Here is a 243,793-nt window from a genome sequence, read left to right on the forward strand (position 1 = left end):
GCCCTGAGATCATGACCTGAGCTGAAATCAAGAACTAGACGCTTAACTGACTGAGCCACCCAGATGCCCCATGATTTTGTTTTTTATAATAGAATACATCAGCTTCTGTATTCATGCCAGACCCAAATGCCTTGTATTTCCTGCCAGGGCACTTGGTCCAGTACAGTTAAATTCTGTAAGAATTGAACAAATATTCTGCATAAAGTACTTGGTTTGTTATTTCACATTACCAGAAACTTTGTTGCTTTTTTTTCTTGCTCAGTTTTTATTTAATTCTTCACCTTTTAATAAACCCTGTGTGTTAGGCTGAATGACAGCCTCCCACTTAAAGATGTCCATATGTTACCTTAGATGACAAAAAGGACTTTGCAGGTATGAATAAGGATCTGGAGATTGGGAGATAATGGCAGATTATCCAGGCATGTCTCCTTCTATGGTGAACAAAATGCCGGAAGCAGACAGGAATCATGGGCTTTGAAGATGGAGAAGGAGCCACAAGGCAAGGAATACAGGCAGCCCCCAAAAAGCTGAAAAAAAAAAAAACCCACAAAGAAATGGATTCTCCCTTCACATTCTCCAAAGAACCAGCTCTTCCCACACCTTGAGTTGAGCTCTTTAAGACTCATTGCAAGATTTCTCATCTCCAGAACTGTAAGAGAATACATTTGTGTGGTTTTAAGCCACTAAACTTGTTACTTGTTACAGCAGCAATTAGAAACTAATACAGCCCACATCTGCTTTCCTTTCAAAAGAGAAAGAGAGGGGCAGATTATATGGAAAAAAGAAAAAGGAAAAGGAAAATCAATAGGTATTATTACAATCCACGTTTGCTCAAACAAGAAAAGATGTGCTTTTGTAAACTATAATTTTCCTACTGAAAGAGAATGCTTGCCTATATAGAAAGTTGAAAATGCAGAACAAAAAGGAAAAATAAACAGCCACTAATTCTGTTCTTTTTCCTTCCAGTCTCTTTTCTATGTATATTTGTATATACTTGAGCATCTGTTATCAGAATGTGGGAAATAACCACGAAAGACAGATATCTGTTGCTCATTTTGTAAAGAAGGAATCTGAGGACCAGAGAGGTTAAAGTCATTTTGCTCAGTCATACTGCTCATGAGAGTCTGGATTCCAACAGAGATCTCGTTAACAACACCCCTCTTCTACCCCAGCATATGCTGTGAAGTTACAATGTGGGAGTAAAGCTATGGGGTGGGGGTAGGGAAGATCCATCCATTTTGATGGAGGCTTTAAAAATCCACTCCTGCTTAAGGGAACCAGAAGCTTTGGAATATGGTGCTGATGAACCTCCCCTACATGAGCCAGTCTTCCTTTTCTCTAAGCCGACTCTCCTAACAAGCCAATGAGGCTGGGAAAACATTAGTTAGATGTAACTGTCACTAAGATGAGATGCATAAATGAAAATCCCCTTTCATACCAGCAGCCAAACTGCCCCCATTCATAGAGCTGAAGGGAATAGAGTCTTTTCTTTTTCTTTTAGCGAGGGTGGAGAGGGCCAGAGGGAGAGGGAGAAAGAGAATCAGAAGCATACTCCCTGCTGAGCACAAAGCCTGATCTCACAGCGCTTCGATCATGACCTGAGGTGGAAACAAGAATCAGATGCTTAACCGACTGAGCGGCCCAGGGGCCTCCCTTCCTTCCCTCCTTCCTTCCCTCCCTCCTTCCTTCCTTCCTTCCCTCCTTCCTTCCCTCCGTCCTTCCTTCCCTCCCTCCTTCCTTCCCTCCTTCCTTCCCTCCTTCCTTCCTTCCTTCCCTCCTTCCTTCCCTCCCTCCTTCCCTCCTTCCTTTCCTCCTTCCCTCCCTCCTTCCCTCCTTCCTTTCCTCCTTCCTTCCTTCCCTCCCCCCTTCTTCCCTCCCTCCTTCCTTCCCTCCTTCCTTCCTTCCTTCCCTCCTTCCTTCCCTCCCTCCTTCCCTCCTTCCTTTCCTCCTTCCTTCCTTCCTTCCTTCCCTCCCTCCTTCCTTCCCTCCCTCCTTCCTTCCCTCCTTCCTTCCTTCCCTCCCTCCTTCCTTCCCTCCTTCCTTCCTTCCCTCCCTCCTTCCTTCCCTCCTTCCTTCCTTCCCTCCCTCCTTCCCTCCTTCCTTTCCTCCTTCCTTCCTTCCTTCCTTCCCTCCCTCCTTCCTTCCCTCCCTCCTTCCTTCCCTCCCTCCTTCCTTCCCTCCTTCCTTCCTTCCCTCCCTCCTTCCTTCCCTCCTTCCTTCCATCCCTCCCTCCTTCCCTCCTTCCTTTCCTCCTTCCTTCCTTCCTTCCTTCCCTCCCTCCTTCCTTCCCTCCCTCCTTCCTTCCCTCCCTCCTTCCTTCCCTCCTTCCTTCCTTCCCTCCCTCCTTCCCTCCTTCCTTCCCTCCTTCCTTCCTTCCTTCTTTTCTTGAAATTCTCCAGATAAAAAACCTTTCACATTCATACATTTTATCTGTTGTGTTAATAATACTATACTACTCTATTTTGTTCCACTTAAATATATTTGCTTTGTCTTTTCAAAAAGAACTTAGAAAGGGGTGCCTGGGTGGCTCAGTTAAGCATCTGCCTTCGGCTCAGGTCATGATCCCGGGGTCCTGGGATCGAGCCCCGCACTGGGTTCCCTACTCAGCGAGGTGCCTGCTTCTCCCTCTGCCCCTTCCCCCTGCTTGGGCTCTCCCTCTCTCTCTCTCTCATTCTCTCTCTCTCTCTCTCTCAAATAAATAAATAAAATCTTAAAAAAAAAAGAACTTAAACAGGAAGAAAGAGGAGGCAGGGAGGGCAGGAGAGAAGAAGGGAGAGAGAGGGAGGGAGAAAGAAAAAGAGGGCTCATTGAGCTCTATGCAATGAGAAAAACTGATTAACACGCTCTCACAATTTTTGCATATTGGTTTCATCCATAGGCTCCTTTTTTATTATTATTCATTAAGCATTTCTATTTGTGCCAAGCAATTGGGAATTGCTTGCATTTAACAGTTTCATGCCTCGTGCAGTCAGTGATGTAGAGAAAGTAATGTAAATGAAAATAAATTGGGTATTATGCCCAGTAGGAAAGCACCCCAGCCTATATCCCACCTCTAATGCACTGCCTAAGCCACAGTGCAGAACTTCTAATGCACTGTAATTTCCTCTTCACAAGATGCAAAATACAGCCTCCACTAATGGTCAATTTGAAGGCTATTTCATAAACGGAGAGAATATCCACATCCCGTGAACTCCTTGGGAAGCTGGTGTCCTCTATGGGTTCTGGCCACGACATTCATCCTGAAGGCAGTTTGGAGAGAGAGACAATAGCCAATAAAGCTAAATCATTCAAGAGACAGCAGAGAGCTCTCCTCTGTGCCTGGGTGGTGGAGCTGGGCCGTAGCCAAAGCTGTTCTATCTACTCGGAGCGCAGTTGGTCCTCCTTCAAGGTCATTTCCCCAATAAAGCAGGGAAAGGGATACGGGGTTGGAACTGAGATGAGATCCCTGACCCCTTTCACACAGAGTCAGCAGCCACAGAAATGTGCTGCCCACGTTTCTCTTTATTCCATGTATCTATTGCTCACAGCCCCAGGGCTTGGCTGTTCCAGAACAATCTAACTACATGGTTATAGTACATGAGAGATTTATTCATTCTTATGTTAGGACCCGAACCCAGTGATGATATGGTGGCGATGGCAGAAGCTAGCTTTGACCGAACACTTTCCACACAACCAAGCACTACAGCAAAAGCCACATATTTTCTCACTCACTTAATTCCCAGATCAACCCTGAGAGGTAGACACTATTACAACTCTGTTCACTACACTAGAAAACTGAGGCACAGGGAGGATAAAGAACTTCGCCGAGACAACAGTAGCTATTACATGGAGGAGCCAGGATTTGAACCCCAGTTGTCTGCCTCCAGAGTCATTAGCCAGCATCCCTCCTGCCTCTTTGACACCTAGTTTTGCTAATTCTCACAGCAACCCCCAGGACAGTTAATACATGATGAAGACACAGGGCCTTGGCCAAGCTCACTCAGCTTCTCACATTTGTTTACAATTCCACAGGGCACTGGTTTTGCAAACATTTTTCTTCTGTTGAAGTCTTCCTAGAAGTGAAAATTTATAGGAAGCTTGGGGCCAAATAAAACTTTCCAGATTGGAGGGAGAAAAGGGAGAACCCTACCACTCTCTGCACCCCCACTTCGACAGGGGGACAACATCCTCTTTGTTCCTGTCACAGCATTTATCATAATTGCCAATTATCTTATGTCACAATTTGATACTTATTTTTTTAAAGATTTTATTTATTTATTTGAGAGAGAGAATGAGAGAGAGAGAAAGCACATGAGAGGAGGGGAGGGTCAGAGGGAGAAGCAGACTCCCCGCTGAGCAGGGAGCCCGATGCGGGACTCGATCCTAGGACTCCAGGATCATGACCTGAGCCGAAGGCAATTGCTTAACCAACTGAGCCACCCAGGCGCCCACAATTTGATACTTATTGACTATTGGCATAACCAGCCTGTAAGTGCTATGAGGAAAAAAACGTAGTCTATCTCACCCACCACTGTACATCTAGCACCTGGCCACGCTCTAGGCACATGGTCAGCATTCAGTAAATAATTACTGAGGGGCACCTGGGTGACACAGCCGGTTCACCATGCGACTTTGGGTTTCGGCTCAGGCCCTGATCTCAGGGTCTTGGGATCGAGCCCAGTGTCCAGCTCTGCACTCGGCGCGTAGTCTGCTGGAGACTCTCTCTCCCTCTCGCTCTGCTCCTCCCCCTGCTCACTCGCTCTCTCTTTCTCTCTCTCTAAAATAAATAAATAAAATATTTAAAATAAATAACTAAATAAATAATTAATTACTGGAATGTACAGGTGAGGTCATAGTTTTTTCCCCAAATCTCATTATGGAGCACATCAGGACAAAACAGAACTTCCAAAAACTAGAGAGCAGCGGGAAATGTTAAAATGAGGTTTTCAATTGATTGAGGCTTTTGTCGATTTCCATTGGTATAAATCACTTTCCGGGGCCCTGGGTCTAAACCGCTGTTGCCACTGCCGCTGGGGGGCGGGGGGGAGACTGAGTCGGTGAGGCCAGGGTGTGGCTCAGCTCTCAGCCCAGTGGAGCCCCGAGGAGCAGGAAGAGAGGATGAGCCACGAGCCCAGTGAGCGTCTTTTAGGGAGGTCAACAACTACGCTGATGCACAGAGGGGTTGTTTACTTCTTTTAATTTGAAAAGTCTACCCACAGCCTACCTGGTGAATTCCCAAGAGAAACTAAAGTAGCATGTACTGAGACATTTCCGTGTTCCAAAGGTTCCTTTTTTTTTCTTTAAATTTTTTTATTGTTATGTTAATCACCATATATTATATCATTAGTTTGTTTTTTCTACCCATCCCCCCACCCTCCTCCCCTCCAGAAACCTCAGTTTGTTTTTCAGAGTCCATCATCTCTCCTGGTTCGTCTCCCCCTCTGACTTACTCCCCTTCATTCTTCCTCTCCTGCTATCTTCTTCTTTCTCTTTTTTCTTAAAATATGTTGCGTTATTTGTTTCAGAAGTACAGATCTGTGATTCAACAGTCTTACACAATTCACAGCGCTCACCGTAGCACATACCCTCCCCAATGTCCATCACGCAGCCACCCCATCCCTCCCACCCCCGACCACTCCAGCAACCCTCAGTTTGTTCCTGAGATTAAGAATTCCTCATATCAGTGAGGTCATATGATACATGTCTTTCTCTGATTGACTTATTTCACTCAGCATAACACCCTCCAGTTCCATCCACATCGTTGCAAATGGCAAGATCTCATTCCTTTTGATGGCTGCATAATATTCCATTGTGTATATATACCACTTCTTCTTTATCCATTCATCTGTCGATGGACATCTTGGCTCTTTCCACAGTTTGGCTATTGTGGACATTGCTGCTATAAACATTGGGGTGCACGTACCCCTTCGGGTCCCTACATTTGTATCTTTGGGGTAAATACCCAGTAGTGCAATTGCTGGATCGAATGGTAGCTCTAATTTCAACTGTTTGAGGAACCTCCATACTGTTTTCCAGAGGGGTTGCACCAGCTTGCATTCCCACCAACAGTGTAGGAGGGTTCCCCTTTCTCCACATCCCCGCCAACATCTGTCGTTCCCTGACTTGTTAATTTTAGCCATTCTGACGGGTGTGAGGTGGTATCTCATTGAGGTTTTGATTTGGATTTCCCTGATGCCGAGCGATGTTGAGCACTTTTTCATGTGCCTGTTGGCCATTTGGATGTCTTCTTTGGAAAAATGTCTGTTCATGTCTTCTGCCCATTTCTTGATTGGATTATTTGTTCTTTGGGTGTTGAGTTTGATAAGTTCTTATAGATTTTGGATACTAGCCCTTTATCTGATAGGTCATTTGCAAATATTTTCTCCCATTCTGTCTGTTGTCTTTTGGTTTTGTGGACTGTTTCTTTTGCTGTGCAAAAGCTTTTTATCTTGATGAAATCCCAATAGTTCATTTTTGCCCTGGCTTCCTGTGCCTTTGGTGATGTTTCTAGGAAGAAGTTGCTGCGGCTGAGGTCGAAGAGGTTGCTACCTGTGTTCTCCTTTAGGATTTGGATGGACTCCTGTCTCACGTTTAGGTCTTTCAACCATTTGGAGTCTATTTTTGTGTGTGGTGTAAGGAAATGGTCCAGTTTCATTCTTCTGCATGTGGCTGTCCAATTTTCCCAACACCATTTGTTGAAGAGACTGTCTTTTTTCCATTGGACATTCTTTCCTGCTTTGTCAAAGATAAGTTGACCATAGAGTTGAGGGTCCATTTCTGGGCTCTCTATTCTGTTCCATTGGTCTATGTGTCTGTTTTTGTGCCAGTACCATACTGTCTTGATGATGACAGCTTTGTAATAGAGCTGGAAGTCCGGAATTGTGATGCTGCCAGCTTTGCTTCTCTTTTTCAATATTCCTCTGGCTATTCGGGGTCTCTTCTGGTTCCATACAAATTTTAGGATTATTTGTTCCATTTCTTTGAAAAAAGTGGATGGTATTTTGATGGGGATTGCATTGAATGTGTAGATTGCTCTAGGTAGCATTGACATCTTCACAATGTTGGTTCTCCCAATCCATGAGCATGGAACGTTTTTCCATTTCTTTGTGTCTTCTTCAATTTCTTTCCTGAGTATTTTATAGTTTTCTGAGTACAGATCCTTTGCCTCTTTGGTTAGATTTATTCCTAGGTATCTTATGGTTTTCGGTGCAATTGTGAATGGGATCGACTCCTTGATTTGTCTCTCTTCTGTCTTGTTGTTGGTGTATAGGAATGCCACTGATTTCTGTGCATTGATTTTATAGCCTGCTACTTGACTGAATTCCTGTATGAGTTCTAGCAGTTTTGGGGTGGAGTCTTTTGGGTTTTCCACATAAAGTATCATATCATCTGCAAAGAGTGAGAGTTTGACTTCCTCTTTGCCGATTTGGATGCCTTTGATTTCTTTTTGTTGTCTGATTGCTGTAGCTAGGACTTCTAATACTATGTTGAATAGCAGTGGTGAGAGTGGACATCCCTGCCGCGTTCCTGACCTTAGGGGAAAAGCTCTCAGCTTTTCCCCATTGAGAATGATATTCGCTGTAGGTTTTTCGTAGATGGCTTTTATGATATTGAGGTATGTACCCTCTATCCCCATACTCTGAAGAGTTTTGATCAAGAAAGGATGCTGTACTTTGTCAAATGCTTTTTCTGCATCTATTGAGAGGATCATATGATTCTTGTTCTTTCTTTTGTTAATGTATTGTATCACGTTGATTGATTTGCGGATGTTGAACCAGCCTTGCAGCCCAGGGATAAATCCCACTTGGTCGTGGTGAATAATCCTTTTAATGTACTGTTGGATCCTATTGGCTAGTATTTTGGTGAGAATGTTTGCATCCATGTTCATCAAGGATATTGGTCTGTAATTCTCCTTTTTGATGGGGTCTTTGTCTGGTTTTGGGATCAAGGTAATGCTGGCCTCATAAAATGAGTTTGGAAGTTTTCCTTCCATTTCTATTTTTTGGAACAGTTTCAGGAGAATAGGTATTAATTCTTCTTTAAATGTCTGATAGAATTCCCCTGGGAAGCCATCTGGCCCTGGGCTTTTGTTTCTTGGGAGATTTTTGATGACTGCTTCAATTTCCTTCGTGGTTATAGGTCTGTTCAGGTTTTCTATTTCTTCCTGGTTCAGTTTTGGTAGTTGATACATCTCTAGGAATGCACCCATTTCTTCCAGGTTATCTAATTTGCTGGCATAGAGTTGCTCATAATATGTTCTTATAATTGTTTGTATTTCTTTGGTGTTGGTTGTGATCTCTCCTCTTTCATTCATGATTTTGTTGATTTGGGTCATTTCTCTTTTCTTTTTAATCAGTCTGGCCAGGGGTTCATCAATCTTGTTAATTCTTTCAAAGAACCAGCTCCTAGTTTTGTTGATCTGTTCTACTGTTCTTTTGGTTTCTATTTCATTGATTTCTGCTCTGATCTTTATTATTTCTCTTCTCCTGCTGGGTTTAGGGTTTATTTGCTGTTCTTTCTCCAGCTCCTTTAGGTGTAGGGTTAGATTGTGTATTTGAGACCTTTCTTGTTTCTTGAGAAAGGCTTGTATTGCTATATACTTTCCTCTCAGGACTACCTTTGCTGTATCCCAAAGATTTTGGACAGTTGTGTTTTCATTTTCATTGGTTTCCATGAATTTTTTTAATTCTTCTTTAATTTCCTTGTTGACCCATTCATTCTTTAGTAGGATGCTCTTTAGCCTCCATGTATTTGAGTTCTTTCCGACTTTCCTCTTGTGATTGAGTTCTAGTTTCAAAGCATTGTGGTCTGAAAGTATGCAGGGAATGATCCCAATCTTTTGGTACCGGTTGAGACCTGATTTGTGACCTAGGATGTGATCAATTCTGGAGAATGTTCCATGGGCACTAGAGAAGAATGTGTATTCCGTTGCTTTGGGATGGAATGTTCTGAATATGTCTGTGAAGTCCATTTGGGCCAGTGTGTCATTTAAAGTCTTTATTTCCTTCTTGATCTTTTGCTTAGATGATCTGTCCATTTCAGTCAGGGGGGTGTTAAAGTCCCCCACTATTATTGTATTGTTGTCAATGTGTTTCTTTGCTTTTGTTATTAATTGCCTTATATAACTGGCTGCTCCCATGTTCGGGGCATAGATATTTACAATTGTTAGATCTTCTTGTTGGATAGACCCTTTAAGTAAGATATAGTGTCCTTCCTCATCTCTTATTACAGTCTTTGTTTTAAAATCTAGTTTGTCTGATATAAGGATTGCCACCCCAGCTTTCTTTTGGTGTCCATTAGTATGGTCAATGGTTTTCCACCCCCTCACTTTCAATCTGGGGGTGTCTTTGGGTCTAAAATGAGTCTCTTGCAGACAGCATATGGATGGGTCTTGTTTTTTAATCCAATCTGATAGCCTGTGTCTTTTGATTGGGGCATTGAGCCCATTTACATTCAGGGTAACTATTGAAAGGTACGAATTTAGTGCCATTGTATTGCCTGTAAGGTGACTGTTACTGTATGTTGTCTGTGTTCCTTTCTGATCTTTGCTGCTTTTAGGCTCTCTCTTTGCTTAGAGGACCCCTTTCAATATTTCTTGGAGGGCTGGTTTCATGTTTGCAAATTCCTTTAGTTTTTGTTTGTTCTGGAAGCTTTTTATCTCTCCTTCTATTTTCAATGACAGTCTAGCTGGATATAGTATTCTTGGCTGCATATTTTTCTCGTTTAGTGCTCTGAAGATATCTTGCCAGTCCTTTCTGGCCTGCCAGGTCTCTGTGGATAGGTCTGTTGCCAATCTAATATTTTTACCATTGTAGGTTACATATCTCTTCTCCTGAGCTGCTTTCAGGATTTTCTCTTTGTCTCTGAGACTCATAAGTTTTACTATTAGATGTTGGGGTGTTGACCTATTTTTATTGATTTTGAGAGGGGTTCTCTGTGCCTCCTGGATTTTGATGCCTGTTTCCTTCCTCACATTAGGGAAGTTCTCTGCTATTATTTGCTCCAATATACCTTCTGCCCCTCTCTCTCTTTCTTCTTCTTCTGGGATCCCAATTATTCTAATGTTGTTTCGTCTTATCGAATCACTTATCTCTCGAATTCTGCCCTCGTGATCTTGTAGTTGTTTCTCCCTCTTTTTCTCAGCCTCTTTACTTTCCATCATTTGGTCTTCTATATCACTGATTCTCTCTTCTGCCTCATTTATCCTAGCAGTTAGTGCCCCCATTTTTGATTGCACCTCATCAATAGCCTTTTTGATTTCGACTTGGTTAGATTTTAGTTCTTTTATTTCTCCAGAAAGGGTTTCTCTAATAACTTCCATGCTTTTTTCAAGCCCAGCTAGTATCTTTAAAGTCATGATTCTGAACTCTAGGTCCGACATCGTACTAATGTCCGTATTGAGTAGGTCCCTGGCTGACGGTACTACCTCTTGCTCTTTTTGCTGAGGTGCTTTTTTTCGTCTTGTCATTTTGTCCAGAGGAGAAGAGATGAATGAGAGAACAAAATGCTAACAGGTTTACAACATCCCCAGCAAATATACTGTATACAAATCAGAAAAGACCTGAAACCAGGGGAAAAGAAAGGGAAAGAAAGAAAAAAGAAAGAGAGAAAAAAAAAAAGATAAAAACAAAAACAGAACAATACAAAAAAAGCAGAATGTGATCAAATATGATCAGGCTAGTGCATAGATCAGTGCCACACACTAGATTTTGGGTGTATTTTGGTCTGTTAGAAAAAAGTGCCTCCTAAAATTTTAAAGGAAGAAAGATATATATGTACAAAATAAGGGTTGATACAATGAAGGGATAGAAGATGACTGTAAAGATGAAAATTATAAAAGATTTTATAAAAGGACTTGATAAGATAAGAAGTTGTTTGAAAAAAGAAAGAAGATTTAAAGAAAAAAAAAGAAAAAAGGGAGAGAATATGATCAGGCAGGAGACTAGAACAGAACCATATACTAGTGATTTAGGGTATATTTTTATCTGTTAGAAGAAACTGTATCTCAAAATTTTAAAGAGAGAACAACTTATATATATATGCCAAAAATAAGGGTAACTACTATGAAGGGATAAAATATGACTCTAAAAATGAAAAATAAAAAATGTTTTTTTTTTTAAAAAAAGAGATTGATAAGATGTTGGTTGAAAAAGGGAAAAGAAAAAGAAAAAAAAAAACAGTTAACAAAAATTAACTTTGATGAACTAATGAATCATGGTAAAAAAAAGCCATGAGTTCTATGTGCAGTATTCCCCTAGCGCTGGAGTTCTCCCGTTCTCCTTGATCGGTAAACTTGGTCTTGGCTTGCTGGCTGTTCGTGCTGATCTTCTGGGGGAGGGGCCTGTTGCTGTGGTTTCCAAATGTCTTTGCTGGAGGCTGAATTGCCCCGCCCTTGTCGGTCCGGGCTAAGCAAGCTGCTCGGGTTTGATCTCAGGAGCTTTTGTTCCCTGCAAGCTCTCGGTACAGCCTTGGAGGACCAGGGCAAAAATGGTGGCCTCCCAATCTCCACCCGGAGGAGCTGAGAACTCGGGGCCCCGCTCCTCAGTGCGCCCCCAGAGAAAAGCAGTCACTCCCTTGTCCCTGGTCTCCGGCCGCTCTCCGTGCTCACCCGGCCTGTGACCGAGCGTTTGTATCTCTGGCACCCGAACCCGTGTGGAGTCTCCAAACCCAGCAGATCCCTGCGGTGCGTTCCCGCGCCGCTCCTCCCCGGGAAGGAAGGGGAGTCTCCCTGGATCTGCCGCCTGTTGGGTCCCTGCTGCAGGAGCAGTGGCCTGACTGGGCCGCGGATCACAGTTTATGGCAACCCCGAGCTGAGAGCCCGCGCCTCAGCTCCGTCTCTGCAGCTGGCTTCCCCGCTCTGATACCTGGGAGCTCTGGCGCACTCAGGCTCCCCCGGTCTTTCTGTGACCCCAAGGGTCCTGAGACCCCACTGTCCCGCGAGGGTTCCACCCCCGCTTAGCCACTGGAGCGACGTCCCTCAGCGGAGCCGACTTCTAAAAGGTCCGATTTTGTGCTCCGCGGCTCTAGCACTTGCCAGAAGCGGCTGGCGGAGGCCCCTCCCCCGCCGTCTATCCTCCCGAATATCGCCTCGGATTCACTTCTCCGCACGTCCTACCTTCCAGTAAGTGGTCGCTTCTCTGTTCAGAGAGTTGTTGCTACTCTCCTATTTGATCTCCTGTTGAGTTCGTAGGTGTTCAGAATGGTTTGATCCCTATTCAGCTGAATTCCTGAGACCAGATGAAATCTAGGTCTCCTACTCCTCCGCCATCTTGCTCCGCCCCCGTTCCAAAGGTTCCTATCAGGAAGTTCTTCAAAAAAGTAAAGCAACCATTAGAGTAAAAGTCAATAAATTTGGCTAGATCAAATAAAGACGTAAAATTGTCACAAATAAAGTGAAAAAAGAAATTAAAAAATTATTTTTAACAAGTTTGACAGACAATATTAAAAGATCACCCCGATTAATAGAAAAAAGGCTCAGAGTCCGTAGACAATTCTGCAATGGGATGAAAAGACAATGCTCCAAAGAAGGAATACAAATTGCAAATAAATATAAAGCTGTTCAATTTCACTGCAAAGCAAAAGAACTGTGACTTAAAACCACAATGTCATTTTTTAAAAGTCAGGTTTATTGAAGTATAATTTATGTACAGTAAAATTCACCCTTTTCAAGTGTATAGTTCAGTGAGTTTTGACAAATATATAGTCGTGAAAGCACCACCAGAATCAAGATATAGAACATTTCCATCACCCCTAAGAAATTCCCTCAGATCTCTCTCCTGTCAATCCTTCTCACACCCAAACCCCAATCCAACTTTTTTCCCTGATAGTTTTTCCTTCTCTGGGATGTCATGGAAATAGAACCATACAGTAAGTTGTCTTTTGAGTCTGACTCAATGTCTTTTTCAGTCTGTCACATTTGTAAAGATGTGAAAGGTGACAATACTGGTGGTGAGCGTGCTCTGACACAGCTAGTGTGTGGATAAACTGGTATAACCTCTCTTGGGTGCAAACTGGCAATGTGTCTCAAGATCCCAACAATATCAATGCGCTTCGATCACTAATTCCATTTCTTTCTTATTTGCCCATGCTTCCAGTGTTAAGACACCCCTGACAAACGTCCAGACTTGTGTTACAACTTGATTCTAGAGCAAAGAGAGATGGTTCCATCCCCTGCATCAGGAATTGCTCTTTTGTTGGCCTTTCTCCACAGAGTAGGACCTTCAAAGAAACCCACCAGAAAGCAGTCGAGCTTCTAGGTAAACGTTCTAGGAAATGTTACAGAAAACTTCGGAGGCAGAAAAACAGCAAATATTTTTGCCAACAAAGAGGAGTTTGCTCATTATCTTCTCTTCTTTATTTTTTTCCTTGTCCTTTGCACTATCTACCAGAAGCTCTTCTAGTGCACGCACAACATATAAATTCTAGCCATCCCAATGATCTTCTGGAAGAGGAAAAGAAGGGAAGGAAATTTTCTTTTAGATAGAATTGTCCTTGTTTTGCTTCAGGAACATTAGTCATTAGCCCGATGATGTCACTAGCTAGATCGCTGGCCTGAGCAGCATAAAATGACCACACAAGTTCAATGAAGGCAGATAGCAAACCCCCATGTTAATTATCAACCATCCCAAAGAGAGAGCTGAAGAGAAACCCGTGTCAGGGAAAGGGGAGGCCCGATGCACATCATTAGTGCTCAGGCAGGAATTAGGCCCATGTAACTGCTTTTAGCAGGAGATAGGACAGCTCTCTCCCTTTCAATATACATATTCAACATCCATAATCTTCAGGATTCCTGAACCCTCCTTCAAGAATCCCAGTTATTTCAGCAATAATTTCCAAACATCACAGCTTCTGCCAACACTCTGGCCCAGGTTTAGGGAAACACTGCTGTCGAATTTAGATCCTCACTCCTTCTCATCTTCACACTTTTCTCGGGAGCACAGTTCACAAGAGGTTTCACTTATAAATGTGTATGGAAAGTCACAATGGACTGACAAAGTCAACAACATCCCTACAAGTGGCCGAGCTCAGCAGAAGCTCTCACCCGTCATCTATGGTCATCTCTTCCTCCTAATGAGAGCATGGGAGGTAGAAAATGTAATCCATGCTGGGAAACACCAGTCACAAGAGAAGTTGTGACGTATCTGTTCTTAGAGGTGATAAGAATACAAACGAGGCGATCCATCTTGGATTGCTTTGATGCTTTCCTGTTTTAACCATGGGGTTGGTTTTGAGAGTTTGCTCACGAAGTTGGGTTACTCTGAAGAAATCGTCCTAAGTAACCAACTAGACAATGTGTCCCATTCATGTGATGGGATTATTCAATCCTAGAGACAATTGTCCATGTAGATTAGGAAGCATATGAGGTGAAAAACATAGCATCTGTTCATGAATCTTCTTTCCTTAATACTGAGGACCCACTGGACCTTCTGAATGAATATGTCCCATTTCATTTCAACTCAGCCAACCTACCTTGGCCCTGAGCAGAACCCATAAATCCACCTATAATTTATTGCAGACCTTCATGGCACTGCATTCAACCAGTTCACTCAGCATGCTTTTAAAAAAATGGTCCCGTCTCTGGAAATGAGAAAATACAAGTCAGGGCCACACTAGGTTTAGAGTGACTGCATTTAAATGTTTATGGACTGAAATTCGAAGGGCATCTTGTCTTGATACTGAAAGGGTGAATAGCTCTGCATTTAGCCACAGCTGATGGAGTAGGTGTCCATGGACATTTCTAAAGGAAGGCTGAACAGAATTTCATTCACAACTTTCCCTTGAGGAGTCCTCAACTTCTAGAGTAAAATTAAAAGCAATAAACACTCAGGTTTTTGGTATAATTGCAGTCTTTATTAGCATTTTTTTTTTTTGGTATCTTGAATCCCTTTAGAAAGAAATGCTTCATGAGCACAACACGTGGAAACAACCCTACTGTTAATGTGTTGTTACTATTCTGTGTGTAATGTATTTTTACCCCGGGCCAGCAAAAGAAGAAATGATGCACAGATCTCTTTAAGGGAAGGAGGAAGGAGGGAAACACTGAGAAGACACAATTTCCCATAAAAATATTCTCATCTAGTACCTGTAGATAACTGAGAAGAGTGTCTAACAATATGGGGAAAAAGTTTGAACCTTCACTGAACCTGGTATCTTCCAACCTTATCAGGGTTGCCAATGACAGAAGTAAAGGGGCCCCTCAGATTCAGAGTCAATGCACTATATACTAGGCACTGTGCTAGATGTTATCACATCCATCATGGCCACATGCAAAGGGCCCACACCTTCATAGAAAGAAGACTTGGCTACCCTTCGCTAAGCAGAGAATGCCACAGGACCTAAGGTGACAGGCTCCCAGGATTGGGAGGCAAAGTGTCAGAGACCAGGTAGCCAACAGTGCAGCTAGCCCTGGCTGCTAATTTAGAGCAATCCCTGGAAGAATTTCCAATGGCTACAGAAGTTCAAAGAGATGAAATGCAAGCTCAAGTTCGAGGAGAGCCTTTGAGGCAGACCATGCATGGTCACTAAGGTCTTCTCGACACCTCCTTAGTATGATATTCCTTACCTTGATGGTAAGGACAAATCTGCAGCTTTGTCACAGGACAAAGCCAGAAATTAAAATTTGTCAGGATCCTGAGAATGAATCCACATCTTACCTGAAACAAGCTAAAGAAAATAATATATCAAACTGAAATGCCAATTTATTTTTTCACAATGAGAAATTAATATCAAAGGGAATGTATAAGGTCCATTCAGTCATTGCTTTCTGACTCTGTACAGAGATCTTTATGAATAATCTACTAAAATATACCTAAAAACGAGTAATAGCGGGGTGCCGGGGTGGTTGAGTTGGTTGAGCATCCGACTGGTTTCAGCTCAGGTCATAATCTCAGGGTCGTGAGACTGAGCCCTGCATTGGGCTCTGCATGGGGTGTGGAGCCTGCTTAGGATTCTCTCTCTCCCTCTCTCTGCCCCTCTCTGCTCCCCGCTCGAGCACTCTCCCTGCCCCCCCAAAAAGGAAAAAAAAATTTGGTTAAACAATAAAGAGAATTTATTGACCCAAGAACTCAAAAGGACTGTGGTAAGGAGTATTCCAGGTAAGGCTTGATCCAGCAGTTTAATCACCAAGGATTAAATTCCTTTCCATCTGTTTGCTCTATTTTTCATCGTACTGGCACCCTCCTAGGATTACTTCTCATGGCTACAAAATGGCTGCTTGCAGCAATAAGATGTATGCACATTTTTAAAAATTCAACTTCAGTAAAAGAAGGATGGCTTCTCTCTCCAGCTATCAAACAAAGGTCCTAGACTTCATTTTGATTGGGCCAACTTAGGTAAATACCTGTCTGTGAATATCACTGTAGCCAGAGAATTGGTTTAGGCCTAGGTCAATGTCCATCCCTGAGTTGATCACATGACAAAGAGTATGGGTTTATGAGAATTGGTTTGTGGTTGATCTCTGGAGTTAAAGGATGGTAATACCACACAAACTACAATACAATGCTAATCAGGATATATGGGATGGGATGGATGCTTGGTGGGCAATTAATTGTACCTACTGTAAGAAGCCATACCATAATCAAAGGTTTGATTTGTGACATGGAATCAGAATGAAGAAAAACAGATACACAAATGCTTAATGGTATCAAGATAAATAGTAGGATTCACCCAATGTTCTACATGGATTTCCCTTTTCTTTTTTTAAATTAAAGATTTTTTTTTTTTAAGTAATCTCTACACCCAGTGGGGGACTCAGACTCATGACCCTGAGATTAAGAGGTCACATGTTCCACTGACTGAGCCAGCCAGGCAGCCCTCCACATGGATTTCCTTACTAAGGATTCTAGAACATCTTCTGACTAACTTATGATTCTATCAAAGAATGAGTGGAACAAAGAAGCAAATACTGTATGATTCCACAGACACGAGGTATCTAGAGTAGTCAAATTTATAGACACAGAAAGCAGAATGGTGGTTGCCAGGGGCTGAGGAGAGGGAATAGGGAGTTATTCTTTAGTGGGTATAGAGTCTCGGTTTCGCAAGAGGAACAAAATAATTCTGGAGATGGATGTGGTGATTGTTTCACAACAGTATGAATGTCCTGAATACCACTGAACCATACACTTAAAAATGGGAAAGATGTAAATTTTGTTATGCGTATTTTACCACAATTTAAAAAAAAAAGGAATAAATGGATCCATCAGATGAGTTATGAGCATCTCTTGCAGGCCTTGGGGTTGAATTTAGGTATCTCCACTCTAAAGCATTATGTGCTTGTTTTTAAGTCAAATTATGAAAAAAACAAGTAGTATTTCTCTGTTGCAAAAGAGGGTCAAACACTACAATGACACATAATGATGAAAATGTCAACCTTTGGGCTCAAGGACCAGGTTGGAGGCAGTCCCCTAGTCTCTGGCCATCCTGAGATTTCAGCTAAGTGTGACCTGCTTCAACTGGCACAGCTAGAGACAATTTAAGTTCTGTTCTAGGAGAAACACCCCACACCCACACCCACCCCCAGTGCTCTGCCACCTCATCGTTCAGTTATAGCTGGGAGGTGACAGAGATCCCCCGGCCCAGGTGCCCTGAACACAAAGCCCAGCTTCGCCAGCATGAACAACATTCCATCCTCAGTGGCCGTCTTCTGCGAAGTTTGCATCATGAGCATCGGTGCCAAGCAGTAGAACCTCTGACTCTCTCTGCGGGGCCGACTCATTACTGGACTACCTGCGAGGAAGTTGCTGGAGACATCCAGTAGAGAAGCTAGCTTGTCTCTCCTCATAATCTTACATCCAAGTGCTTAGAGGAAGCTCATGATAGTCCCCGAGCACCGGCTGAAAACACTGGTTGTATTTCAGAAACAAAATAAGAGGATGGAGGAAAACCGATCCTCGGTGGCTGAAGCCGCACTTCCAGGGGCCTGGAAGGAGAGCTGGGGCGGGAGAGCAGGGAAAGGGAGAAGGAAGTCTGCGGAGTGCAAGGGCCCGATAAGGTGTGAAAGCCACGTGACACTGCAGTAGGCCTTCAGGCACCTCAGCGTGGGGAATGGGGTTCTGCAGAGCTCTTGATTACATGGACTCTGATTTCTTTACACCATGTGATTCCCACATATCTGATCATTGAACTCTATAGACGCCATGCGGGTACTCAGTTGGTGGAGTTCAATAGCAACCACAGATACTCCCTTCAGAGAATATTTCTACCTAAAGGATAAATTTATGACTAAAGGATACATGTTTCACCTTTTTTTTAATTTTTTTTTTTAAGATTTTATTTATTTGAGAGAGAGAGAATGAGAGACAGAGAGCATGAGAGGAAGGAGGGTCAGAGGGAGGAGACTCCCTGCAGGGAGGCTCCGAGCAGGGAGCCCGATGTGGGACTTGATCCCGGGACTCCAGGATCATGACCTGACCTGAAGCAGTTGCTAAACCAACTGAGCCACCCAGGTGCCCCTAAGCTGGCTTAGTCATTCCTATAGAATTAAATACCATCGTCTGTTGGTGGGTTAGCATTTCCTAAAGGAAGGAGCAAGTCCCCAGAGAATAGCAAGACATCAGCTAGGGATAAGTTCCTGTTTTGTTTAGGTTTAATAATGAGTGAGAAGCTTAACACACCTATTATGGGGGTGGTTATATATTATTATTCGTCATGTGGTAACTGTTTTGGGACTCTATTAAGTGTAGGACATTGTGGTAAACTCTATATATACATTGGCTCCTCTAACCCTTAAAACACGGTACGGTCAGTATCACGCCCAGTCTACGGACAAAGATATCAAACTCTAAGTGTTGTAATTTGTCCAAGATCACATCGTTAAGAAACAGTAGATCTGTGATGCAAACGAAGATCAGTCTGAGCCAAAAACAAACAAACAAACAAAAAAAAACCCCTCATATTTGTAATGATTATGGTTAAATAGACCTCTGTCTTTGTTGGACCAATGAAGCTTTGGTGGGCATTCTATACTTTGAATACTTCTCTCAGACAAAGCTGAATGTTGGAAAAACAAAATTTATTCTTTAGGCAAAACAGACCAAAACTTGAGGTTGCATAATGTCCCCTGTGAATGGTGATAGCTTGTCTCTTCAGGAGAGGAAAGGGATGTATTCTGAGTAGTAAATGAGCTTCCCTGTTTTCAATCTTGCTTGTGAAGCCTACTTCAAAGGACTATTGCTGGCATAACATCAAGATTAAGCAGGGGTGGAGCGCCTGGGTGGTTCAGTCCATTCAGCCTCTGACTTTGGCTCAGGGCATGATCTTCAGGTTGTGGGATTGAGCCCTGCATGGGGCTTCCTGCTCAGCAGGGAGTCTGCTTGTCCCTCGCCTTCTGCCCCTCCTCCTGCTCATGCTCTCTCTGTCTCAAATAAATAAATAAAAATCTTAAAAAAAAAAAAGATTAAGCAGGGGTTAGCAGACCCAGGTTCAAATTCAACTTCTACCACTTCATAGCTGTTCAACCTTGGGAGCCTCAGTTCTCTCATCTATAAAATGGGCATCATAATAATGTAAAACTATTAGCTTCCTTTTAATGTTAGCTATTTGAATAAGCATGCCATTGCACTTTTAATTTTCATTTCTCTAATGACTACTGATGTTGAGTATCTTTTGATGTGCTTATTTGCCACTACGTCTTCTTTGGAAAATTATCTATTGAAATCTTTTACTCATTTTTAAAAATCAGGTTGTTGGGGCGCCTGGGTGGCTCAGTTGGTTAAGCAACTGCCTTCGGCTCAGGTCATGATCCTGGAGTCCTGGGATCGAGTCCCACATCAGGCTCCCTGCTCAGCAGGGAGTCTGCTTCTCCCTCTGACCCTCTTCCCTATCGTGCTCTCTATCTCTCATTCTCTCTCTCTCAAATAAATAAATAAAATCTTTTTAAAAAAATCAGGTTGTTGGTCTTCTTAGTATTAAGTTTTGAAAATTTTCTAAAAATAAATTCTGGATACATCCCAGGTAGAGGTGAGGTATGGGACAACTGGAACTCTGATACATCACTGGTGGGAATGTAAAACGTTACAACCACTTTGGAAAACTGCTTGGCCAGTTCTGAAAAAAATTAAATACATACCCATAATATGACCCAGCCATTCAAGTCCTAGGTTTTTACCCAAGCAAAATGAAAACATACATCTAAGCAAAGACTTGTGCATGAATTTTCATAGCAGGTTTATTGGTAATAGCTCCGAACCAGAAGCAACCTAAAAGTCCATGAAGAAGTGAAAGGATAAACAAACTGTGGTATATCCATACCATGGAATATTACACGTCCAGGAGTGAAGTACTGATACATGCTCCAACATGAATGAATCTCAAAATAATGATGCCAAGTGAAAAAAGCCAGACAAGAAATAGTATATATTATACAATCCCATTTATACACAATTCTAGAAAATGCAAATTCATCTATAGTGAAAGAGGCAGATCAGTGATTGCCTGAGAACAGATGGAAGGGCATGAAGAAGTAGGAGGGAGGAAATACAAAGGAGCACAAAAAAACTTTCCAGGATGGAGCACCTGGGTGGCTCAGTTGGTTCTGGGATCGAGCCCCACGTTGGGCTCCCTGCTCGGCAGGGAGCCTCCTTCTCCCTCTCCTCCCTGCTCATGCTCCCTCTCACCATCTCTGTCTGTCTCTCTCACAAATAAATAATAAATAAAATCTTAAAAAAAAAAAAGAAACTTTCCGGGATGATGGATATATTCATTATTTTCATCACAGTTACGGTTTTCCAGATAAATATATGTATATAACATAAATATAATTGTATATAATTTTATGTATATATCAAAATGTATCAATTTGTACCTTCTAAATATGCGTAGTTTACTATATGACAATTACACCTCATTAAAGCCTTAAAAATGTCTTAGCTCCCAATATTCCCCTACCCTTGTTGCCCCTGATACAGAAGAGGGGCCTCCAGCAACCATGTGTATACCACACAACCCTACCTTTCTGGCCAGAGCTGGTCCATCTGACACTGCAGGTCACTAAAAATGAGAAATATGGATGTCAGTGTTCTAGACAAGAGGTCCATGATTTTTCTTTTTCTGAGGTCCCTGGAGTTGCCTGGATCTGGCCCATCCAAAGACTGGTTATTTTAATTCTTAGATTTCAGAACTCGAGTGTCCCATCAATAAATCCCTTTCATGCTAGCTAGCTGGAGTTGGTTTCTGTTTTCTGCAACCCTGGGGAAGAAATGAAATTGACATTTAACTCGTGGCATTGGTATTTCTTATACTTTCAATCACAAATGGCCACACTGCTATTTTATAAAAATAGGGTGTTGAACTGGCTCTGTGAGTCATTCGTCCATCCCTTCATTTCACGAACTTTTATTTGATGGCACACTACATGCCAGGTGCACGGTACCAACCATTTTCACATCTTCAAATTATATAACAGCCTGTATAACAATCTCATTTTACAGTTGAGAAGCTCAGGTTCAGAGGGACTCAGTTACTTGCTTAAAGTCAAAGAATCCTTAATAGGCACTGGATCCAACCATTTTGAGCCCAGGCCTGTCTAATTTCAGGGGCCACGCTCTGCCACATTCATTACCCAGCTCTGTTCCCTGGTTGTGGTCAGCCCCAACATCAACAGTGTGCCCCTGTGTCCAGCCACTGGCTAGTGACTTTTGGAGCCAGGGACCCAAGATGCTTCCCTGATCCTCTCATGGCCAACAACAGTGTCAAGTCATGGCAGCTCTGGGCGGGCCTTGCCCCTGTGGGCCTCAGTGTCTTCGAAACAGATAAATGATCTACTCTAAAAGGCAGGAATAATCGGGGGATCCTTTTTTCCCCAGTGTTGCTCTCTGTTACCTAGTCATGAAACTGACTCCTCAGTAACAAATGAACAGCCAAATCCTGAAAATAAAAATGGTCATCCACAACTACAGGAAATGTCCAAGGAATGGCACCCCTGCCCACAAAAACAAAAGGTAACGGGGTTAGGATATTCTTCCTAAGAACCCATGGGAACTTTGCACACGTTTTAGAAAAAGCTCAGGTTTGAAGCTGAGCTTTTTTTATACCATTACTGGAAACACCCCTCATAATTTCAGGAGCACAGGTTCAAGCTAAAGCCAGAGACCTCATGATACTTTCTTTTCCTCAAGGAAGTAAGCCTACCAGAGTAGAAGATTTTCATTTTCAATTTGAGAGATTTCAGTATAGTTTAAATGTGTTGCTCTTGAATTTAAAAATACAATAAAAGATGTCTCAATAAAAAAAAATAATAAAAGGGGAAAATTCATAGATCTTCACCTTATATATTCTTCCTTGTCATCAACCTGCAGAAATATGAAAGCTGCCCAGAGCTCATGTGCACTGGAAATCATCACGGTGACATCTGGGAGAGGGAAAATGGATGCAAGCATTCAATAACCTGGTAGTATGAACATAGCTTTTGTTATCATATCCATATTGTAAAAATTATACACACGTTAAACATATTTCAAACACTAATAACATACGGTAATATTTACAATTTGTTAAATTATAAAAATAGAGTACAAAGACAGGTATTCAGTTTGATCCTGACATGTGTGGTGTGTGTTTATGTGTGTGTGTCATGAAGAAATATACCAAAATATTAACAGCAGTGATATCTGAGTATGGATAAAATGCCTTTCTTCTTACTTTTATATAGTATCATTATTAAAATACATATATGCTAAATGTAATGTGGTATTGTCAGCAGATAGGATCCTGGAACAGAAAAAGCATATTAATGGAAAAACTTGTGAAATCTCAGTGAAGTCTGTACCTTAGTGAATACTAATGTGCCAGTGGCAATATCTTACTTTGATAATTGTACCATAGTTATGAAAGATGTTAACACTATGGAAAGCTGAGTATATCTCTGTACTATCATTGCAATTCTTTTATTAATAAAATTATTTTTCCAAAATAAAAAGCTTTTAAATATATATATATGGCAAGACAAGAGGAACAACAGTGACAGACAAGCCATTCTTCTTTATTTGTTAGGAGCACATAATTTAGTATGTATAAAATGTTTTATTTTCCAGATGTATCTTGTTCTTCCATCTAGATTGTAACTTTTATGGCCAGTGCTATCCCGGCTCCTCTGGATCCCCCAGACAGCACTTAGACCAGCGCTGGGCTACGGATGTGCAACGAGGATCAACAGGTTCATTGATTAGTTGACTTGTCCTGAGAAAAGACACTAAAAGGGACACCAAAAAATCCACTCTGAATGCTGCTTTTTCTCATTTTGGCAAGTGCTGATAGCTCAGTTCCAAGTGCATTTTTGATGAACAAGAGAAAATATTAATAAACTAATTAGTTCGAATCATATGAAATGGCATTTTTAGCTAAAGATATCTCATATCTGCATTCATATGGTTCAACTTAAATAATAAGTCTTTTACATTAGTCATTGAGGGAGGGCATCAGAGACAATACCTTACAAGTCACAGTGCGCCCTTTAATGCAATTATTATTTCCATGAGTTCCTCTCCTACAGGGCTTGCTACTTGGCACTCTCAACTCATACATTCTCTTCTTCCCCAAAAGTTACATGAGCAACAAAATTCTCCCCAGGAGTTTGGGATAAATTTCTAAAACACCAATTCAGGGACGCCTGGGTGGCTCATTTGGTTATGCATCTGCCTTCTGCTCAGGTCATGATCTCAGGGTCCTGGGATCAAGCCCTGGGTTGTGAGATATGCAGCAAGTAACTCATTACTATTTTTTTTTAAGATCTTATTTATTTATTTGATAGAGAGACACAGCGAGAGAAGGAACACAAGCAGGGGGAGTGGGAGAGGGAGAAGCAGGCTTCCCGCGGAGCAGGGAGCCCGATGCGGGGCTCGATCCCAGCACCCCGGGATCATGACCTGAGCCGAAGGCAGACACTGAACGACTGAGCCACCCAGGCGCCCTACTCATTACTATTTTTTTTAAACCCCAAACTTATAACTGGTTTATCTTTTGCTTTTGAATGTAAATGAGAACAGATTCAAGGTAATCCTTCTACTGGCCTTACATTCACACTCACTCACTCCCTTGCATCCGCAAATGTTCTCTTGAGTGGGGGAGAAAGAAGAGCAGGAAGAGCCAGGGCTGTGGGACCATGCGCAATGCTGGCTGTGTTCACGTGGGACACGGCAGCAGAGCATCAGCCTGTGCGCAGCTGCAGACAGAAGGAGGTTGAGAACCACTATTACAAAGGCTTAGCAACTGCCACATGTTCCAAATTCAGAACTCAAGAGTCTGTTTAACTATTTCAGCACACACAAGACATCCATTTGACAGGTATATGCAGCCTGACATCTGTAAGGATATCTCTTATGCTATGGCCATATTCACTGAAAGCGACGCTTTTTAAACTTTTTTTGTCTCTAGAGAATGTTTTTTCTCCAAACCCAATCTTACAAAAATTCTCCCTGAGTGCCTACTGTGTGCCAGGAAGAGCTATATTATAGTCATTGATAACACAGATGCTGTCCCCATGCACAAGAAATTAGTTGTGGAGACAAACAATAAGTCAGGCAGAGATTAAGTAAAGAATTATCAAGTGCAAAGCATCATGAGAGAAATGAATAGGACATGGGGCCAGGGGGAAATCTAATCAGATAGGGATATCAGGGAGGGTTTCTCTGAAGCTTTAAGTCTAGGCTGAGACCTAAAGGCCGAGGAGAAGTCAGCCAGGCAAAGAACAGGAGATGGTGCACGAGGCCAACAACAGTTCTTGAGGTGGGCAAACGAACGTGTAACCTGGTGCCAATCTGCCGAACCGGGCAGTTTCTCCCTGGTAATGCTCAGAGGCCCAGGTAAACATTAGAGAGGGCCTACTTTGGATTGACAGAGAATTGGAAATTCTGGGCAGTGGGTGTTACTGAGGGTCTAGGAGGTAGGGGAGATGAAGGTACTTTGAGAAATATGAAGATGTTAACATTCTGTTAGAGATTGGAGAGACCCCATATTTACCAATGCAGACACTTTATTGTTTTTCCTTCTCTGATGTCTTTGCAGAGATCTGAATGCCTCTGATCCATCACAGGGACTTGGAAATGTTGAGCAGATTTCGCTAAAATCTGGAGGTGCCTGGAATAGAAGTGCAAGTTCACATCATCAGGATTATATCATTTCTTAGAAGACAGCCATCATTTATATAACAACAAACGAAGCCTAAAGCAGCACTTTATTCCAGTACTTTTCTATGATTCCATCCCTCAGCTGGGGGAATATTGTAAAATCCGTGATAACTTGCCATGTCCCACATATATCCACCATTACAATAAATCAAGGTTTCATGTTTGTAATTTATGTCTCAGCACTTAGAGAATACTTTACTAGTTATTTTAAATAGATAAATCAAAACTTTGTTAATAAAATATTAGAAATGTCATAAGACCTCTGATTTATTTAAAGATGTCTAACATTCTTGATCTCCATTTATTTCAAGTTTTAAGAAGAAAAATGGTTAGCTGGATCATCCTGTTCTTATTTTTATTCCTTAATTTAGGAGATTACATCTCAGCTCTAAAACCATTTTTAATAATGAGATATGCAATTTTTAACTGTTGATGTTTTTTAAAAGAATAAACATGATTAAGATTAATTCATGCAGTCCCAGATATACTTGAATAATGGATTAGTCTGTATAGCACATTTGATTCATGTCTGATAGTCAAGCTTTTTTATTTTAGTTGCATCCATATACACAGAAATTTACTCCTTTGTTTGCTTAAAAGCCAGAACTGCTTATGCAATAGAAGGAAATGAATATAGACTGAACACTCCTGGGGAGTACATTCCAATTTCCCAGATTACCAACTGGATATATTCACAGAGAATGATAAGAATACACCAAGTTAACATTATAAAACAAAGAGCGGAAGGTATTCATGGATTACAGAAAGGTTCTTTTCAGAAGTAAAGTGCCAGAAGGTAAGAATTAAATAAATGAGAAAAAGTAAGTAAAGAGGGCAGCAGAAAACTTTTCAAGGTGATAGACAGGTATATGGCATAGAATGTGGTGATGGTTTCACAGGTGTATACTTATCCCCAAACTCCTCAAGTTGCATACATTAAATATGTACAGTTTTTGAATGTCAATCATCCCTCAATAAAGGGGTTTTTAACAACAACAACAAATGAAAGAATTAAATAAATGGAAAGCAATGAAAAGAAAAGACAAAATCTGGATAAGCATACAGGAGAGGAATGAAAGGGATACTTTCTTTTTCTAGCAAAGAGTTACATCCACACCAGATCTCAAGGCAGAAACTGATTATCCATTTTTGGTGCCAACTTACTTATATTTTCCATCAGGGAGTATGAGGGGCAAATTTTTGTCATTGACCTTGGAAATAATCACCAACATTCTTCACTTACTACTTGAATGATTTTTGTCCTTGCATTAGTGAAAATATATATATTTGATGCTGATGAAAACTCAGGCAAAACAACATAATGGAGCTAGTCACTGTTTTTACAATTTCAAAATGGCCAGCAAAAAGACCTAGTCTGGCATCATCTTAGTGGGCCTGTTGATTTTTTAGTATTTGCCAAATAACCCTATTAAGTGACAACAACATTGAATATAAAATTAACACTTACTGTAAAATGAGAAATAATCCATGATAGGAAGTTTTAAAAAATGCAAAAGAAAGCTAGCAGTTCCTAAGGACATTCCTACTTAGTACTGGCTAGACTTTACAAAGCATAAGGATTGGGGGGAAAAACTTACCTAGGCTCAGCAACTAATAGCCACGTGATCTAGAAAAACTCAGGAGCTTCAGTTTTATCATGTACAAGGTAAGAGTATTAAACAGTGTGATCTCTTAGGTCCTGTTTTAGCTGTGAAGTCCACTATGATTGACCACCCGCCACAACACTGTCGCCTTCCATTGAGTACAGAGCCTTATAACTGCCAAGTGTGCTTAACTGACAAATTACGGGCTAGTTTAAGAAAACACCACCCTTTCTAGCCTAGGTCTTGTTACCCCGGAGAAATACCGAACATTAACATTTAAAGGGATCCTTATATTAGTTATCTGTGTAAACTCAAGATTAAAGGAACATCCTCCTTTCAATTTTACTTCTATTCCTTACACGATTTGTTCAAAACCAAAAGAGGTAGGACACTGTTTTCTCCTCTCGTTGATGGCAGTTCACCAATACTCCACTGCACACACATTACTCACTGTACTCACCCTACTATTTGCACACACATTATAGAACTATCAAACAGTAATAAGAATCATATAGTCAAAGAACAGATGCTACAAACAGACTGCAGGTTACGTGAGTGCCCATTTTTAAAGCTGTATGTATTTTAAAGGTGAATTGAAAAAGAGAAAGAATTGTTTACTATGCCCAAAGAGGCATATGTGGGGACAACTAGCAAAAAGTGGAAGAGTAACGAGGATTCTCAGTAATACCTAAAACACAGCAAAACCACTTCTTAAGAAAAGTAAATAGGAAAAAATGGTTAACACTTAAACTGGGAAAAGACCAAGTTGCCAAAAATAATTTTAAACAATGGCATATAGGATTAGATGATCTAATGTTGAGTCTCCCCCGCCCCCCATTTTCAGATCCTCAATTTCTGTGACTGACCTTCCAGTGAGGGAGCCTATGCCATACAATGGTAATGAATAAAACAAATGAGCAACCAGAAGCTAAAAGAATGAGGAAAGTCTCTGTATTCGTACAGCTCAAAGTCAAGATTCAAAGTCTCCATTCTCTAGCCTGTTCAAAAAGGTAAAAGAAAAACATTCAGATCCTTGAATTTAGTCCCCAAAGAGAAGCCACCCCCTTAAATAAAGCACTTCACAGCTCTCTTCTCACTGAAGCTATTGTCTTGAGCTGTTTCCACCCATGTTCCCATTAACACAGTAACATAACTGCCCTTGGCATACGTTTGAAAATGTAATAGCACCTTGATCCTGCATTTCTAGTTGCAGGGATGGTAGAGAGGGCTGCTGTGGGATGTTACGTGTTCTTGCACGGGAACGTTAAGGCTTTACCTACAGAGTGTGAAGAGGTAGTAGGTTGGAATGAATAGTCAGGCAACTAGGATGTGGAAGATCTCACTTTGCCTAATGACCTAAAGGGAAAACCACACATGCCTTACAATTTCCTGGGACCAGAAAGACAGGAGACTCACTCTGCCTCTCCCAATTCCTGGACAATTCTGGGAATCTCATGTCTTGGACATCTCTTTGTTCTGTTTGATTGGATTTGGGGCATTACGTGTGGCCCTGAAGAGGCCCCCAAACACTGTATCTAAAATACAAGGAGGAATGTGTTCTAGGGAGAAAGGAAAGTGTCCTACTGCCCTGCTTTAGCCAGGGCTCCCGCATGGTGCCCAGGGATTCAGTATGATGGAAGCAGACTCATTAGAACTTAGTGGTTTATGACAATGGCTTTTCACATTCACACTCAAGAAAGAAGAACTTCCAACTACCCTAAGCTCAAAGAGTATAGAGGCCTAAAAATAGAGGTAGGTCTCAGCCCTTCTCTGACATGTGAAGGCATCAATATGATAGTCATGCCTGATCAACTTGAACTTAAACTGTCTGCACTTGAGGCATCCTTCTTCAACTCACAATTATTTCTCGTTCAAATCCAGGTTTCTCTTGGGCCACTAACTGCTTCCAAAAGTATTTCAGGCAATTCCTAAATTTCTACTAAGGTTGAAAGGGCTATAAGGACATCGGTTAATGTTAACGCTGGGTCCAGTACATGAGGCAGAAGAGGCTGGGATTGGCAGCAATCCAGTTACATGCGCCTGACATGAATGGGCTTGTATATGAATAAACTGCCAACCCATGAGGCTTTTTGGCAGAACAAGAAAGAAAAGAAGCTTATGATCTGGTAGAATATTCTAAGAAGTATGCTAAGTTTGACCTCAAAGTGAAAAGGACCGCGCTTACAAGTATTCTTTCTTAGGAAACTGAACCACAATCTTCTTAAGCTCTCACATCTATCACCTAAAACAAATACAGTAGGTAAACATAGTAGTTGAGGCTACCTTGAAGAAACCACCAACCTTAGAACTGTTGGACATTTTACAGAAATTGACATGGTTTCGTCAACAAATTGATGGCATTAAGAAACGCGCGCATGTGTGTGTGCACGCACGCGCACTGTTTAGAATGAACGAAACTTTAATGACGTTAACAACCAACTGCAATGTGTAGACTGTATTTGGATCCTAACTTGCACAAAGCAAATGTGAAAAGTCACTCTGGTGATAATCAGGGAAATTTAAACATAGACTATTAAAGGACACTGGGTAAAGTCCTTATCAGTTACAAGTCTATCCTAATGCAATGACAAGATACTTGGAAATTTTCTTTAACGTTCTCAAGAAAAAAGTGGGGGAGTCGCTGAGACAACATGAGCAAAATGTTGATTTTTGTTGAAGTGGAGTGACAGATAGATGCAGGTTCCTTCTAGTCTCCTGTGACTATGTCACAATTTCACAATAAAAAAGGTTGAGAAGCCACTGTATTACCATTAATCTTAAAAAGCACATAGATATCATTATTATAACATAATTTATCTCAGCGCAAAACGGAAATAACCTCAAAGTTCGGCAGCAGGAAAAAAACTTTTAAAACTATGAAAATCCATCTGACAAAAATTATGCAGCCATTAAGACGACAATACAGAAGAGAGCAACAAAGAAAGTGCTTATGGAATTATTTTTAGAATAAAGATTATATCCATATTATGATCTTAACTCTTTAAAATATGTGTAAAGATAAACTGAGCAGAAGAGTATATAAGGAAAAATAAAAAAGCAAGTTGATGTGTTATAAAGTGCGGTGGAATGTTTTTCTTTTTGGTGAGACAACACTGTTTCTCAAAGTAAAAAGCTGACATGAACAAAACAACAAAAATTGCCCTGGGCCTCCATGTACTGAAATGCAACACAGTGCAGCAGGAACAGCACGAGCTTTGGAGTCGGACAATCTGGGGAGTTATTTACACAACCTGAGAATCGGTTTCCTCATCTCTAAAATTAATATAAAATATCTACCCAGGACACTGCAAGGATCAGCGGCATAAGTAAATATCTATCACAATCACCTGGCATGCATTAAACCTTCTGTAAGCAGAACTATTTACTACTATCGTATTAAAGGGGGAAGGTTCTGGAAAGGAGAAAAAAAGGAGGTATGCTGATGGTGAAGGGGCTGCAGATGTTCATGGTAATACGGCTTTTGCACAAAAAATGAAGACAGGGCATTTTGCCATGAGGCCCTAAAATCTTACCTGGGCCAGCTGCAGATAAGGGCTAGTTGGAGAGGTGCTAAGCCTCGTCTGGTGCAATGAGGCAGAGGTGGGCAGTGGGGAGGGGAATAAGGTCACCCTATAGAAGAATGGGAGAGCCATGTAATACTATGTTCAACCTATCCTGCAGCTCCAGGGCAAAATTACAGTTCTAAAGGAAAGGGAAGAAGAGCTTGACTAGAGGAAACTAAGAAAAAGAAACTAGAGGACCCCAAATCTGAATAAGGTACAAGAAATGTTTGGGTGCCTTTATATGGGGCTAGAGATGAGGCTTCCTGGCAGTGACGGACCTTCCCTGACAGCCATTGTTATGATGGGTGATAGGGTTTCAGAGCTTGAAGGACCTGAAAGTCATGTAAGACTATTTTGTCCTCTCTCTCTGTTCTACAAGATGAGAAAATTAAACCCAGAAAGGGGAAGCTCCAGGGACTAGGGCCAGGTTCTGTGGCAAAATTCTGCCTAGAACTCTGCCAATGAACTTGTTATGCTTCGTTATGCCATCCTCCAAGATGGTTTGCCCCATAATCACCATATCAATTATTTTTACCCATACTTTTTTTTTTAAAGATTTTATTTATTTGGCATACAGAGAGAGAGTGAGAGAGAGTACAAGCAGGGGGAGCGGCAGGCAGAGGGAGAAGCAGACTCCCCACTGAGCAGGGAGCTCTACACCGGACTCGATCCTAGGACCCTGAGATCATGACCTGAGCCAAAGGCAGATGCTTAACCGACTGAGCCACCCATGTTGGGTTACCCATAAGAAATATGGGTAACCATATTTCTTAAATATATGTTGCTCTCCCTGTCTTAGAGCAAACAATAAAATATAAGCTCTTATTCATTTCACGAATCTCTTTCACATCAAATGCTCCCTGCTAACCGGATTATTTTGTTGCATGTGACAAAAGAGAATGTACTGAACATTCAGTAAATGTTCTGGCAGCATCTATAAAAATGAATGGCGCAGACCCCCGTGGTCAAGAAGCCGCCAACCCAGTGAAGAAGACAAGCATGCCTACAAATACCCTTCATCCTGCAAGTACACTCTGTAACTCTCAATGTGCTAGGTCACCAGACAGAAAGAGAGAGGGGGAAAAGAAAACCTCCCTAACAGGTGATGCTGGAGGAGACCCTGAGACAGAAGAGCTGGCAGGGACAAGAAGGCAGCCGGTTCCAGGACGTGCCCGGCGCGATAGCTCAGGGAAAGGTGGTGAGGGCTGAAATCACGGGAATCCCCAGAAAACATGGCAAGCAAATGGAGGAGTGGGAGTTGGGTCGGGCTTGCGCAGAGAAAAATCCGTCAGACAACCCGGCAGCAGAGTTGAGACCAAAGTAAAAACTGACCTCTTTTAAGTTGTAAGGAAATATTTTTTAAAAAGAGAGAGGGGGTGGCGCCTGGGTGGCTCAGTCGTTAAGCGTCTGCCTCCGGCCTAGGTCATGATCCCAGGATCCTGGGATCGAGCCCCACATCGGGCTCCCTGCTCAGCAAGAAGCCTGCTTCTCCCTCTCCCACTCGCCCTGCTTGTGTTCCCTCTCTCGCTGTGTCTCTCTCTGTCAAATAAATAAATAAAATCTTTTTAAAAAAGAGAGAGAGAAGAAATGTATGTCTTGTCTCTGAGCTCTAACTCTAATCAGGTGATTAAAAGTGAACCATTGCAAAAAAAAAAAAAGGGAATCATTGTCACATGAAGTATAAGGAAACTCCGGGAACAGAACTAATACTGGTCTTGGACAGATTCTGGCAGCTGTGACCAAACCTACATTTGAGGGTGTTAGTCCTGGGGCGAGCATACCCATTCCTGGCAAAACACTGCTTTTTCTTTCCTTTTATTTTTGGAATCATGCCTCTTTTCTTCTGGCTTTTACTTTCTCACTGTAGAAATCAGTTGTGGTATTTAGATTAGAAATTTCGGGACGCCTGGGTGGCCTAGTTGGTTAAGCATCTGCCTTCGGCTCAGGTCATGATCCCAGGGTTCTGGGATCGAGCCCCATGTGGGGCTCCCTGCTCAGCGGGGAGCCTGCTTCTCCCTCTGCTTGCCGCTCCCCCTGCTTGTGCGCATGGTCTCTCTCTCTCTCTCTCTGACAAATAAAATCTTTAATTAAAAAAAAAAAAGAAAATTCAACTGAAAAATACTCGTCTCCATGATGTAGTCTCTCTGGTCCTGTATAGCCTCTAACAAATGATCCTTCAAAACCATCCCGTGAGGGCGCCTGGGTGGCTTAGTCGTTGGGCATCTGCCTTTGGCTCAGGTCATGATCCCAGGGTCCCAGGATTGAGCCCTGCATCGGGCTCCCTGCTCCGCGGGAAGCCTGCTTCTCCTTCTCCCACTCCCCCTGCTTGTGTTCCCTCTCTCGCTGTGTCTCTCTCTGTCAAATAAATAAATAAAATCTTTAAAAAAAAACAAAAAAACCATCCCGTGAGGAGGTGCTGATTGACAGCCTTCGAGAAGCAGCCCCTCCTTCTCTACAGAACAACCTCTATGGGTGTCAAATGATAGGGACATATTATTACAAGAGGGAACTATCGTTACATCTTCAAATTCAAAGTTGACTCTGAGGAAACTTTCATGAGTGCTGCAAAATATGTTGTGAGCCACACAAGAAGGTCAAGCAAAGGTCACTGTAGAAAGGGGCCCCTCAGAAGCAAAAAGAGCGGGAAGCCAACATTCCTTGTGGTCCTCCTTTGTGCGAAGCACCACCGCAAGTCCTTTACGTGTTATTTAATGGTTGCCTTTCCTTCTTTCACTCAGATTTATTCTTCCAAGTATCTCAGAGTAGTCTGTACACATTATATCATTTCTACTGAGGATGAACTTGGAGATGATTTGAGCAAGGAGACTGCCAGTGTCAGAATCAGAGACAAACCTATTTCTTCAAACTCCCAGAATATATATTCTTTGTAAGAGTTCCTACTAGTTTCAGATGACAGAGCATTGAAGGATACACACTGACACGAACATTAGTATTTCTTAAAATACACTGTGGGCATAAAGAATGCTAACCACTCTGTGGGTTTTTGCCTTGTGTTGGCACATCCCTCTGTGCAAAATTAGTACATTTTCTGAAACTGGGTGCGAATATGAGAATGAAACCAGGAAGAAGAAAGCCGTAGGAGGACCTCACTCTCTCACTGGGCAGACTCTCTTCGAGGTGGCCCTGCACCCCTGACCACTGATTTACATTCTTCTCTGCTGCATGCTTGTCTGTGCCTATTAGACTATTAAAATATTAATAGGGTCTTGGTACCTGTCATTATTAATTTTAGAGAGTAACAAGGACATGCTGAGCCCTAGTATTGATAGATTTGCAGAATATGTTAATCATAGCACTCATTACTCAGCTAAGTTACTCTTTTTTCAAATGGTTTTTCTCCACTAATCATTTCTGATATTTAACAATTTGTCATCTCCAACTACGCATGCTTGTTTCTTAGAGGTATTCATATATGTATTTTTATAATGTCTTTATAGCAACAATTTATTAAACAATTGTTGTGCCTCATCACGTAATGACAAAATCTTCTGACAAATACCTAGAGAATTCAGCTAAGAAATGAGTAGATTATTAAATCTGGCAGAAAATAATATGTTCCTGCTTTTGAAATGAGAAAGCTGAAGCAAAAAGTTAAATGACTTTTTAACAACTAACATGCATGAAGATCTAATATTTTCTCATTCTTGAAGCTTGAGATTTAGATTTGGGGCGTGCACTTAACAAAAGCAGACTCAGGTACTTCCCTTAGAGCATAGGACTCAAATATAATTGCAAAGGTAACTAAGAAGTATCTTTTTCTTTTTTCTTTTTATTAATATTTTTTATTTAATCATTTGAGACACAGAGATACAGAGAGAGCACACGTAGGGGGAGAGGCAGAGGGAGAAGCAGGCTTCCCACAGAGTAGGGAGCCCGACGTGGGGCTCAATCCCAGGACCCTGAGATCATGACCTGAGCCAAAGGCAGGCGCTTAACGACTGAGCCACCCAGGCGCCCCAAGAAGTATCTTTTTCTTGTCCACCCAAAACCTTCAACACAAGTTATGTTCAGAGGAAAAGAACAAATCATGCAGTCCTTAAGAAGTAATCACAAATCCTGTCTTCAGGTAATGATTCTTTTTTCTTTTTTTAAAAGATTATATTTATTTATTTGAGAGAGAGAGAGATAGAGCACAAGCAGGGGGAGAGGTAGAGGGAGGGGGAGAAGCAGGCTCCCCACTGAGCAGGGAGCCCAATGCGAGGCTCGATGTGGGGCTTGATCCCAGGACCTGGAGATCATGACCTGAGCCAAGGCAGACGCTTAACCGACTGAGCCACCCAGGCGCCCCTTCAGGTAACGATTCTTATCCCACTTTACGGTCAACGCCATCACACACACACATGTCTTTTTATTCTCCTCGATCTATTCCCACTATCATTTCTAAGAGATCAGCACGTTACCTGCCCCCAAAATGGGATGATCGTGGCAAACTGTATAAACCCCAGTCTTAAGTTAGGGAAGCTTATGCATCCTACCCCATTACATACAGCACAATCCATATCTCAACGCTCAAGATGAATCAATGCACACACCCTCCTTCAGATAACTGTGTTACTACATAATTACTTACCATAGTATCTCCACCCTCCAGGAAGAGGACTGATGAAAGGGTGAGGAATGCAGATGGAACCAGAAAATAATTTGGCTGGTTGCATGATCACTGTTACTATTTATTAAATACTTCTAATAAGTATTTAAATGAGTCTTCAGGCAGAAACAGAAATGTTTTCAATTTAGAGGCTGACATAGCCCCAGTTGTGCTTTATCTAAGGCTATCTCTATCACAGATCAGATAGTGATACATCTCTTTTTAACATGACTAGCATGGCTTTTCATGGCCCACACTCACAAGATGACAAGTTAAAAGAACAATAGGCTGCTTTGCTTGTTCCTCTTAGGCGACAACTAAAATGCAAAACAAAACAAAAAACAAAAACAAAAAAACAACCCCCCAACAAACAAACCAACCTCTGGGGGAGGTGTTTTCAATTTTCTGTAATGTGTAGTTCATGCTTCAATTGATAATTCAGATCTCTTCTAATGACCTTGAAGAAGCTTACAGTTTTTCTACTGTAAAATGGAAATCTCAGTCCACCTCCCAAAAGCATTCAATAATGAATAATTCTGTAAAAGAAAACATTACATAAAATGGGATGCTCTGAAAAAAGAGGGCTGTAATGAACCCATGATTCCCCACAAACTCCTTACTTTCACTCCAGTCATTAGAAATCTTCTGAAAATTAGTTCTCTCTTTGGTATTTAGAATATAACTGAAAACTTCTTGGTGAATGAAGCTCCCCTGTGGGCCAATTCATCATTCTGAAATCGGTGATTAGTCCCTGTTAACCGTAAAGGTGGAAAGTACAGTAGAAAAGCCAAGAGAATGTTGACGCCATGAACATACTGAAAGTTGTTACTTTTCTACTTAATCCCTGACCCAGCACTTTCTCCTGTGATCTCTCTCTCTTCAAGTCCAACCTGGGTGTGACAGGGTATGGGCGTGTGTGAAATACAGGGATGAGAACAGACATTTGCTCCATCATGGACTGAAGTACTGATACTCTTCGTGTCAACCTTTTTGGCCAGTGGCTCTCTTTGTCTCAGCCTTATGAACATTGCCACAGTAATACTACTGCGTGATGCCATGGACTGAATTGTGTCCCCCCACCTGCCAGTTCATATGGTGAAGCCCTAACCCACAATGTGATGGTGTTTGGAGACGGGGCCTTTGGGGGGTGTACACGTTTAAATGAGGTCATGGGAGTTGGGCTCATGGGAATCATGTTTTATCGGAAGACACACCAGAAAGCTTGCTTCCTCTCTCTCCAAAGAAGAGGTCATGTGAGCACACACTGAGATGGCCAGCATCCACAAAGCTGGCAAACCAGGTAGAGAAGTCTCACCAGAAGCCGACCACGCTGGCCCCCTGGTCTTGGACTTCCAGCCTCCAGAACGGTGAGAAAATAAGTTTCTGTTCTTTAAGTCACCCAGTCTTCGGTATTTTGTTACCACAGTCTGAGCTGACTAAACCAGCTGAGGAGACAGAGATATTTTGGGAAGAGTCATTTCCATAAAAATAGAGTTGCTCTAAATGCAATGGACAGTTATTTCCTCTCCTCCATGCTCACACTTCTGACATTTTCATTTAAACACACACCTTTTGACCAGTGCCCGGGGCTGCCACTCTAGAAAAGCAAACAAAAGCCTCAGAATTGGGAAACAAGAGAGTGAATACAGCTCTTCTCAGAAGACGGAGCGATCAGTTCCATTTTCTACAAATGATATCCTACTCCAGTTGCAGCAGGTAAGAGAGAAGGCACTGGTGATCCCTCTGTGAAGGAGCTGGAGCCCTGACACAGAAGAGGTGAACGTCAGGGCAGAGTGTGGGCCAGGCTGTGTTTGCCCGACAGTCCCCTGCACCTGGGCCCTCCCCGTGCCTTGTACCTTGCACCCCGCATTTCCTCAGTGGTATCTGGTAAGCTCAAGGGAGTTCACTGAAGAGATTGCTGGCCTCCCACAGGGAATAACTTAAAAGGAGAGGAAAACTGCTAAATCCCACTCCACAAGCCAGGTTTGTTCAGTTCTGACTTGCAAATCTGAAGCTTTCTATTTGACTCCATATGGTTGTGTTACATGAGGGCTCACACAAGCTGAGATACATAGCTAGGTCTGCCATCTGCATGGCCCAAAGTGAGGAAGTTCTCAGAGACAAATCAGTCTCTAATAAACTGCTTTCCCCTGCCTTGAGAAAAAAGTTAGAATAAAATATCAACGCCATGCAGGCAAATACAGAGATGGAAATGAAAGCTCTCTGCCTATCACTGCAGGCTTTATTTTTATTTTTAATAAAATTGGTTTGGATCAATTTGAGATAACTGCCGGGGGGATGCAAGGCTTTACGTTTGGATATGTCATTTGTTTTTGTTTCTGATCTGGGCTCAAAAGGAAGATTGCCAGTGTTTTTCCAGTGGCACAAAGCAGTTCCAGAAGAGTTAAAATAAGAAACCCAACCTGCTTAATCTGCCAGAAAACACATGAGAGGAGCAATCAGTTCTGGGAAGAGTTGCTCTGAATGAGGTATGCCTGGCTGCTTTAGGCCATGCTGTTTGTCAGTCTTTCAAAATTCAAGTCATTACCAGATGCTGATCTACTATAATATTGTGATATTTTATCTGATTACACTTACCTGATTGTGCCTTATCTGCTATTTGCCTTCCCATTCTTCCATGTATATTAAATGCAGGTGCTTTTATTACTCTGAGAGCTGGAAAGTGTTGACTGCTCTGAATATAAATGGGGATATTATATCATTAACTTGCTCCAAAAGCAGGGCCATTCACTGTGTAAATCACATGCAAGGTACCTAGTGGAGACACAATAAAACCATAATGTCTTGAGAAAGAAAGCAATGAGGAATGGATAAGGAGATAAAAATTTAAGGCATTGTTAAAGAAAGGTAATCTTCAAAATCCTATTTGGCTTTCAAACTAGCATTTGTTGACAATATAACCTTTATATTAGAAACTTTTCTAAGTTCATAAAAAAAAAAACTTTGGGGGGAGGCATGATTATATGTAATGTTATCGCTCATAGGATTGCATAAAAACACGATCACTAACGTTCTATGGCTTATCTAAGTTAGGAGAACCAGTCTAATCTTTTAGAAAAGTATACTATGCTTTGGCAAATATATTCTTACCCTCCACAGATGTACAGCTTAAACAAGGTGAACAAATGGCCAAATACTTTACGTTATTTCCAGACATTAAAAGGTGAATAGTGTAGAATCTGGCTGCAAATTTCAAAGTAAGTAAGATGCAGTGAATTAAGGCAGAACCGTGACAATGCGCGCCTGCCCAACAGTCTGGAGTTAAATGCTCTGCTTAGTTTCCAGTGTGTTGGCCTCCCTGAAAGTGAATCCACAGTTACTTAAGTGGAAAGTTTCAGAAAATCCATTTCTGGAGCAAATGTTATGTGAGAGTTGAAATGAGCCACTGCCCCATGTTGCATGGAATATCAGATGGCCCATGCACTGAGGAGTGTGTCAGATTCCTCTTGCGATGGAACATCTGGGAGCCAGGCCCTGCAAAAGAACACAAGTGATTCTCTGCCTGAGGCAGTATGGCCAGAGTCGTCTTCTGACTCAGATCTGAACGTGTGGGGCAGAAGAAAACAAGTATGGAGACAAATGGGAACCCGCAGAATAAGGTTCTGTCTCCCGTGTAATCAAAGAGGATAGGGTTTCTGCTCTCCCGTTCTTCTCGGATTCCATACAGGGGGTGTAGGACTACTCCTCTCTCCCCACCATTCACCATTAGGTACAAATGCATACAGCAGTCAATTTTCTTTTACTCAACAAATATATGTTGAGAACACCTCTTTAATTCAAGCCTCCTCTAGAATCAAAGAATCCATTCTTCTTCTTAAATTATGTGTTTGAAAACAAAACATGAAGGGGCACCTGCCTGGCTGGCTCTGTCAGTAGACCACGGGACTCTTGATCTTGGGGTTGTGGTTTCAAGACCCATGCTGGGTGTAGAGATTACTTAAAAATAAAATCTTATTTAAAAAAATGTGAATGTGGAAGATGGTCTGATCTTTTCAATTATTCCACATTTGCACATATTTTTTCAGGAAAGCCACTGTGATAGGTTTCTCCTAACATGATTCAGCTTCATTTATTTGTTTATGTATAAAAGTAACATTAACTGGGCATTATTTTTTTTAGAAGATCTAGTCTTGAAAACTTGTAAAAAGGCAAAATAAATATCTCACATATAAACGGTAAAACTCTAAGGCTTTCTAAAGAGAATGTATAAGAGAATGTGTTTATGACTTAAAGATAGCCAAGATTTCTTAGGTCATAGAAAGCAATAACCATAAAAATAGACTTCATCAAAAAATTAAAAACTGCTTCTCATCAAAAGACACCATTAGGAAAATAAACAGGCAAGCTATAGACTTGAAGGAAGCATCGGTGAAACCTGTATCTGACAAAGGACTGTTATCCAGGATCTACAAAGAACTGTGACAATTTAACAACAGAAAGACAAACACACCAATTAAAAATGGGCAAAAGATTTAAAGAGTCAAAAAGTATATACACGAGAATGGCCAACAAGCACAAGAAAAAATACCCAATATCATTTGTCATCAAGAAAATGCAAATTAAAACCACAAGGAGATGCCACTACTATACCCATCCCCCCAACCCTCCAGAATGACTATAAAGAGACTGACTCCACCAATCAAGGACAAGGTGACAGACCCGGTACAACGTGGTTGATGGCAGGGTAAAATGACACAACCATACTGGGCCAAGTTCTGGAGGTTTCTTCTACCCAATGGCCAGCAGTCCCACACACAAGTATTTATGCAATATAAAAGAAAACACATCCACAAGGCTTGTGATATTCATAGCCACTTTATTCATATAGCCCAACTAGGAACAGGCCCAGTGTCCATCAATTGGGGAAGAGATAAATAAACAGTGGTGAGCAATGAAACTAGCAAGACAAAAGAACGAGAGTTCATGTAGTTCACTGATCTAAAACTTAGTTGGGCATCAGAGTTGCCTGAGAGTTTCCTCAAAAATACAGGTTTCTTTTTTTTTTTAATATTTTATTTACTTCAGAGAGAAAGAGAGAGAGAGAACAAGCAGGGGGAGCAGCAGAGGGAGAGGGAGAAGCAGACTCCCCACTGAGCAGGGAGCCTGATGTGGGGCTCAGTCCCAGGACCCTGGGATCATGACCTGAGCCGAAGGCAGACGCTTACCCAACTGAGCCACCCAGGCGCCCAAAATACAGGTTCCTTAGCTACACTTCAGAGATTCTGATTCAGAAGTTCAGTAGTTTTCAAAAAGGTCCTCATGTGATTTCAGAGCAAACCCAGGTTTGACAATCCATGATCCTGTTCATTTCTTTCAACTACTTCAAACAGATATTCCAGAAAGACAACGAGGGAAATATCTTTTATTCTGCTTCTTCTATATACCATGTACTGTTCATGCTATCCCATTTAGATTGCTCTACTCTTAGAGTTCTCCAAGTGAATGTCCCAAACCGAATACTGCTTTTTCCTCTTACAAAAAAATAAGTCTTCAGTATTTGACTGTTAAAACACTTCGTAGGCACACTGTCACCTGCCTAGCTGCCTAAAGAATTTTTGGTCAAGGTCAACAGTTGAGATTGCCATCCCGGACTGCTGAAGTGGCTGTTTGGGCTTTAGTTCTCTCATGCTGCCTTTAGGTTTGGAGGGGATGCTCCTTACAGACAATAGAGCTTCACACACACACACACACACACACACACACACACACACACACACACACACACACACGTTTTTATTAAGATTTCCATGTTTCCTATTATTGCACGTTATAGTCAGAGTCTTTTGTTAGGAGCAGTTGGGATTAGGAATCAGGTGTTCAGCATAAACAATCCCTGTCCTTCCTTATGTGATTTGACAATGCGGATGTGGAACACCCTGAGTGTTCTAGACCTCAGTACTCCCCTCTATGTGGTGGGGTCCTGAGACATCCTGTTGCATATCCTTTTCAGAAGAGGCCCACATCTCTTGGCCATACACACTCTATTTGCAGCCTAAAAGATCAAATCTTCCCATACCTGATTCCTTTCTAGTGTCCAATTTTCCTTTTATTCTAGATACTTCCTTCTATGGAGGCATTGCTGTGCACATAATTATTTACTATGACACATTAAAAAAACATTAAGTCTTAATATGCTCATCACAGCCTATCTGATTTTTTCATTAGCAAATAGGAGAAATGCTTAAGTAACAAAAATGGATGTGTCTTCAACCTTCCTGAGCTTCAGATTCCCCAGCTGGAGAAAACAAGGAAGTAGATTCCATAAGCTCTACAACTCTTCCAGTTATACGTTTTCATATTAGACCAAAACAGGACTGGTTGGTTTTGAGAGAGTTCTAACTCGGTCTTTAGCAGAAAGAGTGATACCAAGTGAAAATCAAGAAGCACTTTCAATAAACACTATCCTAAGTTGGGCAGAGGGTTAGGCCAAAGGGGTTGCATAAACCCAGAATGTGCCTATACATAATACACACTCAAAACTCTCTTTTTATTAATCATAATTAATGTTCATTGGACATTTATAATGTGCCAAGCACTGCTCTAAGAACTTTACATGTATTAGCTTATTTAAACTAACAACTCATTGAGGAAATACTATTATCAACCCCATTTTACAGCTGAGGGAACTGAGGCACAGAGGAATTTGATGCCAAATGTTACAAACGTGGCACAGCCAGGATTAGAACCCAAGCAGTCAGAGCAAAATTAGTATTTGGTTATTAGTATTTGATTTCTCAATTCTCAGGATCAGTGTTTTGAGAAAACAACCTGGTATCTGAAGGTCTTTCTGGAATGTATTTTAATGACCTAACAAGAGGTGGCAAACTCATGACTCACTACCTCTTCTTGCACCTTTGGCAGAATACAGGTTTGGGTCTCAAAATCCATTTTAACATAGTGCTCAGAGCAGGCCTTACCATTATTTGGAGTTGACATGTAAGAAACATGCTATCCCTCATAAAAACTGACAAGTGACCAAAAAGAGACCTACATACAGCCATCAATTCCCTGCCCTCACTTTATTTCCCAATTAAGCAAGAATACCCACTTGGAACTCTCTCATGGACAGTGTATGGTAAGTGACCTCTATGCTATTGGATGAGAACAGCTAGAAAACACTGCCTCTATCAATGATTAAAGATGCTCTTACCCCTCCTTGCAGCTACTCAAGCAAGGAGATGCTGTTCCCTTGATATTCACAGAGAGGCACTAAGGGCATTCAGGTACAAATGGGCAAAATCATCAATGGCCCATGGGTGCCATGCTTTCCAGGGTGTTTTTCCAATGATCAGATAAGACCTCCTATCACTATCAGGGTATTTAGTTTGTTTATTTTCTATCACTGGCTCATAGCTGTATTATACATTGGAATTCATCCATGGTCTCAGAGCCAGGAAAACATTTGTATAGTGTGTGAAAGAGTCTCTGGTTCCAGAATGAACTCTGTCACTCCATACTTCCAGGAAGCTGAAGAGTTCCTACCCTAAAATTATATCCTCTTGGGATGTCCAAAATTCCAGTTATCAGCCATTCATAATAGAAAATCAGAACCCAAAGGCAAGAGGCTGGCTTTGGCATCGCAGATGAAACTCGCTCTGCTGTTTTCCTGTGTGACTGTGGGCAATGGGGATAACGATCACTTCTCATAAGGTTGCTTTCGTGAGGGAAGACAATGTATGTATAATTGCTTCACACACAGTAGGTAACCTTTACTGCTAGCATTGCCATTTCCCTTGGTCTCTTAAAATGTCACTGCTTATATGAGCAACACACAAAGTCCCTACCACCTTTGTGTACCTGAGAGTTCTTCCCTCTTTGGGGCCAGTAGAGATAGCACAAGTCCCTTCAGCAGAAAGGGCACTGTGAAAGAGGCAGTGGGTTGCCTGGAAGGCACCGGGCTTATTTCTAAGGTCATCCATCCCCAAATTAGTTAACACTCCCCAAACAACAGTTTTGTCCCTGCAAAGTGACCTACTGGAATAAAAACCCTTTTAAAAATACCTCAGTTTGTTCTATAAGAAGCAGTACAATGAAGCAAACGCTGTAGAAAGACTATTTAAAATCGGACATATTTTTTTAAATGGTTTTCAGACTTCTAAGCACCCTGCCTGCCCACACCTACCAAAACACCTAAGATGATAGCTGACAGCACCTCAGGGGACATTTCCAGACATTTCCTGCCACTTCTTTCCTTGTCTGCAGATGGATAAAGGACAGCTTGGGTTCATATCTCACTTGAACGTTCAAATCATATTCACTTGCTTTTCGATTATCTCCTTGTTCATTTATAGAGTCGGGAACCTTGGCAGGTTCAAAACAGGAAAGCAGGGGTTACTAAGCAACATACCTATCAGAGAGCTACAAGTTTACAGTCCCTGGGCACAGATACTAGAGAAACGTAGCAAGGGCTGGAAATGTTTTTGGCTACCAAGGTTGTGTTTCTATAAAAGTTAATTGACATTTGAGGGGCACCTAGGTGGCTCAGTTGATTAAGCGTCTGCCTTCAACTTAGGTCATGATCTCAGGGTCCTGGGATGGAGCCCTGTGGGGAGCGGGCTCCCTGCTCAGCGGGGAGTCTGCTTCTCTCTCTCCTTCTGACCCTCCCCCTTCCACCCTGCTCATGCTCACATGCTATCTCTTTCTTTCTCTCAAATAAATAGTCTCTAAAAAAAAGTTAGTTGACATTTGACAAAATGGCAAAAATAGCACATAACTCAGTCTTACAAATACGCCAAAAATAAAACAACTAGGCAGCACAAATATTTTATTTGCAGGTTTTTGCTGATCATTGATGAAATGTCTACTTTCTCATCCCATGACATCGGGGTCAAATCAACTCACTGACCAGTCACGGCAGATGTCCATAATATCAAGTTAAGGAGTAGAGTTCCTAAAAGCAGTATATGGGGGTCTCCCACTGAAATAAAAATGTACCTCCATACACCAATACACAGTTGCTGACTTGTTAGTCTTTGTTGGTTTCTATAAAAACTACTTGATCTCTAGGAACTCGGTGAAATTCAAGGGTCTGGATCAGAAAGTGCATAGAACATTCTTAAAAGTCAAAAGAAGTTGAGTAGCTATTTGCTTATAGACCAACTCATCCATCTAGAGATTGATCTCTGCCAAATTCTTTGTGATTCTGTTACTCTGTTATTTATGAGGAGCTGTGGCATCGTGTTTCAGAAATTACCAGCCAGTCAGCACTGATGGGTATGTATTTTTCTTGCTCACTCAGTGGCAAGACACATATATAATAAATTTTTAGGAACTTTATCTCTTTCAGTTAGAGTCCAAGTAATTGCTGACTCAATGATTTGCCACAAAACCTATTCCTGGAGCAAAGGGAGGACCACCCTCTACAGAAAACAGGTATTCTAATACTTCAGCATTTCCAGCAAGAACAAAGAGGTATCAATGAGAAGCAAAACAGGAAACTACGTTCCACAACTGAGAAATTTCTAAATATTTTATACCATTCTACATTTGTTCCCAACGAAAGATAGCAACAGATTAATTGCCCACATGCCATTTGATAAAAACATTTTTTTAAACAAACTTATTTTACTTTTATGTCTTCATATAGGAGTTATTAACCATCTGCCTTTGTATTATTTAAACATCATACAAATAAACAGTATTTACAACCAGAAAGCAATGATTCATAGAATTGTACACTTATTCCACAATAATTCTTCTTTGCCACTTTAATAAGGGCCTAAAGTTACCATCATTTCAACTCTTTTTAAAATTCATTACCCACAATATTAAGAAAAGCAGATAAAAATACAGTATTTCACTATAAATAAAGAAGATCTTAAAGAGATTTTTTTTCAAAAAAACTAGCAGCATCCATTACCGCCTTTTGAGGAAGCAGTTACGAGGGAAAGATGACAATGGAAATCACAGCTGACACTGTTGAGCGAAACAAGGGTGACACGAACGACTAGCAGTTGCCAGTTCCACTAACCAAGGTCTCGCACAAGCAGTATCCTCTCACAGAACAACAGAATGTGGATAAACAAATTAACATTTCCCTTCTCTACTTCTTCAAAACAGAGATGAGGATGCCTCCAGAATCAGACACTACATCATATAAGAGAAATAGAGAGTTCTTCCCTCTGTAGGCAGGGAAGAGAGGAAAAGAGGAGTCAGCGGGGGTGGAGAGATGGGCTTAGGATCTCCTGAACAGAGTATGTTTTGACCCAAATTTATTATAAGATTAGAGAAACACCGTAAACAACAGAAGTCAGAATAAACCAGCCGAAGAAAAGTCTGCACTGAGAACAAACTCTGATGTATACTGTAAACCAGAGATGAGAAAGCAACAGAGGGAGAGAACTCTGGGGGGCTGCTGAGCGCCCCTTGAGTCTTCAGCCGAGGAGTGAACAAGGCAGGTGTGTGAACCAACTACCAGGGCCAGGAAAGAATCACTGTCAGGACAGGAGGTGACAGTGCCTAGCACCCACACAAGGCTAGGAGTAGTGCCTATTCACAACAACTAGAATGGAAAACCTCACGATTTTCAGGTTTTCATTAAGCACACCAACGATGTTTTATCAGTTGTGGGGACTGATCAGCCCTAGAATGAGCTTGTTCCATTGGGATCCAACAAATTTTAAAAGCCAAAACGGAAAGGGTCAAACTGGTTGCAAGTAACTTAACTGTGTCTCAGTAAAAAAAGGGCTCAAGACTATTTATACAAACAAAAAATCCAGCCCCAACAAATTAGAATTCACAATGTGTCTGGCATTCAATAGAAAATTGCCACGCCTATAAGGAAGCTGGAAAATACAAACCCACCATTAGGGGAAAAAAAAACTCATCAAGTGAGACTTACCCAGAACTGACACAGAATGAGTAGACGAGGACTTTAAAAAGATACTATAACCATTTTCTATATGTTCAAAATGTTAAGCAAAGACATGGAAGACATAAAAAAGATGCAAATCAAACTTCTTAAGTTGAAAATTATGATGTATAATATGAGAATGTATTAGGTGGGATTAACAGGTTAGATACTGGAGAATAAAAAAACAGTGAACTTGAAAAAGAGAATTAGAAAAAGGTGAATAGAAGCTTGATGAGCTAGGGTAAAAACCTGAAGTATGCCATTGTGTGTAACTCGAATCCTCAAAGGAAGAAAAGAGTAACAAAAAAATATTTGAACAAATGATGGCTTACAATTTTCTTTTTTTTTTAAATATTTTATTTATTTATTTGAGAGAGAGAGAGAGCATGAGAGGAGAGAGGGCCAGAGGGAGAAGCAGACTCCCCGCTGAGCGGGGAGCCTGATGTGGGACTCAATCCCGGGACTCCAGGATCATGACCTGAGCCGAAGGCAGTCGCTTAACCAACTGAGCCACCCTGGCGCCCGATGGCTTACAATTTTCTAAATTTGATAAAAATTATAAACTCACGAATCTAATACCATGAACCCCATACACACACACACAAACACACACACACAAAATGAAGAAAAACTACATTAAGCCACACAGTAGTTCAAAACTAGTAACGAAGAAAACCCTAAAAGCAGAGAAAGAATGTACAGAGGAACAATGATGACAGGAGATATCTCAGTGGAAAATGAGCAAATAAGAACACAGTGAAGCAACATCTTCAAAATAGTAAAAGAGAAAAGGCAAATGATACCAAGTGTTGGCAAGGAAACTGCAATCCTTGTACATTGCTGGTAGGAATGCCAAATGGTGCAGTCATTTGGGAAAAAGGTTGCAAGTTCTTCAAAAACTTAAACATAAAGTTTCCATATGACCTAGTAATCCCACTCCTAGGCATATATCCAAGAGAAACGAAAACATATGTCCACATAAAAACTTGTGCATAAATGTTCATAGCAGCATTATTCACAATAGCCCCAAACAGAAACAACCCAATAGTCAACCACCTGAAGAACAGATGAACAAAATGTGATGTATCCATACAAAAGAAAATGATTTGTCTGTAAAAAGAAATCAAGCACTGACCTATGCTACAACATGGGTGAACCCTGAAAACAAAGAAGCCAGATACAAAAAGTTACGTATTGTATGATTCCATTTATATGAAATGTCTAGAATAGGTGAATCCCTAGACAGAAAGTATATTAATCGTTGTCAGAGGCCGAGGAAAGGTGGGCATGGGGAGTACAGCTATTGAGTTTTACATTTCTTTTTTGAAGTGATGAAAATGTTCTGGAAGTAAGATAGTGTTAATGGATGTATAATTCTAAAAACCTCCAAACTGTACACTTTAAAAGAGTGAGCTTTGGGGTGCCTGGGTGGTTGAGCATCCAACTCTTGATTTTAGCTCAGGTCATGAGCTCAGGGTTGTGGGATTGAGCCCTGCATTGGGCTCTGCACTGAGCGTGGAGCCTGCTTGAGGTTCTCTCTCCCTCACTCTCTGCCCCTCCGGCCCCCCACTCAAGTGCTCTATGTCAACAAAGCTGTCAAAAAAAGTGACAGAAATATTGTGGAAGATACCTCAAAGGTGAGAGAGTGTGGGTGCCTGGGTGGCTCAGTTGGTTAAGCAACTGCCTTCGGCTCAGGTCATGATCCTGGAGTCCCAGGATCGAGTCCCACATCAGGCTCCCTGCTCAGCAGGGAGTCTGCTTCTCCCTCTGACCCTCTTCCCTCTCATGCTCTCTATCTCTTATTCTCTCTCTCTCTCAAATAAATAATCTTTTAAAAAAAAAGGTGAGTGTTGCAAATGATATGCTATGTACAAATATTATGCTTAAAAAATAAACTGTAAACAAATTTTTAAAAATGTAAATGGCCAAAATAAAAAGTAGAGACTACAATACTGGAAGAAGACCCAACCATATGCTGCCTCCAAGGTTGGAAAAGATACACTATACTAACACTAATCCAAAGAAAGCAGAAGTGGTTATACTACTACCAGAAAAAACAGATTTCAGAGCAAAGAGCATTACCAGGGACAATAATGTTATTTCATAATGATAAAGAGATGAATTTTTAAAGAAGATATAATAATCCTAAACATTTATCTACCTAATAACAGCTTCAAAATATTTAAAGCAAAAATTTTAGAATTACAGGGAGAAATAGACTAATCCACAATACTGTTGAGGATTTTAATATCTCTCTGCAGTGGACAGAATTCTAAGTGAATCCCCAAGGTTCTCACCCCCTGCTACACATGCCCTGTATAATCCCTGGCAGAGACTTGTAAATAAAGTGGAATTTCACTCCCATGATTATGTTATACAGCAATAGTGATGAGATTTTAGAGATGTAATTAAGATCATTTATCAATTAACTTTGAGTTTATTAGAGCAGAGAGTATCCTGGGTGGGTCTGACCTAATCAGAGTCTAGAGACTAGAGATGGAAGTCAGAGACCTCAACCCTATTGGACTTAAAAAAACAGGCTACCACGAGCTCTACAGCTGCAAGGAAGTGAATTTTGCCAACGACCACATGAGTTTGGAACAGGTCCCCAAGCCTCAGATGATGCCACACCTGCAGCCGACACTTTGATGACTGTCTCCTGAGACCCTGAGCAAAGAATCCAGCTAAGCTACCCCCAGATTCCTGACTCACGAAAACTGTGAGCTAATAAATGCATGCTGCCTTAAGCCCAAATGGTGGTAATTTGTTATGCAGCACTACAAAACGAATGTGACCTCTCTCAGTAAGTAAAGAAGATACAGATGAAAAATCAGTAAGAATATAGAAGGTTTACTATTGGGTTAACTAATCAGAATTTAAATAAAAACTTGGGGAAAAAAGATTATAGAAGGTTTGAACAACACTATTAACCAACTTGACCTAACTGACATTTACATAACACCCGACCATACAATAAGCAGAATATGCATTTTTTAAAATTTTTTATTGTTATGTTAATCACCATACATCATTAGTTTTTAATGTAGTGTTCCATGATTCATTGTTTGTGCATAACACCCAGTGCTCCACGCGGAATGTGCCCTCTTTAATACCCATCACCAGGCTAACCCATCCCCCCACCCCCCTCCCCTCTAGAACCCTCAGTTTGTTTTTCAGAGTCCATCATCTCTCATGGTTCATCTCCCCCTCCAATTTCCCCCCCTTCATTCTTCCCCTCCTGCTATCTTCTTCTTCTTCTTTTTTTTTTTCTTAACATATATTGCATTATTTGTTTCAGAAGTACAGATCTGTGATTCAACAGTCTTGGACAAGCAGAATAGGCATCTTAACTGTGCAAGGAATATTTACCAACATAGACCATATATTAGGCCATAATACAAATCTCAATAAGTATCAAAGGATTCAAGTCACACAAAATATGTCCTTAGAACACAACAGAATTAAGTTAAAAATCAATAATAGAAAGATCTTTAGAAAATTCTCTGATATTAGCAAACTAAGTAACACATTTCTTTTTTTTTTTTTTAAAGATTTTATTTATTTATTTGACAGAGAGAGGCACAGCGAGAGAGGGAACACAAGCAGGGGGAGTAGGAGAGGGAGAAGCAGGCTTCCCGCGGAGCAGGGAGCCCAATGCGGGGCTTGACCCCAGGACCCTGGGATCATGACCTGAGCTGAAGGCAGACACTTAACAACTGAGCCACCCAGGTGCCCTAAGTAACACATTTCTAAATAATTCATGAGTCAAAGAAAAAATTAAGAGGGAAACAAACCTATCAGAATATTGTAAAACACCACAAAGACTCGGCAATTACAGTTTCACAAAGTTTTAAGTAAATGAACTACAAAATAATTAAGTTTACAAAATGTAAACTTAATTATTGTCTTTAAATACTTTAAAATGCAACTACTATAGAAAACCATGAGCTTCTATTGTAGAAATAGAAATAGGATTGTTATACTATCAAATATTTTTCCTATAAGCTGACAAAAAGAAGCTGTCTCTTAGCCTGATGGCAATGAAAGACAGAGATGAATCATTGCTTGTGGAAACCAATTTATTTAGTCACTTTGAACAGCTGTTATTTATTACTTGTCAGCACATGCTGTTAGTTCAATTAAATATAAAACCTGAAGTTCTCTTTTCTTCCCCACCCCCATCTTTTAAAACAAAAAAGAAAAGACACAGATTTAAAACATTAAAAGGACATTTTAAGTTTATTGTATTTCTATTATTTTACTTAGGCTTCGTTTATTAAACATTCTGCAACAAAGATTATTCATTTCTTTGGCTAGTTAAATTTAAAAGTTTATAGGGTAGATATGAAAATATAATTTGGAAGCTCTCCTTTCAGGATATTACAAACACAAAAATTTAAAACAAGGCACCAGAGAAAGTGTTCATCACAATACTGCACTGAATTGTGAGGAAGCCCGAGACAGTGAACTTCCAGCTAATAAAAAGTTCAATTTTTTTTTTTTACTGTGGTGTAACTGAACTGTTTCAGATAAGTTATAATACTATACTTGTTACATACAAAGTATATGTCACTTTGACCGTACTGTAGGAGTCTCATCATTTAACTGCAATCAACCATAAAAAAAAAAAATCTTGTTCATATTAAGCACCAGATAAAGGAGCACATGTTGCCATGGGGGGGAAAAATGATATTTGGAGAATCTGTCAAGAGAGTAACATTAGGCAATGTATGTTAAGTAAATGTGCCGCCTACCCCTGTCAGGCATAAAAGCCCGTTATCCCTAATTATGTTCCTCATTGAGTTTATATCTTTAAAGTGTCAAACACAGCCCACTAGTTCTGGGACTAATTTCAGCTTTCAGTGATAAACATATCTTATGCTTCAAATGACATTAACTGGCCATCCACCACAAAGTACACAAGTACATTTTCTTTATTCTATTGTTTCAGTGAACAGAAATTATATATTTTCCAGCAATCTTAAAAATTCTGACTGCAGACAGGACTCAAAAGCAAATGTATGTGGATATTATAGGGTGTTTTCAAATAGTTGCCTGAGGATGACACCTCATTTAACCAGTAAATCAAGAAAAGAAGTTGCCTATCTAGTGTTCCTACACTAAAACATTTTTTATACGTTTTTACAACAAACCTTATTCCCACACAATTGCACAAGAAGCTCTTACAGACTGAGATTCATTAGAAACATCAATTATCGTATTGTAATGCAATACTTACACAAAAACGGAGTGGGATACCATCTGCCCCTGCACTAAATGGTCTCCAAAGACCACACTCCCTCAGCTCTTCTTTCCCTGGGTGCCGCCCTCCCCACTGTTGTATATGCTCCCTCCACACACCTCCCAGCACTCACCTCTGCCTTCTCTGAGCCTGATAAATCAGCAACCGTAGTTAATACACAATTCTAGGATACCGACACTTTGTGATTTCTTGATTATACGTCTTGGATCTTGATATCTGAAGGATATCAAACCTATGGCTTTCATATTTGTACAAATCCTTTTCCTCCAGATTGTGCGCCTTTTAACTCCTTATACTCTTGCCAACCCAGAGTATCTCATGTAGTGTGTGTATGTGTGTGTTTACTGCTAATTTGATCAATACATGATTTTAAATTTTGGAGAACAAAGCAAAATGGCTAACAGATTACATCTAGAAAGATTTATGCGATCTGAAGGGAGACCAGAACATTATAGATTACATCTAGATAGTAGAGTTCCTCTCTATACTTTCCTTTTATGTAAGTTATTTGCAATAAATCTACAAATGCAATAAACCTGAAAATGAGAAATAAGAAATTAGGAAACAAAATTAAAAAAAAAGTCTGTTCAAAATCTCCTGTTCATGTACTTTTTAAAAAAAAAGATTGTATTTTTAAGTAATCGCTACACCCAATGTGGGGCTCGAACTTACAACCCCAAGATCAAGAGTCGCATGTTCTGCCAGCTGAGCCAGCCAGGCACCCCAAGTGTTTAGGTACTTTTGATTATTTAAACTGAAGTTGTGAGAGAAAGGTGGGAGGAAGAGAATTAATATTTTAGTGACATATGCATTGAAATTATTGTGGGAAAGGGAGGAAGTGGCATGACCAAAAATTTTAATATTCTTTTGTAAGAGAAAAACACTTAAAAAGAAAATTTTTTTTGACAATCATATATAATAAACATTCAATTCCTTGGTATTTAAAAAAATATATTTATTTTAGAGACAGAGTGCATGTGTGCACATGAGTTGGGGGGAGGGGTTGGGGAGAGGGAGAGAGACTCCTTAAGCCGACTCCCCACTGAGTGTGGAGCCCCACATGGGGCTCAATCCCAGGACCCTGAGATCATGACCTGAGCCGAAACCAAGAGCTGGGCTCTTAACCAACTGAGCCACCCAGGTATCCCTCAACTTCTTGGTATTTCAAACTAGATCTTTAATATCCCATCCAATTGGAAATTCTGTTTCTCTGGTTTTCTATGATTATACAATTCTCAATTATCTACTTTAAAAATGGAAAACAGGTTATTAAGCAAAGTTTTTTGACATGTATTATTTTTTTTAAAGTATATAGGTTGAGAAGACAACAAAGAATAAAAAAAGCTTTTGCCTCAAATCCTGATTAAGGAAGAAAGTACAGGATAGGAAAATGGCAGAAGAGCAAAGGAAAGAGTTAACAGTGAGGTGCAAGAGCAAAGGAGGAAAAAAGGACGAAAAAAGATTTAATAAAAAGGTTGGTCAGGTAGGGCTGGTTCAAGGCAGGCATATCAACAAAGCTAATGTGGGTAAACTATACCCCTCCACCTCTTCTCCATAAGCTTGTCAGCTCCATTTTTCTACCAACCAAAACTCTATTTTCTATTACCATCTAGCTATTAAAGGCACATAATTTCATAAATTTCATAATAAAATGTGCTTGAGATTGAAAACTCATGATGTTTAAATACTTTGAGGAAGAGCTACAATTCAAAGGTTCCTGAATTCCAAATTAATGCACCTAATAAAGGCTCATTTTGGGTATTAAAAAAAATATCAATGAAATGCCTATCTTTCACTAAAGGCTGGCAGACTTTCTTTTAAATCAATTAACATTAATTAATATAGGAAGAGAAATGTGAAAACCAAGTTCTTATAGCTGTCTTATGTTGATACAAACATGTTCTACAAGTGGAACTGATTTCACTTACTCAGCATGGAAAACACTAAGTTATCTAAGACTGATTTTTGCCGTAAGCTAAAATTCACATTAGGTTCTGACTAATGAATCTACAGATTAGGTGGAAAAAGATATCTTAGGGTATATTTAAAAAGAAAATACTAGGGTGCCTGTGTGGCTCAACTGGTTGAACAACCAACTCTTGATTTCGGCTTAGGTCATGATCTCAGGGTCATGAGATCGAGCTCCACAATGAACTCTGGTGCTCAGCAGGGAGTCTGCTTGAGATTCTCTCTCTCTCCGGCTCCCTTTGCCCCTCCCCTGCTCTCTGTCTCTCAAATAAATAAATCTTTAAAAAAAAGAGAGAGAGACAGAGAATAGCTGATAGTAGGAATATACTTAAAAAATAAAACAAAATAAAAAACCAGGGATAATTACTTGTCCTCCACAGTCTCATAACCGTGCTGTATATATAGTGATCATCTCAGTTCCTTCTCCTGTGACTACAGCAGCAGTCTGATTAACTAGTGTGCAGCAAAAACCTTTTTGTAGGCTTCAGAATGCAAAACTATTCCCTTTACAGATTTTAATGTTAATGGCAAGAAAGACCTATAAAACATGAAACTTGACCAGAAAAAAAAAAAAAGTGGTATTTCAAGTTTGGCTGTAAATAAGATAAACAAATGTAACATACTTTTTTCTCTTTTTCACACTGCAGATTTGCCCTAGAAATAAACATGAAGGCTGAAATACTCATAAGTAAGCCAAAGGGTTGCATAATCAGATTTTAATTTGGTATCTTAGTGTTCTTGATATTATACTCTCCTCTTCCATATTTACTACTAAAAAAAAAAATTCCCACAATAAATAAGCTATTTATCGCATAGGTGTTCAATACCAAAATTGTTTTATAGCTCTCAACTACATCAAGCTTTCGTTTTCACTAAGGGACAGACAGAAAAACTTTGTATGAGTGGGTACTCATCCTTTCTGAATCTCATCTTGGGCAGAGTGCTTTTTGTTTGTTTGTGTCCCTGTTATCATAGACCGATAAACATGATAGGCAATAATACCAAATTTTCATTAATCTGGTGATTTTAAAATATCACACTTGAAGGTAGAATCTTATTAAAAATCTTACATCAAATATATTTGGAGGGCGAAAAAATCAGTTGTCAAAACATGCAGTTCTCTTTTGGACTTTGAGAAAATATGTTCCAGGCAGAGAAAATGTATTAAAACAGAAGAGTAATGAATAAATATAAATTGTTCAAAGGAAGAAACAATTTATCTTTTAAAAAGTGACACAGTGAATTCAATTCTTCTATTTCCCAAATTTTAAAACACTGAAATATTGGTCCTTTAACTCTATCATGTCATCTTTTTATTTTTATATAAATGATTTTTAATCTTAACAGATTAAAAAAATCTTTCAACTGGCAATAACTACCAGTTTTGAAAATATATCTAATAAAGCCAAATTCCTTTGCTATTAGGGAGCAATATTAACTTGTTTCTCCTTAGGCTAACAACTGCTTCTACCCAATAAGATAAACAGGCTTTGTTTTTAGAATAACTTTAAAAACTTAAGAAAGGAAAAAAAAAACTTAGACTTGTCAAACCTAATTCATTTTTTTAAAGTTTTTATTTACTATATTGTACACCTGAAATTAATATAACACTATATGTTAACTGGAATTTAAATAAAAACTCTCATATCACTTTATATTTAAAAAAAAGACTCATCAAAGTTCACCAAATAATTTTAAGAATACTTTGTAAATAATTCAGTAAGCTATTTTACATATAAATTAGTTCTCCTCAATATGAAATACAGAGTTCCTTAATCTCTTCAAGTCCCTACATAATACCAGGCTGACCAACAGAAAGAAAACCAAAAACCATAAAACAAAAGTGTAGGTATCCTCACAACACCAAAATATAAGCAGGTTAGAACAACCACTAACAACTCATAAAACCATAGTGTCAACACTTCTGTGGGAGAAAGAGAAGGGAAACCATTTGGGAATCTAATAAACCTGACAGGAGAAACTAAAAATAAGTAGAAATGATGGCAAATCAACTTGAGACAGGAACTGAAACTGGAAGGTAAAAATATCAGGTGAATGCAAGGTATAAGAAGGTCTAAAGAAGCTCGGAAAGTCTCACCCCTAAGAACTCTTAAAACTGATCAGCCAGGGCTCCCTTCTAGGACAGAGTTCCACACCAAGAAGAATGAATCAACTGGTTATGGAATCAAATTGAGCAAGCTAGAGAAAAACAAGAGGATGGAAAGAGAAGTCCAGGTAAAAATGGAGGAGGGGAACAGAGCCAGGAAATCTCAAAAAGAAAGCCACCATAATTTGAATATTAGGGAACAAGAAACAGTCAAAGGGCCATGACAGTAGAAAAGCTAATCTGAACCAGGTTCCTTCTAAATAAAGTTCCAAAAAATGAGCTTCATGTAAAAAATGGGAAATAAAAACATCAAGGTCAAATCCTATGCAATACTGTTATAAATTAAAAGAGAATAAATAAGGGGCAGAATAAGATCCCTATACACAATAAAAGTTCACCAGAAAGACACACAGAACACATCAAAATTATTACTTGCATTTAAAATGTCAGTCATTTAAAAACTGTTAAAAGCCATAAAAGAACAACCATGAATCAGAAGTAGATATGAGGTGACAGAATTCAGGGAAGAATTAGAAATTAAAAAAAAAAAAACATTTTGGACATGAAAACTAAACTAGAAGGAGCACAGGTGTGAATAAACACAAAAGATAATGCCTTAAATAGGTGAAAAGGGAAAAAATCTTAACTCAGAATGAAGATGATAATTCACAAAAAAGTGACATATATTGATGATAGACAAGAAGACCCAATGCAAATAGTAGAAAATCCAGAAGAAAACCAAAGCAAGGCAAAAGAACAAACAAAACAATAATTCAAGTAAATGTTCTTGAAATTAAAAAGAAAAAGGGGGCATCTAGGTAGTTCAGTCTGCTAAGCATCCTTTCAGCTCAGGTCATGATCTCAGGGTTGTTAGATAAAGCCCTGCATCAGGCTCCACGCTCAGCAGGGAGTCTGCTCAAGATTCTCTCCGTCCTTCTGCCCCTCCCTCCCCACTCTCTCAAATCTTTTTAAAAAAATAAAAGAAAAAAAAAAGAAAAGGATGTGAAATTACATAATGGAAGAGTACATTGCATGTCTGAGAACATGAATACTGAATAACACCAACACACACTCTAGTAAAAATTACTGGAGTGAAAGAAAGAAGGAAATACGGTCACCTTTAAGCAACAGTGTCCTTGCCAGCCTCAGGTTATCACTGAAACTAATCAGCTGTCATCCTTGTATATTATCTTTCTTACACCTTTCCACTTATAATCTATAAGTGGAATTAATCTATAATAAAATTAAGATTCTACATTAATCTAAACATGGAATTTAGAAAAAAATATTTACAGTCAACAAAAGTAAAAACATTAAAAAAACAAGTAATATCTGCTTAAACAAAGCATACTAAACACATTTGTCATTGTGCCTTTATGAAAGTCCACTAAACTGACAAGTAAAGAGATTAAAAGCAGTAATCTATTCAGACAGTGGCAGAGAAGAGAGAGATGGGTCAAGAAAATTTGGGAAACTGGAATACAAATACATGAGTGGGATGGATTTAGCTGGTGAAGGTTGCAACCTATGGGCCCACAGACAAATGAAACTAAGAAGCCACTTGATTCTAAACACAAACCCAAGTAAAGCTCAGTAACAAAGACAGAAAACAGCAGATTAAACATGAAAGTTGGTTTCCTCAGGACATCCAGGTGGCTCAGTCGGTTTGGCGTCCGACTCTTGGTTTCCATTCAGGTCATGGTCTCATGGGTCAAGGGACTGAGCCCTGCATCAGGGTCTGCACTCAGCGGGGAGTCTGCTTGAAGATTCTCCCTCTGCCCCTCCCCCCACTCACACGGCTTCTCTGTCTCTAAAATAAGTAGATCTTAAAGAAAAAAAAAAGAAAGAAAGCCGGTCTCCTCACAAAAGTCAACCATTCATTCACCAGCTTCACAGAAGACCTGAGCAAAGTTGAAGCATGAAATGATAAACTTGGGCATACCAAGTGGTTAACAGCAGGGTTAGCCTATCGAAATTGGGGGATTAAGTAAAAAGTCTTGAGAGGGCACTGTGGATATCCTTAGCCAACCCAAAAGAAAAGTGAACTGCACCCATTAAAGTGCCTCATTCATAAACAGAATTCCCAATCAGCTTTTTAGTCTTACTCTTACACATGAAAAGAGCCAAATATTACCAAAGATTTAAGGAAATCTGAGAAAACATTAAACAACAAAACAAGAAAAACATTAACTTGAAGAAAACAGAAGACAAAAAGCAGAAGAAAACTTGAAAACAACCACTAAAATTAATTCACATCTTCAGGGAGGTAAAATGTTACATCCACCAAAGGCCAACCCAGGGGTTGGCAAATTTAGTCAGTTAAAAAAAAACAATGAGCTCTTCTTAGATTCAGGCAGGTTATTACTTACATAAACAGTGAGAAAACAGTAGTCAAAGGTGCCAAGTCCTCATGGCCCTTGTGCAGGGAGACACCAAAGTAAAAGGGACCACATGGTTTCAAAGAAACCAGGGTGGCAGATGGGAAAACTGATTCAAGACATCTTTCTGCAAGACAGGGAACCTCCCTCAAAAAAGAAAAAGTAAATTAAAGTTCTTGTGAGACTCTTCACAAGACTACCTGTCTGGCCATGTTCCTAGGAGGACTGCAGGTTGTTGCACCAAGATGTAGGCTGGCCGGAGGTTCAAGCTCTGCCTGCATGGCCTACCAGGATATGAGCAAGGTCACTTGGACACCAGGGTGCAGCCAGCCACTGCCCTACAGACACAAGAGCATAATGCTACTTTTAAGAGGGAATATTCAAAAAAATAAATAAATAAAAAATAAACGGGAATATTCAGAGAATAAAAAATAAAAAGATCTTTGAGATATTAAAAATATAATTATTTTAAAAATCAGTAGAAGAACTGGAAGAGAATAGTGAGAAAATATACAAGAAAGTAGAAGAAAAAGATGAAAAACAGAAAATACGAGATAAAAAAATGTAATAACCAGGCTAGGTACTGGTATCTTAATAAAAGGAGCTCCAAAAATAGATTTTAGAAAAAAAAAAAGAGGGAAGGAACTTACCTAAAGTAATATTTAAAAATTTCCCAGACCTGAATGACATTAAATTTTCCCATTAAAAAAGTTCACCGGTGATTAACTCAATGGATGAAAAAGATCCATTCTCCGACACATCATCAAGAAATTTCAGAATATTGGGAATAAAGATTCTAATAGCTTCTGAAGAGAAACAAACAGAAGACACACTTAAATATCAAGAATCAAAATGACAAATGACTTCTCAATAGCTTCAGTGGAAGTTGGAAGGCATGGGAGTAATCCTATAAAATTCGGAACAATGATTTCAGCCTAGACATCAACACTCACATAATCTTTCAATGCAGTGTATAGATAGAACCGAGCCATGTGGAGTCACACCAATGAATCAAAACAATTTACTGTTCCTGCATTCTTTCACAGGAAGCTGCTAGAAAAGGTACACCACCAAAATGAGGGAATAAACTAAAAGATGAAGACAGAAGATTCAGGAAATTGGGATATCCAACATGAAAGGGGTGAAGAATAATCAGTCCAGATTATCATAGAACAGAGTTCAGGAGGAATGTCTTTAGAGAAAAAAAAAAAAAGTTATCTTATATAATGTATTTGAACCTACTGAGAAGAGATTTTTAATCCTGGAGAACAGTTAGGGTATAAGTTAATGTGTGCTACATAGAATACTGAGCTAATGAAATAATAAGGTAATTACATTATTAATTCCCCAAAACTTAAAACATAACTGGATCCAAAAAGAAAATGTAATTACAGATAGATACCACACAACCCAGTTGTGAATAGTATTTACGTAGTCAAAATAGTGTTAATATTGAATGTTATCCAAAAGTGTGATGTAACTGCACCATTTTGAGAGGATGGAGGAGGAAGGTATGTGTTTAGGGAAGAGGTAGAAAAAATAGATCTCCATCTTCATATTCCAAAACAGATCAATAAAACCTAAAACTGAACTATCAAGAAAGAGCATAATAATCATGTTACTTAGAAATAGAGATAAATAGAAAAATCACTAAAAGATTTGAAAGTGGTTATCTCTTAGTAGCAAAAGCTGGTATAAAAAGAATAGGGAAGGAGAGTTATTTTTCATTTTAAGCCTTGGGGAAAAAACCCTTTACTAACTTAAAATTATATACTTATTATCTTGAAATTAAATAAAACAGTAAATTAAGGATAACTTACATTTATGGGCCAATGTGAATAATTCTAGACAGTGTACTTATCAAAAGATCCTGACAATAAAGACTCTAACAGGCAAAAGGAAAAAAGTAAAAAACCAAAAACTGGATTGTTCATTGCCAGCAACACTGCAGTACAAAAAAGGATTAAACAGACTGCTTCAGGAGCACTTGGGTGGCTCAGTTGGTTAACAGGCTGCCTTAGGCTCAGGTCATGATCCCAGGGTCTTGGGATCTCAGGCTCCCTTCTCAGTGGGGAGTCTGTCTCACTCTCCCTGTGCCCCTCCCCCAACGCTTGTGCGTGCGCTCTCTCAAATAAATAAAATCTCTAAAAAAAATAAACAGGCTGCTTCATTTTTGAATCAGGGAAAAGGGTAAGGGAAGTAAGAAATAAGCTTACAAAATTGTACAGTATTCTGTACTGAAATCACACAGTATTATAGCAGAAACAAATCTGATATATTGGCTAACAATTTATTTCATTTTAGTTACTTTCCAGGGTAACACAGCTGGTTTGTGCAGAATCGAACCCTCTGCTCTTAACTCACAGGCTTTTCATTTCATCACAATGCATTTTAAAAATGATTATCAAATATATCTGCATTCCTATTGATAATATTCATTAGCATTTTTTTGTTTTAAAAAGGGAATCTACTTGAAAGAAAGCGTAGAGAGGCAATTGCAAATCCAACAAGGCCATCACATAGGCAGGCTACATATGCCATTATGCCTTATTTCATTGACTGGAAATGTTCAAGAAAAGCATTTGATAGGGAAAAGACTAACATTAAAACAAGCAAATAACCTGCCACCCCACCACAAAAAAAGAAAGAAAAATATAAAAAAACTAAGTTTTAAGTTAAAGCATATTGGTGTTTTACTTAAGGATTAAACAGGTACAATAAAGGAAAAATACCTGTAACTAAACTCTTTTCCTACTTTTCATGATGGACTAGAACTGAGAATTTTTGAAATTTTTAGGCTGCCAACTTTATTTGGCCCAAATCATGGGTTCATTATCTACCTTGAAAATGACATTGAAAATGTTTACTTTCTTGCAATTTGTATTACTGTCCAAATGATTCAGAATACTTTTACTCAGATAGTTAATCATGCCCTAGAATCTAGTATTTGCTGAAAGTAGATTTTGGCAACAAGATTTATAAGGAAAAAACACCTGCCTGATAGTTAGAAGGAGTTGATGGCGTTCATTAAAGGATTTGGGGGTTCAGTAGATTTTTCATAATTAGTATGTTACACTGGCTACTTGGTGTAATAGGTTTTTAAGATATATCTGAGTGGGTGAATCAGCAGGATCATCAAAAAGTGGCCCAAGGCCAAACGCAGAGGACCTGTTATTATCAGTTACCACCTATCATTCAAGTTCCTCATCAAATACCAGGATTACTTCAATTTGAATAAAAAATAAGGCTGTCAAAACCTTTTTTGATCTTCTAATTTACTAATTACACATTACATAAAAATTCTCCTTACCACTCTGAAAAACAAACTGAGGGTTCTAGAGGGGAGGGGGGTGGGGGATGGGTTAGCCTGGTGATGGGTACTGAGGAGGGCACGTTCTGCGTGGAGCACTGGGTGTTATGCACAATGAATCATGGAACACTACATCAAAAACTAATGACGTAATGTATGGTGATTAACATAACAATAAAAATTATTTTAAAAAAACTAATGATGTAATGTATGGTGACTAACATAACAATAAAAATTTAAAGTATAAAAAAAAAATTCTCTACCTTGGCAAAAGGGAGGAGCATAAAAAGCAGTAGCACCTGTATCTTTACTATTACTCAGTCTATTCTGTGCTAAAATCTATACTGTAACATCCCTGAGTTTGAGATTCTGAACAAGACTAAACACCTCAGAGGTATTTAATAAATACCTGTGAGCTGATGATTTAAATGGCAGCATTAGATCAATATATGGTATTCTCCCATTTACTTAGGCTTTCCTAAAACAAACATACTCCTATTCTCCAAAGTCATTCATTTTTCAAAAAGCTCTTGTGTCTTTCAACACTTAAAAAAAAGAAGAGCTGATTTTCCAAGGTAGGAAACTAAGTGGCTTCTAATTTGTTAAGCTCATTCTACCTCACACATACCACTCTAGTCAAATGTCCTCTAGACCATTCTGCACAATGAACAGAGCAGACACACAATGCTTCATGAAGGTGGTAACTAGGCAGCTACAAAGCACTCAGACCCTTATCTACTGCTGTATGTTTAATCACACAAATGTCATCTACTGCATTTTATAATTAGTAAGCAGCAATAGTTTGTTCCGTACTACTTTGTTATTATTTTAACTTTCAGTTGAAATAAAAAATTATTTTGCCATAATCAATGCTTTTCCATCTTGAAGCAGAACTCACTATTCGAATCATACCCGCATTTACCAGCCTAAGAGAAGTACCCCAGATGACACAGGCCTGTGCTACATTAGAAAGATCCCAGGGGGGAAAAAATATGACAGGATTATTTAAAGGCATATTCAGAAACAACAAAAAAATAAATTTGTAACTTTGCAACTCTTACGTTTCATAAACACTATTTCCACAAGAAACTCTCTAAAATTTACATATAATTAAGCCAGCTAATATAACACAATCCCAACAAGTTTTATGTATGAGGAAAATCTTCATACATTAGTAGAGCACGGTTTACAAATAAAATATATTTGTTAGCAAGTATAAAAACAGTGGTTTCAGAGTTATATTTTAGAAAAAAATTAATTTATTTTAAGAGTCTCTACCTAAATTTATTTCAGTATCAAACAACTACAATTAGTAATGGGGCAAAAAGCATCCATTATTGTGCAGGATGTTAATTTATTTGCAAAAACTATACAAAATTAGATTAATTATAACATTGACTTATCAAAGCTTCCTGAAATTAATTTTGCTTTTGGAAATGTATCAAAAGTCTTCAGATCCAGGATGATAGTCTTTATTATTTTTAATTCATGGAATTATAGCACATCAGATCTTCAAGCAAAAACATGAGATAAAAGCCTGTACAATAAAATATTCTTTTCCTAATACCTTGGAATGTAAATGCAAATATGTTCCCTTTTTACTGAAGAAAAAAACTTGAACAAAGTGTCCAATAATATCAAATACCTGTTAGAATGGCTTGTCTGCTGGAATTAAAGTTGGGCAATTACTTCTACATTTTTAAAAATGGCCTTAAATTAAGTCCCTTTTTTCTTTTATAAAAAACATTTTTCTCAGCCATTTCAGACCTCTAAGCCTTACAACAACAAATGTTATTCTGTTTTTACCAGTAAATTCACACCCACAGAAGGTGTCTCCAAGACAGACTTATTTTAAAAGCGCATATAAGCATGACTAAATTTCTTAAATTGTTAACAAATCTAAAAGCAGTAATTTAATATTCTACCACAAAATATAGGTAACCTTAAGAGCAACATGCTTGGTCAATCTTTCTTAAGCTTTTAGGTTTGATGCCAAAACATTTAAAAATGAAGGAAAAAATACAGTGACTCTTTGCTAATGGCTTTTCAGATATTAATTTGCAGACATAGCTAAATGCTCATCTAACAAAGTATCCAGGTTATCCAATGATATCTGCCATAAATTCATAAAGCAATAACACATATATAAAAGTAACAACAGTAAAAAAAAAAAACCACAGGTATTTTAGGCCTAAGATGAGTTTATCTAATAAGGATTACATGAGAAATACCACATAAGACTCAAAATAAACTTCATATACAAAATTATATGATGTGGCTTCGCTCAAACATACCTAGAACTCAGATTCAAGTCAAATAATTAGGCTGGTTTTTTTATATCACCAGCCTTCATTAGGGCTTTAATAGCTCTCGCCCTCATCTCAAGTTCTAGCAGCTCCAGCTGCTGTGCGGAAGGCTGAACATCTTCTGGTGGAGGAACGGTCAGGGTGGCTGCTTTGGGTTCCTTTGGGCTAGACTCTGCCAGTCCCAGAATCTCATTCACACTTTTCTCAATGTCTTTCTCCAGGTCATCTATCTGACCAGCTTCACTTTGGACTGTATTTTCAGGGACCTCAGGAGCAGCAGCTTCTTCGTTGCATGGGCCTTCTATGTCGCTGTCATAAGCATCTGCATTTATACTGAGTACATCACTATCTTCCCCTTTGCCTGTAACAAACAAAAAAGGGGAAAGAACCATGTAACCTAAATGCCCTCGTCAAAATTTCCTTTCTATTTATGATTAAAAGGCTTCTTTGACCCCACCTCCCACCATGGAGCCCCAAACACATTCCACAACCTCTATCCCAACCCCTTTTCCCCTGACTCCTCAACTTTGAAAACAGATATAATTTAATGTAAATTTTAATGTATTTTCATTCCAATTTAGAACATGGAAGCATTGGAAAATTTATACCATCACATGGAGTTCCATGATCTCTTTTCCTAATTAAATTGTCCCAACACTTTATATCACAGGGAAGCTTCTACATTACAAAATGAAAGCTGATGTTGGAAACCCTAAGTAAAATATTGCTTATTAATGAAAAAGTAAAATTCCATCGTAGGAGGAATTTAAAATACTTTGCTTTCTTTATAAACTACAAAAAAGGAAAAATATCCTTGGCAAGCTGGACACCATGTGCATTGCAATTATCCTAAATCTTTTCATATGCTTTTCCAAACACTTTGTTCTAAATCAATAAATTAAAGGAGAATGCCTAAGGCCAAGTTTTCATCAAGAGGATTTTAATTAATAAAGTTAGTACACTATAATTTTTAAAAATGCATTTGTTACAAAACTTCTGTAACTGATGCTAAAACCTTCAATATAGACAGATTATAGCCCCAACTACCTTGGCTTTGGACATTAAGTCCAGATGTCATTTAAACTTTGGGTACTCACTTAGACCTCCAATTCATTTATCTTTTGAATTCCTAATTTCTTTTTAAAGTCATGAACCCCCAACTGTTAGCTTTGCTAGTCTTATATAAGAAAAAACTTACTGACAGATGGAAAATTCGGATAATACAATGTATAGGGGAGGCCATAAACAATTCTACTCCACTGGTTTTATAGTAACAATTTACTGAGCCTGACTGACCCTCCTACATCCTAATAATTAAAAAACTACTCCCTATTCCAAAATTAATGTGGAAAAACGAATCAATAAATTATATTTGTGCCTACAAATAGAACTTGTAAAAAAAAAAACAAGGTTGCAATTTTAATTATTTGATGCCAAAGAATATTTTACATATCTCCCCCAAAGCAATGCATATCTCCAAACAGCTTAAAAAAAAGAAAAAAAGAATATAGCCTTTTGTGTAAAGAAATAATGCTTAACATAAGTATTGCAATTTGAGACAAAAACAAATTAAGAAATGAAGGGCTAAGTTGTTCATAGTCTCAGAAAGTTCATTTTCATGCTTAGCCATCTTTAATGTAAAATTCTAAATCTGTACTCACTGATTCTGAGTGTAAATCTGCAGTCTGTTTAAAAGATTTTAAAACATAAATTTCTGAAAAACGGTGATTTGTTTTTCAAACTAGAAGTCATTGCCTGATCATGAATTAAGAGCAGAAGCATATAATGATGTGTGGGGAAAGAAGGGGTCTGAAAGTTGGGATACCTAAGTTCTAAACCTTACTGTGCTATTAAGTATGTGATTTTGGGCAAATCCCTTACCTTCCCAGAATTTCTCTCCTGTAAAAGTTAAGGCAAATTGTCCTAGGATATCTCTAAAGTACAAGGTCTAGTATTACAGTAAGTTAAGTCTATATAAAAGTTTATAAAATGCAATACTTTATTTTTCTTCTCCCAAGATATGTTTACCACTTATCTTTCACTTGATACACTCATCACTTGAATAGTAATCCAAAAGAATTTCTTTTTGATAGCAGTAGCCAATGAAAGATAAGTAACATGTCAGTAAATCACATTTTACTTAAATTTTTTTCACTCAACAACCTTTTTTTATTTAAGATTTTACTTTAAGCAATCTCTATACCCAACATGGGGTTCAAACTTATAACCCTGAGATCAAAAGTCATACTCTACCGACAGAGTCAGCCAGGCACCCCTGACCTTTTTGATACCAGATTTTCTAGAAAAAATAAGTAATTTACAACATCCAGGCAATATAATGGAAGCTCACTTATTATCCTGGGTCCAGGATTCAGTATGTAATGATACAACTCTGGAATCCCTTATACGCTAAATCACAATTTTTGAAGTAGCTGTACTTTTATGAAATTAATTTGCTTTGAATTTATATGTGAGTAAATAAATAGAAAATCTTAGAGATATTTTTATTAAATAAGTGGAGAATCTACACTAGTAGATCCTTAAGACATACGTGGCAAATCTTCTAGCTAATTATCACTGTCATATACCATTAGCCTATATTTCTTACTGAAAGACTACAGGAATATATATGAATGTGTACAAATATTTTTTAATGGAATGTACCTTATGTTCATATTATTTTTGTGTGTTTTTCCAAACACTTCAAATGGCTAAGAACCAATGAGCTACATATATTCTCACCTAATTTTTTAAGCCTATAAGCTTAAGAAGCAACCACACAGCTAAAGAGCTCTTCTGCCCTGAGCTTGTAATAATAAAATCCTTATTTTATAAAGTTACCAGCACCAAAGATTCAGAATCAAAGTGTTTATACACACTCTCCATGTTTCAAAGGAGGTAAATCTTGACAAGAATTTTTTTCCATCTATATATTCTATGGGTCTGTTTCCAACTTTTTAGTGGGCAGAAGGTGGGCTTCACTTTATTTCTTTATTTTAAACACCTATACATATCCTATGAGTGAAGAAATGGTGCTCCATAAATTTGGCATTGTTTTACATGTAAAATTATTGAAGGTTGGGGTGCTTGGCTGGCTCAGTCAGTTGAGCACATAGCTCTTGATCTCAGAGTTGTAAGTTCAAGCCCCATGTTGGATGTAGAGCTTAAAAATAAAAACTTAAAGAAAAAAAATTATCCAAAGTCTAAGTGACTGAGTCCTCCATAACACAGTATTGGTGAATGTATTCATAGATTCCATCTGCCCATTATACCTGCACCATTGATGCCAAAGCTTTGTACAATTTGTATCTGAAATAACTTAGCATAAGCACTTCATTTCACAAATGTGAAAACAAGTCAAGTGACTCATACAATATAACATGACAAATTATTTGAAGATCAAGGATCAAACTTCAAGTCTTTTCACTATTCCTTAATTTTCATCACCCTACTGACTTGTTTTTTAAAGCATCATTTGTGAACAATATCTGACTACACTTCCAAAGATAATTACCTCATCCTTAGTATTAGGAAATTATAGTTTTTTCTCATCGATTATGATCCTCAAGGTGAAAGGGGTGACACTTGTACATTTTTTCTGAAAAAGTAACTTTACCCCAAAATGCCTCACTCAAAATCCTTAAAATATCAGTGTTGTCATGTTCTGTCCTTCACACCCCCATTCTGCATGCATGCATGTGTGTTTGCTTTTTGTTAAAATAAAAGTTTTAAATACCCAACTGGGGGTGCCTGGGTGGCTCAGTTGGTTAAGCGACTCCCTTCGGCTCAGGTCATGATCCTGGAGTCCCAGGATCGAGTCCCACATTGGGCTCCCTGCTCAGCAGGGAGTCTGCTTCTCCCTCTGACCCTCTTCCCTCTCGTGCTATCTCTCATTCTCTCTCTCTCAAATAAATAAAATCTTAAAAAAAAAACACCCAACTGGAAGTATACAAACGTACAAGAATTATTAATCACAAAGATTTTTTTTAATTACAAAGATTTTGAGGGATAAAATTTTAAAAAGATTTTTAAGTTATGCTAGTATATTTAAGCCTCAATAGAGCCTACATTCTACTTGCTAATAATTCACCTTAGAATAGTTTTAATGCATAAAATGGAAGTGTATCTAATGTTATGAGTGACTACATTCTTGTGAAACTTCTTGATATTGAATTATTAAATTAAGCCAGAAGACAAATCCTGGAACATGGAATAATTAAATATCTATCTCAATTCCTGCTGAAGATGGCAAATTGAGCACACATATCTAATTCCCTTCCCTACCAAGAACCCACTGAAGTGACAGAAGACAGATACTTAAAAATACAATAATAGCACATAAAAACTGTAAAGTAACTGAGGATAAAACTAACATCAGTCCTACCTAAGTAAAACATAAAATGGAGAATCCATAAAGGAAAAAAAAAATCAACAAATTTAGCTAAACAAATAGTAAGACCTCTGAGGAAAAAAAAAGAAACATAAATAAGACAGAGGTACTCTACAAGCAACTATTAATAAAATACATTTTTTCATGGCAAATATAAGAATACATACAATGTCTAGGTATCATTAAGAAATAACTAAAAACATGGGCAAAGGTAGAAATAAGTCAAGCATTTCATAAAATATGAAATACAAATCATCAAAAAATACATTAAAAAATGCTCAACTAGGGACACATGGGTGGCTCAGTTGGTTAAGCATCTGCCTTCAGCTCAGGTCATGATCTCAGGGTCCTGGGATCAAGCCCCACATCAGGCTCCCTACTCAATGGGGAGCCTGCTTCTCCCTCTGCCTGCCACTCCCCCTGCTTGTGCTCTCTCTCTCTCTCTCTGACATAAATAAAATCTTTAAAAAATATGTTCAATTTATTTTCTAATCAAGAAATGCAAATTAAAACAATATTACTTTTAACTCATTAGTAAAAAGAGGAATTTTATACATCTGTAAAAAATTTAATAAATTCATAAGATGGAAAAATGATCAAGACATGATTAAGTCAACAAAGTAAGCTAACAAGTGATAATCATATTTATGTTAAAAATAACCTAAGTAAATTATTAATAGTGGTTACTTACAGAGAGGAAAGTTAAAGTTGTAGGGGAAGAGAAGAAAATGAGTGTTCCAATTTTGCTCTATGAACATATGTATATTTCTTCAACCATTTCCAAGAATATAACCTTGTAAAAAGTTAAAAAAGAAATGAAACCATAATACTAGATGACAAAAAACGGTATCATCTAAAAAGACATTTTGCCAGAGTCTTACAAAATGTAAGCAAGGATGAAATTGATAGAAAAATAAAAGCAAAGCAAAACCATAGCCAAAAGACACCACAAATAAACAGAATTCTTTCTTCGAAAGTCTTGGAAGCAAGGAAGAGTTGGCTGTGAAACACACAGCAAGATAACTAAATTAAATCCATTCAAATAGTTGGGCCAACTGAACCCTTCCTCTCCGTGCCACAGGTCCAAGCACTCTACTGGGAGGCCCACCTCATCCACTTAAATGAAAGAGCTCTCCTAGAGAAATATATCTAAACAGCTACTGATGAAACCCAAACCAGCTTCCAGAAAGACCCAGCTACAATAAATAAAGAACCAAGATGCACAAAGGAAGAATAAAGAAAATTTAGGGATCAGAAGATAATCTAATGGGGGAGAAGGAAGGGTGGAGGAATCTACTTAGTATCCTTAGACTGAAGTGGACCCTGCAGCCATTAAGTACATGATATAGTGAAAGAAGACCAGAGAACAAGAAATGTTAGAATTTAAACATACAGTTATCAAAAGCAAACATTCAGTGGTTGCTGGAAGATAGTGAAAGAAAAGAAACACTAAATGTAGAGAAGAAATAAAAATAAATTTAAAATATGCTATAAAAGGGGTTCCTGGGTGGCTCAGTCGATTAAATGTCTGCCTTCGGCTCAGGTCATGATCCCAGGGTCCTGGGATCGAGCCCCACATCAGGCTCCCTGCTCCGCGGAGCAGGAAGCCTGCTTCTTTCTCCCTCTGCCTCTGCCACTCCCCCTGCTTGTGTTCTCTCTCTTGCTCACTCTCTCTCTCAAATAAATATATAAAATCTTTAAAAAAATATATGCTATAAAAGTTAAGAGATCAAGATGAATGACCCATGAGTCCAACAACATAATATAATTAATTCAGCAAATATTACTGAGCACCTACTATGTAGAAGACAGTGTTTTAAACATTAAGGAAACAGCAGTGAATTAAAAAAAAGTCCCTGCATTTATTTAAGTCATAGGAGACTCTATAAATACATATCAGGTGTCATAAAGAAAAATAAAACTAGAATAAGAGGACAGTAGCAGGATGCTTTCACAGAGACTGATCAATGTGATTTGATAAGGTAACATTTGAGCAGAGAATTGAATAAAGTGATAGAGTAAGTCACAAAACAAAAAAAGAGACAGTGGAGAGGGAAAATAAAGAAATATGAGGAAAAAAGCGATCTGAGGTGATGGTCTTCACACTGAAGAGGCTTGCCAACTGCAGTGTTATCATACCTGAGACATATCCTGTAAAAAATCAGAACTCAGGGGTAAAAAAAAAGTTACTAAGAATTCCCAGAGGAAAAAAACTAGATCACTAACAACAGCTAGCCTCAAGAAATCAAGAGCATTCCTATCAGCCACTGTGGACAAGATATCACAATGGCTATGAACGTGATCACAAAAAAGAGAAGTAATGGTATATTACGTGCCTCAAGGACACAACATTGCTTCTAAAATAATGTCAAAAACTTGAACATGAATCTGAGTAAGCCTCTATACCTAACTACCAATTTACAGAAAAATAATACTAAATAAAACAGTGGGATGCAATCAGCAAAATTCAAACTGAGAAACTCTGACAACCCGGTTTCTTTAAGAAATAAACTGCAAAGAGAGGGAGGTAAAGGAGGGTGGGATGAGAAGGCCAAGCATGCAGATGAAAAAGAAACAGTGTCAACCAACCGTAATATAGGGAACTTATCTGGATCTCCATTCATACAAATAGAGTTTTAAAAATATTCTAAGACAGGGGTGCCTGGGTGGCTCCGTTAGTTAAGCATCCGACTCTTGATTATCAGCTCAGGTTATGATCTCAGGGTCCTGAGATCAATCGAGACCCATGTCAGGCTACATGCTGGGATCCTCTCCCTGTCCCCCTGCCCCCCACCCATCCCTCTCTCTCTCTCTCTCTCAAAAAAAAAAAAAAAAAAAAAATATATATATATATAGAGAGAGAGAGAGAGAGAGACAACCAGAGAAATTTGAACACTGGGTATCTAAGGATTACTATTCTGTAACCCTTAATGAAATATTGGATCTCAACAATAATTAATAGCTACTAAAACCATCAGGTGGTAGGGTGACAATTCTTGTACCAATCCATCAAACTTAATATCACAATACTAACCAATAAGTAGTAGGTTAAATCTGAACACTTTCTGAATATCTGATATTAAGCAATGTTAACTTTTTAAGGCATTATGATCATGCTTAAAAAGAGATCTCTAATTTTTGAGATACAAACATATTTAAATATTTACAGATGAACTGAAAATGTTTAGAATTTGCTTTAAAACAATCTAGCAATATGAAGTGGGTAGTAATAGGGATGAAAAATTAGTCATAGGGGGATAACTGAAGATGGAAAGGAGTACACAGGAGTTAATGCTATTTTTTTCTTATTTTTGTTTGAAAATTTCCAAGATAAAAAGGTTTTTTTTAAAGAGTTGATTGCTATTCAGAAACCTAAAATAACATTTTTGAAATTATGTAAAAATATATATCCTGGAGGAGAACACAAGAAAATCAAAATCCAATATTCCTATTAGGCAACCCTATAGCTGGTTATCAAAAGGGTAAACTATTTTGCTTTGTTTTCTCTTTCAGTTTTTTCCCATTTAATTTTAAGTTAATCACGTTCAGTGGTTATGCCATTTAGAACAGCACATTTCACCATCCTTCCCTCTAGGTCCCTCCCTCTAGAATCTCAACTCTCCAAGGCTTCTAGTGTTATCAACCTGCTAGAATCTCATTAGTAACAAAGTCCATACTTCACTGGACAGCAATGCTATGCCTCCATGGATTTCTTTTCTGAGACAACAAAAAACTTTGATTTTACTAAATTTTAAGTGATAAGGAACACAATTCTACAGTATTCTCACTGTAAAAAGTCAACTTGTAACAGTTTTAGTGAGTTCTAGCCTTTTCAAGAAACCAAAACTTTATTTTCTGAAAAAGAAACAACTGTTTTTTTAATATATAAAAATAATTTTTGTAGAGGACTTTAATCTTCCTCTCAGCAAAACTGGTAGAACTTGGTTATTCTATCATGCAGTGTTTGAAACTACTGATTTAAATTTAAGTGTATCATGTTAACCACCATATTAAAAAATTAATCATGACACTTACTGACATAAAGAAAAAAATGCAAACAATTTAATACAGAAGAACTGTCTAGCATTCTACCAACCACACACTGACCTTCTGGATAACTAGTGTCCACTAGTAAACGTTAACTTCTGTGAATGACAAATTCAGAAATTATCCAAAAATCAATAAATATTCACTCAGTATCTATTACCTATGCCACAATAGTGCTATAAAGGCCACAGAAGAGATGGGCCTTACAAAATGCTATAGGTAGGGTAAACTAAATATTTGCAGCATGATTAAGGCACAAATTTTGCCTTTATGGTACTTATGTTTGCTTAAAATATGGACATGATAAAGTACTAAACTGTGCAAATATAAAGTATGCCAGAATTTCACAATGTAAAAGGCAACAGGAAAAAGTCAAGGAGATCTTCATAGGCATGTGGTATGAAGTAGGTCTTAGAATATATTAGATGATGTTGACAGAAGAAGAAACTCCAAGTGTAAGGTACAGAATTGAAAGAGAGGTGCTAGAGCTAAACTCAGTACAGAAGTATGTGAGCCTAACAGCATAAAACACACACGTGAGAACATATAAAAGGGTAGTATCCAAAATTATTGCCTCTGAAGACATCACCATTCTAGGAGAAAAAGCACAACAGGGACCTCTTGCCAGTCTTTACAATGGATCAGATAAGTAATTAAACAGGCAACAGTAGTAGGAACTAGGTGATATTTAGTAAGAGAGAAGAGGTGAGGTGAGCACAAGTAGGTTAGGGAAGGCCTCGTTGATTTGGAGATGTTTGATCTTAAAGAAGAAATAGTTGACTTAAATAAGAGTACGTCACTGATGTGAATGAGTTTAATTCTCAGATTTGGACAAACTCCATGACAGGCACTAAAACCTGGAGTCGCAAATGATAGATTCACATTTATATTTTGAGATATGCTGTGAACTAGACACATGACAGAGCATCATAGTTCTATGTTCAAAAAAGGTATCTTCTAATCTGACATCAGTGCTCAGTAAAATTCTGGGTTTTAAGAGGTTAATGAGCTCTGAAAAAAGTAGTTCTCATTAGTTTAGACAGAGAAGGTAACATTTGATCACGATCTAAATGATATGCAGAAGACTCATGGTTATCTGGGGAGGAGCATACAAGCAGAGGGAACAGCAAAAGCAAAATCTCTGACAACAGTGCTTGTAGTGCCAAAGGAAGTGAGGAGGAAGGAAGAGAATGCACAAGGGAGAGAGTGACAGGACGTAACACATATGGCTTGTACTGGCCACAGGAAGGAAGGACTTCAGATTCTGTTTTGAGATGGGAATCTATGGGAAGGCTTTGATGAGCATAGTGACATGACCATTTTTCGTTTTAGTTTTTACAGTCATTCAGACGGCTCTATGGAAGAGACAACAGGGGAGCAGAGGTAGAAACAGAGGGATCAGCATGTTGTAAGAATCAATACCAAAATAATATGGCTAAGAAGAGGTGAGAAGTGGTTGGATTCTGAATACTGTGAAAGCAGAGCTGACAGATTTGTTGACAGAGATGAAAGAAAGCAGTCAAGAGTGATTCCCAGATTCTCGGCCTAGACACTCAGAAGAACGTAACTGCTATTCATTGAGATGGAGAAGGCTGTAGGAGAAGCAAGGTTTGAAGGGGGAGTAGTATTGTTTTTTTCTTTGTTGCTTTGGGCAGGGGCGTGGGGGGGTGGGGGTGTGTGTCAGGGAACAATCTAGAATTTACTCTGGAACATATTAGCTTTAAGATGCTTACTGAACATCTAATAAGTAAGCTAGATATAAAGGTTTAGAAAGCAGTCTGAATTGGAGAAATAAATTTGTAGTTGCCAGTCTTAGAATTACATAAGATGTAGAAAAGAGAAAAAGTCCAGGGGCACCTGGGTGGCTCAGTCGGTTAAGTATCTGCCTTTGGCTCTGGTCATGATCTCAGGGTCCTGGGATGGAGCCCCGTGTCAGGTTCCACACTCAGCAGCTCCACACTCAGCAGGAAGTCTCCTTGTCCCTCTGCTTACTCTCTCAAATAAACAAAAATCTTTTAAAAATAAAAAAAATTTTAAAAGAAGACAAAAAGTCCAAAGAGAAGGTGATGGGTGGGGCACTTACCCTTTAGAAATCAGGTAGAGGACAGCATGACACAAAGGAGACTGAGAAGAAAGTGTCAGAGAAGGAGGAATAATGAGTGGTGTCACACATGGCTGACGGGTTAAGATGAGGACTCAGCAATACCAGTGAAACCGCTGCTGGCAACAGTTCACCAGTGAGGGGGGCAATAATCAGGAACAGAGAAAAAAACACCTACAGGTACCAAAAGAGAAGTGTCCACTATACAAATAGAGGGGCTGGTCTCAGTAACACGAAGAGTTCACCCATTTTAAGAGAAGAGACAGGGACTATATAATTTAAGGTCAGACACAGGTAGGTAGGAAAAATTAATTTACACATCTACTTTCCTTTACTAGAGAAGTTCTTTCCAAGCCAGGCCATATTTTATTTAACTTTCTGGTGCCTAGCACAAAACTACAATTCATTTGTTGGAAGAAGGGATCAGCTTCAAAATCTGAACAAACATCATTTAGAAAAAGTATTAAATTCATTTTTCATAATCCAAAGGACACACAAGGACAAATGAGCAGAAGTTACATAATAGCAGCCTATGACTCAATATAGAGACCCTATTACCAATTAGAGACAGCAAGTAGGATATTGAGGGGATGAAGCAGAAAATTCTAATGACAACAATAATCATGGCAGAAATAATTATAACAAGGGCTGATATTTACTGTGCATATACTATGTACTGTTCACTTCTCTAAAGCACTTTACATGTGTTAACTCATTTAATCCTTATGCCAACATATTGGAAGAGGCATTCATATTTATTATCCCCATTTTACAAATGATGAAACTGAGGAACAGAGTTTAATCAATTTGCCCTATAGTTCACACAACTGAAGTGGCAGAACCAAAATCCAAACCCAAGTATATTTCAAAAATCTATGCATTTAAATATTCTATAGTGCCTCCCAGATCTTAAAAGAATCAGATGACCACTGAAGCATCGTGGATGAAAATGTTGGTTCAGACTGAATTTATCTTCCTCTCGTAGGTCCCTTAAGCCCACCTGAATAAACAAAATATATAAGAGACATGGAGCTAAAAAGTATGTATTATGAAAAATCATTAAGAGAAGGAAAAGACAAGGCACAGACTGGGGGAAAATATTCACAAAACACACCTGGTTAAAGGACTGGTATCCAAAATATATAAAGAACTCTTAAAATTCAAAAATTAGAAAACAACCCAAATAAAAAACAGGCAAAAGATCTGAAGAGAACAGTCACCAAAGAAGATATATGCATGGCAAAGAAGCACCTGAAAAGATGCTCAACATCATATGTCATTAGGGTATTGCAAAGTAAAAGAGTATGATACCACTTACACATCCATGAGAATAGTCAAAATCCAAGTCACTGACAGCACCAAATGCTAGCAAGGATATGAAACAACAGAACTTCTCATTCACTGATGGGAGGATGTAAAATGATACAGCATTCTGAAGGACAGTTTGGCAGTTTCTTAAAAAACTGAACTTGGTGTTTACCCAGAGTTGAAAGCTTGTATCCATAGAAAAACCTGCATACAAATGATGACAGCAGCTTTATTCATGATTGCCAAAATCTGGAAGCAACTAAGATGTCCTTTAATAGATGAATGGATAAGCAAACTGCAGTAAATCTATACAATGGAAGATTATTCAGCAATAAAAAGAAATGAGCTATCAAGCCACAAAAAGACATGGAAGAACCTCAAATGCATACTGCTAAGTGAAAGAAATCAATTTGAAAAGACTACATACTACGTATGGTGTTGTAACCAAAACTTCTAATTAAAAGACTGTGGTATAGGATGTGCAAAAAGTTCAGAAACTGGTTAACAAAATCTGATTTCAAGCCTAATGTTTACTATCTTTCCTTTGGTAGGAGTACTTCTATATAAGGAGATACTTTTGCTAATCAATTGGAGAAGAACATAATTACTGAAAAGCACAGTGAATCCAAAGGGGATCCAAACATCCGTTGAAGGTCTGGACTACATAACCTCCAAAGCAGACTATGTCTAGGATCCTATGAAATACATCACAAGATAGAACAGGTATAATTTAAAGAAACATGGAAACCAATATTTTCCTCATATACTAAATCAAATTCTTCATAATGTCATTCTTGGTAAAACACACACAAAGCATTATGCATCCGAAAACCTTGCCAGTTTATTTTTTTTTTAATCCAGAAAAGTTGCACAATTAAATGTAACAGAGGGGTCTTCAAAAGGAAAAAAGAAACAGTATCGGCTAATCTGTCACATAAAATGTAATTTTCACCCTTTTTTCAACTACTACATACAGAAAGAGACAGATGAAAAGGTGGGAGGATCCTGTTTGGTGTCACCGCTGGTAATAACTTGTGAAAAAGCTCAAAAGGAATGAGAAGAGAAATGTAAATTCTTAAGTTGCACTGATGGTTACACCATAAATCTCTTTTTACTTCACCAATTGCTGAATGGGACGTCATTTCTCCAGAATGAGTTTCTAAAAATCCTTTAAAGAAGTTAACTCATGTTAAGAAGCTGCATTCTATGAATACTTATTTGTTAGAGCCAGTCAAGGAGATAATCAAGGGCTAGTAAAAAAGAAATTAGACTCAAACTTTGAGAACAAATCAGTTGTACATCTGCTTCTCTGTCTCTAACTCCAAACGACCTGAAACACTTTTATCAGTTTCCCTACAGCTCTCTCATGCTCGGGCCTGCGATTTCAAGTCTTGAAAGGAAGAGGCGGGCACCTGGGTGGCTCAGTTGGTTAAGCGACTGCCTTCGGCTCAGGTCATGATCCTGGAGTCCCGGGATCGAGTCCCGCATCAGGCTCCCTGCTCAGCAGGGAGTCTGCTTCTCCCTCTGACCCTCTTCCCTCTCATGCTTTCTATCTCTCATTCTCTCTCTCTCTCAAATAAATAAATAAAATCTTAAAAAAAAAAAAAAAGAAAGGAAGAGGCAACACAGAGTTCACTTGCCAATCTAGAGGTTTCTACAGCAATATGTACATATAAAACTCCTCCAAATGCTACTTAATTAATTGATGATATTCATTCTCTCTTCCTTCACAAAGCAAACAAGTCTCTGAGGGCATTTTTCTCATTATCTTTTTAACTTCTTATAACTTGTATGTATTCCTTCAGCTATGGTTAGGAAGTGCTTTTCAGCAAAACTCAACTCCTTTTTAACTGCCAATTAATTTCCTCATTCTTTTTCATTCTAGTCCCTCTACTTACCTCTGCTTCTCCTGGTACAGTACTACCTTAGAACAACAGTAACAATAAGAGCAATAAGAGCACAAATCAGTTGAGGTTTTCCATTTATCCCTCACCTTAAGGACTCAAAAGGTCTCATATAGTTTTATATTTATTATCTTTGCTAAATATTGGCAAAAATCTCTTCTTTCACATTTAATTTTTAGAATAAGTGTGACTATCATCGATTCTTTATGATAGTCTATTCATTACTTATATAAACATATCATTGAAAACGTTTTTAAGTACCTGCTCCAGTATGTATTTTATTTACTTATAAAATAGTATGTAGTATTATAAGTTAGTATGTACTATACAATGATATATGGAATCAGAAATTTTTAAATGGAGAGACAAATACATAAGTTTATATATATTTATTTACTTCAGAAGTATTGGTATTCTTTTTCTTGCATTCTCTGGAAGTGTGTATAATTACACTTTGGTGACCACTAGTCTAAAAGGCTAAAAAAAAAAAAAAGCCCACAGAAAATATCTAAACTTCCATCATACAATTTAACCACTGATAAACATTTTTCCCCTATAAAAGTCTACCTTTCAACTTTTTGAAGCTCTTGTTAACAAGAGAATTCTTAAAGCTGTCCATCCTACACTAATTTGTGAACTGGAAGGTCAAGATATAATTACATGAGGCAACTACATTATTTTTTAAAAAACACAACAGTGGCAGAATTTGAGCCTAACCACAGCAAAATTTGGTGTGTATTTTATGCATGTTTGCATGCATGTCTTTCTCTAATAGAAAGGAAGATAATTTTCCAATAGAATAAAAAATATAGAGAAAGATAAAGTACAGACACTGCACTAGGCACTGGTCTTTACAAAATCTGACAGAAAATCAACTTCAAGATCAAGGCCAAAGATCCAAACAAACACTGCTTCAATCTGCTCTACAACAGAGCCACCAAGTGGTGGTTTATGTAATCTGTGTTCAAACATCCTTCAGCAAAAGGAAAGCAGCCCACTCATTTTCTGATACTTCTGATTATTTGAGATAAATAAATTGAACCAAAATCTATCTAATGATAACTCTATCTACTGGCCCTATTTTTATTCTCAGAGGTAATACAGAACAAGCCTAATCACTCTTCCACTTGACAGCTCTTCAAATATTTTAAAGTGAGTGCTAAAAACCTCACGTCCTCTTCAACCTAAGTATCCAAATTTGACTTAGCTATTTCTCATGTATAGTTAAAAAAATTTCTCATGACCACGTCCAAGAAGAAATGCAAAACTAAGAACTAAATTCTTAAGTTACAAAGGAGAATAATTTGCAAAATTAAACATAGCCCTGGTTGTAAACCTTAAAGCAATAATTTAAGTATAGACCATTACTTAAATATTACTGAACATCTGAAGCAAATTTATTTATAGATATATAAAGAGAATTCATTAATATTAGCAGAGTTGACATTTAAAAAAAATTTTACCAATTAAATACCTCTAACAAACAGCAGTTTTCATTTTTTTAAACTATAGCACAAATGACCAATTTAGAAAATTTACATAAATAATTATTATTTTAGGAGCACCTGGGTGGCTCAGTTGGTTGAGCGACAGACTCTTGATTTCAGCTGGGTTGTGATCTCAGGGTTGGGGGATCCAGCCCCGCAGCAGGCTCTGTGCTCAGCAGTCTGCCTGAGATTCTTTCCTCCTCTCCTTTTGCCCCTCTCCCCACTCCCCCGCTGTTCACACGCTCTCACACTCTCTCTCAAATAAAGAAATCTTAAAATAGAATAATTATTATTGTTTTAAAAACTTAGCTAAACCTTTTCAATAATACAAGCCCTGAGATCCTCCAGGAAATTAATCAAAGATCTCAGGCTTGTACACGTATATGTGCTCATGTACACAAACATAGCTGTGCTGAAGATAAAGAGCAAAACTATAACTAATGTTTCTTATACAGCTGCCCTCTTGCTAAAAATGAGTTAGGAAACTAATTCCAACAGAAGAGTTCCTATTTTACTATACTACCAATCAACCAGATTTTATTTACATTTAAATAATGTTTGCACAGTGAAGGAAGATGTTCAGCTATTAGTCCATCATTAAAGTATGGTAGAAGTTAGCCCACAATCTGATACTCATCTTCAGCACAGCTTGTTTCATAAATGATATTTCCTATCAATAAGACGGATGACATGAGAACGAGACAAAAAAATATAAATTTCAATTAACTAATTCACCATTAATATTTCTCAATATTTGAGTATTTGAGAAGCTGAAAAAATTGAAAGTGTAATTTAAATAACGTGTCAGTATCATACACTATGAATAGGTCATATAATAAGACTTACTTTATTCAGGAAGAGCAAAGAGAAAATTCAATGTTGCTTTATATTTTGGTCTGCTGAACAAAGGGTTACTTTAATTCTAAATAAGCTTCCATTAATTTTCTTAAATGGTCAAGCCATTAAACAAAACGACAATACATTCACGAAGAGCATTCTATTCTGTTTTTATTGAGCTCACTGCGAGCAAGAACAGCTAGCTATGCAAGAAAAGTTAGAGATAATATTAAATCAATTCTGCAAGTTTTGCATATTAAAAATAGACAACATTAGTTCATTCAGAAAAAAAGGCACCAATCTTTATTGAGACTACTAGGATTTCTATTTCCTGGTGTACCTCAGCTTCTTGGGGAACTCCAACCAAGTTACTTACTATCTGGTTCAGATTTTAGCTATACTAATATTTACCTAGAAGATGTTCTACATAATTGAATATTTTAGAAAACTTATATTCATTCCACTATGCAACTGAAAACATTTTATATTTTAACTATTTTTATAGACATTTTTCTGGAAGATATTACCTATTATTTCCCTCTTTTCTAAAAAAAAAAAGTGCAACTTAATTTAACCATTTCCTACAGATTTAGTCACAACATGCACATGAACTGTACTGCATGATGGTACTGCTGTGCTGTGACGTTATGTTTACTCACCTCTCTTTGCTGTCCCTTACTGATGACAGTGTGTTCTTGGATGCTTCTGATGCCTACATGAGAACCTCAGAGTGGTCTATATAGGCTCCTGAGCATAAAAGACTTGGGCTTTGTGGTATCTGGCTACTCTGAGTTCTTTTTCTCTCCCACTTTGCCTCCATGGCTGGTTTTTAAATGACTGAAGTTACTATATAAAATCACAGCAAAATAGGTTTTTGACACTGGGAAGCAAGTTCTAAAGAGCTCCAAGTACCTGAACATGAGAGCAGAAAAACCTCCTCCCTTAGAAGGCAGCACTGGCTAATTTGTACAATGAGGTTTCTGTTCCTTTTTCCCTAGGAATCAACCATGTCAATTACATGACATTCTTCTCTATATAGATGATCTAACAGCATACCCTCCACAATGCCTGCTCATTAGATGCCAAGAATAGAAACAAAGACAGAAAGAATAGCAGAGTTGCCCAATTACCCATGGGGTACAAGAGTTAAATGAAAATAATGTGTGCTTAGCATTTATTTATATATGACAAATAAACGTAAATGAAACTATGACTCTGACTTTATGTCTTTGGTGGGTGCTCAGAAGTAGTGAGAATATAAAGACGTAATTTTTTTTTTTGTCTATTTAAGAGGCCAACACAATAGGACTTCTGAAAAACAATGGAATTCTTGAAACCATCAGAAATATTTATAAAACCCCAGAGTACATAAATTGGAATTACAGAAAATCTTGATTTTGTTCTTTCTCCACATACATTGAATGAATCACAAAATTAGTTATCCAATTTTTTTTCACTTTGTCAAGCATTAATAACACAGACCACAAGTAAAAAAAGAAATTCTGCCTATATAAACTGATGACCTACTTCTCTGTACCAAGTAAGTTCTTATGACTCAAGTTTTAAAGAAACTATTCTAAGCCAATCAAAGATTAGTTGCTTACATAATAAATAAAACAATCATTTTGGCTACCACAGATTCTCACTGCTCTGAAGTACTTTTATCAGGAGAGAGGAAAAATGTGAGGTGGTCTTTGAGTAACTAATAAAAATTTATTTTACTTTCAATTTTCCCAACAAGAAAAAAAAAAAAAGACATGTGAAAGATCAACCCCATTGATCTACTTGGCCTGAATAAATTACAAATTGTCACTTCAGTTCTGCTGGCTGGTAATGTCAAAAACTACTGATTTATAGAAAATAAATAAGGAAGAGAGTAATAACAAAGTATCTCTTCAGAAAAGACAAACAAAGTCACCCCATAAAGCTTTTGTTTGTTTGTTTTTTCACATATAACCCAAAGCTATCCTGTTAATGTATCTCCGGTATCTGCAGCTGATGACATACAGTAGAGATTACTAAATTAACACTATTCAAGATGACTGCTTTCTGGTGACACTCATGAAATAAAGAATATGTTCTTTACTCTTGTAATCTTGGACCAAATAAATTATTCTGTTCCCTTATCTGTAAAATGGGGGCAACCGGAACACTGAAAATTTATGATTGGTAAAATGTTTATAATCTTCAGGTAATGATATATAAAAATTAACTACTTGATTCATACCTTGTTTTAATTCTAAACCTTCAGGTTGCTTGTTCTCTCTCACAGTTGAAGTAGAATCTACACAGATGTCTTGTCTGAGGAATAAAAATAAATAAAACAATTTTTAAAACTATATTTGATCAAATAATACTGCTCAGGTTCCCAGAATTAAGTCACATACTTGGGAAGACACACTGAATTCTGAGCCCCGAGGACACCACTTAGTACACTTTGGAAACTCAGAAACATGTATACAAGTGTCAAAAACAGTAGCTATAAACCACTACCAATTTAAGCAGTATATACCTTTGTAAAAATCAAGGAGCAAAAATGGAAGGAATATGGAGGTAACTTTTTCTCCTTTCCAATATCCTGCAGGATAGCTGGTAGGAGAAATCATAACTTACAGAGGAATCCAATAACTTTTCAAGTTCAACTGTTAAATTTAATGGGCACTTTGGCATTCAAATTATTTTATATTCATCTAATTTCATACCTCAAATGCTTTGATGTCTACAGTATGTGTGAAATACATATTTTATATGTAATATACATATGCAATCAAAGTAAATGGATTAAAGTATGAGATCATAAAAAAGTTTTGATTCACCATGTTCTCCAACAGAGTCGCAAACTAATGTTGTTTCTTAGAGGGCATTATACCATCTAAATATTAATGTTACAAATACTTTTCAGCAAAAGAAATTAATTAGCTGCAAATATTCAAAATGACTACCTTCTTTATAAGTAAGTATACCTCCTGGAGAATTTCTATACACACCCTAAAACTAACATATGAGAAATATTTCGGGAATTTTCCAACTCACAAAATTATTTCTATCCACTTAATAACAAATCCTTCAAATAACCAAAGGATAAAGACTTGTTATCATTTCTTTGAGTTTACAACATTCTTTCCATCAACATATTTGGCACTCATGTGTTTATTTTGTATTAAAATTTGACTAATGCAAGCACAAACTCAAATAGAGACTACAAAATTATTTGGATCTGGTATTAGTTAGGACATATAAAAAACTAAAATTGAGATATGTTTTATTCTCCTTTCTAATATCACTGACTTAGATTTTAGTCTTTCACCAGAATGACTGGCAGATCCCAAGGAAGATATCAACAAATATTCTTTGGCAATCCAGGGACAGATAAAATGCCAATATAGTATATTAAGAGCTTTGCAAGGAATAAAAGTTAAAATGTGCTACCTCAAGCCTTACAGTCAAATCAGATTTTACCTACTGGGAGCATTAATCTATTTCTAAGTATCTTCCTTTAGGGTAAATGTTTGTTTGCTCTTACATGACCTTGAATGGGCACCTAATTCTTCTTCTAAGCACATATATCTAAATGACTTGAACAAAAACATAATGTAACTTCACCATTAAAAGGGCCATGGGTGGGGTGCCTGGCTGGCTCAGTCGAAAGAGTGTGCGACTCTTGATCTCAGGGTCATGAGTTCGAGCCCCATGTTGGGTGGAGAGATTACTTAAACTTTAAAAGCGGTGGGGGGGGGGGCATGAGCATATGTACTACCCTAAGGATACAACATCACCTATGCAATATTATAGCTGAGAATGTATGACCTATATCATGAAGAAATCATCAGTTCAACCCAAATGGAAAAAAGTAATGTTCTATTAAAAGGGGGTGGGGAGTTAAATGTCAATGTTATAAAAGACCAAGAAGAGGTTGTGAAAATATTCCAGGTTAAAGGAGGCTAAAGAGCCATGACAATTAAATGTTATACTTGAGATGACACTGCTGAACTGGAAGGGAAAAAATGTTATAAAGGACATTACTTAGTCAAATGACAAACTGAAATACCGATGGTAGATTGGATAAAAGTATCATACCAATGTTAAGTTTATTGAAGTTGACACTGTATTGTGGCTATATAAAAAGAGCATCACTATCTTTAAAAAAAGAAAGCACAACATACTATCTAGGAGTCAAGTGTCATGATGTATGTAACTTATAGCCTCAAATGTTTTAAAATGGACACATACCTATATAAAGAGAGGTAAAGAGAGGTAAAGAGAGGGTGTGCAAATGGGATAAAATGTTAACAGTAGGTAAATCTAGGTATAAGGTATATGGATGTTTCTTGTACTGCTCTTATTCTTATAACATTTTAATAACTGTGAAGTTATTGCCAAGTAAAAATTTTTAATAATAATGTAATAAAATGCATTACTGTAGGCATTATTTTATTTTCTCTGTGAAAGCCCCTTGGTTTCCCTTCAAATAAAACTGGACATCCCTATAAAGATTACCTGCTGCCATAAAGAATTTCTTTTAGTGCCCAAAGTGAACTTTTGTAACGTTCTGTTTTATCTTAAGTTAGGTTGGAACATGCTGTTGAAGAAAGTCACCAAACATAATTTCAGACAGTAGATGCAGTACAAGTACACCACCTTGTGGCTGAAAAATGAAATGCTGGATGCTTTTCCATCAGTAGTACGTGAAGTCAAAAAAATATTCCAGAAAATAGCTTGGAATTTTAAAATCTATGCGAGCTAATTTTTCCAAGATGTAGGCTTTGCAACTAAAATTATCATATACATACAGAGCTTTTTAATACAATTTAAAGATTTTCACCAAAGAGCATGAAAGAGAAAATATACACAAAAAAGGAAAAGTCTTGGGCGCCTGGGTGGCTCAGATGGTTAAGCGTCTGCCTTCGGCTCGGGTCATGATCCCAGGGTCCTGGGATCGAGTCCCGCATCGGGTTCCCTGCTCCTTGGGAGCCTGCTTCTCCCTCTGCTTCTCTCTCTCTCTCCTCCTCTGTCTCTCATGAATAAATAACTAAAATCTTAAAAAAAAAAAAAGGAAAAGTCTTAAGGTATACGAAAACTATGAGTACATATGATGTCTTTTTATTTCTAGTTTCATAAAAATAAAACGTCTACTCCCAGATAAGACATATTAGTTGTCAGAGTTAGGAAAACTAAAGTAATTCTAATTTATATTTAAATGACATTTAAATACTTATATCAAATACTTTAAGAATTTTATAACAACTGTAGGGTCGCCTGGGTGGCTCACTGGGTTAAGCCTCTGACTCTTGATTTCAGCTCAGGTCATGATCTCGGGGTTGTGAGTCCAGCCCTGCTTCAGGCTCCACACTCAGCGGGGAGTTGGATTGAGATGCTTGCTCTCTCTCTCTCTCTCTTTCTCCCCCTTTGCCCCCTCCCCTGCTCGTGTGCACACCCTCTAATAAATCTTTTATAAAAAAGAATTTTATAACAACTGGAGAGAGAGAGAGAGAGAGAGAGAGAAGGCAAGAGAGAAAAGTGGGGAGGGAGGGAAGAACACACTACTAAATCCGGTCTGGGTTAAGAATCTTGCAATGACTTTCGTATTTCTTTCATTAAGGAGGAAATAAAAGCCTGTTTTTATTTTTCTAATTTCCTTCTCCCATCCACAGTACTCCTCCTTAAAGCAGCTTAATTTACAATCTTGGCTTTGAATTATAAGACAGCCGTATACCCATCTCTGGGATTTAAGTCTTCAAGCCAGTATCAGTCTGACCTTTCTTTTAACCCAAACACAATTCCAGTCTTGATCCTTTCTTACAACAAAATAAAAAAATAAACTATCGGGACTACATCAAAATAAAAAAGCTTCTGCACAGCAAAGGAAACAACAAAACTAAAAGACAGCCTACGAAATGGGAGAAGATATTTGCAAATAACATGTCTGATAAAGGGTCAGCATCCAAAATGTACAAAGAACTTCTAACACTCAATGGATGTTTTTGTGTTTGTTTTCCAGAACTCAATGAATTTGTTGTTTAATTCAGAGTAATACACTGGGGAGATCTGTGGAACTTAAGAACAATTACACATGTGAATTACTAAAAGTTTAAAATACAGTTCTAAAGAGAAAAAAAGTCAATTTCTTGTACAAATAAAAAATACAGAGAAGATACCTCAATGGAAGGATAAAGAGGATGCCAGCATCTTGCCATTTTGGCAAAAGTAACAAAAGGTAGGACTTTTGATTCTCCTCACTCTCCAGGGAATAAAAACAGGGGCTAAAAGAAGCCAGCCTATCACTCTATGAGTTTTCTATTATTAAAAATAAGAAACAAAGAAACTAGAGTAGCCAAAACAACTTTGAAAAAGGATGCACATTATCAGATTACTATAAAGCTACAGTAATCAAGACACTATGATGTTGGAGAAAGGATAAACTTAGAGATGGATGGAACAGAAGAGAATCCAGAAATAAACTCACATATACATGATCAACTGAGTTTCAACAAAAGTGCAAAGACAATTCACTGGAACTGAACAAATGGTGCTGGTACAGCTGGTATCCATACGGATATAATTTCCAACGCATATCTTGCACCATATACACAAACTAACTCAAAATGGTAAGACCTAAAAAATGTAAACCTATAAAACCTCTAGAAGATGATGCAGGAAAAATTCCTTTGTGATCTTATTAATAACCAAAGATTTCACCAAAAGCATGGTCTATAAATAAAAATAATTGATCAACTGGATTTCCCCCAAAGAAAAAACATCTGCTCTTCCAAGGAAATGTTGAGAGAATAAAAGACTAGTGAGACTGGGACAAAATATTTGCAAGCCACATAACTGATAAAGACTTGTATTCAGGGTATATTAAGAACTCTCAAATCACAATAATAAAAAAAACAAAGAACCCAATTTAAAAAACTGGTTCAAAAATTAAGTCACTTGACCAAGGAAGATGTACAGATGCAAATAAACAAAATAACAGACATGGTCAACGTCATTTGTTATTAAGGAAATGCAAATTTGGAACCACCACAATGCCATACCACTACACATTTATTAAACTGGCTAAAGTCAAAACAACAGACAAATGGAACTCTCATATACAGTTATCAGCAAGGATGCAGACATACCTGTTAGCAATGGTACTTGACCAAAGACAATGAAAACTCGTGTTCCTATCGAAAACTTGTATGAGAACATTCATAGTGGCATTATGTGAAATCACCATAAATTGTAAACAACTGAAATGTCCCTTTATTAATTTTCTATTGCTGCCATAACAAATTACCACAAACTTAATAGCTTAAAACAACATAAATGTATCATATTACAGTTCTGTAGGTCTGGTATGGGTCTGGTATGGGTCTCACCGGACCAAATCAAAGTGTCCCCAGGCTGCATTGCTTTCTGGAGGCTCTAGGGGAGAATTCATTTCAAGTTCATTTGGGCTGCTGGCAGAATTCTGTTCACTGAGGTTGTTGGACCAAAGTCCCTGACTCCTTGCTGGCTATAAGCTGAGGATCATTCCCAGATTCTAGTCAAGTCTCATGTAAGATCTCTCTGACCTCTTCTGTCTTCCTCTTCAACTTTTAGGAACTCATGGAATTAAAGTGGGATAACCTGGGTAATCCAGGATAATCTTCCCACCTCAAAATCCTTAACTTTAAACAAATCTTCAAAGTCCCTTTTGTCAAATAAAGTAACATACTCTCGGGTTCTGAAAATCAGAGTGTAAACACGTTTGAAGGGTCATTATTTTGCTTACAAGATTACCTCAAGTGGGGAGTGGATAAATAAACTACAGTATGCCCACACAATGGAATACTAACTCCTTAGTAATAAAAAGGAAGAATTATTGATATACACAATACGAATGAATCTCAAATGCATTATCCTAAGTGAAAGAAGCAGACTCAAAAGGCTATATACTGTATTATTCCATCTGTATGACACTCTAGAAAAAGAAAAGGTATAAGGACAGAAATCAGATCAGTGGTTGTCAGAGACTGGGGATGGGAGGAGTGTACTACAAAGAGCCATGGGGGGAATTTTTAGTGTGATGGAACTATTCTATATTGTGATTGTGGCAGTAGATAAAAAAAATCCATTTGTCCAAATTTATAGAACTATAAAGCAAAAAAGGTGAACTGTACTATATTTAAATGATAGCTTAATTTTTTTTAATTGAAACACCACAAAAGTCTTAGAACAGACTCAAAAAAATTAAATCATATGGTAGTAAAATGTAACCTTCAAACACTAAGAAATGAGGCAAAACAACCTTAATTTTTTTCAAAAGGCTTTTCCAAGAGCAAATAAATCCACATCTCCACTGTTTCCCTCAGCAACTTCCTTCTGCAAAAGACAGCAAAATGTAACTCTTATCTCCATTTCCTCTCCCCAAATAATATAATGCAAAGAATCACAGGTACCACACTCATTTTTCTTTGATCCATGATTCTCTAAGAACTCGTGTTTATTGTATAAACTGCCCCCCTGCAACTCTGTTTTTATGAACAGGCAATTCCTTAAATAGGTGGTTCTATTCTATATAAAATGACTAAAGGAAATCAAAGGGGTTTTTCTCTTTGTTTTATCCCTATATTCCTGCATTTTCAAGGAATTAGCATGAGATCACTTTGTGGGTACATTTAAAGGTACAAACATATAGGATGTGCAAACATGCTACACTTTGTGGAGTCTAAGCATTAGGTCACAATCTTGGCAATGATTAGTAATACTTTCTGTGAAGGTTTTCTGAAAAACCCATCCTTTCATTTCTGATAAACTTACCCTATTATGTAGAATAGTCTACACTAAGTATTATAGCCTAACAACAATTTATAAAGGACATGAGAACATAAATGGGGTACAAATACCCAATTTATTATTACCCTTTACCAGCCTAAAAGTACGGTCAGCTCTTTATAATTCATATATGTTTAAAGGAACTGAGTTTATAAAGAGTAATATCAACATAACAAATTGATCTCATTTGTGATAAAAATCCTTTTATGCTTGAAAACGTATACATAATAGTTTTCTCCTAAACGTTTTTGTAACAAATGAAAAAATTAGACCCTTGTAAACAATGAATTGTTTTTTAAAAAGCAACAACAGTAAAGAATATTAAAAAATACAATGAATTATTTCACTTTCTTCAGGCTTTCATAAAAAAAATGTGGGGAAAATCCCCAGTACTCATTAGCCTAAAGTGGAATTTTAGGAATAGTTATTATTACAGATTCAGAGTAAAAACCCCAAAGCAAATACAGTAATGTTTTTTTCGATGCTTACCATATTACAGGTACTATTCTAAGCACTTCATGATCTTTTTCTCACTTAATCATCACCACAATCTTATAGGATAGGTACTGGCATTACCCCTATTCTCCAGATGAGGAAACTGAGGCCCAGGAGGGTTTAAGTAACTTGCCAAACATCAGAGAGACAGCAAGCTGTGGAGTTATGCTGGCAGGCATTAAATTTAAATTTGAAATGCAGGCAGTTTAATTCTAGAACCTTCACTCTTCACATTTATTTGGACTTTCTATTACCTACAGAGATACTTCTCCAAGTAGTAATACCTAAAAAATACATGTAGCCAGGCAAACCTTTCTCCCCTCCCTCTTCAAGAGCTTTGTACTATCACTCAATAAACTTTGCTTTGCTGCCACCAAAAAAAAAAAAAAAACCAAAAACAAAAACAACATGTAGCCATAGCTATATACATATTCATAAGGCCATATATATCTCAAAGCATAAAGTCAGTTTTCATTCAGAATTTGACCTCACGGCCCCAGAGGAAAATTCTTCTTTCTAATTGGGTAAACTAAGATAAGCTATTAAAACATCCAGAAATATTTTAAATGTTGAAAATTTCAATGAAAAGACAGACATAAGCAACAACAATGAAAGACCCATAATCCTCAAGAAAGGGCCCGAGAGGAATGGGAATGAAAAGGGAGGAAGGAAATATTTCGAACTGTATACCTTTTTGTACTATTTTGTACAAATAGTACTGTTTGAATTTTTTTCCTCACTGAGGCATATTATTTGCACATACGTATTACATCCCTAGAAAAAGAATCCTAGGATCTTCCCCCTGTGTCTTTGTCTTGCTTCTTCATGGCCCATGATGCCAGCTAAGGTTTTCAGTTGGTTTTCAAAATCAAGTTGGTGGGATGGGAGATTATTCCGCCATTTTTCTAGATCTCTGAGTTGTATATCAAATCTGGGGCTGACCGCTCCAAACTTGGTTAACTTGCCCATGAGGTTCATTACAATTTTCCCAGCTTTGTAATCATCAATTATTTCAAATTCACCAATATAACCACGCTTCATCATCACAGTTAGAAACTGAACAATGACTTTGGAGCATGGCCTAGTAAGAACTTGGCATTTGCCTCTCTTTCTGGCATTATGGGGCTTTTTTGGTTTTTTGTTTGTTTGTTTTGACATTGTTAATGCTCTTGAGAGCATATGCCATAATGAGCACCATTATGGAAGCATGGAAAGATGGCAGAAAGTGTACTATTTGTGTTTTTTAAACCATGCCCATGTATTTGGCTATTAACTTTCAAAAAACAGTTAATGAGGGGGGCCTGGGGGGCTCAGTCGCTTAAGCGTCTGCCTTCGGCTCAGATCATGATCCCAGAGTCCTGGGATCGAGCCCCACATTGGGTTCCCTGCTCAGTGGGGAGCCTGCTTCTCCCTCTCCCGCTCCCCCTGCTTGTGCACTCACTCTCTCGCTCTCTCTGTCAAATAAATAAATAAAATCTTTAAAAAAAAACAAAAACAAAAAACAGCAGAAGTACAGATTCCCACAAGTTTGTAACAGAAAACAAGGAGGGGAATAAAAGGAAATAAACATACAGAAGAAATTTACTGAATAACAGCAGTCTAATCAAGAATTGTAAAAATCATATGCTAAGTGAATTCTTCATAGTTGTAAAGAAGAACATGGCAAAATGAAAATTAAAAGGGGATCTTAGAGCCCTACACCTTAAAACTGAGACCAAACTAAATTTCCAACGAATCAAAGATTTAAACATCTAAAAAATCCATAAAGTACTAAAAAAAAATATAACGAATACTTAATAACTTCAGAATAGAGCAGGCCTTTTCTAAATATAAAACCCAGAAAACAAGACTGCCAAATTAGATTACATAAACGTGAAATATTTACGCATTCAAAAAAAGGTAAAAGTACTTAAAGTATAAAAAAAGAGCAACAAGCAAAAAATAATTGCAAACTGTATCACCAACAATGGATTAAAAAGACCAAAGTTGGGGTGCCTGGGTGGCTCAGTCGCTTAAGTGTCTGCCTCCGGCTCAGGTCATGAGCCCAGGGTCCTGGGATTGAGCCACATGTGGGGCTCCCTGCTCGGCAGGGAGCCTGCTTCTCCCTCTCCCTCTCCCCTCTTCTTTTCTCTCTCCCTCTCTCTCTGTCAAAAAAATAAATAAAATCTTAAAAAAAAAGACCAAAGTCCTCCAACTATATACACAAAGGGTAAATAAATGCCAGAGTTCACAGAAAACTCCACTAACTCCAAAATATATATAAAGGTGGTTAATTTCACTCATAGTAAGAGACTACAAATTAAAATTCCAATGAGATATTATTATCTATTGGGTGAACAAAGATCAAAATGTTAGATAACACTATATTAAGTAAAGTGTATGAACACATGTACTCCATATTTAGAGGTACAAATCAGTTTAAACTCTGTAAGTCAATTATGGAAAAATCTTTTAAAATTTCATATGAGTAAATATCTGACTCAACAATTAACTTGTAGGTATTTATGCTACACATAATCACAGAGGAACAAGATTATATACAGAAATATTCATATCATTTGTGGTAACGAAAGAGTAAACAACTTAAATGTCCATCAACAGACTTAATGTTGAGGTATATCCAACAGCATACAGGTATACATAGGAAGCTTTATATGTACTAGGTAGAATAAAACCCAAGAAAAGACATACTATTATATGGAAAAAATTAAATGGAAAAGGTATGGAATAGTTTGCACAGTATGCTGCCATGATGTGTGAAAAGAAAAAAATACACATACACATAAATTTGTAAACTACGGAATATCTCTGGGAGGATATACAAGAAACTGGCTTACTGTGGTTGCCTATAGGAAGGGAGAATGAGGAATAGGAAAAGGATTTATTTTTACTATATACTTTAAAAATTTTTGTACTATGTGCATGCATTTACCATTCAAATAAATAAGCTCTTAAAAGACACCAGATACATGGTTATGTGGGAAAATGTCCTTATTTTCTGGAAATTCAAATATTCAGAATTAAGATATCTATAATTCACTTTATAATACTTTAAGAAAAAAGATGAAACAAAAATGGAAAAATGAAAATTGCTATAATCATTAGATCTAGCCAACATGTATATGGGAGTGTCGTTACACTATTATTTTTTCTACATCCTTGTCATTTTTCATAATAAAAGTAAAAAAAAAAGAAATTCCTTTTACCTAATTTAGACAAGTAATGTCGTTTACCTGAAAAAAGTTCTTATTACCATAGGAAAACACCTTTAAAAGTTATATAATTTAAGCATTTTAAGTTAACATAAAACAGAAGTGTTACCTTCCTTCCCCAATCTTTGGATCTGATACCACAGCCTTACCTTTATTAGGAATCCATGGAAAACAGTTCCATTTCATCCTACTCACATAAACTATTTCTACTTTTGGCTTATTTAAAAAACAAACATCTGAGTGCAAAAAAAAACTACCTCTTAACGATGTTCCCCAAACTTTTATTGTTATCCCACAGCTCAATGACAACTTTTTAATAACTCCACTCTGAGTTTTTCACTTAAATCAACTACTCTTTTCATACTGATATTTCATCTGTTTATATATTTCACTAAATTATGCAACTACAAAAATTGAACTGGAAACACCATAAATGACTCTTAGCAAACACTTGAAATGGTGGGACAAGTTCACATGTGTATTAGAGAACAGTCTTTTTTTTTTTTTAATATTTTATTTATTTATGTGACAGAAAGACACAGCGAGAGAGGGAACACAAGCAGGGGGAGTGGGAGAGGGAGAAGCAGGCTTCCCGCAGAGCAGGGAGCCTGATGTGGGGCTCAATCCCAGGACCCTGGGATCATAACCTGAGCTGAAGGCAGACGCTTAACGAATGAGCCACCTAGGCACCCGAGAGAACAGTCTTAAACAACCGGTTTAGCACACTGTAAACATCAGTGAATTTTTTTTTTAAGATTTTATTTATTTATTTATTTATTTATTTGAGAGAGAGAGTGAAAACGGGGGGAGGGAGAGAGATAAGCATACGCAGGGTTGAGTGCAGAGCCTGAAATGGGGCTCAATCCCATGACCCCGAGATCATGACCTGAGCCAAAATCAAGAGTCCAACACTCAACTGACTGAGCCACCCAGGAGCCCCGTGAATTTATTTTTCAAATGAACTAGAAAGGGCAATTAATAAAACGAGAATCATGTATATGATTAAAAAAAACTTAACTATTTAAAAAGAGTGATAAGAAAATAGCAGAAAAAAGGAAAAATACCTGCTATCATCTAACCCAGGCTTTGAGCAACAGGATAAGGCAGTAAACTGACAGAAAAATCACAACAGATTCAATTTAAAAATTAAGAGAACTAACGCAGCTGCTAATCTCTGGCTTTTTATTAAATTAACACAGCATCACTCTCACTGCCAAGGTTCAGCAACAGAAGAATGGTCATACAGTACAGTTCTAGCTGTTGCTCTTAGTAAGACAACTGATCAAGCCAGAGGAATAGTTCAGTATTTTCAAGAATAAACATCTTAATGCAAAGTAGTCATTTACTCACCTACATCTAAGCAATATGCTCTTCTTTTCATTCCATCTCACTAAAGCGCCTAACCCTACTATAAACAGCAGTAAAAAGGAAGCTACTCCTATTTTGAAGGGTGGAATAGCTTTGTAGACTACTTAAAATATATAATTATTACAATGTACTAAAGTCTAGTACACTGTAACTAGTAACCAGTACATTGTAAATAGTAACTATTAGTAGATGACACCAACTTCTCTTTTCAACCACTTATATTTAATACTCATGTGCTCCATTTTGAACAAAAATATTCACATTTGAAATTCATAAAACAAATGATTAAGTGGAAATTTAAAAATAATTCCTGCCAAAGAATTATTCACTTTGCAAAACAATTTCCTGTTTTATTCACTAATTAAATATTCTAGTGAATATAAATGGTTCAATTTATATCTGTTACCTAAAGTCTCTAAAAGTCTATTTAGGAATCTCATTTTTTTTTTTTTAAAAAAGTTAATCATCTAAAACAGGAATCCAATAATAGCTACTTTATTTTTTTTTTAAAGATTATTTATTTATTTATTTGACAGAGAGAGACACGGCGAGAGAGGGAACACAAGCAGGGGGAGTGGGAGAGGGAGAAGGAGGCTTCCTGCCGAGCAGGGAGCCCGATGCGGAGCAGGGAGCCTGATGAGGGGCTCGATCCCAGCACCCTGGGATCATGACCTGAGCCTAAGGCAGACTCCTAATGACTGAGCCACCTAGGTGCCCCAAAACTGGAATCCAATAAAAGCTACTTTAGAACATGCCTATTATCTGTTAAGAAAGTAGCAATGTCCAGGAACAGTATTTCCATAATCCTCATATAGAAACTACTCTGCAGTATACCTTATTTTGAGAATCTGGATTTTTAAATTTCTTTATCTTCTAGAACTGTGATATTATGTCAACAATGCTTATTATCTATAGGGAAACAGTTTCATTTCCATCAAATTCTCCCTCAATATCGCTCACTAAAAGCACATTAATTTAAAACTCATGAAAATATATTAGAGCAATTCTAAAATACTGCTAAGATCTCCCTAACGTATTTGTATTTTCATTCTTTATATATAAAACCCCAATCCTGATTATTTTATTGCATCATTCAAGATTTAAATATCATTACAAACATATTCTTTAGAGCATAATCATCTTACATTAAAGGCCGAGCTAACATCTGTTCTCATTTTTAGTGCTCTTTTAAGCTATAAAGCTTCTTTTCCAGCCCATTTTTAAATGGAGACAGCACTCTAATTCCAGGCCTCTATACTGACTTATTTACTTAAAATTGTTGTCCTTGTTAAGCAATTGTCATCATCTGTAACATTTGCAAATCTTGTAACTATACCCAGCAGTTTTAAAACACTGCAAAATCATAGATGCTGAGGTTTTTAGACTATCTGTAACATAATATACATTTGTTCATTTGCTTATCTAAGGTGAACTGAAGTGACAATCCCATCCCTCACCCTTTTGGAAATGAAGGTATTTAGAAACTATGGATGTTTTATCTTTATAGTTCCTAAATCTCATTCTTATAAAATTTGTTCTAAGTTAACACTCATTAATTTCAAGCTTTAAAGTACCACACTGTCAAAAATTCCTTATAACTAATGCTTCTGCTTTGTTATTTTTGGTAGTTAAATAAATTTCTGTTGTCTATAAACTATCTAGTCTGTGGTATTTTGTTATGGCAGCCCCAACAGATTATTAACACATTAAGTCTTCACCAAACAGGGAGTTTCACTTTTTCTTTCAAATCTTTGTGACTTGTATTTCTTTTTCATGCTTTGTTAAACCTGTTGGGACTTCTAGTACATTGCTAAATAGGAGTGATGGGAGAAGATATTTCTGCTTGGTCCTATCTTAGAAAGAAACCACGCAGGTTTTCACCTTTAAGTATGCCATTAATTGTATGTATTTGCTTTTAAGTTTATTTTCTTGTTCTTTTTTTTCCTAACTTCTTGAATATTCAGTTCACTTATTTTAATTATTTGCCGATCAGTAATATATATTTAAGGATAAAATTTTCCTCTGAGTACTACGTTAGCTGTATCCCATAGAGCTGGTTAATTTTTTATTTATTGTTAGTTTTTAGACGGTTTATAATTCCTCTTCAACCTAAAAGCGTTGAGCTTTAGAATATGTAGATAGTGAGGTTCCACAGCGTTTTTGTTCATTTTACTTTACTGCTCTAAAATCAGGACAATAGTTCTTTGAGAACTTTATTGACATTTTTATGACCAAACTTATTATCAATTTTTGTGGATATTCCACTGGAGGTGAGTTCTGTTTTCAGAATACAGAATATGGTCTATACCAATCAATTCATTTAGGTCTTCAATACCTTCACTTATTTTTCATTCAGTTATTTATCATGAGATAGAGATAAAATCAAGTTCCTACTACTCATGCACTTCTTGTTTCATGATTCCCGTAGTTTTTGCCTTATAAAGGCTATATAAAGGAAATACATAGATATATGGCACATGTAAGGCATATATTCCCATTAGATCATCTTTGTGGATTTCAATTATAAATTGCTTTTAATTGTCTTGCATAAATCTTTTTGCCCTGAATTCAACCTTCACTAATATTAGGATTGTTATACTTTGCTTGCAAGTATTTCTTCCAGATTTTTTGTTTGGTTACTGACTTTATTTAACACAAGTTAATACCCAAAATTTCTTTCTTTTATGGTTTCTGGGTTTTTAGTCTTATTTAAGAACTGCACCAACCACCACAATAGATTACACAATTAAAGTACACTATTTTTTTTCAGATCATGATTTTCTTGTCTTTTAGTAAAAGGTTACGGTTTTCTTCAGAAGTTCCCTGTTAAATGTATTTGAAAGCATATCATAGTTTTTACAACTAGTATTAATAGAATTTTTTTTTTAGGTCCTGGTCACTGGGCTGAAGAATGCGAGTAAAACATTAATTCTGTGTGTCTGTGAGAATGTTTCCTGAAGAGATTAGCATTTAAATTGGTGAACTGAGTAAAGCATATAGCCCTGGTGGGCAACATCTAATCCCTTGACTGAAATAAAAAAGGTAGAAGGGCAGGGCACCCGGGTGGCTCAGTCAGTTAAGGGACCAATTCTCGGTTTTGGCTCAGATCCTGATCTCAGGGTCCTGGGATCCAGCCCCACATCAGGCGCTGCGCTCAGTGCAGAGCCTGCTTGTCCCTCCCCCTCTGGCTACTCCCTGTGCTCTCTCAAGTAAAAAATCTTAAAAAAAAAAAAAAAAAAGGCAGAAGGGCCAATTAACTCTGTCTGCTTGAGTTCAGAAATCCATCTGCACTGGACCAGGGGCACTCCTGGTTTCTGGGCTTTTGGAGTTAGACTGGGACTTACACCACATTCCCTGGCCTTCAGACTAAGTCCGTGCTTTGCCACTGGCTTTCCTGGCTCTCCAGCTTACAGACAACAGATCAGCAGATCATGGGACTTCTTGGCATCCATAAGCACATGAGCCAATTCCTATAATAAATCTCTTTTATATATCTATACATATCCTACTGCTTCTATCTCTCTGGAAAACCCTAATACATTCCCTTTTAGATGTTTCTGCTATGAGAGAACAGTTGTTGATTTCCTTATGCTTATATATTGTTCCATCTTATCAAATTCCAGTCTTTTTTAAAAAACCTAGAATCTCTCAGCTGTTCTAGGTTTATAATCTTATAAACGGAAAAGAGAAATATTTTTATTTATTTTCCAAAGTTGATCATATAAAAATTAATTCCTCTCCATCACCCATCTTTCTTTTGGTCTAACTACATTTGCTAGAACCTCTAAGAAAATGTTTAAAATTAATGGCCATAATGCTTCTGTCTAGTCCCTCATTTTAATTCACTAAGTGGGTAGTAAGTTTGGTCAAATGCTCTCATCATATCTGAGTAGTTTTCTCCGGTACCATTTTTACCTATAGCTTATATTAGAAATGACTGCTGAATGTTATCAAAGGCCTTCTTAGTACCTACTTATCTGACCATATAATTTTTCTTAATTTGCTGATATGAATTATGCTAATAGAGTGTCTAATTAAATTTCCTGTAAATTCCTGGAATAAATTCTACTTGGTCAGTGGTGTAACTACTCACGTGATACACTGCTGGATTCTACATGCTAATATGTACTTATAATTTTTACATCTATATTCACCAGTGAGAACGCCTATAACCCCCCATATGCTTTTTTCTATTTATGAGATTTGGGGTATTAAAGCTACGCAGAAGTCATAATGTAAATTGAAGACCTTTTCATCTTTTCCTAGGGCCTGGAATAATTTAAGTAACACAGGTATAGTGTTTGAAAATAACAACAGATGGTATTAATGAACATTTTATTAGATGTAAACACATTACATGCATTGACTCACATTAAGTAATAATTCAGCTGTGAATCCACCTTGTCTTGGTGTTTTCTTCAATAGATCTCTATTCACCTTTCCAATTTCTTCTATGTTTAATCTCCAAGTTTTCTACTTTTGCAGAAAGTTGATTTGGTTTATTTGTATTTCAAAAAAAAACATCCATTTGCTAGCGTCAAGACTGTTTATACAACGCTGCATGTGGATTCATACCAGTCTATGATTATGTGATTATATCTCCCTTCTTCCTAATCTCAATTATAATTGTTTTCCATCTCCTTAATCAGATCCAAAAGGAGTTTCTCTATGATCTGAACTTTACAAAGACACGTTGTGGACTTATTTATTTCTATTTCTGTAGTTTTTTTTATTTCTTTAGTTTTAATGTTTACATTCGTTGTTTCATTTTTCCAACTTTCTTTTGGTTCCTTGTTATTTTTTAAATTCCTTTAAAATGTGCACTGAGTTCCTGGACTAGTCATTAAACTTACTATTTCTCATATTTAAACCTTCCCTTCAAACTCAGCTCTGTGATGCTAACAATCAAACACATGAACTCTGAATCCCGGATCAGAATCAGTTTATTAATTAAAATACACTCTAAATAGTTTTTTTAGTAATTGGGGAAACTTTATATGGCCAATATATTAGAGGACATTATTGAATTACTGTTTATTTTCTTAAAAGTGATGTATTGTGGTTATGTAGTAGACTCATTTTTAGGAAATGCATACTGAATTGTTTAGGCATGAAATGTTATGAAATCTGCATTTTTAAATGATTTATGGGCTGAACTATGTCTCCTCCCTAAAAAGTTCATAGGCTGAAGCCCTAACCCCAGTACCTCAAAATATGACTATTCTGGACATAGGACCTTTAAAGAGCTAATTAAGTTAAAATGAGGCCATTATGGTAGACTCTGGTGTCTGGTATCCTTATCAAAAGAGATTAGAACACAGAGAGAGACACCAGGGGGCGCACACACATAAGGGCAACCAAATCAAAAGGAAGCAAGCAACAAGGGGCACCTGGGTGGCTCAGTGTAGGTTAAGTGTCCAACTCTTGATTTCAGCTCAGGTTATGCATGATCTCAGGGTCCTTGGATCAAGCTCCACATCCCCCATGTCAGGCTCCGTGCTCAGCAAGGAGTCTGCTTGAGGATTCTCCAGTTCTGCCCTTCCCTCCCCCCACTTCTAAATAAATCTTAAAAAAAAAAAAAAAAAAAAAGGAGGCAGCAACAAGGTGGCCATCTGCAAGCCAAGAAGAGAGGCCTCAGAGGAAACCAACCTTGCCAGTACCTTGATCTTGAACTTCCAGCCTTCAGAACTGAGAAACTGATTTTCTGTTCTTTAAGTCAACCAGTCTATGGTATTTTGCTATGGCAGCCCTAGAAAGCTAAAACAAATAGCTCTGGAAGAAAAATGATAAATACAAAGAGAGAAAGCAAAAATAGCAAAATGTTAATGTTGCTGATTTCATTCTATGATTCTTTCAATTTTTAGATAAATTTGAAATTTTCCAAAATAAAAAGGTTTGTATTAGCATCCCAAAACTCTGGGCAGTTTTTATCATCACAAGAGTCAAATTTTATGTACCTATATAAAATGAACCACCTTACTATCTCATCTGTGAAATGAGACAATTATCAACCTGACATTAATAGATACCAGAAGAATTTTAAGTGTTTTAAACCAATTAACGTAATACCTGGTAGACTAAGTACTTAATAAATAATGAGTATCACTAGCAATAAATTCAAATTCCAAATGAGAGATGTGATTCTGCTTCAGGCTGGCATCACTGTTGTCAAAAATGTATGAGTAGTAGTTTAAGAAAATCACCTTAATCCTGAAAGCAATTAACTGTATTCTCATATATACCAAAAGGACCAATCATTACAAGTAAACAAATCAATTCTACACTGTTGAATTATTTTATATAAATACAATGCAGAAAAATAAACACATTCTTAAGGTAAGAAATCATGGAAGGAACAACAAAGAAATTTTGAAATGGAAATGAAAGTTTTTAACTTACTGACTGACTAAATCAGATCCCATCTTAGTGCCATCATCTGCCTCCTCTTCCATATCAGAGTCCATACCATTGTCACCTTATAAATAAAATAAACTATTGAAAGCAGGCTTATAAAATGTCAGAACAATTTAATCATTACGCAAAGTGCCATCTATAGAAGTGATGCAGATTTGAGAACTTTATAGTTGTTGAAAGATGAAATTGTTAATTGCTTATATTTAAAATGAGTTCCTTTCAATGCCTTATTAGGTATTTCTCACTGCCTTCCCGTTAACTATTTTATAAATACACACACACACACAACGTGTCTGTGTGTGTGTGTATGTGTATATATATATATATACTTATAGGCTACACCCAGATGTATACATCTATTAGCAAAGTTACAAATTCCATTAAACCATTTTAATTTTTTTTAAAGATTTTATTTTTAAGTAATCTCTACACCCAACATGGGGCTCAAACTCACAACCCTGAGATCAAAAGTCGCATGCTCTACCAAGTAAACCAGCCAAGCGTGCACATTAAACCATTTTACATTTCAAAGAGATATTATCTCTGGAAATTGAAAGTCTCCTTTTTTTTTGCTTCTTCTCTTGTAATGCTAATGTTAAAATCCTTGTACAGTTCCAAAAGAAAAAAAAAAGCCTGAAAATCTAAAATTCTGGGGCACCTGGGTGGCTCAAATGGTTAAGCGTCTGCCTTCAGCTCAGGTCATCATCTCCGGGTCCTGGGATCAAGCACCACATCAGGCTCCCAGCTCAGCGGACAGTCTGCTTCTCCCTCTCCCCCTGCTCATGCTTTCTCTCTCTCTCTCTCTCTCTCTTCTCAAATGAATAAATTAAAAAAAAAGAAAATCTAAAATTCTACAGGTAATAGTGTCACAAAGAATAGTCACACTTTAGGCAGAGATAAATGTAGGCAAATTGCAAAAATTCTTCCAACTCTACAGCCAGGTCTTATTACAGCAAAAGTAGTATAGCAACAGGCAGTTACAAGCAATAGGGGTGTAAAGCAGAAAATAAAAAATTATTTTAAGGAAAGCCATCTCAATAATTAATACTTCTTTACAGCATTTTGGGTAAAATTTATTTCATTTTATTATTGTATACAAACTTATGCTCTTATCTTTGATTATATTTGATTTGAGAAAACGAAATACACGTCAAAAAGTCTATTCTTGAAATGCTCTTCTGCTATGTAAGCTATATTTCAAAGTACAAATAGAAAAATTACTCAATGATTACCCAGTAATGAAATTAAATAATCAAGTAAAAAAAAAAAGAATAACTTAGGATTTATGCTACTTATATGTTAACTAGTAAGTTACCAGAGTGCAGAAATATGTATTCTTACCCTCGAGAATCTTCAAGATTTTTTTTTCAGATAGTAGCTCTAACTGTTCCTGGCACAGTTTTTTAATTTCTTCTATTGAACAGTTCTAAAGAAAATGACATTAAAAAAATACATTTATGTAATATAGTGCCAATATAAACTAGAAAATAGTAATCATAAAAAATGTCTGGTTAGCAAACTCTTACATTAAAACAAATTAAAAGCCATATAAATCTTTCCATGAGATGAAATCTGTAAAATGGTCAATAACATGTAAATGTTATAATTTATAGACATTTGATGAGAATAAAGTCATGTTTATTATGAAAGAACAAACTAAAGAGTAAGTCAGGTGCCCAGATATTCTTAATAGCAGCCTATTTGTTAGGTAATTCCTCTAAAGATTTACATACTCAAGTGCTGGCTCTATACATCTTAGATCTTCCACGCCCTATTTCCATAACTGTAAAATTAGAATACCATAAACAAATATATGAAAATATTTGTGAATTTAAAGAAATGTAAGCTTTTACCAACCAATACTGTATACTGTTACATAGCAGAATATTATTTAAGACACCAGAAAGAGTCATTATACCGCTAAGTTTTTACTAAAATTGCCTGCATTTAATAGAATTATTTCCAAAAGGTTAAGAAATTCCTTACCTAAACACAGCATACTGCTCCATTTTTTCTTGGCAAACTTCTAAATATACAAGGCCATTTATACTTCTCCAAGATCCCATTTTTTAATCTTTTTGAAGTAGCTTGAGTTGAAAACATCCAATTATAATTTACATGAAGCAAAATGATTACTATAAAAAAGTGTTTGTATTTCTATATATATGTATAATCCAATAATATATGTAATGAAGTACCTTTAACACATCAGGAAGCATCTTCTGTAACTTTTTCTCGCCTATGATACAGAAACACTGCTGAAGCATTTCTTTTTTGTCTGATATATAGAAACTAACTGGTTTTAATGACACAGTCAGGTCCAGTCCACCTTCTTCAAGGTCACTGTGCTCTGCCAAGAATAATTCTTTTTCCAAAGTCGGCAAAAGGTATTTGGTATCCTAAAATTAAAAGAGACAAAAAACCATTAAATAAAGAAGTATGCATATGATATCATACATTTACATTTAATAACTACTTCTTCATTAAACACTTCCAAATTCTTTCTTTGCATAGATTATTTACCTAAAGCCAGTAAAAAATATATTTAATTGTTAAATATTCTTTGATCTTACTGTTTGTACTACAATTAACTTGATCAATTGATATTAAGTGAAGAGATTCTCTCAGGACACATAAGTGAAAATATACTCAATATTAAAAAAAAAAAAGAAAATATACTCAGTATTGAGTGATCTACAATTTTAGACTTCTGAACAATTAGGATATTCCTCTAGTGTGCCACTCAACCCAAAATTTTATGTATGCATTGTTATTCTTCTTAAATTCATAAAAAGAAATGGGATGGCAGCAAAAATGCTGAAGACCGCAATTATGAAGTATTACTGCTTACCAGGAGCTACACTCATTTTTAAAACTGCTATGTAATTTAAGCATATTCAAAGTAGCCAAGTCATTTAAGACATTTCTGTCAATTTTACCTCCTAACTCCAAAATCTATCCAGTCTCTCCAAATCTACTTGCCATAATCCTGGTACAAGGTACCATCATCTTTTGCCTAGATTATCTCAACAGCTACTTAACTGGATGTCTTGTATCTAATCTGAGGTCTCTCCAAAAATACACACATACTCATCCTCTTTTTTTTTTTAAGATTTTATTTATATATTTGACAGAGAGAGATACAGCGAGAGAGAGAAAGAGCACAAGCAGGGGGAGTGGGAGAGGGAGAAGCAGATCCCTGCTGAATAACGAGCCCAATGCAGGGGCTCAATCCCAGGACCCCGGGATCATGACCTGAGCCAAAGGCAGACACTTAACGACTGAGCCACCCTGGCGCCCCTATACTCATCCTCTTTATTTATAACCTTTCAACGACTTCGCACTAAGTGCGAGCTGAGTTTGAACGGAAGGTTTAAATATGAGAAATAATAAGTTAATGACTAGTCCAGGAACTCAGTGCACATTTTAAAGGAATTTAAAAAATAACAAGGAAACCAAAAGAAAGTTGGAAAAATGAAACAATGAATGTAAACATTAAAACTAAAGCAATAAAAAAAAATAAAGAAATAGAAATAAATAAGTCCACATTATTCATTGTTTCAGTGCTACAAACACAACAACCTCAGAATTACTCAAATATAACCTCTTCTCCCTTCACCTCACATTCAGACAGGGCTTTTGTTCGTACCACTCTGCCTAAGACAGCCTTTCCTCCCCATTCCCCCCCTCAATGTTATACTCCTAAAATTAACAAATTCAGATATCAATTCAAAAGTCATTTAAGAAAATCTTCCCTGACTATATAGTTTAGGTAAATTTATTATATTTTCTAATAAAACTGTTTTAAAAGTGGTCCATCAAGTGATAAATGGAAAAACCAATTGTGGTATAGCCATACAATGAAATATTATTCCATTCATATAAAATGTCCCGAACAGGGAAATCTATAAACTATAGAGACAGGAAGTAGTGACTGCCTAGGGATGGAATGTGGTGGAGGTATCAGGGATGATAGCTGGAAGGTACACATCAGATTTCTTTTGGGGGTAATGAAAATAAAACTGACTATAGTCATGACTGCACAACTCCATTAATATGCTCAAAACCAGTGAACTGTATACTTGAAATAGGTGAATTGTATGGTATATGAATTACATCTCTGTAAAGCTGTTACCAAAAACAACAATAATAGAGAACATAGTACACACCAGATGTAATGGCACTCTCAGAATTCTGAGATGTTATCCACATGCCTAATATATAATGACTTCTTTCCTTTATAAATTAGAACTAGGGTTTAGTTCTGCATGGAAATACTAATATTATTAATTTAAAAAAATTTTAAGACCCACAGAGCTATACAGTCCAACAGTCCAGTTCTAATAAGAAAGAAAGTTCTTCAAGAAAAAGATAGAGACTATTCTGGAACACATCCCAAAAATGCAAATCTTTCCAAATCAATCTATAAGGCAAGCATAATCTTGATACCAAAACCAGACAGGATAACTACAAAAATAAAAACCATAAGCTGATTTAACTTAGGAACATAGACACAAAAGAATACTGAATTCCAGCTGAGTACAATAACCAAACCAACAAACCAAACAGGATCTATCCCAAGACTGCAAGACAGTTTAACATGAGTTAATTTACCAATTTATTAAAAATTACATTATCCGATTGAGGGAGAAAATTATGTAATCATCTCAAAGAATGCCATAAAAGCATCTGATAAAACTCTACAACCCTCAGTGAACTAGGAATTGAATAAAATGTCCTTAACTTGATCAAAAGTATCTTTCACAACCTTTGGCAAATATACTTTTGGATGGAACATTAGAAGTGTTCCCATTAAAAAAACAAACGAGAAAAAAATGCCTACTATCATTGCTTCTGTTCAACACTACACTAAAAGTCTTAGTTAATGTAAAAGTACAAAAAACAAGAAATATTAGTGCTGAAAAAAAAAGAGACAAAATCCCCTGTTAGCACAAATTTTTCTGAGTCAATTTTAAACTAGTAATTAATACGGTGGCTAGATGTAATGTTTAAAAATATTAGAAAAAAACAAAGAATTTGTTGGGAGTAGGGAAAGATCTTTCTAAACACAAAATCCAGAAGGCAAAGAATAATATTATTAGTCCTGACCACAAAGAAAAAAAAACTTCAGTACACCACGGGCAAAGTTACAGTAACATTTGCAATGTATCTTACACAGAGGATTAGAACCCAGACTTTATATAGACAGATTCAGAACTTATCAGTAAAAAGCTCAAAACAACCAAAAAGAAAATGGCCAGAGAATATATTTATGCAATTTACATAAGAAGGAATCAAATGGTAAATAAAAATATTAAAATGTTCAATCTATTAATCAGGAGTATATAAATCAAAACAAATGAAAAATTGACTTCACCCGCTGACAAACTTTTCAAAAATGGATATAGTGAGTATTTGCAGAAATGGGTATTTTTTTCTAATGTTTAGACTATAAATCAGTAAAATAGTTTTTGGAAAGCATTTGGTGGTACCTACCAAACCTTTTTAAATGCATAAACTTTGACCCAGCAATTTCACTTCTAAGATTCTACCCTAAAGTATTTGTTGGGCAATATATACGTACAAGGGTTCATTTTCACATTCTCTGTAACAGCAAGAAAACTAAAAATCTAAATATTCATCAATAAAAATAAAATGGAATATCCCGCAGTCACTAAAATATAAGACATTATCTAATTCAATGGGAGGTAATATCACAATAAAGCTTATGTGTAAGAACTTAAATACATATACTTGACAAGAATTAATGAAGAGGCTGCGTAGCAAATAAAGGGGAGGTTTAAACAGATTCTCATGCTTTCTCCTTTATTTCTGTGTTGTATAACTATTATGTATTCATGCTTTCGTTTTATAATACAAGCAAACGGCTTTTTTTTTTTAACGGCGGTATCTTGGTAGATCGATGGGAGTGTAAAAAAACATGGCTTTTATAATCAGATACTGGATTCAAATTTAGGTCTTACTAACAAACTGTGACTGTGGGTAAACTTCATTAATCTCTCTGAGCTTCAATTTTCTCATCCTGTAAGGGGGAATTAATCATAAACTACTAAAACGTGAAGATGAAGAAATAAGTAAACCGTGGCTCTCAAGGGCGCTGAAGACTAGTTCCTGACCCTTACTTTTCAGGTAGACTGCTACTGGAGTGGAAAGGGGCCAAAAGCAAAGAGGTAGATGATCAGCATATCCGGAAACTTTAAGTTAAAGGCATGGGAGTGTGCGGTTCACCGGTATTTAGTAACATGAACCTCAAGGAGGAGTGGAACCTTGGGATCGTAGCGCTAAGCGAGCTACCATAAGAGCCCCATCCGTCGCCACAGTCCGCTCCCCGCCCGTCTTCGTCGGAGAACACTGCGACTCCGAGAGCAGCGAGAAGGGCGCGCACGCACCTGCTGCAGGGACCCGGAGACGCTGGAGGATGAGTCAGTGCTCCTCCGCTTCCGGCGCTCGCTGCGCTCCACGCTGCTCCCTCCCCAGCAGCTGCCTCCACTCCCACCGCCGGTGACACTTCCACTGAAGCTGGTGTTCCCACAGCAGGTGACGCTCCCGCAGCCGCTGGTACTCCCGCAGCCACTGGTGCTTCCACTGCCGCTACTGGCTAGGGCGGGCACCAAGTCCGGCGCCGTGAGTGCCGCGGCCGCTTCCTGACCGCTTCGTTTGCGCCGCTTCTCCCGGGAAGACTTCTTCCCCGTCATGATCCCCCTGCTGCAACCATTCGGCAAAAGCCGGCCGTCTCTGAAGCTACCTATACCCCGCTGCGGCGGCGGCTAGGGACGGCGAGTGCTGACGGCGAGTGCTGGCGTCGCAACTTGTGCGTCACTTCCGGCCTCGTCGCAGAGGCCGGGAGGCGTTCCTGGAGGGCGTGACTGGCACCAACCGTGCTTCCTTGCGAAAGGTGGAGGTTGCCTTGAATTGGAGGGCTAGCAGGTTGTCTTGAACGTTAAGGTTTCTGTGCTTTTCTGCAAAGGACAGAAGGTGGAGGTTTACAGCAGCACTTTGGCTTATTGATACTTCTTTTCAGATTTTGTCCTGTACACATACACAGTAAGCTATGGGTGTAGTTTTTTGTCTTCCAATGTTTGTTTATGACACTAAAATGTAACAGAACTTGGGGAAAATCTCATTAACATCATCACCAGGGCACATTTTTTGAAGTGTATTTTAGGGAGTTATACAGGAATAGGGTTTTGTGCTTCCTTGTTTTTCCCCCATTAACACTAATTTTTAGGCATGTTTCCTTTTCACTTCTAAAGGCATTTGTTTGGGTCTAGTATTTCACCGTATTTCTCTTAAATGCTGGCATTTAGGTTGTTGCCAGTCTTACATTTTACAATGTAAGCAGCTATGAACAGCTTAAGAAAAAAAATTACATTATTTTCCTTATGGTATTTTGTCCCCCCAAAACAAATTGATCAGCACCTTCTTTTTTTTTTTAAGATTTTATTTATTTGAGAGAGTGAGCGAGAGAGCACACAAGCAGGGGCAGAAGGAGAGGGAGAAGCAGACTCCCCTGCTGAGCAGGAAGCGGGATGCATGTGGGTCTCCATACCAGGACCCTGGGATCATGACCTGAGCAGAGGGCAGACCATTAACGACTGAGCCACCCAGGTGCGCAACACCTTATTTTTCTTGTCCTATTTAATCAGATTCCTTTGAGAAAGATCAAGCTAATTTAAAATGTCATCCATACACAGAAACCTTAAAATTTTTTCTAATATATGATAATAGAGTTTTAACTTGCATTTTTTATTTTGATCCAAGTATAATTAGTGTACAGTGTTATATTAATTTCAGCTGTATTATATAATGATTTAACAATTCTGTACATTTCCCAGTGCTCATTGAGATAAGTGTACTATTAATTCCCTTTATTTATTTCACCTATACCACCACCCATCTCCCATCTGGCAACCACAAGTTTGTTCTCTTTATCTAAAAGTCTTTCTTTGTCTCTGTTCTTTTTTTGCTCATTTGCTTTGTTTTACATTCCACATGAGTGAAATCATATGGTTTTTGTCTTTCTCTGCCTTATTTCACTTAGCATTATACCCTCTCGATCCATTCATTTTGCTACAAATGACAAGATTTCATTCTTTTTTATGGCTGAATAATATTCCATTACATTTATATTTTATATACATATTATATATATTTACCACATCTTCTTTATCCATTCATCTATCAGTGGACATTTGGGTTGCTTCTTGGCTATTGTAGATAATGCTGCAGTAAACATTGGGGTGCATATATATCCTTTGATTTACTTTGAATACCATTAGTTGGAACACTATTTCCTCATCATCAAGTGCTAATAAGTTTAACCATTTATCTGCTAAAATCAGTGTGTTGACCTGATTAATGAACATAAATTATTTATGTTGGTGAGATGGGAGAAGGGAGCAGGGATAAAATACTGGCATATCAGTGTTTCTATTTTTTCTCTCTCCCTTCCTTCCTCAAAAATTGCCTTTTCAGGCTAGTTCTTGGTTTTCAAAGGAGAAGAAGATAAGACGGCTTCAAGAAGAGTTAGTAGTGCACAGGATTGGTAAGGAAGTCCCAGGCCACTTTTAGAAAGAATTTGAGGCAAGAAATGCAAAAGAAAAGCAGCAGTGCATGAGGGCAACAAATGGAAGAAAACTGAAGAGAATTTAGGGAGTGTTTCTGGAGATTATGTGTTTCCTGCATAGAGTGCATGAGGGACAAATAAAGGACTTAAGTGAGTTTTTGAAAATTGAGTATGTGTTTTGAGTTTATCAGTGCTAGATTTTGTGGGCTGCTGTGTAGGATTTTGGAAACACAAGCCAGGTTTTAAAATCAGGATCAAGAATACATATTTTAAAAAAATTGCCATCATGTGGCAAGGGTGGTCTCAGCAGGGGCTTTAGCCACAGAAGAAAAAAGATAGGGCCTGGGGCAACACTAGCTGAGTGATAATAATCCTAAAATTACCACTTGAGGGACAGAAAGCAATTTAAAAAAAAAAAACTTCCCTTTGACCACATTTCCTGTCTCAGCCATTCAGCAACTTTTAATAAGTGCATAAAACAAAACAGATGCAGGAGTAATTACAGCCCTGTGAAAACAGCTGTCTCTACCCCCTGGCTCCACCCTTAGTTTTGCCTTCTAAGGTAAATGCTGAGACTGAGCATACTGTGCTCTTGGAAGTTCTATATTGGCCTCATTAAGTATCTTACCTGAAAGGATTTAAAGTATTATGTTCATAGAATAAGCACATAAAATTAATAACATGTAACATTTGTAACCTTGTTACAGAGTGAATTGTGTCCCCACAAAATTTATATGTTAAAGTCCTAACTCCAAATCTATCTGTACTTGGAGATAGGGCCTTTAAGGACATAATTAAAGTTAAATGAAGTCATGAGGGTTGGGGCCCTAATCAGATAAAACTGGTGTCCTTATAAGAAGAAGAGATACTAAAGATCTCTCTTCCCCTGTCCCTGGTCTCCTACCCTTTCCCTTCTCCCCTCCACCCCCACCCCACTCCTCTGTGAGCACACAGAGGAAAGCTTAGTGTGAGAAGGGAACCAGCTGTCTACAAACCAGAAAGAGAGATGTCATCAGAGATCAACCCTGACAGCACCTTGATCTTGGACTCAGCCTCTAGAACTGTGAGAAAATACATTTCTGTAGTTTAATCCACCCAGTATGTGGTATTTTGTTATGGCAAAATACCACATATTTTGAGATGACTGATACAAACCTATGATGGTATGTATTAGCCTGGATAGTTGCATATTAATTACTGGCTGCAAATTTTTCCCTTATAAAATCAGTTGCGAAGCTTCTCGGTTTCTACCTCATTCTACAGCAAACTGACAAATAGTTGCCATATTTCTTTGGCTGGAGCAAGAAGCCAGGACGCTGCCAACTAGATGGTTTAAGAATTTATCTGTTTGGCAGATGAATCCCAGTCTTTGTCCACTCTTCCATATTCTTGTTCTAGAATACAAAGGCATTGTTTGACCACTGGTGATAGAGTACAGAATAGACAAAATCCACGCCTTCATTAGCTTATATTCTGGTAAGGAGAAGCAAACCAAAAAAACCACACAATAGGAAGTGCTTCCATCCTCTGGCATTCTGCATTCTTCTTACTCTGCTTTATTTTTCTTCAGTGCTCTTAATACCACTACACATGCATTTGTTTGTCTGTCTCCTTTCACTTGAATGTAAGCTCCATGAAAGCAATGACTTTGTGTTAATCACTTCTCTATTCCCACTACCGAAGTGCCCTTTATAAAAAATTTCTCACATAGTTGGTTCTTAATAAAAATTCCTTGCATAAATGAGTGAATGAAACACAATTTCAGTTGGAGAACCACAGTTATCCAGGATTATATGAACTCACTAAATTATGAGAGTAAAAGTACCTAGTGAATTAATGGCCAGAAATTCCTTTATTAAAGGAGGTCATTAGGAGCTTTGCTGGGCATAGTTCAGTGCTCCTTCATCACATGGCAGAGAGACTTAGCTACAGGGACTCAGCTGCCGCTGTGACACTGACAATCACACGGGATTTGGAGAGATCGTTACAAACAGCTTTCTAACAGAAACTAGATAATTCTACGTGGAGCTCTGCCATGCAGAGAACAGGGAAAGGACTTTGAGTCATGGTTGAACAGGTCATAGACACATCACAAGGTTGGTTGGCTTAAAGCCAGAGAGATGCCATTGTCTATTTAGGTTGAACCATATGAAATTGCCGTTTTTGGAGGTCAAAACTGATTGAATGTTGACAGTTTCATATGTTCACTATAATATTATAGAGATGAAGAGACTCAGCATTGAACATTATTACAGACTTCAAGCTCAGCAAACAAATGCAGGACCACTTTTCTGTCCTGGAACAAATACATGGGAGGGTGGACAGAGACTGAAGGTTTGTTTGTTTGTTTGTTTTTAAGATTTTATTTATTTATTTGACAGAGACGGTGAGAGAGGGAACACAAGCAGGGCGAGTGGGAGAGGGAGAAGCAGGCTTTCCGTGGAGCAGGGAGCCCGATGCGGGGCTCTCTCCCAGGACCCTGGGATCATGACCTGAGCTGAAGGCAGACACTTAATGACTGAGCCACCCAGGTGCCCCCAGAGATTGGAGTTTATATGCCCTTTTTATAAATGCTCTTCAGCAACTCACTGAGCATTCATCACAATCATCAGCCTGGGATATGTATGTACTAACGCTAGGGCCAATCAGTATTTGGAATTTATAAAGAGACACTAGGTGAGAAATTCTGTCTTCCACTTAAATGAACTGTAAGGAAATTATCTCTAGTCACGTTCTCTGTCCTGTGCTCAACAAGAGACACTTACTGAAACAAGACACAGAAAGTCCTAATACTGTCATTTTCATATCAATGAGCCAACAATTGTCTCCTTTTTCATTAAGCTGATCTGAATTGGTTTCTATCACTTGCAACCTGGACTCCTGATGAATGCAACATGTAAGACCTTGCATGATCTGAACAGCATTTTTCTCTGTAGCCCCATATCTTTCCTAGAAATATGCCCTCCGGGCCTATCCAACAACCCCACCTCCACTCATCTTGTTAACTCTAAAATTCTTTTTAAGTATCACTCCGTATTTAAAACCTTTCCAAATCACTTCCTTTCTTAATCCCGTTAAAATGAAATGCTTCTTCCTTTGTAAAACATTGTCTTCCCTACAGGGCATCCAGAACTCTTGACTGCAGGTGTTTGTTTGGTATCTTCTCCAATATACTGTTAGTTCTCATGAACAGAGGCTGTGAGTTTAGTGTCACCACCTAATACTGTGCCTGGCATGTGCTAGAGATGGAATGTTAAATTCTGAACTGAGAAGTTCAGGATTCATACAGAGCTTCTTTCCAAATCACCACTCTGGTAAATTGCATTAAGTTCCTCATTTCTTCACCTCTCCCTGTATTCATGCTCTTTGCCATGTAATTTGGCAGTGTCCTTCCACTTAAGGCAAGACACATAAGTCCCTGCCTTTGGAGTTGACCAGATGACTTAATTTGGCCAATGGGATGTTAGCAGATGTGTAGGAAGCACGGTGTTAAAAAAAAAACCAAAACAGGGCACCTGGCTGCCTCAGTCAGTAGCACATACAACTCTTGATCTCAGGGTTATGAGTTCAAGCCCCACGTTGGGCTTGGAACCTACCTAAAAAACAAAACACAACAAAAACAAACAAACAAAAAACCTTATATTGTGATGGTTCACTCTTGTGCTTCCACCATTACCATGAAAATGATATACTCAGGTTAGCACACTGGTCCCAGCAGAGAGATGAGAGACAAGTAGAGCTCAGCTGCCCAGCTAAACTATCCAGTCAAACCTAGCCTAGAGCAGAGTCCTCCTCCATCCTACAGACATGAATGAGCCCAGTCAGGATCAGCGACACCTAAGCTTGTAACTTCTTAGGTAAATTAATGCTATTGTTGTTAGTTGTTGAACAGTATTATGGTGGCTATAGTTAACTGATATGCACTTTTCCCTTTCTGTATTTCTCTGCTAGCCATGAGAAGGGTCTTCATAACTAGCTTCATATTGCCTGAGTCACTATTCAATGTCATGGGCAGTAGTATGGGCAGATATAATTCTTAAAATCCAGCAGAAACATCTTTATATTTCATAGTGGGGTTCTGTGGCATTATAGAAAGTCTAAATGAAGTGTAAGGATGTTTTGTTCAGAGTTCCAAACAATTACCAATTTTGCAAAATATCATCAGGATACCCCCATCTGTGGGCATTTTTTTTCCCAGTAGCAATAAAATAATCTTCTGCAGTCACTTTTATTGTTAAAGAAGATGGTAGCCTTGTGTTATCTGTGAAAGCAATGCTTGGTAAGTACTCATTATGTAGTAGACATTTCACATATTTTATTCTATTTTATAAAGTCCTAATGTACCTTTGATTAAACTGGGGCTGAGACCAAGCATCTTGACTTAATAGCAAGTGGTGGAAATGTCATTGAAATGTATGCCTTTTTAACCTCAAAGCTAGTACTCTTTCACTTGTTGCTTTTGCTATTGAAAATTTTAAATGACATAGAAATAAGCAATTCTTGAATTTATTTGTTCCTTTGAAGACACAAAAATGACAGAAATGTGTTTGAGAGCTTGTTTCAGGCAAATGTCTGCTCTATGTATCAAGCGTACGTGCCATGACCAGTCACCATAGTTGCTATTATGATAAAGTGAAGTGGCTACCACAAATTGATATTTTTCTTCATCTTGATATCCAGCTTTGCCAACATCATTTATTAAATACTATTCTCCATTGTTTTGTTACTAGTGCCTTATTACTTGACCTCTTTCAGTTTCTTCACTTGTAAAATTAGTAACAGTACTTAACCCACAGGGATAACGAGGATAAGCCTGAAACTAGTATAAAGTAATTGCTTAATGTATGCTATCTAATTTACTTAAATTTGTCTTTTTTTGGCAATGTTACTTAACTGGTTTGCTTTAAATTCAGTTGCAAACCCTGTGTAAGTATTGCTATATCATATGCCTTTACATCTGATGAAAGTATCATTGCCATTTGGACATTTTACTTTTCTGATTTATTACAATGTGTCCAGGAATTCCAAGATCAAGTTTTAAGTCCCAGAACCTCATATTAGGCCTAGGACCAGTATCAGCCTACCTACTTTACAGAAGGCCATTAGTTGGCGTTCTCCTCTTTAAAGCTTTCATTACTCACTGTATTCTAAAGACTTCCTCCACGAGAGGCACCAAAGTGGTTTACTTGTTGCCCTCAAAGTCAGGATCCTGCCTTAGTACCTCCAGAAAACAAGCACTCTAATTGCAACCATTAAACAAGTAAAACCTGATAATCAGTTAGAAAAATAAAATATAGAAGAATGAAAAAACTTTTAAAAAATATTCACCCATCTCTGTGAAGATGGTCAGTAGGCCAATTACACCGTTTTGTCTTCCTAACCTCCTTTAGTTATGGTAAGGGGAACATAAACTTTAAGGAAGCACAGATATGATGCAATCTAGTAAAAAAAAAAAGTACACACAACTATGAAGTATTCTTGCTACAATATTTTAATCTTAATCTAACCAAGTCTTTGGATTTAGCTTTTAGTTTATAGGAAATAGGTATGGCAGGTAGATTCTAAGAAGACTCCCTGTGATCTTTTCCTGATATTCACAGCCTGTGTAATCCACTCTCCTTGAGTAACTTGCTTCCAGTCAACAGAATACCTTGATGTTGAGTGGGTGGCATGTTTGTGGTTAGATTATAAAAATTCTGACCTTAGTTCTGCTAGCAGACCCTCTCCTTTGCTGGCTTTGATGAAACCATTTGCCATGATGGAGAAGCCCATAAAACAAAAAACTGAGGGCAGGGGAGCCTAGGTGCTCAGTTGGTTAAGTGTCTGACTCTTGCTTTAGGCTCAGGTCATGGTCCCAGGGTCTTGAAATCAAGCTTCATGTAGGGCTCCACACTGGGTGTGGAGCCTGCTTAAGATTTTCTCTCTCCCTCTTCCCCTCCCCCCCAACTAAAAAATAATAAAAACAAGAAAATAAAGGAGGGAAAACATTTTTTAATTTTTTTAAAAAAGATTTTATGTATTTCAGAGAGAGCACAAGCATGAATGGGGGGAGGGGCAGAAGCAGAGGGAGAAACAGGCTCCCTGCTGAGCAAGGAGCCCAATGCAGGGCACGATCTCAGGACCCTGAGATCATGACCTGAGCCAAAGGCAGACTGAGCTATCCAGGCACCCCTGGAAAATATTCTTAAAACAAAACAAAACAAACAAAGAAACAAAAAACTGAGGGCAGCCTCTGGCCAAAAGCCAACTAGGATTTTAAGTCCTCAATCCAACAACTGGAAAAGAACTGAACACTAACCACATAAGTGAGCTCGAAAATGCATCCTTCCCCAGTCAAGCCCTCAGATGAGCGAGCCCTCAGCCTTGGCTGATACCCTTGATAGCATGTGAAACAAAGAAACAGAGGATCCAGCTGAGCTGGGCCAGGATTCCTCACTCACAGAAAATTTCAGATAGTACATGTGTGTTGTTCTAAGCCACTTTACTTTTGGGGTAATTTATTAAGCAGCAATAGATAATTAATACAGAAGAGTTACAGAAATGTTTTACAAATATGAAATTGGGGTACCTTGCATTCTGGAATGCCTAGACACTTCAAAGTCAATGATACTGAAAATAAAAATGGAGGAACCATTCTAGATTGAGACCAAAGAGATATATAACCAAATAAATACATAAACCTTGATTATTTATATTAGATCCTTAAAAAAAAGTGTTAAAAGGTATTGAGACAATAAGGAAATTTGAGTATGCACTAGATATTAGATATTATGAAATTACTGATTCTCTTAAATACATTGATAGTTATAAATAAGAATAGTCTTTAAAATGTCCTTATTCTTAAGATACATATTGAAGTATTTAGTTGATAAGTATGATATCTGTAATTTCAAGAGTAGAGATAAAGCCAATATGGCAAAATGTTAACAACTGTAGAACTTAGTTGGCAAGTCCATGAGTGTTCACTGTACTCTCTGAACTTTTCTGTATGTATGAACATTTTCATTAAAAAAAAACTGAAGAAAACCACATGGAATGATGTTAAGTGAAAAAAATCTTCAAAATTGTATTTATAATCACAACTACACTGTACTATAGATTGAATGTCTCACCCCCAAAATTCAGTATGTTGAAATGTAATCCCCAATGTGATGGGGCCTTTGGGAGATAATCCAGTCAGAAGGGTGGAATCCTCAGAAATGGGGAAACCCCAGAGAGCTTCCTCCTTCTGCCATGTAAGAACCCTCATCAAACAAATATGCCAGCACCTTCATCTTGGATTTCCTGGCCTCCAGAATGGTAAGAAATAAATGTTTTTAAGCCACCCAATCTATGTTATTTTTGTTGTAGCAGCCCAAATAAACTAACTCCCTGTGTATAATTTTCTATGGAAAAATATACTAGAAATTAGATTATAAATTGTTTTAAATTACTTTTAAAAAAAAATTGAATAGCACTTCCTAATCTCAAGTAATTTAAATCTCAAGACCTTTAGGAAGTATGATACATCACAAATGATCATCTATACATTTTATGTCTTAACACAATAACCATAGATACACAGTGATAACTGCTAAGGAAGCTATGTCCCAGTCTCATCCCTAGAATTTGTGAAGAATCTGTTTTTAGCTATGCTTCTTCCATGATTTACAAGGAACATGAGGTAGGTAAAAATATCAGTGAATTGCTATCTAGTCATAAACTGCAAGTCCCAGGGGCTAGGGGTAGCAGGATTAGAGCAGGGGCGTGGGGGGATCACAACAGAAGCATGCTCATTTAAAAACTGTGATGCCAGATGGAGGCTAATAGTTCTGAAATCAAGGCAATGATAACATGTCTTTTGCAAGCAACTGTGTTTCAAATGCAATATGGACATTAACTCCAAGACTTTTACCATTGGAAGTGACTTGACAGCATGTATCAAGTCTAAAGAATGTGCATTAATTTGGCCCACCAATTCCATGTATAAAATGTAGCCTAAGGAACTAGTAAGACACTTAGGATGTTTGAGCACTGATGATAGCTGAAAATTGAAAACAGTATCAGATAATAGGAAATGGATAGATCCATATAATGTACTATATTTATTAAGGTGGAGGTATGCATACTAATATAATGGCAAGCTTAAAAATCAGGTTATTTAACAATGTGTATCACAGTCTTTTAAGACAAAAACAACACATTTACACACCTACCAATATGCCACAAGATGTTAAGAATGGTTCTCTCTGGGTAGTGGGATTACAGGCAATTTTTATTTGATGTGTGTGTTTTATTCAATGAATGTATGTTTTTATATAAACAAAAAAATATTAAGGGAACATGGAAAAAAGTTTAACTGAAAGACTTTAAAATATCACAAAACCATCATATAACACTTATTTTTCAAGTGGGATTTTTTTTTCTTTAGATAAATTGTATTTTGTATTTTTTCTTCAATAAACATGAAATACTGATATTATAAAAGTTGTTGTAAAGACTTGTACACTATACGAAGCAAACAGTGTTTACAATTTGCCACCCCTTACATTTTGAAGAGTGAACTCACATTCTTAATGTCCTCCCATCATTCAAAGATTCTACCTCGTATTTCAAAATATTGTAGATAAATTGTTTGTACTTAAAACTCCATGCTAGACTGGACATGTTAACAAGAAAGCAGTGTATTGTAATGGAACCAGGCTGACCTGGGTTAAACTCTTAACTTTGCCATTTAAAACTTTGACTTAACCATCTAAATCCCAATTCAACAAAGAGTAAAGCAAAGGTTCCTAATGGAGCCAGCCAACAGAATTTTTAAAGTCTGAGTACACATCAGAAAGTTGCAATTTCATACTCAGCAAAATACACATTCCCCATATTTATATTTTACCGATTCTTTTTTGATATTCCAAATTTTTCCTTGAATCAATCCAGATGATCAAAAATCCTTCCTCCCTTATTGGGGAAGAACTGTTCTTTGCAATTTGTCATTAAGCCAGTAAATTGATGGTTCTGTATACCATAAATGTTGAGAATGCTGCTCACTATCTTAGGCAAAGTGCTCTTTGTGAAAAGATCTTTCCCACTTTTAAAAATAGGAATAGTTCTGCTTCTCTTAAGAAGCTCAAGTTCTTGTAAACACATTAAATTATGTAATTAAAGTGCTGGTTCCTCCTTTGTGTTAATTGCTAGGATGTTCAGAGACAAATTTGTGATTCCTCTGTCTAGAAAGTATAGTATGGTATGCACTTTTCTTTGTTTCTCCTATCATGATTCCTCCCATTATATTTACTTCTGAAAATAGAGACACCATCATCCTTCATCTAAGGGGTTTTGGAAATTAAATATCAAAGTGGTTAGCATAGTGCCTGGATCATGTTAGAAGCTCAAAAATACTTTTACATGATAGGCTCTGGACTTGCCAATAACATCGTTATTGCTTGCAGTTGCTTGATAAAATTCACCACATTCCAAATTCCCTTTGAGACAATGGAAATGACCAAAAATAATGAAGTTACCTCAAATAGAGAGGGGCAAAATAAAATGGATCATAAGCCTGGAGTTAATTTGGGGTCTCATCTGTCTGAACTGATACACAACCTAATGCAGCTTAGTAAGTTGCTTTTCCATCAATTAAAAATAAGCCATCAAACATAATTTCTATTTACAAGTAACTTAAATGAAGAAATTATTTTACATCTTTTCGATATATGGAATAATTTTTTTTTTTTTAGATTTTTATTTATTTATTCATGAGAGACAGAGGAGGAGAGAGAGAGAGAGAAAGAGAAGCAGAGGGAGAAGCAGGCTCCCAAGGAGCAGGGAGCCCGATGCGGGACTCGATCCCAGGACCCTGGGATCATGACCTGAGCCGAAGGCAGACGCTTAACCATCCGAGCCACCCAGGCACCCGATATATGGAATAATTTATAACAAACTTAATTTTTGAAAATTCTAAAGTACTTATGCTAAAATAAGACCTTGAAATGTATCAGTGCTGTTGAAAGAATCAGCAATGAAAATGAGTAGAGCAGAAGTTAAATAAAAGACAACCACTGACAAGTAACAGTTTAGGGTATATAAGTAGTAGAAGCAGATTATATAAATAAATGTTCTTATCTTATGTGGCAAAGGTATGAACATTATGCCACTGTAGCAACTGTGTTGTTGTTGATTTTGGCTCATTCTTAATTTGTTTCTAAACTCCTGAAAACTTACCCACATCACACAGGAAAATCTCACAGTTCATCAGTGCAAAAATTTTATTTCTTCTTTATCTCCTCTTACCCCCCACTTTACAAGATCTGGAATTTTACTTAAATCCACAGCCTTTTTTTTTTTAACCATCTGTAATCAGACATGTAAAACGTTGAGAAAAAACAGTAATCAATTTAAAATCTCAGCCCCGTCCCCATTGTTACAGTAAATTTAGGATAAGTCTACAGCATTCACTTACTTTAGCTGGTTCTGATACTGAGGCATACTTTTTTATTTGAGAATCAACACCTAAAGACTTGGCTAACTGTACAGCATTTAAATCATCACTGATAAGTGTCCCAAGAGCCACAAGGAGTCTAAAAGTAGCTTCTAGGTCTTGTACAACTTCCAAGACTGTGCTAATTACTGACAAGCATTGAGCTTTCCCTTCAATGTTATGGTCTTTATGAAAACAAACAGAATAGTTCAGGGTCAGTGTAGCCAGAGCAATGTGAATGTTCTTATTGCTCCCTAATTTCAGTTCTATTGCATGAGACATTAGTGATTCCCTCTGGGACATCATGAGCTTTTGTCCTGCCTGGCCAACAAAACAATTGCAAAAAGTCCTCAGAGCAAGCAGCTGGTTTGCTGGCTTTCCTTTAGGGTTCAGAAGACTGATAAGATGACTGCTGAACTGAGCCCCTTCCTTTTCATTGCAGAAGTTCTCATTCACACTGGGATGTTTAATTGATAACCGAAGAATGTCAAGTGCAGGAAAGACAATATCTATTAAAAAGAAAAATTCATTAATGTTTATAAAAACCCAGAAAATTCCTATGACTATTACTCAGTTTTAAGAATCTTATTTCATTAACACACGACCATTTCAGAAAATGTTAAAAACCATGTGCCTGCTTTACAAAATATGTATATTTCTAAAAGTTTTGTTAATTTTTCATATTTATAGAGACTGAATTTATCGCTACAAGATCATATACACTTTAAAGATAATTTTAATGGGTTATTATCTAGCTTGATACATATTGAGTATTCAATAAATCCTAGTGGAATGAATGGGATGGGGACCTTGCTTTTAAAAATCCTGTAAGACCAGAGAGTTCCTATAAGACCAGAGAGTTGAAGAGGAAAAGCTTTTTTTTTAAAAGTATTCCTTTTTTTTTTTTTTTTTAAGAGAGAGCACGCACATGTGTGTGACTGGGAGTCGGGTAGGGGAAGGGAGGAGAAAATCTTAAGCATGCTCTACGCCTAGTGCAGAGGCCAGTTTGGGACTAGATCTCACAACCCTGAGATCATGACCTGAGCCAAAATCAAGAGTCAGGAGCTTAACTGATTGGGCCACCCAGGCGCCCCAAGAGGGAAAGCTTTTTTAATAGAATTCCAGTTGACAGATGCTAATAGGATGCTTACAGGTTGGTGGAGGGCTTTACATTCAAAGGAATGGGCAGATACCATCTGAATGAATCCACTCTATAATCTTAGCATCACTAAAAGAATCCAGAAATTATGTGCCCTGTGATATAAAGGTAGTATGCAGCATTATTTATAAAGGATATTCATCTAAAAAAAAATCTATTGAACCAGAATCTAATTATGTTTAGCAGGAACTACATAGTGGAACACATTAAGTCATACGCCAAATTCACAATATGGGATATTAAGCCGGACAAATGATTTTTCTTCTCTAATCAATAGCATGAAAAAGTAATAAGGAAGAGGACACTTTTGGAATTTAAAAGGAATTAAGTGAGTTAAAAAAATAATTATAGCAAACGGTTGTAGCCTGGGGTTAATAGGTCACAAAACGTTCTTGGGTGGTTTGCAGGGGATCCACAAATGCTATAAAATGGCATACGAAATGGTACATGTGTGGGGATCGTTACATTCTCTTCAGATTCTCATGAGGCATGTGGCCAAATCAAGACTATGAATTACAATTACCCAGGATAACTTTTACTCAATCTAGAAACACCAGTAATACTGACAGAAATGAAAAGATACGCTTACTGCTTTCTAATTACATTTTAAAGACTGTTTCCATACCTTCAGGCCAGTTAATAGCTTTCCACAAAATCTGAAGTTGCTGGGCTGTGGGTTTTTCTGAAGAACTATTACATATGAGAGACAGTATCTTTTCAAGAAGTATCAAGTCATCCTCAGTTAACTTTTTCTCTTCAGGTGCAGTTCCATTAAGTTCCTTCAGTTTACCTAGAACCCAAACCCAAACTTTCAAAATTTTCTAACTGTAATTAGCCAAATGTCAAAATTTTCAATAAGAGTATTCCACCATACCCCATGGGGAAGTTAAGACTTTTCATGGCAATTATCAAAGACCATAAATTAAGGATAAGGCCTGTGAATGTTTATAGTTGAGCACAGTAGAGAAAAAGAAAGGCTACTGTGATGACTTTTATTTAACTGTTATTTTCTAAGATCTTATGAAACTTTCTGCTTCAAGTAAGTTTTAAAGTAGATCATACTTGTAATCATTTTGGTTTTCAAAGCAATATCATGTCATTATACCCAAGTATAGGTCAATCCTCTATTTTCTCAAAGAAAAAATTATAACAACTTTTAGCCAACTTATGTCAACTTCTATGACTGTTAATGAATTAACTGAAGCGTTAAATGTCTATTTATAATATTTAATTTATTGACTTATTTCCATATGCACATTTGACATCACATTACTTTAAAAACATATTTAATGGAAATACTGCCTTTTGTTACCATATTCACACTTCATGAAACAATTTTTTTAAAAGATTTATTTATTTTAGAGACAGAGTAAGAGACAGGGGGTTGGGGGAGAGAAAGAATCTCAAGCAGACTCCCTGCTGAGTGTGGAGCCCGACATGAGGCTGTCTCATAACCCTGAGATCATGGCCTAAGCCAAAACCAAGAGTCAGAAGGTTAACTGACTGAGCCACCCAGGCACCCCTTACCAATGATTTTTATAAATATGGTACAAAGGTTAATTCTGACCAACCCCTCCCCCTCGGATTATACTGAGGTGTATATGTTACCTTATCTCAATTCTCATGAAGTAGTAGTGGCAAAGAGCTAGTATTCTCAGTCCAAAATACAACTATCATTTTGTTTTGAGAGGAAAAAAGTTAACAGAAAAAGCATTGAAAGTCAACTGAGCAGTTTCATTCTTAATGGACAATCTGAACAGCCTTTTATTATTATTTCTAAGGGCCACTAATTTTTTTTAAGAGAAAATTTTTATTGTTTAAATGCTTTACTCATTCGTTTTCATTATTTTTTTTCCCAAAAACATTAAGATCTTAGGGAATGGGATTTCTATTTTTCCCTTTTAGTTTTTTTTTCATTAAAATCATCATAAAGCATTTACCTTATATTTGTATAAGGCTTCTTGAAAGTATTAAGGGTCCATTATCAGACTGTGTATTTGTAGTCGACGCAGTTGTGTAATCCCACAACAGAAGTCTCTATCATGTAAGCACCCAGTTCCTAGCTCATGTGAGGAGGAGAAACAGTCTTGAGTGCACTGCAAAGAGTCTATGGATATGTGAAAAAACTATATAATTAAAATGCACTTACCTAATATTTGTGTAGGGTTTGCCTGGTCAAAAGTAACAGCCTCTTTTTTAGGGAAATAAATATTCACTGTCTTAGATGCAGCTGATCGGTAGGCACTATTCCCTATTTACAGAACAGAAGATGATGAAAGTCATAAGGAGTAGACAAAACTGAGATTCTTTTAATTGTATGACTTTGTTTTAACAATTATTGAGATATGTAACTACTCAGTGCATGCAATAAAACAACCTCAGAAAAAAGAAAATCATAAGATTTTATATATGGTTTATATTTGTTGATATAATAAATTTTAGTTTTTGGACTGGGAGCTTAAATGAAAAACAAAAGCCTTTCCATTTCATATTCTCTACATCTCTCCTACTTCTAAGATTCAACCTAAATTACAAAGTTTTAAAAGATCAGAGAGTACATAACAATTATGAAACCTTCCATTCCCATCTTAAGGCATATTGTCTCTTTCTTCTCGTGTCTTTTACTGCTTATTCCAAATGATACAGTAGGCATTGTCATTTTCTCCATCATTTAATTTATTTTTATAAGTTTTTATTCAAATTCCAGTTAACAAAGTGTAATATTAGTTTCAGGTGTACAATACAGTGATTCATCACTTCCATACATCACCTGATGCTCATCACAATACATTCCTTAATCCCCGTCACCTGTTTAACCCATCCCCCCACCCACCTCGCCTCTGGTAACCATCAGTTTGTTTTCTATGGTTAAGACTGTTTCTTGGTTTGACTCTCTTTTTCCCATTTGCTCATTTGTTTCTTAAATTCCACATTACGAGTGAAATCATAAGGAACATGTGGTGTGTATACACACACACACACACACACACACACACACACACACACACACACACTGGAATATTAGTCAGCCATAAAAAAGAGTGAAATCTTGCCATTTGCAATGATGTGGATGGAGCAAGAGAACGTATTATGCTAAGTGAAGTAAGTCAGAGAAAGACTAAGACCATATAATCTCCATCATTTCAATAAATCCCAAGATGTAGGTTCCTGAAGGCAAAAGGTCCTAGTCTTTTATACATTTTTATTTCCTAAGTCCCTATTATAGTAACCAAAATGCAGTGTCTCACAAACAACTGGTACAGGATGAAAATTTAGCACCATACATAGTGACTAAAGTCAATTAAAGTATAATTGAAACCTAATTTGTATTTTACCTGCATTCCAAATCTTAATTTATTTTTGTTCCAATGCAAAAATTAAGGTATTTTGCAAAAATACGTATAAAATATTTTGATTTTCTGAATATATCAGAAACAGGAATAAGGTAGGTAAAGATTAAGTTATGAGATAAATACACAAAATTAATTTTAATTGCTTATAAAGCATAAATATTTATTGATATGATCAAAGATGAGCTAAAAGACATTGCCTAAAGTCCTGGTCATCAGAGTCTAGTTGTGGTAAGGAGAATGCAAATCAAATACTGTCCAAACAATTAAGTAAAATAAGAAGGAAAAGTATAGGGTGCAATGTGAGCTTATCATAGAGTAAGTGATCCAGCAAAGGGCATATGTGAGCATCTAGGAAATTTCATTTAATAAATACTATATTACAAAATTAAATAAAAAAAGAAAACGGAGGAAAAAGCCAAACAATAATTTGTGAGCTAAATAACAAAGCAAAGGGCTCAAGTATTCTAAAATAGAACAGCATCTACCAAACTCCTGAGGTAGAAAATAACATGGGACGCTCAAGAAACTGACACAGGCCAGTATGGCTGGGCAGGAAAAAAAGGCAGAGAGGAAGGTGATACAAGCCAAAAAAAATTTTCAATGGGAAACCATTAATGGATTTTAATCAAGGGAGGAGTATAAACAAAGCTCGACCATAAAATGATTGCTGGCTGCAGTAGGGACCATGGAGAAACCAATTTGGAGGCTATTACTTCATTTGTCTAAGTAAGAGATGACAATAAGTTTGACTAAGGTATATAAGGCTCAGTATATACACCAAACTGTTAAAAACTATAACTTCTGAAAAATGACAGGAAGCATGGTTAACTTTAGACTCTTTTCTAATACAACAGGTACAGCTAACAATTACTAAGCATTTATTCTGTATAAAGTGCTTCATACACATTTTAATTTTAAGCTCTTAACAACTCCATGAGGTAGACATTACTTCAACTTTACAAATGAGAAAAGTAGAGGCACAGAAACAGAATAACTCGCTCAAGGCAAAACACGTAAAAAGTAGTGGAACAGAGATTTGAATCTAAGCATTCTCACTCCAGAGTCCTCAATCTTAATCATTATGTTATATTTCAACACCACCAATGTTACTTTTGCAATGAAAAAACAGCTTACAAAAATCATCACATACCAAGTTAGTTCTTAAGTAGAGTGCTGGTTCGTAAGTATATATTTTATTATGGTCAAGAACATATATGTTCCACATATATTAGTCTCTTGAAGAAAATAACAAGTAGGGGAAAACATATGGCAAAAGGTGAACTACAAATTTAGTTCTGCATCTTATTAATAGTCAATACAGAGGGAAGCATGTCTGCCTATAGTCAACGATGATGAACAAGTAAGATGTGTCAGACTCTAGGCAAGATACTAAGAATAAAAAAGAAAAATTAATTGGTCAGAAGGCCAGATAGCATAGGCCTAAATCAGAAAAGCAATTTATTTTCTGGATCCTCTTAAACAGAACAACATGTAGCATAGTAAATAACATTCTCTCTTTTTTAAGATTTTTATTTTGACAGAGAGAGAGAGAGAGAGAGAATGTAAGCAGGGGGAGTGGCAGAGGCACAAAGAGAAGTAGGGTCCCCGCTGAGCAAGGAGCCCAATGCAGGACTCAATCCCAGAACCCCAGGATCATGACATGAGCCAAAGGCAGACACTTAACCAACTGAGCCACCCAGGCGTCCCTGAATAACATTCTCAATACATTAAGAATGAACAAAGGAGAGATGCAAAAAAACTCAGTTTTTATAAGGGTAGTGAGAAAACCAGACCTATGACAGAATAGCAATTTTCAATCCTGGCTACACATTAGAATCACATTGGAAGATTATGAAAACTACACTTGCCAAGGCCTCAAACCAGAGCAGTAATAGACTCAGTGAGCTTCTCTGGAGATGAGGTTTTTTAAAGTTTCCTACATGAGTCCCATATGCAGTATGACACAATTCTGAGAACATTCTAAAAGCCAGGTCAAGGGGCGCCTGGGTAGCTCAGTCGTTAAGCGTCTACCTTCAGCTCAGGTCATGATCCCGGGGTCCTGGGATCAAGCCCTACATTGGGCTCCCTGCTCGGCGGGGGGCCTACTCCCCCCCCATTCCCCCTGCTTGTGTTCCCTCTCTTGCTGTGTCTCTCTCTGTCAAATAAATAAATAAAATCTTTAAAAAATAAAAAAAAAAGCCAGGTCAAGAAGTTTGCTCTTAATCTACCATATGAAAAGTTCTCTAGCAAGAAAAAGATACCAGTTTTCTCAATCTTTCATTAAATAAAACTTTCAGTGAATTTTAAAAATGTAAAAAAAAAAGGAGGAGGAGGAGAAGAAGAAGAAGAAGAAATGAAAAGTGTGTACCTGTAAATGGATCAACTCCAGCCATGATAGTTCCCATACTGGCAGACCCTGGCACATAACGACCACCACCTAAAATGTAGTAACACATCTAGTAAGCAAAGGTAACTGCAAATTAAAGTTCAAAATGCTCCTCTCTACAAAGAATAACTTATTTTCATTATGAGTCACACTTCAGAACGGCATCTTTATATACATAATAAATGGGCTATAAATTAATTTAGAATAGTACCTGGCATATAGTTGGTGATAAATGTTAGTCTTAAAAGTAATTCTCAAATTACAAAATAAACATTAGATGCCTTATACATTATAATTACAGATGCTAATGAATTGAAAAAGCATTAGTGAATTGGAGAGAAGAAATTAAAAGATTTCCATAATGAAATGTAAACACAGGGTGCCTGGCTGGCACAGTTGGTAGAGCATTAGATTCTTGATCTTAGGGTTGTAAGTTCAAGTCCCACACTGGGTACAGAGATTACTTAAAAAGAAAATGTTAAAAACTTAAAAACAAAAAAAAAATGTGAACACTATTCTACTGAAATAGGATTAGCTAACACATAAGCAAAAAAGAGACTAGGTAAGATTTAGGGATGCTAATGATAATAGCTCTGTCTCATATTTGAGATCCTACTTGTGGATGTCTCATTGAAAATGGAAAGAAAGGAACATGAAAAACCAGTGTAGAGAAAGAATCAGCAGGATTTGGAGATGTTCAAAGACCTGATCAGCCTTTGTGGAAAGAAGAAAGATGAGCTACTTTTCCAGCCCCTCTTAATTTAATATCTAGGCGTTGGTATAACTGGTGTAACACATACCGAAAAAGCAAACTATACAGAAGAAAAAAAACCCCAAACTGCAGATGTAAATAGATTAAAATAACGAAGAACACAGAATAAGAGGCTTTGTTGAGTTTTTACTAATATGCTAGGTAGCATGCTAAGCATCTTTTTAAAAAAGATTTATTTATTATTTGTAGGAGAAAGGGGGGAGAGAGAGAGAGAGAGAGCGCGCGCGCGCGCATCTGCACACGCGTGCGCGCATGGGGAGGGGCAAAGGGAGAGGAAGAGAGAAACCCAAGCCGACTCTGCTGGGGGCAGAGCCCAAGGTGGGGCTCAATCTCATGACCCTGAAATCATGACCTGAGCTGAAACCAAGAGCCAGTTGTTTAACTGACTGCAACACCCAGGTGCCCTGCATGCTAAGCATCTTATATACTCATTTAAGTATCAATTAGATACCATTATTATTACTATCTTAGAAGAAGGCTGGATAACTTGCCCAAGGAATTAATTATAAGGCAAAGTACGATCCTACACTTTTCTAAATGTGGTTCTCCAACCACGTGAGAGTCACCTGTTCAATATGCAGATTCCTAGGCCCACCAATAACAGCCTAGTGGTTCTCCAAATTGGCTTCACTTTAGAAACTTATAGGGAGCTTTTAAAATTACCTAACGGCAAAGCAAACAACAAAGAACATTTAATCAGAAACCATGGGTGAGAGATCAGGGCATGAGTATTTTTACCTCCTCACCAACCTAGTGTATCAGAATTATCTCTGCGGGAAGGACCTTATGATATGAGTTAAACAAGCATCCCAGATGATTCTAATTGACATTAGAAGTTTGAGAAGCACATAAATAAGGAAAAGAAAAGAGAATTAAGATTGACCTTAAGCTGTAAGGTGAATGAGAAAAACTCTTTGCCCCAATGCTACTGGTAAAATTGGGGGAATATATACCAAAATATACTGAGGGCTTAAATATAGTCCAGGCATTTTGCTAAACACTTCACATGTACTATACCATTTAATTTTCATAACATCTCAATATGTAGGTGCTGTTATCTATTTTTTATAATAGTGTGGTTCAGTTATCCTAGTAACTACATAATTCTCTTGGATGTTTAGTATGCTATCTTGCATATCTCCATAATCACCGAATCTTCGGAGTTACTGACATTGTGCAACAGTGAGACAGACGGCCCCAGGAGTTCTCTTGATTTTGATGGTATTGCTTGAAGCTTCTTTCTGTTCCAAGAAAAAGCTGCTAATGAAATCTGTGAACTACGCTGTTCTAAGTTTCAGGGCATTACTATGTCTGAATAAGCCATCACCTCTTATCTACTCTTCAGATCCTTACTACCTTATTAAATTGCATTATGTCATCAAGGGTTTCCTTAATAGCCATTGTGCCATCACAACATTTAGCTTGATCTTGATAGATGGTGATTGTAGCATACTGGTTACCAACGCACAGGGTGCAGCTATGGGCATCTGGGCCACCAATTCATTCACAGGAGAGAAGAAGCTCACTGAGAGCAATTCACAACTTCATGATAGTGACCGAAGGTTGTGTGTTGGTCCAATCTATGGTTTAGACAGGAATCTATGTTGGCAAGGCCAGTGGATACCATAAATGCCAAAATCTCTTCCCAAATTGGGTATATTGTCCAGGAACTCTGGTTGATGATCCAACAATAACATCGTAAAATACATCAAAAGCTACTCTGAAAACAGACTTCTTCAGCTGCATTAAAGTCCAAGCTTGGCAATTTTTTCCCAGTAGTGTTGATGCTGAGGCATGCATACCTTGGTAAATAAAGTCATTGTGAAGAGATACACCAACACTTCCAGGGCTTCACGAAGGCCATTAATAACATAGATTAGAAGACTAATCCTGGGTGGACTGTGTCCTTCCACGCTAAGGCAAAATATGATTAAACAGACTTCTTGACTGCACCACTTCATCCAATATCAGCGACTCACATGGCTCCTTCTTTGCTTGTGATCAGGAGTATCTCGCCAGTAAGAGCACTCATGCTGTGTGTTGGTTGGTGGGTTCCCCTATTATCTAATTTCACAGATAAAGAAAATAGGCTCAGACAGGTTAAGCAACTCGCCAACTTCTCATAGCAAGTAAGTGGTAGAGCCAGATTTTGAACAAAGGTCTATCTGACTCTAAAAACTATGCCCTTAATGACTCTTGCTCTCCTTGCAGGAAGGACCACTGGAGAAAACGATGAGTTCTAATAATATGCTATTTAAAAGTCATGAGAAAAACTACAAAATACTCCAGGAAAAAGCAAAAATTAGAAGTTAAAGAAAAGGAGATCCATCAAAATTGGAATATAGATAAGGGAATTATTAATTATTAGATGATGTCTCCAAAATGTAAAGCCATATATTGCAAAATGCTACACATTAAGTGAAGAAAACTATATTTATCAAAACTGCATCCCACCTGTAAAAGGATCTGCTGCAGGCAGTGTATTGGAAGATCCTGATGAAGACCCCGGAACATACCGACCACCACCTATGCATGCAAACAAAGGAAAAGCTGAAGTATGCCAAAATTTTGAATTTCATAAATAGCACAATGCTTACATTAGGAGACTCTAAGCTTGGAGAAAAAAAAAAAGAGCAAAGCTGTCGCATGACAGTATAACAGAAATTAGTCAACACATCTTATAGTACGAAAGACTACTAAGAAACTAAAATTTCAGTGATTCTCTAAGTTTCATTTTCTCAACTTTATCACTTTATTAGGTGTTAGCCACTGCCTTTAAATATTAAAATAACTAAAAATTCAAATATAAAAGGAGAAATTACAGGTGGTCTCTGACCTAAATAATATAGACATGTAATCAGTTCCTGCTGTTATACAAATTCACTAGAATTCCTGCTGTTGCTATCAGAACCACAGGCATCAAATGTTAATCTTTTAGAGAACCCCTGAGTTCATTAACTCATGTGTCAAATAGTGCGTGCAGTGCTGGGGATCCAGCAGAGAACAAGATTGCTTGTATCCACTGAAGCTTACAACCTACTGGAGAAGAGAATTTTTCAAAGGCAATGACTGCCACAAAGGAAAGAGATTTCCAATTATACTTTTACAAATGTGTGGTGTGTGTGAGTATATGTTTTGTTAGTACCTCTAGGGAAATAATCAGAGGTGTCTACGATAAGACATATGTAAAAAGTATATACAAAAGGATGCTTATAAAGTTAGAGATTCAGAAGAGCAAAAAAAGACAGAGCTAAGATTTCCACATGGAGCCAGCTGCTCTAACATCTGTCTTCCGCTCCACAAAACAGCTGACACAATACTATGATCGTGTGTTCACTCTTCTGTGCTGTAGTCTGAAATTCTACCAACAGAATACCCAGATAATAAACCCATTTTTTTTCCCTGTCAAGTGCAACTATTGGGAGGGGTTACATCATTTATACTCAGTAGTGAGTCAGTTTGATAATTCTGTTTAAGTCAACATGCAGGTGACATTAGCTTTATTAGGTGAATGAGCAATGGAATTTTGAAATAGAGAAAGAAGAGATAATTTAGTTAGGAGCATGAACTACCTGTGAGGGAGGCAGACAGGAAGGGATATGGAATCCTTGTAAAACAAGGGAGAGCACTAGCACATGAAAAATGCCATGAGAAATGACAACAGGAAAATATTAACAATAAAGTGCTAATTTCAGAATTTTATTTATTGCTGGCCCTGTACCTGAGAAAAAAGGAAGCATTTATTTCCTCCTGTACCATGGCCTCAGTTCCCAGGACCCAAAACTCAGGCTAGTACAACTAGTATTATAATCCATTTCCTAGGAAAAAGGACTCAGACTAATACTACTAGGATTATAATCTATGGACTGGTCTGAGAACCTAAAACCATTTATAACATTTTTTTTTCCCTACCCTGCCTCCGCTCAAATCCCCATTTAGAACATTTTAGACACTATAAACTATGTTATAAACACTATATATGACTTAAAAATGTGGAATACAAAGTACATGTAAACTAAAACTACCCATAGTTCAATCCTAGATTTGATGCCCAACTAACCAATTTAGCCTCATGTGAAAAGAATTTCTGTTCACTAAAATTCACTAAAACATGTATTTTTAAAAAGGAGTAACTATATAAAGGAACTTCTGAGTTTCTTTTCATTTCATATGACTAATTAAATTTTCGTGATTTTATTTAGTTTACAGTGTGGCTGTATTTTTGAAAGGGAAAAGGGGCGCCTGGGTGGTTTAGTCGGTTAAGCATCCAACTCTTGATTTCAGCTCAGGTCATGCTCTCATGGGATGTGAGACAGAGCCCCGCATCAGGCTCAGCATGGAGTCTACTTGAGATTCTTTGTCTTCCTCTTTCTTTGCCCCTTCCACCCCCCCGCCGCATGTGCACAGTCTCTCTAAAATAAATGATAAATAAAATCTTGAAAAGGAACATATAATTGTTTCTATAAATAATTACTATATAATTTGAGGTTTAAAAATACGAATTTAAAGTAAAAACCTGCTACAGATCTTATATCTTGGTTTTTATTTAAACAGCTAATCATATTAAACACATCAAAAGCAAAAAAAAAATCAACCAACATTGACGAAAGTACTGAAGACTTTCCTAACTTACCTGTAAAAGGATCTGAAAAACTGGTATTCCCAAGTCCTAACATTTGGCCTTTTGTGTTATCAATAATAAATTTAGCCACCTGATCCAAAAACATGGGATTCAAATCATTCTTCTGTAAGAAGTTGTATGCAGTTAACCAGGGATCATCACTGACGTTATATGGCAATTTATATGATGGTCCACCTTCATTGACATCGATTGAGAAAACATAATCAAATTCCTTCAATAGGAATACAAAAAGGAGACAAATGATTACTAACTTATCTGTTCATATTAATGACATATTTATCACAGATGTTATATGTCCTTTTTAAAATAATTATTCTAACACTTAAACTTTCTCCAAAATGCAATGTTAAAATCTTCCACTTGGCATATGATGATTGATAGCAACCATCTACATGTGCTGCAAGATTAGAATTTCACTAGGGGTGGAGGCAGGGGATGTATTACAACTACACATTAATTCTAAGGCCAAAGGAGGGTTTCTAATTGGTTGATCTCAAGGCCCAAAGTATTAGCTGTTACCATGCCCACTCAGCAAAACATGCTGGCATCATAAGCACTGCTCTGTAGGGGCCCTCATATTTTGTCAAGTTAAATATAGTGAGGCACAAAGCATTAGGTGAAACGTGGCACAGAAGCTCCTAATCCAAAATGGTTGGGAACAGTTTACACATGGTAAGTACCCAAAGACAAACAGTGGCCAATCTATTAAATGCAACTCCCCTACATGGAAAGAACTTTTTTACAAATCAATTTCAAGGCAGGGAAAAGAGGAAATCTTCTCCATAGAAAGGGATTTTTAAATGTCAAATACCAAAGAAAATTTTATTAGCATGGGGAAAAGGGAAAAGAAAACCTTTGTCTAATGCTTTAAGATAATGGTAATTAGAAAGTAGAAGCTGACATACTTTCCCTTCATATAAGACTTTTCCAGATGTTTGCTGATTAGCACCAGATGAGCCAACAACATCACCGATTTTTATCCACCTCCCTTCACTAACACTCCACTGATAGGCTTCGACTTTCTCCCCATCTCTGATTAGGCGAGTCTGTCCTTCTCTAGTACCTTAAAATAGAACATTTAAGAATCAAAGGTAGAATAGCAGAGTAAAATTCAAAGTCATTAAAAAAAAAAAACTCTGCCCCAAACCCAAGCTTGGATAACCATAGTTAGTTGTTCTTTGAAATAAATACGGCATTCCACGAAAAAGTTCAGCCTGCAACTCAAAGGAATGCACAAGTACTTATCCTCGAAACACCATGGTACTTTGGAGTACTTTATCTGTACTTTACATTTTGTCAACTAGAATATTAACAAAGACATGCACTAAAGGGTCGAGATGTGGTAAAATAACTTTTTAATGCTTCATCAAGGACATTCTTATGGGCAAATGGCTTTTTATTTTAACTGCACCTACATGCCAGTGAAGAGCACAACAACTACAAGAACAGTCTAGTGTCATCGCCTTGATTTCTATACTGAGGAGCCAGCAGTTTTGGGGTATTTTTTTTAATCCACCATTGTTTTTGGGCCATAAGTGCAAATGTTAACACAGTAGACAAGTCAAATTAACAGCTTAGTGTTATAAAATTAGTTTGACTTTATGGACATCCTGAAAGAGTCTCAGAATTCCCAGGGGTCCATGGACGAAGTTCTGAGAACCAGTGATATAATGGATCAGGCATATATCTAGATTTCATTCGAAATAACCACTGTCCTCTCATTTAAACTCAAATGAACCCCAACTCGCTAGGCAGACATTGCTTTATTTGAACTCATTTTTATTTTTAGTCTATACAACCTCTCTCAGAGAATCCAATCAACCAAAAGGTATTAAATGAGTGACTTTTTAGTACCTATATATGAGCTAAGTATTAGATTTATTTAAAACAAAAACAAGATTCCTGTTTATGAGGAGTTTAGCTCAAAGTCTTTAAAACTGTGAGACAGAGGCAAGAACATGGTTTCTCACAGTGGTTAAGTATAACAGTAAAAATTCTAAAAAAAATCCCTATATGGCAATGAGAATAACACTTAATGACTAGCAAAACAACCTCTTTTTTCTTACCATTCTAATTATTCCAAAAGGCAAACATGGTAGCATTTTTTACTACTACATACACTGAAATATTTACCAGGTTCATTCAGATGTTCCCTCCCAGGAAGCTGCTCAGCATTAATGTCTCCTAAATCACCAGTTTTGGAATCAATGGTTGCCTGAGAGAGTTCTTTTTCAAAAGCCTTGATTTCTTCAGCACTTGCTGTCCGATCCTCTGATTCTGTAAACACTCTAATAATACCATCACTATAACGAAAAAACAAATTGATTTGAAGTCACTGCCATAGTGCATGAACATTATCACATCTGAATGATCCAAAGCAAAAATAATCCGTATTTGTGAATATGAGAAACATTACTATGTATTTATGGCTGTGTAGAGCCCTATGCTGACTTCACACACTATCTTCTGCTACTTTCTAAAGCCATGTTTAGGATAGAAAAAGGATAATTTAAGGGAAAAGTCACTGGCAAAGGACAGAGAAATAGATATTTGACACAATTTTGAATTCCAAGCTAAGTATTTATCATCATAAAAATCTAGAGACATAACATACACCTCAAATCAATATTACATAGGTATGAGAGTATAAAGAAAGGCAGTGGGTTGGTTTACTCTACAAAGGCTTCAAACACCCAACATAAAGCTTAGAAAATAGCAAATGCTCATTATCTGTCCATTCAGGAAACACGGAGTCTGTCTTTACTCTGATTAACTAGCGATGTAATCCCAATCAAGAAAAAACCATCCTTGCCTTGGACTAGATGGCAACCCCAACCTCTAGTTTTGGGTAGGAGAGGTAAGTTAGTCACTTTCAAATGCACTAATCCTGCCCAATTCTACAGAGAACTTGGTTTCTTACTTAACCTTCCACTAACAGGAACTTCACCCTTTCCGTTTATTTTTCTTCAACTTTAAAAATGCTTGGGAGGAAAATAACGAAACCAACAAATCTGCACTTGACCCAGCCAAAAAGTAAATCACCTCCTTTATTAGGCCCTCCATCCCTTATAGCTGCTGCTTTCTTTTTTTCTCCATCTTCCAAGCCAGATCCACTGGCATGACTGTGGCGTATCAACTTGAACCTCAGAAGTCTAAAACTGAGGTCCTCACCTTCTATACCACACCAGTTCTCCCACTTCCCCAATTTTATTAATGCAATCATCAAAACTGAGAAGCTTTACGCTTTTCTTTTATCATTCTGATCATCCTTCCTCTGCAACATCTCATATTTTGGCTTCTTATCTATTAGCACTGTGGGGATAATATTTCATAATGGCACATCCCTACTACTGTAACTGCTTTCTAAATTGCTTTCCTTGGGACGCCTGGGTGGCTCAGATGGTTAAGCGTCTGCCTTTGGCTCAGGTCATGATCTTGGGGTCTTGGGATTGAGCCCCACGTTGGGTTCCCTGCTCAGTGGGGTGTCTGCTTCTCCCTCTGCCTCTCCCCCTTCTCGTGCTCTGTCTCTTTCAAATGAATAAATCTTTGACAAAAAAATAACAATAAGCATTTATTACTTAAAAAATAAATTGCTTTCCTGCCCACTGTCATCTCTAGTTAAATCCAACCTATGTATGTAATTAATTCGCAGGTTATGCTTTAATTATGTCACTACTTCAAAAGCCAGAACCTTTACCTCAAGCACAGAATCTAAAAAATGCCGGCATTCAAAGCTTTCCATAGTTATGCTCTGCTTTACTGCCTTATCACTTTATCAGCACCCCCCACTACTCCCCAGCATGAGTCCTCCACCGTTTTCCTTCATTTCCCACATATATCACTCTCGTGCCCATACTACACCTTTATATATACCATTTGTTTTGATAGAAATTATCATTTCCCTTCTTACTCATTCTTTCAATATTCAATTCAAATTTTTCTTCAGAAAGTTTTCCCACACTAATCTCTACCTTCTTCAATTTCTTTTGCATTCAATGTTTTGACTGCACAACTTGCAGTACAATACCAGTGTAAAATATCATGTATCATTAATGTAAAAGTTGTCATGCCTAGTACTGTTTTTTCAGTCCAGAAATATACATACGGTCTCCCAATTCACCTGAAGTTCTCTTATGGCTTATCTCTGTGCACTAGAGAGGCTACCAAAGGCCTAGACATTTGATATATATATATTTTTTTAAGACTTTCTTTATTTATTCATGAAAGAGAGAGAGAGAGAGAGAAGCAGAGGGAGAGGCAGGCCTCCCATGGAGTAGGGAGCCCGATGCGGGGCTCGATCCCATGACCCTGAGATCATGACCTGAGCTGAAGGCAGACGCCTAATGACTTAGCCACCCAGGCGCCCCCTAGACATTTGATATTTATTGACTGACTAGACTATAAATACCTCGCACCAACCACAATGTCACCATTGTCTAGAACACAGCAGCACCATATAGACTGAGCTGGAAGTCGGATTGTTTGAGCACATTCCCCATGTTTCCAGATTCTCAGAGATCGGTCTTCTGCCGTTGTTACAAAATCTAAAATTAATGAATATAGGAAAAATTAGTTTGAATAAATAAAATTAAATACATGTATTACATATCACCCTCCCAGGTAGGCATAAGGATTTTTTTTAACCCCAAACTATTTTAAAATTAGTTTTACATTTTATGTATTTGTCTCACACCATATACAACTTCAAAAATCTCATTTTCTATATTTCACACTTTACATACCATACACTTTGCACTAATAAATTATACAAAGTTTTCCCTCAAATACCCAAAACCTTTTTGACATAACCATCAAATGTGAATTAATATAAAGATGATCACACAATTTTCTCCTTTATGAGAAGATCCTTAATGAGACAAAACTACTAAATTATTCAAATCACAGTTAGTAAACTGATAATTAGCTCTTCTACCCCCAACACAAGAATGGAATGGAACAATGCTTGATATAAAATGTAAAATTTTTAATATATGCTAATCTTACCTTTACAATTTGGAAAGACAGATATGCTATAAATATAATTGGTATGTCCGTAATATACTTCAAGGCACTCGCCAGTGATTTGCCACCTTCTAATACTAGCATCATTTGCACAGGAAAGAAATTCTGTTTCACTCAAAATTGCTAAACCTCTTACACAGTCTTCATGCCCTGTATGAAAGAAGAATAATATAAACCAATAAGATGGATGATTTCATTGATGGATCTATGCATTTAACTAACATTATAAAACATATCAGTGAGTAGTAATAACTGATTTTCAAAGTAGACAATATTTTTTCTGTAGAAAAGCCTGATAATCAAAATTTGTATTTTAGGTTTGGCAATATTTTTTATTACCAGCCTTCAGAAGTTATTTTATATTTATCTTATCTTCTCCAAATTATTTCCTAAAGCTTTTCAGAAATAAGATTCTGATCCCAACAATTCTTCATTTTTACCTGACAATTCATTTTCAACTTTTCATCCCCAGTAACAAGAGTAATTCATAACATACAAGACATTCAAACATGACAAAGAGTAACAGCCCCTAAATTTCTCAAAACATAATATTGAATTTAATAAGGCACTAATAAAAATTAAGAAAAATTAATTATAAAAAATATTTCAATTACTTAAGAATTTGAAATAAAAACCACTACAGAAAAGTAAACTTTATTAAAGTATGAAAGAATAGGTTAAGAGAGATTAATTTATCTGAAACCACACAACTAATGGAAAACCTAAAACAAGAATTCAAGTTTCCTGCCTTATAATCCCACTTTTTTTTTTTAAGATTTTTTTTTTTTTTTGACAGAGAGAGACACAGCGAGAGAGGGGAACACAAGCAGGGGGAGTGGGAGAGGGAGAAGCAGGCTTCCCGCCGAGCAGGGAGCCCGATGCGGGGCTCGATCCCAGGACCCTGGGATCATGACCTGAGCCGAAGGCAGACGCTTAATGACTGAGCCACCCAGGCGCCCCAATTCCACTTCTTTTGATCCAACAAATCATAACTTCTCCCCTGATTCAACCAAAACACAAATATAAAACCAAACATCACTGCTTTATCAGCAGAAACATTTCATAATATATACAAATATAAGCATTAAAATGATACAATAAAAACTAAACACCATTTTTTTCATAAGGCAAGATTTTATGGCATAAACTTCATTATTCTTATGTAAAAAAATACATGTATTCCATTAATAAAAAAATTAAAAATGCTTTTATTTATTTATTTTTTAAAGATTTTATTTACTTGACAGAGACACAACAAGAGAGGGAACACAAGCAAGGGGAGTGGGAGAGGGAAGGGAGAAGCAGGCTTCCTACAGAGCAGGCAGCGTGATGTGGGGCTCGATCCCAGGACCCGGGGATCATGACCTGAGCTGAAGGCAGACGCTTAATGACTGAGCCACCCAGGTACCCCTAAAATGCTTTTAAAAACTTCCTAAGACTCAATTTCTTTCAATATAAATTGGGGCAGTACAGAAGATATTACTTTTTTTTTAAAGATTTTATTCATTTATTTGAGAGAGAGAATGAGAGAGAGAGCACAAGAGGGGGGAGCAGGAGAGGGAGAAGCAGACTCCCCGCTGAGCAGGGAGCCCGATGCAGGACACGATCCTGGGACTCCAGAATCATGACCTGAGCCGAAGGCAGTGGCTTAACCAACTGAGCCACCCAGGTGCCCATACTTTTTTTTTTTTTTTTTTTTAAGGACAGAACATTTTCTGAAGCTGATGACCTAATAAAGGAGATCAGGAATCAAAAAAATTTTCCATGTTCAGTATTTGCTGCTTTAGATTAGCTACTGAAGATTAATAACAATTTGATAAAATATATGTATGGAAGCAGGAACACAGTGATGCTTAGTTATAACTTGTCCATCTATAGATAGCTTTACCTGCACAAAGGGACTTCTTGAAGTATTATCCAGACTAGTGATCAACTTTGAAGGATAAAATAAATAAAAGAGAGGAAAAACAACTCAAAAAAATTCACACCAAAAATTTAAGTGCTCCACAAATAAATCAGCAATACCAGTATCAGTCAGCAGATGCTTCAGTGCAGGAGTTATTTAATAGGTGAGGTTCCAAAAGACTACCCACCTAAAATCCCAACATAAGCCTGAAATTTGTTATTACTAAATAACGTACTTCAATATTCACAGAAGCACTAATGATGTCTTCCTCTATATATGAAATTAACAGTAGTGACCCACCATCAATAAAGCTTATGCTTGAAAGTTTCACGGTGAACTTGTTAAACCAAAAACAAATTGCATACCATATTATAAGCTCATCAAGTAGCCACTGATTAGTCCACATCTAGTTGTTTTATGAGAGGTTTCATTTTATCTTTTAAAAAGATTTTAAATATTAGTTGTCAGAAAAGTTACATTTACCCAAATTAAATGGTTCAAATACATTGATGTTTTTCAAATACCATTTTCAAGCCTCTAAGCTTTTGAGAAAACACCACTGGCGTGAATATGAAGTGATGAGACTAAAATGTTGTCTACTCTGATCTTACCTGAAAATGTCCTCTCACACCTCCCAGCTTTCCACAGTTTAATAGTCTTGTCTGCTGATCCAGTTAACATTAAGCCCTGCTCAGGTAAGATCTTTACTGCCCATACTGCAGCTGTATGACCCTGTGAGTGAAATGGGAATTAACTTGAGTTGCCACAGAAATCATTACATTTAATTACTATGTAGAACATTCACAAAGAACTACTACAGTACCTGTAAGGTCATCATGCACTTGTCATTCAGCCAGACTTTAGCAGTGGTGTCCCATGAGCCACTAAGTAACGTCCCAAATTTTCCAGATGAAAGACTACAAACTAAAGGGAAAAAAGGCATTAGTTAATACAATGTCATATAGAAAAATGTTCAACCTTGCTAGTTATTAGAAAATTGCAATTTTATTTTTTAATTTTTTTAAAAGATTTATTTATTTATTTGAGAGAGAGAGACAGAGAGAATCTCAAGCAGACTCCACACTGAGCATGGAGCCCAATACAGGGCTCAATCTCACGACCCTGAAACCACGACCTGAGCCTAAACCAAGAGTCAGACGCTTAACCGACACTGCCACCCAGGTGCCCCCAAAGCACTGCAATTTTAAAAACACTTTTTGAACTGACAGTAATGTGGTCAATTAAGGCTAACTCAATGGAGATGAAGAAGAGTGCAGTGATCAACAGCAGACTCTGGGCCAGAATATCTGGACGCAAGTCCTAGCTGTGCTATTAAGGACTGTCTGACCAAGGGATAATCTCTGATTCCTCATCTGCAAAATGAGGGAGCAGGATCAAATGGGTTGCACAATGCCTTCTGGTTACAAAAAAACTACATAGAAAGGTAATGCAAATGATTTTGAAATGCTGTTTATAAAAATATTTAGTTAAAATGACAAAAAAAACACAAAACAATGGAGCCCAACTATTCAACAGCAATGGAAACAGGTAATTAAATGTCTTATTATCTTAGGGGCGCCTGGGTGGCTCAGTTGGTTAAGCGACTGCCTTCGGCTCAGGTCATGATCCTGGAGTCCCGGGATCGAGTCCCACATCAGGCTCCCTGCTGAGCAGGGAGTCTGCTTCTCCCTCTGACCTTCCCTCTCGCCCTCTCTCTCAAATAAATAAATAAAATCTTTAAATAAAATAAAATAAAATAAATGTCTTATTATCTTAATATAAAATTATACAAGCTAAAAATTAAACGTGAAAAATTATCTAAAAAAAAAACAAAAAAGACAGAGTTCTGATTAAAAATGGCAGATTATTGGGGCGCCTGGGTGGCTCAGTCAGTTGAGCATCCGACCCTATTTCAGCTCAAGTCATGATCTCAGGGTCCTGGGATTAAGCCCTGTGTCAGGCTCTGCACTCAGTGTGGAGTCGGCTGAAGATTCTCTCCCTCTGCCCCTCCCCCCAGTCATTCGCTTGCTTGCTCGCTTGCTCACTCTCTCAGATAAATAAATCTTTCAAAAAAATTTGGCAGATTGTTCACAGTAAATCTATCAGTGGTATTAATTTACAAGGACAAAGAAAACAGAACACAACAGATTTAGCAAAATGGAGATTATAATTTAAACACCCACAGAGAGAGATTGGAAACGAGTGACTCCCCCTAGGGAACTCTCATGAGACTCAATATCTAGCTACTAGGTTTGATGGAGAATGGGGCTAAGCAAAGGACTTGAAATGCTATATCTCTCTTTTCAGCCTACAGTGTCAGGAAAGCACATCCTCCCCCACTGCAGGAAACTGGAGGTTTATTCTCTGGAGGAACTGAAGCACAGTTTGCACATTCAGGTAGCTGGGCAAAATAAAGGTCTGGAACAAGAAGCCCCATGAAACACAAGGGAAATAAATGGAAAATCTACATCCCCTTCTTCCACAGTACCAGCAACCAGGCATATATTCCCCTCCACCCAGGCAAGAGACAGGAGAATTCTGCTCTGGAAGACTGAATAATGCTAAAGAGCTTCAGATAAGGACATATGAGAGGGTATCCCCTCCTAAAGGTCAGACCACCACCAGTTTGCCTTCTAATGAAGCCCACCAATCACCAAGCTCTATCTATACAAGCTAAAAAGTTTTCAGTCTACTTCTTTATACCTTATTTTTAAATATGAGCAGCCAATTTAATATCAACAACCATTTAATCAAACTCTTCAACATAAAAGAGAAAAATCCAAACAAAGAAACACAAAAATAAGGGGGAAAGGGCTGGGCAATCCAGAAGAGACAAATCCAATTTCAGGAAGAAAAAAAAAAAGTGGGCGCCTGGGTGGCACAGTTAGTCAAAGCACCCGACTCTTGGTTTTGGCTCAAAATCACGATATCGGGGTCATGAGATCAAGCCCCACACTCAGTGTGGAGTCTGCTTAAGACTCTCTCCACCTGCAACTCCCTCCTCCCCTGCACTCCCTCTCTAATAAATAAATCAATCTTAAAAAAAAAAAGGAAGAACACATAAAAAACAACAAAAAAACAAATACTATAATATTTGCAAATAGGTAAGATATTATATAAGAAAAACTAGTGACAGAACAAGAAAAATGAAAGCTAAAAGTAGAAGAACCAAACCAAAACTAAATGGCTCTAGGAAAAAAAAAAAGTCTCTCCAGAGAATTAGACTAAAAAGACAAAGACAAAAAATGAAAAAGAAAAGTTTAAAAAGTCAGAAAATAATTTCAGAATGTTCAATATCCAACGATAGGGATTCCAAAAAGAGATAACAGGGGACAGAGCAGAGAGGACAAAGAAATAATACAAGAAAGATTCTCAAAAGTGAAGGACATGAATGTCTAGATTCAATGACCTCACAAAGGTGCCAAATGAAAGGCACTTTGAGACAGAGATGCATTGTGAAAATCTGTAACATCAGAAATAGAGACGATCCTAAAAGCTTACAAGGGGACTAGAAGTGTATCTCACAGAGAAGACGGGAAATCAGAACAGCATCAAATTTTTCATTTAACACCATACACTAAAGGCCAATTGAGCAATGCCTTCAAAATTCTAAGATTAAATGGTTTTAACACAGGATTTTACATCTAGCAAAATTAACAACCAAATGTAAGGATAGAATAAAGCCATTTTGTAATATACAAATATATTTAGCCCCTATGTCACAGCTTTCTTAAGCTACAAAAGTTAAGTTAAAAATGACAAAAATATGAGAATTTTTTCTAGGAAATATATTGGCAAAGGGGAATCCAGGGTTGTTGTCTGACATTGAGAGAGAGGTGAGTATGTTCTGCCTATGCAAGGGAGAGCAAACTGAGTAACTGATAACCAGAGACAGACTGTGGTGCCCTGCCCTTTATGTGCATGACGTCAGGCACAGCCAATGATGCACACATTAGTTAACAGTATGAATGGTGGCTGACACTTTCAGGTATATGCTTTTAAGAGTCAATGCATTATTAATCACATTGCCCTTTCACTGCTACACCAAACTCCTGAAGCACATAGAAAGAGAAAGCCCCCACCAGCCTGGGTCCCTGAGAAACTCCAAGAGCAGATTCCCCTCCCTAATCCATGATGAATATATGAGTGAGAAATACTCTTGTGTGATGACACAGATCAGGGAAGTGTTTGTTACTATACCATATCTTAGCCTATTCTGACTCATTATGTGTTAGACTATTTGAAAAATGTTATAGGCATTTAGGAGACTTCCTGCAACCCTTGTAAAATATCAGTTACAGTTACACAGAAAAATATGGAAATGAAAAAAAAGCGGTCACTATCTTTAGGAAAAAACAATTTTTTACCTGCATAGGAATATAATTTAGGAACTATATATGCATTGATTATATATAAATAGACATTCCCCAAATTTTGTTACCTACTCTGCTCCAGAAAAATTTTAAGTGACTTTCATAAACATATACAGTATAATAAAACTAAAAACAAGTAGAAAAGCAAGTAGGACAAAAGGAAAATAGGATTTGTATGTAAAATACGAAGTTGTAAACAGGTGCTGGTGTTGGGCTAACCTTTGCTTAGTGATACTAAAAGACATAGAGTCCTTACGTGTGCCAGACACCATAAAAAGTACATTACATTCCACAAGAACCCCAGGAACTAAGTGCTATCATTCCCATTTAACAGATGAGGAAACTAAAGTTCAGAGAAATGAAATGATTTTAATCTTTAAAATGAAAAATAAATTAGTCAGGAAATAGTTACTGGAACAGAAAATATCTTCTGTGTATCTGTAAAGTATTACCCATGCTTAGTCATAGGGACAAAGACCAAAACAAATTACTGTACCCATAAAAATGATTACTGTATTTGAATATTGAAATCAAAGTAAATTTTTCCATTTATGTGAAAAGTTGCTTTTCAAGTAATTAAAAATTTTTAAAAAATCAACTTAAAAGCTTATGCATCATCAGTTGTTCTTTAAACTCAAAGGTCCAGAAGAGTAGTAAACTTAACCATTTGATTTTATATTAATACATTATTCATGAACCAGTCTAAAAACAGAAAACCGTAGTTATCAGGAAATGGTTAATTTTTAAAAACTTTTTTCTTTTGGATAAACTTATTTCTCAGATAATAATAATTTACTTCCAAAAACTTATACCATATATTTCCTAATGGATAATAGTGAATCAAGCTGAATTTACAAAATAAGTTTCAGTTTTTAAATCTGTGGGAACAGGAGGTTCTTTCATAAGAAGAATTAGCCACCAATCTTGATAGCTGTAATCAGGAATGCTCTTTATATTCTCTCAGAGATCATTGAAACATATAATTCAAGAGAAACATTATTTTAGAGAGCTCAGAAAGTTTCTTAAAATTTCTTTCAAGATCAGGCAGAAAGAACGAATAACAAGATAAATCTCTTTCAATAAGTATAGGGAGCATTCAGCTTTGAACAGGTAGGGGAGAAAAGCCTTAAGATATCATATAATGCAACATATTACTTAGAATCACAACTTATAATGTAACTGGGAAGTGTTATACATATAATATCAACTAAAGGTCAGTACTACTTTACTATGTAGAAAATAAAATTTGGGCTAGAAAACTGACCAAAAAATGACATAAGAATGTCAATCATTAATTTCTTCAGCTATACTCACTAGCATGCTATGGGGTGTCAAAAAAGGAAAAAAAAAAAAGCAAATAACATTTGGCTTCTAAACCATCAAGCAAATTAACAAAATAACAAAATATTACCTTATGATAAAGCAGAAATAAATCAGGCAGGAAAAAAACCCTACAAAATTGAAGCAGTATTTTTTACTGTAGAGATTTCTATGAGGTCTTATAATACCTTAAAAGATCAAGACAAACATGATTACATAAAAACTGACTTTCGCATTACAAAAAATGTGCAAAGTAAAAAAGATAACAAACTGGGAAAAAATTTGTAGTTTGTATCAAAGGCTTAATAACTCCAATTAAGGGCTTCAAATATGGTCAGTAACCCTGTATTAAATGGGCAAGAGTTTTTAATATAGTTCACAGGAAAAAGAAGGGTAAAAATCCCTTCCATATATGAAGATGCTCCCCTCCATGAACAGAGAGATGCAAATTTCACTTTCACTTATCATTTTGGCAACAATCTAAAAATCTGACAACATACTCCATCAGTGAGGGAAATAGGGACTCATATGATGTTGTTGGAAATGCAAAAAAAGTTACAACATCTAACGAAGGGATTCCCCAATACCTAATAAAACTACATGGATATTATACCTAAGTGACACTTCCAAAAGAAGGAAATGACATATATACAGAGAGACTGATCATGGCACTAACTGTACTAGCAAAAGATTGAAAACTCAGATGTCCATCAATACGGGACTGGTTGAATAAGCTAGAATCACCATAGTACAGCTAGCTAAACTGAATAAAAATGCCACTGTAAAAACGAATGCAGAAGATTTCTATATAGTATAATAAAGAGATATCCAAGCTGGTAATATTATCAAGCAAAAAGAGGAAGGGCAGAAAATTTCATATAGTATGTTACCTGTTTATCTTTTACATATAAAGGGACAATATAAATATACATACATATCTGCTAACAAAGTTAAAAAATATAAGGAAAGGAATAGTGCAAAAAGGCAATACAGACTAAATCTAGACTTCTTTGAATATACCTTGTTGTTTTTCCTTTGAACTACATATGTTTTATAGAATTATAAAACAAGATTAGGTATAAAAAACTCCTGTTGAGCACCATTCCAGCCCAAACTGAGGTTTCTAGTTATTACTGCGAACCGAAAAAACAAAAGCAAAAACCACAGAGCTTCTTGGAGTAACAGCTGATTTCAGGTCTAGAAGCAGAAATGCATAAAGTGAACCTGAAACATTCTGTAGTACCAAAAGCAAGGAAGACTGCTAAAGGTCTTATCAAAAGCCCACAGGGGCCAATTTAAAGAGGTGTCCAATGGCCAAATATGGGACAATTTGAGAATGAAAAAGAAAAAAAAAAAAAGATGCTAGGAAACCTACTCATTCTGAAACTCAGTAAAAGAGCATTTATCCTGCCTTCCTTGTATAAGTCTCCCAAGTAACCAAAGAATTGATATGAGAAAATTCTATATTAAAAAAATGCCAGCTATTAAATGCAAAAATAATGGTAGGATTAAATGATTTTGCAAATCTTAATGAAATATTAGATCTGTGTGTGATCATCAATACATGCTAAAAACCATTACATAAAAGACTGATGGGAATTTAAAATGAATGAATGATACAACACTTGAACCTACTAATTTATCTTAACATCACAGAGATATTAAGTGCCTCTTAATGTGCTACATCAGAAAGTGCACAATACTACCTATAATGTGTATTTGCCAAGAACTTGAATCTGAATCTGATTAAGCTTCTAGATCTAGTAGCTTGTAAGACACACAGGGGATTGAGGAACATGTAAAAGGAAACAATAAGGCTTAAATAAGCAAAGTTCAGATTGTAGGAAATCCTACAGGATAAATAAGCTGGTTTCAAATACAGAGGGGCAAAAAAGGGAAAGAAACCCATAGATTAAAAGACATGTGGACCTTAGTTGGGTCACAGTTCAAACACACTGTAAAAAAAACTTTTATGAGACAACTGAGTGTAATTTGAGCCTTCAGGGGATACTTGAGAGTAAGAAATTAGGTTTCATTTTAGGCATAATGATTATTAAAAAAAAAGATAATTTGTATTTTTTTTAAAGATTTTATTTATTTATTTGAGAGAGAGAGAATGAGAGATAGAGAGCACGAGAGGGAAGAGGGTCAGAGGGAGAAGCAGACTCCCTGCCGAGCAGGGAGCCCGATGCGGGACTTGATCCTGGGACTCCAGGATCATGACCCGAGCCGAAGGCAGTCACTTAACCAACTGAGCCACCCAGGTGCCCCGATAATTTGTATCTTTTGGAGGGATCAACAAACTATGCCTGTGGGGCACCTGTTTTTGTACCGTGTACAAACTAGGAATGGTTTTTACATTTTTAAGTGATTGAGAGAAAAAAATTGAAAGGTATTTCCTGATATGTGAAAATTATGACATTCAAATTTCAGCGTCCATAAATAGAGGTTTATTGAAATACAGACATGCTCATTCATTTATTTATTGTCAGTGGATGCTTTTGTACACAATGGCAGAGTTGAAAAGTTGTAAAAGTGACTATATGGCCTGCAAAGTCTAAAATATTTACTATCTGGCCCTTTACAGAAAAAGTTTTCCAAACCCTATTTTAGAGCTACATATTGAAGTATTTACAAATGAAATAGTAAATTGGAAATTTCCTTTAAAATAATGTTGTGGAAGAGGGGGTAGATGAAAACAAGATAGGCCATGTGTTGACAATACATACAACGCTATGTAAATACATGGGTGGAAAAGAGCATTATTCTCTTTTATATATAACTCATTATAAAATAATGTGTTTCTACTCTTATATACATTCCAAGACTTCCTTAATAAAGTTTAAAAAGTCTGTATCACTCTGTATTAAAGATTTCACATACACACACACAAAACATCTTAAAAAATTTTTAAGGGAATTAAGTTTAAAGTGTTGATGGGCCATCCTACTTGGTTACAGATCATATTTGTTACACATAAGTACACAGACTGCACTGATTAATAAGCATATCATTTTATAACAAAGAGCTGTTAAGCCACACACAAATCCAGGAACATCAGACAATCAGAAATATAAACAAATCACAGAAAACAATATTCAAAAGTATTAAATACTCTTCAGTTCTGATACCAAGGCCCTAAACACATTTGTTCTCAGTCTTCGATTTGCTGCATAAATAGATATAACAACCAAAAGATGAAGATATACTTTTAGTCCTTCCTAAGCATAGTAATTCCTCGCACAAAATAGTTGAAAAAGCAAAACCACAAAGTATATTAAAATTATATAGTTTCTTCCTTTTATAACTTTATTTTTTACATATAAAAGCATGTCAACCTTTACTGATGACAACAATAAATCTGTAACAAAGAATTTACAGAATGATGATCCAGAAAGGTTTTCACTACCAAGCCATATCCACAGGTAAAACAAACGTAATAAATAGCACAGAATGCATATACGAATTTTATTTTCAACAGGATGAAACTTCTTCATATAGAAAAAAACCAAAGCATTATACTCACCAGTATTCTTATGACCTTTCAGTATATAAAGTGGTGCTGGACTTTCCAGTGAGAAAATGCAAATATTGTGGTCATTTCCTCCAGTGGCAATTAGTCCATGAGGGTACATGTCACTTGAAGGTATGATGCATACACAAGATACAAAATTGGAGTGGCCACTCATACAGTGCATTTCTGTAAAGCCCCTGTTAGGACTAGAAAGATATGGTAATTAATAAGATATACATTTGTCCCCTGATTTAGCATAGGACATGAGATGAATTGTCAAAGTACTCGTTTTTTTTTCTTTCATTGAGAAAAGTATGTTAATTAACAGAAAGAATAAGGAAGGAAAGGGAGGGAAACGAGTATCATAAATGGCTTTTTCTCATATTCCATCTTTATTTCTATTCATCCATGACTGTTACCCTCAGAAATCCCTAGTGAAGTGAAACATTCATGCAATTAGGATAATGGACTCTACAATCAATAAGCCTTAAACACATTGCGGATATTTTCACACTATGAAACATTAACTTAGTACCCATTAGTATAGTATGTATATCTAAGTAGCTAGACTATCAGTCATTTTCAATATGCAAACTACGGGAATACAGGGATATAAAAAATGACTGCTCTAGGGTATTAATACCTATTTTAGGATTAGAAAGATTATCAACTTCTGGGGTGCCTGGGTGGCTCAGTTGGTTAAGCATCCTACTCTAGATCTCAGCTTAGGTCTTGATCTCAGGATCATGACTTCAAGTTCACACTGGGCATGAAGCCTACTTGAAAGGAAGGAAGGGGGACACCTGGGTGGCTCAGTCAGTTAAGTGTCTGCCTTTGGCTCAGGTCATGATCCCAGGGTCCTGGGATCAAGTCCCGCATCAGGCTCCTTGCTTGGCAGGGAGCCTGCTTCTCCCTCTGCCTGCTCTGCCTGCCACTCCCCCTGCTGTCCGTCTCTCTTTCTCCCTCTTTAATAAATAAATAAATAAATCTTAAAAAAAAAAAAAAAAAAAAAGGGAGGGAGGGAGGGAGGAAGAGAGATTATCAATTTGTTTTATTCATCAGTCACTCAGCATCATTGCCTTACCTAACAAGTCAAACAACAGATTACAATATACTATGTGGAAGGCAGTAAATTAGCTGCTGGGAGTGATATAAAGAATTATATCCCTGACTCAAGCTAAATGAAAAGTTTACAGTGTAGTAGGAGACAAGACAATTGCATATAAAAGACTCCCAGATAAACACAAATACACACACATTTCAAAGAAAAGCATAAACTCACAAGACCAGGGGGAATGAGAAGAAAAAGAAACAGGAATACAGCTTTGAATACTGAAAGCTGGGTTGAAAAATAATAAAGGCTATAGGAGACCTGAGAAAACTGAGTTCTAAGCAGGCATTAGACAAAGTAGAGGACCAATCTACCAATGAATCCCCAAAAAGCTCAAGAATATTAGCAGCACAATCTAGAAACAGGGACAAAAAAGAGCAGGAACTATTGAAAATCTTCAGAATCAGTTGGAAGCTGAATCATATGAAAAAAATCTTCAAAGGAAGTTATTTGGTAGTAGCTATTTTTAACTCATCCACTTTATTTTTTTAAAATGTTAGAAAGCATTTTATCAACAGGCCTAAAGAAATCCAAAAGACATGTTTAAAAAATCTATTTTATATAAACCACTAAAACTACTTATTTGTGACTCTTAGCACTTCCCAGTATAGATGTTTATGTGCATCTTTTTTAGTCATTTATGAAGTTCTGAAAGGCAAAATCCAGATCTAGTCTTCTTTATATCTCCCCAAGTTCCTAAAACAATGTTACATGTGGTAAGCATTAAATATTTCTTGAACTGATGAAAAAAATACTTAATACCAGTGTTAAGGGGGGGGAAGGCAGCTACATACCCCAGCCAGACAACTGCCCCTCTTGCACCGAGGAAAAGTCTGAACTTTTGCTCTTTAGAAAAGCTGAAAATCTTTGACTAGGAGGACACAAGGCATAGTTGAGCCTTGGGGTATGAGGAAAGTGTACATTCACAAGGGCAATGATCCTCCAGGCAGGAGATCAGTCCAGTGAAATGGTCCAGCCAGATAACCCAGCCAGCGAGCCCCAACTGTGAGCTGACCCTCCCAGGAGCTTTTTAGTCCTCCACTCTTAACAATGAGCACAAAATAAGGATTACCAGACATCTGGGAAAGCTCTCTCCACCATGAAATATAGTGATCAAAATAAACAGACATGGGGAAAAAACCAATTTGAAGGAAACAGACCACTAAGAATAACTTAAAAAAAAAAATCATCACTATCATTCTTAGAGCTAGAAGATATTGCAACCATGGAACAAGAAGATAATTTCACAAAAAGTCAAAGCAATTTCTGAAAGAATACAGTAGAGAGAGAGAGAGAGAGAGAATTCAGAAACAAGTTCAATATCTGAATTAAAAGTTCCAGAAAAATAGGACAGAGAAAATCAAGAGGAAGAAATCTAAGAACTGATTTAAGAAAATGTCCTAGAACTTACAGACATTAAAGGGCCCACTAATGGCCCTGAACAATGCATGAATATACACTGCTTTCCAGAGAGAAAAAAAATAATAGCTCAAGAATCAGATTGGCTTCAGACTACTCAATTGTAACATTAGAGGCTAGAATACAATGGAGCAAATGGCTCCTTAATTCTGAAGGAAAATTATTTGGCAATTAGAACAGTACAGACATTTAAATTATTATTCAAGTAGGAAGACAGAATAAAATCATTTTCAGACTTGCAAGGTCTTAATACATTTATCATTAGTGCACTGTATTTCTGGAAGCTCCTGAAGAATATGCCCCAATAAAGCATCAAGAAAGAAAACTAAGAAAGTAAAAGGACACAGATAAGAGAAATCTAATACAAGAAGCCCAAAAGAGGGAACTGTGGAGAGCACAATGAAGGGAGATTTCAGGATTTGTTGTGCACCAAGGTCAGAAAGTTTTCATTGCCAGGAAGATGAAACTATAAAATATCCAGGGTGTCTAAAGGTCTTGAGAAGAGATTTAGACAACTAGCAAAGAATATGAAGTTGAATTAGTGATAAATACATAGAAAATGAAGCAAATGAAAACCCAAAGCAGGGGACTTACTAGCTACAGGGAGATCATAAAATGGTTGAGGAAAAATTATCATAGTTTATTCCACAGCTCCAGTGTAAATAGATTTTATGCAGTCATAAAATACTGATTTTGTCTAAATTAAGGTTAACTATTAGGGTCAGAGCATAGAAAAGATGCATATGTGATGGGGGTTGAAAGGGTGAAGAAAGAGAGCTAAATTCTAATACTCCGTAGTAGGAATAGAAAATGCCTAAAATATTTTAAAAATAAAAAGAAATAGCAATAAAGCACTTTATGCATAGACGTGGAAGTAAAATACAAAAAATAAGCAGTTAAAAGAGATAAAAATTTTGCCTCCAAGAAAAGGAAATTGGGGGTTGGTAAGAGAATGGTTCTGATTTCTCAACAAACCCCATGGAACCATTGGACTTAGGACCCAAAATGCTGAGTGTTTACATGAGGAAGAAGTCATTTCAACCTTGGTATGGTCAGGGAAGATTTAAAACACAACCTTAAATCTGAAGTTGCATCTTTCAAATATGGGTAGTTTTCTTTTCTTTTTTTAAAGATTTTATTTATTTGACAGAGAGAGCGAGAGAGCACAAGCAGGGGGAACAGTAGAGGGAGAGGGAGAAGCGGGCTCCCCGCCAAGCAGGGAGCCTGATGCAGGGCTATCATGACCTGAGCCGAAGGCAGACGCTTAACCATCTGAGACATCCAGGCAACCCAAATATGGGTAGTTTTCAAAAGGCAACACAATAGTTGGTAACAGACTTGAGAAATCCAGTTTAATTTGAAGTGGGCTTATAATAAGAGAGGTCTGAAGCAGTCTGAAACAATGGCATGTTGACTGGTTCAGTTCAATGTACAATCAAAAAATAATGTCTCCATTCTGAAGCGTCTTCTGAAGGCCCAGAGAGTTTCTGGATTTTCAATGGGCTTTTGCAAAAGACAGGTTTAGTATCTGGTTTAGTGCATCCTGGAATAGGATTATTTTGCTTCCCTAAAACTAAATTAAATCCCCCCATCATTCCCAATCCAATTGTACACTAACTACCCTGATCCAGAATTCTATCAACAATGTACATGGGAAAACAATTTTCATTTATTATTTGGCCACAAACACTTATAGCACTTCATTAACTTTATTAACATACCATGAAATAGAAATTGTCAGGATGTCAGCCTTGAGGACACTTTTTATATGGATGTAGAAGAGACTCATCACCCAGTGACTATGAGATGCCCTACTCTAAGTAGTTGGAAATGAGAGATAAAACAATCTTATCTCACTAATCACCCACTATCTACTCCTGTGCCTGGCACAATGGAGGCTCTCCATCAGCGTTAGCTGAATAAATTCACAAATGGTTTTGAAAACAAAATCAAAAACATGAGTTAAAAAAAAAACACACCACTTTTCAAATAGATGATTTCAGCCTCAAATTCCTGAAGTTCCTGAAAAATGCAAATGCTCCAGTGACTTAAGCGCTTGTCAATCTAGCAGAGTCCTACAAAACTCAACTATGACAGCAGGCATCCTTTAGATACTCCTTACCGCAATATTTATACCCTACTGGGTATATGCTTCTGCTTAACTCAATTTTAAGGATATAAGCTTAATCAGTAATTACACTCAAATACACAAAAAGTTATGTATTAGTGTTACTAAGTGATTTGGAATATCACAGAATCTTAGAGTTAAAGAGACCTTTAGAGATCATCTCATCCAATTCAATACAGGAGGTTGCTCTACAATATTTCTAGTCTGTTTATCATCATGTATTGGCTGCACTACAGCAAAAGACTCCAAACAGATTTCCACATTTATCCCTTTGCAATCCAATCTCCACCAGCACCTAGCAGAACTTCTCAAGAGGTCAATCAAATCATGCTGCTCCCTGCATGAAACTCACTGAAGGCTTCTGCTTACTCTTTCTCAGGGCACTCATACCATAGCATCTGGTTCCAGCCAACCTCTGTCTCCTGCCCTCACCTCACAGCTCATTCCCTCCTGCACAAAGGGACTTGCCACTTTAATCCAGGGTCTCTGTGCTTGATCCTCCTACTGTCTACAGGGCCCTTTGAATTCATCCCTCCTCATTCCTTGCTCCCATGACCAGGTCCATCTTGGTGTCAGCTTTAAAAAACAAAACAAAACCGAAACCCTCCTCGGAGGGGCTTCCTTCTTTAATATCCCTCCACTCAATTTTGTATTTGTATTTGCTTTTTTCATAGTACACATGCCAATGAACAATTATTTTACTTTTTTTCTGATCCGCCTTCCCTCCCAGATTATAAGAAAGCTCCATAAAAACAGGGAACTTGTCTGTTGTCTTATTCTTCTTCAGGATTGTAAACAAATAGGAGGCACTTAACCAACAGTTATCATCTGAATTTATGCATGGTTACCCAAACTCTGAGTTAAACCTCTATTAATGGGAGACTTACTACATAACAAAGTAAATCACCTCAAGATTTCTCTTTCTGAACTGAAGTCTGTCTCCCAGATAATAAATTTCCTGTTACAACCAGACAAATCAGAACTGACCCCTTGAACATGATTTGGACCGGAGCTTAACCTTCTGTTCCTTGATTTCTCTTTTTGGTTAATCCCTCTGACAATCTTTTGGAAGGCAATGGGCTTTCTCTCAAGAAAACAGCACACCCCCACACATCCATAAAACATGTGAGAAGTTTCATCTCCTCCATCTAGGCCCACTACAGACCCCAGACTAAGAAACTCTCATTTGAACAATGAGGACAGGAGCCAATGCAACTTTCTGCCACGCAATTTTTGAGAACTAAGGTTCTCAAAAATTAAATTTGAGGGAACACTACAGAGCAAATTCTCGGGAAAGAAGAGGCTTTACTTCAATTACATGTCAGATGTTTCACAATGTTTCATTTAGGGGGGTGCACCTAGCATCAGTAAATTTTCCATCTAAAAGAAACATGGAAAATCATCGCCCAAAAGATAAGAGATTCGTCCAAGGTCACCCATCCGTTAGTGGTCAAGTTAGGACAAGAATGTACACCTCTGTTTCTCGAAAGCGGCGCTCTTTCCACCTAAATCTCACGGGTTTCGTACACGGTGCGCCCGGAGTACTAGTGCTCTCAGAACTGGGAGGGAGCGCGGACTGGAGTCAAGGCCGGGAAGAGTGCAAGGTAACAGCAGGGAAGAGTCCCTGTCTTCCCATCAGCAGTAGGAAGCTTGCAACACAGGCTGGGGTGGGGGGTGGGAGCCCCCGGACTCGCAGAGCTCACCTGTCTGGGACCCAGAGGCGGGTAGTGCGGTCTCTGGACACGGACACAAAGGCCCCCGGCGGATAGAGGCTGCATACCAGGCCCCGCACGTCCAGCTCGTGGCCCGGGAGCGAGCAGCTCAGCCGGTACCTGGCGGCGCCGCTCGCCATGGCCCTCGTCTGTCCGGCGCCCGGGGCCCAGGCACCGCGCGAGATCAGTCCGCAGGGGAGGCCGGGGGTGCGTCGGGGCGCAGCGGGCGAGGGGCCTGCAGGTGAGAGGCCGCTGAGGACCGGAAGAGCCCGAGAGCCGGTGCGGAAGGGCGACGGGGAAGGGGAGCGCCGAACGGGCCGAGTGACACAGCAACCCTGACATGCACACCGGAATTCATCATCTGTCTCAGCCCTCCATGACGCAAAGCGTGTGCGTCCCGGCTGCTGAGGCCCACGCCGAGATGAAGCTCGCTTCCCTCCCGCGCCTCGGACCGCCAGCCAAGGAAGGGCTAACGTCCGGCCGCTTCGCCCGATCGCCCCAGTCCAGATTCTTTCCGAGCCCGAGTCCACTCCGAGTCCTGGCTGAACTGCTTATTGTGGTACAAGATGTGGCCTGTGACTACAAACCCCACAATGCCATGCGCCAGGGGGACCTGAGACTCCGGGGCGCCGAATCCGGATATTTTTAAATCTTGATCCGAGGGGCTGCGCGCTCTCTTGTTGAAAAAGTTTGCTTCGGTCGTTGTGTCAGGGCAGCTTAGCCCCGATTTCCCCAAACCTACTCTGCAGTCTCCGGAGACTTTCACAAGCTAAACGTTGTTTTCTAGTTAAAACGAGAGAGCTAGGGACCAAGTTGTAATCAATCGTTTGCCTTAAATCCTGTGAACCCTAAGTTGCGTCCTTGGTACTCTAAAAAATTTAAATATATTATGTGTTAAGCAATTCTAAGATTTAGGATATTTCTCCCAACTGTGACATCTGCATACAGATGACAAATGGTGGGTCCCCCCTCCCTTGTGTCTGAAGGCACTCAGGGAGAAATCTCCGTGTCAGTAGTTTCTCTCAGACAATTATTTTATTTTATTTTATTTTATTTTATTTATTTGAGAGAGAGAGAGAGAGTGAGAGAGAGAGCACAAGTGGGGAGGAGAGGGAGTAGCAGGCTCCCCTCAGAGCAGGGAGCCCCACGAGGGACGAGAGACTCTGTCCCAGGACCCTGGGATCATGACCTGAGCCAAAGGCAGACTGCTTAACCTACTGAGCCACCCAGGCGCCCATCTCTCAGACAATTCTGAATATGGAGTAGTTGGACAGAGGTTGTAGGGAAGGAAATAATCTTTTTTATTTCTACCCTTCTAGGCTTTCTGTGGGGCGCTGTAACAAAAGACAGATTAACAAGAGAAAAACAAATTTATTAGCATGTATATGTCCTATATACAAGAGAAACTCAGAGATGAGTACTCAAAGAGACGGCTAGAGTCTGGGCTTATATAACATCTTAACAAAGGAACAGTGTTTACAGAAGAAAAGAAAAGGACCTTAAGTCTTTAGAGGCAGCAAATTATGGAGAGGCAAATATATGGGGACTAATGGTAAATAAAGGCCAGTTAGTAAAGTTCGTTATGTAGATTCCTCCATCTAGTCTAGACTGACAAAGGGTCTAAAGTCTCCCATGACTAAATTTGTCCTTCCTGGTAGGGAGAGGCAAGAAGGGACACCTTTGAAAATTTATGTCCTGCTTTTAGGCAAATAGGGGAATGGTAGCTTTTCTTGTATCTCCTTTCCAATTGCATTTAGCTCAAAATAATCCTTATATGAAAGTGGCATATTTTTGAGTGGCAAATGTTGCTACCATTCACTACAGTGACCAAAAGAATAATAAATGACCACTACAAATATGTTGGGCTCAAATGGGAGAATTACATAAAAATATTTTACAAACTTGATGTGAGAAATTAGCCACATGACATTATTTCATTTTCTATTGGATTCATTTTAAACTACTTGAAGGCAGACATACTAGAAAATAAATCTGGATATAAATAAAATATGCAAGTTGGAAATAATGTAAAAAACGTTAAAAGTCCAATATATATGTAAGTTATGAGTATAGCTGCAATCACATTAACTCTATAGGAAGACTGGAAGAAAACAAACGGCTACTTTACTAGAGAGGTGGGATTTGAGATGAAGTAGTTCTTACACTGTGTTTTTTAAAAACACTGATACTAAAATAGTTATTTTACCTTTTAAAAATTTTTATTGTTATGTTAATCACCAGACATTATTACATCATTAGTTTTTGATGTAGTGTTCCATGATTCATTGTTTGTGCATAACACCCAGTGCTCCATGCAGAGCATGCCCTCTTTAATACCCATCACCAGGCTAACCTCATCCTCCCACGCCCCTCCCCTCTAGAACCCTCTGTTTTTCAGAGTCCATCCTCTCTCATGGTTCGGCTCCCCCTCCAACTTCCCCCTCTTCATTCTTCCCCTCCTGCTATCTTCTTCTTTTTTTAAAAAAAAATATATTGTATTATTTGTTGCAGAGGTACAGATCTGTGATTCAACAGTCTTGCACAATTCACAGCGCTCACCATAGCACATAACCTTCCCAATGTCTATCACCCAGCCACCTCATCCCTCCCACCCCCCACCACTGCAGCAACCCTCAGTTTGTTTCCTGAGATTAAGAATTCCTCATATCAGTGAGGTCATGATACATGTCTTGCTCTGATTGACTTATTTCGCTCAGCATAACACCCTCCAGTTCCGCCCACGTAGTTGCAAATGGCAAGATCTCATTCTTCTTGATGGCTGCATAATATTCCATAGTAAAAACTATGGAACACTTCACGAATTTGCGTGTCATCCTTGCGCAGGGGTCATGCTAATCTTCTCTGTGTCGTTCCAATTTTAGTATATGTGCTGCCGAAGTGAGCACTAAAATAGTTATTTTAAGACAACTGTCCATATAATTCATCCTTTCTCACAAACTTGGATCAAAAGAACTCTGAAAGGAAGCTTCCAACCAAATGAGGAATAGAGGGTACCAGAAACGCATCTATACTTAATGTATACGCTGCGCAGTCCTAACCAGAAGGAAAACTACCTCTAATTAGAAGTACAAAGACTGTACAAGGCTGCCTACCACAAAAAACTTTAAAACAGTTTTTATTAAAAATGATAGTACGTATGAGGTGACATAGAATATAATAAAACCCGCTAGGAGTGAATTCAGTTCGGGGACACAATCGGACAGGTTGCTGTAACTATAAAGAACGCTAAAGTTTTCCAATGAAACGTTCTTTCTCAGCCAAGTCGCCGTTTTCTATTTCTACCCGAAAAGCACGGAGGTTTTCGGCCACAAAAATTAGCCCTCCAATCTCGCGAGAGCAGTTTACTCTCAACTCGCTTGTAGTTACCAGGGGCGGAGGCCGAAGATTGGCCAATCAGGATGAGGGCTCTCTCCCCGCCCCGCCCCCGTTGCCGGGATACGCAGTCACGCGGGGCCGCTAGTGGTTCGGTCTGAGGGTCCAGGAAAGCTGCGCGTGGTTGAGCGAGGAGTCGCGAGTGAGCTAACGGCTATCGAAATAGACTGGTGGGTTCCGCCGGGGTGGCGGCCTCGTGAAGAAGCTGGAGCTTCCCTGACCGCTGCGACCTCCCTCTTAACGCGACGGAGGAGGTGAGAAATCCTGGGTCTCATTTAGCCCCTCCTCAGTTCCTCGGGATCCGGTTATCTCACGTTGGAGAAGCTGGTCCGCTCCAAAGGAAACACACCCGAACTTCTCCCCTCTTAGCTGTTCTCCTCAGCCTGCCGCCAGGCTAGGGAAGTCCGACTCCAGTCCCGCAAAGCGTGTGGAGAGACCTCCTCAGTCTCCTGAGGAAACCTGACAAGGCGAGACCAGAGAGAAGGATTCCAGAGCCTCAAAAAGAAAAATCACTGTGGGCTGAGAGATTTTACTCAAAGTAACAGATTCTGTCTCGTATTAGCAGCTCTCCACTTCTTCATATATGTTAAAATGGCTGGTTTAGGGAGGATAATGGTAGCAATAATTAGGAGGCAGATATTTTATATGTAGTGTCTGTAATCTTCACAACGGCTCTTTAAGGTACAGCTCATTGCTACACTTGGGTCCTACAGATGAGGAAACACATCCAGTGGGGGTTATATAGGGGTTAACTGTCAGAGCTAAAGTTTGTGTCACTCATTTTTCTGGAACCAAAGGCCAGGCTGCTTCTCTGTGTGAAAAACGGTGGAGATTGAATATTTGCGTGAATGACCCAGGGTTAGTGGCATGTTTGTTACTAGTGAGCCTTTTTATTTTACCTCTGGGACTGGTCTAATGCTAAGCTTTTTCCAAGACCGTAAGGCAGTGACCATCAGGTGGAAATTTTGTATATTGTACATTTTCTTGAGGTTATCAGGAAAGCTAGAGTAATAGACTTAAATTTTACATTGGCAATAGTCATACCTCATTTTTCTTGAGCTTCACAGATACTGAGGTTTTTTTGTGCTTTTTTGTTTTTGTTTTTGTTTTTTTTACAAATTGAAGGTCTGTGGCAAACTTGCATCAAGCAAGTCTACTAGTGCCATTTTCCCAACAGCATTTGCTCACTTCATGTCTGGCACATTTTGGTAATTCTGGTGATACCTCAAATTCTTGTATTTGTTTAGTCATCTGTGAATAGTGATTAGGACTTGCTGAAAGCTTAAAAGATGGTTAGCATTTTTTAGCAATATTTTTTCACTAAGGTGTAAATTTATGTAAACATAACTGAAACAAAATTTAAGGAAACAATACCCTTCCTTTGTGCAGTGAACACTTATATTTTTTATTTCATGTTTAAAGTATATTGATCAGAACCTGCCAAATTGTTTTCACAAGCCACTAATAGGTCGTGATCCATAATCTGAAAAATGCTATTCTAAATTATCAGCCAAACTTATTTAAATAATATATTCTGAGGGGAATAGGAGCGGGCTGATAAACTGGTAGAGTATGAGTGAATTAAGGAACTGGTTTAAAGGGAGATGTAGTGAGAATAAAGATGAGACGGGTATAAGGAGTGGAGATTAAGGTCAGAGAATGAAATATTTCAATTGATACTGAGGTGAAACAATTCCAGGTGATGACAAGCTCCAGGTCCACCCACAGCTATGGATGACTGAAATGGAGTTGAAATAGTAACTGAAATTTAAGTCAGGGAACTGTGACCTAGAATGTTAGGTATTGAATCCAGTATCCCCGTGGAAGTCATCCAGGACATTGGTGGAACTGAAATAGATTGAACTAGGTACAAAAGACTTTAGTGAAGATGGGGGGAGAGGTTAGGTGGTCCCTAGATAAAAGCAACCAGGAAAGATCCAAGGCAGTAAGGTTGCACGCATTCCCTGGTCGTCAAAGGAAGAGAGTCTTGTTCATTTTTTTTTTTTTTTTTAAGATTTGGAAGAATAGTATTTTGAAAGTGACACTGGGGAGCAAGGGGAGTGTTGTACACTCCCTTTGCTTTGGATTTGTGGATTGAGAAGCTAAAACAGCCTTTACTACTGAAAGTGTTTTGGGGGCAAGCTGGGATTCTGTTAAAGAGTAAAATGAAATATTTGATAACAGGATTGAGACTATAAGGGAATGAATCATAGACCAAGAGCCCAGAGAAAAAGTAGGGAGAAAAGAAAGGTGCTGGATATGTCAGAAAAGAGAAATTTTACTAGAATATGGGAAGAGCTGAAGACAGAGGGACTGGCATTTTGGTAAGAAAATAGGGAACTGAGGAAGGCATAGTATAATAAATGATTTCATGGTTCCATTCTAAATCTAACAATGTCAAATTTGAACAAAATGAAGCAGGTTTAGCCTTGTAGTGGTACTTGGAATGGCAATTTGCAAGAAAAGTTATTGTGGATTAAATATCTGAAGGAAAGCTGTGTGGATTTCCAGTGTCTTGCTATAGAAGATACCAAAGGAGAATTGAACTGTTTCTTGTTTCCAAATAGTGGTTAAAGTGAACAAACAATGGCCAGTAATCACAAACCTTCAGCAGCTCGCCCTGTTTCACGAGGTGGAATTGGGTTGCCTGGAAGACCTCCTTCTGGACTACGACCCCCCTCAGGAAATATTCGAGTGGCAACTGGAGTAAGTTTTAAACAATTCTATTGAATTCTTGTGCGTATGACCTGGTAGAAGTTGGAAAGCCAGTCTATAATAATTCTACTTTGTTCTTTCTTTATTCTGTCAGCATACTATTATACATGATTTTTGGGGGGGAAATACCTAGAAGTATAAATGTGGGAGGATGTCTGAAAGACATTATTGAGAGAAGATGCCTGCTAATATTGATACTCAAATTTATTTTAAAGGTACAATAATTTAAGTGGTATAGTTTATTGGTGCCTGCATCAAATGAAATGGAATAGACAAGAAACAAAATTAGACAAACATAAGAACATAATGATTAAGGTGAAAACTTGAGAGCAACTTAAATTACCTTACAACAGGTTAATCTTAAATGAATTATGATATATCTATCCTTATAATAGGCTATTAAGTAGTCATTAAAATTATTTTCAAAGAGTGAGGAAATTATATATCTTTATAATACAGTATTAAGTGTAAAAAGCAATGTGCCAATTGAACATAAAAATATACATTTATACATACATAAAAAGAAATTAATATGCCAAAATATTCATATTAATTTTTCTGATGCTTGCAACAGATGGTTTCAACTCCTTGTATGTCAAGCGTATACAGTAGGCTAATTGCAAACTAGAGATAATGGTGGGTCGTGTGTTTAATTCATAAGAACAGTAATTTTTGGCGGGAAAAATTTTGGTAAAGTCAGGTTTTCTTAAACTTTACAGATTTTTCTAGAGTTTCAAGTAATATTATCAACACCATCAACTTATATTGAAATGATTTTTCTAAAGTCTTCACATATATGGTACTGAGCTATTAAGAATTTTTATTTTGGTAAGAATTTATGCTTCCTAATGAAATATTTATGAAAGAATTTGGATACTTATTGGCCACCTACTCCATGCCATGTGCTTTACCCATTTAATGTTTGTAGTTTTTAAAATATTGATGCTTGCTGGGGCGGCTGGGTGGTTAAGCGACTGCCTTTGGCTCAGGTCATGATCCTGGAGTCCAGGGATTGAGTCCCACATCGGGCTCCCTGCTCGGCAGGGAGTCTGCTTCTCCCTCTGACCCTCCCCCCACTCATGTGCTCTCTCTTTCTCTCATTCTCTGTCTTTCAAATAAATAAATAAATCTTTAAAAAAATAAAATAAAATATTGATGCTTGCTGTGAAACATACAAAGGAAAAGTATCAGAGTTCCGTCCTACCCCAGGAATAACTATTGTCAACAGTGTGATGTGTATCCTTCCAGACTTTTTTCTGTTCCTTTACAAACACTAACACCATGCATATGAGATTGTATGATTTTAATATTCTCATACTTTCTAAAATGACCATAATACTATATACATTGTTGTGTATCTTATCCATTACCTTCAATAATATATTGTAAGTATATTTTCCTATAAATACATAAGTCTATTCATTCTTTTAAATGTGTGTAATTTTAATTTATACTTCTCTGTATTTTCATTTGGTAAAGTTTACCTAGGAAGAGATTTAGCATTCTCTTCCAAAGATCACTCAGGATAACCCTGAACTCATTTCATTTGAATTTGTGGTTAACAGTGTTTCTGTGTCCAGCATATTCTTTGGAATGTTTTACTGTTGCTGGCTCCACCAGTAATTACCAAGTAATTCTCAGAATCACTTCAGAATTATGGTAGCTGATAGGATTAGAGGCTACCAGCTAACAGTATTAAAGACAATCAAAATGAACGACAATGGTTATATATAATCCCTATCTAAAATGTCTACTACATATTTAATCTACTACTTTATTCTTTGGCAGAGAATGGGGAAAAGGGAAAGAAAGGATGGAAGATAAACAGAAGAAGGATAACTTGGAACAGTTTTGGGTGGTCTCATCCTTCCCAACCTATCCATGTTGTATGAACTGACAAGAAGGGAGTCTTTTTTTCCCCCAAAGATTTTATTTATTTGAGAGAGAGAGAGAGAGAGTGAGAGAAAGCACAAGGGGGGAGGGCAGAGGGGGAGGGAGCAGCAGGGAGCTGGACGACCTGGGGCTCAATCCCAGGACCTGAAGGCAGACGCTTAACTGACTGAGCCACCTAGATGCCCCAAGAAGGGAGTCTTTTGTTCTTTCCTCAGAGTGTATAATGTTATATTGGATTTTGCAGACCGGACATAGAGAATCATATAGAGTAATAGTATGAATGCTTGTTGAATGATGTAATCTTTAACACTTACTTGGCTATCTTGTGATGGAATTATATATGATTTCAATTTAAAAATGAAAATGTCTTCTTTTTTCATGATTTTGAAGGTAATATATACTTATTGTAATGATGCTGAAAACACCAAATTGTGAAAAGGATAACATAAAAATGAACTATAATATCATTATTTTATATGAGGATAACAATTGTTACTGTTTTTTATATAATTCTCCAGACTTTTTGTTTTACGAAATGGAATTATGAATACTGTTTTATAAACTGGTTTTTTGTATATTACAACTTATTCAACCATTTCTTATAGTTAAATAAGGACAAATATGTGTATATTTAGTTCTTTTCCAATTTAGAGATGTTTTAAATAATGTCTCCACATAGAATTTTATTTATTTATTCATTTAACCTTCTTTTTCTTTTCTTTTTTTTTTTAAAGATTTTATTTATTTATTTGAAATAGAGAGACACAGCGAGAGAGGGAACACAAGCGGGGAGAGTGGGAGAGGGAGAGAAACAGGCTTCCCACCGAGCCGGGAGCCTGATGCGGGGCTCGATCCCAGGACTCTGGGATCATGACCTGAGCCGAAGGCAGATGCTTAACGACTGAGCCACCCAGGCACCCCATTTAACCTTATTTTTCTTGAAATACAGTTGACATAGAATTAAAATTTTTTTTTTAGAATTTTACATTTTAAAGAAATGTGCTATTTAATGTTCACAGAATTTTAAATGTTAAAGAATTTTATTTAATATTTCAGATTTCAGAAATTCAAAAATTTAAGGAATATTTTACAAATTAAATAGAATTTTAATTTTGAAAATATTCTGTATGCAGTCTTAACAGTATAGTATTTTTCTCATTTACTAAAACTGGAATCATGTTTTTCATTTAGATGCCACCTGGAACAGCAAGACCAGGCTCTCGTGGCGGTCCCATAGGGACAGGAGGAGTTCTATCTTCTCAAATCAAAGTTGCTGACCGTCCTGTAACACAACAAGGCTTGAGTGGAATGAAAACTGGAATGAAAGGTATCTGTTTTAAGAAGATGAGTATATTTTATATAAGAAGTATTACAGGGGCACCTGGGTGGCTCAGGAAGTTGAGCATCTTCCTTTGGTTCAGGTTATGATCTAGCAGGGGTCAGCAGGGAGTCTGTTTCTCCTTTTCCCTCTGCCCCTCCCCCTACTTGTGCATACTTTGTCTCTCTCTCAAATAAAGAAATAAAATCTTAAAAAAAAAATATTACAGTACTTTATTCCTAAATGAGAATTATAAAAAGGCTATTCAATTTGTATTCCTTGGTTCACAAGACTGTGGTTAGGGTTAAATAAAAGAATGAATGTGAAAATACATTGTGAACTAGAGAGTAAATGCATTTGTGAGCTATTTTAATCTTCATTTTTCTGAACATGGAATTTGTTATAACTTGAAGAAAATTGAAATAATTTGAAGAAAACCTCAGGAATGAAAATTAGATTCTAGTACTACATAGAAATATTCTGAAATACTTTTTGATACAAAAATCACACTGTTAAGATATTTATGTATTTATGAGAAATGAGTCAAGAAGTGTTACTTTTTCTAATATTTAATGCTTCATTATAATATGTAACTCCCTAAGTAAGGAAATAAGGCTAATGTATAGATTTTTACTGCATCTTCCCTTGTGCCTCTGTGTTTAAAAAGGCATAATAGTACACTACATGTTATGATTCAAAAAATTGGTTTGTGATATATACAAATCAAAGCATGGCGAACTGCTTTATAATGAATTTTTTATTTTTTGTATTTGTGACAAATGACTTATCAGGGATGAAGATATTCTGGGAAAAAATTAATTATAAGATATTATACTACCTTGTATAATATAGTGTACCATGCCTTTGAGGAGAAGTTTTCTTCTACTTTCTTTCTACTTAGCTCACTGAATATTAAAAAACAATTGTTTAGAAATGCTTGCTTAATAATTATCAATATTGTGAAAAAGTGTCAAAATTGTATAATTGTTTAGTCTTTAAAAATGTATTCACAGAAATGTCTGTACATTTTATATTATTAAAAAATACTATAGATAATTTATCAAATATTTATTACTATATTGATTTCTCCTATAGAACAGAACCAATATCAGTTAAGATGGTTTCTACCAATATACTTCAGAGTCTTACAGGAGAGTTCTGATTATTACTGCTATGCACTGCTATCTGCTGTGACTTGTTCTTACCTGCTCTGGTGCCCCATTTCCCATTCTAACACATTCTCTCTCCTGAGCATACACCTCACAGTCAGTGCTCTCTACCCTTACTTCTTCCACCTTGCAGAGCACTTCATCTCTCAAGGTTTGGGACATTGAGCCTAGGAATATTTTCTTATTCCTACTGAAATAACTGAAATAAGATCATGTTTCTAAAAAAAGGTCTCTGAGACAAATTATGAAAAATCATAATCTCTTGCATTGAGAAATTCACAGCCTAAATTTGCACTGTCCATTATGATAATCAATAGCTACATGTAGCTATTTAAATTTAAATTAATTAAAATTATGTAAAATAAAGATTCAGCTCTCCAGTAGCCTCAGCCACATTTCAAGTGCTCAGTAATCCCAAGTAGCTACTTTATTGGACAGTGGTGAGATAGAGTATTTCCACTGTTGCAGAAGGTTCTCTTGGATAACCCTGTTCTAGACTTTCTTAGTTTGCATTCGGTCAACCTGACCTGTAGAGTCTACTGTCTTAACAGCCCTACCTCTAGTCCCATTTTTGTGGTCTTTATTCAAGTTTCCATTATTACATGATGCTAAGATATTCTCTTTTCATTTCACCCTGACATCAAGAGTCACACGCTCTACCGACTGAACCAGCCAGGTGCCCCGGTGTTCTTTACCATTTTAACGATTCATCTTGATTATCAAATTTATTGGGGCATAAATAAAGACTATCAGAATTGTGGAGTATAATTATGGTTGTGCTTTGGCTTGGCTATTTTGGTGGCATTTCCAAACTGAACAGTAATAATTAAAAACTTTTTTTTTTTAGGTCCCCAGAGGCAAATTTTAGACAAATCTTACTATCTTGGGCTTCTTCGGTATGTTTTTTCCTATGTATGGTCATGAAGTTTTAACTCTGGTACTTATTAAGCTAGTTAGGTATCTTTTGATTTCTAAGAATTATTTTGTGTTCTAATATAATTTCTAGTTAATTTGGCTGTGTTACAAAATATATGTGATAATACAGTTAGGCTGAGATTTTAAATTGTATATATTTGCATGTAGATGAGCTATTTATGTCAAGTTCACTATTTTTCATATAATGATAAGAATAATCTTTTATGTTTCTTTGACTAATTACTCTGAAATATATTATTCATACCACTGACATGTCACTAGTTGCATCTAATAAGAAAGGGAAAATGTGTATACTTATTTATGATATATTAACTAGTGTAGGGTTTTACATAAATGTATATTTGGTCATTTGCTACAAATGTGACCTAATTTTAATTAATTTAAAAAGTTTATTATGTGGCTCTAAGTATTAAGCTCTAAACTGAGAACTTTTTTCTTATTCTCTACCTACCTTTTTCTTGCTCAGATATCCTACTATCTCCATTTCCCCATTTTACTTTGTTTTCTTCTTGGCTCATCATCTAGATCTTCTTTCTCTTTTACTTCCATTTCATTTAATCCATCTTCTATCATGTCCTAAAAGTTCTGTTTTCTTTCTCAGTTCTTCTGGATTCTTTCAATTCTCAATTATCAGGATCCTTTATGATTCTCAGACTTCTAGAAGGCAATAAAGAGAAATGTAGGTTTTCCCCATCAGTCCATTAAGGTTAGCATTAACCTAAACTAACATCAGCAAAAAAAAAAAAAATAGTGAGACCATCAGTTGTATAGCATCTCTTGATATCCAGCCACTTTTTAATTAAAAAAAGGAAAAGTTATAGAACTATTTTTCATCACTGCATTTCCGTGTTTCTTCAGGATTTGTGCTTCAGCATAAAAAAATAGTTCTAGCTATTTATGTAATTGTTTGATGCTATAGCAGTGGTTCTCAACTGGCAGTGATTTTGACCCCTAGAGAACATTTGGCAATTTTTAGACAGATATTTGGTTGCCACAGCTGGGGTTGAGGGATTGTGCTACTGACACCTTGACTAGGTATACTGTTAAACATCCTACAGTGCACAGCATAGCCCCTTCCCCACTGTCAGACTTATTCTTTAATGACCTAAAATGTCAATAGTGCTGCTTTTGAGAAGCCCTGTCCTAGAAGGGAGCAGGAGCTGGGAGGGTGACAATTAAGCATCTACTTCTGTCTAAAGGTTGTTAGTTTGACCATACTTACATTGTGGTCCTAGTTCATCTTAATGATTAGAGAATCTCTTTCAGTTTCTTATCAAAGTTGGGATATGCTTCATTCTTAGTTAAACAAGTCACATAAATTGTTTTTCTTTCTTTAGTGAAATTTCACAAAACCATTTAGATTGTTAACACATGAGAAGTTTGCTTTGTTTGACTAGAAAGACTCTTTTCTGGATTAGAAGTATTGCTAACTTTCTAATTTCTTCTCATTTAGAAGTAAAATAAGTGAACTTACAACAGAAAGTAATAAACTTCAGAAAGAGATAGAAATGTACAATCAAGAGAATTCAGTATATTTGTCATATGAAAAGAGGTAAGTAATTTTGGAGTTAAAATTATACAAGATCTTTTTTATTACTAAACAACATTTAATGTAACATATTTCAGAAGTTTAATACTGAATTCATAGTTATATATAATGTTTGTAATGCTCTTCTTATTTATGTGTTTATGAATATTTGTTTTATGCTTGCAGAGCTGAGACTTTAGCTGTTGAAATCAAAGAGTTTCAAGGACAATTAGCAGACTACAACATGGTATTTGCTCTTTTCTGAGATTTTTTGAATATTTTTATTGCTTTTTGCTACTTTAAAAATATATTATTTTAAATACCAAATAATACATGAATACCAAGCTTATGCTAAAAGATTGAAAACAGGGAAAGTGTACAGATTAAACTATCACTTTGTTTTTTCCCTCATTTCCCTCCCCAGAAATAATTTGGCTTAACAGATTGATATGTATTCTTCCAGTCTTCTTTTTTTTTTTTTTAAAGAACAAGTTTTTTGTTGTTGTTTTAAAGATTTTATGTATTGATTTGAGAGAGACAGACATAGTGACAGAGAGCGTGAGTGGGGAGGAGAGGGAGAAGCAGGCTCCCTGCTGAGCAGGGCACCTGACGTAGGACTCGATCCCAGGACCCTGGGATCATGACTCGAGCCAAAGGCAGACGCCAACTGACTGAGCCCCACAATCGCCCAATTCTGCCAGTCTTCTTTTTTTTTCTTTATTTAAACTCTAGTTAGTTAACATATAGTGTACTGTCAGTTTCAGAGGTAGAATTTAGTGATTCATCACTCACATATAATACCCAGTGCTCATCACAAATGCCTTCCTTGATACCCATCACCCATCTAGCCCATCCCTACTCACCTCCCTCCATCAACCCTCTGTTTGTTCTCTATCATTAAGAGTTTCTTTTATGGTTTGCTTCCCTCTCTCTCTTTTTCTTTCCCCTATGTTCATCTGTTTTGTTTCTTAAATTCCACACGAGTGAAATCATATGGTGTTTGTCTTTATTGACTGACTTTATTGATTCTAGCTCCAAAGATGTCATTGCAAATGGCAAGATTTCATTCTTTTTTATGGCTGAGTAATTGTGTGTGTGTGTGTGTGTATCACATCTTTATCCATTCATCAGTTGATATCCATTCATCAGTCGATGGACATTTGTGCTCTTTCCATAATTTGGTTATTGTTGATAATGCTACTATAAACATCGGGGTTCATGGACCCCTTCAAATCAGTGCTTTTGTATCCTTTGGGTAAATATCTAGTAGCGTAATTGCTGGATCATAGGGTAGTTCTATTTTTAACTCTCTGCGGAACCTCCATACTATTTTCCAGAGTAGCTGCACGGGTTTGCATTCCCACCAACAGTGCAAGAAGTTCCCCTTTCTCTGCATCTTTGCCAATCTGTTGTTTCCTGTGTTGTTAATTTTAGCCATTCTGACAGGTGTGGGTGGTATCTCATTGTAGTTTTGATACATATTTCCCTGATGGTAGGTAATGTTGAGCATGTTTTCATGTGTTAGCCATCTGTCTTCTTTGGAAAAATGTCTATTCAAATCTTCTGCCTTCTTCTTAACTGGATTATTTTTTTGGGTGTTGAATTCATAAGTTCTTTTTTTTTTTAAGACTTTATTTATTTGACAGAGACAGTGTGCGAGCCACAAGCAGGGGGAGTGGCAGGCAGAGGCAGAGGGAGAGGGAGAAGCAGTCCTCCCCACTGAGGAGGGAGCCCGATGTGGGGCTCAATCCCAGGACCCTGGGATCATGACCTGAGCCGAAGGCAGACGCTTAACCGATTGAGCCACCCAGGCGCCCTGAATTCTAAGTTCTTTATAGATTTTTGGATACTAACCCTTTGTCAGATAAGTCATTTGCAAATACTTCCTCCCATTCCAAAGGTTGTCTTTTAGTTTTGTTGATTGTTTCTTTCACTGTGCAGAAGTCCCAATAGTTCATTTTGCTTTTGTTTCCTTTGCCTGTGGAAATGTGTCTAGTAAGAAGTTGCTTATAGCTGATGTCCAAGATGTTGCTGCCTGTGTTCTCTTGAGATTTTGATGGTTTCCTGTCTCACATTTAGATCTTTCATCCATTTTGAATTTATTTTTGTGTTTGGGGTAAGAAAGCAGTCCAGTTTCATTCTTTTGCATATTGCTGTCCAGTTTTCCCAATACTATTTGTTGAAGAGATTTTTTTTTCCATTGGATAGTCTTTCCTGCTTTGTTAAGATTAGTTGATCATATAGTTGTGGGTCCATTTCTGGGTTTTCTGTTCTGTTCCACTGATCTGTATGTCTGTTTTTGTGCCAGTACCATACTGTCTTGATCACTACAGCTTTGTAATATAGCTTGAAATTCAGAGTCCCGATGCCTCCAGTTCTGTTTTTCTTTTTCAAGATTGCTTTGGCTATTCAGGGTCTTTTCTGGTTCCATACAAATTTTAGGATTGTTTATTCTAGCTCTGTGAAAAATGCTGGTGGTATTTTGATAGGGATTGCATTAAATGTGTAGCTTGCTTTGGGTAGTATAGATGTTTTAACAATATCTGTTCTTCCAATCCATGAGCATGGAATGTTTTTCCATTTCTTTGTGTCATCTTTCATCAGGGTTCTATAGTTTTTGGTGTACAGATCTTTTAGCTCTTTGGTTAGGTTTATACCTAGGTATCTTATGGATTTTGGTGCAGTTGTAAATGGGAGTGATTCCTTGATTTATCCTTTCTGCTTCTTCATTATTGTACAGAAATGTGTTGCAACATTGATTTTTTTATCCTGCTACTTTACTGAATTTGTGTATCAGTTCTAGCAGATTTTTTTGGTGGAGTCTTTCGGGTTTTCTACATAGGGTATCATGTCATCCGCAAATAGTGAAAGTTTGACTTCTTCCTTGCCAATTTGGATGCCTTTTAATTTCTTTTAGTTGTCTGCTGAGGCTAGGACTTCCAGTATTATGTTAAATAACAATGGTGAGAGTGGACATCCCCGTCTTGTTCCTGACTGTAGAGGAAAAGCTCTCAGGTTTCCCCCATTGAGGGTGATATTAGTTGTCAATCTTTCATATATGGCTTTTAGGATGTTGAGGTATCTTCCCTCTATCTCTCCTTTGTTGAGAATTTTTATTAAGAATGGATGCTGTACTTTGTCAAATGCTTCTTCTGTGTCTACTGAGAGGATCATATGGTTCTTTTCTTTTATTAATGTGGTGTATCATGTTGATTGATTTGCAAATATTGAACCACCCTTGCAACCCAGGTATAAATCCCACTTGATCATGGGAATGACTCTTTTAATGTACTGTGGGATTTGATTTGCTGGTATTTTGTTGAGAATTTTTGCATCCATGTTCATCAGGGATATTGACCTGTAGTTCTGTTTTTTAGTGGCGTCTTTGGTTTTGAAATCAGGGTAATGCTGGCCTCATAGAATGAGTTTGGAAATTTTCATTCCATTTCTATTTTTTGGAATAGTTTGAGAAGAATAGGTATTAACTCTCTAAATGTTTGGTAGTGGCACCTGGGTGGCTCAGTCGGTAAAGTATCTGCCTTCAGCTCAGGTCATGGTCCTGGGGTCCTGGGATTGAGCCCCACATGGGGCTCCCTTCTCAGCAGGGAGCCTGCTTCTCCCTCTCTCTCTGCAGCTCACCCTGCTTATGCTTGCTCTCTCTGTCTGTCAAATAAATAATAAAATCTTAAAAAAAAAAAACTAAGTGGATATAATAATATCCAGTAATTATAATAAAAAGAAAGGTTTGGTAGAATTCCCCTGGAAGCCATCTGGCCCTGGACTTTTGTTTGTTGGGAGAGTTTTGATTACTGCTTCAATTTCTTTGCAGGTTATGGGTCTGTTCAAGTTTTCTATTCCTGTTTCAGATTTGGTAGTTTATATGTTAGGAATTTATCCATTTCTTCCAGATTGCCCAATTTGTTGGCGTATAATTTTTCATAATACTCTCTTATAATTGTATTTCTGTGGTGTTGGTTATGATCTAGCCTCTCTCATTTGTGATTTTGTTTATTTGGGTCCTTTTTCTTTTCTTTTTGATAAGTCTGGCTAGGAAGTGATCAATTTTATTAATTCCTTCAAAGAACCTGCTCCTGGCTTCATTGATCTGTTCTACTGCTCTTTTTGTTTCTCTATCATTTCTTTCTTTTCCTTTTTTAGAGAGATAGAGAGGGAGAGACAGCACGAGTGGAGGGGAGGGGCAGAGGGAAAGGGAGAGGGAGAATCCTAAGCAGATTCCACACCCAGCATGGAGCCTGACTCAGGGCTCAGTCTCAAGACCCTGAGATCATGCATGACCTGAGCTGAAATCAAGAGTTGGATGCTTAACCAACTGAGCCACCCAGGCACCTCTATACCATTTATTTCTGCTCTAATCTTTATTATTTCCTTTCTTCTGCTGGCTTTAGGCTTCACTTGGCCATTCTTTTTCTAACTCCTTTACATGTGAAGTTAGGTTGTATATTTGAGATTTTTCTTGCTTTTTGTGGTAGGCCTATATTGCTATATACTTCCCTCTTATGACCACTTTTGCTGCATCTCTAAGGTTTTGGACCATCTTGTTTTCATTTATTTCCATGTATTTTTTTTTTTAATTTCTTCTTTAATTTCCTGGTTAACCCATTCATGCTTTAGTAGGATGTTCCTTAACTTCCATGTATTGTGATCTTTCCAGATTTTTTCTTGTGGTCTTGTAGTTGACTTCTTCCAGTTTTATAGCATTGTGGTCAGATAATATGCATGGTATGATCTCAGTCTTTTTGTACTTGTTGAGGCCTGATTTGTGACCCAGTATGGGATCTGTTCTGGAGAATGTCTCATGTGCACTTGAAAGGAATGTGTATTCTGCTGCTTTAGGTTGGAATGTTCTGAGTATATCTGTTAAGTCCATCTGGTCCAGTGTTCGTTCATTCAAGCCGTCGTTTCTCTGTTGCTTTTCTGCTTGGATGATCTGTCCATTGCTGTGAGTGGGGTGTTAAAGTCCCCTACTATTATTGTGTTATTATCAATGAGTTTTTTTTATGTTTGTTACTAATTGCTTTATACATTTGGGTGTTCCCAAGTTGGGAGCATAAATATTTACAATAGTTAGATCTTCTTGTTAGATAGACCCCTTAATTATGATATAGTGCCCTTCTTCATCTCTTCTTATAGTCTTTGGTTTAAAATCTAGTTGCCTGATATAAGTATGGCTACTCTGGCTCTTTTTTGACATCTATTTGCATGGTAAATCGTTCTCCAGCCCTTCACTTTGAATTTGCAGGGGTCTTCAGGTCTAAAATGAGTCTCTTATAGGCAGCATATAGATGGGTCTTGTTTTTTTCCATTCTGATGCCCTGTGTCTTCATTGGAACATTTATTCCATTTACATTCAGAGTGGTTATTGATAGATATGAATTTAGTGCCATTTTATTACCTGTTAAATTGTTGTTTCTGAAGATTTTCTCTCTTCCTTTCTAGTCTTTGTTGCTTTTGGTCTTTTTTCCCCCACTCAAAGAGTCCCCTTTAATATTTCTTGTGGGGCTGGTGGAGTGGTCACAAACTCCTTTAGTTTTTGTTTGTCCTGGGAACTCTTTATCTTTCCTTCTACTCTGAGTGACAACCTTGCTGGATAAAGTATTCTTGGCTGCATATTTTTCCCATTCAGCATGTTGAATATATCATGCTATCCGCTTCTGACCTGACAAGTTTCTGTGGAGAGATCTGCTGGTAACCTTATTTGTCTTCCCTTAAAAGTTAGGGATTTCTTTTCCCTTGCTGCTTTTAGGATTTTTCCCTTATCTCTGTATTTTGCATATTTTACTGTGATAATCTTGGTGTTGGCCTACTTTTGTTGATTTTGAGGGGAGTTCTCTGTGCCTCCTGTGTTTGGATGTCTGTTTCCTTCCCCAGATTAGGGAAGTTTTCAGCTATAATTTGCTCAAATAAACCTTCTGCCCTGTTCTCCCTCTTTTCTTCTCTGGGACTCCTATGATAAGAATGTTATTGGGACTCCTGGGTGGCTCAGTTGGTTAAGCATCCACCTTCAGCTCAGGTCCTGATCCTAGGGTCCTGGGATCGAGTCCCACATCAGTCTCCTTGCTCCATAGAGAGCCTGCTTCTCCCTCTGCCTGCCACTCCCCCCTGCTTGTGCTCACACTTGTGTGCCCTCTCTCCCTCTCTCTAATAAATAAAATCTTAAAAAAAATGAATGTTTTTACACTTTATGGAATAGCTGAGTTCCCCAAGTCTACGTTTGTGATCAAATATTTTTCTTTCCCTCTTTTCTTCTTGATTTTCCATACTTTTATCTTTTTTTTTTTTTTTTAAGATTTTACTTATTTATTTGACAGAGAGTGAGAGAACACAAGCAGGGGGGAGTGGCAGGCAGAGGGAGAGAGAGAAGGAGGCTCCCCGCTGAACAGGGAACCAGATGTTGGGCTTGATCCCAGAACCCTAGGATCATGACCTAAGCTAAAGATGCTCAACCGACTAAGTCACCCAGGCACCCCTAATTTTGTCTTCTTTATCACTTTTTCATTCCTCTGCTTCTTCCATCCTTGTGGTCATCATATCTATTTGGTTTTGTAGCTTAGTTATAGCATCTTTTATTCTAGCGTGACTAGTTTTTAGGTCTTTTATATCTGTGGTAAGGGACTCGCTGGTGTCTTCTATGCTTTTCTCAAGCCTTTATGCTTTTTTCAAGTCTTCTATGCTTTTCTCAAGTCTAAGGGACTCCCTGGTGTCTTCTGTGCTTTTCTCAATCCTTATGATTGTTGCTTTAAATACTGGATCAGGTTTAATACTTACATCTGTTTCAATTAGATCCCTAGCCATATCCTTTTCTTATTCTTTCTTTTGGGATGAATTCCTCCCATTTCAGTATTTTGCTAGGTCTCTATCTTCTTTTGTGTGTTAGGAAAGTCTGTTAGGTTTCCTGCTCCTGAGAGTAATGCTTTATTAAGAAGGGATCATATACTGTCCAGGGCTTAGTGCTTAAACAAGTGTTTCTGGTATATGCTGTGTGCACTCTGCTGCTGTGTTTTGGCTGCTCTTTCCCTTAGGTCGGTCCTCTGCAGAGTTTCTTCTTGCCTGCAGTGGGGAGTGTTTGAACCTTGGCCAGAGTGTGGCAGGTCTTAACTAGGTGTGCTCTGGTCTGCTTGTTAAAAGAGGCCTGATACTATTTCCACTAGAACTGAAGCTTTGCAGCTCTCTTTGGTCAACAGACTTGCTGTATGCTGGTCTTCTGGGGGAGGAGCCTGATGCTCTGGTTCTCAGGCACACTTGCCCTAGTAAAGAAGAACCTGCAGAGTACAGGGGGGCGGGGCTTGGTGTAAGGTGCTCAGACCTTCAATGTTGGCTCTGTGCTGCTCACTGAAGTCAATTTGTGCTGATGGGTGGGAGACAAAAATGGCTCCAGCCCTCTCCCTCATCCATCGAGAGGGGAGTTCACCCCTGCTGCTGTCCGGGAAGCCCTCACAGAAGAGTGAACAATCTCCCTTTGTGTGTTCCATGCGGTCCTCAGATCCCAGCCTTCACCGTGTTTGTCTGGGCTGCCTCCCTCCTGGCAGTGCAGGACTCCTATGTTCTATCCAATGCAGGCCGCCCAAATTTTAAAAACTCTGACCTTTAGGGACCTGGTGTGAGGGGTGGACCTGTGCTGCTCCTTTTGCCGTGCTGGGACTGTTGCAAGTTTGTCCCAGAAGGGCAGTTGTACCAAAATGCAGGAGTTTGGAGTTTGGAGTAAAGTGCTGCAAAGAGCAGATGTCCATGTTAGCCACCCTCAGCAGGTGTCTCTGTGCCTACGCTGAGGTACGGGGGAGGGAATTGGTGCCTGCCAGCTCTTTTGTCCCCAGAAAGGCAATGTCACCTCTCCCAAGTGCAGTCAAGAAGGGGGAGACGTCTCTTCTAGTGCAGCCCAGGGGATCCTCAGATTGCACTCTCCACTTCCAGGCCTCTGCCCTCCTCCCCAGGTGCACCACAGTGCCAACCAAGCTCCATACCAACAATTTCTGAAACTCCAGTCTTTGAGCTCTGCTGGTTGTAAAAACTCAACATTATCAGCCCCTGTCATTTTCCCAGTCAGTGGTTTTGGGGAAGTCTTTTTCTTATGTTATCCTCTGTTCACTGTTCCCTCTCTCCTCTCTCTCTCTCTCTCTCTCTCAGTCTCTCCCTTTTCCCCTGTCCCCCTGTTTCTGTGATCACGACTCCCTCCCCTCCACAGTACCCATGAATCTTCCCCCACAAATCATGTCTCCACACGTCCTACCTTCCAGAGTGTGGTCTCTTCTCTCCCTCTAGTTGTGCAGTTTATTCTCTCAGTCCTCAGATCGATTTCTTGGTGTTTAGAATGATTTGATATTTATCTAGTTGTGTTCAAGGGATGAGGCAAGCATAGGGACCTCCTACTACTTCACCGTCTTAACCCCTATTCTTCTAGTCTTCTTAAAAAAATACATTTTCTTACAAATACTGCAATACACCCTATTTTTTCCCTACCAATACTAAAATATTAATTTTAAAAGTAAAATTTATTGTGTACTGAATGTTATTTCTTTGGAAAAAACATTTTGCCTTTCTATGGAGAGCTGTTATCATGAAATCTTAAAAAATTCAATTACTTAGTACACAGATTACCTCCATCCTTATGTTTCATTCAAAATACAGGGGTTGGCCTTCTGCCAAAATAGAGTATGTAAAATAAACATAGTTCCACCAAGGATTTTTCCCAGTGTGGACTTTCTGAAGAAATAGTCTCCTTGGCTTTCTTCATAACTGCCCCAGTCTTTGGTGTGATCTTAGCCCCCTGAAAATTTCTAGTCTCAGAATTTTCTTTCTTCTAACTCTGTAGGTTCTCTAGACAGCAATGGTGTTTGGACTTAAAGAGGATAACTTTTATCTCACTTCTAGTAAAAAATAGTGTTACATAAAATAAGAAACATTCCAGCATAATGGCTAGGTAAATTATGCTCTACCTACTTGATATTGTTATATTGTACTCATAAACAAATTTTGCTGTTTATGGGATATTGTAATTCTCAAATATGTTGGACTATATAATCCATAACGAACATTTTGTAGAGCCTAGTATTCAGTGCAATTTTTTAAGTAAATGTTTTGTTCTAAATATGAGAAAGCTTTTTTTATAAAATATGAAATTACATTAGATAAAAGCCATTTTTAGTTATAGTGGGATTCATTAGGTAAGTTACTTAGTATGATAATAATAATGTGTAGGGGCGCCTGGGTGGCTCAGTTGGTTAAGCGACTGCCTTCGGCTCAGGTCATGATCCTGGAGTCCCGGGATCGAGTCCCACATCGGGCTCCCTGCTCAGCAGGGAGTCTGCTTCTCCCTCTGACCCTCTTCCCTCTCGTGCTTTCTATCTCCCATTCTCTCTCTCTCTGAAATAAATAAATAAAATCTTTAAAAAAAAAAAAATAATAATGTGTAAAATATGTTATTTGTAGGATAATGAACTAACACCTAATAGAGGGAAGACATTTAGCCAATATCTAACATATAGTAAGATCTCAAATGTTAGGTGTTAGTAGCACTTATTCGTATCAGAAGTGAAATATGATATATGTACTAACACATAGTACGTTAATAAAGCTTAGTCTTTTAGAAATAGTTATATCCAAATAGTTTGTTTTTAGTAGCCTTCCTGTTCAATTTCTGGCTCCACAACTTGTTAAATTTCTTTATCTGCAAAATGTGGGTAGTACTTACTTTGTGGAGTAATTGTTAAAATTAAGGGAAGTGTAATACATTCAACAGGCCCAGAGTAATGTTTGGCACAATACATTAGCTATTTCTTCATTGCCAAATGTTTTGAAGTAGGCTTACTGGTGTTCTGATGGTGCCTTACCCTGTTGGGTTTTTTTGTTTTGTTCTGTTTTTAATTTTTAAAAGACCAAGAAAATAATTTTGCATTTTCACTGGTATAAATTTATAAATCTGTTAATACCCTCTCTGCTGGGGAAAAGAGACAGACATAGGTTCCCCAAACTTTTGTCTTCTTCAGACACTTCTTTTAAGGCCAGACATCTTTTCAAAGCAGGCAAAGCTTTTCAATATACGATCTTTGGGATAGTGGTTTATTACTGCTCACTTTGCCACCCTAAAAATGTGATTTATTGATTGGCCAAATGCATGGTATATACTTAGCTCAATATTTGTTTTTATTTTAGAAGATAAAATACTTGGAAATATTAATACTTGAAATGACTACTCATTGTAAGATTGAATACCAATTTATGAATTATAGAGAAAATTTATAAAGACTAATAGAGTGATTTTTTTTTCTATCTTTGTTTTTAGTTGGTAGATAAACTTAATACCAATACTGAAATGGAAGAAGTAATGAATGATTACAACATGGTAAGAAAATTTATAAGCATGAGCAATAAACTTACATAGATCATATCCTCCAATACAAAGCATTTATAATCTAGAAATAGTTTGATAAAACCTTACACACCTTATAGATAGGTATTATTCTGATCCTAAATACTGTTATTACAGTTGAGTTCCCTCAGTTGCTTTTCCGGGGCTTGAACTCACAACCCCAAGATCAAGAGTTGCATGCTCTACTGAGCCAGCAAGGCGCCCTTTCAGTTGCTCTTTTTAAATTTCTTCCTCTTGGTCAGATCTCTCTAGTGGATTCTTTAGTGTCTTTCTACAAGGCTAGGTTGAACTGGTCTCACACAGCATTGGTTAGGGAGTCTCATCTATATTTCCTTGTATATAAATTAGTTTAGAATACTTTTGGTTTAATATTTGCACAAATGGAGCTGAGTACTCACTGGAAATACAATGCCACCTTTACAAAGTTTTATAAGTAAGAGAGAAAATTGAATAGTTACCATATGATGCTGGATATAATACTACCTTTTGATTGATAAATGAGAATCTGTGTTCAATGTTCTTAGATTCCTTGGCAGAAAACAAAATATTAGTAGCTAACTTGTTTTGATTACAAATATTTGGAAGAAAGTAACATATATAGAGCCTATAGTTTATATAACTTATAACTTATACAACTTTTATATAGCTTATGATATAGCTTATAACTTACACAGTCAGACTATTCTGTGAAAGCATAGAATTTATAAAATGACTTTTTTCTAAATTGGGGTTCTAAAAACATAATTTGGTAAAATTAGTCTTAATTTTAGAACACAGGAGAATTTCCAATTTAAAAATATACTTTTAATGCCACATGTAAAATGTGGAAACTTCTTTATGAGTTCTGTCAGTTGTTTGGGATAGAACCAAATTCTAAGCTGAATATGCACAGGTAGAGTAAAGTAGGAGTACTCAGATAAAATTCTTTTTAAGGATAAAACTTGTGTTTGGTCTAAAATCAACATATTACTAATCAACTATTGACCACCCAATAAATTTTAGAAATTCTATTTACATAAATTGAGTTTATACTGGATTATTCGATAGATCACTAAAGAATAGTGAATATTTTTGGTGTGAGATTACAGTGCCTGTGAAAAAGACTTCCTTTTTTGGGGGTTGTAGTTTGTTAAGTGAAATAAATACTATATATTTTTTAAAAACTTTGCATGTGGCATTAGGATTATTATAATAATCTCTCAATTAGTTCATGACCAGAATAACTTTTAAAGAAGTAGTTCAGTTTAATGGTAATTTTTTATCACTAACTTCTCTGTTAACTCTTCATTCAGCTTAAAGCTCAAAATGATCAAGAAACACAAAGTATGGATATCATATTTACTGAAAGACAAGCGTAAGTACAATCCATTTAGAAATCAAACATTTCTAAGGAGCTGAATTAGGTAGTCTAACTTTGAAGTCATTTATTTCCTTACAAATTTTCTCAGTTTTTCCTTGCATTTTTTTTTTTTTTTTAAGTAGGCTCCACATCCAGTGTGGAGCCCAGTGCAGACCAAAACTCATGACCATGAGATCAAACCTTCAACTGAGATCAAGAGCTGGATGCTCAACTGACTGAGTCACCTAGGCACCCCTTCCCTTGCATTTTATTTTAAAAAGCTGAATATTTGCAATACAAATTTTATTATTTATACATGTTATTTTCATTGATCATTAAGTACCCAAATCCTGGATAAATAAAATTACTACATAGATTAGACAAATAAAATTTCTATTTCAAGTAGTTTAAAATCTAAGATAGATAAGAACATCTTCATCTCTGCCATTTATAATTTTAACCTGGGCTTTTTAACTAGTTTGAATTAGGAGATTCAAGGCCCAGTCTAATAAAATGTACATTATTAGTGAGCTGTTTACATTATTTCATTATTCAATTATTAATTTCTAATTGATAGTTATAGTAATGCATATATGTGTATACATCTTTTTATATAACATGGTTAAAGACCCAATAGCAAATAATTTTGACTTTGGTAATAAGTGGCAGTGTGGCAGTGACAAAGGCCTACAAAGGTAATAGGTAGATGTGATGTAGTTGTCTTAGTCCATTTGGGCTGCTAAAACAATATACCATAAACTGGGTAACTTATAAACAATAGGAATTTATTGCTCACAGTTCTAGAGGCTGTGCAGTCCAGGCTCAAGGCACCAACATGGTCCCATTCTGGTGAGGTCCCTCTTCCTGTTCATACCAGGCATCTTCTTGCTGTATACTCCCATGGTAGAAGGGGGTCTGTGGGATCTCTTTTTATAAGGGCACTAATCCTATTCGTGAGGGCTCCACCCTCACTACCTAATCACTTCCCAAAGATTGCACCTACTAATACCATTACCTTTGGGGGCTGGGATTGCAACACAAATTTTGAAGGACATAAATATTCAGATAATAACAGTAGTTAACAGAATTATCTTCATTGATTGGGGGCCTTAATTAAATACTGTCTAAGGCAATGCAAACATAAAATATAAGCTATTTTGTATACACCCACCCCATACATATTTTGTCTCAGAATTTTATCAGTCTTAATCTCTGAGAGCAAGGATAATAATTAATCAAAATTACTTAAATTCTGTAACACCAAATATACTGTTCTGTTACTTATGCATATAACGTAAATATTTGATGAAGAATAGGATGTTAACATGTAATGGTAAAACACTTGAAAGATAAATACAATTTTTTTGTTGATTACAAACAAAGGAATCTCTTTTTCCCTTATCTATCATTTGATACTGCTGTAAAGTGCTGCCTTAAAAATTATAAATACTGGAAGTCCTTCCCATTTACAAAGAAAATTACATATTCATGGTGACCAAGCTCTTACTTGAAAACTTTCTTTTTTACTGTTCTGATTTTGAACCATTTAACAAATACTTATCATTTACCATACATAAAATAACTCCCCTAGGTACCTAAAAAGTAAATAATGAACTGTAGTCCATTGAACACCTAACAGAGTTTAGAACATTAAGGTCCTCATTTATTTCATCTGCAGTTATATAATATTCAGGTCAGATTTATAAATATTATATGTGTATGTATTATATATATTTCATCCAGAATGATAACTCACAGATTATAAATTTAAGACTGTCTTAGACTTTTATGTCTATTTGGTTCATTTAGTTAAGGAAAAAGTTCTTAAAATCTGGTGGTTTGTCCTGAAATGTCAGCAGTTTCTTAATGTCTGTAGTTTGTAATTGAGGCTGAGTGTATTTGGTTCTCCTGACCCTTTTAAGCAGAAATTTGAATTAAGAACAGAAGTTATCTTCATGAAGTTTACTTTTATATGCAGTAGGTGAATAGATTTCATGCGTTAATCAGATGGCCAACATCTCAGTAATACAAAGGATCTACCTTGGCTACACATTCAAAGGGAGCTGGTAATGGCATACCTTGAGAAGGCAGGTCCAAAAAACTTCATTCTTTTCTCTTTTAGTATGGCCATTTAGTGTGGTATGACTAAACCATCTGGTTTATTATGGAACATCTATTCATAATAAGTTAGTTATAGTGTAGAGCCTTTAACATATTACTGTAACATTATACTTGGTTTTAATTCAATTTCATATGCCAGCATTCAGTTATTAGAGGCTCAAGAAATTAGATGTAGTCTTTGCTCATTCATAATTATATTTCACTTTACTACATTTTTCAAATATTAATATTTGCCTCTTAAATTAGGAAATGATATTTTGGTAGAATAATTATTTAGAAAAAGCATTTCATTTCCATAATTATCTCACTTTTATAATCAAGATTTAGAACAATAAAGTAAAATTGATATTGTCTAGTAAGAAATATTACATGTAAAATATTTATATCCTTTATTGAAAACATGTTTCTATAAACACAAGCAAATATGCATTATAAATGAGTCAGTTCTATTTCACAGGGTATATATCATCCTAAACAGTTTTTATTTCCCTCAGTAGACATTTGAACTGAATTTACTATTGATATGACCTTTAAAATGACCATTTTGCAGAATATAACGTACATATACATTATTCTTAGACTCTTTTTTCTGAGAAACTATCAAGTACATGTGCATTTTAGAAACCTTATTATAAAAAAATTTGAACATACACAAAAATAAGTGTTATTATATCATCTCCCAGCTCCATCTCCCAGTTCCATCAGCTCATATCCATTCCTCCTCCATATAGACATGTGGGTACTACTCCCCTGTATGATGATGAAGAAAATCTAAAACATCATATTATTTCATCCATAAATGTATTTTATTATAGTGTTTTAGAGATACTCTTTTCTCTAAAGGATATAAATACAGTTAATTTTCACTCCTCTGCAGGGTAAAAATAATGGATTTCATTACAATTTTTAACGCCACTGTTTGCATTGTTAAAATTATGATTACAGCCAATTGATTATAAGGAATTAGTAAATAATTAACTTCAGACTCTTTCTGTAATAGTCTCAAGGTCATTGTTCAAACTGTTTTTGGATCATTATTGTGCTATGAACTCACTGTAGGCATACCTCAAAGAAAGGGTTTTGTTGTCCAGTAAGTTTGGAAAATTCTTAATACTTGGTTCTTGAGGAGCAGAGAGCACTTCAGCTTATTAGAATCTTGAATAAGTCCTATGGTAAAGACTCTTATTTCACTTTGTTTAAACTCAGTATTTCCTATAGTAATTCTCTAGTACTTTGACCACGTACTGTTTTTCCCCCTGTAAATACTTCTGATCATTTCCCTGGAAATTAATATTCTAGAAAACAATTTGGGAAACATTGCTATATCTGCAGGATCCCAAACATCTGTCTGTGGACCAACTGAAGATTCCTCAGCTTCAGCACAGACTCATTTGAATAGAACTCTCCCAAAGAGAGGCAGAAATACAGATTTTTATTTTTTTTTATTTTTTTTAAAGATTTTATTATTTATTTATTTATTTGAGAGAGAATGAGAGATAGAGAGCACGAGAGGGAAGAGGGTCAGAGGGAGAAGCAGACTCCCCGCCGAGCAGGGAGCCCGACACGGGACTCGACCCCGGGACTCCAGGATCACGACCCCAGCCAAAGGCAGTCGCCCAACCAACTGAGCCACCCAGGCGCCCAGAAATACAGATTTTTAAAAACAAGATTCGTGGAGACTTGTGATACCCACTTTGGAAGCTACCATACTATTCAGTTATGATGATCATGCATTATGGTGATGATCTTCCTTTATAACTGAAAGCAGTAGTAACCTTTTTTTTTTTTTAAGTCAGTAGTAACTTATTAGGGATTGTGCTTGGACATTGTACCTGTGCTTTAAGTTAGTACTAAATTTTCAGGAAATTTATTGTGCTAATTCAGGAAGCATTTAAAAAAATACTTTCCAATTCCATGAATTCATTCTGTGAGCATAAAATCAATCTTAGTGTGTTGTATGTTTAAGCGTTTTCACTTTGACAAATCCAAAACCTTTATTTTTTTTTTATTTTTTTCTAAAGATTTTATTTATTTGAGAGGGAGAGAGAGACAGAGAGCACAAGCAGGGGGAGAACCAGAGTGGGAGGACAGGGACAAGCAGACTGCACTGAGCACGGAGCCCAACATTGGCCTGGATCCCGGGCTCCCCCAAGATCAAGACCTGAGCCTGAGCCAAAACTAAAGAGTCAGATATTCAGCTAACTGAGCCACCCAGGTGGCCCCCAAAACCTTTATTTTTTTACTGATTCTACTCAATAAAACTTTAATATAATTTAATATGTATTACATCAAATATCTGGGCTAATATTAAAATCAGTTCATTTTAATGAATAATTTACTTTAGGTCTTTTCCTTATTAGGATGTATGGTCTCCTGAATACTGCTGAAAATAGTAATGCTAGTAATGTCACTGTAAGCTACCAGAGGATGTCAATTACTATATTTGGACCTACTTGCTCAGTACCAATGAGAAAAACATGATTCTATGATATTCATTTGTCTTGCAATTAATATGAAAGTCTACTAGCCACAGTTTGGTATATTACATGCCTAATCTCCATTTATGTCTAAATTGTGAGTAAACCAGTAACATTTTTTTAAAAAATCAAGCATTTAAGAGAATTCATTTTCTTCATGTAATTCATGTGTATCTATATATTTGTCTTCAATAAACCCATCGTCATCTATCACAAATGAATGTAGTTGTTCAAATATTACTGTAGTTTCTTCAGAGTTTGTATCTGGGGCCTGTGAAGGAGAACTTGAATTTCCAGTAAAACCATCTTCATAGGCTTCTGCTTCATGCTCTTCCAGGTGGTGATGATTGTAACTAAGCAGAAAATTATACCATATTGGGCATTTGATAGCAACAAAAATGAGGAATGAAGTCATCAGTACGGTGACTACCACACCAACAAGAAAAGCCCAGCTTTTTCCAAGTTTATGTTCTTAATTGGAATACCGAGAGAGAAAGAGAGAGAGATTTTGTTAAATTGACAAAAATAAAATAATCATTAGTCATATGTCCTAATAACTCCATAATATTGGTATTAGAAATAAACATTATAATTTTCTTTAAGCAAAAGTTACTAAAACCACAAGATATTTCAAAGTGTGCTGAAAAAATACCTTTTTTCCAAAATAACTACTTGTCTTTGCAGGTATTGTTTATCAATTCACCAAAGAACATTATTGATTTATACTTGTTAATAATTATGACTTAATTGGTCAAAACCAAGACTCAGAAAAGTTAAATAAGTTGCATAATGGCATTTGGATGGTAACTAGCAGAGCCTAGTTTGGAAACTTAGTATTTTGTAAATCTTTTGTTGAGATGAGGAATTGTTCTTTTACATTGTTTCTAGAAATTTAAAATTTAGAAAAATTAAAACTACTTCAGTTTATTTAGTATACTGCCTTCAGCAATATTAATATTCAAAACCAGTACATTACCTGAGTTTTTTAAGTTGTTCAAAGAGCTATTAAATGTTGAGTTGCTAATGGACTGAAAATGGTTATAAAGATCTTCATTTATAGGTGGAGGAAATTTTGAATAGCACTCAGCATTATAAGGTACTGTTTTGATACTGTAGTACATCAGGATATCTGGGTAGGTGCACGTGGTGATGTTCTCATTTTCTGGTAAATCAGAATAAGATTTATTATGGAAATAGGATTATTATTGTTAATAAATTATTATAGCTAACATTTTATAATTATTTTTACCTAGAATTTTTTAGTATACCTGTCATTATTACAGATTATAAGAAACTCTTGTATTTGCCTAGCAACACAAGAAGGGAAAGATTCACCTTCTTGTTTATTAAGTTATTTTACAATATATATGGTTTAAATGCAGTATCTGTTTATTGTTTAGTTTGTGTTAGTAAAGATGTTATGATTAAGATTGTGATAAAAATTGATCTCGGGCAGAGCATGGTTTTCAGTTAAGAAAATAGCGCACCTGTTTTTACCTACTATCTGGCAAGATATCCTAAGAAAAGGAAATACTGAAAAAAAATTACTCTTATGTATTTGTATTCAAACTTCAAACTTAACACTTGAAGTGACAGTATCATCTCACATATATAGAACATTTAAATTTCTTTTCTTCTCCTTTTTTTTTCCCTAAAAGGCAGAGGAAGAATATCTATTCAACAATTATTTTTCAGTGTTTCTTCCTGCTTCCCTTAAACAGGAATAGTTTCTTTTTCTTTAAAACATGAAGTGAGAGACTTTCTTGGGGTGGGACAGGAAAAAATCAGTCACATTTTGGTTTTGATTAATTTAAATAATGTTAGCTTACCTAGTGTCACATTTGATGTGTTCAACCAGTTCTGCAAATTCAGTAGACTGCAAGAGCAGTTCCATGGATTTCCATATAAAATTATTAATTCCAGATGAAACAGTTGTGGTACATCAAAATAGCTTATGAAATTGCCTTGCAGATTCAGAAGTATCAGGTTTTTTAGAGGCACAAATATATCAGGATTCAGTTGAAATATTTTGTTTTGACAGAGATGTAACTGTTTTAGTTTATTTAAGCCCATGAACGCACCCTGTTCAATTACGTGGATGGAGTTTCTACAGATATTTAAAATTTCTAGATTGGAGAGGTTACCAAAGCCATTATTATATAACATAGTGACATTGTTCTCAGTCAAATAGAGTTCAGTGAGTAAAAAATATGTTTGTAGAACCCTGGTGTCTGTAATATTCAAAGTAATTTGGTTGTAACTGAGATCAAGTATAGTAACATTTTTATTGATATCTGCTGGAATCAAAGAATAATTCTTTTTGGTGAAATTACATTTGACTTCCTAAAAAAAAATTAGAAATGCATTAATTAGGAAAAATGCTAACAGAATTTCCCACATTTTCATATTCAGGTAATTAGACATTGGCAGGAAATAGTTTTGTTTTGTTTTTAGGTGGGGGAGGGGAGAGGGAGATCTCACAATCCTGTGATCATGACTTGAGCTAAAATCAAGAGTTGGATGCTTAACCGACTGAGCCACCCAGGCACCCCTGGAAGAAAATAGTTTTAGCAAAACATTACCTCTCTAATATTTTAATGTTATATTGTGAAAAAAGTAAAGCAAATACTTTTATTTCTTCATTGGGATGAAATACTGAAGATTAAGGAAATTCTGATACATGTACCTGAGCTAAGAGATTCTAGTTAATCATATAGGTATCTTCTGTTATTACATACTCATTACAGAAAGAATGTGGGTATAATTTCATTACCTATGTGGAAATACATGGCAAATAATTCTCTTAACTCATATTTGTACATGATTTATAATGAGGAAATTACTTTAAAATTTGTTTTTAAAAATCAGAGCTACCAGCACTACACATAGGCTATTAAATAATTAAGAAATAATACTCAATATATAACTGTATATAGGGTTAACAGCTCAAAGTTTGGTGTTTTAAAAGAAAATATTTATTTTTTTAAGTGATCTCTATAGCCAATGTGGGGCTTGAACTCATGACCCCAAGATCAAGAATCAGATGCTCTACTGACTAAACCAGCCAGGTGGCCCCAGAAAATATTTTATAACAGAAATTGAACCATTGGGGTGCCTGGGTGGCTCAGTCGTTAAGCAACTGCCTTCGACTCGGGTCATGATCCTGGAGTCCATGGGTCGAGTCCCACTGCGGGCTACCTGCTCGGCAGGGAGTCTGCTTCTCCCTCTGACCCTCCCCCTCTCATGTGCTCTCTCATTCTCTCTCTCTCTCTCAAATAAATAAATAAAATATTTAAAAAAATAAAATAAAAAAACAAAAGAAATTGAACCATTTATTGATTGAATTTAAGAGCCAGCCAACATGAATTGCTTTCCTTATGTGGCTATAGATCTAAAAAAATAGTTCTTATTTTGACTGTTTTTGCAGTTCAAATATCCCTATAATAATAGTAATGCAACAACAATAATTTTCCTCATAAATATGTGATTTTTAGAAAACCTTCCCTACATTTTAAAGAGTGGTGTTTAGGGGCGCCTGGCTGGCTTGGTCGATAGAATGTATGACTCTTGACCTCAGGGTCCTGAGTTTGAGCCCCATTTTGGGCACAGAGATTTCCTTAAAAAATAAATAAATAAAACATAAAAGAGTGGTATTTATATCCTGAAACTAATCTCAGATTTTATAGTGAAAATTTACAGACTTCTTTAACCAACTGTTAAAGAACTTAGTTTAAATAAAATGAAGACTGCTGTCAGATTAGAGTCTAGCTCACATATCACAGATTTTGAGTATATACAGCTAACCAATTAGTTTTGATAGCTTAGATTTTTTTTTTTTTGCTTTAATTGCCTTGGGATATTTTACTAAATGTACACAAAGTATGCCTTTGAAAATATTTTCACTACCTTGATTGTAAAAACTTACTGTTTGAGAAGACTGGCTTTCATCTGATAATAGCATAGAGAGGGGCCAAAACAAGATTGTGACGCATGTAGTTTTCATATTGCAGGCCTGATAGAAAAGAGAATATTTTCATCTCAATAGGAGAAGAACTTTAGAGAGTTTTGAGGATATTTTGATTTCTCCTTTTCTCCTTTTAAATCCATTTTTTCTTAAAACATATGAAATGTGAAACACATACATGTTCCCACACCCTCCCTGCACTCTAATCTTAAAGTGGAAAGTCCCTGGCAAATGAAAGTGTTTTTCGAATGTCTCGTTAGTTCCTGGATCGATTGAAAAGAACTTTAAAACAAGTGAAGTGGTTGTATATTTAAAATTTTTAATATATGTGTATGCAAGAAAGTCAAGACTATATATTTAGGTGTATGTACATATTTAAGTATATGCTTATGTAGCTATTTTTTGGTTTTTTATTTTTAGACATTGTCTATTGATATAATCTGTTGACTTAAAACTGTGGGAGATGAGAGCCTTCAGCTCTTTTTCAGACACTCCCTACCTTCCATCTTCAATCCATTGAATGTATGCTTTCTATCTCTTCATTCTACAACCATAGTTACTTATAATTTTGGTCTTTTTCCATCTTGGAAATTTGTTTTTAAGTTAATGTCACTTTCAGAATGCTCTGTGATTAGCATATTTCAGAATAAAAAGATCTTATAAATTTGATTAGATGAAACCTTTTTTTTCCCAAAAGAAAATTAATTACTTTATATTACATTATAAATGTATTTGGAAAAGACTTTTTGACCACATCTCAGGTTTATATTTCTAAGGTGGATCATAGGAAGATATAATTATATTTTCTGCTCTTTCATCCCGTATTAAAGAAAGATTTTTGTAGATTAACAAACCTAAATATGGTTTGTTTGTTTTAAATTCACCAGCAACCATCAAACCTATAAATATATGGGATCTTACCTTTACTTTTTTCTTTTCTCTGAGACTTGTGTGCTAAGGAATCTACTGTTTCTTCTAGACCATTAAAAAAGATATGTCATATGTTGCATTTCACTATGCTTTAACCTTTGTACCCAACGAACACGTGATTTAAAAAAAAAAAAGCCAGCCTTTCTTAGCAAAAGATTGACTAGAAGAATAATTTCTTAGTCATCTTTGACTTTTTTAGCATAACAAGTTAAATGCTTTGCTTAACCTTTGTGTTTCTTAATTACTCTTGAAAAGTGTAAATATTAGCAAATTTACTTTGCAAGTTAAAGTATATAATATTAAAAAATGCATACTTGGGAAGATATATTGTTAAAGTGATTTAAAGTTAGTCTTAAAGGTATTTCGTGTTTAGAAAGATTCAAGTTGAAAAGATAGCCCCCGAGTTTTGAATTCCTGTTTCAGGTTTGTTTACTCATTTTTATGACACTGTCATTGGTGGATTTACTGCCAAGTTATAATAGGAGCAAGTGCTCAAAGCATCAAAAGACCTAACGCTGGCCATATTGTGGCCCTCAAAAAATGAGTTACGTTCCTTGTGCTGCAGCTTCCCCTCTGTAAAATGGAATACTGTATAACCCTAGGCAAAAACGTGGTTAAGATTCATTGTTGATAGTGAATAATCATGGAGTTCAGAATGAGTTAGTTCCAAAAGATTAACTCCCATGAGCCTCAGCATCCTTAATCTATGAAACAAAAAGATTGAAATTGATGACCTTTCCTGCTTGACAGTTCTGTGAGCCCATAAACCCATGTAAATTCAGCAGCAAACACGTTTGTTATACGATTGTAATTGAAGTTCAAAGAGAAGATATCACTCCTTGTCAATAGACAAAAATAAATAGAAATTCCAGGTTGTTTGATTTTGTTCATCTTTTATTGGGTTATTATGAGATGTTGTTTAGGAAAATTTCTGAGTTTAGATCGTTTTATTCTGGCAGTGTAAAAAAATGTGTGGGGAATATGTGAATCTGTAGGGCTTAGAGAGTGATTGTGAAAACTATTAGTTGATAACTACATGTGAAAGATTAAATAGTAGAATACTATTTTGAAACTCAAAAATTTTGATATTTAGACTAAACATTTATCTTCAATTAGTCTTTTTAGTCTTGAAGTATTTACATGATAACTAGCATCTTTTTGTTTTTTTTTTTTCAAAATTCTAGAGAATTTTTTTACAATTCTAGAGAAAAATTCTATCCTATTGATAATTGACCTTGCTTGGGTAATAAGTGGCACATCACTGGTATTTCTTATGATTATATGATAAAGATGGTTATTGCTTATAATTAATGACTTTCTTTTATATGGTTATACTTGTGATACTCGTGTTACGTTTTTGGAGACACTAACTTATTTTGCACCGCTAAAATATAGTTGATAAGTTTTGGAATACCAATTTTAATTAAAGTAGTAGGTAAGCAAAATATATTATTAATCTAAAGTTACGATTTTTTTTTTTTTATCAAATTGAACTGTAGGTCTCCCTACTCTCAGATCAGTCAGAGCTGTGTTACTTTATATCATTTACATGGTGAACTACAATACAAGATTTCATTTGGTCAAAGAATCTGTAGCTAAAAGATGTTTGAAAAATCACTATTCTAAAATTGTCTTATTTGTCTTGAGGGTATGACAGAGTTGTAAATACATCCTCATATGTGCAAGGCTTTAGGGATTTTTCTGTGATAATCTTTGTGTTTTCTTATAAGAAAGTAAAATGAGTAGTAAGGAAATAGAAGGATTTGGGGATTGAGAAGAGAAAGATGTAAAATAAGTCTGTGCTGATGGGGAGTTTTTTTTTTTTTTTGGAAGTGTAAGGGATTTTCATATTGTCTTAATTTTTAACTGAAGTATAGTTGACACATAATGTTAATTTAAGTTTCAGGTGTACAATGTAGTGATTCAACAGTTCCATATGTTATGCAATGTTCACCACAAGTTACCATTATCATACAGCACTATTACAATACTGTTGACTATATTACCTATACTGTACTTTTTTTTTAAAGATTTTATTTATTTGAGAGAGAGAGAGAAAGCACATGAGATGGGAGGAGGGTCAGAGGGAGAAGCAGACTCCCTGCCAAGCAGGGAGCCCCATGCAGGACTCGATCCAGGGACTCCAGGATCATGACCTGAGCTGAAGGCAGTCGCTCAACCAACTGAGCCACCCAGGCGCCCTATGCTGTACTTTTCATCCCTGAGACTTACTCATTCCATAAATAGAAACCTGTACCTCCCACTCCCCTTCACCCATTTTTGCCCATGCCCCACCCTTTTCCCTCTGGCAACCACCAGTTTGTTCTCCAAATAGAATTTTTTGTATATCTGTAAGGATTACAAACTATGTTGAATAACTTTACCCTATTTAGTTGGGACTATGACCTCAGTAAAATTAATTGATGTTATTCCCCTCAATGTAGTAAGAGGAATATTGGATACTTTTGATTTCAGGAAGGAAAAACAAATTAGAAGTGTAGAAGAAGAAGTTGAACAGGAAAAACAAGCAGCAGATGGCATTATCAAAAACATGTCTCCTGAAAAACAAGTCAAGTACATAGAAATGAAAACCACAAATGAGAAATTGTTGCAGGTAATACTAATCACTACTTCGTCCAGCATATAGCAGTCTTGCTACTATATGGTCTGAAGATGGACAGCATTGACATTCCTGAGAACTTGACTAGACTTGCTGATCAGAATCTTAATTTAACAAGGTCCCCAGATACTTCATATGGACGGACATTTAAATTTTGAGAAGCACTAATCTAGAAAACGTCATTTTCTTATGCTGCATGATGACTAAATCTTACTGTATTATTTGTTCATTTCTATGCATCTTTCACTTTTGCATGTCATCCAGATACATGAAAACACTTGGGGTTTTTTTAATGAACTGTTAATAGAAATAATAAAAAACCTCATATACCAGAGCCATAGGGATATTTACTTTCTTTTTTTCCTACCTAATAAGCAGCACATCTTTTACTTTGTCCTTGATTTGAACAGCTCTTCCCTCCTGATCATAGTGTTTAAGCAATTTGGGAGCCTGCTGAGGGGTTATTGAGAATTCTTCCAACATTCAGGCATGGTAGTGACTCAGATTTGCAAGTTAGTACCCTTACATACCCAGATAACCCTTAACTAAACAGTAAGCAGAGAATTAGTCCCCAAAAATGCCAAAAGTGAATGTAGTTCTGGTTTCTCAGATATAACTTTATTGACAATTTAACATAACTATTTTAGTCAGGATTTATAAGATACAATGAAACACTGAAGAAAGAGTATTATAGAAATGCCAAAATACCATCAAAATATAGTTAATCTTGCCCAGTGGTTTTTGAATAATAATCAGCTTAAAAGTCTTGTCCCTAGGAGTGAGCCATGTAAATTACTATATGTCTTGGCCCTAAAAGAAATTAGGCAAAAGATATGGAAACATGGTTTTAAAAAATAAAAGTTAACTTTAAACAATAACATCATTAATTTGAGGGCTTCTGATATTTAATATTTTCGAAACACAGTGATGATTCACTGTGAAAAGGTCTGGCTACCTTTGACAAGCTCAAAGTATTTCTTTAAAAGTAGATCATGGTAATGTTTTTAGGAATAATGAAAGAAATTGGCAAAGATAGAAATAATGTTAATAAATTCTAGTCAATAGCAAGATGAGAGTCAGATATGTTTATAATGTTTACTTTGTCACATCCATGTTTGAAATGCTAAGAAACAAATATTCTAAATATAACTTGTATATATATTTACTTTTTTCCTTTTTCTTAGGAGTTAGACACACTTCAGCAACAACTAGATTCACTGACCATGAAAAAAGAGAGCTTGGAAGCTGTAAGTATAAAATCAAATAAGGGTTCTTATATTACTCAGCTACAAAAGATAATTCAGCTAAATAAAAGGAACTCATTCAAGTATGTATTTATTTTAGTAGTTTACTACGAGGAGTATAATTTTTTTCTCATTCAGCACCACAAATATCCTACTTTGGTAAGAAATTAGATTCAGTTACTGAGTACCTACTGTGTGCAAAATCATCCTGCCTTGCTGAGGCATGCAAAATCTAATGGTAATTTAAAGACATAAACAAGAAATTCAAAAGAAGTGAAGAGGGAGAGAGATCAGTTCATCATTTTAAAGATGTAAATGCTTGCTATTTGTTATTTATTTACTTAAAGCAGTTTTAATTTAAAAAAACATGTTTATGGTAAAAAAAAAAATTAAAGAAGATGAAAGTGAAAATACCTGTTTCTTTTCCCTCTTTCCAGACAGAACTGTTTCTATTTTTTGAGTGCTTGTTCTGTGCTTTTTTGAGCTCTTTATGTAGATCACCAGCATTGTCATTTAATCTTTACAACAATTTTATAATCCTATCTTGGTTTTATTGTTGTGGAAAACCTCAAGTGGGATTCACATTTAATATGCTGTCTGCAGCTTGGTTTTGTTTGTTTTCACCTAGCATTCTCTTGAATGTCTGTTCACATCAGCTCTGAGAGATCTCCTTCATTATTTTAAATTACTGCATTGTGTTACATTGCATGACTATAACACAGCCTTGTAGATGAATAGGTTGTTTATAGTTTTCTTTTAGTATTTTCGGATTATAAACAATGCTGCAATGAAAACATGCATTTTATACAAAGTTAAATGAATATGTCTTCAGATAAGTTTCTTGGAATGAGTCAAAAGCTAAATACACACTTCTGAAATGTAAGGATGCCAAGTTGCCTTCCAAAAAGGTGGTTCCATTTTCTACTTCTAGACTCAATGTATGAGAGTGCCTGTTTTCCCGTGTACTCATTTAATAGCAAGCATTATTCACCTTTTCCATTTATACTAGTTTAATAGGTAAAAATTTCTATCTTGCTTTCATTTTCACTTAGTTATGCATTTGTTGGCTAATGTATTTCTTTTTCTGTGAACTACCTTTTTCGTGTCCTTTTACACTTCTGTATACTGTTGATACCCCAAACCTTGCCTGCCTTTCCTGATTTCCTGTGGATTCAGGTAGTTATCATGATGATAGGATTAGTAACAATTACAGATTGACAGGATTGCCTTTACCTCTCTTGCACAAGAAATAAGTGTGAGTATTTTGTAATTCTTTTGGAAATTTGCTGTTGAAAAAGTAGTTTGCTTATGGCTTAGTTGGTTAAGCCTCTGCCTTCTGCTCAGGTCATGATCCCAGGGTTCTGGGATCGAGTCCCAGGTAGGGCTCCCTGCTGAGCAAGGAGACTGCTTCTCCCTCTCCCCTTGCTCCTCCCCGCTGCTCATGCTCTCTCTCTCTCTCTGTTAAATAAATAAAATCTTTAAAAAAAATTATTAAAATGGTGTTCTATGCTGATTGTCTTCATGTGAGTATAATTTTTATTTTTTTTGGATATCTCTGGTAATAGAAATACACTTCAAAGAGTAAGGACCACATTTAGTATTAACACAGCTGGCCTGCAGAATTCCTCACTATCTGTTTTAGGGTTTGTGGAGAATATCAAATCTTATTTCACTTGGCAAATTTAGTTTCTGCAGGAAGAGGTGTAAGCTATATCCTTGGATTTAGTGTTTGTATCGATGCCACTTTTTGACATCAGCTCGTGTATGCCTACAATAACATAAAACTTTATAAAAACTTAGAGTATTCTCAGATCAAGAATATATAAGTAGTGGGGTGACAGGGTGGCTCAGTCAGTTAAGCATCTGACTTTTGTAGACTCTTGGGCTCCCTGTTCAGCAGGGAGTCTGCTTCTTCCTCTCCCTCTGCCCCTCCCCTGGCTCCTGCGCGCACGCTCTCTCTCTTTCTCTCAAATAAACAAAGTCTTTAAAAAAAAAAAAAAGAAAGATCAACATGAGTTTTATTGAGGAACAGTTTTATTGAGATGCAATTTGAACAAGTCTTAGGATGATTAAGCAAAAGGAAGGGGGAGATAACTATGAAAAGGAATACCCCAAAATATCTGCATTTCTCCTATCTGTATTTCATTATCATACTTTTTCACCTCAATCTAATCCATTACTTTGAGCTGTATATATGGTGCTTTTTTTTTTTAAGATTTTTTTTTTTTTTTTTTGACAGAGACACAGCGAAAGAGGGAACACAAGCAGAGGGAGTGGGAAAGAGAGAAGCAGGCCTCCCCACTGAGCAGGGAACCCGATGCGGGGCTCCATCCCAAGACCCCAGGATCATGACCTGAGTCGAAGGCAGACACTTAACGACTGAGCCACTCAGGCGCCCCTTTTTTTAAGATTTTTTAAGTAATCTCTACACCCATCGTGGGGCCCAGACCCACAACCCCCAAGACCAAGAGTCAGCCAGGTGCCCATAATAATATTAAATAGACTTTCATACATTTCCTTTAATTCACTTTTTCCTTTTAAGATACCATCTCTTTGGCTTTCAAAAAAGAGGAGGTCTTGCCTCTTAAAAATTTGGTCTCTTTCATGCTACGGATCTAGTTTCAGATATCATCATTTACTTTTATGTTTGTTAACTTAGAAAATTATTTAGATCTCAGATCCTCATTCTCTTCATGTGTAAAACAGAGATGATGATATTATCTGATAGAGTTGTTTTGAGGATTAGAGATAGTATATAAAGAACATGGAATATAGTGTCTGACACAGAACAAGTAATTAATAAATAATAGCTTTAAATGCCATTTTCTCCCTCCTCCTCCACATCACTATCAACAAGCCTAGCTCTTTTGATTATCTAATAAAGTTGCCACAGCCCTTATTTTCTCTTTGTGAACAGTAGAATAGTGGTGAATATACAATAACTATTCTACTCTAGTGTATTAATTTCCTAGTGCTGCTGTAATAAAGTTAACACCCACTGGGTAGCTTAAAACAACAAATTTTCTCACTGTTCTAGAGCCTAGAAGTCTAAAATCAAGGTGTCAGCAGAGCCGTTTCCTCTGAGACTTTGTTAGAATCTTTCCTGACTTCCTAGCTTCTGGTGGTGCCTATCAATCCTAGGCATTCATTCCGTTATTTTAGCTGCATCACCCCAGTTTCTGCCTGTGTCATCACATGGCTCCCCTTCTGTGTCTCTGTATGACTTCTCTTAGGACACCAGTCATTCTGGATTAGGGTATTAGGGTCCACCCTAATGACCTCGTCTTAACATGACTAAAAATTGGCAAAGACTCCGTTTCCAAGTTAGGTCATATTCACAGGTATTGGAGATTACCAGGACTTCAACACATCTTTTTGGGTGACAGTTCAACATATGTAACATTGTATTAGAGTATGTATATGACTACATATATATGAAAATATATTCTGTCTAGAGATCAGTTCTTTAGACTTTAAATTTAATATTGTGGTTAAAATTGTACATACATTGTGACATTTTCTTTATTATCTTCCCATTGGTAGAGATGTCTTTGTTCAGGTCTTATATTTAGAAGATAAAATAAACTGCCATCTTCTCATGAATCTTAGACTGAAAATAGCTTATGAAGGAAAGGGGATTTATTTTTATTCTTCCAATTTACAAATGTGCTTTGTAGCATCATTGAGTACTGTAGGTATTTGATATCTCTATTTAAAAATGCTGATGGTTTAAATTTGTCCTTATTCTTATAAACTGAAACCTATGTGAGAATAGTTTTTGATAAAATACTAATTAAATGTTTCTTCTTTTTGTGCCTTTTAGGAAATAGCACACTCCCAGGTAAAACAGGAGGCTGTATTGCTGCATGAAAAACTTTATGAATTGGAGTCCCATCGAGACCAAATGATTGCTGAAGACAAAAGCATGGGATCTCCAATGGAAGAAAGAGAGAGATTACTTAAGCAGGTAGAAAAACAAAAATACTTATTTTACTATATCAAGATGTGGTAAATGTATTGATTTATTTTATCTAAGGCTTAAGAGTTGAACAGAAAGCCAGTACTTAAAAAACAGTGAAAAGTGAGTTTCATCTAAATTGAGATGAACTATTTGACCAAGAAAATCTAGGTGAAAGTCATTTCTCATATAAACTGTTTCTTGATTTATTTTTTTTTTAAAGATTTTATTTATTTATTCATGAGAGACACAGAGAGAGAGCGAGAGAGAGGCAGAGGGAGAAGCAGGCTCCCAAGGAGCAGGGAGCCCGATGCGGGACTTGATCCCAGGACCCTGGGATCATGACCTGAGCCGAAGGCAGACGCTTAACCATCTGAGCCACCCAGGAGCCCCTTGATTTAAATCCTACTTTTATATGGTCTTTGTGCATATTTTGGCCATTTTTTCATCTTTTGGATCCATATAAGGAAACTGAAGGCTCTCTTTGTTGGTCAGTAAACAATTAGATAATCTTATTGAAGAGCTGTTCCATTATTTGTTTGGGGCTCCAAGGCTCATGAATTTTTGTGGTTATTATTATCGGCGTCTCCATGAAGTGAATGGAATTAAAATGTCCTATGAAATCACAGTATCTCACCAAGTTGTGTCACATGTGTTCAGTAGCTTTATTACTACCCACGGCTAGCTTTAATTTAGCACCAAGTTATAATTAGCCTGTTATTTATAATGAGACACCCTAACTATAGGGCCCTTAGGAGAAATGCATATATATTTGGGAATAACACCCATCAGGAACCTACAAATGAGACTCCTTTGTGGTCTTAGGTTGAACCCAAATGGTTTGGAAGAATCTTAGGATCAACTTGGGAGCTATTTAAGTATTAGAATCATTCCAGAAAGTTATGAAAATCTAGACTCTGAAATTCCTTGGAAAGAGATCATCGGAGGCAGAGGAGGGAGAGTGTGATCTTGGGATAGGACTGTCAGATGAAATACAGAACAACTAGTTAAATTTTAATTTCAGAAAGCAGTGAATAATGTTTAGAGTAAGAATGTGTGTGTGTATGCATGGTATATTAGGGCATGGTATATACATGCCCTAAAAGTTATTCCTTGTTTATCTGAAATTCAGAATTGCTAAATCTGGCAACCCCTGCCTTGTGTGTGTGAGTTGGGGGGGTGAAGGGAGACAGTCTCAGATATCCTGAAAATCCTGGATATTTATGTAAACTGTTCCAGGCCTGAAGACATGTTAACCTCATGGTGCCATGTGGATAGGTATAGCTGTATCAGTCATTACCCTTCCTTTGAAGAAAAAGGAAAAATCTGTGAATAGTTACTTAATGATGTGTTTTTTAACTTCAAAGTTTGAATTTTAAGAAATACGTTTTAGGAAAGAGACTACATTTGACATTTTAGTACAGCATACCTAGAAGGAAATTATGTTTAAGGTACCCTAACAATGAGTAATTGTTTAAGTACTGTTTTCTTTTTATGCCTTTATAGGTTAAAGAAGATAATCAGGAAATAGCCAGCATGGAGCGACAGTAAGTACTTTATAATAGGACATATCACATCCATTTCACATCTTTTAAATTATATTCTAAATGTGCAATAGGTACATATTGTTACAGTTATCTTTTCCTATAGTTCACACTGGTAATATTGATACAGCTTTCAATCTTATTTACAACTTTAAATATTTCTTTTAATGTTTAGTTAAGAGCCATTGCGTAATATAATTATTATTATTATTTTTGAGAGAGAGAGAACATGAGCTGAGTACGGGGAGGGGCAGAGGGAAAGAGAGAATCTTAAGCAGGCTCCACATCCGGTGTAGAGCCCAGTGTGGAGCTTGATCTCATGACCCTGAAATCATGGCCTGAGCTGAAATCAAGAGCTAGAAGCTTAACCACCTGAGCTACCCAGATGCCCCTATTTTTAGAAAATAGCTTTATTAAGATATAATACCATACAATTCATATATTTAAAGTGTACAATTCAGAGGTTTTTAGTGTATTCAGAATTGTGCGACCATCACCTCAGTAACTTTTAGAACAGTTTAATCTCCCCAGTAAGACCCAGTATCCGTTTCCTCACCCCCCTCATCCATCACTCCTAGCCCTAGGTAACCATTCTACTTTATGTCCCTATAGATTGGCCTATTCTGGATGTTTTATATACATGGAATCATACAATATCGTGGTCCTTTGTGGCTGGATTCTTTCACTCAGCATAATGTTTTCAAGGTTCATCTGTGTTGTAGTATGCATTAGTATTTAATTTCCTTTTTTTTTTTCTGGCCAAATAGTAATCCATTGTGTGGTTATGCCATACTTATCCAGTTATCATTTGATAGCATTTGGATTGTTTCCATTTTTGCCTATGATGGATCATTCTGGTATGAACATTGTCGTATAAGTTTTGTGTGAACATGTTTTCAGAGTACATACAAATCCTTTACCTCTTTGGTCAGATTTATTCCGAGGTATCTTATGGTTTTTGGTGCAATTGTAAATGGGATTGATTCCTTGATTTCTCTTTCCCCTGCTTCATTGTTAGTGTATAGAAATGCAACTGACTTCGGTGCATTGATTTTTTTTTTCCCCTAAGTCTTGGTTAACTATTTTTTTTTAACATTTTTTAATTTAAATTCAGTTAATTAACATTTAATGTATTATTGATTTCAGAGGTACAGGCCTGTGATTCATCAGTCTCATACCCAGTGCTCATTACATCACATGCCCTCCCTTAATGTCCATCACCCAGTTACCCTTTCCTCCATCTCCCTCCCCTCCAGCAACACTCAGTTTGTTTCCTATGATTAAGAGTCTCTTATGGTTTGTCTCCCTCTCTGGTTTTGTCTTGTTTTCTTTTTTCCTCTCTTCCCCTATGTCTATAGCTCTACCACCCTGAACGTGCTTGATGTTGTGTGTGCATTAATTTTATATCCTGAGACTGCTTAATTCCTGTATCAGTTCTAGCAGTTTTTGGGTGGACTCTTTTGGGTTTTCTACATAGAGTATCATGTCATTTGAAAAGAGTGAAAGTTTGACTTCTTTTTTGCTGATTTGGATGCCTTTTATTTCTTTTTGTTGTCTGATTGCTGAGGCTAAGACTTCCAGTACTATGATGAACAGCAGTGGTGAGAGCGGACATCCCTGTCATGTTCCTGACCTTAGGGGAAAAGTACTCAGTTTTTCCCCATTGAGAATGATCCTTGTTGTGGGTTTTTCATAAGTGGCTTTTAGGATATCGAGGTATGTTCCTTCTATCCCTATGCTGCACAAAGCTTTTACCAAGAAAGGATGCTGTATTTTGTCAAATGCTTTTCCTGCAACTTTTGAGAGCATCATATGGTTTTTGTCCTTTCTTTTATTAATGTGGTGTATCACATGGACTGATTTGCGGATGTTGAACCACCCTTGCAGCCCAGGAATAAATCCCACTTGGTTGTGGTGAATAATCTTTTTAATGTACTGTTGGATCCTATTAGCTAGTATCTTGGTGAGAGTTTTTGCATCCATGTTCATCAGGGATATTGGTCTGTAATTCTCCTTTCTGGTGGGATCTTTGTCTGGTTTTGGGATCTACGTAATTCTGGCCTCATAGAATGAGTTTGGAAGTTTTCCTTCCATTTCTATTTTTTGAAACAGCTTCAGAAAAATAGGTATTAATTCTTTTTTTTTTAAGATTTTATTTATTTATTTGACAGAGAGAGCACAAGAAGAGGGAGTGGCAGGCAGAGGGAGAGGGAGAAGCAGGCCCCCCACAGAGCAGGGGGAGCCCAATACGGGACTCGATCCTAGGACCCCAGGATCATGACCTGAGCCGAAGGCAGTCGCTCAACCAGCTGAGCCACCCAGGCGCCCCAGTATTAATTCTTCTTAAAATGTTTGTTAGAATTCTGCAGGGAGGCCATCCAGCCCTGGACTCTTGTTTGTTGGGAGATTTTTGATTACTGCTCCAATTTCTTTGTTGGTGATGGGTCTGTTCAGGTTTTCTATTTTTCTTCCTGTTTCAGTTTTGGTAGTTTATATGTTTCTAGGAATGCATCTGTTTTTTCCAGATTGCCTAATTTGTTGGCATACAAGTTGCTCATCATGTGTTCTTATAATTGTTTGTATTTCATTGGTGTTGGTTGTGATCTCTCTCATTTATGATTTTATTTATTTGGGTCCTTTCTCTTTTCATTTTGATAAGTCTGGCTGGTAGGGGTTTATAGATCTTATAAATTCTTTCAGAGAACTAGCACCTAGTTTCATTGATCTGTTCTACTGTTTTTTTTTTTTATTTCTATATCATTGATTTCTGCTCTGATCTTTATTATTTCTCTTCTCCTGCTGGCTTTAGGCTTTATTTGCTATTCTTTTTCCAGCCCCTTTAGGTGTAAGATTAGGTTATGTATTTGAGACTTTTCTTCGTTCTTGAGAAGGGCCTGTATTGCTATATACTTCTCTCTTTTCATTTGTTTCCATGTATTTTTTTTTTAAGATTTTATTTATTTGCACAAAGAGAGCACACAAGCAGGGGGAAAGGCAGAGGGAGAGGGAGAAGCAGGCTCCCCACTGAGCAGGGAGCCCAACACGGGGCTCAGTCCAAGGACCCTGGGATCATGACCTGAGCTGAAGGCAGACGCTTAACCAACTTAGCCACCCAGGCACCCCATTTCCATGTATTTTTAAAATTCTTCTTTAATTTCCTGGTTATTAAGATGCTCGTTTACCTCCATGTGTTTGTGTTCCTTCCAAATTTTCTCTTGTGATTGAGTTCAAATTTTAAAGCACTGTGGTCTGAAAATACGCATGGTATAATCTATGACTTTTGGTACCATTTGAGACCTGATTTGTGACCCTGTATGTGATTTGTTCTGGAGAATGTCCCATGAGCACTTGAGAAGAATGCGTATTCTGTTTTTTTAGGATGAAATGTTCTGAATGTCTGTGTGTCATTCAAAGCCCCTGTTTCCTTGTTGATCTTCTGCTTAGATGATCTGTCCATTGCAGTGTGTGGGGTGTCCCCTACTATTATTGCATTATTATCAATGTGTTTCTTTAATTTTGTTATTAAATGATTTATATAATTGGCTGTTCCCAACTTAGGGGCATAGATATTTACAATTGTTAGATCTTGTTGTTGGATAGACCCTTTTATTATGATATAGTGTCCTTCTTCATCTGTTATTACAGTCTTTGTTTTAAGATCTAGTTTGTCTGATATAAGGATTGCCACCCCAGCTTTCTTTTGATGTCCATTAACATATCGTTTTCCACCCAAGTCTGGAGGTGTCTTTGGGTCAAAAATGAGTCTCTTATAGATACCATATTGATGGGTCTTATTTTTTTATCCAATCTGATACCCTTTGTCTTTTGATTGGAGTTTTTAGTCCATTTACATTTAGAGTAAGTATTGAAAGTTATAAATTTAGTGCCATTGTATTACCTGTAAAGTCACTGTTTCTGTAGATTGTCTATGTTCCTTTTTGTTCCTTGTTTCTTTGGGGGCTCTCTCTTCGCTAAAAGGATCCCCTTTAATATTTCTTGCAGGGCTGGTTTAGTGTTCACAAATTCCTTTAGTTTTTGTTTGCCCTGGAAACTCTTTATCTCTCCTTCTATTCTGAATGACAGCCTTGCTGGATAAAGTATTCTTGGCTGCATATTTTTCCCATTTAGCACATTGAATATACAATGCCACGCCTTTCTGGTCTGCCAGGTTTCTGTGAACAGGTCTGCTATCATTCTTATATTTCTACCCCCGTAGGTTAAGGATCTCTTGTCCTGAGTTGCTTTCAGGATTTTCTCTTTATATTTGAAATTTGCAAGTTTCACTATTATATGTCAAGGTGTTCACCTATTCTGATTGATTTTGAGGGGGTTCTCTGTGCATCCTGGACCAGAATGCCCATTTCCTTCCCCAGATTAGGGAAGTTCTCAGCTATAATTTGTCCAAATAAACCTTCTGCCTCTCTCTCTGTCTCTTCATCTTCTGGGACCCGTATTATTCGAAAATTATTTTGCTTTATGGTATCACTGATTTCTTGAAGTCTCCCTTTGTGATCCAGTAGTAGTTTTTCTCTCTTTTTCTCAGCTTCCTTATCATTTTGTCTTCTATATGACTGACTCTCTTCTGTATGACTGCCTCATTTATCCTACCTGTTAAGAGCCTCCATTCGTTACTGCAGCTCAGTAATAGCATTTTTAATTTTGGCCTGATTAGAATTTAGTTCTTCTGTTTCTACAGTAAGGGATTCTCTGGTGTTTTCTGTGCTTTTTTTGAGCCCAGCTAGTATCTTTATAATCGTTGTTTTGAATTCTAGTTCTGGCATCTTACTTATATCCATATTGATTAATTCCCTGGCAGTAAGTACTTCCTCCTGTTCTTTCCTTTGGGGTGAGTTTCTCTGTCTCATCATTATGTCCAGAAAAGAATAGAAGAAAGAGAGAGAGAGAAGACAAAAATAACAACAACACCAGGAAAAAAAGCAAACAAAGCTAACCCTAAGAAAACAGAAACAAAACAAAATAAGAAAAAATCAAACAAGAAGTAAAACAGAACAAAAAGATCCTGGGTGTATTTGGTCTGTTTGTTAAAAGAAACTAGATTGCAACATAGGAAAGAAAGAAAAACTTATATATATACAAAAATAAAATAAAATACAATGAAAGGAAAGGAAACCAAAAATAAAAAATATATAATATATATAAAAATTTTTTTAAAAGAATTGAAAAAATAAGAAAATAGCTGGAAAAAAACAAAACTGAAAAACTAAAGAATAATTAAAAAAAAACATGAATGCTATATACTGTTTTCCCCAAGAGTTGAAGTTTTGCAAATTCTCTGTGATTAGTAAACTTTGTGCTAGCTGGTTATTCCTGCTATTCTTCGAGGGTAGGGGCCCGTTGTGCTGATTCTCAGGTGTCCTTGCCCTGATGGAATTGCACTGCTGTTGCCAGGGAGTTGGGCTCGGTGTGAGTGGCTCCAGGTTGCCTATGTGACTCTGCTTTGCTCCCTGAAGGCTTTCAGCACCAAAGGGTTGGGGAGGAATGAAAATGATGTTGCCCCAATCTCTAGCCCTGGAGCTGAAGTTTGTGCCCCCCACTCTTCAGTGAGCCCTCACAGAAAAGCAGTCAATCACTCTTGTCTCCCTGGTCTCCATCTAAACTGTGTGTTCACCCAGTTTGTGACCAAGTGTTTTTATCTCAGGCATGCAACCCAGTTTTGAGTCTCCCGACTTTTTGGATTCCTGTGGCACGGATCCACACTGTTCCTCCTAGGAACAGGAGCGGGGTCACCTGTGCGTCTGCCTTTTGCTGGATCGCTGCCCAGAAAGCAGTTGTGTGACTGTGCAGCAGTTCTCAGTCTGGCAACACTGAGCATAAAGCTGGCACTTAGACTCACTTTTTTCAGCCAGCTTCCCCACTCTGATGCCTGGGAACTCTCCTGCACTCAGGCACCCCCATTCTTTTTGTGACCCCAGGGTTCCTGAGACCTCGCTTTCGCACCTGGAATCTGCCTCACTTCATCAACTAAGCACCTTTAAGCCAGGGACATCCCCCACCATAGCAGACCTCTACAAGTTCCAATTTTGCACTCCTTTGCTTTAATACTTTGCAGTAGGCTCCTTAACAAGGCTCCCTCCCCTCACTGTATCCTCCAGTGTATTGCCCTGGATTCACATCTCCACATCTCCTACCTTTCAAAAAGTGGTCGCTTTTCTATTTGTAGAATTGCAGCATTTCTTTTCTCAGATCTTCAATTGATTTCGCAGATGTTCAGAATGATTTGATAACTATCTAGCTGAATTCCAGGGACCAGATGAACTTAGTCCCCTACTCCTCTGCCATCTTAACTCCTTCCGGATTTATTTATTTATTTTAGATAGAGAGAGTAATCAAGCATGTACCTGCGTGAGTGGGGGCAGGGGCAGAGGGAGAGGGAGAGAAAGAATCTCAAGCAGCCTCCGTGCTGACCAAGGAGCCAATGCGGGGCTCAATCTCACAAGCTTAACCAACTGAGCTACCCAGGTGCCCCTCCTTTGCCCATTTTTTAATTGGGTTATTTATCTTTTTATTATTATAAGAAATCTTTATATGTTCCAGAGACAAGTCTCTTATCAGATAAATTATTTGCAAAGTTTCTCTCCCATTCTGTGGGTTCTTTTCATCTTCTTAGTTGTGTCTTTTGAAGCACAAAAGTTTTAAATTTTGATAATGTCTAGTTTATTTTTTCTTTTGTTGCTTATGGTTTTGGTGACCTATCTAAGAAACCAGTTCCTAATCAAGAGTCAGGAAGATTTATGCCTATGATTTATTCTTAGAATTTTATAGTTTTGCCCTTATGTTTAGATCTATGATCCATTTTAAGTAAACTTTTGTATATGGTATGAGGTAGGAGTTCAGTTTTATTCTTTTGTTTTTGCATATCCAATTGTCCCAGCAACATTTCTTGAAATATTCTTTCAACAGATATTATCTAATATTCTTTACCCACTTAATTATTTTGACACCGTTGTCAAAATAGGTTGTATATAATTACAGGGCCTCATTTCTTTACTCTCAATTTTATTTCATTGCTGTATATATCTTCCTTTATTCCAGTACCACTCTATCTTAATTACCATAGCTTTGTAACAAGTATAGATGCTGTTTGTTAAAATTTTAACCTATATAATCTTCAGTCAATGGTAAATTTTCTCTTATTTTCTAATTTTTAAGACTAATTTGCCAACTTAGTTCAGTTTGTACAAATCAACAAAAAAGAAGGTTGCTAAAGATTTTTCACTTTAATATCACAAGTTAAGCTCAAAAGAAGCATTGGGGAAGGGTCTGCTTTTGAAATCAGGCAACCTAACATTCTCAGGATATACTTATACTCTAAATATGAATCCTAAAGAAAGATCTGGAAAAGACTTTTCTCTTTAAATTTATAGTATTGTCTTCAAAATAGGGCATATTATATACAGATACTATTTTTGCAACTTAGAAAAGATTTCCTAACATCATTAAATATTTCTACTGAATATCTAAATTATCTTGAATTTATTAAATAATATTTTCAACAGGTTAACAGATATAAAAGAAAAAATAAATCAGTTTAATGAAGAAATTAGACAACTGGACATGGATTTAGAAGAACACCAAGGTAATTTTTCTGGAATTTTTATAATGTATAATAACAGATATATAGCAGTATTGATTTCGTATTAACTTGGGCCTCAGGGACTATTTACCTGGGATTTATTATTTAATTCTTAATGAGATCCCTAACTTTAACTACTAAAATGCTTAACTGTACTATAATAGTAAATATTATAATTAATGTTAAATTATTTCAGCTGACTAAAAACTTGAAATAACTTAAAATGATTATATAATGACAAGAATTTATTTTGTTTTGCAAAACAATTTTTTTTTAATGAACTAAAACAGTTGAAAGTTGTTACAGATTTCTAATTTATACCTCCTTAATATGGTCAACTATAAATCAACTGGGGTAAGAATTGAGCGGAGAGGATCATGTCACAAACAGAAAGAATTAATTCTGTAGGGGTCCCAGTAATGAAGTAGCAAGTACTGATTATTCTGATCCTTTTCCAACTTTACCCAGCTGTGAGATTTGAAGAGCCAAAGGGACTAGAACACTTGAATGTGTTCTGGGTGTAAACAAGTGGAAATGGGGTGTGAATAAGTGGAAATGCTTTTGGTGGCTGTTTGAGAGCTACAGTGTATGTGTGGTTGGGGGAAGAGATTGGGCATTATAGTTTCCTTAGCAGCTTCTTTCTAATAAGGATGAGAAAGGTGGGTTCCTAATGGCACTTTAATCACAGATTAACTGCAAACCGGTATTCATGTGCTCTTGTATTAGCAAGAATTGACTATATATTCTTATAAGTTACATATGGTATTGTAAACCGTATGCATATACGCCTATACCTGTTATGGCTAAAGAAACACTCATAGCAGGGAAAAGAAGTGTTCTATTCCTAAATAAATTTTTTACTTCAGTTTTAAATGTAGTGTATTAGTTTTATTTATATTTTTTCTTGATGTATGAATAATAGCATTAGCTACTATTGATTAATTACTTACCTGGACTGGGCACTATGTGATCTTTGCAAGAACTTTTTGAAGTCTTATAAGCCCTTTTATACTTGTTGAAGCTCAGAGAAGTTTCTAAAATTCCCACAGCTAGTAAAGGGTAAAGTCTAGATTTAGACCAAGTTCTCTTTGATCCCAAAGTTTTATTCTCTTTCCAAGCCTATTCTTAGCTTTCTGATATGAAGTGCTACATTTGTGAAATAAAAATATTCTTATGATATGCTTACATAGTTTTATTTACATATGGCTAGTAATGGCTTTAAGTAAGACATATTCAGGCATATTAGTCATATAAGGCAGACAAACTTTAAGTCCCAGTTATTAGGTAAATAAAACTTATCTGAGCTTTTATTTTCTCATCTGCAAAATGAATATAATGGTCCTTCCTCACTAAGGTTTATGAATATTAAATGGCATATATGGCAGGAGGAACTCAAAATAAATTGTTAAGACTAAGGTCATATTATTTTCTTTATTAAATTATTTTATTGCTTTTAATTTATATAGATCCTAGTATTCTAGATTTTCTTTATTAACAGATTATTCTGAGAAATCTGATAATGTTCTTGATTTTAGACACTTTATAGGAAACTTTCTGAATAATTTTCCTCATCCTAAATTTAAATTTCTAAAAACATTCCATTTATTTTTCCAGTAAAGTAACTCATTTTGAGGGTACAATTTATTATTAATTGCTAGTTCTAAGATAAATAGAATGTTTTGAATTTTAGCTTCTGTTTTCCTTTTTGTTTTCTAACCTTCTTTGTCCTTTTTGATTAATGTGGAAAAAGACAGTCTATAATGTAATACTATGTATAAAAATATATGTATATATGTATGTTCATATATATATACATATATATGTGTATATGTATGTTCATATATATACATATATATGTGTATATGTATGTTCATATATATATATGCATATATATGTATATATATGTCAACACATTCATTTTTTGTTCTTCTGATACAGTGAACATCCTGAATTATGGGTATAACAGCACAGGGGGTTTGTTAGAAGGTTATGTATTAGCTCAGGACTTCATTATTTCTTGCCTGACCTATCACAGTACACTTCCAACTGGTTGTCCCACCTCCAGTCTTGCCCCCTCTCAGATTCATCCACCACAGTGTTGCTAGAGTGACTTAATGTAAAATTGATTCTGTGTCATTCTCCTGCTTAACAGTGGCTCCCCATGACCTATGAGATAAAGTTTAAGAATCTTTGCATGGCATTATAGTCCCGCTGCAATCTGACCTGTATATTGTCAGTCTCCTCTCCTACTCCTCATCATCTCTATCCTTACATTCTAATAATAATCTCCTCATGGTACTCCACACCTCACCCCCTTTACGATAAATCAAACTGTTTGATGCTCAATCCTATGCTCCTACTATTTATTCCTTTGTCTTAAATGTTCTTTCCCCTGTTACTTACCTTAGTAATTTCTCATCTTTTAAAATCTACTTCAGATATCCTTTAATCCACCGTAATAACCCTAACTTCTCTCCTTGACCTATTTCTGGGCTGAGCTAAGTGAGTGACCTCCTCCATTATCAGAGCACACTGCACATAAATGTATCACTGTATTGACCACACTATATTACCGCTATCTACTAGGATGTTTGTCTTTCCTCTGAGGCTATACATCCTCAAAGGTTCTGGACTGTGTCTTATTCACTCTGGTAACCTCTCATCAACACAGTGTCTAGGAAAATAAACACTCAATAAATGTTTGTGGAATGAATGAAACAGTGCTATACTTTAGCAGGGAAAGATTTGTAGAATGAACAAAAGATGGAAGTTGGGCTCTTTCAATTCTTTGCACCCTCTAGTTCTTAGGATATACATATGCATTCTTTTTAGAGATAGTTGGATTGGTTAACAACGGTTTTATTATTTTCTAGAGGATTTCTACCTTGGATTCATGATTTCTAGTAAAGTGGTGGGTTCTCACCTACATCTGCATTCTCAGCAGTTCCTTGACACAAGATTGTAGATAATCCGCTCCTTAAGATGTGGACGATAATCAAGATATTTTGACTTTCATGTTTTTTCCTGCCTCAGGCTTTATTCCCTCTGGCCCATTTTACTAATTTTATAGATGCTACCTTACCTTCTGCTATTTATGGTACTTTTGTATGATCCAACCTAAGGCCACCTTTTGCCTTGTAGGGGTTCTGGTTAAGATAACATATAAACTATAAATGATGTTTGTATATGTCTCACTTTGTTAGTAGTTGCTTCATCCTTTCAGTTTTGCATAATTCATTTTAAATCCAAAGGCATCCTTGGATATACTAGGCCAGGTACAGTTGTGTTTTCTGCTTCTGTGTAGTCCAGTATCTTTCTTAAGTGCATTATATTTATTCATTTTGGCAAGTCTCTAAAGTTTTAATTTGCCAAAAGTTACATTGGGTAACTGTGTCTCAAAGCTAACTAAGTAAATTCAGTGAACAGTTATTTGGCTATTCTATGAAAATCTTCATTGTGCAGTTGCTGAGTTATCCTCATAATACCCTTGGACTTTTGACCAATTCTAGATAGGCTTCTTTGATCTAAAATCTTTACTTTTTCTTTGTTAAGTGACTGAAAAAAATAATAATCTCCTTGCAAAAATTTCAATATAATAAAATAGTATTTCTCTTTTCAAACTGCTAAGGGATTTAATTTTATCATCTTAAATATTTTCTAGACTTCACCCAGATAGTAGTTTTACCTTGGTGGTGGATGAGGTAATTTTTTTATATGGGTTCTAAACATATTTAGATTGAAATACATATACTGTCCTGTAAGTAATTGTTACTATCATTTATGCTAACTAGAAGCAATGTTCTATGAAATGTTCTATTGAAAGTTACTAAAGTGGTCAGAATTTGGGTATAAACTACATCATTGCTAAAGCAGAGCATTATTGGCAAATGCCATACTACTTTTCAGAAAAGGCAGAACCCATCCAGATTTCTCCTTTCTCAGCTAAATGCCAGCCATTAAATATTTGCTTAATTGTTGCTTTTTAAATATTGCTTCTGCCTAAAGCCAGCAGAAGAAGGGAAATAATAAAGATTAGAGTAGAAATAAATGATACAGAAACAAAAAAACTAGGAGGCACCTGGGTGGCTCAGTCAATTAAGCATCTGCCTTCGGCTCAAGTCATGATCCCAGTGTCCTGGGATCAAGCACTGTGTCGGGCTCCCTGCATAGCAGGGAGTCTGCTTCTCCTTTTCACTCTCCCTCTATGCTCCCTCTCTCAAATAAAATCTTTAAAAAAGAAACAAAAAATCAGTAGAACAGATCAATGAAACCAGGAGCTGGTTCTTTGAAGGAATTAATAAAATTGATAACCCCCTAGTCACTCTTACCAAAAAGAAAAGAGAAAGGACCCAAATAAATAAAATCACAAATGAGAGAGGAGAAATAACCAACACCACAGAAATGCAAACAAAAGAGAACATTATGAAAAATTATATGCTAACAAATTGGGCAATCTGGAAGAAATTGATAAATTCCTAGAAACATATAAACTACCAAACCTGAAACAGGAAGAAATAGAGAACTTGAAGAGACCCATAATCAGCAAAGAAACTGAAGCAGTAATCAAAAAATCTCTGAACAAAACAAAAGTCCCAGGACCAGATGGCTTCCCAGGGGAATTCTACCAAACATTTAAAGAAGAGTTAATTTAACCTATTCTTTTCAAACTATTCCAAAAAACAGAAGTGGAATCCAAACTCATTCTATGAGGCCAGCATTACCCTGATTTCAAAACCAAAGACTCCACTAAAAAACAGAACTACAGGCCAATATCCCTGATGAACATGGATGCAAAAATTCTCAACAAAATACTAGCAAATCAAATCCCACAGTACATTAAAAGAATCATTCACCATGATCAAGTGGAATTTATTCCTGGGTTGCAAGGGTGGTTCAATATTTGCAAATCCATCAACATGATATACCCCACATTAATAAAAGAAAAGAAACATGATCCTCTCAATAGACGCAGAAGCAGCATTTGACAAAGTACAGCATCCATTCTTAATAAAAGTTCTCAACAAAGGAGAGATAGAGGGAAGATACCTCAGCATCCTAAAAGCCATATATATGAAAGATCGACAACTAATATCACCCTCAATGGGGGAAAACTGAGAGCTTTTCCTCTACAGTCAGAACAAGACAGGGATATCCACTCTCACTGTTGTTATTTAACATAGTACTGGAAGTCCTAGCCTCAGCAATCAGACAAATAAAAGGCATCCAAATCGGCAAGGAAGATGACATAATACTTTATATAGAAAACCCAAAAGGGGCGCCTGGCTGGCTCATTCAGAAGAGCATAGGCCTTTTGATCTTGGGGTTGTGAGTTTGAGCCCCACGTTGGATGTAGAGATTACTTAAAAAAAACAAAATCTTAAAAAAACAACCAAAAAAGCCCAAAAGACTCCACCAAAAAAAATTGCTAGAACTGAATTGTATGGTGATTAACGTAACATAATAATAATAATAATAATAATAATAATAATAAAAGAAGTTACTATGGCCAATGTCCAAGAGGTTACTGCCTGTGTTCTCCTCTAGGATTTTGATAGTTTCCTGAACTAAAACGAATTTAGTAAAGTCACAAGATGCAATATCAGTGTACAGAAATCTGTTGCATTTCTATACACCAATAATGAAGCAGCAGAAAGGATGAATCAAGGAATCGCTCCCATTTACAATTGCACCAAAAACCATAAGATACCTAGGAATAAACCTAACCAAAGAGGTAGGAAATCTGTACTCTGAAAACTATAACACACATAGGAAAGAAATTGAAGGTGACACAAAGAAATGGAAAAACATTCCATGCTCATGGATAGGAAGAACAAATATTGTTAAAGCGTCTATACTACCCAAAGCAATCTACACATTTAATGCAATCCTGATCAAAATACCACCAGCATTTTTCAGTTAGAATAAACAATCCTAAAATATATATGGAACCAGAAAAGACCCCAGATAGCCAAAGCAATCTTGAAAAAGAAAAGCAAAGCTTGAGGCATCACAGTTCTGGACTTCAAGTGATATTACAAAGCTGTAGTGATCAAGACAGTATGGTACTGGCAGAAAAACAGACACATAGATCAGTGGAACAGAACAGAGAACCCAGAAATGGACCCACAACTATATGATCAACTAATCCAACAAAGCTGGAAAGACTCAATGGGAAAAAGACAGTCTCTTCAAATGGTGTTGGGAAAACTGGACCGCTTTCTTACACCATACACAAAAATAAATTCAAAATGGATGAAAGACCTAAGTGTGAGACAGGAAACTATCAAAATCCTAGAGGAGAACACAGGCGGTAACCTCTTGGACATTGGCTATAGTAACTTCTTTTTTTTATTATTATTATTATTATGTTAATCACCATACATTACATCATTAGTTTTTGATGTAGTGTTCCATGATTCATTGTTTTCGTATAAGACCCAGTGCTCCATGCAGTACATGCCCTCTTTAATAAGCATCACCGGGCTAACCCATCCCCCCACCCCCCTCCCCTCTAGAACCCTCAGTTTGTTTTTCAGAGTCCATAGTCTCTAATGGTTCATCTCCCCCTCCGATTTACCCCCCTTCATTTTTTTAAAATTATATTATGTTAGTCACCATACAATACATCATTAGTTTTTGATGTGGTGATCCATGATCCATTGTTTTCGTATAACATCCAGTGCTCCATGCAGTACGTCGCCACCTTAATACCCATCACTGGGCTAACCAATCCCCACTCCCCCCTTCCCTCTAAAACCCTGTTTGTTTCTCAGAGTCCATAGTCACTCATGGTTCATCTCTCCCTCCATTTTTCCCTTCCTTCTCCTAATGTCCTCCCTGCTATTCCTTATGATCCACAAATAAGTGAAACCATATGGTAATTGACTTTCTCTGCTTGGCTTATTTCACTTAGCATCATCTCTTCCAGTCCCATCCATGTTGATGTAAAAGTTGGGTATTCATCCTTTCTGATGGCTGAGTAATATTCCATTGTATATATGGACCACATCTTCTTTATCCATTCCTCTGTTGAAGGGCATCTCGGCTCTTTCCACAGTTTGGCTATTGTGGACATTGCTGCTATGAACATTAGGGTGCATATGGCCCTTCTTTTCACTACATCTGTGTCTTTGGGATAAATACCCCGGAGTGCAATTGCTGGGTCATAGGGTAGCTCTATTTTAAAATTTTTGAGGAACCTCCACACTGTTTTCCAAAGTGGCTGTACCAACTTGCATTCCTACCAACAGTGTAAGAGGGTTCCCCTTTCTCCACAACCTCTCCAACATTTGTTTCTTTCCCTGTCCATTTTTGCCATTCTAACTGGTGTAAGGTGGTATCTCAGTGTGGTTTTAATTTGAATTTCCCTGATGGCTAATGATGATACATCTCCAAAAGCTAGTGAAACAAAAGCAAAAATGAACTTTTGGGACTTCATCAAGATAAAGAGCTTCTGCACAACAAAGGAAACAGTCAACAAAACAAAGAGGCAACCCACAGAATGGGAGAAGATATTTGCAAATGACACTACAGATAAAGGGCTGGTATCCAAGATCTCTAAAGAACTTCTCAAACTCAACACCCAAAAAACAAATAATCAAGTCAAAAAATGGGCAGAAGATATGAAAAGACACTGAAGAAGACATACAAATGGCTAACAGACACATCCCCCCCTTCATTTTTCCCCTCCTGCTATCTTCTTTTTTGTTGTTGTTTTTAACATAATATATTATTTGTTTCAGAGGTACAGGTCTGTGATTCAACAGTCTTACATAATTCACAGCGCTCACCATAGCACATACCCTCCCCAGTGTCTATCACCCAGCCACCCCATCCCTCCCACCCCCCACCACTCCAGCAACCCTCAGTTTGTTTCCTGAAATTAAGAATTCCTCATATCAGTGAGGTCATATGATACATGTCTTTCTCTGATTGACTTATTTCGCTCCACATAATACCCTCCAGTTCCATCCATGTCATTGCAAATGACAAGATTTCATTCCTTTTGATGGCTGCATAATATTCCACTGTGTGTGTGTGTGTGTGTGTGTGTGTGTGTGTGTGTGTGTGTGTGTGTGTACCCCATCTTTTTTATCCATTCATCTGTCAATGGACATTTTGGCTCTTTGCACAGTTTGGCTGTTGTGTAGTAACTTCTTACGAGATATGTCTCCTGAGGCAAGGGAAACAAATGCAAAAATGAACTATTGGGTCTTCCATCAAGAAAAAAAGCTTCTGCACAGCGAAGGAAATAATCAACAAAATAAAAGGCAGCCTTCAGAATGGGAGAAGATATTTGCAAATGATGTGTCTGATAAGGATTAGTATCCAAAATCTATAAAGAACTTAATCAACTCAATACCCCCCAAAACAAATATTCCAATTAAGAAATGAATAGACATTTCTCCAAAGAAGATATAAAGCTGGCTAACAGACACATGGAAAGACGCTCAACATCACTCATCAGGGAAGTACATATCAAAACTACAATGAGCTACCACCCACACCTGTCAGAATGGCTAAAATTAACAACACAGGAAATAACAGATTTGCAAAGACGCAGAGAAAGGGGAACCTACTTGCACTGTTGGTGGGAATGCAAACTGGTGCAGCCACTCTGAAAAACAGTATGGAGGTTCCTTAGAAAGTTAAAAATAGAACTACCCTATGATCCAGCATTTGCACTACTAGATATTTACCCAAAGGATACCAAAACACTGATTCAGAGAGGCACTTGAACCCCAATGTTTATAGCAGCATTATCAACAATAGGCAAATTATGGAAAGAGCCCAAATGTCCATCAGCTGATGAATGGATAAAGAAAATGTGGTATATTTATACACAATGGAATATTACTCAGCCATAAAAATGAATGAAATCTTACCATTTGTAATGACGTGGATGAAACTAGAGAGTATTATGCTAAGTGAAATAAGTCCCTCAGAAAAAGAGAAACATTATGATTTCACTCATATGTGGAATTTAAGAACTAAAACAGATGAACCTAGAGGGGAAAAAAAGAGAGACGCAAACTAGAAAACAGACTCTTAACTATAGAGAATAAACAGAGGTTTCCTGGAGGCAAGGTGGATGGGGAGATGTATTAAATGGGTGATGGATATTAAGGAGTTGACTTGTTCAGATGAGCACTGGGTGTTGTATGTAAGTGATGAATCACCAGATTGTATACCTGAAACTAATATTACAATGTATGCTAACTGGAATTTAAATAAAAACTTGAAAAAATATTGCTTCTGAATGAAAAAGAGTAATGGAAAAAGCACTATTGTTCTGGGTAAAGGAAAAAAACAAAAAATAGATAATAGTAGCCTGTATTCTCATTTAACACAGGATATCCTTTCAAATAAGGATCCTTTTACCTCAAGGTTTACTTCTGACATGTAGCCGAGTAATTTGTTTTTGTAATTGTTGACTTAGAAATTTTTTATTCTCACCAGAAATTAATACTTTAGAGTTTATATATCTCATATTGAAGCTTCCTCAAAGTAGGTAATGTTTCTTAGTCCACTTAAATCAGATCTTTACTTTAGTCCTCACTATATTACATTAAATTCTAAAAAGAAGAGTGTTACTGTTTTAAAACATGACAAAACCTTTCACGGAGTGGGAGCACAAAATAAGTGATCAGTCTTCTATGCAAAATTCCAAAACCTTTTGAAATTGGGTTGGTTCTCAGCTTTACCCAATGTTGGCTTAGGTTTAGGCTTTCTCTAGTCTGCTTAGTTAGTTGCCACTTGTCTATCTGCTTACAGCTTTTGAAATTTTATTTCTATTATTTTCTTTTTTAATTTTCCTTATTGCTGGGAGTTTTACCTTTAAAAATTCTTTTTACTGTAGTTTTAGTTGAGTTTAGGAGAGGGTTAGAATTAACTGTGCATATTCAATTTGCCATCTTTATCAAGAAATTACCAGTTTTAGGGTGCCTGGGTGGCTCAGTTGGTTAAGCGACTGCCTTCGGCTCAGGTCATGATCCTGGAGTCCTAGGATCGAGTCCCGCATCGGGCTCCCTGCTCGGGAGGGATTCTGCTTCTCCCTCTGACCCTCTTTCCTCTCGTGCTCTCTCTCATTCTCTCTCTCTCAAATAAATAAATAAAATCTTAAAAAAAAGAAATTACCAGTTTTATAAGTTTTATAAACTTTACTTAGAATTTCTAGAGTTTTTTTTAAAGATTTTATTTTTTTATTTATTTGACAGAGAAAGAGAGACAGCGAGAAAGGGAACACAAGCAGGGGGAGTGGGAGAGGGAGAAGCAGGCTTCCCGCTGAGCGGGGAGCCTGATGCAGGGCTCAATTCCAGGACTCTGAGATCATGACCTGAGCCGACGGCAGACACTTAATGACTGAGCCACCCAGGTGCCCCCAGAATTTCTAGTTTTAATCACCTGAATATGCTTCATTTTATGGGGGATGTGTGTATGCGTGGGTGCGTGTGTGTGTGTATGACCATTCTCATGCTTTCATTAACTGTGCAATTAACCTTAGTATGTAGGAGGTTATCCCTTCCTGTTTTAAAAAAATTTTTCCAGGGCGCCTGGTTGGCTCAGTCGATTAAGCATCTGCCTTCGGCTCAGGTCATGATCCCAGGGTCCTGGGATTGAGCCCCACATTGGGCTCCCTGCTCAGCAGGGAGTCTGCTTCTCCCTCTGCGTTCTCTCTCTCTCTCTCTCAATAAATAAATAAAATCTTTAAAAAAAATTTTTCCCTTAAACTAAAGACTCCAGTTAATTTATTTTTTAAAATTGTGTGCCTTTAATATAAAAATGTGGTATGTACTCAATGTGAAAAATTCAAGCAATACAAAAGTGTCTGAAAAGTCATCTCCTTTCTCCTCATAGTCATCCCAGTCTTTAGAGTCATCCCAGTCTTTTAAATTATTTACAATTTGATGTTTATAGCATTTTAGACTTTTTATGTTCATATGTAAGCATATGTATTTTAAGATGGAATAATATATAATTCCTCTGAGGTTGAGTCTTTCATTTAACTATATTTAATGTACATTTTTCCATTTGAGGGTGTATACTTCCATTTTAGAAATAGTGGTCAGTGTCAGGGTTTTAAAGCCAGACCAAGAATGGTGCCTGGCACATATTTATTACTCCCAACAGCTGTTAGTTGCCATTATCATCTTTGTTATTGTTATGGTTAAATAGTATTCACTGTATCCACATTGATATTTAGGTGGTTTCTAATTTTTCACTACCAAGAATAATGCTGCAGTAAATAACCTTGTTCCATACATGTTTTTTAACTTGCATATTTCTATAGGATAAATTTCTAGAAGTGAAATTATGAGTAGACTGTTACTTATGTTTACAATTTTTATTATTTTTGCTAATTTCTTCCAGAAAAAGTCGTGCCATTTTATACAACCAACAGCAGTATGTGAAAGTGCTTCCTCGCCAATGTTATTTATAAATTTCTTAGTTTTTGTCAGTCAAAAGAATATACACTTTGGTTTTTTTTTTTAATTTAAATTCAACTAACATATAATGTACTATTTGTTTCAGAGGTAAGAGGTCAGAGAATACACACTTTTAACAGTTCACTGTTCCTTAAGGCCTGCATTTGTAGTACTACTATGATCCACAAGGTGGGGCTAATTTTCTGGCTGTCTACTTAGACGGACCAGGCTTGACCACAGTTGAAAAAGTACAGTCACATTTTTAAAAAAGTATCTTTTATTTTTAAGCACTTACCTCTCAAGAAAAATTTTGGGGCATTGTTACTCACTACAAATTATTCCTTCATTTTTAGAGTACAGTATCTTTCCAAGGATGGATTAGATTGTAAAACCAAATAGTGATTGTTGGTATGGTGTATCAGACGTCTAGATATCTAACTGCTACAATGTGATAAATATGTATCATGACCCGAAATACATGTGAAGTGCTATAGGATCATTGTATTACTGTCCTAAACTTTGTATAAAGTCATTGTAATTTACTCCATAATTTATATGCTTCTTTGAAGAGTAATAAAAATACAAAAACATTTTTCCTTGGTTTGTCTCTAGAATACTTTTTCATACTCAGGGTTCCATGGCCTAGTTGAGCAGTTTTCATTCTTTGCGTATGTCAGGTAATATGGAATTTATAAGGACAAGATAGTTTTATTTAAGAGCACAGGTTCTCCAACCAGAACAACTAGATTCAAATCTGAGCTGTGCTATTTTACTGGCTGATCTTGGAATACTGTTTGACTTTTTAATACCTTAGTTGTGTTCATTTTTATTTTCTATTACTTTTTTAGTTTCTTCATTTTTATTTTTTTAAAGATTTATTTATTTATTAGAGAGAGCACATGTGTGAGTTAGGGGAGGGGCAGAGGGAGAGAAAGAATCTCATGTAGGCTCCATGCTCAGCATGGAGCTGGACTTGGGGTTCAAACACATGACCCTGAGATCATGACCTGAGCCAAAATCAGCCAGCTGCTCAACTGACTGAGCCACTGAGGCGCCCCTAGTTCTTTCATTTTTAAAATGGAGATGATAACAGTACCTTCCTACTACTTAGGGTCACTGTGCAGATTAGGTGAATGGGGTTTTGTATGTGTGTGTATGTGTGAGACTGAGAATAGCAAACCATTATCATAGTGCATATAGTGTTAGTTATTAGCTGTTATTATTAATGCTATTAATTTATAACCTGAAACTTGAATAACTTTCCTGGAGATATTCCCAAAACATATTTTGGAAAGTATTTTCCCCAGGATATATAAAATAATCGATTCAGTTTCCAGCTGGTTTATATTCTGGTATCTGAGATGTCAAATGGCATTTATACATTGCCATTCTATAGAGATTCAATATACATTCAATGAAGAAGAATGAATCATTTCTTATTGTTCAAGTTGAAGATTGGTTAAACTACATTTTGTATTTTTCATTAGAATGATGCTATTATTTCCAGATCAGGTACGTGAGCACCATCTGTAACAAAATCTCAGGCTCCACCTCAGAGCTACTGAGTCTGAAATGTAGGGATAGGGTTTAGCAATTTGTGTTTCAGCAGCCCCTCCTTTTGATTCTGCTAAAGTTTATAACCACTGCTTTAGGAAATAATTAAGAAGTTACATTGTGTTTAATATATTCCATGGACTACTTATTATACCATCCAGTTTTATTGACATTACTCTGTTAAAACAAATGTCTTCATGATCCTTTTTCTTTTCTTTATATGGTGAGGCTTTTAGCAATAATTTCAACTTTTACATATTTAGAGAATTTTTATTATATATTTTTAAAGTGCCTCCAGTGTGTAGAAATAGTATTATCAGACTTGGTCTACATAGCTGTAAAGAAATTTGCCTGCCGAAATTTAAAACATTTTGCAGAGAATGTATGGTTGATAAGTTGGATGAAGCCTGAAGCCAAAAGTTAGCTTAAAACATTAAACTTATATGGACTCATTTTAGCATACCAGTTTGATATACTTGATTACTACTTACTGCTCTAATGACAGGTGAAAAGTAGGTTGGAGAGAGAAACTGAATATAAAAAGATAGAATTTAATAGGAACCCCAAAGTGATTAAAATCGAAGTAGGAAAGGGGAAGAGAAAGTGTCCTGGCTTACTAAAATATGTGAAAATGTTAGCGGAGATTTAAACAATAACTCAGTATGAATTAATGTGTTATAGCCTCCAAAACAGCTGAAATCCTAGGTTGCATTAACAGAAAGATGAATATGTAGACTGTGGGAAGTGATAGTTTCGAATCCTAAATTTCTTGGCATTATTCTTTCCTTTCCTTTCCCTCTCCTCCCCTCCCCTCCCCTCCCCTCTCCTCTCCTCTCCTTTCTTGTAGGGGACAGAGGGAGAAAATCTTAAGTAGGCTCTACGCCCAGCACAGAGCCCAGTCTCATGGCCCTGAGATGACCTGAGCTGAAATCAAGAGTTGGACGCTTAACTGACTGAGGCACCCCTTGGCATTATACTTTAAAAGGGATTAAAAAAAAAAAAAACTGGAACTCACTAAGAGTAGAATGAGCAGAATGGTAGAGACTAAAACCATGTCACATAAGGAACATTCAAAAGTATCGAACACTCAAAGGCACTGGGGAGACTTAGCTTGCCTCAGAAGGACCCCAAGTGCTACATAGGAAGAATTTGGATATGCAGAAGTCCTTTGGGGTTTTATTCTTGGCCCCCTTCTCTAATTTTATTTTCTTTTTGCTGCTCTTTCACCTCCAAAATCAGTAGGCCTGCCAATTTGGGGAGCTTGAGGCCAGAAGAGTCATTAGCATACGGCTTTTTATATATTAATCAAGATAGAAGATGGGGGGGAAATGGTACTCAGACCTTCTCCAGGGTCAGAACTACTTCTCAGAATATAAAAGTCAAGATAGCTCTGTAAGCCTAGAATCAAGGGAACATTGGATGGTGGAAAAGAGTCAGATGAACTGGCAGTGAGGACAAAGGAGGCTGTGGTGCTACTCAGTCCCTTGGTAGTGCAAGAAAAGCATATCTCCCTTACTCCACTAGCTTTCTATGGCAGAGAGCCTCAGAAAACAATGATATCCTCTCTACAGGTTTCCAAGTCTTTTGTAATAGTCCATACCCATTTATTTTTTCCTCCACATGAGGGAAAAAAGCCTGAATTTATAGTTTATAATTTTGGGGTACTTGTATTGGTAGAGTATAAATGTCTTGAAGGCAAAGGTCTTCTTCATCTCTGTAATTCCTACATTACCTGTTAGAGTGCCTTGCTGGTACAATATTTTCTCTATATAAGAACCTGCTGAAGTCTTTCACCTATCTGCTTATTTTTGGATTTCATACATACCTCATTTAGAGCACTTATGTTCCATTGTAACTTTTGGTTTTGTACATCTAATAATTTGTAAGCTCTTCTAGGATAGAGTTGTAACTATCTTGTTCATTTTGATTTCCCCAGCACCTGCTACAGTATCTGGCACATAGCAGGCATTCAGTAAATTTGGAATAAATAAATTATGTAGAACTATAATTAGATCAAATGTTAAGAATTTGAGGACAGCTCTAAAATAACCCTTATTTTATCAATGTGCCCTCTTCCTTCTCCTTTGGTCTCCTGAATCTTACTACTTTAGACCCTTTTACTTGCCTGCTTTTGCACCTCCAGTGTGACATACTGATTAGCATCCCCAATATATGATCTTGTCCTCTCCTATGAGAGTAAATCTAAGAATAGATTTGGTAATAACTCCTGTATTTTACCTTATCTTAGGACTGTCCACATCTGTACATTGCTTCTCATGGGCCACTCAGATATGAATCCTCCAACTGAGAAATCGCAAACTGGAGGAGTTCACTAGTTCCCTGATCTCTTTTCCTCTTAGCAACAGTGATACAGGAAGAGGTTTTATGAAGCTTGGGAATCTACTAAGATATATGGGATCTCTGTCCTATCTAATCCAGCTGGCCAGCTGTGTAGCTGGAGACATTGACCAGATATGTCTTCTAGCTCAGTCTGATGACAATTAAGAACATGGATTTGAGAAGAGAAGAAAAGAATATTCTCCCAGGTTTCTGACTTGGATGATAAGTGTGTGACCAAGGACTTCCAAATATAATAGGGAATACGGAGAGGTGCATACTTCGTAAGGGAAGACTGATGAGTTTAATTATGAATATACTGTTAGAATGTCCTGAAAGATACCCATATGAATGTATCTAGTAAGCAGTTGGATAAAATAATCAGAAAATTAGGGAAAAGGTCAAATTTAAGAGTTCTTAAACCACAAGAATGAGTGGATTTTTCTGGGTGTAATGTAGTATTAGAAGTCAACTAAAAGCAGAAACCAGAATTTAAATGTAGAAGAAAGGGAAAGCCATGAAGAGAAGACATAAGGAGTGATCTGAGAGTAAGAAAAACCAAAGAAGTTCCCACCCCAACAACAAAAATACATAAGGAAAAGATTTGAAAAGAAGGAAGAATGTATCAATAGTGTCAGATATTGTGGGGTGAAATAAAAACTGGGAACTGCCCCTTGGATTTGATAATTAAGGAGTCAGTCTTACTGAGAGAAATTTCATTGGGATGGCAGAAGGAGAAGCCTCATTACAGTATCTTGAGGTCTGATAGCAAGATGAGGAATTTTAAAAAGCACGTATAGGAGATTCTTTTAAGTTTGTAAGAAGAAAGATAAGATGGTAGTTAAATTTTTATAAAGCCTAGGATGCAGACCTTCCTCCTAATCCCTTAATGCCTAACCAGTCTCTGAAGAGTGGGACTTCTCAGACAACCAGGACGTTCTTAGAAACCTAGGATGTGGCAGGTTCAGCAGAAACTAGCTTTTCTGCTACTTCACATACGTTGTATAACATTTCCATGCATATTACCCTCCTATGGAGGGTATTCCAGCCCTAAGTCTTTGTTTCCCGCTCAAAAATTATTGCCATAAAGTGAGTGTGAATGGTGACATAATTTTAATTTGTCTATAATCTATTTTTGAAAAAACTTAATCATATACAAATTTGTTATTAATAACAAAGTCCATGCCTCCATGTAATTCGAGGCTCTAACCCAACAGTCTTCCTCTACTTCCTAACTTTAGCCAGTACTTGAAAACACTGCGTAGGAGTTTATACAGAACACAGGCTGACCGTTGCATTTTAACCTCTGCACTGTAACTTTTGGCTCCCCTGATTTTTTTTTTTGAACGCTTAAAGTTCTAAATGTGCCAGCTTCTTATCAGGAACCACCTTAGGAATCTCAAGTCTGTTATTCTCGCCATCCTTACTGGGCATCATCTTAATAAGGTTCCTTAGTTTTTCCAGAATCCTAAAAATTGACTGACTTAGATAAAGAAATTACAGGTTGTTGCAAGTGTAAATTTATTCTGCTTTCTCTACCTGGGACCCTGAGAACACAGGGTCTCACTAGTCTAGGGGAATAGTGGTGTCCTTCCAAAACTCAGTTTTTGTTACACGGAAAATCCTTTTGTTATAAAATAATCATGATCTACCTCTGTTAATGGCCCCTTTATGCTGCTAAAGTGTCCAGCTTCATCCATTTGTCAGGGTCTTGGATTTTTGCCCTTTTATTTTTTTTTTTATTTTTAAAATGTTTTATTTATATATTCATGAGAGTCAGAGAGAGAGAGAGAGAGAGAGGCAGAGGGAGAAGCAGGCTCCACACTGAGCAGGGAGCCGGATGAGGAGCTCGATCCCAGGGATCATGACCCGAGCCGAAGGCAGACGCTTAACCATCTGAGCCACCCAGCCACCCCGGATTTTTGCCCTTTTAAACATGTCTTCCACATATATTAAATGCAACATGTCCAAACCTGTTGTAAGCAACTTGTTCCTAAACTTGCTTCTCTTTTTAGTTAATAATACTAGCATGTCTTCAGTTGCCCAAGCCAGAAACCCAAGAGTTATACAAAATCTATTTACTCTGGCTCTTAAGTGACTGGATTGAAAAATCTAGTTTCCATCCTAATTGCCACTGCTCTACTCCAAGAAACCTTCATCTTTTGCCTGGATTACTGTGACAACCTCCTAACTGGTTATATTGCCTCCAGTATTACTTGCCTTTTATTCATTCAACCAGAAATATTTTTCAGAAATGCAAATTGATCATTTTATTCCCCTGCTTAAAATTCTTCAATAGTTTTACCATTGTCCTTAGGTGGAAGTCCAAACTTTTATAATATGTGTCTTATAAGGTCTCTCATCATTTGCCTCCTCTTTGTGCCACTTTTTCACTTCACATTCTCTGCCTCAGCCATACCACTCTTTCAGTTCTTTGTGCTGCCATACTCATCCTCACTTTCGGGTTTCTCTACTTGCAATGCTTTGACTTTGAACCTCTTCTCTGTTTCAACCAGGTAACTCCTATTCATTTGTTCTTTATAATTTAGCTTAACTATTACTTCCTTAGAGAAATTTCCTGGAAATTCCTTAACTAGATAAGTTGTCTTTGTGCTCTTACAGCACCCTTTTTCATACGGTAGCAATTCTAATTGCTTGTTCAGTCTTTGTAGACTTTAAGGTCTGTGAGGGAGGTTACTTTGCTATTTTGCCGGCTGTTGTGAGTTGTTCAAAGATGGGAATGAACTTTTTGGGGAGCTTATGTTTCCCACCACCAGTATTGTTCATGTGCAGGTTGAGTGGGTCCAAGTTGGGACTGAAATAGAGAACCATTGGAAAGCATTTAGTCTTTTCCAGTCAGGAGATTGTTTTTTCTGAATTATCAAACAGACATACATAGTTGTTTTAAAAGATTGTATGTTAATTAAAAGAATTTCACTGAATTGAAAATATCGAATATTCAGTAACTATTGGTATACTGAAAAACCTAAGAAATATTTTACATTTAGAGCACTGTGTCTGGAGTTTTTGAAATTGATGTTATATTTTGTATCTCTTATAGGCGAAATGAATCAGAAGTACAAGGAACTAAAAAAACGAGAGGAAAATATGGACAGTAAGTGACCTTACTGATATGAAAATATTCTCAGATATCTGTTCATGCTTACCAAATCAGAGATTTCATTTTGGGCAGATACAGTGACTAATAATAAATGCAGAAGTGTGGACATTCAAAGTATTTGCCTTGAAGAGTTAATAAATATCTAGCATGATTTAGGAATGGGTAGAGAATTTTAAAAAAAGATTTTGTACGTTTGTGTATGTATGAGTAGTTTTGTGCTAGGCATAGATTCTAAAGCTAGTACTTACATTTATTGTTTGTATAGAGACCACTTACTGATTGAATGTTGAATGTTCTTTTTTTCCTGCTTCACTGTATTCATCTTTAGTATCTTTTGCCTTTTTTTTAGCTTTTCATAATACTTCCTCTCATTATTTATCAGCCTTTACCTCAGATCTTGTTACTTGGTTCTGTTACAGACTGTAGCTTTAGTAGCCTTCTGTTGCAGCTTCTCATTTACTTTTTTAAAAACCTTAACTTTGTAAGTAGAGCTTTACTTAAACTTAATTGCATTGTACATTCATAAATTTTTAAAAATTGATCTTTATTATCTGTTACTGGTTTCTTTTTTTTTTTTTTACTGGTTTCCTTTTTTAATAATCATTTTTGCTAGAATGTAAAGTTTTATTGGTCCAATGTCAATTGTTACCTTCATAGAAGCATGCCATAAAGTAGTAATTGCCAACTCTGATTTAACAATATCCCAAGATTTCTTTAAAATCTCAGCAAGTACTTGGGGCGCCTGGGTGGCTCAATCGTTAAGTGTCTGCCTTCGGCTCAGGTCGTGATCCCGGGATCCTGGGATCGAGCCCTGCATTGGGTTCCCTGCTCCACAGGAAGCCTGCTTCTCCCTCTACCTCTGCCCCTGCTTGTGTTCCCTCTCTCGCTGTCTCTCTCCCTCTCTCTGTCAAATAAATAAATAAAATCTTTAAAAAAAAAAAACTCAGCAAGGACCAAAAATCATCTGAAAATTAATTCGCTGTTTCTTGCTAACAGTAAAGTTATTTTAACTGTAAGTTTTTATTTTTGAAAGAGCCATAGAAATGCCTTAAGAATATAAAAAAGTAAATTACGTACTGATTCTATATTAGACAAGAGAAAGGAAGATTTCTTAGAATATTTATAATGTGAATAAATTATTTAATTTACTTAGTTGAGATTAATGCAACATTTTAAAGAAAATACTCATTTTCAGATGAAATAGGTAATTAGCAACTATTTTCCATATTAAAATTAGTGGCTAATTGTAAGTATGAATAATTATAGATATATCAAGGAGATCTGTAAAAACAGACTTTTTATGTTCTCCTTAATATCAGCTGTTACTTCTGAGCCTGAATTTTTAGCCTTTAGTTTATTTGTATTAAGATCATAACTATTAAGCTTTAAAAGCTTGAAAGTATGTAGAAATATTCTTATTGAGTAATTTAATTACCCTTGGGTTAATAAAAGATTACATAGTGATAATTTAAAATTTGCTTTGAATTTCTAGAAAGTACTGTTAAGATCTATAGATCAGAACTTATATAGTGTTAACTACATTAACAGTAGCTTCTCATTATATTTTGAATCTGCAGCTTTTATTGAGACTTTTGATGAAACTAAGAATCAGGAACTGGAAAGGAAGGCACAGATAGAAGCCAGCATTGTTGCACTTTTGGAGCACTGTAGTAGAGTGAGTACCATGTACCTGTCTTAGCATCCTCATTATTTTTACTATGATAACCTTTCCAAATACAGCTCAGAAAATGCAGTGGTTCACTATTGCATCTGTTCATTTAATCTGTTTCCTTTAAATTCCCTTGCTTATTATTTTATTTCTTTAAGCTATTAATTTGTGTATTTCTAGCAAAATTCAGCTATGGATGATAGGGGAAAAGGATGAGATATGTATAATGTCAATTTTTAGCAGTAAGTAAGGGGCCAATTCAGAGTAATTATTATGATATTCTTCCATCGTTAACGTATCTGAACTTGGAGAAGTAACGTTTGCACAGAAACTTCAAAATCTAGATGTTCTAATGGAAAATGTTGATACATTTTTACACAGTCATTTGTATTATGAATAGAAGGGATTCTTTTCTTTTAAGAACCTACAAGAGTATAGGTTATCCAGGAATATCTTGATTCATAAAAAAATGTTTATTGAGCAGCTACTAATGAGTGGTGGAATAGAAGGAAAAATGTGCAGTCTCTTTTAAATATTCTATGTGTCTTAAGACTCCAAGCAGTTCTTAAAAGAGTGTATTTGAATTTCTTCTACAGTGAGATAAAATTCAGAATTGTTTCTTTTACATTAGCTTTAATTTAGTCTCTCCTTATTGCAAAAACCTGACTTTTAATCTCACTATATTTTTCTAAACATACATAAAACATACATGATAAATGATGTATTTCAAAAAAGAATACCGATTCAGAACATCTAGCTGTTTAGCAGTGTTTTCCAAGAGTTTTCTTGGAGAACCAAATCAGTCGAATTTTTTCCATTTTTATTTCTCTACAAATACAGAATATAAATCGTATGAAACAGATCTCTTCTATCACCAATCAAGAGCTGAAGATGATGCAGGATGATCTCAATTTTAAATCTACGGAAATGCAGAAATCACAAAGTACAGCTAGGAATTTGACTTCAGGTGAGAAAACATAGATTTTAATATCCTGTTTTTTTCTGTAACAAATTGAAACTTTAAAAATTTAATGGCATTTTAGTTGATATTTTTGAAAGGCTGAGAATATAATTTATGATTGCTTATTGCTCTAGTCATTTATAGCCTCAGAATTTTGTGTGACTTTTCACATCAACTTAATAGTATTTCATTGGGACATTCTGATTCATTTTTAACATTTACTGAATGCTTGCTCTATGCCTGTGCTATAACGTAGGTACACAGAGATTAAAAAAAAAAAAATCCAGTCTCTTTCCTCAAGAAACTTTCAGCTTGGTGGAATAATGACAAAAATCAACTAAAATATAATGAAACAGTACTATGATAGAAGGATAAGGAGCAATAGAATTACATTGGGTTCATATCCACCCCAGTCTTGGGTAGTTAGGAGAGGAATCCTCGAGGAAGGAATATTTTAATTATAATTAGTTTCAGCCATTATAACCGACATGATACCAGAGCAACACTTTACAGCAGAAATGTGATGCCAGCCACATATATAATTTTAAATTTCCTAGTAGGTAGGTTATAAAAGTAAACAGACAGGTGAATTTTAATAATATATTTTTATTTAATCAGTTTATCCAAAAGATTATTGTTTAAACATGTAATCAGTACAAAAATGATCAGTGAGATTTTGCAGTTACAGCCCATCTCAACTTGGGACTAGACATAGTCAAATGTTAAAAAGCCGAATGTGGCTAATGGCTGTCATTTGGACAGTGCAGATAGAGATTAAAAACAAATACACAAAATAGAGCTGAAAGAGTAGTATGTCAGCTACACTCAAAAGAAAAAAGAGAGTTTAGGATAAAGTCAAAATTTGTATAGAATCTTTGGTTCTTGAATTGATGGTTTCTAACTATGGGTGTTTTTTTATGCTGGTGTGTGGTGATTTTGAATTAGCCATGTTTTTTTTTCCTACCTGGAATTACACTGGCAGTTAATGAAATTATGAGGAATAAAGAATTAATATTTGCTGGGGCACCTGGGTGGCTCAGTCGTTAAGCATCTGCCTTCGGCTCAGGTCATGATCCCAGAGTCCTGGGATCGAGCCCCGCATCAGGCTCCCTGCTCGGTGGGAAGCCTGCTTCTCCCTCTCCCACTCCCCCTGCTTGTGTTCCCTCTCTCACTGTGTCTCTCTCTGTCAAATAAATAAATAAGATCTTTTTAAAAAAAAAAGGAATTAATATTTGCTAACTTAAAAATGTTGGGATTCTTGAATTGGAATAATGGATCCACAATATTTATTTATCTGGAATTCCCAAATCTAAAAAGCTCCTGGCAGCAAAACCTGACCTGACCTGAACTGATATGAGGCTATTTATAGTCTTTAATTATCCTACTTAATGTGACTGTTCATAATTTTTGCTGCAGAAATAGTTATGTACTTGATGACAGGATGCTGCCTTAAGCCCTGCTGTGGGAGTTATATATGTGCTATATTACTTTTCTAAAATCTGAAGAATTCTGCATTCTAAAATGCAGTTACCTGGGAGTTTTATATAAGGATTATAGACTTATAAAAGTATGCTGAATGTTATTAATATACAGTTGAATTTAGATTGATGATATGGGTGGACAATAGTTATTTTATAAAGTATATTTTATCTGCCAAGATTTATTTAGTTTGTTTGCTATAGTTTTATTTGTATATCTGAATTTATATGCTAAGAAACTAGAGAAGTTATGTTCTGAATTTGATTTATACCTACTATTGGTTTGACTATCAGAATTTTTTAAATTGTAATAAAAAACACATAACATAAAATATATCATCTTAACCATTAACTGTAAGTACAATGTTGAGCAACAGATGTCTAGAACTTTTTCATCTTGCAAAACTGAAACTTCTACCCATTGAACAACTGTCCATTTCCCTCTCATCTCCATCCTCTGCTAACCACATTCTACTTTGTTTCTATGAGTTTAACTACTCTAAGTACCTCTTATAACTGGAATCATGCAATATTTGTCTTTTTGTGAATGGATATTTTACTTATCATAATGTCCTCGAGGTTCATCAGTGTTGTAACATGTGACAGGATTTCCTTTTTTTTAAGGCTGAATAATGTTCTATAGAATGTATGTATTACACTTTTTATTCATTCATTGATGACATTTAGGTTGTTTTTACCTCTCGATTATTGTAATTCATGCTCTAGTGAACATGGGTGTGCAAATATCTCTTCGAGATCTTTTCAGATATGAGTATTTTTACATCTTTATTTTCTTCTTTCTATAAGCCAAAGAATTTTATCTTTAATTATTCCATCTAGGAAATATCTGTTTTGTGTTTTAGATGGTAGTTTTAAGGTTTTCATTTATCTAAAGTCAATTTCAGTTTAAAGTTTTTGCCTCCTTTAAGCTGTCTTTGTATAATGACTGTTGAGAAACACATTTTTTAAAAAGTAAATATCAATACCAGGAAATGAATTCAATTATCAGGACTTTGATCCTTTCATACTTTTATACTTTGTGTTTACATTTCCTTTTAAAAACTAGTCATTATATTTTCTCCAGTGATGTAGGGTTGAAAAGAATGAGAACGGGCTTTAATTTTATTTGAGTTTATTACTAGGATAAGGGTTTTACTGAATATTTTCCTTATTAAGGTTTGAATTTTCTGGCCCCTACGATTAATTTCATTTACTCAGTTATTTTTAAGTATTAATTTAAACCAAGCATATAAATTATTTTCCCTCTCTTAACACCATCCCCCATCAAAATTTTCTTGTATCTAGAAGTCGCCATAAGAAGTCTATACTATTCGGGGTGCCTGGGTGGCTCAGTTGTTAAGCGTCTGCCTTCGGCTCAGGTCATGGTCCCAGGGTCCTGGATCGAGCCCCGCATCAGGCTCCCTGCTCAAGGGAGAGGCTGCTTCTCCCTCTCCCACTCCCCCTGCTTGTGTTCCTTCCCTCGCTGTCTCTCTCTCTGTCAAATAAATAAATAAAATCTTTTAAAAAAAAAAAGTCTATACTATTCTTGTTCACCTTTCAGAGATAATGAATTTTACATTCCCACTTTGTGAATTGCCTCCCTTTGGCTCTTGCATTTATAATTGGAAATCATATAGAATTTATATAGACTTTATATAATTCTATATAATTAAAAATTAAATTAATTTCTATATAATTAAAAATTAAATTAAAAATTAAAATCAGGAAAATTGGGGTTATGTAGGGTTGATTTTCTTCATGTACTCTGTTTCTTAATGAGCCAATATTATTCCCAAAGGGACAAAATTATTTCTTGGAGGGAGAGTAAAAAATCTTGAATATAATGGTTAGTGGCCCCCCAAAAGGGTCACTGTACAAGTTTCATGGGAGGGTGGTGATTAGGAAAAAAATAGTCTACAGAAGACTCCTTGGGGTGGACAATAATGGGGAAAAAAGAGATTGCAAAACACTGGTGTATTGCATGAGTAAAGAGGCAAGGAATCTGTCAGCAGTAGTTTTTATTTATATTTTTGGAAAGGAAACTCCAGGGAATAAACAAATGCACTGATGGCAGAATATTTCAGAAACATTTCCCCGTGTCAAAGTGGTTCCTTCTGAGACTTTGCTACTGTGTACACACTGCTTAGTAAACCGTGCGACTTCATAGCATATCAGAAGGAACTAGTCTGCATCCTCTTCCTGTCTCTTCCCCTGGAGAAGTTTGTAGCTTTTCAAGGGGACTTGCTGTTAAAGGAAGATAAACTTTACCCTATACCAACCATCTTCTCCCTTTCTCTAGGAAAAGCAGTTTGTATAGCTCCTAAATGTATGTCCCTAATAGATCTTCAAATTAAACTTCAGTTAGAGTTCAGTAACATTTCACTGAACAGTCAAAATATACAAGCTACATACATTTTCTTTTTGGAGCATTGAAACACCATAAGCCTCAGTAACTTTGATTTAGCACTTTGATTTTCATTTTAATTGTTTTCGACCCTAGTTGAGATATGAATCCAACAAAACAAAACACACTCAACAACATTTAAGGCCATATAGCCATATGTTTTTTTGTAACATATATGTCAATATGGTTGGATTTTAAGACTCTTCAAGGGACAAAAGGAAATGCTCAAGTTTAATTATACCAATTTCAATTTGGTTGGGAAAAACTTCCTTTCTTAAATCACTCTCTTTTGAAGCCTTAAAAAAACTATTTGATAGCTTATGCTCTATGATAATTGTTATACATAGAGAGTCATTCAATTTTGAACATGATATTTTTACTGTAATGTTACCTTCCACCTATATTTTAATCCATAATCTCTCTGGTTTCATAGGTAGAAGAAGAAGGTTTAATAGCAGCTTTGTATTTGATTTTCCCATTAGAGAATCTGTATAGATAATAAAACTCAATTCCAAGTAAATTTTGCTAAATTTTATATGAAGAAGCCAACTTAATGCCCTCCCCACATAGAGGGAGACGTCATGGTAAGAGGGCAACAAAGTGCCAAAATCCACACATAAACTCTATTCAGATCCTAATCTGACCAGTGAACTATGTAAGCATTTGGGTAAACTTTAGAAGGTCTAGAAAAAAGCAGCAGTTAGAAGTTGAAAGAGCTGAGTATAGAGATTTTACATACTGCCTACTCCAAAGGAGAAAAGTTTAGGGTTTTAGTTCAGCAAAGTTTATTGCTCATTTAATGTAAGTCAACACTTTTCAAAGGAGCACAATATAATCCAGAATCTCTACAACAGGTCATTTAAAGTGTCAATTATACTATAAAAATTTATAGGAAAATTGAGTCAAGGGGAAAAGCAGTTAATAAACATTAAACCTAAGATAATCCAGATGTTGAAATTAACAGAAGACTTTAAGTGTTTAGAAACATATTTAAGGATTTAAAGGAAAATAAAATCATAACAGATGAACAGATGGAGAATCCCACAGAAAAATAAAAATTACAAAAAAGAACCAGGTGAAGAGTCAGTGAACTTGAGGATCAATAAAAATAATATCTGGAGAAGGAATAAAAATGAGCAGAACCTAAATGATCTGTGGGACAGTTTCAGGCAGTCTGACATACATATAATTGGAGTCCCAGAAGGAGTGGAAGCACAGAGAATAGGGGAGAAAAGATAGTTGAAGAAACAATAATGGCTGAAAATTTCCCAAATTTGATGAAAAACCAAGTTTTACAGATCTAAGACGCTCATTGAACCCCAAACATGATTGATATTAAAAATCCCTTACCTAAGCCCATCATAGTTAAACTGCAAAAATGCAACATAAAGAAAAAACAATGAAAAATGCCAGAGAAAAATAATGCATATATACAGGGAATAATACATCCCACTATAAGATTAAACTTTGTTATTTTTATTATAAAAATCTTTCACCCCTAAATCTCTAAGTAATAAAAGAAAGATGTTCACATTTGGCTTTTAATACTCTGAAATATCACCATATTTTTCTGAGGCTATTCATATCCCTACTTTAAAATAGAGGTAAAGTGAAAGCAAAGTGTTCAAGGATGAAAATGTATATCACTACATGCCTCTGTATACAAACAAGTAACTGTTTGGGATGTTAGGATTATTGTCATACCTAGCCCTGGGAACATGGGAGAGGGGAAACTAGCTTAGGCAGGTTTGAATTCAGATATCTTCATCTGGATGTGCATGATACATATATGTATTTCAGCTCCATTTTAGTATCCATTTTTTAGTTTGCTCTAATCACATTTTACTTGGATAGCTGTAAGAAAAGCAAAACAAAGAATGATGCCTGGGGAAGTCTGAATAGCAAAATTGAGCAAGTGTTACTGTTCCTTTCTCATAGCTCACTGTTCCTCATTGAGGCATCTTTCTGAATCATTAACATTTGCTGTTTTAAAAATGAACCTTTCATAAACATGATAATATCACTCAGCAAAAAGAAAAGAAAAGAATATCACTCAGCACCAAAGCCTGACTGGCTGTGTGACCTTGGGCAAATGACCTTTCTGATGGGGCTCCTGGGTGGCTCAGTCAGTTAAGTGTCTGCCTTCAGCTCAGGTTATGATCCCAGGGTCCTGGGATCGAACGTCAGGCTCTCTGCTCAGCGGGGAGCCTGCTTCTCCCTCTCCCTCTGCCTGCCTCTCTCCCTCTCTCTCTGTCAAATAAATAAAATCTTTAAAAAAAATTACCTTTCTAAATTTCAGTTTCATCATATAACATTTACCTCCTAAGGCTGTTAAGAAAAGTAGAAGAGATAACATAAAGCCAGGCACATTTCAGGTACTCAATAATATTGGTTCCCTCCATTACTTTTCTTTCACTTTAAAAAAGAACTTTTTTGAGACACCTGGGTGGCTCCATTGGTTAAGCATCTGCCTTAGGCTTGGGTTGTGATCCCAGGTCCTGGGATTGAGCCCTGCGTTGGGCTCTCTGCTCATCAGCAGGGAGTCTACTTCTCCTTCTCCCTCTGTGCTCTTGTTCTTTCTCTCTCTCTCAAGTAAATAAAATCTTTTTAAAAAATTTAAAAGTAAATTAAAAAATAAAGTCAGAACCACAACACTAAGAAGTCTCTGAGATAAGGTAGATATTGTATAATTCTATCAGAACAGAATATTTTTTAAATACTGTTTTCTTATTGTTATTTGTATTCATTATAGAGGATTTGGGAGATACGGAAAAGGATAAATAAGAAAATTTTAAATACAATCTCACTATCAAGAGTTTATGATTATTAAATTTTGGTATTTCTCTTTACAGTCTTTTTTCTTTTCTTTTTATTAAGCTTTTTATTTTAATTCCAGTATAGTTAATATACAGTGTTATATTAGTTTCAGATGTGCAATATAGTGATTCAGCAATTCTATACATTACTCAGTGCTCATCATAGTAAGTAAACTCTTTAATCTCCATCATCTATTTAACCCATCCCCCTACCCACCTCCCCTCTGGTAACCATCAGTTTGTTCTCTATAGTTAAGAGTCTGTTTCTTGGTTTGTCTCTTTCTCTTCTTTTTTCCCCTTTGCTCATTTGTTTCCTTTCTTAAATTTCACATATGAGTGAAATCATACTGTATTTGTCTTTCTCTGACTGATTTCGCTTAGCAGTATGCTCTCTAGCTGCATACATGTTGTTGCAAATGGCAAGATTTCATTCTTTTTTATAGCTGGATAGTATTCCATTGTGTGTGTGTGTGTGTGTGTGTGTGTGTGTGTATACACACCTCTCTCTCTCTCTCCCTCTCTCTCTCTCTCTCTCTCTCTCTCTATATATATATATATATATATACACACACACACACACCTCTTCTTCTTTATCCATTCATCTACCTATGGACACTTGGGCTGATTACATAATTTGGCTATTGTAAATAATGCTGCAATAAACAGGGATGCATGTATCTCTTTGAATTAATGTTTTTGTATTTTGGGGGGTGAATACCCAATAGTGTGATTACTGAATTATAGGGTAGTTCTATTTTCAACTTTTTGAGGATGCTTAAGGCTGTTTTCTACAGTGGCTGCACCAGTTTGCATTCCCACCCACAGTGCACAAGGTTCTTTTTTCTCTACATCCTCACCAACACTTGTTTCTTATGTTTTTTATTTTAGCCACACCTCTAACAGGTGTGAGGTGATATCTCATTGTAGTTTTTGCATTTCTCTGATGGTGAGTGATGTTGAGTATCTTGTCATGTGTCTGTTGACCACCTGTATGCCTTCTTTGGAGAAATGTCTGTTCATGTCTTCTGCCCATTTTTAGTTGGATTCCTTGAGGGTTTTTGGTGTTGAGTTGTATCAGTTCCTTATTTATTTTGGATACTAACCCTTTAGCAGATATGTCATTTGCCAATATATTCTCCAGTCTTTTTTTTTTTTATATTTCATCTTGGAAAAAAAAGAAAAAGCCTCTTCCAAGTATTCTCTGCCCAGCTATCATCCCTCCCTTTCAGAAGTTTCACATCCAAATTTTTAAAAGCCTTCCTCTCCCTCTTGGTCCCATTTTCTTTTCTGTGAAATCTTTTCTCAGGAAATACATCAAGGTTTTTCTGGACAGTATAAGTTGTATTTTGCAGTCTTTTTGTTTGTTTGTTTGTTTTAAATCTCTAAGTAGTATTCTGCATTACAAACCACTCTTTTATTCTTGAAATGTCTTTTCACTATCGTTTCTGATTTTTCTTTCATTTCTTTGGTCATTTCTTATTCTCCTTTATGGGATCTTTCATATAAGTTTATTCTTTAAAAATTTGTTATTCTTACAGGTTCTGTCATGAATGCTTTTCTCTTGATGACTTCACCCATTCCCATAGCTTCAGGTGCTGTCTCTATGTTGATGATTTCAAAATCTCTATCTTCAAATTTCTCTCAGGGCTTCAGACCCATATATCTATATATGGGCATGTGGGCATGTTTACTATTTGGGTGTTTCTGAGGTAACTCGAACAGCACATCCTAAGTTGGCATGAACCCTTCATCTCAGTCCCTCCTACAAACAAAAGTTGATACCTCCCTCTGCGTTTCTTACCATCCACTCCTTTACTCAAGTTGGAAATGGGACTCTCCACTGGCTCCTCTTGCTCAACCACTGTATCCAGTCAATTTCTCTAGTATCTCTCGAGTCCCTCTACATCTCTCCTTCATTTTTTTCCTCATTTATTTCCATGTGAGATAGCTTTAGATTTCATGTATGTAGTTGTCTTCCACTGGAATATAGGTTCTGTAAGGATAGGGATTCTCATATGCTTTGTTCATTGCTGTATCCCCTATGCCTGGAAGTTTGCCTGGCACACAGAAAGCACTTAATATTGCTTAGTGGGAAAAAAATCCCCTACACTAGTCTAAGATTTCTTATGTAGATCACTGAATCAACATTTAACTGGTCTTCCTGTACCAATTAATGCTTTTCCAATTAATTGCCCACATTGAAACCGGAGTGAACTTTCTAAAATTTAATTATGCCACATTCTGATTTAGAATCCATCGATTACTTTTCATAGCCCTTAGGATAAAGTTCCAACTCCCTCTATTTTCATTTAAAAAGCCCTTCATGAATTGAAATTCTTCCCACTTTGAACTTTGGGTTCTAGTCAGACTGAACTTCTCTTATTTGTGCATATGTACCATGCTTTCTTACTTTCTTACCTCTAGACTTTGCACATGTTGATTGTGTTCTCTGGGACACATTTACTTTCTTCCTGCTTTGGTTGATTCCTAATCCTTAAGGCCTTACTCAGTTAAAAGGTATGTCTTTAGAGAACGCTCTTGACCAGTACCACATGCTCTCATGGCTCCCTGTATTACTATTTTTATAGTAGTTATCCAATTTATTGTAAATGCATATTTACTGGTTCTACCTCTAGAATATGGCTCTTTGAGCAAAAACAATGTTTTTGTTGATTTCTATTATATTCTTAGCACCTAGCACATAGTAGATGCTTCATACTTTAAAAACAAAGTATGAGAAACACACACACACTCCCTCCTTCACGTACACATCTATACAGTCAGTCCTCATTATTCATGGATTCTGTATTTGTGAATTTGCCTACTCACCATAATTAATTTGTAACCCCAAAATCAGTACTTTTAGCACTTTCACCATCATTTGTGGACATGTGCAGAGTCAAAAATGTGAATTGCCTGACATGCATTCCCAGCAGAGGTCAAATAAAGCAACACTATCTTCTTGTTTTAGTCCTCACACTATTAGCAAGTATCCTTTATGTGACATATTTAGTGCCATTTTTTCCCCATATTTTTGTACTTTTTTTTCATGATTTTGCTATATAAAATGGCTCCCAAGCATACTGCTGAAGTGTTGGCTTGTGTTCCTAAGCCCAAGAAGGCTGCATTGTGCCTTACAGATTAGCTTCATTCAGGCATAAAGTTGGCCTTGAGTTCAGTGTTAATGAATGAAAAATATATATTAAATAAGGTGTGTTTAAACAGAAATACACATAAAACGAGGTTATGTGTTAGTTGGTTGATGAAGATACTATGACCAGAGGCTCTCAGGAACCTAACCCTATATCCCCTCTAGGAGCAATAGTTCAGTATTTGTTAACTCAATATTTACAGTGACTTTATAGAATAAAACTACCAAAGTAATGAGAATTGACTGTATTTGTAGTTGTAAAATTTTGTTCAAATGTGTATATATATATACACACACACACACATAACATTTCATAATTTGCTTTCATGCCCCTATTAAAAATAATGGGCCTTTATCTCATAATATGTTATTAAGTAAGGAAAATTTACACCTATGTGCATTCTTAAATGTTTGTATGAGCATGGAGATAAATATGGCTGATATACATCAGGTTATGTTGGTTACCTGGAGGATGAATATTTTTTTTTCTTAATTTACCTTTGTATTGTCTCACTGGTTGCAGTGAAACATGTTTCTTTTGCAGATATTCTTGTAAAACATGATTTTTAATGGTTGCATTGCATTTCTCTGTGAAAGGAATAAAGTTTTGACTAACTATGGTCTTGAATTTTCTTGTGTTTCAGATAGTCAACGTCTACAGTTGGATCTACAGAAAATGGAACTTCTGGAAAGTAAGATGACTGAGGAACAACATTCTCTGAAAAGCAAAATTAAGCAAATGACAACTGACCTGGAGACATATAATGATTTGCCAGCTTTAAAATCATCAGGTGAAGAAAAGAAAAAGGTAAATGGTAACAGTCTTACAGAATTATTCAAATTGTTTTTTCTTGATCAAATTTAATATATATGTAGTTCATAGAATTTATTATTTGCAGTTGATTATTTGATATATAAGCTAAAATGTTTATATAGGAGGAATTTATTTTTTTTAAAGATTTTATTTATTTATTTGAGAGAGAGAGAATGAGAGATAGAGAGCATGAGAGGGAAGAGGGTCAGAGGGAGAAGCAGACTCCCCGCTGAGCAGGGAGCCCAATGCGGGACTCGATCCCCGGACTCCAGGATCATGACCTGAGCCGAAGGCAGTCGCTTAACAAACTGAGCCACCCAGGCGCCCTACATAGGAGGAATTTAGAGAGATGTAAGTTTTAAACAAAAGGCAAAGCAAGAAAAAGCAAGAGCATTTCAACAAATATGAACTTTGTTAAATGCAGGTTTAATTATGAAATTTCCCTCCTTAAGATTTACTCATCAGTGGTTTTTCATTGCTATTTACATTAATTTAAAGTAAATTTGGTTGGATAGGAACACATATATAGCAGCCTTAGTAGAGTTATTAATACAGTTAATACTAATTTAGCTTATTATATCTCAAAAGATATTTTTACAAACAGGTTTTAGAGTAATTATAATCTTGGTAGAATTTACCAGAATATCATTGAAGTTATTTAAGTTAAAAATGATTTATATTGGCTTACTAGATATTTGCTAAAGTCTGTTATTTACTTCTATTTGGATCTATCTAGAAGTTACATCAGGAGAGAACAGTATTAACAACCCGCAGAAATGCCTTTAAGAAAATAACGGAGAAGCTAAACGTAGAATTTGAGACACTAAAAACACAATTGCAAGAAAATGAGACACATTCTCAGGTAAAAAGAAAAAAAGAATCTGAAATTTATTTCTGTTTTTAAACTATCTGTCCCATGTTTTTAATCTATATTTTCACCCCGAAATAATTTTTTTTAACTTGCTTTATTTATCCTTCCAGACTTTGTGCTTTGAAGATAGCCAGACTGTACAATCTCCACTTAGAATGAATTTACTTTTGCTCTCCTTCTATAAACCGGTATTGAAGGACTACTCTGTGCTAGGCCCTGTTCTGGGCACAGCCTATCGGCTGATAATAGCTTTTACAAATTTCAAAATTAAAACTTTTTTTTTTAAGATTTATTTGACAGAGAGACAACAGCGAGAGAAGGAACACAAGCAGGGGGAGTGGGAGAGGGAGAAGCAGGCTTCCCGCTGAGCAGAGAGCCTGATGTGGGGCTCGATCCCAGGACCCTGGGATCATGACCTGAGCTGAAGGCAGACCCTTAACGACTGAGCCACCCAGGCGCCCCAAAATTAAAACATTTTTAATGGAGAAACTTTGCTAACTCACAAAAACCACAAATAGAGAAAATAAACCTTAATGACTAATATCACAGAAGAATTAATTCTTGTCATTTTTGTGGGGGTCCTTCTAGTCTATATGTATATGTTATATGTACACACATTTTTTATATATATGTATACATTTATTTATATTTATAGAAATGGTATCATATTGTACATATTATTTGGAAACTTGTTTTTCATTATTAACTATACCTAATAAGTAGTTTGCCTTGTCATAGCTTTTAAAAATATGATTTTTTTTTTAAGATTTAATTTATTTATTTGACAGAGAGACACAGTGAGAGAGGGAACACAAGCAGAGGGAGTGGGAGAGGGAGAAGCAGGCTTCCCGCAGAGCAGGGAGCCCAATGCGGGGCTCGATCCCAGGACCCTGGGATCATGCCCTGAGCCGAAGGCAGATGCTTAACGACTGAGCCACCCAGGCACCCCTAAAAATATGATTCTATATAATATTTGACTTAATGGATATAGTATAAATTACTGAACCAGTTTCATATTATTGGACATTTAGGTTATTTTTAGTTTTAAAACTGTTTAATGCTGGGCGCCTGGGTGGCTCAGATGGTTAAGCGTCTGCCTTCGGCTCAGGTCATGATCCCAGGGTCCTGGGATCGAGTCCCGCATCGGGCTCCCTGCTCGGCGGGGAGCCTGCTTCTCTCTCTGCCTCTGACTCTCTCTCTCTCTCTGACTCTCATCAATAAAGAAAACATTAAAAAAAAAAAAATTTAAAACTGTTTAATGCTGTAAAAAGCAGTTCTGTCCTTGAACTTCTTGATTTACATTTCTGATTATTTACACAGGATTCACAGACATACCCCCCTTTCACATCATTTATCCTGATAGAATTACCTGAACAATGTCGGAGGTCTTAGAGATTGAGTGTCCTGTCTGAGAGGGTAGAGATGATACCTGTTTCATTCACTTTCTCCCCACACTGTGCCCGTGGTTGGCACATAATAGGTGTTCAATAAGTATTTGTTGGAGGATTAAATGAAGCATGTGTGGCATGTACAAAATCAGTAGATAAAGATTGATCATCTCATCTAATTAGTATATATTAGCAGTTTGCAACTATGATTTATTAATGCTAAATGCATTCTTCCTTTTCTTTAAATGGTAACATGATCCTGATAGACAATCATTGTTAACATTTTGGTATAATATCCTTGTAACTTTTTTCCTTTGCAGTTATACACCCATATTGATTATATTATTTTTACAAAAAATGAAATTCTGTGCATATAGTCTTTAAACATTCATTTTCTCACAAATATTTTCAAGCTCCTTTTTTGATATTTTTATAACTATTTCATTTTATGGATTTACCATTTTAAAAACAAAGACATACCTTATATTCATCTTGTAAGGGGTGACATCTCATCAGAGTTTGCCACAACTACTAAAAGCTTAGAAGTCACTATTTTACATATTCAGATTTATCAGTTATTCTGTCGCTACTTCATAAATAAACAGGTCTAGATATAGATTTCTAAGTGGCAAAATTATCCTAGGCTGTTTAGATTGGGGATGGATACTGGAGAAGAAATCTAAGAAGTTTATGAGGCCATTGTCTTAAATGATTCTTAGGAAAAAATACTGATACTGCTTATGGAATATCAGCTCTCCTTTTTCACTGAATAAGGAGGAAAACACTTGACAGACACAATTTCTTAGAGCCAGTCAATGGCTACTTATTTATTCCCACATCAAGTGCTAATCATATACTTAACCCCTTATACTGATAACAGGAATTCATAACATAACTCACAATTTACCATCCTTCTCTATATTATTTGTTGCTTTTTGGAAATCCCCATTGATCAAATAAAATCTGGTCTCCTTTTGCAACTATTTTCTCGAAAACCGCTTTTTGACATAGACTTTTTGATGAATGGCTATTATTTATTTGATATCATTTAATATATTTATATTGGAACAAACTATAAAACTCCTAGAAGAAAACATTAGGGATAAAGCTCCTTGACATTAGTCTTGGCAACAGTTTTTTGGTTATGACATCAAAAGCACAAACAACAAAGACAAAAATATATAAGTATGCCCACATCAAACTAGAAGGCTTCTGCACAGCAAAAGAAACAATCAACAAAATGCAAACAGCCTATGGAATGGGAGAAAATGTTTTCAAATCATAATATCTGATAAGGGGTTCATATTCAAAATATATAAAGAATATATACAACACACTGTTTACGGAAGTTGTAGGGGAACTTTCATGCTTCAAGATATTCTCGGAGGTTTAAAGGCAAGTCACTAATACAGATGTATAATATATAAGGAAGTTGACTATCTGATAGAGTGTTGCTTTTATAGCATTATTCATTTAGCACTTAAGAGGTCTGCATTCTAAGAAGGCCACCTCTTTGTATGAAACAAAGGGGAAAAGTTTGGTACTTGACTTTGCAAAAGGTTATTAGAGATTTATTGCCAAAAAGTGCTGACTGCTTCCTTAAGTCCATCTTAACTTTGAGTTCCTATCTGGGGAGCCAGATCTGATTTAATAGTGTTAACTCACAGTACATACAGTTTACATAATTAATTAGTTAGGATTTATCCTAATACCTAGATTTATCTCTTTAGAGGAAACAGTGGGATGGATGCTACATTAACACTGAACATATACCCTGAAAATAATTTTAACATGAGAGTAGAAGTATTAATGCTGCTTTAGTTATCAGATTCTTAAAAATGACCATTACCTCTTAGAAATGTCTACACAGAATGTTATTGTAATGTTTCATTTCTCAGACAGTCCTTTGCCTAGGAAAAATACTATGGGCATCTTAAAAAAGAAAGACTATAACCCAGAGTTAAAAGGTTAATTAAATCAGAAAAACAATTTAATTCTATAACAGTAAAATTGTCTTCTGAGGAAGCAACCATCAATATAATATCCACATTAGCTTCCTGTTGATGCAGAAATTATTGTAACAGTGCCAGCTTTTTACCAACCCTCTTACAATCTTCACACTGCAGCTCTGCTCTTATCACAGCTTTTGGAATTAGACAGGAAATTTAGCCCTGGAAATAAGGAAGTTACTCCTATATAGTTGAACCTTTGACAGTGTTAGAATATATATCACATTTGTAGCATTAGACTTCCAGATTTCAAGGAGAGATTCCCATCATGTCCCATTCTTTTCTTTCAAGTTCTTTTTGGAAAGTGAAAAGTCATAAATTGTCTTTCAGTTGGCATGTTCATTGGCATAATAAATATTGTAAATATTTTCCAATTAAACATATAGAGTAAAGCCTGTTGTCAAATTCAACATTGTATTTATTAATGTATTTACTGTTGTTTAATCCTTTCTAATTTTCCTTTTTGTCTGCCATGACTTTATCTCACCAAAATGCACGGAGTTGATAAGATTTAAAATTGAATGTTTTTTTTTTCTTATCCTCTTAAAAGCGTGTATAATTGTTTTGAGTATGGGTACTGTTTAACATTTTTATTTTATGTTTTTTAGCTTACAAATTTGGAGAGGAAGTGGCAACACCATGAGCAAAATAATTTTGTGATGAAAGAATGTATCCTTTAAAAAAAAGCAAATGAACTTGACAGTGATTTTTTTTTTTTAAGATTTATTCACTTATTTGAGGGGGGGTGGGGAGGTAGAGGGAGAGAGAGAATCTCAAGCTGACTCCCTGCTGAGCGGGGAGCCTGATGCAGGGCTCGATCTCACAACCCTGAGATCATAACCTGAGCCCAAACCAAGAGTCAGATGCTCAACTGACTGAGCCACCCAGGCACCCCAGAGTGATTTTTTTTCGTAAGAATTTCTTTAAAGAAATGAAATGAAATGAAATTTAACACAAACTTATCAAATACCTAGTATGTACAAAACACCAAGCTAAACTATGTGGGGAATAAATGAGTAAGACTCAGTTTCCAGTCTACAATAATTAGGGTATGTGTGTGTATACCAAAGTAACAATAGAAAGCAGACTGTACAAAGTCATAGTGTGGCATAGTGACTTAAGTGCACAGAATTTTCAGTGTTGACTTTACTACTTGTAGGTTAGGGACTTCAGGCAATTTATTTAATTTGTTTAAACCCCAATTTTGTCATCTCAAATATAGTTAATATTTCCTTCTCATAGAGCTATTGAAAGAATTATATAAAACCATGCATATATGTATATTCATAATTGCTGTTGCTTATAATACTGTACCTTGGATATCTGGGCAGCAGAGGGAGGGAAGCCCAAGTAGTATCCTGAGAAATTTGACTTTCAAGCTCATCTGTGTTTCAGCCAATTCAACTTCAATTTCTACCAGGGTGGTACTTAAATCCCATCTTCTTGCTAATCTTTCTGTGTGATTATGTAGGAGGAAGCAGCTGCTGAGGATATGTGTTGTGAAATTATAAGAAACATTTCCCAAAAAGTTATTTTCTGTTCCCTTCTTTGACCGTTTAAGGACATCTCTAGCTTGGAGAAGTAGCTCCTGAGTCATTGGTAGTTTAGATTCTCCTCTAGGAAACTGCCAAACTTCAGCTCAGGGCAGCACGGATTCCCGGCTTACTTCCACATCAAATGCATTGGGGCTTGGGGCTCTATTCCCAGCCATCGTGCTACTCAGTTTAAAAGCAAAAGATTCTCAATGTGCTTTAGTCCAGCGGTTTAGTTTATGCAACACAAAGTAGGGGATTTTGAAGTAGATTGAATTCTAGAGACTTCTGAAATTCAGTGTGGTACTGTAGAGAACATGGTTCTTCTGAACATTCAGTTGTTCTCAGACCAAAATTAGACTGAGATCCATAATATTAACTATAAAAAAGCTCTTACGGGCACCTGGGTGGCTCAGTCAGGTTAGTCATCTAACTCTTGATTTTGGCTCAGGGTCGTGAGATTCAGCTCCATGTGGAGCCCCGCACTCAGTGCAGAGTCTGCTTGTCCCTCTCCCTCTGCTCCTCTCTCTCAAATAAATAAAATCTTTTTTTAAAAAAGCTCTTATACTGTAAGGTGAACTTTTTTGAAACAAGTTTTGCTTAGCCTTTTAGGTTTTAATTGATCTTCATCTGTTAATATATATTTTTTTAATATATTCTAATTGTGCTTTTTCTGACCATTTTGAACTTTCAATAAGAAAAATTAAAAAAATGATTTAGTTCCTAAGCCAAAGTGGGTTACTATTTTTGTTGATCACTGTTCCCCCTTAACTCATGTAATTAGTCATAGCAACCAAGAGTCGAGAGAGTGATTACCAGTCAATTATGAAGAATGTAACCAAGCAGATTGCAGAGTACAATAAAAGCATCGTGGACGCTCTACATAGCATGAGCAGAAACTGAGTCTGAACCAACTGCAGGTCTCTATAGTAGTATGCTCTTGCTGCTAAACTTTGTATAAGCTGACTGAAAAAGAATAACTTACCCTTGAAGAGTTTTACCTAAAAATTTTCAGTTCTGTAATTTTTGTGACCTTTTGAAGAGGTTATACTATTTTAAATAGTATAATAGTTCAATAAAAAGTTTGCATACAGAAAAGCATCTTTTTATATTTGTATTTGTGTGGGTGATAAAAATGTGTCAACCAACCCAAAAATGAACTAGAAGTGGCCATTGAGATTCATTTAGTTGGTATAATCCATCTATGGCAGCAAATGAGATCATTTTTTTTTACATGTCAACGCTAAGAGGCATACATTGAGTGAGATTCTGATTTAGTACTTATGTCAACCTTGTGAAGTTTTGCTTCTAGAAAAAGTAAGAATGACAGGGAGATGTTTAGCTTTGAACTTTATTTCTCAATAGGGTATATTTGATGTATTTTAGGGAATATAAAGTTGCAGGTTAACAAATATTCTTTGTATATCAGTTATCCCTAAAGATTCAGAATTGAAAACTTTAACCTTTGAATTTTAAAAATATTTCTTCATGTGTATATACTAGGAAAAACATGAAGTTTAAAAGAAATGCACTTATGGTAGTCCGTTTTAGACAATAGCTGTTGCCTGTTCATTGCCACTCTGGAGTATACATTCACTCTTTTTGACTGTAAGTAGATTAATTTTGTATTGCCAGAACATTTGAAAAGAAAAACTAGAAGAGGCAGAATTGTATAGTATAAATCTAGGAGATATTATAGTAACTAAAGAGGTATCTTCTCTTGTGGGCAGGAATAAGTCATCTTGGCCAGCATAAAATAATTCGTAAAACTATCCTCCTTTTGCTCTGATTTCATGTTCATCAAGTAACTCCACTTCTCAGTATTCCTGAAA

At 36.8% G+C, this 243,793-nt stretch overlaps 4 protein-coding genes, 1 long non-coding RNA gene and 1 other non-coding gene across 7 annotated transcripts; 1 reads left to right on the forward strand and 5 right to left on the reverse strand.

Moving 5' to 3' along the window:
- Positions 1-20,788: 20,788 nt before the first annotated feature.
- Positions 20,789-37,067, reverse strand: LOC114218244 (uncharacterized). The gene is made up of 5 exons (XR_003611154.1): positions 35,494-37,067; positions 35,254-35,409; positions 24,931-25,047; positions 22,240-22,324; positions 20,789-21,162 (listed from the first exon to the last, which is right to left on the reverse strand). It is a non-coding gene; the product is annotated as an uncharacterized LOC114218244 (long non-coding RNA).
- Positions 37,068-62,039: 24,972 nt separating this feature from the next.
- On the reverse strand, positions 62,040-106,260 carry CAAP1 (caspase activity and apoptosis inhibitor 1). The gene is made up of 6 exons (XM_028115243.2): positions 105,854-106,260; positions 101,642-101,842; positions 100,785-100,869; positions 99,429-99,504; positions 81,380-81,453; positions 62,040-63,439 (listed from the first exon to the last, which is right to left on the reverse strand). Exons 1-6 carry the CDS (start codon positions 106,157-106,159, stop codon positions 63,093-63,095), a joined length of 1,089 nt encoding a protein of 362 aa, XP_027971044.1. The 5' UTR covers positions 106,160-106,260; the 3' UTR covers positions 62,040-63,092.
- An 11,996-nt stretch (positions 106,261-118,256) lies between these two features.
- On the reverse strand, positions 118,257-153,636 carry PLAA (phospholipase A2 activating protein). Of its 2 annotated transcripts, none has more exons than XM_028115237.2 (14): positions 153,295-153,636; positions 146,946-147,139; positions 138,550-138,650; positions 138,338-138,458; positions 135,803-135,970; positions 135,207-135,342; positions 132,932-133,101; positions 131,704-131,861; positions 130,790-131,009; positions 128,611-128,682; positions 125,367-125,435; positions 121,795-121,896; positions 120,271-120,435; positions 118,257-118,995 (listed from the first exon to the last, which is right to left on the reverse strand). In XM_028115237.2, the coding sequence occupies exons 1-14, from the start codon at positions 153,441-153,443 to the stop codon at positions 118,430-118,432; spliced, it is 2,391 nt and encodes a 796-aa protein (XP_027971038.1). In that variant the 5' UTR covers positions 153,444-153,636; the 3' UTR covers positions 118,257-118,429. The 2 variants fall into 2 exon arrangements, with proteins under 2 accessions (XP_027971038.1, XP_027971039.1); XM_028115238.2 differs by having other exon boundaries at positions 135,252-135,342; positions 153,295-153,569.
- A 2,466-nt stretch (positions 153,637-156,102) lies between these two features.
- Positions 156,103-156,209, reverse strand: LOC114218292 (U6 spliceosomal RNA). Its single transcript, XR_003611167.1, has one exon. It is a non-coding gene; the product is annotated as a U6 spliceosomal RNA (small nuclear RNA).
- Positions 156,210-156,814: 605 nt separating this feature from the next.
- On the forward strand, positions 156,815-242,956 carry IFT74 (intraflagellar transport 74). Its single transcript, XM_028115183.2, has 20 exons — positions 156,815-156,950; positions 159,264-159,402; positions 162,496-162,631; positions 164,639-164,687; positions 166,181-166,279; positions 166,442-166,502; positions 176,553-176,612; positions 177,932-177,993; positions 189,946-190,084; positions 191,275-191,337; positions 195,158-195,301; positions 196,799-196,839; positions 204,354-204,433; positions 222,809-222,862; positions 224,446-224,543; positions 225,378-225,504; positions 235,992-236,155; positions 236,898-237,023; positions 241,038-241,098; positions 242,746-242,956. The coding sequence occupies exons 2-20, from the start codon at positions 159,283-159,285 to the stop codon at positions 242,862-242,864; spliced, it is 1,803 nt and encodes a 600-aa protein (XP_027970984.1). The 5' UTR covers positions 156,815-156,950; positions 159,264-159,282; the 3' UTR covers positions 242,865-242,956.
- LRRC19 (leucine rich repeat containing 19) lies at positions 182,713-186,612 on the reverse strand. The gene is made up of 4 exons (XM_028115152.2): positions 186,502-186,612; positions 184,406-184,919; positions 183,553-183,738; positions 182,713-183,047 (listed from the first exon to the last, which is right to left on the reverse strand). Exons 1-4 carry the CDS (start codon positions 186,577-186,579, stop codon positions 182,713-182,715), a joined length of 1,113 nt encoding a protein of 370 aa, XP_027970953.2. The 5' UTR covers positions 186,580-186,612.
- Positions 242,957-243,793: the final 837 nt, after the last annotated feature.

Source organism: Eumetopias jubatus, unplaced genomic scaffold (genome assembly GCF_037043125.1).
Source record: "Eumetopias jubatus isolate StellerSeaLion01/CBP00866 unplaced genomic scaffold, mEumJub1_p1.0 scaffold_15, whole genome shotgun sequence".
In the NCBI taxonomy this organism is placed as follows: Eukaryota; Metazoa; Chordata; class Mammalia; order Carnivora; family Otariidae; genus Eumetopias; species Eumetopias jubatus.

Coding starts and splice junctions, on each gene's coding strand:
- CAAP1 (XM_028115243.2), bottom strand. CDS start 106,159: ATGACGGGGAAGAAGTCTTCCCGGGAGAAGCGGCGCAAACGAAGCGGT. Junction 81,454..99,428: donor GGATCTGATTTAGTCAGTCA/GTAAGTTAAAAA, acceptor TTTATTCCTCAG/ACAAGACATCTGTGTAGATT. Junction 63,440..81,379: donor AGGTTTAGAATTAAAACAAG/GTATGAATCAAG, acceptor TGTTTGTTACAG/GCAAAGGGGAAGATAGTGAT.
- PLAA (XM_028115237.2), bottom strand. CDS start 153,443: ATGGCGAGCGGCGCCGCCAGGTACCGGCTGAGCTGCTCGCTCCCGGGC. Junction 128,683..130,789: donor TTTTTCAGATCCTTTTACAG/GTAAGTTAGGAA, acceptor TTGCATGCATAG/GTGGTGGTCGGTATGTTCCG. Junction 118,996..120,270: donor AGCTATTAACTGGCCTGAAG/GTATGGAAACAG, acceptor TCTTTTTAATAG/ATATTGTCTTTCCTGCACTT.
- IFT74 (XM_028115183.2), top strand. CDS start 159,283: ATGGCCAGTAATCACAAACCTTCAGCAGCTCGCCCTGTTTCACGAGGT. Junction 176,613..177,931: donor TAATGAATGATTACAACATG/GTAAGAAAATTT, acceptor CTCTTCATTCAG/CTTAAAGCTCAAAATGATCA. Junction 191,338..195,157: donor AAAAAGAGAGCTTGGAAGCT/GTAAGTATAAAA, acceptor TGTGCCTTTTAG/GAAATAGCACACTCCCAGGT.
- LRRC19 (XM_028115152.2), bottom strand. CDS start 186,579: ATGAAAACTACATGCGTCACAATCTTGTTTTGGCCCCTCTCTATGCTA. Junction 183,739..184,405: donor CACATCAAATGTGACACTAG/GTAAGCTAACAT, acceptor CTGATTTACCAG/AAAATGAGAACATCACCACG. Junction 183,048..183,552: donor GAACAACTTAAAAAACTCAG/GTAATGTACTGG, acceptor ATTCCAATTAAG/AACATAAACTTGGAAAAAGC.